This window comes from Dryobates pubescens, chromosome 4 (assembly GCF_014839835.1).
Source record: "Dryobates pubescens isolate bDryPub1 chromosome 4, bDryPub1.pri, whole genome shotgun sequence".
Classification (NCBI taxonomy): Eukaryota; Metazoa; Chordata; class Aves; order Piciformes; family Picidae; genus Dryobates; species Dryobates pubescens.
Genome location: NC_071615.1, coordinates 47,175,229 through 47,463,586, shown reverse-complemented (window position 1 = coordinate 47,463,586; position 288,358 = coordinate 47,175,229). Strand labels below are relative to the sequence as shown.

The 288,358-nt window shown below is 43.8% G+C and overlaps 1 protein-coding gene across 1 annotated transcript; it reads right to left on the bottom strand.

Annotated features, from left to right (window-relative positions):
• Positions 1-49,305: 49,305 nt before the first annotated feature.
• Positions 49,306-226,576, bottom strand: KCNH8 (potassium voltage-gated channel subfamily H member 8). The gene is made up of 16 exons (XM_054161403.1): positions 226,302-226,576; positions 159,876-160,109; positions 148,311-148,442; positions 143,570-143,697; positions 142,783-143,023; positions 125,945-126,102; positions 119,477-119,684; positions 101,205-101,402; positions 97,434-97,633; positions 94,489-94,738; positions 89,327-89,541; positions 71,517-71,555; positions 69,016-69,377; positions 62,864-62,970; positions 61,436-61,512; positions 49,306-50,016 (listed from the first exon to the last, which is right to left on the bottom strand). Exons 1-16 carry the CDS (start codon positions 226,375-226,377, stop codon positions 49,306-49,308), a joined length of 3,336 nt encoding a protein of 1,111 aa, XP_054017378.1. The 5' UTR covers positions 226,378-226,576.
• Positions 226,577-288,358: the final 61,782 nt, after the last annotated feature.

The window sequence follows — 288,358 nt, the reverse complement described above, 5'->3', positions numbered from 1 at the left end:
TCTATTCTATTCTATTCTATTCTATTCTATTCTATTCTGGCACATTCCTCTTTCTCCATGGGGAATGTTGCTTTAACCTTCTTTTCTGAGAGAAATGGAATTCAGTAGTTCTGGAGTGTTGGAACATGTAAATGCTTTGCTGTACAAATACCTTTTCATACTTTCTCCTCTGCTCCACGTTTGTGTTCATAGAATCACAGAATCATAGAATCAATAAGGTTGGAAAAGACCTCAAAGGTCATCAAGTCCAACCATATTTTTGTAGTGTTTGCAGGACTTGCCTTTGACATACCAATTGAAGTAGGTAGTATGTTTTCAGTCAAGATCAGTAACTATTGCACCAAGATGAAGCAGGGAATGTTTTTGTCTATGAGGGTCAGCAGGTTTACAGTAGCCTTAGTTTATAGGTCAGAGATCTTCAGGAATATTCACATTTTATGGTTAATGAAAACAATAGTGGAAAGCCATAGAAAAAATTTCCAGCCTGATGTAGTGTGGGGTGTCCCTGCCCATGGCAGGGGGGTTGGAACTAGATGATCCTTGTGGTCCCTTCCAACCCTTTCTGATTCTATGATTAAAAAACCCCAAATGGGAGCCAGCATCTCAGTTCTCTTCTTACCTATTTTCTGATTAATATAGGGGAAAGCTAAGTCCTAGTCCTGATGTCAGCAGGTTGCCTGATGTGTGTGGGTCTTTTATTTTTTTATTTTTCTTTATGTTTTCTTAAAAATTCCAGAATTTCACCTGAAACAGCAGCTACAATAAGAGTATTTGGATTCTTTCTGAATCTAGCCTCAGGGTTTAATAGGAATCCTGCTTTGCTTGCGAAACTCTATCCTCTCCAGTGCCATCCAACAGTAAAACATTGCAGCCCTTGCAAAGAACTAGCCATTTAGCAAGAGCTGTTGCCACTGGCAGTGCTGCAGAAAGTGATGATAGTGACACTGAGGTTGCTGACAGGCTGGCAGTGCATACTCACATGTGGACAAATGGTTCACGGTCAGACTACTCTGCAAGCCACTTGAACCATGTTCTGTGCCTCGTTCGATCTGTGGGCTTGCATGTGAAAACAAATTCCTCAGTTAAGGACTATTCACCTCACCACTGTTTCCTTAGGGTAGTTGAAAATTATTTCAGATGCTTTCTGAAGTATAACTGATAAGGTTAAATGGAAATTATTGTCTCAAAACCAGAAGAATATGTCACTAATTTTATATGATGAGTGTGTTATAGGCTGGACTTGATGATCTCAAAGGTCTTTTCCAACCTGGTTAAATGATTCTGTGATTCTGGATTTCTCATTCACTCACAGGCTTCAGTCTCTGACTATAATCTCAGAACTCCAAATTGATGCTGGGTTTTGGTTCTTTCTGTTTTGTGCAAACTCTCATTCCTGACATCTATCCCAGAATTCTTAGTGTGGTCTTGTGAGGAATGCTCCTCCTTACAAGTCTTCCCTCAAACTGCTCTTGTACTTTCACTTTGCTTTCTTTCCTGGGAGCACAATCTTACATAGAATACATAGAATAAACCAGGTTGGAAGAGACCTTCAAGATCATCGCATCCAACCCATCAACCAGTCCAACACCACCTAAACAACTAACCCATGGCACCAAGCACTGTCTTACTCATGATTTTTCCTCTTCATTCCCTGAGCCTGTCTTGCCTCACATTCCTTTATATTGTCCTCTGAAAGTTTTAACTAAAGCTTTAACTAATCCTAACTGCTGTAACATAATCTTCTTTATCTTCCACTGTATCATCTGCTTGCCTCTTTGTTCCATTTACAATTATACAACTAAAATCACCATACAGTGATTGTGCACTGAACAATGTCCCAGTTTTGATTTTCATGTCTGTCTCTAAATCTTTTGATCTTTTCCATGAAGTTGAAGTGTATCTTACTGTCAGTGTGGCTAGCCCAGTCTGGTACTGTGTTCTTTTTAGCCCTTTCTGATCCTTGCTTCTCTTTACTTCTTCCTTCATTTGTGTTAGCCTCGTGCTGTGATGACTCCCTCTACTATTTTTATGTGTTTCCCCATCATATGCTTGATACAAAACCTATCCTACTGCGTACCAAATGGATTCCTTCACTATACTTAGATCCTTCCTTTCTTAAAATACCAATGCACCTGTTGTTTTTCAGCAGTGAAATGTTTTAAAGGTACCTCAGTGTGAGCAGCATCTGACCCTCTGTGATGTCATGTGTGCTGAGGAGGGAATTGCACTTTTCTCTGTCTGTGAATAGACACAGATGGTGGTGAAAGTCAGGTGACAAAGTCAGTTCTGAACAGGGCTGGGATGTAAACTGAAATATGAAGACTGGTGGAGCTGGTCAGAGCTAGAAGTTGCTGTCTCTCACTGATGCTTCCAGTTAAATCCCAAATTGGCATGAGTCAAGACTGTTGATCTTCTTGAAGGTGGGGAGGCTCTACAGAGGGACTTGGGTAGACTGGATCCACGGCCAACAGGATGAGCTTCAACAACACCAAGTGCCAGGTCCTTCACTTGGGTCACAACAACCCCAAGCAATGCTATAGGCTTGGGGCAGTGTGGCTGGAAATCTGCCTGGCAGAAAGGGACCTGGGGGTGCTGATGGACAAGGAGCTGAAGAGGAGCCAGTAGTGAGCCCAGGTGGCCAAGAAAGCCAATGGCATCCTGGCTGGGATTAGAAATGCTGTGTCCAGCAGGAGCAGGGAGGGGATTGTCCCCTGGGACTCAGCTCTGGGGAGGCCACACCTTGAGTATTGTGTCCAGTTTTGGGCACCTCAGTACAAGAGAGATGTGGAGGTGCTGGAGCCAGTGCAGAGGAGGGCAAGGAAGCTGGGGAAGGGTCTGGAGAATAAATCTGATGAAGAGCAACTGAAGGAGCTGGGGATGATTAGTTTGGAAAAAGAGGAGGCTTAGAGGAGACCTCATTTCTGTCTACATCTACCTGAAAGGACATTGTGGAGAGGTTGGTGCTGGTCTCTTCTCACAGGTAATTAGTGAATAGAACAAGAGGGAATCACAGAAACATTCAGGTTGGAAAAGACCTCAGGATCACCAAGTCCAACCCAGAACCCTCCTCTACAAGGGTCACCCCTAAACCATAGCCCCAAGCACCACATCCAAACCACTTTTAAACACATCCAGGCTTGGGGACTCAACCGCCTCCCTGGGCAGCACATTCCAATGCCTGACCACTTTCCCTGAAACAATGTTTCCTACTGTCCAGTCTAAACCTGCCCAGTGGCAGCTTGAGGCCATTCCCTCTTGTTCTATCACTAATTACCTGTGAGAAGAGACTACCAGCTGCCTCTCCACAACCTCCTTTCAGGTACTTGTAGACAGCCTCCTCTTTTTCACACTAAAAATCCCCAGCTCTTTCAGTCACTCTTCATCAGATTTTTTCTCTAAGATTATTCAGTTTCTCCTCATTTCATAGAATCATAGAATTGTTAGGACTGGGGGGGACCTCAAGGATCCTCCAGTTCCAAGCCCCCTGCCACGGGCAGGGACACCTCACACTGCATCAGGTTGCTCAGAAACACATCCAGCCTGGCCTTCAAAACCTCCAGGGATGAGGCTTCCACCACCTCCCTGGGCAACCTGTGCCAGTGTCTCACCACCCTCCTGGGGAAGAACTTCTTCCTAACATCCAATCTGAATCTAACCATTTCTAGTTTTGCTCCATTCCCCATAATCCTATCATTCCCTGACACCCTCAAAAGTCCCTCCCCATCTTTCTTGTAGCCCCCTTCAGATACCAGAAGGCCACAATAAGGTCTTGGAGCCTTCTCTTCTCCTGACTGAACAGCACAACTCCCTCTGTCTGTCTTCATAGCAGAGCAGCTCCAGCCCTCTGATCGTCCTCGTAGCCCTTCTCTGGACACCTTCCAGTACCTCCACATCCTTCCTGTAATAGATGCTCGTCTTTGCACATTCTCTGAAAAGGAAAAATATCCCATCTACCATGGGTTAGATATTTCTGAAAGCATTTGTACCTCTTAGTACAGCTTGGACTATAGAAATCAGATCTCCAGTTTTCTAGAAGCATACACGAGGTTTTGTTTCTGTTTGAAAAAAGCCCCAGGAAAATGTTGACTTTTGCTCAAAAGCATCAGTTGAGGGCTCTGCAGTTTGAGGAGTGTGTGTGTGTGTGTGTGCCTGTCTTAAAACTTTCTGCACACAAGAAAATTTGTTTAGAAAGGTGGTGTTGACTTTTCAGAGTCAGATGAAACATACAGAGCAGCAGAAGGTTTTGGAAAGCAAATGCTTCATTTGCTTCTGCAGGATGAGAGTGTGTGATAATCTCCCAAGGACTGGTAAACTTCAGGGACCCATCATCCTTTTGAATCTGCCAGGGCTGACACTCAGGCTATGAGATTCTTCTCAGTCTCTATGAACACGCTAACACACGCTAGCATCAGCAAGGAGCTGTGCACACCAGACCATGTAGAGATGAAGCCACAGGGATACTATGGCCTGCTGGAACCGAGCACCCTACAGGCAGCTGCCTGGCATCCCCTGGAGCACAAACAGCCCTCTGTGTCTGGGCATTCATCTGGGGTTGGCCTGTCAGCTGTAGCTCCACCGTGGGTACTACAAGTGAGTGAGCTACATGAGCAAAGAAATGCAGGCTTTATTTGAACACTCACCTACTAATTACCATCCAAGGAATAAAGGCATTCTTAATGATTGGTGATCTGTGTCTGACACATACACTAGGGAGAAGACAACTCACAATGCACACAGTAATAAAACATTGACATCTTTATGAGGAGAAAATCTGATTAGACATTTGCAACTGATGCTCTTACAAAAAGACATTTACAGGTTTATTTACCTGGAGACCTCTGCCAGTGTAGCACATGTATTTTAGTTTCCACAACCACTTTCTTAAGGATTGATCAGTACTGGGACCAAGCCTGTTTAACATCTTTGTTGGTGACATGGACAGTGGCACTGAGGCACCCTCACCAAGTTCACTGATGACACTAAGCTGTGTGGTGCAGCTGACAGCTGGAGGGAAGGGATCCATCCAGAGGGACCTTGACAGGCTGCAGAGCTGGGCCCAAGCCAACCTCATGAAGTTCAACAAGACCAAGTGCAAGGTCCTGCATCTGGGTCAGGGCAATGCCAAGCACCAATATAGGCTGGGCAGGGACTGGCTTGAGAGCAGCCCTGAAGAAAAGGACTTAGGGGTGCTGGTGGATGAGAAGCTCAGCATGAGCCAGCAGTGTGCACTTGCAGCCCAGAAAGCCAAGCAGAGCCTGGGCTGCATCAAGAGAAGTGTGGCCAGCAGGTTGAGGGAGGTGATTCTCCCCCTCTAGTCTGGTCTGGTGAGACCCCACCAGGAGTGCTGTGTTGAGTTCTGGAGCCCCTATTACAAGAAGGATCTGGAAGGTGTCCAGAGAAGGGCCACGAGGATAAGCAGAGGGCTGGAGCTCCTCTCCTATGACTGAGGGAGCTGGGGCTGTTCAGTCTGGAGAGGAGAAGGCTCCGAGGAGACCTAATTGTGGCCTTCCAGTATGTGAAAGGGGCTACAAGAAAGCTGGGAAGGACTTTTTAGGGTGTCAGGGAGTGATAGGACTTGGGGGGGTATGGAATGAAACTAGAAATGGGTAGGTTCAGATGGGATTTTAGGAAGAAGGTTGCCCAGGGAGGTGGTAGAAGCCTCATCCCTGGAGGTTTTTAAGGCCAGGCTGGATGTGTCTCTGAGCAACCTGCTGTAGTGTGAGGTGTCCCTGCCCATGGGCAGGGCCGTTGGAACTAGATGATCCTTGAGGTCTCTTCCAACCCTAACAATTCAATGATTCTATGATTCCTCCTTATACACTGAATCCTAACACCTCACTGCTTTCAAGTACTCTGTACTCTCCATTTCAGAAGCTCATGGTACCAGCTCTTGTCCTCTTCTCCCACCTCTTTAAGCCAGCAATAATATTATGCTTCCAGAATACAACACCCATTAAAAGAGAAAATAAAATTAGAGGGGGATGTGTGTGTGTGTGTTGGGGGAAGTTCAGTTTCAGAGAATTCCTTTAAAAACCTCCACAGAGCTCAATAATTCCACATCGCTCTCATTTGTTTCACATCTGCCGTCTCCCTCGACATTGCTTTAGAGAAGTTCCCATTTCATCCAAGCTCCATGTCACACATAAAGGGAAAAAAGCTTCCAGTCTAGATCAAAAGAAAACACAACCAGCAAGCTGCTTTCCATAGCACCATGCTGCTTGGCATTAGCTTTGCTAACGTTCCTCTCTGATTGCTGTATCAGTCCCAATCATCTTTCCCAGTGTCAGTGTCCAGGCAACCAGCCCAGTTACCTAGGTTATTTTGTCTATTCTGTTTAAGTACTGATGAGATCTTAGCTTTTCTTCCCATTTCCTGGAAATTCCCCAGACTCCCGAGACTTTCATTTAAAGAAAAATCACATCTGATACTCTTGGTTTTGCTTTTGGTAGTGATTCTGTGCAGAATTTCTCTGTGAACCTTCAGCATCATTTCCACAACAGTGGTTGAAAAGTTTCCATAGCCCTGGGAGGACCTTTGGTGAACATTAATATGCATTTACCCTTCCCACTGCATGGTTGAAATATGAATATTACACATGCAACAAACTGGTAAACATGGTTGTGGCAGTTTATTGTGCTACTAGCTGCAGCTGTTCATCCCATCCTTCACTCCTTGCAGTTACTGTCCTCATAGTAGGAGTGATGAAAAACCAAAACAGAATAAGCACTTAGACACCAGCTGTCCTGGTTTTCAGAGTGTCATCTCAGCCAGAGACCCACAGTCAACATCAATTTACACTGCAGTGCAACATCTGAGTCACAAGTTCCTCCTTTTGGGCGCCGGAACCTTGGAACAGGCTGCCCAGGGTGGGTTGTGGAGTCTCCCTCTCTGGAGATATTCAAAACCCACCTGGATGTGTTCCTGTGTGATCTGCTCTAGGTGATCCTGCTCTTGTGGGGGTGGGGTTGGACTGGAGGAGCTTTTGAGGTCCCTTTTAAGCCCCTCACACTCTGTGATTCTGTGATTCCTCTTCTTTCCCTGGGGAGGGCATAGGTACTTCTGAAGGAGCACACTTACCCACAGTAGCCACTTACTCTACCAGACAGTGGTCTTTTGAAGCCAGCTGCTAAATATCACAGTATCACAGTATCACCAAGGTTGGAAGAGACCTCAAAGATCATCGAGTCCAACCTGTCACCACAGACCTCATGACTAGACCATGGCACCAAGTGCCACATCCAATCCCATCTTGAACACCTCCAGGGATGGTGACTCCACCACCTCCCTGGGCAGCACATTCCAATGGCTAACAACTCTCTCAGAAGAACTTTCTCCTCACCTCGAGCCTAAACTTCCCCTGGTGCAGCTTGAGACTGTGTCCTCTTGTTCTGGTGCTGGTTGCCTGAGAGAAGAGACCATCTCCCTCCTGGCTACAATCCCCATTCAGGTTGTTGTGGACAGCAATGAGGTCTCCCCTTCATCCTTCAGCTCTGCCATAGAGATTTTTGCCCCTTTTTAGTCCCTGGAAATTGTTCTTACTGACCATTTGTTCAGAGTTGGATGTCTTGCTATTTTAATTTGCTTTATAGGAAATGTTATCAGTGAAACACTTTTTCCTACTGTGAAACTAAGAAGTCTGTGTTTTGATTTTAAGGAAGAATACTTCAAATTTCTTTTATTTATTTTTTTTCTAGGTCCTATATTGGCTTAAGGCATCAACACAGGAAAGTCACAGTATCACAGTGCATTAGAGGTTGGAAGGGACTTCCAGAGATCATTGAGTCCAACCCCCCTGCCAGAGCAGGATCACCCAGGGTAGTCTGCACAGGAATGCAGCCAGGTGGGTCACAGGCTCACAGAATGTCAGGGGTTGGAAGGGACCCAAAGAGATCATCAAGTCCAACCCCCCTGCCAGAGCAGGACCATACAATCTAGCTCAGGTCACAGAGGAACACATCCAGATGGGCCTTGAAAGTCTCCAGAGAAGGAGACTCCACAACCTCTCTCACAGAAAGGCTGATCAGGCACTGGGATGGACTGCCCAGGCAGGTGGTGGAGTTGCCATCACTGGAGGTCTTTAAGAAAAGCTTGGATGTGGCACTTGGTGGCTTGATTTAACTGATGTGGTGGTGTTAGGTCATAGGCTGGACTTGCTGATCTCAGAGGTCTTTTCCAGCCTCAGTAATTCTGTGATTCTCTGAAGAGCAGCTGCAGCATCAATTGCTGTCTCTCCTGCTGCAGCCTTTCTGCCCTGTGTCTGCAGTAGGACAGTACGCAGCACATAATGGTGCCAGGCACTAGAGCCAGCTATTGCTGTGACAAAATGACAGGTGACAGTTTGTGGTGGGTGACATTCACAACCAATGGACCAAATGGGAACTGTTGTGAGCAGCTGTTCTGTAAGGGGAGGGAGACAGCTGGCAGGCAGGATGAAGCAGGTGACAGGGACCTGTGTCCCTTTTCCAGAAAAACCTGACAAACCAAAGCCTAAATCAAAAACCTCACCCAGATTTAAAGGCAAATCTCTTCCTCTTTCCAACTGCTGTAACAAGATGGGGAATATTTGCTCCCATTTCTTGGGTCTCTGTCCTCCTTTTTCCTGAAGTAAAGTTAAATGCAAACCTAAATGGTGTCTGACTACATCTGAATAGCTGAAATGTGATACAAATCTGGCCTGGGAACTTCCATATGAGCTGCTTGACAGGAGTGGAGCCTGGAGAAGAGGAGGCTCAGGGGAGACCTTCTTGCTCTCTACAACTACCTGAAGTGAGGCTGTAGCCAGGAGGGGGTTGGTCTCTTCTCCCAGGTAACCACTGACAGAACAAGAGGACAGTCTCAAGCTGTGCAGGGGGAAGTTTAGGCTTGATCTCAGAAAGATTGACCATTGGGATGTGCTGCCCAGGCAGGTGGTGGAGTCAATGTCCCTGGAGGTGTTCAAAAGAGACTGGATGAGGCACTTAGTGCCATTGTCCAGTTGATTAGATAGGGTTGGGTGATAGGTTGGACTTGATGATCTTCCAACCTGGTGGATTCTGTGATTCTGTAAGTACAAGGATTTATGTGATAGCTTTTGTTTGGTGCTTGGTTTGTGCTTTTGGTTTTATTTTGCCTTTCTGGGGGCATTTTTCCCCCTTTTATTTTCCCCTTCCCTTTTCTTGGTTTTGTTTGTTGTTGCTGTTGGATAAAAGACCACAAAGTCTGGGAGATACTTAGGAGGTGATTCATACTTGAATGCCATTGAGGTAGATTAAATATATGCAGGAATTCTTGCAGAGGCCAAATACCAGAAGCCAAACTCGTTGCGAGGATAAATGTGAGAGCTCCGTGGCAATCAGTTAAGTTATTGCTTCTAATGTCCAGGCTGCATTTGACTGCTAAGCAAACAGAGGTGATGTTTGGTTATCCACCAGAGGGATATGTTAGTCATCCTGTGAAAGGTGTACAGCAGATTTGGACATTAGATGAAATGGGGGGGGGGGGGGGGGGGAGGGTAAGGATGGCTGGCGAGAAACATCCATGCACAGCACGGAGCAGGAGTAATGAGTACATCCTCAGCACATCCATGCCTGCATAAAAGAAGCTCTCTGAGATCCCTTAGATTTGAACTGCTGTCAACAGGAAAGAACCAATGACTAAAGAAAGTGATCCTTGCTTTTTTGCTTGCTGAAAGGTGGTTGTAGACAGGAGGGGGTTGGTCTCTTCTCCCAGGCAACCAGCACCAGAACAAGGGGACACAGTCTCAAGCTGTGCCAGGGGAGGTTTAGACTCGAGGTGAGGAAAAAGTTCTTCACTGAGCGAGTCATTCGTCATTGGGATGTGCTGCCCAGGGAGGTGGTGGAGTCGCCGTCCCTGGAGGTGTTCAAGGGGAGATTGGACGTGGCACTTGGTGCCATGGTCTAGTTGTGAGGTCTGTTGGAACAGGTTGGACTTGATGATCCTTGGGGTCTCTTCCAACCTTAGTTACCGTGATACTGTGATACTGTGAAATGTGTAGATGAAGCAAAGCATCAAAGGCCAAATAGAAATGTTCTGTTCACAGGCTCACAGGATGTCAGGGGTTGGAAGGGACCTCTAGAGATCACTGAGTCCAACTCCCCTGCCAGAGCAGGACCATAGAATCTAGCACAGGTCCCTTCAGCAGTCAAACCCAACCACATCTCTAAGCTGAAATCTTTTCCCAGTGAGAGGTGCCAGCATGTCAAGGAGGTGGCTTCTGCAGCATGTCCCAACCCAAGGGTGCCAAGGCTGTTGTTCTTGGCCCCCATGGAATGTGATTGTTTGGCTCTGGGCAGCCTGCTAAGGAAGTGGTCAGCTAAGGAATCCTGCACTCTGCACCGGCCAGCAGCTGCCCTCAGAACTGTGGCTGCAACAACTCATTGAAGCAGGGTATGGATGAGTTGCCACAAAACTAGCAGTACAGTAGACTTGTTTTACAAATATTTTTCTTCATGACCTCTCAGTTGGCCTGACCATGGATCTGGGAACTGCAATAGGACGTTCAGCTGTGTAGACAACACAGCTGTGCATTAAGACAGCTAAGGGCTGAGGGAATTATTACCAGGATGTTATTTTTTCCACATTCCTCCTGCAAAACTTTCTTGGAAGACATCTTGGGAAAATGAGTCATAGGAGGAATGGCCAAAAGAAAAGGGTAACTCTGAGCTCTCAGGCTGACTCCTGAAAAATAGTCTCTGTCATCAGTGTTTCAGCCTTGTAACTTTAAGAAGAACAGGTTGGCTGTTGTGCCCTCTTCCTCTGACTGAAGTGGTTATACCCAGGAAGTGAGACAGCATCATTATGCATTCCTAAGGAAGAAAAAGGATTTTAAAGGCTTGTTTCTAGTGCTTTATTTAAGCACTGAGAAGCTTCTTCATGCCTGATAAGCGTGATGTGATGAATGAGCAGTTAAATCGCATCATGAGTTTCTGTGAAGTAATTAATCGTAGTTGTCTCCTTGTGCTAAGACCTTTGTAACTTCCTGTGCTCAGAATCTAAGCTTTCTACAAACCTTGATCTTGAGATGTATCACAGAATGGTGGGGTCTGGAAGGGACCTGTGGGGATCATCTAGTCCAATCCCTCTGCTAAAGCAGGTTCGACTAGATCAGGTTGCACAGGAATGTGTCCAGGTGGGGTTAGAGTACCTCTAAAGAAGGAGACTCCACAACCTCTCTGGGCAGCTGGTTCCAGGGCTCCTTCACACTCAAAGGGAAGAACTTTTTCCTTATGTTCATGTGGAACTTTTTGTGTTCTAGTTTGTTCCTGTTGCCCCGTGTCTTATCACTGGACACCACTGAGAAGACACCGGTCCCATCCTTTTGACACCCACCCTTTAGATAATGATAAGCATTGAGAGGATTCCTTTCTCAGTTTTCTCTTCTCCAGTCTAAAGAGCCCCAGGTCTTTTGGCTCTGTAGCATCAAGTTCCCACTGGCACTTCAGGACCAGTCCCAGGGCTTTCCTAGCTGAGTGTCTGCCCTCTGAGTTCTTATGCAAAAAGTGACGAGCAGTTTTGGGAATAACAGCTAATAGCTTAGCACCTGGTTGGTAGAAGGCATAATATCCTTCTTTCCCTGTGATCTAATGTGTTTCTGTCCTAAGAAGACTGGGTCACCACCTGTATGTTCCCATACCTGGTCAAGGAACAAAAGGACCAGAACAAAGGCCCTGAATTAGACTGCAGCATCCATCAGAGGAAGATGGAAAGAAACTTGCCTCTCTGTGTTGATGCCCTGCGTCCCCAGGGCAGTGAACAGAAGGCAGGCTGCCATCTGTTAGGCAGACTGAGTTAGCAGGCACATTTCAGTTTGCTGTGTGTTTTTGCTTGGTTGGGTTTTTTTTGGTTTGAATATCCAGAGGACTGTTTTAAATGGAATTTTCCTGACCAAGCCCATAGGAGGATGGCAAGAAGAATGCCCTTGTGACCATTTGAGAGGCCTTTTCCTTTTCTGTTGAGACTTTGCCCAAGACAGCCAGTGAAACTGGTATTTCTTTGCAGCCACAGTGAGTCAAAATGAAAATAGTAGGAGGCACAAACTGTACAGGACTGCTCCTGCCCCCCTTCCCCCATTAGTGGCTATCTGAATGCTGTTCCACATCTCAGTTTGCACTGCACTCCAGTCTCTTTTTCTGGTGCTGCAACACAGGCCTCAGCTGTCTCAGTAAAAAGCCAGACCCTGCAAAGCCTGTGTGGCCTAAGATCAGGATCCTGGGGAGCCTATTTGTAGTCAAAGGGTTTGCTGCAACAAAGGCAGCTGCTCCTTGCAAGTGTGCAGTGGGATTTTTCCCCTCCTCCCTTCGTGAATGATAGTTCTCTAGGTTTAAGGTGTTGCTCCCCTGTGTGTTCAGAAAGAGAGAATTAATGTTGATTTGTTTGATTTCTGTTAGGTTTTACTTCCCCACCCCCCATCCCCCTGTAGCTCTTTTCTCAGATTGGGAAAAGAAAAGGTGGATGAGTCATCCTTTCAGATTTCCAATCCTTATTTTACCTGCTACTTGCCCAGCTCCTGCTAAACTGCAGGGATTTGTTGATATTGCTAATAGGGAGCTAGGACACTGCTATGACAAAGCAAAGGGGTCTGCTCCCTCACGGGGTAAGTTTCACCAACTCTCTAGCTGCTAGAATAAGCATCAATAATTTAATTGACACTGGACATCAATAGCTTAATTGGATTTAACTGCTGGCCAGGACCACTGCTATGTGCTTGTTATTTTCAACAGCATGTCTTGTGTGGAACAGCATCATCAGCTGTGCACATTTATTAGCACTGCTGTAGGTTAAATGACAGTGCAGCTATGTGGATGGTTCCCTGTAGAAAACATCCAAGTAATTCATTCCTTCATTCCATGAGAACAGAGAGGTGATGTGGGTGGCAATGAATATTTAGAATACTTTTATTAAAAAAGAAAAGAAGAGGAAAAAAAAGGACAAAAGAAACAAAAGCCCCCAACCAAACACATGCTTGCTAACAGCATTCATTATAATGGAATTGGAAGTTTACCAAGATGGATGTGGTGAAGCACGACGTTGCACTGAAGACCAGGGTTAGATTCATCCCTGGTGCACTTCCAAAGGACTGTGGAGCTATGCCAAGAGTGGATTTGGAATGTTTTCTGTGTGTTTTTATTGAGGCTGTTTGGGGGGAGAATACTCAGGAGTTAAAGGCATGAGAGTTAACAGCATGAGTTTAGGCAACAGATTGGAGTGGAAAGTACATTTGTGCTGCATGCAACACTAAGCAATCCTTTAGGTTCCATTTTGGTGGTTTTCACCTTGCCTTGCCTTACCTCCCTTCCCCTCCCCTCCCCTAAATGTCTATGCAAATAAATGTGTTCTTTTCTGGGAGCCTTTAACAGGCAGGGGGAAGCCTTAGAGGAGCAATGAGGGAATGCACAGAACCCTGTAACAGTCATTTTGTACCGGGAAGCATGCTGTGGGGAAAGTGGTCTCCTCAGCCTGTGAATCCATAGCAAAGCCCCTTCATGCTTAACCTCTGGAACAAATTGTGCTTCAATTCTAGCAATAATAGATTCAGCAAAATGTCAATTCACATTCACAGTTTCTAATCTGGAAAGCCATTGTAGCCTCGTGGTGACTATAAGTGGCCATGAAAGGCTGAGACTGTCTAAATAACAAAGGAGATCTTATTCTTGCCAAGCGGTGTGGTTTCAAAGCAGAGCACTTGGCTGCAATGGCTAAAGCTTTACAGAATCAGAGAATGTTAGGGGCTGGAAGGGACCTCAAAAGCTCGTCCAGTCCAACCCCCCTGCCAGAGCAGGATCACCTAGACCACATCACACAGGAACACCTCCAGGTGGGTTCTGGATACCTCCAGAGAGGGAGACTCCACAACCCCACTGGGCAGCCTGTGCCAGTGTTCTGTCACCCTCACAGGGAAAAAAAGTTTTCCTCCTGTTTCCATGGAACTTCCTGTGCCTCAGCTTCCACCACTGCCCCTTGTGCTGTCATTGGGCATCACCCAGCAGAGCCTGGCTCCAGCCTCTGGGCACTCACCCTGCACATCTTTATCAGCATGAATGAGGTCACCCCTCAGGCTGCTCCTCTCCAAGCTACAGAGCCCTCAGCTCCCTCAGGCTCTGCTCAGAAGGAAGATGTTCCACTCCCTCAATAATTTTTGTGGCTTTGTGCTGGACTCATTCAAGCAGTTCCCTGAGGTCCTTTCTGAACTGAGTGGCCCAGAACTGGACACAATACTCCAGATGCAGCCTCACCAGTTTCTTGCCAAACAGGAACTCTGTCATCTTAGGAAAATGTCTTCCTTCTCTGTACTGTATTTCTCTTTCTGAAAACTTATAATGATCTCTCACATCACCACAAGCTCCACAGGTTAAAGTCTAGAGAAGACCTGGTAAAATCCTCAGAATATCCTCTTTCAGGACTTCATGGAACAAGGGGATTTTAATGCATTGCATCCTGTTGCTGTGGACATGAAGAGGTCCTGTATCCTGCTCAAATCTTTGGCTTAGAAGAATCAAATATCCTTATAGTTAATAATGAATATTGTGCATGTTTGTGTGAGGCATTTCTTCCCACAGTATCACCCAGTTCCCCTCAGGAGTTAACCTTCCAGTCATCCTAAAGTTCTGCACAGACCCCTTCCCTTCTGTTTACTTAACCCTTGAATTCCTTTTAATGTAGTCCATTGCTTCCCACATTCTAGGAGGTCCTTGGGACAGCTTTTGTTCCCCTCTAGTCAAGATCACTGATGCTCTGTCTCATGACTGTCTTGCCCTTCCTCATTATCTAGAGCCTTTCTGAGCAGAACTTTAGTTAATGAGACTCACCCTGCACAATACAAAGAAGCTGCTTAAGTCTTTATGAACAAATGTGCAAGCTTCTGTTAATTCCACAGAAACCCTTGGGTTTTGAGGAGTATTTCTGAGGAAGGGGGAATTTCAATTTGACACTCAAGCAAGCAGTCCTGCATGACATTGCTGGTGGACTGCAGCATCAGAATCCCAGAAGTATCTATGTATAATTCTTACTAAAGTATTTTTATGCTCGGAGCTGCATGCCAATCACAGACAAAGTACAGGCTCACAGGATGTCAGGGGTTGGAAGGGACCTCGGGAGATCACTGAGTCCAACCCCCCTGCCAGAGCAGGACCATGGAATCTAGCACACAGGAATGCATCCAGATGGGTCTGGAAAGGCTCCAGAGAAGGAGACTCCACAACCTCTCTGGGCAGCCTGTTCCAGTGCTCTGTGACCCTCACAGTGAAGAAGTTCTCCTCCTGGTGAGGTGGAACCTCCTGTGCTGTAGTTTCTTTCCATTGCCTCTTGTCCTATCCCAGTGTGCAACTGAGCAGAGCCTGACTCCCCCCTCCTTGACCCCCAGCCCTCAGATATTGATAGACATTTATTAAATCCCCTTTCAGTCTTCTCTTCTCCATACTAAACAGTCTAAGGTCCTTAGCCTCTCCTCACCAGGCAGTGCTCCAGTCCCTTCAGCATCCTTGTAGTCCTCACTTGGACTCTCTCCAGCAGGTCCCTGTCCCTCTTGAACTGGGGAGCCTAAAACCGGACAGAATATTCCAGGTGAGGTCTCAACAAGGCAGAGTAGAGGGGTAGGAGAACCTCCCTGTGTCTGCTGGACACACTCCTCTAATGTGCCACCAGGGCACATTGCTGTCCCATGCAGAACTTGTTATCCACCAGCACTCCCAGCTCCTTCTCCACAGGGCTGCTCTCCAGCAGATCTCCTCCTAACCTGTACTGTTGCAGTTTATTCTTCCTTCCCAGCTGGACTAATCAAAACTTGAATTAATTACTCTGTGTTTTCAATACTGGGATGTCTAATAGAGATGTCTCTGGAACAATTCTTTCCTTACTTAAAGCATGGATTTAAGGATTTGTTTTCTCACTTACAACTTCCTAGTTTTGTCTTTTGCCTTTTGGTGTGAATGAAGGTTTGGACTTGACATGACTCAATCCACAATTTCTTTCTACACCTATTCTGTTTGCAGATAGGTTTGGGTTTTGTTGCACCCCTCAAGATTTGGCCTTTTCCTTTTTTTTCTTTTTTTCTTTTGTATTCTGTATTAATTGCAAATTTAAATCACAGAATCACAGATTCACCAAGGTTGGAAGAGACCTCCAAGATCATCAAGCCCAACCTGTCACCACAGACCTCATGACTCAACCATGGCACCAAGTGCCACATCCAATCCCCTCTTGAACACCTCCAGGGATGGTGACTCCACCACCTCCCTGGGCAGCACATTCCCATGGCTAACAACTCTCTCACTGAAGAACTTTCTCCTCACCTCCAGCCTAAACTTCTGCTGGCATAGCTTGAGACTGTGTCCTCTTGTTCTGGTGCTGGTTGCTTGAGAGAAGAGACCAACCCCCTCCTGGCTACAACCTCCCTTCAGGTAGTTCTGGAAGAGGAAAGGAACACTTTTGTATTGTCCAAAACTGATCATTATGAGCCAGGAATATCTCCAGAAGAACAAACCACTCCTATGCCCTCAAAGTACAATATTGTTAGTGAAGGCAGGGACATCTTCCTCCTTTTATTTCAATTTCCCCCTTTCCCCCTCAAGCAGGTTGCAAGAACTTTACAAAGAATAGTTTTGAGACAAGGCATTTTTCTATCTATTTAATTCTCACTTGCTCCATTGCTGGGAAAAAAAAAAAGATAATAAATACTGCACAAACTTTCTTCCTTTTTAGGAATTCTTTGAAGGAGACTTCTTTATTATCCCCCCCACCTACCCCCCTGGCAATTCTGGGGTGCTTACATAAAGGTCCTGCAGGCAATGTTTAATTTCAGGTACCTTGTCTCTTTGGCAGGGGTTTCCAGCATGTGTCCTCCAGCTGAAGGAGTCTTTAATTTGCTCCTGGTGTCCTACTTTGCCTGTGGAAGTTTTGCTGCTCCCAACAGCTTTTCTTCTTAGCCCCGGGTGAGGGGAAGCACCATGCTGATTCTTTTCATGTGTCCACGTTTTCTCCTTTTGCTTACCTTCTGTACTTCCTTTATCCCCAAGGGGTATGGGTCAGTCAGACCTCAAATTCCTCATTTTGCACTTTTACCTGGATTCTGTCTTCCCTTAATGTGAAGGCCTAAGTGGTGGTGTTTTGTTTTTTTTCCTCTGTTGCTGCTAGCATCCTCCACCCCCCTCTGCGGTCATGGCCAGAGATAAGAAACTCCTTTCTGCTGGTCATTTGAGTTTCCTCCCTCCTCCTGCTGTCTGGTCCCTTTAGATACTGTTCCTCCTTCCTTACCTGTTATATCACCCCATTCTGCTGCCTCCAGTTCATTAGCATCTGTCCAAGAACCTACTCATTTGGGAGCATCCAAGCCACAGGACACGACACCATCTAAGGAGCAGTAATGACCTCCCTGAGGCCCTGTCCTGCTTCTTGTCTGTGTATCTGACTCCACGCCTCAATCAGCGCGCCTGACACAAACCCAGCCTCCCTCTGCCAGAAACCATCAAAGCCATCATAATCCTTCCCTAATGATGAGACAGAGTAATTACATGGTCACCTCTGATCTTTCTGTCAGTGGCCACGTTTTTGACATTTTTTCTCTCATTAAATTGTTTCTGCAAGCTAGAGGTTGTCAGAAGAAGTAGGACAGCATTTCCTGGCAGAAGTTCTTAGGGTGCTCCAACTTGAATGCTGCCCTCAAAAGCGTCGGGGCTGATGTTTGTTTTATCCTTGGCTGCTGCTCGATCTGAGGAGCACATTTGCAGGGCAGAGCAAATGGAGCAGAGGAAGAGAGCCTGATGTTGCAGGAGTTTTTAGCAGTTCATATTCCAGGGCTTTGGTGGCCACTGAATCAAATAAGCCTCGGTGTGAGTGACTGCAGGAGGGGAATGCTTGATGGACACCATGGGTTGACACGATGGCCTGGACTGAATCTGCCACAAGAATAGAAAGACCTTGGTTCTCAGAACTTGTCTTGTTTCCTTAAAGTGTAGCAACTCGTGAGGGGAAAGTCTTGGAAAATTCAGTTTCTTGTCAGGCAAATTACTCAGCTACACTGCAACAGAGGATCTCTGAGTCAGAATCGTAGAATCATAAAAGGGTCCAGAAGGGACCTCCAAAGCTCATCCAGTCCGACCTCCCTGCAGTCAGCAGGGACATCCCCAACTAGATCAGGCTGCCCAGAGCCTTGTCCAGCCTCACCTCGAATGTCTCCAAGGAAGGATCTTCAACCACCTCCCTGGGCAACCTGTTCCAGTGTTCCACCACCCTCATAGTCAAGAACTTGTTCCTAACATCCAATCTAAATCTTCTCTTCTCTAGTTTGAAGCCATTGCCCCTTGTTCTGTCACTGCAGGCCTCTGTAAACAGTCTCTCTCCAGCCTTCCTGTAGCCCCCTTCAGGTACTGGCAGGCTGCTATTAGGTCTCCCTGGAGCCTCCTCTTCTCCAGGCTGAACACCCCCAGCTCCCTCAGCCTGTCCTTGTAGCAAAGCTGCTCCAACCCTTTATCATTTTTGTGGCCCTCCTCTGGACCCTCTCCATCAGGTCCCTGTCCTTCCTCTATTGAGGGCTCCAGACCTGCACGCAGTACTCCAGGTGAGGTCTCCCCAGAGCAGAGCAAAGTGGCAGAATCACCTCTCTGGATCTGCTGGCAATGCTGCTTTGGATGCAGCCCAGGCTGTGATTTGCCTTCTGTGCTGCCAGCTCACCCTGCCTGCTCATGTCCAGCTTCTCATCCGTCAGCACCCCCAAATCCTTTCCCCCAGGGCTGGCTTTCTAACACCTCATCATGGTTATCCTCAGGATTACATCACAATTAGTAGCTGTGCATGTATGTACCAGGTTCAGGAAACCCTTCTGCTTACCTAAACTTAGAAGTCTTGAAACTAGATGATGCATGAGATCCCTTCCAACCCTAATAATTCTATGGTTCTCTTCTATGGGAGACCTTATTGTGGCCTCCCAGTATCTGAAGGGGGGCTACAAAAAAGCTGGTTGGATGTTAGGAAGAAGTTCTTCCCCATGAGGGTGGTGAGACACTGGCACAGGTTGCCCAGGGAGGTGGTGGAAGCCTCATTCCTGGAGGTTTTGAAGAAAAGGCTGGATGTAGCTCTGAGCAACCTGATGCAGTGTCCCTGCCCATGGCAGGGGGCTTGGAACTGGAGGATCCTTGAAGTCCCTTGCAACCCTGACAATTCTATGATGCTATTCTATAAGTCACATGGTTCTGTTTTCTCATTAAATAAAATAAGTTTGATGAGGTTTAAATAAAAGGCAAGGATTGGATTCATATTGTGATGATGGTAGTGGTGCTGTCCTCTCCTTCACAAACAACACTGAAGGACACTCCAAAATCAGGAGCAGATCAGCTTGGTTCACACCTTTTTGTTGTCCCAGTCAAAACAGAGTCCAAACTGTCACTTTGCTCATTTAAAGGGGGTTTAACCCCCCATTTTCTTCCTGGGTTTGCTAAATGTCTGCCAGGACTTAGCAATGTTGATGCCATGCTGCTGTTGGAGTTGTTGCTAAGTAGTGCTTGTGCTAAGTTCAGGATTTTTCAGTTTCCCATGCTCTGCAAGCGAGCAGCTGGGAGGGAGCATGAGCAGAGCAGCTGAACTGGGCTCGCCAGAGGGATGTCCTGCTTGGTGCTGAAACTGAGAGGAGCTGGCCAGGATGTGCCAAGCACCTCTTGGGGACTGCCTGAGCATCGATTAGTGGGTGGTGAGCGACTGCATTATGCATCATTTGTTTTTCTTGAGGTTTATTTCTCCGTTCATTATCTTCCTTTTAATTATTTTTACTGTTATTGTGTTTAATTTTAGTTCAGTTCTAAAATGGTTCTTTTCTCCACCCATGAGCATTACTTTGGGGTTGTGGGGTTGTTTTCTGTTTTGTTTTGTTTTTATTCTCCTCCCCATCTCACCAGTGTGGGGAGGGGGAAGGGTGAGCAAGCGGCTGCATGGTACTTTGTTGCCTGGGAAGAGAGATCCCAATCAATTTCCCACTGTACCTCAATTAATTTTATCTGCATTTCCATTCAACCAAAATTATTCCTAAACTGAACTTGATAATTATTTTTCTCAATACCCAAATCAGCAAGCTGTGGGGTTTTTTTTGATAGATAAACTGTCTTCTACAATGGTTTTGTGAATTTCATTCTGTTGCCTTTTTTAACTGGTTGAGGTCTCTTCTCTTCTCTTCTCTTCTCTTCTCTTCTCTTCTCTTCTCTTCTCTTCTCTTCTCTTCTCTTCTCTTCTCTTCTCTTCTCTTCTCTTCTCTTCTCTTCTCTCCTCTCCTCTTCTCTTCTCTTCTCTCCTCTTCTCTTCTCTTCTCTCCTCTTCTCCCCTCTTCTCTTCTCTTCTCCCCTCTTCTCTTCTCCTCCCCTCTTCTCTTCTCCTCCCCTCTTCTCTTCTCCTCCCTTCTTCTCCCTTCCCTTCTTCTCCCTTCCCTTCTTCTCCCTTCCCTTCTTCTCCCTTCCCCCCTTCTCCCTTCCCTTCTTCTCCCTTCCCCCCTTCTCCCTTCCCTTCCCTTCCCTTCCCTTCCCTTCCCTTCCCTTCCCTTCCCTTCCCTTCCCTTCCCTTCCCTTCCCTTCCCTTCCCTTCCCTTCCCTTCCCTTCCCTTCCCTTCCCTTCCCTTCCCTTCCCTTCCCTTCCCTTCCCTTCCCTTCCCTTCCCTTCCCTTCCCTTCCCTTCCCTTCCCTTCCCTTCCCTTCCCTTCCCTTCCCTTCCCTTCCCTTCCCTTCCCTTCCCTTCCCTTCCCTTCGGACTGTGGGGGCTTCATTCTGCTCCCTATCCCTATCTTTCAGCTCAGGGGGCTGGGTATCCAGCAAACAATTGGTTCTACTACTAAAGACTTAGGCAAGGGAAAGAAAATGTTGAGTGCATCAGTCTTTTCCTCATCCTTCACCATTATGTTCCCTCCTGCATGCAACAAAGCACAGAGATTCTCTTTAGTCCTCCTTTTGTTGTTCATTTATCTATAGAACTGTTTAACATCTGAAGCCAGATTAATTTCTAGTTGGGCTTTGGCCCTTCCAATTTTCTCTCTGCAGAGCCTCACAAGAACTTTGTAGTCCTCCTGAGTGGCCTGCCCCTCCTTCCAAAGACCACAAACTCTCATTTCCCCTCCTCCCCTGAGTTGCAACCAGATGTCTCTGTTCATCCAGGACAGCCTTCTTTCCTGTCAGCTCATCTTTTGGCACATGGGAACAGCCTGCTCCTACACCTTTAAGACTTCCTCTCAAACAGTGCTCAGTCTTCTTGAACTTCCTGAAATAAGGAGAAGAGAGAGACTGAAATTGAATACTCTGAAGAATGTTGGGGGCTGAAACATTAACCCTGTAATGAGGAAACAAAATATTGGACCACTCCTTGCAGCGCTCCCTCATCAGTCTGATGCAGAGACTAATGTATGGAGCCTGTAGGCAGAAGAGAGAACAATGTGTTTTGGTAGGCACTGCAGTTCCAGATTCCTTTAATTGTGGTGTTTCTCCAAGCCCACTTTTAACTTCAGGCTGCTTGCAAACTCATGTAAGTATTGCTGAAGGAATTTGTCTTGATTTAGTGTTGTTTAGCCTTCTGATTTCCAATGAGTGTGATTAGATGAGGACAAAAGCCACAGGTGTGTTGCCACGAGGGACCCATAGGTTCCCCAGGTTCCTGGGTGGCACAGGGTTAGCAGCGCTGGGAGGGGGTGACTGGGTGAATTCTGCAGGTGTTGTGGAAAGACAGGTTATGAAGGGAACTGTCAGCTTTTAATCACTTGAGTCAATCAGGTGATCAACCCTGATCAATAGAGCCTGTACAGGAAAAGGGATAATTTCCTAAAGTACAGAATAAAACTCAGACTGCTTGGTAAGAGGCAAAAGATGACAAATGAGCATGTAAAGGAATGTTTAAAAGGCTGAGAAAGAGAAGCCAAAGGAAAGAAGAATAAGAGGACAAAGTTTTAGGTTAGGCCTATGAAATATTCAGAGAGTGCAGGTGAAATGATCACTACCAAGTAAGCAGAAGTGAATCCTGTCTGACACGATCAAAGACACAAAAGCAGCACAGAAATGGGTCCAAAGGGGAAAATAATTCCGCTTCATCATCAAGAGCTTTGACTGTTGAGTAAAACTGTACAGGGACTGCAGACTCCTTCACAAAGAGGTAACATGGTATAGCTTGTAGCAACACTGAATGATGCTTGGCTCCTGTTGCCCTGTCGGAATTTTAATGTCTGTGGAGTCTCACACTGTAAAAATCACTAAGCTTCTCTACTGCTGTGATGTTTATGGAGTCTCCTGCCCTCTAAATCTCATCTTCTTCACAAAGATGAGTACTGACTTGGGGCCAGGACTGGGAGCAGTACTGTTCAGTAGGTTTGTCAGTGACCTGGAGAAGGGCAGACACCCTCAGCCTTCTCTTCTCAGGACTACACAGCCCCAGGTCTCAGTCTTTCTTCACAGGAGAGTGGTGCTCAAAACATATCTTGCCTTCTGTGGATTGTTAGGGAAGCTGTTTAGACTATGATGATGCTTTGCAGGAATGTTAGATAAAGAAACAGTTGCTGCAGGCGGGATAGGCTGAAGAAAAGTTTGATGCTCTTGCTTCTCTATGTCCCTATTGGGCCTCTTCATATAATACAAGATCTCTCTGAAAATTAGGCTAGCAAATATAGGCTAAGAATAGGATAGGATAGGATAGGATAGAATAGAATAGAATAGAATAGAATAGAATAGAATAGAATAGACCAGACCAGGTTGGAAGAAACCTTCAAGATCATCGTGTCCAACCTATCATCCAACACCACCTAATCAACTCAACCATGGCACCAAGCATCCTGTCAAGCCTCGTCCTGGACACCCCCAGCGACGGCTATCCAGGTCAGCTGGCTGGGTCATGAATAAACAAGGACAGCCTCTAGCTTTCTGCTTAGCTGGATGTGTTTCTATCAGAAAGCCTTTATAAAAAGCCCACATAAAGATCTTGCATTGCTGTGCACCTCAGCCCTGCCCTTCTTTTGTGCAGCTCTTGATGAGCAGTAATTGCATTCCTGACATCCGTAGTGAAGCACGTTAATTTAGCTTTTGAGTCTTTTGAACTTCAATAGAAAAATATGCAAATGGTTCAGGAGGAAGAATGTGATGCAGAAGAGTTAGATGATTTTTACTATGATTATTATTTTTTAAATTATTTGCCCTCCCCCCTCAACTGAAAGAACAGAAGCTTCCTTGTCTTCCTAGGACTACTTTATTCGTCATGATAAACCAGGAGTCTGTTTCCTCCCCAGACTTTGAAACATCATTTTATAGAATCATAGAACTGTTAGGGCTGGAAGGGACCTCAAGGATCATCCAGTTCCAATCCCCCCTGCCATGGCCAGGGACACCTCACACTACAGCAGGTTGCTCACAGCCACATCCAGCCTGGCTTTAAAAACCTCCAGGGATGAGGCTTCCACCACCTCCCTGGGCAACCTGTGCCAGTCTCTCACCACCCTCATGCGGAAGAACTTCTTCCTAACATCCAATCTGAATCTACCCACTTCTAGTTTTGCTCCATTCCCCCAGTCCTATCACTCCCTGACACCCTAAAAAGTCCCTCCCCAGCTTTCTTGTAGTCCCCTTCAGATACTGGAAGGCCACAATTAGGTCTCCCCGGAGCCTTCTCTTCTCCAGACTGAACTCTAACTCTCAGTCTGTCCTCATAGGAGAGGAGCTCCAGCCCTAGTGTAGAAGGGAGAAGGGGTTCCTATTGTTTTAATCTATGCTTTCCTTCCTGAGGAATGTATAAACCCTTAAAGGCTTTCTTCAAAATTTGTATGAGCTGATTTAGAGAGCAATGAAGGGGCCAGATTAACTCTTAAAACCTCTGTGAATAATCTGCTACTTTGGGATTTCAGAAGATCAGGTGCATCTTACAGAAGTTATGTTTGTCAAGTGAACAATCCTTTCAGTATAGACTAGTGAGACTCCTTTTCTTGTCAAGACTTACAACACAAGCTGTTAATAGACTGAAAAATCTTCCTTTCCCCAAAATAGAAGGTAAAATGATTTTCATTTATATGTTGACTGATGGCCATGCAAAAAGGCTAAGTATGCTGTATGTGAGGTATCCTGTGGGATGCCACCTACCTGAGAGAGTTTGGTCTACTCAGTCTGGAGAAGAGAAGGCTCTGAGGAGACCTTATTGTGGCTTCCCAGTATCTGAAAGGGGCTACAAGAAAGCTAGGGAGGGACATCTTAGGATATCAGGTAGTGACAGGAGTGGGGGTATAGAGCAAATCTAGAAGTGGGTAGATTCAGATTGGATATTAGGAAGAAGTTCTTCCCCATGAGGATGGTGAGACACTGGCACAGGTTGCCCAGGAAGGTGGTGGAAGCCTCATCCCTGGAGGTTTTGAAGGCCAGGCTGGATGTGGCTCTGAGCAGCCTGATGTAGGCTGAGGTGTCCCTGCCCATGGCAGGGGGGTTGGAACTGGCTGATCCTTGAGGTGCCTTCCAACCCTGACAATTCTATGACACATTTGCAATGTGCCTGTTGAAGAGGGAAGAAAGCAATGGGCATTTCTGCTTGGCAGGTGTGTTTGGTGTGCCAGTCTTCCAGGCTGCATGGCCTTTCATCTCTTATTTTAGCCCCATCCTTACAGCATGAGTCACTTTTAGTTACAAGAAAGGTATGGCTGCTGTCTTTGTGCACATTTCCAATAAGGTCTGTGAGGTGTGTATGGGAAATACTGAAAAGTTACTAATGCTTCTAAAAGGTTTTCTGTCTTAATACCCTTTCAGGCTGCTTCTGCTTGCAGATGACATCCTGCAAATGCTAGTTTGGGCAGCAGAAGAGCTTTCTGACCTCGGTTATTCTTTCCCATCCTTGTACAGAAGAGATAAAAAAGCCCCCAACAACTGAGGGGAGGGAGGGGAGGGAGGAGGTGGGGAGGGGGAGAGGGAGGGGGTGGGGAGGGGGCCAAGTGGTGAACTGACTCAAATTGTAAAAGTATTTAAAAGTCTTGTTTTCATACAGTGAATGAAAGCAAAGGGGCTAGACCACAGGGTGGTATGGGTTGGAAGAGACCTCCAGAGATCACCAAGTCAAACCCCCCTGCCAGAGCAGGACCACATAACTGCCTTGAGTGCTGTGTCCAATTCTGGGACCCTCAATTCAAGAAAGATGTTGAGCTGCTGGAAGGTGTCCAGAGAAGGGCAACAAAGCTGGGGAGGGGTCTGGAGCACAGCCCTGTGAGGAGAGGCTGAGGGAGCTGGGGTTGCTTAGCCTGGAGAAGAGGAGGCTCAGGGGAGACCTTCTTGCTCTCTACAAGTACCTGAAAGGGAAGGGGGTTGGTCTCCCAGGCAGTCACTGGCAGAACAAGAGGACACAGTCTCAAGCTGTGCAAGGGGAAGTTTAGGCTTGAGCTTAGAAAGAAAGAGATTGGCCACTGGAATGAGCTGCCCAGGGAGGTGGTGGTGTCAGTGTCCCCAGAGGTGTTTAAGAACAGTCTGGATGATGCACTTAGTGCCATGGTCTAGCTGATATGCTAGGGTTGGGTGATAAGTTGGACTTGATGATCTTGGAGGTCTCTTCCAACCTGGCTGATTCTGTGATTCTGTGACAATCTAGCGCAGGTCACACAGGAACACCTGTATTAGTCCAGTGACTGGATCGTTTCTGTGTTGTTGAGGGAATGGACAGTGAACAGCAATACAAGGCTGAAAGAAACCCTAAACATTTATGGAACCCCTTTTTGTCTGTGGTTTTCTTTTTGCTTTGGTTTGTTTTGTGTGCAAGCAATCTTTGCCCCTTCATCCTGCAATTGCAAACCAACAATGTATGGATTCATCCTTTGGTGCTAACTACAACATGACCCTTGAAGATCACTCTGTGTGCTCACCTCTTTGAGAAAATATATTCCCTGTTGTTGGTGGTTGGTTGGTTTGGGGTTTTTTTGTTAGCTGTCTTTTCCCTCACTGCTTCTTGGTTCCTGTATGTGGAGGTTATGCACATGTGTGTTTTCAAGCACATCAACCTGAACATTTAGATCCTGCAATTAGTTGTCCCATAGCAAAAATGAAACTTAATGGTTGGTAAATACTTGATGGTTTGGTTTTGCAGAGGAATCACAGTACCACAGTACATCAGCTGTAGGAAGGGACCTCCAGAGATCATTGAGGCAAACTCCCCCTGCCAGAGCAGCTTCACCCGGGGCAGTCTGCACAGGAATGCAGCCAGGTGGGTTTGGAAAGTCTCCAGAGAAGGAGGTTCCACAACCTCTCTGGGCAGCCTGCTCCAGGGCTCTGTCACCCTCACTGGAAAGAAGTTTCTCCTCATATTGAGCTGAAATCTTCTCTGTTCCAGCTTGTACCTGGTGTTCATTGGCTTATTACTGTGCACCACAGAAGAGAGCTTGGCCCCCTCCAATTGACAGCCACCCCTCAGCTATTGATAGACATTGATCAGATCCCCTCTCAGTCTTCTCTTCCCCAGACTAAACAGCCCCAGGGCTCTCAGTTTCTCTTCACAGGGGAGATGCTCAAGTCCCCTAAGCATCCTCCTGGCTCACTGTTGGACTCTCTCCAGCAGGTCTCTGTCTCTCTTGAACTGCAGTGTCCAAAACTTGACACAGTATTGCAGCTGTGGTCTCAGCAGGGCAGAGCAGAGCAGAGCAGAGGGGGAGAAGAGCCTCCCTAGCCCTGCTGGCCACACTTTTCTTGCTGCCCCCCAGGATCCCATTGGCTCTCTTGGCCACAAGGGCACATTGCTGTCCCATGCAGAACTTGCTGTCCACCAGCACCCCAAGGTCTTTCTCTGTGGAGCTGCTTTCCAGCAGGGCAGCCTCTAACCCATACTGGTGATACTTTGATATGAGGCCTGTGTGATGGTGTTTTGGTTTGGTGGGCTGGCAAAACTTTACAATGAAACTGCTGGAGGTTTATAAAGAAAACACTGAAAAAACCCCAGTCTGTGTAATAGGAACATGAGGCTCTCTGCTATGTGCAGTTCAGTTGGGAGTCTTACAGATGACATTTTAGAATCAAAAAGGGTCCTGAGTATACCTGGAGGAGGACAATGGCTTCGGCTTTATTTGTTCTACTTCCATGTATGTAACAGGGCAAGGATCTTGAAGGTCTCTTCCAACCTGGTCTATTCTATTCTATTCTATTCTATTCTATTCTATTCTATTCTATTCTATTCTATTCTATTCTATTCTATTCTATTCTATTCTATTCTATTCTATTCTATTCTATTCTATTCTATTCTATTCTATTCTATTCTATTCTATTCTTCTGGTGCTGGTTGCCTGGGAGAAGAGACCAACCCCCACCTGGCTACAACCTCCCTTCAGGTAGTTGTAGAGAGCAATAAGGTCTCCCCTGAGCCTCCTCTTCTCCTGAACACCCCCAGCTCCCTCAGCCTCTCCTCAATGAATATAAAAGATGAGTAAAGGGATAAGAGAGAGAGACTGAAGGGTTGGAAAATAAAACTAAACCAGCTTTAATGGCAATAGTATCAATACAATAAAATAAAATGAAATTGACACAAACATACACAAAAGAAGTACCAAACCCAACCCTCCAACCCTGCTGTCACCCCTGATGCTGTGGGCAGGCACTGGGGAAGTCCCACACTGGTCTCAGAAGCAGATGGGAGCTAGATTCCAGAGCTGGCTTCAGGAATTAGATTCAGGAACCCATGCATCGTGGCCAAAGACAGAACAGATAGAGCTCTCCTTGGATGCTGGCCATTGAAGAAAAGGGCTTAACCATTGTGATCCCTCAACTTGATACTGAGTATGACACATATGTAATGACATGCCTTGTTGGTCCCTTTAGGGTCCATCCCTGTCAGATCTGTCCTGTCTGCCCCTCCCTGCAAGTGTGGCCTTTTGCTTTATGGTGCCCTGATGTGGTAGACAAGACTTAGCAACGGTTTGTGCAGAAACAAGCACAAGCAAGAGCCTTTCCCTGTGCCAATCCTTGGTAGTAACTATGAACATCAAGCACTGCCACTTTTAGAAGCAAGCACTCAGCAGAACATGCCATTAACTTCAGAAAGTGCAGCCACTTAGAAGAGACAGCTGAAAAGTAAAATCACTGAAGAGAATTATTTCTCTTCTAGCTCAAATGAGGACAGCAGGGCTTATTAACGCAGATCCTGAGGGCTTAATGGGCCATGGGCTCCCTGCTTTGTGGTTTGTACAGCTCCCATCCCACCCAGCAGAGCTGAGATACCAGAGTAGGAACTTTGCTGGCTCTAATATCAGTGGTAACCTCTTGTCAGTAGGTGGAGGGGGGAGGTTACCTGCATTGCAAACCCCAGCAGCAGACTGCTAGAGGCCAGTAAATTACTGCCTGTCACTGGTGTGTGCTTAGTGAATCAAAGATGAACTCTCATTCCCTGCTTAATGAAGCAAAAGCACTGAAAAAAGTCTTCTCTGGCATAATTTTGGAATATCTTTATATTTTTCTTACTTAGAATCCTAGAATCAGAGAATTGCTAGGCTTGGAAGGGAACTCAAGGATCATCCAGTTCCAAGCCCCCTGCCATGGGCAGGGACACCTCACACTACAGCAGGTTGCTCACAGCCACATCCAGCCTGGCCTTGAAGACCTCCAGGGATGAGGCTTCCACCACCTCCCTGGGCAGCCTGTGCCAGTGTCTCACCACCCCCATGGGAAAGAACTTCTTCCTACCATCCAATTTCAGAGAAACCAGCCAACTTCATTTGTAGCTCACTGGTTAAGCTGTAATTTTGTTCCTGCAGGGCTCCATCACACATTAAAATTGTTGAGTATTTGTTTTGGAGCAGACCAAAAATCACTGCCTCACAAAGGAACTCTCTTTTCTGCACAGTAAGCCTCATTTCATAAAGACTCAAGAGTTTGGGGCTTTTGTTCATTTGCTGGGGTTTTTGGTTGTTTGGTTGGCTGGGTTTGTTTTTAACCAAGGATTAGTGAGTGCTTGGCATTGAGATCTGTGTGTGTGTGTAACAACATTTAGTACTATATCCCATGTTGTGAAAAGTTGGATGAAGAATTCTATGAATTTGCTGCCTCAGGCTCTTTGGCAGAAAATTGGTTTCTGTAGAGCAGCCCAAAGGTTCCTGTAGCTTCTAGGAAGTGAGTTTAAAAGTGCAGCTATTTCACTGGCTGCTTGGGTAAATAACTGTCCAGAAGGAAAGAAATGAACTTTGAAGAGTCATTTTGATGGAACACTGGAACAGGCTGCCTGGGGGCTTGTGGAGTGCCCTTTTCTTCATAAAGATGTGCAGGGTGAGTGCCCAGAGGCTGGAGCCAGGCTCTGCTGGGTGGTGCCCAGTGACAGCACAAGGGGCAGTGGTGGAAGCTGAGGCATAGGAAGTTCCATGGAAACAGGAGGAAGAATTTTTTTCACTGTGCAGGAGACAGAACCCTGGCACAGGCTGCCCAGGGGGGTTGTGGAGTTCTCCCTCTCTGGAGATATTCAAAACCCACCTGGAGGTGTTCCTGTGTGACCTGGTGTAGGTGATCCTGCTCTGGGAGGGGGGGTTGGACTGGATGAGCTTTCAAGGTCTCTTCCAGCCCCTAACATTCTGTGATTCTGTGATTTTGACATTTTTAGCCCTCTTTGATCATGAAAGCTGAAATACTTTGCTAAATGGACTTTCACATTGCATGCATATTCTTCTAGTTCTACCTGTGCCACTACTGTTATTTTTGAATGTTATAGATTCTGTGAAGTAGACAAAAATAGGATAAAAGACCTGAGCAAGCACACAGCCTCTTGGACAGAGGGAAACATTCCAGTGCCACAGTCTTTCCACTTACAAAGGCTTATTGTTTAGAGTTCAATGAATGTGGTGTACATTGTGGGAGCAGTTTCCAAATAAAAGCAGAAGGTTGTGCTGATGTTCCTGCCTGATGCTAACAAGTTCCATTGTCACAGAATCACAGAATCACCAAGGTTGGAAGAGGCCTCAAAGATCACTGAGTCCCACCCATCACCACAGACCTCATGACTAAGCCATGGCACCAAGTGCCACGTCCAAGCCCCTCTTGAACATCTCCAGGGATGGTGACTCCACCACCTCCCTGGGCAGCACATTCCAATGAATAACAACTCTCTCACTGAATAACTTTCTCCTCACCTCCAGCCTAAACTTCCCCTGGTGCAGCTTGAGACTGTGTCCTCTTGTTCTGGTGCTGGTTGCCTGGGAGAAGAGACCAACCCCCACCTGGCTACAACCTCCCTTCAGGTAGTTGCAGAGAGCAATAAGGTCTGCCCTGAGCCTCCTCTTCTCCAGGCTAAACAATCCCAGCTCCCTCAGCCTCTCCTCACAGGGCTGTGTTCGAGGCTTCTCCCAAGCCTCGTTGCCCTTCTCTGGACACCTTCAAGTGTCTCAATTTTAGAGGAGGCTCTTGAACCAAGTGGTCACCTTAGAGCCTTCTCTTCTCCAGACTGAACAGCGCCAACTCCTTCAGTCTGTCCTCATAGCAGAGCAGCTCCAGCCCTCTGCTCATCCTCGTGGCTCTTCTCTGGACACCTTCCAGCACCTCCAGATCCCTCTTGTAATAGGGGCTCCAGAACTGGAGGCAGTACTCCAGGTGTGGTCTCATCAGAGCTGAGTAGAGGGGGAGAATCCCCTCCCTTGCCCTGCTGGCCACACTTCTCTTGATGCAGCCCAGGATCTGGTTGGCTTTCTGGGCTGCAAGTGCACACTGAGAGCTCCTGTTGAGCTTCTCGTCCACCAGCATCCCCAAGTCTTTCTCCTCTGGGCTGCTTTCCAGCCAGTCCCTGCCCAGCCTGGATTTGTGCCTGGGATTGCCTCCACCCAGCTGCAGGACCCTGCACTTGGTCTTGTTGAACCTCGTGAGGTTGGCTTGTGCCCACCTCTCCAGCCTGTCCAGGTCCCTCTGGATGGATCCCTTCCCTCCCTCCCTTCAGGACACTGAGGATGCTGACCTCCTTTACATAAACCCATGCTCCATTTCAGTCAAAGTGCCATCACATCGCCCAGCTCCATAACAATGGCACTGCTGGCACACATGACAGACAATTAGCCCATCCTGCTGAGCCTACTGAAAATGAAACAGGACTCAGGAGTGGGTGAAAATCGCCAAGTGATAATAAGCATCTACTTTCACTTCTTCATAATATATTGATTAGGGAAGTGCAGCTGTGGAAAGTCAATATGCCTGTGCACTCTTGTCCCAGCTGGACAAATGCACTTAGGGTCTTCTCATTACTGTAATTACAAATGCTATCTGTTTTAGAAGAAGACCTGAGCTGCCATGGCAATGGCTACTGAAATTAGCAGGGCAGCACCAGTTTATTTCTCAGCAGCAGCAGTTTTCCTGCATAAAGCAACCCCCTGAAAAAGCAACAGCAGAAAGGCTCTCCTTGATGGTTTACAGAATACAGAATTAACCAGGCTGGAAAAGACCTCAAAGATCACCAAGTCCAACTGATCACCCGACTCCATCTAATCAACTACACCATGGCACCAAGCACCCCATCCAGTCTCCTCCTAAACACCTCCAATGATGGCAACTCCACCACCTCCCCAGCAGCTCATTCCAATGGGCAATCACTCTCTCTATGAAGAATTTCTACCTAACATCCAGTCTAAACCTCCCCTGGCACAGCTCGAGACTGTGTCCTCTTGTTCTGGTGCTGGGTGCCTGGGAGAAGAGACCAGCCCCTGCCTGTCTACAACCTCCCTTCAGGTAGTTGTAGAGAGCAATAAGGTCTCCCTTGAGTCTCCTCTTCTCCAAGCTAAACATCCCTAGCTCCCTCAGCCTCTCCTCACAGGGCTGTGCTCCAGACCCCTCCCCAACTTTGTTGCCCTCCTCTGGACACCTTCCAGCATCTTAACATCTTTCCTAAACTGAGGGGCCCAGAACTGCACACAGCACTCAAGGTGCAGCTTGACCAGTGGTGAGCACAGGGCAGAATGACTTTTCTGCTCCTTCTGGCCACACTATTCCTGACACTGGCCAGGATGCCATTGGCCTATCCTGGCCACCTGGGCACACTGCTGGCTCATGTTCAGCTACTGTCAACCAGTAAGCCCAGGTCCCTGGCTCTGCCTGGCTGCTCTCAGCCACTCTGGCCCCAGCAGTGGCTAGCAGCAGTGGAATAAGAGCAGCAGATTCAACTCGATCCCTGACAAGGTGTCAGAGCGTTTGCATGGCTCCAACAGATGCTTTGTTTTCACAAGGATATCTGCCTCTCAGGTTTTATTGGACATTGATACTAATACTGCTTAAATTTGTCATCTGATCTTGGTGGTGAGGAAAGTCTTTCTGAAGAAAAGTTTTCTTCTCTCTGTGGTTAAATCATGCAAATTTGCTTCCCCTGGCCTATCTCTTCCTACCCACTAGAGCTGGCATCACTGCTCCTGCTGGTGCAAGCTGTTGTCCCAGTCTGCTCCAGACTTAATTTGTGAATCTTGCTGTTTCCTCTAAGCCCTTCTTTGCTCCAGCATCCCTGTGAGTGAGCAGCTACAACTACTGTGAGTTTCCTGCACTGCCAGTCTCTCACTTTCCCTTTTTTATTTCCCAGCTTCTATCTGCTGGTTGCTGTAAAGTGTGTTGTGTTCCCCATTTTGTAAGGAATTTTGTGCTTTTTGTTTTATCAGCAAACCCCAGCATGGTTGCTGGTGCCTGATGGAACCACTGGCATGCAGCAGCAGTTTCTTTGATCCTTCTGCATTGCTATTTTTGCCTCTTGCCATTCTAATCTTTACTAGGGTTTGGGCTGGTTTTCCTTGGCGTCAGCTAATGCTCATTCATGTCATTTTCTTCACCTCATTTCTGTCCCATGCACCTGCCACATTTGACATGCTCTGCCATTTCTTTGATTCCTTAGGCTTTACAGATGCATATTGAGTGCACCCTTAGCAAGTTCACTGGTGACACCAAGCTGTGTGGTGCAGCTGACAGGCTGGAGGGAAGGGATTCATCCAGAGGGACCTTGACAGGCTGCAGAGCTGGGCCCAAGCCAACCTCATGAGGTTCAACAAGACCAAGTGCAAGGTCCTGCATCTGGGTCAGGGCAATCCCAGGCACCAATATAGGCTGGGCAGGGACTGGCTTGAGAGCAGCCAACATGAGGAGGAACTTCTTCACTGTGAGGGTCACAGGGCACTGGAACAGGCTCCCCAGAGAGGTTGTGGAGTCTCCTTCTCTGGCCACATTCAAACCCCACCTGGCTGCATTCCTGTGCAGACTGCCCTGGGTGATGCTGCTCTGGCAGGGGGGTTGGACCTGATGATCTCTGGAGGTCCCTTCCAACCTCTGATGTACTGTGGTACTGTGATCTGTTTTTTATTCTAGTTAATGAATATTTCCTAATGTTTCTCTCCCATCTGCCCCCAAAATAACAATAACCCAACCCAAAAATATCTTGCCCAAACAAATGTGGCCAGTTTAATCTGACATAATTTGTGTTCAGGAGCTGACATGTATGAACTAACACTGATACCCATGCCACTGAGCTGTTTGGGAGCTGGGGCAGCATCTGTTGCTGTTTTGCAGAAGGACACAGAGTGTACACAATATTGAAGCCTTGAAAAATGCTTTTCTGTTTATGGAATGATTCATATCTCATTGCAGTTATGGATCTGATAAAAATTCTCCACCAGAGGTAGGAGGATGAGGGAAGTTAAGAGGCAGGCACAGCTGCTAGTCTTTTGGAGATCCACCAAACTCCTGAACGAGATCCAGACTTCGAATTCCTCTCAAGTTTGTTTTCCACCAGAAACCCAGAGGGAAGAGGGATTGGAAAGAAGCACATTGAACTTGAATAAAATGTGTCCCAGAGGAGCCTTTGTCATGGCTCTCTAACTGTTTCCACTAATCAAATGGTTTTGCTGGAGAGAGAATGGGAAGATGGCTGTTTTGGTAGCAGATGGAATACAACTCTGTCTACCACACTTCTAAGCTTCCAACAATTAGTTAAGGATATTTTCATAGAATCATAGAATCAGTCAGGATTGGAAGGGACCACAAGGATCATCCAGTTCCAACCCCCCTGCCATGGGCAGGGACACCTCACACGAGATCAGGCTGGCCAGAGCCTCATCCAGCCTGGGCTTAAACACCTCCAGGGGCAGGGCCCCAACCACCTCCCTGGACAACCCATTCCAGGGCTTCACCACTCTTGTGGTGAAGAACTTCCTCCTCACCTCCAGCCTGAATCTGCCCACCTCCAGCTTCATTCCATTCCCCCTAGTCCTATCACTACCTGAGATCCTGAGAAGTCCCTCCCCAGCCTTCTTGTAGCCCCCTTCAGATACTGGAAGGCCACAATTAGGTCACCTTGGAGCCTTCTCTTCTCCAGACTGAACAGCCCCAAATCCTTCAGTCTGTCCTCATGGGAGAGGTCCTCCCAGAGGCCCTCTGCTCATCCTCATGGGCCATATTTTAATATATTCCCTCTTACAAATGGTAATTGTTGTGTAGGCATAGGTAGAATGGAGTGAGTATTCTGAAAGTACTGTGAGCAAGAGGGAGCTGAGGGCTCTGTAGCTTGGAGGAGCCTGAGCAGTGACCCCATTCATGTTTAGAAAGACATACAGGGTGAGTGCCCAGAGGCTGGAGCCAGGCTCTTCTGGGTGATGCCCAATGACAGCACAAGGGGCAGTGGGGGAAGCTGAGGCATAGGAAGTTCCATGTGAAAATAAGGAAGCATTATTTCACTGCATGGGCAACAGAACACTGGCACAGGCTGCCCAGGGGGGTTGTGGGGTCTCCCTCTCTGGAGATATTCAAGACCCACCTGGAGGTGTTCCTGTGTGATGTGGTCTAGGTGATCCTGCTCTGGCAGGGGGGTTGGACTGGATGAGCTTTCAAGGTCCCTTCCAGCCCCTGACACTCTGTGATTCAGATGAATATAGTTTATTTAAATGGCAGAAAAATATGATTTTGAAGTGCTGGAAGCTGCCTGTTGAGATCTGAAATGTTGAAGTGTCTTATCCAAGAAAATCTTCATTTATTTACATGTGAGACACAGCAGTCTTGAAATGACACATTAGAACTTTAATCTAACTAAATATTATCCTTTACAAGTTCTGCATTAGCAAGACCTCTGTGGCTATGTCTGTGCTGTGCTGTGCAACACTAAATAGATAGCTCCAAGCTGATGTTGAGAGTTAGAAACAGTGTTGGAACCTTTTTCCAAATGCCATTGTACTCAATCTTTCTGCAATGATACTCCCACTTTTGCCACCACTGGGAATATTTGTTGGTAGAAATGCAATTCACTCTGTCATTTGTTTCCACCAACCAAATTATTTAGTAGAACAAAAATGTTTACCAGGTATTGCCAGTGGATAATGAAGGGGGGGGGGCAGGGAAAGGAAATGAAATTGAAATATTGTGATTTCAAAAGGAAAAGCAGCTGAGGCTAAAAGTAAACCAGTAAATAAATCAACATTTCCAGAGATGACACATCTATTTAAGACACCAAGCTGGGTGGAGTGGCTGACACACCAGAAGGTTCTGTTGCCATTCAGCAAGACTTGGACAGGCTGAGAGCTGGGCAGGGAGAAATTAGATGAAGTTCAGCAAGGGCAAGTGTGGAGTCTTGCTCCTGGGAAGGAACAACTCCATGCACTGGTACAGGCTGGGGACAGACCTGCTGGAGAGCAGTGAAGGGGAAAGGGACCTGGGGGTCCTAGTGGATGGAAGGTTGACCATGAGCCAGCAATGTGCTCTTGTGGCCAGGAAGGCCAGTGCCATTCTGGGGTGGATTAGAAGGGCAGTGACTAGTAGGTTGAGAGAGTTTCTCCCTCCTCTACTCTGCCCTGCTGAGGCTGCATCTGGAATATTGTGTCCAGTTCTGGGCCCCTCAGTTCAAGCAAGACAGTGAGCTGCTTGAGAGAGTCCATTGCAGAACCATGAGGATGATTAAGGGAGTGGAACATCTTCCTTATGAGGAGAGACTGAGGAAGCTGAGGCTCTTTAGCTTGGAGAGGAGGACCCTGAGATGTGATGTCATTAGTGTTGATAAAGATGTGCAGGGTGAGTCCTGAGAGGCTGGAGCCAGGCTCTGCTGGGTGGTGCCCAATGACAGCACAAGGGGCAGTGGTGGCAGATGGGGAATAGGAAGTTCCATGTGGTCATGAGGAAGAATTTTTTCAGTGTGAGGGTGACTGAAGACTGGCACAGGCTGCCCAGGAGGGTTGTGGAGTCTCCCTCTCTGGAGATATTCAAATCCCACCTGGATGTGTTCCTGTATAATCTGGTGTAGGTGATGCTGGTCTGGCAGGGGGGTTGGACTGGACGAGCTTTTGAGGTCCCTTCCAGCCCCTAACATTCTGTGATTCTGTAATTAACAGAAAGAGCCTCAACACCATCTCGGTGCTGATCAGAGTATTAAGAAGATGTTGGCAGATGCCTGGCAGTACAGCAGTGATTATGAATATTTCCCTCTTGCATTGTTTCTATTTGTTTCACTTTTTAAATCCAACCACACTGGTTATAGACTCCTCAGGTACATTCAGGTCCAGCATACACCAGCCTGTTTTCTTAGGTGAAATGGAGGCAGGTCTAAAATGAACTCTGTGAGCATATGTGCTAAATTAACTTTGAGGTAACCTTTGGGTTTTTTCCTCAACTTAATGCAATAAATCAAACCTGTAGAGCCAAACACATGCTGCTTCAGCTCCTCTTGTGCAGTCACACAGCATTTCTCAGGAATGTGGTGCTTGGAAGGAGCTTATCCTCCACCACTTTACAAAAAAAACATGTCAAGAAAAGGGGTGGGTGATACGTGTGGTGGGCTGAAATTTCCCCCCCAGCATTAACTTTGCCAGACCAGCTCAGGTGGAAGCAAGTGGAAGCTAGATTTACAGGCAAAACGGCAATCTGCAATGGACTGCAATGAATACATACAGAGTATACAGGAGTTACAGTATTCACAGACATTCACAATTAGCAAACAGCACCAGAACCCCCCTGGTCAAAGACCAAGGGAAGCATGGTAGTTTGAGGCTATGCCTTTAAAATCTTTCATGGATCTTGAGCAGAAAAGTAATAAAATGTAAATAAATCCTCTCCTCTCCTCTCCTCTCCTCTCCTCTCCTCTCCTCTCCTCTCCTCTCCTCTCCTCTCCTCTCCTCTCCTCTCCTCTCCTCTCCTCTCCTCTCCGAACCTCTCCTCTCCTCTCCGAACCTCTCCTCTCCTCTCCTCTCCTCTCCTCTCCTCTCCTCTCCTCTCCTCTCCTCTCCTCTCCTCTCCTCTCCTCTCCTCTCCTCTCCTCTCCTCTCCTCTCCTCTCCGAACCTCTCCTCTCCGAACCTCTCCTCTCCTCTCCTCTCCGAACCTCTCCTCTCCTCTCCGAACCTCTCCTCTCCTCTCCTCTCCGAACCTCTCCTCTCCTCTCCTCTCCTCTCCTCTCCGAACCTCTCCTCTCCGAACCTCTCCTCTCCTCTCCTCTCCTCTCCTCTCCTCTCCTCTCCTCTCCTCTCCGAACCTCTCCTCTCCGAACCTCTCCTCTCCGAACCTCTCCTCTCCTCTCCGAACCTCTCCTCTCCGAACCTCTCCTCTCCTCTCCTCTCCGAACCTCTCCTCTCCAAACCTCTCCTCTCTGAACCTCTCCTCTCCTCTCTTCTCCTCTCCTCTCCTCTCCGAACCTCTCCGAACCTCTCCGAACCTCTCCTCTCCTCTCCTCTCTGAACCTCTCCTCTCCGAACCTCTCCTCTCCTCTCCGAACCTCTCCTCCCCTCTCCTCTCCGAACCTCTCCTCCCCAATCCTTCCCTCCCCTCCCCTCCCCTCCCCTCCCCTCCCCTCCCCTCCCCTCCCCTCCCCTCCCCTCCCCTCCCCTCCCCTCCCCCAAGGAGGGCAACAAAGCTGGGGAGGGTTCTGGATGATTATGAAGGGCCATCTCTCTGAGGAGCGCCAAACCTGGCAGATTATTATATAGACCTTGTAGAAGAAGGTCACAACGTGGTGGGGGGATGGATTACATACAACTGCCATATGGCACCACCTGATAATACTGCTGTAATTAAAAATAACACCTGAACAGCAGAAGACTACTGTGGACTTCAAGGATATGTTCTTTTCAGCCTCTCCTACCTGCATGCTTCCCATCACATCTAACTGCTTTCACTGGAGGGAGATGAGCTACACGATTTGCAGCATGTGTTCTACAACAAATCACTAGAAATACTCAAGTAGCAAACACAGAGTAAGTAAACAAACATGTCTTCTGTAACACAGCCAGTAAGCCCTTCACTGAGTGCTGTCAGGCATAACAAGGGACAAGGTATTCCTTTCACAGGATCACAGCGTGTTAGGGGCTGGAAGGGACCTCCGGAGACCATCGAGTCCAATCCCCCTGCCACAGCAGGACCATAGAATCTAGCAGAGGTCACACAGGAATGCATCCAGATGGGTCTGGAAAGTCTGCAGGGGAGGAGATTCCACAACCTCTCTGGGCAGCCTGTTCCTGTGCTCTGTGACCCTCACAGTGAGGAAGTTCCTCCTCATATTGAAGTGGAATCTCTTGTGCTGTAGTTTCCAGCCATTGTCCTACCCCAGGGTGCAGCTGAGCAGAGCCTGTCCCCTCCCTCTTGACCCCCAGCCCTCAGATATTTAGAAACATTGATTAAATCTCCCCTCTGTCTTCCCTTCTCCAGAGTAAACAGCCCCAGGGCTCTCAGCCTCTCCTCCCCAGGCAGTGCTCCAGTCCCTTCAGCATCCTTGTAGCTCTCCCTTGGACTCTCTCCAGCAGATCCCTGTCCCTCTTGAACTGGGAAGCCCAAAACTGGATGCAATATTCCAGTTGTGACCTCAACAGGGCAGGGCAGAGGGGGAGGAAAACCTCCCTGGATCTGCTGGACACACTCCTCTGAATGCAGCCCAGGATCCCATTGGCCTTCTTGGCCCCCAGGGCACATTGCTGTCCCATGCAGAACTTGTTGTCCACCAGCACTCCCAGGTCCTTCTCCACAGGGCTGCTCTCTAGCAGATCACCTCCCACTAAAGGGAGGAAAGGTCACAGTTAGGTTTGGGTGGTTTTGGTTGAAGTTTACAAGCCTCTGAAGGGACAGGATAGTATAAAAGGACCAAGGGGTTCTTGTGAAAATGAGTGTCCAGTTGTGTAAGGGAAGATGACATGGATGTGGTTTTGACTGGAGAGGACTCCAGTAATGCAGTGGGCTTTGCTGCATGAGGTCTTTAAATATGACCAAGGTAGAGGCTATGAAGAAGATAGAGCCAGGAGAGGAGCAGAAGCTAGGAGCTTGTGCCAGGAAGTGTAAATTCTCTTCTGAACATTGAAATGTATGCAAGTTTTTTCTGCAGTGTCAAAGAGGCATAAAGTGCCACCTGAAGTGTGCAAGGTGGTGATGCCAGGCTGAAAAAGAGTCTGGCTTTCTAACTGTGATGAGCTCACTCCTCATTTATAAAGCTGAGGCTACGCTGCAAACGTGGCATCAACAATTTCTGCCCTGCTGCCAGTGGTTATGCAAAGTTCTCCATGGGCTTTCCCTGTTCCATTTGTGGAAGGTTTCAATCACCACCAACTAATTTGGAGAACTACCCCCCTGAATAAAATTGCCAGACTAGCTCAGAAGGTTTTGGAAGCAACAAAACCAACCAACCAACCAACCAAAACCAACAAAAAACTCAATAGTAGAATGGAATAGAATTAACCAGGTTGGAAAAGAGCTTCAAGATCATCAAGTCCAACCTGTCACCCAACACCATCTCATCAATTAAACCACGGCACCAACTGCCTCATCCAGGCTCTTTTTAAACACTTCCTGAGATGGTGACTCCACCACCTCCCTGGGCAGCACTTTCCAATGGCCAATCTCTCTTTCTGTGAAAAACTTCTTCCTAGCATCCAGCCTGAACCTCCCCTGGCGCAGCTTGAGACTGTGTCCTCTTGTTCTGGTGCTGGCCACCTGGGAGAAGACACCAATCCCCACCTGGCTACAACCTCCCTTCAGGTAGTTGTAGAGAGCAAGAAGGTCTCCTCTGAGCCTTCTCTTCTCCAGGCTAAACAACCCCAGCTCCCTCAGCCTCTCCTCACAGGGCTGTGCTCCAGACCCCTCCCCAGCTTTGCTGCCCTTCCCTGGACACGTTCCAGCAACTCAACATCTTTCCTAAACTGAGTGGCCCAGAACTGGACATAGGACCCAAGGTGTGGCCTAACCAGTGCTGAGCACAGGACAGAAAGACTTCCCTACTCCTGCTGACCACACTGTTCATGATGCAGGCCAGGATGCCATTGGCCCTCTTGGCCACCTGGGCACACTGCTGCCTCATCTTCAGTCTACTATCAACCAGTCCCCCCAGGTCCCTCTCTGCCTGGCTGCTCTCCAGCCACTCTGACCCCAGCCTGTAGCACTGCATGGGGTTGCTGTGGCCAGTGTCTAGAACGTGGCACTTAGATGTGTTCAGTCTCATGCCCTTGGACTCTGCCCATCTGTCCAGTCTTTCAAGGTCCCTCTGCACAGATCTCCTATCCTCTAACAGATCAGCACCTCCTTGAGAGAGGATGCTGTCACCTTACAAATTATGTGGTAAAAAAGCTGCAGTCCCAGTGTCAAGACACAGTGGACTTTGTTCTATTTCAAGGCTTCTTAGCACTGTGTAGCTCTCCAACCTTCTTTCCTGGTATCCATATATTGATAAAGATATATGTGACATTGCATCTCCCTGTGTCTTGAGGTCCCTTCCAACCCTAACAACTGTATGATACTATGATTCTATAAGGGACTCCCTGCAGAGAGCCAAAAGGAGGGAGAAAGGGCAGTGAGTTGGCCTTGCAGCAGAACTATGGGATGGAATAACATCATTACAATTTTTCTGGCTCATCCCTGGACCTTTCTGGTTCTCCTGGAGGACTCAGCTCTATGTTTTGGGTTTTTTTTCCTTAAATGCCTCAAACTACCTCAGCCTAGACTTGTGCCTTTGTTTTTCAACTGCTTTTGCCTTTGTAAACTTTGCTTTGCCATTGGCTCTGTGGCAAGGATTGGATGTCACTAGCCTTCAAAATTGCCTTCAGGAAATGTGCAAATTGCCTGGAGAGCACTAGAAAAAAAATGTTGCATCCACTTCTTACTGTAAGTGAGCAAGATAATAAGGTCAGAGCCTCCCCCTCGAGTGTCACCTGGAACTGAGTGCTGGGAGCTGGCTCAGTGTTAAGGTGGACCATGTAATCCTTGAGCATTTAAATGGCTTGTGTAAGCCAGCAGGGAACTGGGCCCTGGGTGTTGATGGCCCAAATAAACACAGACAATGCACTGGTACCAAGGTGGGGCAAGACAAAGCTGGGGTGTGAAGCTCTTAGCAAAATCTGAGTCAGTAGGGGTGGCTGGAGGGAAGCTGCCCCCCTACTCAGGAGATCTCATGCCTGTTTCTGGATGCATTGCCAGTGTGCTGGGTATTTATCACTACTCTTCCTGCCTGTGCTGCTGTTTTCTCTGCAGTTTAAATACCCTCTCCATAGAAAAGGAAACTTGTAGAAGTATGGGCTGTCAAAGGCTACAGATGCACACAGTTCATTTGTGCCTTGCTGTCAGGTCCTCCACTGCTGTTAGCTGTCAAAAATCCCAGAGGCCTTTTAACTGTCAAAACCTTTCCTAATTCCCTGGCATCATATTTTTCTGTGGCCATTCCTGTTCTGGGGCTTCTGCCTGCTCGTTGCCATTCCCTGCAATTATCAGCTCTGCTGCCCTTATTTTTAACACAAACAAGGATCCCTCATGAATTTTTGCTTATTGCTCCTCACCTTGTTTTCCTTGCTCCTCTCCTCCTAGAGCAGACGTGCCTCCCTCCCCAGAGGCTTATTACTATTTTTGTGGCTCTGCTATTGAAGGATCATCACAACTGACCTGAACCCTTTTGGCTTGGTAGCAAATTAAAACAGTAGCCGAAGGCCACCCAGGGTATAAAGTTGTTCACATAATGCACACAGGTGTATCCAGATCCCAGTGATAAAATCTGCTGTGTGGGGGAAGGAGCCATCGAGTCTGAGCTGAGATAATTTGATGGAAGTTGACCCAGTTGTTAATGGACTTCCTTGAGGAAACTCAATTTGGGAGCTGGTTGTTTCCTTCACTTGCAAAATGGAGTGTGATGTGAAACGGAGTAGGCAGAACCAGAATAAGGAGAATAAGAAGAAAGTAGGAAAAGATTTCAGCTCCAGCTTCTTTCTTTGCTTAGCTTGGCTCTCCATAAACAATCTAATCTTCCATTATTTGCAATTTAAATCTCTTCTGGTTATCAGGAGCTGCAGAAGTACATAGATGGCATCAATAAGTAAGTGTGGTTTAAGGTTTGCTGCTAATGTAGATGCCCAGGTGATTCACTTTGGGCAAGAATGAATTAGTTTTTACATTTTTGATGAATGGAAGATTTGAAAATCACAGAATCACAGAATTACAGTGTGGTAGGACCACAGCATGGGAAGACCACAGTATGGTAGGACCACAGCATGGAGAGGACCAACGAGTCCAAACCCCTTGCCAAGGCAAAAATCATCTAAAGAAGGTCACAGAGGAACACATCCAGGTGGCTTTGAAATGTCTCCAGAGATGGAGACTCCATCACCTCTCTGGGCAGCTGGTCCAGTGCTCCATCACCCTTTAATTAAAGAAGTTCCTCCTTAAATTATAACTATCTTTTGGGTAGAGGTGCAGTCGTTTGCTTTCAGGCTTCTAACACTTGATTTTAAATGAATGGAAAGGAACAGCTACACCAGCATGAAACTTCTTTCAACAGCAGTAGCTTTGATACAGCACTGGACTCTTAGAAGTCCTGCCTCTCTTGCAGTAAACTCTAACTCTGTGATTTTTACCTGAAATGGAGAGTACCTCAGGAAATTTTAGTTTCCAGGTATAATGACATTTATTAGCTGCTCAGCTGACTGCTCTCCCTTTGTGATACTTAATGCTTTCTCTGAGAGTTCAGGGCACAGGGTGAGAGGGGTGAAGTTTATTGTTCCTGTGGCTATGGATCTGCCCAGGGTGGAATCTGATTCTTTCCTTAGCTAATCAAATACTCTGACAGTTCAGACTTCTCAGGGAATTGCACCTGTTGACAAAAGTGTTGTGTAAACAGGCAGGTAGGAAAGGGACTGCAGGTTTGAAAGCTGTGTTCTCATCCCTACAGCACATTGCTTCAGAAGTGAGAGACAACGAATTATTGAAGGAAAGAAAGTAAGAAACATTCAGTAAGGCCCAAAGGACTTTACATTTATCTGAAAAGAACTTTAGAGAATCTTGTGGAAAGAAAAAAAAGAAGTAAGTCTATTCTGGCAGCTTATTGATTGTGTTTGTAGAGGAGGGATTAATTACATATTACTAGAGCTTAATTGGCAGTCATCTGACGGAAGGATTTTATTTATAGCCAACACATAAGTATGGAAAGTGTTCCTCTGTAGGCAATGGGTTAACACAGGCTTTTCAGGTCTCCTCAAGAAGTTGCTGCTTACAGAATGAAGTGGTTATGACTCCTGTAAAAGACAAAGAATGGATGCTGCCACTTGGACCAGAGGATAATAGGAGAGTGGTATCTGTAGTGCACAGACTGGCTTCACTATAGACAGTGAATTGCATCCATCCTTAAGCTTCAGACACCCAGCTAATTGAAAGCACTTGCAGAAAGAAAAGGATCTTTTCACCATAGATCAAGTGAGGATGGTACTTCTGCAGTCATTCCATAGTGTTACTACTGAAAAAAATAACAGCTCAAATTAACCTTTTTAAATGTTTGGATAGAAGAAGCATAAGAAAGAAGGAGCCATGCATTCATTGAGGCAGCATCAGGAAAGTTTGCATTATCAAGATGCCTAAGCTAGAGTGGTCCAAAGCTAGAATTTCTGTTCTGTGGGAAACCTGAGAAGCATAGAATCATACAATTGTCAGGGTTGGAAGGGACCTCAAGGATCAGCCAGTTCCAGTTGCCCTGCCATGGCAGGGACACCTCACACTACATCAGGTTGCTCAGAGCCACATCCAGCCTGGCCTTAAAACCTCCAGGGATGAGGCTTCCACCACCTCCCTGGGCAACCTGTGCCAGTGTCTCACCACCCTCATTTCTTCCTAACATCCAATCTGAATCTACCCACTTCTAGTTTTGTTCCATTCCCCCCAGTCCTATCACTCTCTGACACCCTAAAAGGTCCCTCCCCAGCTATCTTGTAGCCCCCTTTAGATACTGGAAGGCCACAATTAGGTCTCCTTGGAGCCTTCTCTTCTCCAGACTGAACAACCCCAACTCTCTCAGTCTGTCTCCATAACAGAGGAGCTCCAGCCCTCTGCTCATCCTCGTGGCCCTTCTCTGGACAGATTCCAGCACATCCAGGCATTTGGAAGGGAAAGCAGAGTGTGAAATGGATTGCCATCACTATTAAGAATTAAGAGTTCACTCAGGAAAGTTCAGGCTGAATGAAAGTCACAGCCTGGCTGCAGAAGTACAATAAAACTGTAGTTAAGGAAACAGATTGGTTTCTGTCACTGACCTGTGTAACTAAAAAACATTATAAAATTAAGTGTCCTTCTACACTGCAGAACTCAGCTTAGTGCTGGCAGGGGACCCCTAGAAATACTTGGAACTTGTCATAAACTCTCCAGGCTAGACTTGGATATGGCTGGAAAGTTGAGTGCTGTTATTAGAGCGAGAAAGAACTGGGAACTGAGAGAGAGCTGGGAACTGTTTCATTGTAGGAAGCTTTTTCCTTCATCAAATATAGTTTGGGAGAACAAATGCCACTAACAGTGGTAGGCAAAAGTCATGCTGGAGACGTGACAGCTGGCAGATTGACTCACCAAATGGTCTCTGAAAGAACAAGAGGAAGGTCCTGTATCAGGTCTATTTTAGACTTTTAACCAGGACATTGCAGAAGGTAATATTGGACCAACTGACCACACACACAGAGCATCAATTAAGTGGGAAATAAGTCTGCAGTGCTATGCCTATGACACTTTGAAGTTAGTTGAACCTAAGAGTTTGAAGGTTATGGAGATTGAGGAGGCTCTGCTTTTCTTCAAATCAAAGATACAGCAAGGCATTTTCAGATAGGGGCTGGGCTCTTTCTACTCCTGCTTGCATGATGATTAGGGAAAGAGACTAAGAAGATGTGAAAGCACAGGAGATAAAATGTCTCTGAAGGACCTCTGAGTGCCTCTGCTTGGAAGGCTGACTGCAGTGGCAGAGAGTTTTGGGCAGTTGTGTGTGCATAGTCAGCAGGTGTGCTGTGTATTGCTAGGACACATTCCCTGCCATCCTACCTCTGAAAACACCTGACTGAGGCAAATCCTATCCTCACAGGCACTAAACTGCGCAGGTGTTGTCCAGATGTGATATTTTTTTGTCTCACAGCATGTTAAGAAAAGGGCTGAGATGCTTCTATTGCTGACCTGGGACTTCAGATGTGCTAGAAACGTTACACAAGTCCTTCAGAGGCTATTTTCCCCCCCACTATGCAGACACAAAATGGCTAATTAATTGACAGACTGGCTGGCACAATTCAGGCATCTGCTCTCAGAAACTACACAAGCAGTCTTACAGACACTGCTGTGTTACATTGCTCAGACTGCAGACAACTCTCCCATATGTCTGGTTTGGAGGTAACCAAGTTCTGTACAAAGCAGTGCTGGGAATCCTTTCACTTCAGTGTTTGGAAACACCTTCTGCTTTCCCAGGGTTCCACGGTGCAGCTACATGCTGCTGCCCTGCTGCAGGGTAGCAGGGCATGCAGGGAGGCCATTCCTGCCTGGTGCTGCCACACTGGCAAGAAAGGTCCATGCCCAGGCAGCTTAGTGCTCAGCTCCTTCCTCTCCACAAGCCTCCTTCCTCTCTACAAGCCTTTGCAGGACTTTGGATAAATTTTTCATGTTCCTTCTCCTCCTTTCTCTACTCCCCCTTGTTTTGTTAGGTCAAAAGCTTTCTGAACTCCACATTATTCTCGTAGCATTTGGTGAACACAACAGCACCCTGAACTCTTGCAGGCACTCCAGTTTCTAGCACAATGGGAATCGTTGCTGAACTTTTTGGTGCAGGTGGTTGAAGAACCAGTGAGGAGAGGTGTGATGCTGGACCTTGTACTAACAGGAAAAGAAGTTGTGGTCAAAGGCATAAAGATAAGAGGCAGCCTTGGATGTAGTGACCATTAAATCATAGAATCATAGAATTGTCAGGGTTGGAAGGGACCTCAAGGACCATCTAGTTCCATCCCCCCTGCTATGGCCAGGGACACATCACAGCATCTGTATTGTGTGATGGGGACAGGAGAGGGACACAGCTATCTGATGTGCTGGCTGGCTGCTGAGGTGAGGTGGTGCTGGATCGCCTCTGAGCGCCCTGCCAGGGCCTCATCCCTGCTGCCCCACGTCATGCAGCTCCTCACTTCTGGCTAATGGCACTCTGCCTCTATGCAGCTGGCTCTGTGGGGGGGGGACAGGCAGCCTCCTCCAGCCGCATGCTCCTGCCCTGTGGCAGGGTGGACTTTGGCAGAGTGCTAAAGATGAGCCAGGAGTGTTTGCAGAAATGCCACAGAGCTGCATTGGCTGGCATTGGTTACTGATTGGTTTTTTCTTTTCTAAATTTCTAGGTTATTTACTCACAACTTTTCTATTTAACCTTGCATTAAAGAAAACTGGAAGTAAGGAACCCTGTATATAAACACTCACTCATGTTGAGCTGTAGACTGTCAAAATTCCATACCTCGTCCTCAGTTCATACCAGTGGGAGAAAGGATGTGGAAGAATGTAGGTTGAGCACAAAGGCAGGAGTAGAGGAGTTCAGTGAAGCTCAGGAAGGAGAACAGATCTGATGAAGAGTGACTGAAGGAGCTAGGGATGGTTAGTGTGAAAGAGAGGAGACTGAAGGCAGACCTCATTGCTCTCTCTACAGTTACCTGAAAGGAGGTTGTGGAGAGGCTGCTGCTGATCTCTTCTCCCAGGTAATTAGTGATAGAACAAGAGGGAATGGCCTCAAGCTGCCACTGGGTAGGTTTAGACTGGACATTAGGAAACATTTTGTCAGGGCAAAGGTGATCAGGCATTGGAATGTGATGCCCAGGGAGGTGGTGGAGTCACCAAGGCTGGATGTGTTTAAAGGTGGTTTGGATGTGGTGCTTGGGGATATGGTTTAGAGGTGAGCCTTGCAGAGTAGGGCTCTGGGTTGGCCTTGGTGATCCTGAGGGTCTTTTCCAACTGGAATGTTTCTGTGATTCTCTATCTTCAAGCACTTGTGTTCCCATGCCCACTCAAATGATAACAATGGGCTTAGCTTTTCAAATTTGCAGGTGAGAAACCTTTTAAGGAAGCTAAACACAACTCTGTGCTCTGTAAAAAATAATAATAACTACGTAACAATCACCACTTTGCATTGATTATTAAATGTCATTTACTCCTCCATTTCACAACATTAATGTTTATTGGTAATGCATGAAAGCTTGCTGCAGAACATGCAATATAATGTACATTGTGCAAGCTTAAACCTACCAGTCAAAACTCCAAAGCAAATCCACAGCTCTGGCTCCACTGAAGCAATGTCAGTTTCTAATCTATTCAATGCTGGAAAAACCCCTTCAAATTTCCTGTGGGCATTAAGTCATGTTCTGGATTACATAATCTGCCAAACCATTAGTAACTCTCTCTCTGTTGTTTTATTTCTTACTAAAGGACAAAACTAGTTCTTATACATGTAAGTGAAAAATCATCAAATATATATAACCATGGAATCATAGAATTGTCAGGGTTGGAAGGGACCTTAAGGATCATCCAGTTCCAAACCCCCTGCCATAGGCAGGGACACCTCACACTACAGCAGGTTGCTCAGAGCCCTGTCAATACCTCCAGGGATGAGGCTTCCACCACCTCCCTGGGCAACCTGTTGCAGTGTCTCACCACCCTCATGGGGAAGAACTTCTTCTTGAACATGAACTGTTGCATTTTCCTCTGTTATAATTCCTCAGTTTGCTCAATGGCTTTCATCCCTCTTAATTTTCTTGTCCAGATTAAAAAAAATTCCTCCTGTGTAGCGAAATCTTGACTTGGTTTTATCAGTAATAGGGAAGTACCAGGACACAACCCAAATGTACTTCTTGTTATAACTGGAACAATTAATTAGACTCTTAGAATCATAGAATTGTCAGGGCTGGAAGGGACCTCAAGGATCATCTAGTTCCAGTCCCCCTGCCATGGCAGGGACACGTCACACTACAGCAGGTTGCTCAGAGCCACATCCAGCCTGGCCTTAAAGCCTCCAGGGATGAGGCTTCCACCACCTCCCTGGGCAACCTGTGCCAGTCTCTCACCACCCTCATGGGGAAGAATTTCTTCCTAACATCCAATCTGACTCCACCCATTTCTAGGTTTTTTTCCATTCCCCCCAGTCCTATCACTCCCTGACACCCTAAAAAGTCCCTCCCCAGCTTTCTTGTAGCCCCCTGCAGATACTGGAAGGCCACAATAAGGTCTCCTCGGAGCCTTCTCTTCTCCAGCGTCTCAACCACCAGCCCCCCCCAAGCAGTGATGTAATGTAGGATTCAACATTCCAGCTGTTTTGTTTTATTAAATAAAATACCTTAATTTGGTTGTATTCCACCAGCATGAGTACATTCATTGCAAGTTGCATGCAGATCAAAGGGAATCCGTTTGTAAACTACATAGTGCTCTCGGACGATGAACAGGATTTGATCTAACACGTGATGGCAGTGCATATTCTCGTTGAAACTGCAAGCTTTTACCAAAAAATGGAAACAAACTCTTCTTCTCCTTATAAATATTTGAAATAACTTTTGAAGTCCTTTTCATACCAAGTATATAAAAATAGTATTTTTAGACAAATTAGGAGTTTTCATTTACACGACGACGTGCAACGACTAACCGGTCTCTGCCAGCTCTATGTGATTGTCTAGGTGACATGCAGCGATAATTGTCCCTTTGCCCTCATGGAACTGCCAAACAAACCAGCAGGATCCACAATCACCTGAAGCAAACAGTGCCATAGAAATTGTTTGGGAACAACAGTCAGACACCCGGGGAAAACCTTTGCTTCAACGAACAAAAGCCACCCACGACAGTTCTTTTGCGCTAGACTTCCAGCTGCTCTGACCCTCAGGGTCTTTGGACTATCATAAAAGTCTGCCAAACAGACCAGTAAGCTATATCTGTACACAGAATGCTTTGCAGCATGCTTCTAGAATCTAGAAACCTGTTTGTTGGTGGTTTTGTGGTGGTTTATTTTCCTATAGTATTAACTGGCAAATAGCTTTTCTTACTTTCTATAAATCTGAATTTTGATGTCTGTAAATCTTCATGATCACCAGAGCTAAGGTCAAATGAAGCAGCCATGCAGGACTCTCTCTAAGTTTGAAAACTGGCAGCTGTGGAACATGCTTGGAGTACCACCTCACTGCTTCTCATTATACATCTATGGCTTGGTAATCCTTATCTTTGACATCCCTTGTGCTTGTCACAATGTCTGTGGGGAAGTCTGGGCTCTGTGCAGAAGCTGCTCCGGCTGTTCCTTCTACGTCCCATGATCCTGGCAAGTTCTCAAGGCTTAGTGAGCTGATTGCCCCTTGGCTAATGCTACCTTCCTCAGATCTGCTGGGGAGCACGAGGTGTAGTGATGCCTCGGATGAAGAGCACGCTGAAGAAGAAAGAGTTGCTGAAATAGACTGAAGAGGAGTCAAGGTAGTGTCTGAATGGGGAGAGGTGCAGCCTAAAAATTGTAAATTGTCTTTCTGAATTACCTGATACTGGGAAGGGGAGCTGTGAAGGCCTGATGCATGATAAAATTCACTGTCCACAGCATTCTTTGTGCTCAGTTCAGTTCTTTGGGGACTGCTGCCGACAGAGGAGGGATCTGTGCTCCAAAGGTCACATAACGTGCTGCTGCGGCAGAGTTGTGCTTTGGTGCAAGGGAAGTTCCCAGCTGGCTTGTGTGTGCAGGGCTGATGTGTAGTCCAAGCCAGGCGAGACTGCAGACTTTCCAGGGTAGGACTTTGAGATATGCCATGCACGGCACAGACCTCTGGAGGCTTTTGGGTTGTAAGCAGGCTCTCCAGCAGGTGCATCACATTCTTCATGTCCTTACTTAGTTGTGAAACTTCTTGAGCTAAAGTTGTCACCTGTTAGGGAAGGGCAACATATCACAGCATTTATTTACACAGCCTGAAATATGCACATAAATACTCTTAGAATAGAATCATAGAATCAACCAAGTTACAAAAGACCTCAGAGATCATCAAGTCCAACCTATTACCTAACACCTCATGACAACTAAACCATGGCTTGAAGCACCACATACAAGGGTGGTGCTCCCTGGGCAGCACATCCCAATGGCCAATTACTCTTTCTGTGAAGAACTTTCTCCTTACCTTGAGCCTAAACTTCCCCTGGCATAGCTTGAGACTGTGTCCTCTTGTTCTGTTGCTGCTTGCCTGGGAGAAGAGACCAACCCCCACCTGGCTACAACCTCCTTTCAGGTAGTTGTAGAGAGCAATGAAGTCTCCCCTGAGCCTCCTCTTCTCTAGGCTAAACACCCCCAGCTCCCTCAGCCTCTCCTCATAGGGCTTGTGCTGAAGACCCCTCCCCAGCCTCATTGCCCTTCTCTGGACACATTCAAGTGTCTCAATATTCTTCTTAAATTGAGGAGCCCAGAACTGGACACAGTTCCTTCCAACATATTTTGAAGAAATAAACTCTTCTAATATACCACAGGATCACAGTACATTAGAGGTGGCAAGGAACCTCCAGAGATCATCAGGTCCTACCCCCCTGCCAGAGCAGCATCACCCAGGGTAGACTGTACAGGAATGCAGCCAGGGGGAGTTTGAAAGTCTCCAGAGAAGGAGACTCCACGACCTCTCTGGGCAGCCTGTTCCAGTGCTCCGGCATCCTCACAGTAAAGAAGTTTCTTCTCATGTTGAGGTGAAATCTTCTATGTTCCAGCTCGTAGCCATATGTGATTGTGAGAAAAAAAAATGCAGAAATCTGACAGAACTAAGAAGAATTTGTCATTAGTGGAGTCAATGGCTCCTGAACTACAGATAATGCATGGGACTAAAATATGTCAGGAAAGTGATTTATGGACTGACTTCCTGTGGGGTCAGAGCAGTCAGAGACAGTTTTTGTCTGGCTGCAGGAAAACATGCTGTGAGATTTCTGGACAAATCAACCACTCAAGATTCTCTGTGCTCCATTGGGAACTGGGAGATGGCATTGCAAAAACTCCAAAAGCTTCTTTGAGAAGAAAGGAGGAAGAAGGACAACCAAACCCACAGGTACCTCGATTCAGTGGTCACTAGTTCTTTTCAGGACCATCACTGGCCCTTACTCCTATAAGATAAAGCAACTTTGCTTCTGTGCCTAATTTCCCAATTTGGAGCCATTTTAAAGGGCTTTGTGTAGATGGAAGATTGACACTAGCTTATGAATGTGTCCCTCACTCAAACTAGGAATGCTGTGTAAAATAATCTACAGCTTGAAAATATCTTGTTTGGTTTGGTCTATGTTTATTTATCTTCCATTTCTGGTTACTTAAAGGCTTTTTAAAACTCAAACTATTCCTTAGCACATTTCTTTGCCTGCTCATTGAGACAAAAACAAAGCTCAACATGAGTCGCCAGTGTGCACACGCAGCCTGGAAAGGCAATCACATCCTGGGCTGCATCAAGAGAAGCACAGCCAGCAGGGTGAGGGAGGGGATCCTCCCCTTCTACTCTGTTCTGGTGAGACCCCACCTGGAGTACTGCATCCAGTTCTGGAGCACCTATTAAAGGAAGGATCTGGAGATGCTGGAAGGTGTCCAGAGAAGGGCCACGAGGACGAGCAGAGGGCTGGAGCTCCTCTCCTATGAGGACAGACTGAGGGAGTTGGGACTGCCCCAGAGAGCAAATCTCACCACACTCAGAATTTGGAAGTAAAAATGGAACTGTATTTACAAAAGAAACTAAATATAACAGGATAAAAAGCAATAAATACATACAGGGAGTACTTACATCTCCCTTTATAGAACATAACAACAGCACAGGACCCTTCTGTACCTTTGATTCAGCTCTTTCTTCCCTCCTGGGGACAAAGGGCCCCAAGACAGCTATACAAACCACAGACTCCCTCTTGGCACCCCCCCTGTACCTTTAGAGAAGCAAAAATAGAGAACCCAAGGTCAGAGGGAGGATAACACAGCCTGAAAGCCAAAGCTGAGCAGCAAAGAGCAAGGAGGCAAAAAAGAGAGCAGCCTGCTACTGCAAAATAGAAGCTTTTCTTCAGGCCAATTGAATTAGATGGAGATATCATTATTATAATGTGAACTCGGAGGGGTCCTCCCCTCTCCTACTGTCTGAAACCTCTGGAAACATCTGTTTACAACTGAAACTTTAGTTCCAAACTGTAACATGTCTTCAAACTGGCATAGCATCAGGACAGAATCAGCTTAATGGTAGCAATAAAACAAAAGGACTTCAGAAAGTATCAGGAACAAACTCTGGCTGACTTGCTACTGACTGAGAGCAAATGGAGGATCATGGAAGTCCCCAGGGCTGGGAGAAGAGAAGCTGTCAATACAGAACACAGAATTAACCAGCATGGGAAAGACCTTTGAGATCATAGAGTCCAGCCTATCCCCCAACACCATCTAATCAACCAAACCATGGCACCGAGTGCCTCATTGTAGTGGTTCAGAAATTTCCCACCACATTAACACAAGCTTGGCTCACTCAGTCAGGAAAACAACTGGAAGCTGTATTTACAAGCAGTAACTGCACTCTACAATGGAATGCAATGAATGTGTACACATACACAGGATGTACAATATCAGACAGGTATTTACAATCAGAAAACAGCACAGAAGCCCCCCTGAACCCCCCTTCTGGGGTTCCAAAAGGAGCGGGGGAACTGCTCCCCTTCTCCCCTAATCTCTCCCCCTTTGCTCTGTTTAATTAGAAGAAAAGAGAAAAAAAAAATGTTGAGAGAGTACTGTTAGCTCAGAAAAGCCTTCTTGGTCCTTAGTGTTCTTATCTCAAGGTTAGCAGATGAGATCCTTCTGCAGCGAAGCAGACTCAGCAGCCAGAGAGAAGGTAAAGGAATGAATGTGGGAAAGGAGACTGCCAAGGGTCCCCTTCACACATCTGGCCAACGAAATGAGTTTAGAATAACCTTTTGTTTTCCTTTTTACACCCAACTGTGAATTGTTTATACTTCTTCACTCTTCTGCTCGAAAATCTGCAGCTAACTTTTAAAGGCATAGCCTAAAACTGCCACACTCATCCAGTCTCTTTTTAAACACCTCCAATGATGGTGACTCCACCACCTCCCTGGGCAGCACATCCCAATGGCCAATCACTCTTCCTGGGAAGAATTTCTTCCTAACATCCAGCCTAAACCTCCCCTGGTGCAGCTTGAGACTGTGTCCTCTTGTTCTGTCACTGGTTGCCTGGGAGAAGAGACCAACCCCCTTACTGTTACTGTTGAATGCCTGAGGTTGTATACATGATACTGGGCAAAACCAGTAAGCAAACTATTTCTGTAAGCACCTAAAGAAGTAGTTAAAAGACAACAGGCAACACTTGTTTCTCAGAAGGAAAGCATGACAAAAAAGTGTAATTCTCTTCTTTAACTGAAAGCTGGGTTAAGAGATGAGAAGAAGCTGTAGATGTAATATGTATTATCTTAACAGACTTCTCAGATGTTACTGTCTGGGTAACATTCTAAACCAGCTAAGAAAATATTGACAGGGAAGTGTGATTTGGATTCAGCCATAGTTGGAACAGTTTATGCTCAACACTTTGCTGTCATCTCTGTGTGTTGTTCCTCCTCCTCCTCCTCCTGCTGGGGACACCAGAACTGGAGGCAAGATTTGATGTGGGGGTCTCAACAGAGTCAAGGGGCAGAATCCCCTCTCTTGCCCTGCTGCCCACACTCCTCTGGCTGCAGCCCAGCACACAGCTGCCTCCTGGGGAGCTTCTCATCAACCAACACTCCCCTTTCTCTTACTTCAGGGCTACTGTCAGCCCACTCTGCACCCAGCCTGGATTCGTGGCTGGGACTGCTCTGACCCAATCCATTCCAAGGCATTCCTTTTTAGCAGCCTATCCTGACGTGGGTTTCTTTCAGGTTTACCTTGAACAGCCAAATGGAATTCCCGTTCACTTTTAAAGATCAGAAAGATGAATTTCGGCAAAGGTAAATGTTAAACACTACCTCTGGAAAGAAAATGTCAGAGGTATGAATATAATAGTCTGAGTAAGTGTTTGTAGCAAAATGTCTGTGGAGTTTTGCTGCAATGCAATTTGCAGGCACGAATCGTGCTCCAGTAATACACCAACAGCACTACTGCATAGCCAGCAGGGCCAGGGATGTGATTCTCCCCCTCTGCTCCACTCTGCTGAGACCCCACCTGGAGTACTCTGCCCAGTTCTGGAGCCTCTGTTGTAAGAAGGATCTGGAGGTGGTGGAACATGCCCAGAGAAGGACCACGAGGATGAGCAGAGGGCTGGAGCTCCTCTGCTATGAGGACAGACTGAGAAAGTTGGGGCTGTTCAGTTTGGAGCAGAGAAGGCTCCAAGGAGACCTTACTGTGGCCTTCCAGTATCTGAAGGGGGCTATGAGAAAGCTGAGGAGGGACTTCTTAGGGTGTCAGGGAGTGATAGGACTGGGGGGAATGGGGAAAAACTAAAACTAGAACTGGGTAGATTCAGATTGGATGTTAGGAAGAAGTTCTTCCCCATGAGGGTGGTGAGACACTGGCACAGGTTGCCCAGGGAGGTGGTAGAAGCCTCATCCCTGGAGGATTTTAAGGCCAGGCTGGATGTGTCTCTGAGCAACCTGCTGTAGTGTGAGGTGTCCCTGCCCATGGCAGGGGGTTTGGAACTAAATGATCCTTGAGGTCCCTCCCTTTCAAGCCTTACAAATCTATGATTCTATGATCTATTTATTGGACACAGGAAGGGGATTCTCTTCCCTAGGAACTGCTTGTGCTCATGCAGCTAGAGGTTGTGTACTTCATCAGTGACTGAAAAGATCTGACCAAAGACAATCCAGAAGAAAACATTACCAATTAGGAGTTTTAGAAAATGTGATGCATGGCTTCCTCCCTTTGTCTGTGTCATGGTTTCCTTTCTACCAAGGAAAAGTGCAAAAGAGGCCCCATAGCATATAGGATCTATACTATTTGTATGCCTTATCACAGTATCACCAAGGTTGGAAGAGACCTCAAAGATCATCAAGTCCAACCTGTCACTACAGACCTCATGACTAAACCATGGCACCAAGTGCCACATCCAATCCCCTCTTGAACACCTCCAGGGATGGTGACTCCACCACCTCCCTGGGCAGCACATTCCAATGGTTAACAACTCTCTCAGTGAAGAACTTTCTCCTCACCTCCAGCCTAAAGTTCCCCTGGTGCAGCTTGAGACTGTGTCCTCTTGTCACCCAGACAAGATGTTAAACTAACTTTAAAAGAAACAATTAGCTGGAAAGGCTAATCATCAAAGTATGAGAGCAGAGAGGCAGAGCAAGCAAGAAGGGAAGAGTTCTACAGAAAGATGAATGTCAGTGCTAAAAGGAAAACACTTTTATAAATCTCAGTAGAATTAAAAATGCATTTGCTTGGTGTTTGTGCTTTAGAAAGCTTTCATTTCTTGACACAAATTATACCTTGTTTTATTTCTTGATTTCTATGCTAAATTTACAAAGCTGCACCACAGGGGGTTCAGGCTGGATGTTAGGAAATAGAATCATAGAATTGTTAGGGTTGGAAGGGACCTCAAGGATCATCCAGTTCCAACCCCCTGCCATGGGCAGGGACACCTCACACCACATCAGATTGCTCAGAGACACATCCAGCCTGGCCTTCAAAACCTCTACCACCTCCCTGGGCAGCCTGTTCCAGTGCCTCACCACCCTCATGGGGAAAAAATTCTTCCTAACATCCAATCTGAATCTACCCAGTTCTATTTTTTTTCCATTCCCCCTAGTCCTCTCACTCCCTGACCCCCTAAAATGTCCCTCCCCACCTTTCCTGCAGCCCCCTTCAGATACTGGAAGGCCACAATAAGGTCTCCTTAGACCCTTCTCTTCTCCAGACTGAACAGCTTCAACTCTCTCAGCCTGTCCTCATAGGTGAGGTGCTCCAGCCCTCTGATCATCCTTGTGGCCCTTCTCTGGAGACATTCCAGCACCTCCAGATCCTTCTTGCAACAGAGGCTCCAGAACTGGACACAGTACTCCAGGTGGGGTCTCACCAGAGCGGAGCAGAGGGGGAGAATCTCCTCCCTCAACCTGCTGCCTCTGAAAAAGCTGCTGAATATTTAGATACACTCATCTGATCAGTCTTTGGAGACAACAGCATTGGAAAGACCAGGCTGAGTGTACAGATTCTAAGGCAGAAGACCTATTCCTAAATTGTTGCTTTGGCTAATTGGAATCAGGTCTGTGAATCCAGCTTTCCTCGGCTCAGAAAATGTGCCCTGCTCTTGGGTGTTCAGTCAGTTAATCTTGAAACTACTGCTTAGATAATTGCATTTTTACAGGAGCAAGAACCTGAACTTAACTCTCTTGCCTGCCACACACTGAACTATAATGAAAGACTTTTTTATTCTGTTAATATTTAGACTCAGTGGAAAGAATAAATAAGGTGGGAGATTAAATTGTCCTATAGCATTTCACCTTGCAATTCTGAGCCAAGGTGAAATTCCTTTTTATCAGCTTGGATCTCATTCAAGCTCAAGATGTGAGCTAAGGTTAGGTGAGGGAATAAAGAAGCTGGGTAACCAGCTGTGCAGCCAAACCATGGAGCTATATATGTGAGGTGTGTTCAGGTTTCTCTCACACTGCCTAATAAAGTGGCAGTGCTGACTTTGGAGCCTACCCTCCTTAGAGGAAATCTGTACACCCATTATCCCTAAAATCAATGCACAACTAACTATGAGAAGTGAAATGAAGGCTCTGTGTTCTGTTGGTCCCATTCTTGGCTAAATGAACTTTCCTTTGGATCAGGCAGCAAATGTCTAAAATGGTAAAATAAATACTCTCTGCCTGAACTACTGCCAAGAGCTCCCCTGGCTGTGCAAGCTGGGTGTAGCTTGTTTTGTAGACTTATCTCTGGGGTAACTTTACTCTGCCTTGCTAACAGCAAACCAGATTGAATGGCTGAATGGGAAGATGCATGTCTTCATTCCCACAATGAACAGCTGGAATGTTTTGAAGCTAGCTACTGGACTGTTGTAATACAATTGCCTTTCATGAAAGTGGCTATTTTTGCATTTGCTGATTCTCTCCTCATCTCCACTGGAAAATGTATTAACCATAGAGTTTGCTGCTGTTGGCTACTTGTGACCTGTTTTCTCCTATTTCCTTTCTCAGGAGGAGGGTTTGTGTCTTAATGGGTTGGGCCCAATCTTACTCAATGTCTTTACTCATGATCTGGATGAGGGGATTGAGTCCAACATTAGTAAGCCTGAAGATAACACCAAGCTGGGGGCAGGTGTTGATCTGTTAGAAGGTAAGAGGGATCTGCAGAGGGACCTTGACAGGCTGGACAGATAGGCAGAATCCAACAAGGTGGCATTTAACAAGTCCACGTGCCAAGTTCTGCACTTTGACCACAACAACTCCATGCAGTGCTGCAGGCTGGGGTCAGAGTGGCTGGAGAGCAGCCAGGCAGAGAGGGACCTGGGGGTAGTGGTTGATGGTAGGTTGAATATGAGCCAGCAGTGTGCCCAGGTGGCCAAGAAGGTCAATGACATCCTGGCCTGCATCAAGAATAGTGTGGTCAGCAGGAGCAGGGAAGTCATTCTGCCCTGTACTCAGCACTGGTTAGGCCACACCTTGAATCCTGTGTCCAGTTCTGGGCTCCTCAATTGAAGAAGGGCATTGAGATTCTTGAATGTGTCCAGAGAAGGGCAACGAGGCTGGGGAGGGGTCTGGAGCACAGCCCTGTGAGGAGAGGCTGAGGGAGCTGGGGTTGCTTAGCCTGGAGAAGAGGAGGCTCAGGGGAGACCTTATTGCTGTCTACAACTACCTGAAAGGAGGTTGTAGTCAGATGGTCTCTTCTCCCAGGCAACCTGCACCAGAACAAGAGGAGACAGTCTCAAGCTGCACCAGGGGAAGTTTAAGCTCGAGGTGAGGAGAAAGTTCTTCCCAGAAACAGTAACAGCTCTCTCTGTGAAGAACTTTCTCCTTCCACTAACAGTCACCATTGAGCGATGGAATGATGAGAGCACTGAGTTTACAAGTGTTGTGTTCAATACTTAAATGTAATGACAAGACCCCCAAGGAACAGCCAGTGTAATCCAGCAGGGCTGCTCATAGTACCAGGTCAGTACTGTCCAGAAACTCCAGATGGGGCAGGTTCGAATACAACTAGGATAAGCAATCAAGCAGCCTCATAATCACACAGGGTTTTTTCAGTGTAAAATTTACTCTATGGCAGGATTTGGATGATACCCATCTGTCTCTGGGAATTGAGCCCAGAATGTTACCTATGAAATCTAAATCTATGCCTCTTTAGAATTGCTTCTCATGGCTTCTATTTTATCCCAGTCTAATATTTGTCTGTGTTTAGTGCACATGCATTGTCACATTCAATTGGGAATTCTTATGTGTATAAATGTTTCTATGTTTAAGACTTGTGATTAGTCAGCATGTAGAATGCCAGAGGACTTAGACAGGCTAGGTGCTTGGAAAGGAGAGAAGACTTCTTCCAAGTAGTGGAAAGCACCACCAACAATCTTCATCCTAAACATGACTACACAACGGAAGATGTAACTGTGTAAAGCACTCCCCAGTTGAAGAGAGACAGAGACCTGCTGGAGAGAATCCAATGGAGAGCCAGGAGGATGATTAGGGGACTTGAGCATCTCCCCTGGGAAGGGACACTGAGAGCCCTGGGGCTGTCTAGTCTGGAGAAGAGAAGACTGAGAGGGGATCTGATCAATGTCTACCAACATCTGAGGGCTGGGTGTCAAGTGGAGGGGGCCAAGCTCTTTTCCATGGTGCACAATAGTAAGCCAATGAACACCAGGTACAAGCTGGAACATAGAAGGTTTCAGCTCAACATGAGGAGAAACTTCTTTCCAGTGAGGGTGACAGAGGCCTGGAGTAGGCTGCCTGGGGAGGTTGTGGAGCCTCCTTCTCTGGAGACTTTCAAAACCCACCTGGATGCATTCCTGTGCAGACTCCCATGGGAGATCCTGCTCTGGCAGTGGGTTGGACCCAATGATGTCTGGAGGTCTTCTTCTAACCTCTGATGTCCTGTGAGACTGTGGTACTCCATACAGTGTGGAGTGAATTAACCTTGTGCTACTGCAAAGCTGAGTACAAGCATTGCTACTCTACCTCCAGTGTGTTTCCCAGGGTGCAGGGTTTTCTATAATTATTCATGCAGCTTCATGTAGCTCTAAAGCCTTCTGGCAGTCTTGTGAGGTACTGTAATCACAAAATGGTACCTTCCTCTGCTGTGACTAAACAGTAAGTACAACTATTTTCAGGATTGTCTCTCACACCAAGCTAGCAAGACTCTAGAAGCAGGTTGCACTTATTTTTATCCTCCAGAGATTCTCTTCCTCTCACTTACAGGACTCAATAGGCAGAGACTACAGATGAACCCATTTCTGTCACACTCCTGTGGAAATAAGGAAAAGGACCTGCTGGTAATGATTTCTTTCGGTCTGAAAACATAAAGGTTGACTTGGTTAATCCAGATTTAGTGGCTCAAAGCCATCTCTAGCCCAGGAGCGACCACAGAAGCCTTAGGAGGTAAGCACTTCGTATTTGAAGTGAAATCTCACCAGTGATGTGCTGTGTGAAAGAGTGAAAAAGTCCCTCCTCAATTTTAAAAGAGTGAACCACACTCAGAACAGTGAAACATTTTTCTCTGGATTTTGGTGTCTGTTTCCCTGCGTGGAAGCTTTAGCATTTTACTACATATGGGCATATTTCACTTTCCTTGACCACAAGCCCTATGAGGAGAGGCTGAGAGAGCTGGGGGGTGTTGAGCCTGGAGAAGAGGAGGCTCAGGGGAGACCTTATTGCTGTCTGCAACTACCTGAAAGGAGGTTGTTGGCAGGTGGGGGTTGGTCTCTTCTCCCAGGCAACCAATGGCAGAACAGGAGGACACAGTCTCAAGTTGTGCCAGGGGAAGTTTAGGCTCAAGGTGAGGAGAAAGTTCTTCACAGAGAGAGTTGTTAGCCACTGGAATGTGCTGCCCAGGTTGGTGGTGGAGTCACCATTCCTGGAGGTGTTCAAGAGGGGACTGGATGTGGCACTAGGTGCCGTGGTGTAGTAGTCATGAGGTCTTGGGTGGCAGGTTGGACTTGATGACCTCTGAGGTCTTTTCCATGCTGGTTGATTCTATGATTCTTTTTCATGTCAGTGTGAGCAAGCATTTGATTCAGATGGTGTTGTCAGGGAAAGGTGAAGATTGTGCATGAAAGGAAATCACTTCCCTTTGGATGTTGCTTTGGGGTTTTTTGGTAAAGTTTACCATGCTGCCCTGCTCCAGGATTTATTTATTGCTTTGCACTATAAAAGCAATGACAAGCCCCAAACTATTGCAGTTAAAACATTTGGTTAATCCACAAGCTGCTTGCCTTAGCACACCATATGGTTTCCAGTTGTCTCTTGTGGATAATCATGCAATATATCTCCAAGTTTTAAAATGCCTGGTCCTCTTGAAAGTCCAAAGGATGAATCAATAGGACTTCTCAGTTTGAAAAAGTGTTGCACAGGAAATATGATCTTCTATCATAACAGTATTGTCAATGGATGTCAATCAACATGGGACATGAGACTTTATCTGAACTCTGACCTGTGGCTTTTGAGTCTGGAGAAGAGAAGATTGAGAGGGGATTTAACAAATGTTTCTAAATATCTGAGGGCTGGGTGGCAAGGGTGTGGGGACAGGCTCTGCTCAGTTGCCCCCTGGGATAGGACAAGGGGCAATGGGTATAAACTCCAGCACAGGAGGTTCCACCTCAACATGAGAAGGAACTTCTTGACTGTGAGGGTCCCAGAGCACTGGAACAGGCTGCCCAGAGAGGTTGTGGAGTCTCCTTCTCTGGAGACTTTCAAGCCCTGTCTGGTTGTGTTCCTGTGTGACCTGCACCAGATTCTGTAGTCCTGCTCAGGCAGAGGGTTTGGACTCAGGTGGTCCCTTTCCTAGCCCTAACATCCTGTGATCCACACATCTTTCAGTAAAATTCTCCAAAGCCATAGCATTCAACAAGGGCAACTGTAAGAGGGAGCTTGCAAAAAGAATGAGAGGAGCGACAAAGAAGTGCATCTGGAACAGGATGAATCCTAACAAAATTAGATACACTAACTTATGATAACCTCACTGTATTTTCAGCTCTGGCATATGATGCAAACTTTTATGCAGACAATTAATCTTTGAAAGAGTTAAAAGCCCCAAACTTCCATAAATGTGGGGGTCACGTCCAGTTTTGCATACTCATTCATCACACATCGATCATATCCCCAACTTTTCAGAGTTTTCTTCAGCATTCCTTTAATCATTAATATCCTCCAACCCCAAGAGCCCATTACCTCATTATTTAGCCTGCTGATCTGCTGTTTGGTCTCTTCTGCTTTGATAACAAGCACAGCAGCACCAATTTCCGACTCTGCAAACAATTCAGACGCGTGCAAATGAGAGAACTTCCAAACAACAGCCATATTCTTACACACATCCAAATCCCAGTTTGCCCTTGGACTGAATGAAAATAAAACCTTGTGTGCAATAGGTAAGAAAGGTGTTATTATGTGTCCTCACAGCCTCCATGCAAAAACCCCACCACCAGAACAAAACAACCCCAACCCATACGAGGACTGTTCACTTGTAAATGAGAGAATCTTGGAAACAGTCTGAGCTGCTCTACTGGTGTTGCTTCAGTGTTAATCCTCAGCTTGCCCCCTCTCTCTCTTTGTTTCTCATATTTTTCAGTGTTGACCTTCTCTATTCTTCTATGGTGCTACTTTATCAACTTTTTGAGACTTGCTAAAACCTCTTGGCCCCAGAGAAGGGCCACGAGGATGAGCTGAGGGCTGGAGCTCCTCTCCTATGAGGACAGACTGAAGGAGTTGGGGCTGTTCAGTCTGGAGAAGGCTCCGAGGTGACCTAATTGTGGCCTTCCAGTATCTGAAGGAGGATTCTTGTAAGAAGGCTGGGGAGGGACTTCTCAGGATCTCAGGTAGTGATAGGACTAGGGGTTATGGAATGAAGCTGGAGGTGGGGAGATTCAGGCTGGAGGTGGGGAGATTCAGGCTGGATGTGAGGAGGAAGTTCTTCCCCATGAGAGTGGTGAAGCCCTGGAATGGGTTGTCCAGGGAGGTGATTGAGGCTCCATCCTTAGAGGTGTTTAAGCCCAGGCTGGATGAGGCTCTGGCCAGCCTGATCTAGTGTGGGGTGTCCCTGTCCATGGTAGGGGGGTTGGAAGTAGCTGATCCTTGTGGTCCCTTCCAACCCTGACTGATTCTATGATATTATGATTTAAGGTTTTCACAAAAAAAATCTATGTGCTGCTATACTCCTCCACTGCTGCAAATCTCCTGAAGTGAAACTGAAGCATCTGGCTCTTCATGAATGGAGGTTTAAAAATGTTGATATTGGAATGATTTATGTTGGATTTTTGTCCTTGGGTTTAGTACCTTCCATGCCCAGAGTTTTGGGAGCACGAGGCTCCTGGCTGATCCTACAGTCCTGCTGGCAAAAGGTAATGCATAAAAGCACAGTACTCTTTGCAAGCAGTTTCATTGTAACTGTCAGCAGGAAAGCAGCAAATGGCCTTTGGGACCCTGTGGTACTTTTCTACAGTACCAGTTGTGGTACTGAAATTGGACTGAAAGTACAGTTATATGTTAAATCCATTTCTGCCACTTCTGAGAAGTGAAGAGACAAAGGGGAACAAAAAGCTGTTATGAAAATTGGGTTTTTTTCTAGAGTGATTTCATCCCCCCCCCCCAGGCAAAACTCACCTCCAATTGTAGGAGATAACCTGGATTCCTGCCTGAGCTGCTCAGAGCTGAAGTCAAAGGTTTGGCTTTCCTCATTATGGTTTCCATCTTCAATCCCATCAACAATTCTGTTGAGAAAAATTGGAGTGATGGAGCAATTTCATAAACAGTTTCACAAAGATCACATTGATGATAATCTTGTCAGAATTACTCCTACAGGGCACATTTTTAAGCAATGGTAAATTTTGCACAACATTAAGTTTAGAGCAAAGAAAAAAACTGTTATGTTGCTCTATCTTCTTGTGAATCACAGTTACTGGTAGAGGAAGGGATGTGAGTTTCAAAGCTTTCATGACTTCCTGGGGTTGGAAGGGACCTTCATAGAATCATAGAATTGTTAGGGTTGGAAAGGACCTCAAAGATCAGCCAGTTCCAGCCCCCGCTTCCATGGGCAGGGACACCTCACACTACAGCAGGTTGCTCAGAGCCACATCCAGCCTGGCCTTAAAAACCTCCAGGGATGAGACCTCCCTGGAACAGGGCAACCTGTGCCAGTATCTCACCACCCTCATGGTGAAGAGCTTCTTCCTAACATCCAATCTGAACCTGCAGTACATTCTGCTTTCTAACAAACCCTGTCTTGTATATAGTTTGCTTTTCATGTTGAAAATGATCTGTCCTTGTTCTTCTTCACAAATGAAAGATTATTCACTATGCTTCATAAAGTCATGATACATGATCTTCATGACACTATGATAAGTTTGCCTCTCCCTGCCTATTACAAACAGGCTCTTGTATTTGGCTTACTTAGGCAGAGGCTAGATCTGAAAATAATCTATTTCCTAAAGCGTCTCTGTAAACCAGAATCAAAGCATTGTTGCTATGCAAATAGCTAGCTGCTCTCAAATTTGTTTAAAACTAGCTAAGGCCAAGCAATCTTGTTTGCAAATTGAGGACAGGGCAACGTGTAGGCAGCCTTCAGTGATCTAGTTACAGTAGAATCATAGAATCAGTCAGGGTTGGAAGGGACCACAAGGATCAGCTAGTTCCAACCCCCCTGCCATGGGCAGGGACACCCCACACTAGATCAGGCTGCCCAGAGCTTCATCCAGCCTGGGCTTAAACACCTCCAGAGATGGCACCCCAACCACCTCCCTGGCCAACCCATTCCAGGGCTTCACCACTCTTGTGGTGAAGAACTTCCTCCTCACATCCAGCCTGAATCTCCCCACCTCCAGCTTCATTCCATTCCCCCCAGTCCTATCACTACCTGATATCCTGAGAAGTCCCTCCCCAGCCTTCTTGTAGCCCCCTTCAGATACTGGAAGGCCACAATGAGGTCACCTCGGAGCCTTCTCTTCTCCAGACTGAACAGCACCAACTCCTTCAGTCAGTCCTCACACAAGAGGTGCTCCAGCCCTCTGCTCATCCTCCTGGCCCTGCTCTGGACACCTTCCAGCACCTTCATATCCCTCTTGTAATAAGGGCTCCAGAACTGAGGCAGTACTCCAGGTGGGGTCTCCCCAGAGCTGAGCAGAGGGGGAGAATCACCTCCCTTGACCCGCTCTGCATTTCTGGAATCTTGTTGCTAGAGCAGCAATGGGGTTCATGCACCATTCCTCACCTAATGCACCTCATTGTCTGGGTTACTACTACTATGACATTACCCCAAACTGGGGGATGTGCTATTCACTCTAATCTGAACCAGCCTCCGGAATGAGATGAAACTGCAACGGCTTGTTTGAACTCCTGTGGCCCATAGTGTTACCTGCAGCTGAAAACCTGAATGATTACTTTGAAATTTACTGTAGAGCCTGTTTAATGTCATCTGGCTGCACTGCTTCAAAAAGCAAATTTTAAACATCAATGTCCCTTTTGTAGTGCTTTCTAATTATATATAATGCTCATATTTTAACTCCCTGCAAAGTGCTCAGGGGAAAACCTACTCAGATGTGCCTTGGAATTTATAGATGTTGCATTCTTAAAAGTGGTCAAAGATTCAGACTAGAAAGAAAGCATATGAGCAAAATGTTGTGGTTTGAGGCTGATACTTGAGCCTGGTATCTTAGTTATAAACAAGAATAGCAACTTTCTTTGAGTAAGAGAGGACACCTTTGAGTAAAAAGGAAAACAAAGCAGGGGGACAAAAGAGTCACCATCATTGGAGGTGTTCAGGAGGAGACTTGATGGGGTGCTTGGTGCCATGGTTTAATTGATTAGGTGGGTTGGATTGGTTGATAGTTTGGATGTGATGATCTTGAAGGTCTCTTCCAACCTGGTCTGGTCTGGTCTGGTCTATTCTATTCTATTCTACTCTATTGTATTCTAAAGGGAAAACGTAGATACATCTATGTAATTCCATTCTCTTGCTAACTATGGTATAGTTTGCTGCACAAACTATTCTCTTTCGTTTTCACTTCTTCTCTCTGTGGTTTTTCATGGCTTTCACCCTTATTTCTCTCCTGACTTCTGCTGTCTCATATTGTGTCTGTGAGGTAGCTGGAAGGGAAAGGGGATTGGTTTGAAGGAGGCTGCTGGGCTGTCCAGGGGGAGGTTGTAGTTCTGTATAAGGTAATCCTTGTATTTGTTTTCTTCTGAATTGTAAATATATGTAAATAGAATCATAGAATCAATAAGGTTGAAAAAGACCTCAGAGATCATCAAGTCCAACCTATCACCCAACACCTCATGACTAAACCGTGGCTTCAGGTGCCATGTCCAACCCTTTTTTGAATACCTCCAGTGATGGTGACTCCACCACCTCCCTGGGCAGCCCCTTCCAATGGCCAATGTTTTGTACAGATTCATTGCATTTGATATGTCTGGATTTTAGCTTACCTTTTGTAAACAGAACTTTCATTTTGCTTCCAAGTTCTGAGTTTGGTAGGTTTTTTGGGTGGTTTTTTTGGGGGGTGGGGAATTTTCTCTGGGGGCAATTTCCAATTATTTGGGGGGGTGGAGGGGTGTAATCTCAGTCCACCACACAAAAACAGTTCCTTCCCAAGAGCCACAAGACAGGTGTCTATGTGAGAAATACATAATGAGCAAGATGCCCACAATTATTCTCCAATGAACTGGCTGTTGTAGCAACAGAAGCCAGCAAAATGAAAACACAAGTGGGCAATCATTGTGCCTTATTGCCTTCACCATAGTGTACTAGAGAAGAACCAGAAGCACTAGTTCTGGGTGGCTTACTGTAGGAAACATTAACAGCACAACATGTTTCTTAACAGACAAAATATATTCTCTTGACAAAGTGTGGTTATACACCTCACAACTTGACTGACTGGACATTTCTACTCTGCCCTGGTGAGACCTCAACCAAAATACTGCATCCAGTTTTGGGCTCCCCAGTTCAAGAGGATGGGGATCTACTGGAGAGAGTCCAACGGAGGGCTATGAGGATGATGAAGAGACAGCAGCACTGCCCTGTGAGGAGAGGCTGAGAGCCCTGGGGCTGTTTAGTCTGGAGAGGAGAAGATTGAGAGGGGATTTCATAAATGTTCCTAAATATCTGAGGGCTGGGGGTCAAGAGGCAGGGGTCAGGCTCTGCTCAGCTGCACCCTGGGATAGGACAAGGGGCAATGGATAGAAACTCCAGCACAGGAGGTTCCACCTCAACATGAGGAGGAACTTCTTGACTGTGAGGGTCACAGAGCACTGGAAGAGGCTGTCCGGAGAGGTTGTGGAGTCTCCTTCTCTGGAGCCTTTCCAGACCCATCTGAATGTGTTCCTGTGTGACCTGCACTGAATTCTATGGATCCTGCTCTGGCAGGGGGTTTGGACTTGATGATCTCTTTGGGTCTCTTCCAACCCCTAACATGCTGTGAGTCTTGCTTTTCCCTTACACTGCTGTCCAACAGCAGACAAAAGTGAGGATCTTAATTGAGGGCTTATTTTCACTTTAATACTTACTAAGAAACATTTAAGGCTCTTTTCAAAGTGTTTTTATTTTTCTGTTTAGTATTCTAATAATATAAACTCATTCTGGAAAAAAAAATATGATGGTGTTTTTGGGTGGAAACCAAGCCTGAAAGGCCATACATCTTGGGCTAATTTCCCAGCCTATTAAGAGAAGTATTCTGCAGTTATAACATTATGAATGGAAATAGAAATATATATATATAAACCAGTACATGTTTCACATTTGCCCTTGCAGCCTTGGGTGCCAATGTCTGCCTGCATATTTTCAGAACAATAATAAGCAAGATTACATTTCAGCAGAAAATATGGAAGGCAGCTTTTCCCTGAAGGACTGAGTGTTATGCAAATGATGTCGACCTTTAGTCAGGGCTGACTTGAACAAAATCCATGTGAGATCAATGAAAGAAATGAGAAAATACCCACTGTGCATTTCAATTTTGCTGCTGTAGAGGCTGGTTTTCCATGCATTACTTTCCCCTTGTATTGACAAAACTAAAATAGCTTCGTATCCTGCTCCTGTTTGCAGTGTAACCGTACTGATCAAATATATGAGCTCCTTGCATGTGAGAAGGGGATTCTGATTTCTGCAAGGAACTGATCCCAAAGCCCTTGCTTACCACTGAATTATTGCTTTGCAGCACTTAGAGGGAAGATACCGAAATTCCCTTACATGTTACATAATAATAATGCCCCAATAAACTATGATGTGACTTCTGTTTGTGTCAAAAGTCACAGCAAACCAGATTTGGTTTTGCCACGGTAGGACCAAACAGGCCCAGCACAAAGCTCAGACAGACCCTGATGTGTGTAGCCATGGTCCCCCTCTCCCTCCTCCTTCTGGCAGAAAGTCAGGGAAACGTGGGAAGAGGAACAAAGGGGACAGGACTATGTGTGTCTGGTGAACAACTCTGCTCCTGGGAAAGGGCATGCGTACTGCCCACTGCTCCTGCCTGACCAGGCCTATGTTGCTGCCTTTCATGGCCACAGCCTGGCAGAAGCCCTTCTCATTGGGTAACTATGTGCTGGCTTCAGTTACCCATTTGGCCCAATCCAGTCTTGGGCAAGATATATATATAAGCCGATTTCTAGTTGCCTTTGCCTTGCTTGAACCTGTCTGGCTTGAAGTTGCCTCAAGTGCTCAGTCCAGAGCCTGCGATAAAGCCATGACCATACACACTGCAAGCTACGAGAGAAGCCATGAGCTTATTCTTAGGAGTCAGAGCCAAGCCTGCTTTCCCTTGCACCCAGGATTTAGCTGTGCCTCAGTTTCCCCAGGACAAAGCAAGCACCCGTTGCCAAAAGCATCGTTAACAGCCTGCCGTCCGCTGGAGCCAGACCTTCCTGCCTGCAGCCTGCCGTGCCTGCTGCATGAGAGCACCCCAAAGCCTCAACAGCTACACACAGCAGCAGCACTCCCTGCTTGGGTGGAACCAGCTGTGAGTGGCTACTTCATTGCCTTAACAGTTCTTGTTGAGTCTCCCCCCATGTGGTCAAGAGCCATTTGGTTCCCAGGGATTCTCTCTTTCTGTTGTTTCCCCCTGGTTTGCATAAAGTTGTTAAATAGCTATACTTGCCTAAATCCTGTACATTCCCACTGGAAATAGATATTCTAGCTGTGCATTGAACCTATTGAATGTGTCTGGGCGAATTTTCATATTAATAAAAGGTTATTAATGTATTTATCACTCTTTGCCACATAGTTTATAAATTAAACAATATTCCTTAGCAGCTTTCAATTCCATCTTTGCTTTTTACATCTCTTACATGATCAGGTTTCTTTTCTCTAGCATAAAAAAAAAGCTCTAAACACTTTCTAAAATTGCTAGTCAATAGTTTTCCTCCACTGCAGTCCTCTACCCCAGTAATTTTTGTACTTGCACAGCTATGCTGTATTGTCATTGACTTGCTTTCTAAATCGCTGTCTCTGTGAGGGATGCCAAATGTTTCACAGTGCTATTGTGGGAATGCATGTAATGATATGGACAAAATGATAACATAAACCCAGACTATTCAAATAGCAATTGTAATTGCTCAATACTTTCCCTTTTCACTAGGAGACTTGCTTTATTTCACAATAAAGTCCTAATGTCATAACATTCTGCATAGTGTGTAACAGTTCCTACAGTAAGAGGGCTTTTCCTTCTCTGTGGGATGAATGGAAGTATAAACTGTTGAAGCAATATGTTGTTACCATAATGATCTTCTTAATGGGAGTTACAGCATAGCAAAGAACTGTTGGTAACTCTTACCTTGGGCTTAGGTCAGGTGGACCACTGGTGGTCAGCGCTGAAAGGTGTAATTTAAGGTTTTTCTCCTTCCTCCTGGAGTAGTAATGGAGCTCTGTTTCATGTTTGGCTCTTAAGGGGTTTGAACTGCAAGCACGGATGGGTGAATGAAAGGGAACCGTTCCTGAGGCCAGCTGCTTCAAGTTTCTCCCTAGCTGGCTTTTGTTACTGCCACCCTTCTTCTGCTGAGAGCAATTTGTGCTTCTTGTGTGAATTGGAGAAATAACGCTGTTCTCTTCTTCTCCCTCCTCGACCTCGTCCTCATCTTCATCTTCCACAATTGAAGGGAGTCTTTTCTTTATATTTCCATTTCCCTTGAGCTCTGTCTAAAACAGCAGATAACACATGCTAGTGTAAAATTCAGGGCCTGATGTTACAGACACACAATTTCTTCTGGTGAGCATCCCGGAACAGAACCAGATCTAGTACGGCTTTCATTTCTTATTCAAGATAGCTCTTTTGAAACTCTTCCATAGCTTCCATCCTCAAATCTGGTTATATGCATATGTGAGGAAAATACAAACAAATGAAAAGGAAGTCCCTAGTAACTTAGCCAGTGAACTACTTGTGATATATTGTGTTACCAAGAAGGGTGACTGGTTCTTACAAGCCATGTGCCATACGTACACTGGAGTAGGTTAATCTTGCTTTACTGAGGCATAGTTTCTGTTGAATGTTACCCTCTCAGACTCCTGCTGGAGCAGGGGAAAGAACTGAGGCTGGTAATTCATAGAATTCAACATTCTCATATGGAGCCATTTATAATGTAGAAAAGCCACACCAGTTCAGATCAAGCCTGAATGTTACAGAGTCATAGAATAATTTAGGCTGAAATGACCTCTAAGAGCGCTGAGCCCAGCTGCTAACCTAGCACTGCCATGTCCACCACAACTAAATGCCACATCTACACCTTTTAAATGCCTCCAGGGATGGTGACTCAACCACTTAGTTCCTTGGGTAGCCTAGTCCAATGCTTGATAACTCTTTTGGTGAAGACATTTTTGCTGATGTCTTAATTAATGACTTTAACTTCAGGTTATTTCTTCTTATCCTCTGTAGCCTTTCTAGTTGTTGCAACTGAAGCCACTGCTGAGATAGTGGGCAGAAGCTTCAGTTTACACACAATCTCATTAATGTACCAGAAGTGAGTCACTAAAAAAGCAGGGCTACAGCTGGTGTTGAAAACAAACAAAGATGCAAATTGAATGCTTGGTTTTGGAACCAAGGCAATTTGGAGGCAACATAGACTTGGATTCTCTACTTCATCTACTAATTAAAGCACAGTGTGAGAGAGGAATGTGTTGTTTGTTATTTTTTCCTGGTAAGAAATACAGTGGTCACAACTGCAGAGATATGCCAAGATGGAGCTCATGTCAGGACCAGGCCATAAGCCAAAAAGAGTGTCATTGCTGTATTTATTGGTAGTAGGTGAATGAACTGAGGCAGAATCGGGTTCCAGTCAAATTAACAAGTTCTACACATCTCAGTGAAGAGTACAGCCAGATGCAACTTCATGGCTCCAGGAAAGGTTGCTGTTGTGTTTTTCTTTCATGTTACTTCTTTTAATCAAGCTTGATTAAAGTGCTGTTAACTTTAGATATAAAAACCTTAGATGAGTTTTTATAATTAAATTTCCCACATTCATTCAGTCCAAGTAAGAGTGGGAGGATAGAAATGCATATTAGGGGAACTTACTGAAAGGCTCTAAACCCCTATTAGTATCTGTCTAAATATTTTGCAGCATGGGTTTAATTTTGCTATGTGCTACTGCACACTTCCAGTGAGTGAGTGCTTCTCTTAGTATGCATTGACAGATTTAGTGAACTATGTCCTTTCCACCCGAGATATGTGGAAAGATAAGGATGGAAAACAGTAGCAAAAGGTCTGTCTCTATAAAATAGGACAGCTTTGCTGTCAACCATAAGAGTTATCTCAGAATCAGCCAGGTTGGAAAAAACATCACAGATCAAGTCCAACCTCTTGCCTAATACCTAACACCTCATGACAACTAAACCAGGGCTTCAAGTGCCACGTCCAGTCCTTTTCTGAACACCTCCAGGGATGGGTGCTCCACCACCTCCCTGGGCAGCACATTCCACTGGCCAATTACTCTTTCTGTGAAGGACTTTCTCTTCTGAAGGTTGCCATGATTGTCAAGCTGTACAGGATCCGTGGTGGATGCAGCCTATACTCTACAGAAAATGAACATCAGCCATGGTCAAAACTTTGACTTGGGTAACCATGTACATAAAATGCAGGTGCTATAGTAGGATAAGCCATATCCTGCACCTGAAAGGAAAGGTTATGATGTCTGTACTTATAAAATAGACAGTGGGAGAAATTTCAGCTATTTAAAGTCTCATTCTGGAATGACAGCAGTCTGTTGGAGTTTTTCCAGCTTCACTCTGGCCATAAATGTGTGCATGTTCTGAAGTCAAGCTTGGTGTGTTTAAAATGTAACATACCTGAGAGAGCGTAGACTTGTTTGATAATTTTGATATTACCTGAAAAACAAAACAAAAGTCCTAAGTATGTGCATCTGCACAGCACTGGCTTCCAAGAGCACACCAAATACTTATGCAAGACAAGAATCTCAGGATAAAACAGCCATATTTCATTAACTGATGGCATCTCAGTGAACTAAGGACACTCCTTGGGAACAGATGCTGTGGGGAAAAAAAATCCACAGTTGTTTTATTTTCATTGAAAAGATAACTTCTGCAATAATAATGATTTGCTTCACTGAAGCATTGAGTCAAGGCTCCAGTCCTGTGGATGAATGTAGATGGGTGAATGCATGCCCAATGAGAGCAGTGGTGTGCTTTGGCCGTGCCTTTTTGTCGCTTTAGCTCTTGTGCCAGCCTTGTCCTTATATGTGAAAGATAGAAGTAGCTGTAGAATGTTAAGGGAATCTTCAAAGGCAGTGATGGATCTGAGGCAAGTAAAACCAGTATAAGCTTGTGGAAGACACATGCCTAACAACTATTCACAGAATCACAGAACATTAGAGGTTGGAAGGGACCTCCAGCAATTAAGTCCAACCCCCCTGCCAAAGCAGGATCACCCAGGGCAGTCTGCACAGGAATGCAGCCAGGTGGGGTTTGAAAGTCTCCACAGAAGGAGACTCCACAACCTCTCTGGGCAGCCTGTTCCAGGGCTCTGTCACCCATGAGAAGTTTCTCCTCATGTTGAGGTGAAATCTTCTCTGTTCCAGCTTGTACCTGGTGTTTCTTGGCTTATTACTATGCACCACTGAAAAAAAGCTTGGCCCCCTCCACTTGACAGCCACCCCTCAGATATTGATAGACATTGATTAGATCCCTCTCAGCCTTCTCTTCTTAAGAGTGAACAGCCCCAAGACTCTCAGTCTGTCTTCATAGGGGAGACGCTCAAGTGCCCTAATCATCCTCGTGGCTCTCAGTTGGATTTTCTCCCATAGGTCCCTGTCTCTCTTGAACTGGGGAGCCCAAAAATGTGACATTATCATATTCAAGGCCGTGACATTTTCCCTTCTTGGATTAAACAGAAAGAAAGCCAAAAGAAAGCAAAGAAGAAAAACAACCACGCAAGCTTAGCATGCAACTACGTCCAACAAACTTCACTGGAACTACTGAACAATATCCATTTTGAGCATTCTGTTGTCTGTTTGAATGTTCACACTTTGACCACAGGCTAGCCCCTGCCAGCCTACATGCTGTATTTATAGGAAAGTTGTAGACTGTGAGGTAGAATTGTCAAAAGGGATTTTCACCTTTCCTAAGCCTGCATGTCAAGATAAGTGCTTAATACTCAGCAAATGTAAATTTGTAGCATCAGTTATTTTTCTCCAAACTCAGGTAAAAGAAGTTCAGCCTTTCTGGAAGTCATTGAGACTTCTCTGTTTAAGAAAAATCTTCAGAAGTTCTAAATACACAGGTCTTTAGGCAGAGATTTTTGGCAAAAATGATTGTGGTTTGTTTGTCCTCTCTCTCCTTCTCTCCCTCTCTCCCTTTCCCTCTCCCCCTCTCTCCCTCTCCCCCTCTCTCCCTCTCCCCCTCATTTACCTGGAAAGTATTTGGTAGTTGCTCATAAAAGTGAAACTCCTAGTAGTGGCATAATATACAGGTATATTATATATACAACCTACAGTTTAGGTTTGTGTATGCAGAAATCCTGCTCCACAACAGCCAAGCCAGTAGCAGGTGTATCAATACATTCAGCAATAATGCTCTAATGACTGCCAAACAGAACAACTGACATAATGAGGCTATGCAAATCAAATAACTGCTGTGTTCTTTCTGAGTCAGATAAAGCAATAACAGATGATGCTAGCAGAGGGTGAGATCTCAGACACTGAAATGTCCCAGTTTGCAGCGTTACCTCTGCCAGCTGAAGAAATGTTCCTGAGCGCAGGAAACTGGATATGGACTAAAATATTAAAGTCAGAATTAGGAAGTACTAATAACCCACTTTGCACATAAGTTGAAGTTGATCAATAGTGCCCAGAATGTTGGGGCATCAGTTTGCTTGGCTTCTGTAGACACAGGTGCAGTATGAATATTAAACAGCAGCCTTCATTAAAAACACCAAGCCTGTCCCAACCACTAGCAGCTTCTCAAAGTAGATCTTAGTATTAAATTGTCCACTGAAGGCTTTACAACTGACTTGCCATTTGGAGTTTGTATTGCAGATGAAGATTTCTCTCCATCATTTCATTGTTTCTTCTCCTCAGCATATGTGTTAATCCTGATTCTTACAGATTGAAAACAGGAGACAAAGAAATCATGATACGGGTATCTCTGGGACCCACGCTCTTTAATATCTTCATTGATGATCTGGATGAGGGCATTGAGTCCATCATCAGTAAATTGGCAGATGACATCAAACTGGGGACAGGTGTTGGTCTGGTAGAGGGGCTTTGCAGAGGGACCTTGCCAGGCTAGACAGATGGGCAGAGTCCAACAGTAGGAGATTTAACACATCCAAGTGTCAGGTTAGAATAGAAATAGAAATAGAATAGAATAGAAATAGAATAGAAAAGAAATAGAAATAGCATAGAATGGAATAGAATGGAATGGAATAGAATATAATAGAGTAAGAGTAGAGTAGAGTAGAGTAGAGTAGAGTAGAGTAGAGTAGAGTAGAGTAGAGTAGAGTAGAGTAGAGTAGAGTAGAGTAGAGTAGAGTAGAATAAACCAGGTTGGAAGAGACCTTCAAGATCAACGCGTCCAACCTATTAAGAAATCCAACCCACCTAATCAACATCCCAGACCCTTCTAAGATTCTATGATTCTTCCATTTCCCCAGACTGGCTACTTTAACCCACTGAGAACAATCTCCCTTTGGATAAACTGATATTTTTAGATAAACCCTGGACAGCACAGAACTGACAGTAAGGAATGTTGTAAGTGCTGCCCTGCTAATTCACTGCAGCCAAATTTATTCTTTTTAAGTTTAAACATTGACTGTGTTGTGCACACATGAAACAGGGCTAGAGTAAACTGCATTCAATCTATGACCAGAGAGAATGCTCAAGAGCTTTGCTTTAAAATCTCCTCCAGGAACTCTGCTGTCTCTCTGTGAAAACAAACAAACATTCTCAAAGAGAATAGGAAAGATAAATGAGAACAAGGACAAAGACACCCAAAGGTCAGTGAATTTAAAGACCTCACCAGGCACTTACCTTTATCTCTGTAAAAATGTAGCATCAGAGTAAATAATTATGAGGAGTTGTCCTAGTTTCTAATCTGCTAAAACTTTTTATTTAGGGCAACACACTGGTGTATCCTGGGCTGCATCAAGAGAAATGTGGCCAGCAGGTCAAGGGAGGTGATTCTTCCCCTCTCCGCTCTGGTGAGACCCCACCTGGAGTACTGTGTCCAGTTCTGGAGCCTCTATTACAGGAAGGATCTGGAGGTGCTGCAAGGTGTCCAGGGAAGGGCCATGAGGATGATCAGAAGGCTGGAGCACCTCTGCTATGGAGACAGACTGAGAGAGTTGGGTTTGTTCAGTCTGGAGAAGAGAAGGCTCCGAGGAGACCTAATTGTGGCCTTCTAGTATCTGAAGAGGGCTACAAGAAAGCTGGGGAGGGACTTTTTAGGGTGTCAGGCAGTGATAGAACTAGGGGGAATGGAACAAAATTAGAAATGGGTAGATTGAGATTGGATGTTAGGAAAAAGTTCTTCCCCATGAGGGTGGTGAGACACTGGCACAGGTTGCCCAGGGAGGTGGTAGAAGCCTCATCCCTAGAGGTTTTTATGGCCAGGCTGGATGTGGCTCTGAGCAACCTGCTGTAGTGTGAGGTGTCCCTGGCCATGGCAGGAGGGTTGGAACTGGCTGATCCTTGAGGTCCCTTCCAACCCTGACAATTCTATGATTCTATGATGTCAGAATGAGTGATGCAAAATTCTGTTAAGGAGTCTAAGTTAGTTTTTAATCTCATCTCTGGTGTCTCTTTATGTCTCATGAAACCATCTATTAGATTTAATTTCACAAGACAAAGCAATAATGGATCCTGTACTAAAAGAGCCTCATACTGAATTCTTCCATGGACAAAATCTATCATCTTGTAATTTTTTTTGATGTGTTAGGTTAAAATGTAAAACTTCTGCAATCTTCCTCATTGCTTACTGCAAGCACAAAAAGAATGGTTTCCCATCTGGTACCACTGTGGTTTGCTGTCAAAAGCCATTGATCTGAAGATTTTTTTTTCCAGGGTCACAAGAAAATAGCTTTTAATAGAAGAATCCCTGTCAGGAATTATGGCCAAAGTTAGGTAACCAGCTGTACAATAGTGCAGTATGAATGCCTATGATAAAAGCCTAAGAAAGAGAAATGCAGAGATGTAGCTAAATCTGGAGTTAATACATTAACTATCCAGATAAGTGAATTTGCATTTTAGGTCTCAAAAGAGTGTAATCAGCTTTTACAGGCCTAATTGCTGCTGCCTTCACATAAGCAAGACCAAAAATAGAAACATGATTCTGCTGATTTGCTGGTAAGTTTTGGGTCCTAAACTCTTTGTATCTGAGGGGTCAAAAGGATGAAACATGCTTTCAGGAAAGGGTTTTATGTAAAACTAGTATATTAATGTTCTTAGTCAGCATTTGCCAACAGGAAAAACCCATTTAGGAGCATTGGCAGTGTAGGGAGCAGCCCCAAGAACACAGGCCATATGCTCTGTGCTTTGCAAGTTTACTGTATGGGGATGGAAAAGAGACATGTGCATAATAAGGGATTATTGTCCCAGTGAAAAGCTTAATGCCTCCTGTGCTCAGGCCTTAGTTTTACCAGAAGCATGATTTTCTTTTTCAAAGAAATGTCACAAATCCTTTAATCACAAACAACTCAATGCCTCACAGAGAGTTTCTCAGGTTAGCTATAACTGGTTTACACCTACTTTTATTGAGCTTTATTTTGATGTTTGTGGTTTCTTTCTTTCTCTCTATGACTTTCCATAGCTCATGGGCTTGTTCCTGTATTTTCTCAGGTTTATTCTTATCCCTTTTCCTTGCTTAAAGGAGAGATAAATGTATTTTAGGGAAAGAAAAGCTTTCAGTATTCTCTGATCAATCCTGCCTACACTATAGAGTGTACTGAATTAGCAGCAAAAGTTGAACAACAGATACATTAGCAGTATTTTATGCTAGCTGACCAATAACTGTGAATTGCCGTGAGCTCTGCAATCTCATATTGTAGAAGCATAGAATGGTCTGGGCCAGAAGGGACCTCCAAAGGTCACCCAGTTCGACCTCCCTACAGTCAGCAGGGACATCCCCAGTTAGATCAGGCTGCCCAGAGCCTTGTTGAGCCTCACCTTGAGTATCTCCAGGGAAGGAGCCTCAACCACCTCTCTGGGCAACCTGTTCCAGTGTTCCACCACCCTCAGAGTAAAGAACATTGTTCATATCTTTTGAATAAATTGTTGCAGCCTATGAAGTGAGGAGGAGTGTTCAGTAGCTGGCTGGTTGTGATTAGCTTTGGGTAAGTTGTTTTTAAGTGAACACTTTCTTGGATTCACATTTCTCACAAAATCTTTTGTACTTGTTATTTAAAGTTTAATTTTGCATGTGCCTCTTAGAATACATTCCAATGGGCTCTTTGAATTTTGGGTGTTATTTTCATAGAATCACAGAATCATCCAGGTCAGAAAAGACTTCAGTGATCATCAAGTCCAACCTATTATAATATCTAACACCTTGTCACAATTAAACCATGGCTTCAAGTTCCACATCCAGTCCTTTTTTGAACACCTCCAGGGACAGCAACTTCACCACCTCCCAGGGCAGCACATTCCAAAGGCCAATTACTCTTTCTGTGAAGAACTTTCTCCTCTCTTCAAGCCTAAACTTCCCCTGGCACAGCTTGAGACTGTGTCCTCTTGTTCTGGTGCTGGTTGCCTGGGAGAAGAGACCAACCCCCACCTGGCTACAACCACCTTTCAGGTAGAGAGTAATAATGTCTCCCTTGAGACCTTTTCACCCCATTCAGAACAAGAGGACACAGTCTCAGGCTGCACCAGGGGAGGTTCAGGCTACATGTTAGGAAAAAGTTCTATACAGAAAGAGTGATTGCACATTGGAATGGGCTGCCTGGGGAGGTGGTGGAGTCGCCATCACTGGAGGTGTTCAGGAGAAGACTTGATGGGGTGCTTGGTGCCATGGGTTAGTTGTTTGGGCGGTGTTGGATTGGTTGATGGGTTGGACGCGATGAGCTTGAAGGTCTCTTCCAACCTGGTTTATTCTATGTATTCTATGTATTCACTAGCTAGCATTTTAAATTATGCTTTGATTGTCTCATTAACAATCCAGGATCTATCACATTTTCTGTCAAAAAGGTGTCACAGGATTAAAAATGAACATTTTTGTTGCTTGCTCCAAATCAAGACTTGAATAAATGCTAAATGTGGATGCTATAATTTGTCATTTCAATTTCTATATTCATACCTCACTCTCTCTCTCACCCCAAGCCTGCAGAAAAAATCAGGGTGCTGGACTGCTCTGAATCTATAATATTGGTCCAAACAATTTGCACAGTCAAACCTGTGCTAATGAGAATTAAAACAAAAAAAACCCCAAAAAACCAAAGAAGTGAGGAAAAGACTGTCAAGAAGGTCTAAAGACAACAAAAGGAGGAATTGTTACAACAGAGAACAGAGCTGGCACTTACTGTGCTTTGCTCTGGCAGCTTGCAGTTTTGGAAAAGCTTGCAGATTGCTGCAGACAAGAGATACAGTGGAGAAAACCTTCTGATATTCCTATGGTTTGCTAACAGTCACACAAAAGGTGTATATAATATTCACAGACATTTAAATGGTTGCTTTCAAAGCTATAAAGTTAATAGGCACAGCCCCAAGCAACCCTAAGATTTCACATAGACCCAAAAATATTTGCAGGACTGGTGTCCAATTAGACTCCAACTCAAGGCTGTGGATACTGTGGAAAAGTTGCTTTCAAGTTGCATTACCTTCACCTGTGAAAAAAACTTCACAATACTTTTTATGTAAATATGCAATCCCCATCACTGATAGAGGCTGGGCAGGGACTGGCTTGAGAGCAGCCCTGAAGAAAAGGAATTGGGGGTGCTGGGGGATGAGAAGGTCAATATGAGCCAGCAGTGTGCACTTGCACCACAGAAAACCAATCACATCCTGGGCTGAATCAAGAGAAATGTAGCCACCAGGGCGAGGGAGGTGCAGAGGGACCTTGACAGGCTGGACAGATGGGCAGAGTCCAACATGATGGCATTCCACAAGCCAGGCTCTGCACTTTGACCACAAAAACCCCACGTGGTGTTACAGGCTGGGGGCAAAGTGGCTGGAGAGCAGCCAGACATAAAGGGACCTGGGGGTAGTGGTTGACAGCAGCTGAACATGAGCCAGCAGTGTGCCCAGGTGGCCAAGAAGGCCAGTGAATCCTGGTCTGGATCAGGAATAGCGTGGCCAGCAGGAGCAGGGAAGTCATTCTGCCCTGTACACTGCACTGGTTAGGGCACGTATTGAGTGTCCAATTCTGGGCCCCTCAGTTTAAGAAGGACATTGAGACTCTTGAACATGTCCAGAGGAGGGCAACAAGGCTGGGGAAAGGCCTTGAGCACAGCCCTATGAAGAGAGACTGAGGGAGCTGGGGGTGTTTAGCCTGGAGAAAAGGAGGCTCAGGGGAGACCTTCTTGCTCTCTACAGCTCCCTGAAAGGAGATTGTAGCCAGGTGGGGCTTGGTCTCTTCTCCCAGGCAACCAGCACCAGAACAAGAGGACACAGTCTCAAGCTGTGCCAGGGGAAGTTTTGGCTGGAGGTGTGGAGAAAGTTCCTCACAGAAAGAGTAATTGGCCATTGGAATGTGCTGCTCAGGGAGGTGGTGGAGTTCCCATCCCTAGAGGTGTTCAAGAGGGTATTGGATGTGGCACTTGGAGCCATGGTTTAGTTGTCATGAGGTGTTAGGTATTAGGCAATAGGTTGGACTTGATGATCTCTGAGGTCTTTTCCAACCTGGTTGATTCTGTGATTCTATGATTCTCCTCCACTACTCCACTCTGTTGAGACCCCATCTGGAGTACTGCATCCCATATGTTCCACTCTGACACTGCTCATTACATCTCAGAGTAGTCTGTGCTTTCATAATTAGAGTTCCTGTAGAGAAAACTGTGGTAAGTACTATAACTTCCTTCATGTAATTAGTCTTACTTTACACAGAATAACAAAAGGATACTTTACTGTAAGAATGCTTCACAAGTTAAGACCACTCTTTGCTCATTGCTGTATCAGTGCAAAATAAAAGCAATTATGCAAATAAATCCACTCTTTAAATTCATTTTAAGGGTAAGATATGATGATTAATGTTATCCCACCCCCTCCCCCCCAATGTAGAGATAAGGATTAATGAATATTTTTTAAAGTTACATTATCTACTTTCCTGAGGCACAGCAAAACATACTGGAATAAGTTATCATCTAGCATCCCTAGGTAATTAAAATCAAAATATGGTTCAACTCTTGTGAGAGACTAACTCTTATCTCTCCTGATGTGACTCAACAAAGATAAAGTCACCTTTGCTGCTGGCCCAGACAATGGACCCAGGGCCACTGCCATTGATACCTTGGGAATATGCATAAGACAAGATCATCCCCACCCATCAGGTACCCTGGAAAGGGAGGATGGTGAGACAATGGATTCACCACCTGGCCCCTGAGGTGTATTGGGGGTGTGGGAAGGTAAATGGAGAAGGAGGAGGCAGAGACATCTTCCTCCACCTTCCTCCAGACCCCTGTCCAAACACAAAGGAATACACAGGAAGATTACTGACTGATTACTGATACTGATTTCCTGGGGAACAATACCTGGACACTTATGTAAGGATGATTTCCTGGGGGACGATATGTGGACACATACCTAAGGGCTAAAAACTGTATGAAAAGACCTGAGCAACTACTGGCTCAGGAGAAGAAAAACACAGGAGAAGGACAATGCCACTGAGAAGGAAAACACGAGAGAAGGAAAAGCCCGGGGCAATGCTGCTCTGAAGAAAAACAGAGAGAAGACCAGGACAGAAAAAATGACAGAGACATCACCATGGAGCTTGGAAGAAGCAGCCCAAGAGGAACCCTCTCTCCGTGTCCTGAGTTCCACCTGCTGCAACTCATGGAGCTGAAGAGGCTGCCCAGAGTACCACATCTCTCCTACAGCCAAAGCTACAGCACCCCTCCTGTATAGACCCAACATCTCCTGCAGCACCTTTCCTCCACAGACTCAAACTGAGGGGTGAGGGGTGTGGTAATATAATTCCTTTCCTCTTCTCTCTCTTTCTCTCTCTCCCCTTCTGATATATCCACTTCATTTGTGTAATAAACAGTCTGGCTGGTGATATCTTGGCCTTGTTTGTGCCTCTCATTTCATAACCTGGGAATATTCAAAAGAACTGAGTCTCTTTCCCTCCCTGGACCGAGACAACCCTAAGTCAATATTCTCTGAAAGCCAGGAGCTTTGCCTGGCTAAAATTCTTCCTGACACAGTGTTTTATACTCTCTCTATACCACAGTCCCAAAACATCACTAAGCTGCTTTGCCAGCCTGGATGGGTGTTTTTTTTCCGAAGTGTAACCCTCTGGTTAATCTTTCTAATCTGATGCAGAAACCCATAATCCCAGGCAGAGGAATGCGTGAGAATGGAGAGTGTTCAACAGGACTGAAAGGCTAAAATGAGAAGGAAAACTTTGTCCCTTCCTTAACCCTTTTGATTCTAGTTACAATGAAAATTGTTTGTCAAGGAATTGCTAAGGGTCAGTTGTGAAAAATGCCACTTGCATGTTGCATTAAATACTCTTGTTATAAAAATACACAGATAGGAATCAGAACTCCTGTCCCTTAACCCCTGCACTAAAGTAAAAGCATGTAGGGACAGGGGTAGGAGTTTTGGAATGGGTCACATACAGAATCAGAGAATCATAGAATTGTCCAGGCTGGAAGGGACCTCCAAGGGACATCTAGTCTGACCTCCCCACAGTCAGCAGGGACATCCTCCACTAGACCAAGCTGCCCAGGGCAACTGCTCATGTCCAGCTTCTCCCTACCAGCACCCCCAAGTCCTTTTCCTCAGGGCTGCTTTCTAACACCTCATCCCCCAGTCTGTATTGATAGTGAGGATTGTTCTGGCCCAGGTGCAGAACCCTGCACTTGCTCTTGTTGAACCTCATGAGGTTCACCTGGGCACCACCTCTGCAGCCTGTCCAGGTCCCTCTGGATGCCATCCTGTCCCTCTGGATGCCATCCTGTCCCTCTGGTGTATCGACAGCACCACTCAGCTTGGTGCCATCTGTACACTGCTGATGGTGCACTCTGATCCAACTCTCTATAGCAGTGATAAAAACATTAAAGAGCACAGGTCCCAGTACAGACCCCTGAGGGACAGCACTGTCACTGCTCTCCAGCTGGACTTCAAGCCATTGAGCACCACCCTCTGGATGTGACCATCCATCCAATTCCTTATCCATTGAACAGTCCACCCAGCAAATCTGTATCCCTCCAATTGGCAGGCAGGATGTTGTGTCAAAGGCCTTGCAGAAGTTCAGATAGTTCAATCCATAGGTTGTCCCTTACTGACTGCCATATAGTCACTCTATCACTGAAGGCCACAAGGTCAGTCAGGCAGGATTTGCCCCTAGTAAAGCCATGCTGGCTGTCCTGAGTCGTCTCCCTGTCCTCTATGTGTCTCAGCATGGCATCTAGGAGGATCTGTTCCATGATATTCCCAACCACAGAGGTGAGGCTGACAGGTTGGTAGTTCCCAGGGTTCTCCTTCCTACCCTTTTTTTGCAATGGCTGTGATGTTTCCTTTCTTCTAGTCCCCAAGGACTGCAGCTGACTGCCAGGACTTTTCAAATATCCTGGAGATATTTGAAAAGTATCAAATGATATATGAGAAGATTCAAATATCACAGAGCAGCTTGGCAGCTACATCAGCTACTTCCCTCAGGCTTCTGGGATGTATTTCATCAGGTCCCATGTACCTGGGACATGTACGTGGGACAGCAATGTGCCCTTGTGGCCAAGAGAACCAATGGGATCCTGGGGGGCAGCAAGAAAAGTGTGGCTAGCAAGGCTAGGGAGGCTCTGCTCCCCATCTGAGACCCTGCCCTGCTGAGACCACAGCTGCAATCCTGTGTCCAGTTTTGGGATCCCCAGGTCAAGAGAGATAGAGACCTGCTGGAGAGAGTCTAATGGAGAGCCATGAGGATGATTAGGAGACTTGAACATCCCCCTTGTGAAGAGAGACTGAGAGCCCTGGGGCTGTTTAGTCTGGAGAAGAGAAGGCTGAGAGGGGATCTGATCAATGTCTATCAATATCTGAGGGGTGGGTGTCAAGTGGAGGGGGCCAAGCTCTTTTTGGTGGTGCACAGTAATAAGCCAAGGAACACCAGGGACAAGCTTCAACATAAAAGATTTCACCCCAACATGAGGATACACGTCTTTACAGTGATGGTGACAGAGCCCTGGAACAGGCTGCCCAGAGAGGTTGTGGATTCTCCTTCTCTGGAGACTTTCCAGCCCTACCTGGCTGCATTCCTGTGCAGACTCCCCTGGGTGATGCTGCTCTGGCAGGGGGGTTGGACCCAATGATCTCTGGAGGACCCTTCCAACCTCTGATGTACTGTGATACTGTGACACTTGCATATCTTCAGATTCCCGGGAAAAATGAACAGGTTTTTTTCCTCTCTTCCATATCTCATGGAATACATCCTTACAGTCAAACCATCTCTTTGTTTTAGGTGTGAACCAGAAAAGACTCAAAAACCCACAAGAATTAATTAAGATTACATAATTGCATAAATAAGTTGCTGGGTTAGATGAGTCTTCTAATAGCAAAATAACCACAAATCAGAAAGCTAAAATGTGAGATAGACAAAACCAGACAGTTCTAGTGTTGGCTGTGTGGATATTAAAAGATATGTGCATATATATATATATATGTATATCACAGTATCACTAAGGCTGGAAGAGACCTCAAAGTTCATCAAGTCCAACCTGTCACCACAGACCTCATGACTAGACCATGGCACCAAGTGCCACATCCAATCCCCTCTTGAACACCTCCAGGGACGGCGACTCCACCACCTCCCTGGGCAACACATCCCAATGACGAACGACTCGCTCGGTGAAGAACTTTCTCCTCACCTCGAGTCTAAACCTCCCCTGGTGCAGCTTGAGACTGTGTCCTCTTGTTCTGGTGCTGGTTGCCTGGGAGAAGAGACCAACCCCCTTCTGGCTACAACTACCCCTCAGGTAGTTGTAGACAGCAATAAGGTCTCCCCTGAGCCTCCTCTTCTCCAGGCTAAACAATCCCAACTCCCTCAGCCTCTCCTCACAGGGCTTCTGCTCAAGCACAATTATTAGAATGACTGATTATTAGAATGACTGAAGACAACAGAAATGAAACAGGAGTGTAAGAGCCAAAAAGGTGAAGATACTAGGAAAGGAAACAAAAAGGCCACCAAACCTGAAAGACAGTGGCTAGACAGACTTTCAGATGAATTTTGTACTGGCAGTCAAAACAATTGTTGCTAACCTTTCTCCTGCCCCCAAGAGCAATACCGCCAGCTGGCACCAAGAAAGAGAGACGGCTAGAAAAAAATTACAGAGGTGGAAGTACATCTAAATAAATAAATATATATATATTACAGATTTGCTCTCAAAATACTTGTTCAGTGCTGGAATGACCCAGAAAACTCTGCATATTTAAGATCAGAGTTTGTAGGCTTTTTCCCTCCTGAGCTTAGAGCTGTTTTCACCTTGAAGAACAATTGATTTGGCCGATCTTCAGCTTTCCCAGTAGAAACTGAGGAGCGTCTCTTGTAATTGGTTTGGTATTGCTAATAGCAACCTGAGCTTTATTACACTAAAAAATGTAATCCACAACTCAATCATTAAAACTTAATACATTCTAAACACCAGCCTCTCCAAAGGACAAGAATGCAGCTCCCTTTTGTCAGAGAGTGACTTTCTGGGGGGGGTGGGGGTGGGGAAATGGTTCTTGGTTTTTATTGCTTCTTAGTTGCATTGTAAGATTTATTTGGCTATTTATTTATTTTATTATCAAGAAGACCTGGCTAAGCTGCAGCAAGACTCAGTGTTCCCAGCTGGAGAAAGAATCTATCACTTTTTGTGTGCAGTCTTTGTCATGATGTTTGCACTGCAGAAGCACTGAAGGAAGCAGTTCTTCCCTCTGCTTCAGAGACTGCCTGTTTCCAGTTTAAAGACAGCAGCTTCTCCTCCTTTGAGGGCAAGGGGGGAGAGAAAGAAGGGAAGCATTTGTAAGAAGCAGGAACTACTTTAAAGGCTACAAAAGGAGGAGTAGAGTCTTATTAATTATGAGTCCTGTCTACTAACACAGGTTTTTGAATCTTCAGGAATATAATTTTTGTGTATTTTTTAAAGTACACATGCTGATAGAGCTCTGGTGAGTCAAAGATTGTGCCTGCATGGATCTTATCTTCCTCTGGGAGTTCATTACAGCTTGAGGGATGGCATAGGTGTCAAAGAGCCTTCCTGTACTTGGTATCAGTCTGGCTGTAACCAGCCTTTGTAGTGTTTTTGATGGACAATTACGTCTACACTGTAGACACTTCTGCATGGACACTAGAAAAAAATCACAGACAGTAAACTGTTACCAAGCCCACAAAGATACTGTGCAAATATTTAGCTGTTTTGAGCCTTTTATAGGATAATTCAGAGCTATGAACATCTGTCAGTACTCTCTAAATATATTCAATAGCACATGATTTTTCAGGGCTGGTGGGTAGCAAAATAATTCCCAGTGTCTTCCATATAGTTTATTACTTGTTGAAAGAACCTTCTTATGACTGCTTAGCTTTATGTGTTTAAAGGTGGTTTGGATGTGGTATTTGGGGATACGGTTTAGGGGGTGAACTTTGCAGAGTAGGCTTTTGGGTTGGACTTGGTGATCCTGAGGGTCTTTTCCAACCTGAATGTTGCTGTGATTCTGTGGTTATCAGATCAGGCCTCTGATTCTCCCACTGCCCGCTATATACATTGCAAAAAGATGTACTTGGAATGAGGCACATGTCAAAATCCATGTCACTTAGCAAAGTTTCTCCAGCAAAATTCAACAAAGAATGTAAAGGACAAAATATGAGTACTAACACATAAGAAAAAGCCAAAATGGATTCACAAGGGGCAACTTCTTCCTGACAAAAATTTGGTGGCCTTCTGTGTTGGGTTAATAGTGTTTTTGGATAAGGAAAGAGCAACTGCTACCTGTGACTGTTTGAGGCTGTGCCTATAAGAAAGGGACACACTACCATCTACCTGGACTTGTGCAAAGCATTCAACACTGTCTCCCATGACATCCTGGTTTCCAAACTGGGAAGACATAGATTTGATGGCTAGACCACTCAGTGGATAAAGAATTGGTTTGCTGACCTGTTCAGAGAGTGATGGTCAATAGCCTGATGCCTACGCAGAGATGAGTTAAGAGTGGTGATCTTCAGGGGCTGCAACCGGGACCTGTGCTGTTTAGCATCTTTGTCAGCACCATGGACAGTGGGACTGAGTGCATCCTCAGCAAGTCTGCTGACAGCACCAAGTTGTGTGTCCAAATCCAGAGAGACCTTGACAGGCTTAAGATGTGGGCTGATGCCAATCTCATGAAGTTCAACAAAGCCAAGTGCAAGGTCTTGCACTTGGGTTGCAGTAATCCTAGGCACAAAACCAGGCTGGGCAGAGAATGGATAGAAAGCAGTCCTGAGGAGAAGCACTTGGAAGTACTGGCTGACAGCGACTCAAGAGGAGCCAGCAATGTGCACTTGCAGCCCCAAATGCCAACCAAATTCTGGGCTGCACTAAAAGAACTATGGCCAGCAGATTGATGGAGGGGATGAGACCCTACCTGGAGTACTGTATCTGGTTCTGGAACCCCCAACACAAGAAGGACACAGAACCTTCGGAGTGGGTTCAGAGCAGGGCCACAAAGATGATCAAAGGCTATGAGCATCTCTCCTATGAAGACAAGCTGAGAGAATTGGGGTTGTTCAGCCTGGAGTGGAGAATGCTTGGATCAAAGGGCTGGAGCACCTCTCCTGTGAAGACAAGCTGGGAGAGTTGGGGTTGTTCAGCAAGGAGTGGAGAATGCTCTAAGAGACCTTAGGACACCATTCCAGCATTTGAAAGGGGCCTGCAGGACAGTTGGAGAAGCACTGTGAGACATGTAGTGGTAGATAGAGGGGTAATGGTTCTTCAAACTGGAACAAGCTAGATTTAGATTAGGTATTAGGAAGAAATTCTTCCCCATGGGCATGGTGAGGCACTGGAACAGGTTGCCCAGAGATGTTATGGGGGCTCCAAACTTGGAAGAGTTCCAAGGCAATTTGGATGGGGTCTTAAGCAATCTGCCCTAGTAGTAGCTGCATCATCTTCAAGATCCCTTCCAACCCAAGCCATTTTATTGTTTTTTTTTCTATTCAAATATATATAATCAACAGGGCTGTTTTCCTAATTCACACCTCACTGTGAAGAGAATATATAGAGTTGTCATTATAGCCCTGCCAGTGTGACTGCACACATATTAATGGTGACAATCAAAAACTACTTTACAATTGCTGGGTTTAGAGCTGTCATGAGGATCCACTGAAATTATATCTCCCTGCTTTTGTGTCCTTCTGTTACTCATCAGAGACTGAGATAGCTACATGACTGCCAGCTCCTGTACTCAAAATCTCCTGAGCTTTTCTTCCAAGATTGCTTGTAATGTGGTGGGTTGAAATGTCCCCCAACATTAACTTTGCCAGACAAGCTCAGTTGGAAGCAAATTTACAGGCAAAACTACAATCTACAACGGGATGCAATGAATATGTACACATATGTTCTACACTTTCTTCTTCCTTGAGTAGGAAGAGAGCTTTAAAGGCCACCTTGTCCAAATCTCCTTGCAGTAATCAGGGACATCTTCAACTAGATTAGGTTCCCGGTGCCCCATCTAAACTGACAGTGAATGCTTCTAGGGATGGATCCTCTGCCATCTCTTTGGGCAATATCTTTTTGGGTTTCACCACCCTCACTGCTCTAAATGTCCTGCACTGTTTTAAATCCCATCCTCCATGATGAGTGTGAGGAGATCCTTTTCCTGTTTGCACACTCTCCTTTGATGCTGATGTAGGCTTGCCCTCAGCAGAAAATCTTACACCACAGCTGACTCTAACTTGGCAGAACTGGTCCTGATTTTATACAAGCTGAATGTGCATGCAACTGAAATGGTGATCCTCAGATATGCCATCACACAGATAAGCATGCAGCAATACATTGAGGGGGTCACCAAGGTCCATGTCAAAGCTGGAGGGGAGTATGCAATCAGCTTCAAACTCTCTCTTTATGGGGAGTTATTACCCTTTTTCAGATTAAGCATTCCTCTCCAAGGAAAACCTGTTGGTTATAAAACTAATCATCAAGATCTCAGAACAGATGTGTGCTCTCTCAGCTGCTGCCTTCAGCAGCAGGAAGTCTGGGGACATTTTAAGAGACAAACCAATGAGATGCTCTGATTATTTTCCTCTCCACAAGTTTTCATTTATCTCCTTACCCCTTTCTAGCACTTTTCTTTATGGAGCATTGCTGTGGAAACACTAAACCCCCCACATTTTAGCTGCAGTGTGATGAAAACCAATTGTTTCTCATTTTGAATGTGTGTGACAAAATTCTTCACTGCAAAGTGATAATCAGTGATCTAGGAAATGAGTGTTCATTATGCTGCCACACAAGCTGCTAGAAAAGGCAGAGTTAAATACTTTTATCTGGACATATGCTTTGCATAACTACAAATTATTTCTAAACAAGCAGGAACTATCAAAATATTAAAGAAGTCTGCTCTTTCATAGATGATGTCAGCCTGGAGGAGACTGTGAGAGGAGAGGGGATCTGATCAATGTCTATCAATATCTGAGGGGTGGGTGTCAAGTGGAGGGGTCAAGCTCTTTTCGGTGTTGCACAACAATAAGCCAAGGAACAGCAGGTACAAGCTGGAACAGAGAAGATTTCACCTCAACATGAGGAGAAACTTCTTTACATGTTGGTCTCTTCTCCCAGGCAGCCAGCACCAGAACAAGAGGACACAGTCTCAAGCTGTGCCAGGGGAGGTTTAAGCTGGAGGTTAGGAAGAAGTTCTATACAGAGAGAGTGATTGCCCATTGGAATGGGCTGCCTGGGGAGGTGGTGGAGTCACCATCACTGGAGGTGTTCAGGAGGAGACTTGATGGGGTGCTTGGTGCCATGGTTTAGTTGGTTAGGTGGTGTTGGATTGGTTGATAGGTTGGATGCGATGATCTTGAAGGTCTCTTCCAACCTGGTCTATTCTATCCTATCCCATTCCATTCCATTCTACAGTGAGGGTCATGGAGCACTGGAACAGGCTGCCCAGAGAGGTTGTGAAGTCTCCTTCTCTGGACACATTCAAAACCTGCTTGGATGCATTCCTGTACAGACTACCCTGAGTGATCCTGCTCTGGCAGAGGCATTGGACTAGATGATCTCTGGACGTCCCTTCCAACCTCTAATCTACTGTGATGCTGTGATATTTTCCATGGAGAAATGAGAAGCAGAGAACATGTTCACTGTGTCTGATCTCATCAATGGATAGGCAATTTCTGTAGGCAATGGCTGAATTCTGAAACAAATGCACAGTCCTCTACATGTAATCTGTGTATTATTTCTTCAGTGTGGTAGAATTGCAAAAGCCAGCTGAAATATGAGAGGCAACTTAAAGATAACAATACCTGCAGAGACCTTTCAAGATACTTACATCACTTTCGTGGCCTTCTCTTAGATTGTATGTGAGATCATGCTGGATGTCTTCAACAAACTTGTGAGCGTACTCTGGGTAAAGGTCGAGCACTTCAAAGAGGCCTTTGAGGATAATGCATTGGAGGTCACAGTACGTTAGAGCTTTAACATCTGCATTTGTTTTGATGACTTGATCCCTAATGGACAGGTTTGCTCCAATTAAATCTCCTTTACCTGAAAGAAGATGTGAAAAGAATAATCTTCAAAGCAGGAATTCTTTATTTCATTTTCTGAATCATAGATTTGTTTAACACAATTGCTGCATTTTAAACCCCATTGTTCCTGCTGTGTTGTTTAATTAAGCCTCTAAAGAATCTTTGACTAAAAGCTTTTTTATTATTTCCTTTTTTTAATGCAGGTGCAATCTTATATGCAATTAACAGGAGGGGCAAAGATTAGTTTTCAGACAGGTATCTAGCTGATTTAAGGGATTAAGTTGCTGATTCCCTTAAACCAGGTAGGTACCTGTGTGGAAATACCTGCCCTGGTGAGGCTGCATCTGGAGTGTTGTGTTCAGTTCTGGGCACCTCAGTTCAGGTAAGACCTCAGGGAACTGCTTGAAAGAGTCCAGTGCCACAAAGATGATTAGGGGAGTGGAACAATTTCTTCATAAGGAGAGCTTGAGGGAGCTGAGGGCTCTGTAGCTTGGAGAGGAGGAGCCTGAGGGTGACCTCATTCATGTTTATAAATTGTGCAGGGTGAGTGCCCAGAGGCTGGAGCCAGGCTCTGCTGGGGGATGCCCAGTGGCAGCACAAGGGGCAGTGGGGGAAGCTGAGGCAGAGGAAGTTCCATGGAAACATGAGGAAGAATTTTTCCCTGTGAGGGTGACAGAAGACTGGCACAGGCTGCCCAGGGGGGTTGTGGAGTCTCCCTCTCTGCAGATATTCAAGACCTACTTGGATGCATTCTTGTGTGTTGTGGTCTAGGTGATCCTGCTCTGGTAGAGAGTTTGACTGGGTGAATTTTCAAGGTCCCTTCCAGCCCCTAACATTCTGTGATAATTAAGTTTTACACTAATAATTCATAGCAGGTGCAATTTTGTTTTTCAAGAAGTAAAAACTACGTTTCTAGCTTGTTGGATTTTTTGGTTGGTTGGTATTTTTGTGTTTGCTTTGATTTTGGTTGGTTGGTTGGATTTGGTTTGCTTTAGTTTGGGTTTTTTTCCTGCTGGTACTGACAATTGTTAAGGTTTCCTTTTTACAATGACACAGTCCATTGTCCATTTAAATGATGCTTTTACTTACAATTTGGTTTGTAATACACTCTTGGCTGCCCAGCTACACTTCATGATGCATCTTAGTTATAAGGGCTATTAATAGGTGTGCAAGTCAACAGCATTTCTGTCAAGAAAAATAATGCATTCTTAATTCTTCTCCCCCTCCACTCTGCCCTGGTGAGACCACACCTGGAATATTGTGCCCAGTTTGGGGCTCCCCAGTTTAAGAGAGACAGGGATCTGCTGAAGAAAGTCCAATGGAGAGCCATGAGGATAATTAGGGGACTTATGCATCTCCCCTATGAAGAGAGGCTAAGAAACATGGGGCTGTTTAGTCTGGAGAAGACTGAGCAGGGATCACACAGCACCTACAGGATGCCCATGGGATCAGACCCAGTCATCATGGATTGAGAAAAGGCAGGAGAAGAGGAGGCTCAGGGGAAGACCTTATTGCCATCTACAACAAGCTGAGGGGTGGTTGTAGCCGGGTGGGAGTTGGTCTCTTGTCCCAGGCAGTCTGTGACAGAGCGGGAGGACACAGTCTCAAGCTGCACAGGAAAAGGTTTAGGCTGGATGTTAGGAAGAAATTCTTTAGAGAGGGAGTGATCAGTCATTGGAATGGGCTGCCTGGGGAGGTGGTGGAGTCACTGTCCCTGAAAATGTTTAAAATAAGACTGGATGATGCACTTGGTGCCATGGTTTAGTTGATTGGATGGTGTTGGGTGATAGGTTGGACTGTATTTCAAAGGTCTTTTCCAACCTGGTTAATTCTGTATGAAGGATGGGTATTCTCTTGTCACAATGTCCTTTCCTCACTGATTCTTTCTGTAGAGAAGTGTGACTGATTTCCAAACCAGCTTGAACTTTTTGCTCTGCATTTACCACCATGAAACATAACCACAATGGAGAAGATGCAGACTTTTTCTGTCCTGTTTGAAATTTGTCTTGTGATTCATAAGGAGTGAGTCTCTTTCCAACCTGCCCCTCTTCCTGAAGGCTTCCTGTTCAGAAGTGAATGATAAGTGAATGCATTTTCCAGATATGCTTTATTGCTTTCCCCCCCTCCTTTCCTTCCTTATTTGTGAAGAGGAGCAGTGAGGGGGAAGAAATGGTCTTTAAATGAGACACAAAAGCAGAGATTTATTGAATGATAAGAGCAGATTCAAGGGGTCTCCAGGTAAAAAAAGTATAATTAGCTTAATATCATCTGACTAAACAGCTCCTGCTCCACCACCACCAGTTTGTTCCCATCCCAGAGCTGGGGAGGAGGACCTGCACCAGCCAAGGTACCACAGAGAGGAGCTCAGCCCCAGGAAGGAAGCCCAGCCAGCACCCGTGGATAATACTGGAATGCTCATCAATGATTGCCCTAGCTAACCGGGGGGCCACCAGGCCCCCCGGCCTTTGTTGTCACCACCACCATCACCCAGTGTGCACCAGGGGCACTCACCAGTGATGAGAGGAGGATCCTCCAGCCCAGATGGGCTCAGCTTGGGGCTTCTGCCTTTCCTGGGGGGGAATATAAAGGGGAGTGGGTGGGGAGGGCCAAGTGGCCACACCTGGGGTGGGAGGAGACTCCAATAAAGCCCAGGTGCTCTGGGTTTGAGGGGAAAAAGGGGGAATATGGAGCAGGTGAGGGAGCTTTAGGGTGTCAGGTAGGGGGATAGGACTAGGGGGAATGGAAAAAAAAACTAGAAATGGGTAGATTCAGATTGGATGTTAGGAAGAAATTCTTCCCCATGAGGTTGCTGAGACACTGGAACGAGTTGCCCAGGGAGGTGGTGGAAGCCTCATCCCTGGGAGTTTTTAAGGCCAGGCTGGATGTGGCTGTGAGCAACCTGCTGTAGTGTGAGGTGTCCCTGCCCCTGGTAGGGGGGTAGGTGTCCCTTCCAACCCCAACAATTCTATGATTCTAAAACAATTTTGCAGTTTAGGCTGGATGTTAGGAAGAAATTCTTCACAGAGAGAGCTATTAGCCATTGGAATGGGCTGCTCAGGGAGGTGGTGGAGTCAGTGTCCCTGGAAGTGTTTAAAGTAAGACTGGATGAAGGTGCTTGGTACCATGGTTTGGTTGATGGGATGGTGTTGGGTGATGGGTTGGACTTGATGATCTTGAAGGTCATTTCCAACCTGGTTAATTCTGTGATTCTGTGATTCTGTGATCTCATCAATGTCTACAAATATCTGTGGAATGGAGGGGGCCAAGCTCTTTTCAGTGGTGCACAGTGATAAGGAACACCAGGTGCAAGCTGGAACAGAGATGATTTCCCCTCAACATGAGGAGAAACTTTGCATTGAGGGTTACAGAGCACTGGACAGGCTGCCCAGAGAGGTTGTGGAGTCTCCTTCTCTGGAGACTTTCCAAACCCTCCTGGATGCATTCCTGTGCAGACTACCCTGGGTGATCCTGCTTTGGCAGGGGTGTTAGACCAGGGGTGTTAGACCTCTCTGGAGGTCCTTTCCAACCCCTAATGTTCTGTGATTCAGTGATTAAACTATTATATTTTCATTTATGGGTAAAGAAAGGTAAACCTGATAGAGGCAGTAACATTTGTCATTGCTCATCAGAGTATGAAACTAAGCAATTGTTCACTTTTACTTTTCAACAGGTCTTTAGATTTCTTGGATTACATTGAGTATTGTGCTGTGTTAGTTGTCAGTGAGAATGGTTCAGTTAACAAAACCTAATGCACTAGAATTAGAATCTTGACAGAACTATAAACTTGTGGTCTGGGAACTGTGATTAACAGAGCATTGCCAGGAAAGAAACTGCTGTCCTGCATTCGTATCACATTAACAACTGTTTCTGATTGGATGCATCTAGAGGGTTGATGCATTCACCTTCTGCTGTTGTTAATGAGGTTTAACTGATGATTCACCTTAACAAAATTATTTCAATGTATTATGTTTGGGGTGGTTTTTTTTTTCATTATGTTTTCATTAACTTCCCTCAGAAGTCCATTGATCTCTGTTTTCTGTTCAGTTGTTTTCATTGTCAGTGCTACACAATGATGCTTCCATTAGCATTTTCAAATGGGTCTGAAAATGGAATCATCAAGGAAATCATGGTTCCAAGGGGGGCAGCTCTGGACTTTTTGCTATATTCACACTTATGGTTTTTTTCCCAAGTCATATTTTATAGCTTTGATCTAGCTGATCCAATATAATCAAGGCATTTTTAAACTTCCTCATGACAATGAGGTGATAATGTGGACTGGAGAAGAGGAGGCTCAGGGGAGACCTTATTGCTCTCTACAACTACCTGAAGGGAGGTTGCAGACAGGTGGGGGGTTGGCCTCTTCTCCCAGGCAACCAGCAACAGAACAAGAGGACGCAGTCTCAAGCTGTGCCAGGGGAAGTTTAGGCTGGAGGTGAGGAGAAAGCTCTTCACAGAAAAAGTAATTGGCCATTGGGATGTGCTGCCCAGGGAGGTGGTGGAGTCACTGTCTCTGAAGATGTTCAAAACAGGATTGGATGTGGCACTTGGAGGCATGGTTTAGTTGTCCTGAGGTGTTGGGTATTAGGTAATAGGTTGGACTTGATGATCTCGGAGGTATTTTCCAACCTGGTTGATTCTGTGAATGTCAATCCAACCTTGTTTTTAGTAATTCCAGGGCCAGAGCCTCCACAATATCTCTGGCCAGTCTGTTCCTGTGCTTCACCACCCTCATGGTGAAGAATCTCTTCCTACTGTCTAATCAAAATCTAGCTTCTTCCAGTCTGCAGCCATTGCCTCTTGCCCTGTCACAACAATAAATGTCCATACATAATGAAGAGCAGATTAACACAGAAACAAATTCTTTCCCCCTGGTCTACCAAGACATGCTAAGCCATCAGTTGGAAATAAAGGACCTCCAACACTGAAGGACTATTCTTTCTCTTTGAATCTGTGAGTGTGAGCATACCAAGAATCGCCAGCACCGTGCTGTCCTTCAGGACTTCCATGGAACCTGAGCACACAAAGTAGATTGCTTGCAGGGCATCTCCCTGCCGGAGGAGGTATTCCCCAGGAGCACAGAAGGAGGTTTTAATATGCAGAGACAGAGACCTGAGGCAACCACGACTGGCACACTCAAAAAGGGAGAGCTGCAAAATCTCCTTGTTCAAGTGCATGGTGATGTCTGAACGCAGCTCATCTGGGAAGTCCTTTAAAAGCTGTCCAAAACAAGATAAAAAGGGAGGAAAAAAGAGAGAATCAATAAAATATTTTCCCCCTCTTTTGCAGAAGTGATCTGATTTAGTAGTGCTGCACATGCAAAGATTTCCCTTGGGTTTTTTTTCTTATCCCCTTGATATCTGCTACAAATACTTAAAATCATCAGCACTGACCAATATTTGCAATCATCAGCACTGACAAATTCCAGGGACAACAGGAATTAGAATATGCCTTTATAAAAAGTCAACACCACTGTGTGTAGGAATTTCCCCTAATGCCCAGTTTAGGCTTGTCCAAGTTCTTCTCAGCTGGTAGAACACAGTAGGTTGTTCAGGTACATACCAGTGTATAGAGAAAGCAAAAATAAACTTCTTTAAAATGCTTGTATAAAATTCATAAATACACTGTTTTGTTCCCCCTCTGTGATGCAATTGGACAGTGACAGAGAGGTGGAAAAGGAAATGGGCAGAAAGTGGAAACTAAAAGACCATGAGCCTGCAGTGTGCCCAGGCAGCCAGGAGGGCCAATGGCATCCTGGCCTGCATCAGGAACAGTGTGGCCAGCAGGAGCAGGGAGGTCATTCTGCCCCTCTACACTGCACTGGTTAGGCCACCCCTTGAGTCCTGTGTCCAGTTCTGGGCCCCTCAGTTTAGGAAGGAGGTTGACTTGCTGGAACGAGTCCAGAGAAGAGCAACAAAGTTGGTGAGGGGTTTGGAACACAGCCCTGTGAGGAGAGGCTGAGGGAGCTGGGGTTGCTTAGCCTGGAAAGGAGGCGGCTCAGGGGAGACCTTATTACTCTCTACAACTACCTGAAGGGAGGTTGTAGACAGACAGATGTTGGTCTCTTCTCCCAGGCAGCCAGTACCAGAACAAGAGGACACAGTCTCAGGCTGTGCCAGGGGAGGTTTAGGTTGGATATTAGGAAAAAGTTCTATACAGAGAGAGTGATTTGCCATTGGAATGGGCTGCTGGGGGAGGTGGTGGAGTTGCTGTCATTGGAGATGTTCAGGAGAAGGCTTGATGGGGTGCTTGGTGCCATGGGTTAGTTGTTTAGGTGGTGTTGGATTGGGTGATGGGTTGGATGCGATGATCTTGAAGGTCTCTTCCAACCTGGTTTATTCTATGTATTCTATGTACCATAAGATTTTCCTATTTTCCCTTGATCTTAATTTTAGACAAATCTCCAGTGTAGACCAGCTCACACTCACTAACATCTCTATATGTTTTGCAGAAGATCTGCTGCAGGATGGCAGAATTGAGAGAAACTTCTTTCTGCCCAGAGACACTCTTCTAAGAATGGCATAGATCTCATTCTTTTCTTTTTGTCAAGGCACCACAAAAGTTTCAGGTAGAGCTTTTCAGGTGGTTCAGGTGTCAGTCCCATTGGTGCAAAGTATACTGCCAGCCTACTGGCAGAGCTCTGGGCCATGCAAGCTGCAAGCACACAGGCATAGTACTCTCTGTAGTTTGAGAGGATCTAGCAGCTGAGAAATGCAAGCAATGCTGACAGCAGTTTGTGGATGGGAGGCAAATGATGAAATACTGATGGGTTACTCTAGAGGCTGCTATTCTAGCACAGCAGTTGATTTTAGTACCAATAAAGATGTGTAAGAGATGGATTGAAGTTAATCCTTAACCTAATCCAGGAAAACTTTCACATGTAAGTGCTTTTTGTAGCTTTCTAGAAGTTACTAGGCACTGATTTTAATGACATAGATAAAAATAATTTTGAAGGGAATCATAGAATTGTTAGGGTTGGAAGGGACCTCAGGGATCATTTAGTTCCAACCCTCCTGCCATGGGCAGGGACAGCTCACATCAGCTTGCTGAGAGCCACATTCAGCCTGCCCTTAAAAACCTCCAGGGCTGAGGCTTCTACCACCTCCCTGGGCAACCTGTGCCAGTGCCTCACCACCCTCATGGTGAAAAACTTCTTCCTAACCTCCAATCTAAATCTTCCCATTTCCATTTTATTCCATTCCCCCCAGGTCCTATCACGAATGATTCATTCAAATAACACTCCACCACAGAGGAGCCATTGTTTCAGCTGGGGTATAGTATACTGCACACAACCTGCAGGGGAAGGTTGGACTAGGTGACTTGGTAGAAGGTCCCTTCCAACCCAGCCCATTCTATGAATAACTCATTCAGAACAAGCAAATGAGGACACTACCAGAAATCTGTCATTTGATTTCACTCACATGCCACATTCTGCAACCCCAAAAAATAGAGGGAAATGATTACTACAGAAATTCAGGCCAAATCACTTGCTCAAAACATTGTAAAGAATAAAAGACAATTAAAGAGGGAGAAAAGGACAGCAAAGTCCCTTGCGAAGGAAGGCTGCCCTTTAAAAACACCCCCCCCAAAATACTAGATGGTTTTTTTGTTTGGCAAAAGTGAAAACTGCTTGTTGGGATGTTTCTGCTGGCAGCATCCACACTGCTGCTGCTGAATGCCTTTTCAGCATTTGATAGCTATGGAGGGCTTTGGATGTTTAATACATGACAGGATACACTACATCAGCTTTTTCTATAGCATGCCCTTTTCCTGGGATAACCCAGCCTTATTTTTAGACATGTTCTTTTTCCATCTAACATCACACAAAACACAATGGGAAATTACCCTCTCCCACCCCTGACTCTCAGTCCACAGCCAAGACCATCAAATACATAACCTCCCAGACTGAGTTACCTCATTGGAATCGATTCCATTATTGACAGACCAGGTGGTTTGGAAATATTCAAGCATCCTTTGCTTGAGCTGCTGGGGCAGGTGATGGACCCGTATGAAGTCTTTCAAATCCTTGGTTCTTGTGTGATAAAGGGACCACCTGGAGTACATCCTCTGAATGATGGCAGTCACGTTGCCAAACACCAAGGCATGCATCAGAGCTGGGGAGGACAGAAATTATGTGCTCTGTGGAGTGACTTGTTGATTATGAAAATGTGACATAGAAAATAAACAGGGTCTTAAGAGAAAGCCAGCTTCCTGAGTGAGAGAGAGAGTAAAGCACTGGAATGTAAAGACTCCCTAAGTAATACCCAGCAGTATTCACACCATTATGCATCCCTATTTTCTTTGGTGTCACTAACAGTCCCCAGTTCAAGAGAGATTGGGACTTGCCTGGAGAGAATCCAACAGTGAGCCATGAGGATGATTAGGGGACTTGAACATGCCCCCTATGAAGAGAGACTGAGAGCCCTGAGGCTATTTAGTCTGGGGAAGACTGAGAGGGGAACTGGTCAATGTCTATCAATATCTGAGGGGTGGGTGTCAAGTGGAGGGGGCCAAGCTCCTTTCAGTGGTGCACAATACTAAGCCAAGGAACACCAGGTACAAGCTGGAACAGAGAAGGTTTCACGTCAACATGAGGAGAAACTTCTTTACAGTGAGGGTAACAGAGCCCTGGAGCAGGCTGCCCAGAGAGGTCGTGGAGTCTCCTTCTGTGGAGACTTTCAAACCCCACCTGGCTGCATTCCTGTGCAGACTACTCTGGGTGATCCTGCTTTGGCAGGGGGGTTGGACCCAGTGGTCTCCGTCAGTCCCTTCCAACCTCTAATGTACTGTGATACTGTGTACTGTGAACAGTCACAGCTCTAGGATATGCTGGAACCACATCTGATGCTACCTAGTCAGGGTACCAAGCAAAAGAACACCCAAGCCAAATTAAGTTCATAGTTTAAGGAAGAAAAGGAAAACAGTTAAACACATGTAGGCAGCCTGCTACCTCCAATGAGAAACTATTAATCAGTATGACAATTAGACTCAAATACCCATTTAACAACTACGGTTTCAGTGAACTCATATAAATATGGGACCATGTGTAGCAGAATGAGATTGCAGAGGACATTTATTCATGTATCATAGTCTGGGGAATAAGATGTTAAAAAAATAAATCAGGAGAAAGAAAAATAAAGTAAAAATTCAGGGGAAAATAAAGAAGAAATACATTCAAACTGACAAGCTGATTTCTTGTGTTGCTTGAGAATGTCAAATGTGGGGTGAAATGGTTTGTCAGAAAGTTGTGACATCCTGGAGTCCATCCACAATTGGAGACTGTGTTGGGAATAAAAAGACCAGAAAGAAAAGTGCAGAAATGCTTGCAGGTTCGATTGGCCTGGGTTTGTATGTGCACAAATGTCTTGGCTGTTTATTAGTGGGAAAAATCATGGCTGGGTTGCCTGTTGTGTGGTGTTGATGTGAGGGATATAATATAGACATTTTCAAATTGTTTATTGAACAGACTCCTAAAAAAGCTAAGGGACATCTATCTTTATAGTGTTTGAAAGAAAGCTGAAGCCTCCTCAGAATGACAAAGGAATTGGTTTCTAAACAAGACAAACAAGGTGTTGACCTTGTAGGGCAATTTAAAGAAGCCCAGTGTAAGAAGAGACGACTGGGAACAGGAGGAGGAAAGGATGCATTTTTGTTGCAAATAACACTTTCATGTGGTACAAACTGGCAGAAAATTCTTTACCTTGGAGTGTTGAAATTTTTTCCAGGCTAATTGAACCATGAAAGAGCTACTCACAATATACAGAGTGGGAGTTTTAGGCTGTGCCTTTAAAATTTTGTTACAGATTTTGAGCAGAAAAGTAGAAAAATGCAAATAAATCACTACTGGGTGTGAAAAGGAAACCAAAGATAAGTCTGAACAATTTAATTGGAGAGGTATCTACCATAAGCCTGCTTGTACCAAAACATTCTTGGGGCTTCTCTTCTCTTCTTGCTTCAGTTCTGGGCCCCTCAGTTTAGGAAGGAGGTTGACTTGCTGGAGCGTGTCCAGAGAGGGGCAACAAAGTTGGTGAGGGGCTTGGAACAGAAGTCCTGTGAGGAGAGGCTGAGGGAGCTGGGGTTGCTTAGCCTGGAGAGGAGGAGGCTCAGGGGTGACCTTATTGCTCTCTACAACTACCTGAAGGGAGGTTGTAGACAGGTGGAGGTTGGTCTCTTCTCCCAGGCAGCCAGCACCAGAACAAGGGGACACAGTCTCAGGCTGCACCAGGGGAGGTTTAAGCTGGAGGTTAGGAGGAAGTTTTACACAGAGAGAGTGATTGCCCATTGAAATGTGCTGCCTGGGGAGGTGGTGGAGTCATCATCCTTGGAGGTGTTCAGGAGAAGACTTGATAGGGTGCTTGGTGCCATGGTTTAGTTGATTAGGTAGTGTTGGATGATAGGTTGGACGCGATGATCTTGAAGGTCTCTTCCAACCTGGTCTGGTCTGGTCTATTCTATTCTATTCTATTCTATTCTATTCTATTCTATTCTATTCTATTCTATTCTATTCTATTCTATTCTAACCCTGCTTCTGCTTGACTTTGGCTGCATTGTTCTGGTTAAGTCTAACAACTACTTCTTCTCTGCTCCTTTTTCCCTTTGGGACAGGGTTGGTGGGGCAGAGGGACAGCTCTCCTGGTCTCTGACCAGGGGGAGTTCTTGTGTTGGTTGTTATCTGTAAATATCTGTAAAATATTTTAAATCCTGTATATTTTGTATATTTTCATTGCATTCCATTGTAGATGGTAGTTTTGCCTGCAAACCCAGCTTTCATTTGCTTCCAGCTGAGCTGGTCTGGCAAAGGTAATGTTGGGGGGAAATTTCAACTCACCACATACAGCTATATCTTTATTGTGAAAACGGTGCAGAAAAATAGATAGAGCACTGCAGTGTGATATAGGTTCACCACACAGTTTGCATTCCTATGTACCTACTAGTATTCCACAACAATTAGGCAAGCACACAAAAAAAAACAATAGGAGGGGAAAAGTAGTCTAGTGGTGATTCACTCTAACCCTTCGCACCCACTGTTACATCTTTGCACACTGAAACAGGTGATTTTCTGAGCAGGAAGATGATGGTGGAGTGATAACTGCAGGTCTTTCTCTAGTGGCTTTGTCTTATCAAGCTCTGCAGGTGCCACCAGATCACTAGTTATGCTGAGGTGCCTCATCTGGATCACAGGATTACTGGATGTCAGGGGTTGGAAGGGACCTCCGGAGACCATCGAGGCCAACCCCCCTGTCAGGGCAGAACCATAGAATCCAGCACAGATTGCACAGGAATGCATCTAGATGGCTCCTGAAAGTCCCCAGAGAAGGAGATTCCACCACCTCTCTGGGGAGCCTGCTCCAGTGCTCCAATGGTGACCATAAATGAGCACATGGCTTTCCCCAGCAGTGTGACTAGGTAATTAACATAAAAAGACTACCAGACAGGATAAAAACATTGCATTTTGCTTCTAATCCAAGGCAGTGATGTGGTAAAATTAACTTAGTAATAGACTGCATTTTGCTTATATTAATCAGCTATGGCTCACCAAACAGTCTTTATTCTGTCCTGTCTCCAGACACATCCCTGATGTTGTTGTTTTTTGGTAAAGGATTGTAGCAAAATGTATTATTTCACTTGCCTCTATCCCCATCCCCTTCCCCCCCCCCCCCCCCCCCCCCCCCCATTTGTACCTACCCCCAATCAGCATTGTGCAAATGGAGAAGATCTTTTCAGCATCAGTGTTGGCTGAAACATTTCCAAATCCAACGCTGGTGAGGCTGCTGAGGGTGAAATATAGGGCAGCAATATAGGCACTTCTGATTGATGGGCCTCCTAGTGTATTATTCTCATAGTAAGGAGACTCAATGCGTTTTCCTAGCTCATGAAGCCAACCTGAGAAACAAAGCATAAAAAGAACTATTAATAGAATAGAATAGAATAGAATAGAATAGAATAGAATAGAATAGAATAGAATAGAATAGAATAGAATAGAATAGAATGGAATAGAATAGGTTGGAAGAGGCCTTCAAGATCATCGTGTCCAACCTATCATCCAACACCACCTAATCAACTAAACCATGGCACCAAGCACCCTATCAAGTCTCCTCCTGAACACCTCCAATGATGGTGACTCCACCACCTCCCCCAGCAGCCCATTCCAATGGGCAATCACTTTCTCAATAGAATAGAGTAGAGGAGAGTAGGGTAGGGTAGGGTAGAATAGAATAGAATAGAATAGAATAGAATTAAACAGGTGGGAAAAGGCCTTTGAGTTCATCGAGTCCAACCTATCATCCAACGCTATCTAATCAACTAAACCATGGCATCACGTGCCATTAAGGAATACTGACCACTACATGAAAACTACACACTCTGTAAAACAAAACCCATTCTATAAGTAATTAATTAATTGGATGACACTGTATTCTTCACACACCTCCAGGAATAAAAGGAACATTAAGCTGTAGGAATGCAGATGGCCTTTTAAGTGTTGTGTCTTTGGAGTATTTAGTTTTATGCATGTATATTTAAAAGAAGAACTGGTATTTCTGTACAGAAATTGAGTGGTTTTGAGTTCCATATTGCAGGTCTAATTAGATAATCCAGACAATCCACTAAGGCTCTGAAAAGAAGCAAAATCATCTAGTGCCACTGCAGTAAGGACACCACATCAAGTTGATTCTTTCCATTAATTAGTGCTTGGGAAGCTTTTTGAGATTGTAATACTAAATTGCAATAATAAAAATAATTACATAGATCAGAGTTCTGTACATGTTTCCTCTTACAGTAGAGAAGGCTCAAACAACTGAACTCAGCTTGCAAACCACAATTAATATTCAAAGTATACTTCAGTAAGTATCTTCTAAGTTATTCATTTAATCCTTCCCTTCATTTTCCTTAAACAAGTCTGTGGGGCTAGAAAAAGTCGAGTTAGAGGCTGCCTCAGGTGTGTTTTAAAAACAGCAACAAAACATCACCAAAAACCCCAAACCAAACTAAAAAAAATTAATAAAATTAAAAGTCCCAAACTACCAGGCAAAAGGACACCAAACTACCAGGCAAAAGTACACCTAACCACCAGGCAAAAGTACACCAAACCACCAGGCAAAAGTACACCTAACCACCAGGCAAAAGTACACCAAACGACCAGGCAAAAGTACACCTAACCACCAGGCAAAAGTACACAGTTCCTCTTTGCAAAAGGAAAAGGCATAAACATAATCACAGGATCATAGAATCATGGAATCATGGAATCATAGAATCATAGAATGGTCTGAGCCAGAAGGGACCTCCAAAGCTCATCCAGTCTGACCTCCCCACAGTCATCAGAGACATCCCCAACTAGATCAGGCTGCCCAGGGCCTCGTTGAGCCTCACCTTGAATATTTCCAGGGAAGGAGCCTCAGCCACCTCCCTGGCAACCTGTTCCAGTGATCCACCACCCTCGTAGTGAAGAACTTGTTCCTAAATGATTCACAAGGATCAGTCTGTGTGCCCAGCTTTCCCTGGTAAGCAGTTTGCTTGGGAAATTGGGAATCTTCTCTGGATATCCTTTACATGGCTAATCAAAGAGAACCACCAAAACAAAAATACACCTGGCAGGCAGAGCTTTGGTTTAGAAATATGGTTCGGAAGTTCCCTCTACTACAGGCAGAGTCCTGGCAGACTGAATCAGCTCCTGAAGCTTCTTTTCTCTCCACATCAGTCTGTGTCCATGTCTTCATTTTGGCTGAATCTAAGGGGAAATCCCTCTGTACTGACTACCTTCAAAAGTAGGGGGCAAATTTAAAGTATCTGTCCCAGCACTCCAAATTAAGTTGGGGGAAAACCTGTAAGAATTTAACACCTATAGCAGACTTGCTGAGTCACGGCTGCCATCACAGAGGACCACCCTGGAATCACAGATATATTCAGATTGGCAAAGACCTTCAGGCCCACCAAGTCCAGCCATTAACCCTACTCTACAGGGTTGTCCCCTAAACCATATCCCCAAGCACCACATCCAAACCACCTTTAAACACGGCCAGGGTTGGGGACTCAACCACCTCCCTGGGCAGCACATTCCAATGCCTGACCACACCTGCCATGAAGAAATATTTCCTACTGTCCAGTCCAAATCTACCCAGTGGCAGCTTGAGGCCATTCCTTCTTGTTCTGCCACTAATTACCTGTGAGAAGAGACCAGCACCAGCCTCTCTACAATGTCCTTTCAGGTAGTTGTAGAGAGCCATGAGGTCTCTGCTCAGCCTCCTCTTTTTCAAACTGAGCAGCCCCAGCTCCTCCACAGTATCACAGCATCGCAGTATATTAGAGGTTGGAAGAGATCATGAGGTCCAGCCCCCCTGCCAAAGCAGGATCACTTAGGGTAATCTGCACAGGAATGCATCCAGGTGGGTTTGGAAAGTCTCCAGACACTCTTCATAAGATTTATTCTGCAAATAATCTGTGGTCTCTTGTGCATGCCATCCTACAGGCAAAGCTAAGCCAGGAGAATGGCTAATGACAGCTCTGTGCAGAGCAGGGAATTTCATCAAAATGATGAAGGAAGTGCTCTTCACTCTTGTAAGATGGCACTACTGTGTGGGTGGGTTTGCCTTACCAACAGAGGAGAAAGCATATGAAAATCTTTCCCTTTTTGTGATTTTGCCTTGGTAAAATTAATTGCATGAGGTTATTTTATGTCTCCTGCATTTTATCTTTGATCTTCTATCCTGCATTTTATCTTTGTCTCCTAATTATATAAAATGGAATAAGATCAAAACAAACAAATAGAAAGCCTAACAACCAATACCCCTCCTCTCTTCATGGTTTTCTAAGATTGCAATAAAATCCCAACACTAATGCAGCCTTTTGCACAGCAGACTTCATTCCTACATTCCTGTTAGGGAGTGTAACCCCACACATTAAAGAATAAAGCCTTACAAACTCTAACAGAGAGTAGAGTCAAAAAAAGAGTATCTAAACTTAGTGTAAAGAAATACAATCATAAAGCTCAGCATCAGGTTCTGAAAGGATTCTAGTGCATATGAAGAACAGGACAGGTGCACTCTGAGCTGGGTTAGGAACTGGCTGGAGGGCTGGGCCCAAAGAGTGGTGGTGAATGGTGCCACTGTCAGCTGGTGTGGTGTCCCCCTAGGAATCAGCACTGGGCACCATCCTGTTCAATATCTTTATTGATGATCTGGATGAGGGAATTGAGTCCATCATCAGCAAGTTTGCAGGTGACACCAAGCTGGGGGCAGATCTTAATCTGTTAGAGGGTAGAAGGGCTCTGCAGAGGGACCTTGACAGGCCGGATAGATGGGCAGAGTCCAAGGACATGAGATTTAACAAGTCTAAGTGCCAGGTTCTACACTTTGACCACAACAAGCCCATGCAGTGCTACAGGCTGGGGTCACAGTATCTGCAGAGCAGCCAGGCAGAGAAGGACCTGGGGGTACTGGTTGACAGCAGCTGAACGTGAGCCAGCAGTGTGCCCAGGTGGCCAAGAAGGCCAGTGGCATCCTGGCCTGCATCAGGAATAGTGTGGCCAGCAGGAGCATTCTGCCCTGTACTCAGCACTGGTTAGGCTACACCATGAGCCCTGTATCCAGTTCTGGGCTCCTCAAGTTAAGAAGGACATTGAGACACTTGAACGTGTCCAGAGAAGGGCAATGAGGCTGGGGAGAGGTCTGGAGCACAGCCCTGTGAGGAGAGGCTGAGGGAGCTGGGGTTGCTTAGCCTGGAGAAGAGGAGGCTCAGGGGAGACTTTATTGCTCTCTACAACTACCTGAAAGGAGGTTGTAGACAGGTGTTTGTTGGTCTCTTTTCCCAGGCAACCAGCACCAGAACAAGAGGACACAGTCTCAAGCTGTGCCAGGGGAAGTTTAGGCTGGAGGTGAGGAGAAAGTTCTTCCCAGACAGAGTAATTGGGCATTGGGATGTGCTGCCCAGGGAGGTGGTGGAGTCACCATCCATGGAAGTGTTTCCGAAAGGTCTGGATGAGGCACTTAGTGCCATGGTTTAGCAGATTAGATGGTGTTGGGTGAAAGGGTGGACTTGGTGATCTCTGAGGTCTTTTCCAATCTGGCTAATTCTGTGAAAAACTGAAATAAATGAAACAATTGAATTTAAATATCTGTAAGTGCTGTGTAAGCACTGAGATGCTGCCTCTTTGGCATCCTCATTTTTGGAAGCAGTAAACATGGCAATGGTTTCATTAGATGCTACATCTTCTTTAAATGTCTCCAAAGCCTAGAACCACATCTTATGAAATGGGAAGCAGTGTAAACCCAAGAGAAACCTAGAAATACTGGAGAACAATGGATAGAACACCAAACACTGAAAATAATCATGACAGAATATCTTGAAGTGGAACTTACAGCTCTCTAATAAAAATAGACTATGGCTGTGTCTGTGTTTTTTGCTCATCAATGTGAGTTGCAGTGCACAGTGCACTGTGACACTTACAAAATGATAAAACACTATGCAAAAGAAATGACATCCTTCATCACTGGAATGCATTTTCAGATGAAAATCACCATGTGCCCTGAGAGCTGCCTTGGCTCCTGCTGCAGCAGTCTCTGGTCACTGTTGATAGCTCCTCATTTCAGTTCTAGAGCCAGTCTGAGGAGCTGTAGTTGTCCATGGAAAATCACATCACCCTTGCATTACAAAGCTGCACATTGCAGGCTGGGAATCTCATATTTCCGTTTTAAACAGGGAGAAATTCTTGCAATGACCCCACTGATCTCAATGAAGTCAGATTTTAGCTTGTACCCCTCTCTGCCCTGTTTCCCTGAGATATGATCCCTGAAAATAAAGCTCAGGGCATACCAATTTGCTAAGGCACAAAAAGTAGTCAAAATGCCTTATTTTTAAGTAAAAATACTCATGATTACCATTACCAAGAAAAAGAGGCTTTGACAGGCTCACAGGATGTTAGGGTTTGGAAGGGACCTCTGGAGATCAAGTCCAACCCCCCTGCCAGAGCAGGACCATAGAATCCAGCACAGGTCACACAGGAATGCATCCAGACAGGGCTTGGAAGTCTCCAGAGAAGGAGTCCCCACAACCTCTCTGGGGAGCCATTTCTGTGCTCTGGGACCCTCACTATAAAGCAGTTCTTCCTCATGCTGCGGTGGGACCTCCTGTGTTGCAGTTTATCTCCACTGCCCCTTGTCCTATCCCAGGGTGCAACTGAGCAGAGCCTGTCCCCTCCCTCTTGACACCCAGCCCTCAGATATTTAGAAACACTTATAAAATCCCCTCTCACTCTTCTCCAGACTAACCAGCTCCAGGGCACTCAGCCTCTCCTCATCAGGCAGTGCTCCAGTCCCTTCAGCATCCTGGTAGCTCTCTGTTGGACTCTCTCCAGCAGATCCTTGTCCCTTCTGAACTGGGGAGCCCAAAACTGGAAGTATATATTCCAGGTGAGGTCTCACCAGGGCAGAGAGGAGCAGAGGAGAGCCTCCCTTGATCAGCCAGACACAATCCTCTTAACAGACCCCAGGATACCATTGGCCCTTTTGGCTTTGCATTTCCAAATCACTTCTACCAACTGTCCATGTTGCTTCTTCAGAATGTGTCATAGGTGCAGGGCATTTGAGGACACCAGAGCTAATATTGGATGTGAGAGCAGATATTATCATCATTGTGTATAACAGTATAATGAATATATTCTATCTTTTCAAACTCAAACTATCATTCATTATACATTAAAACATTATCTTTGTTTTTAAGATTGCTTCCAAGTAATTTTGCTCAATTACTCTCCAGTTGTTCCCAAGCATTCGAAATTCAGAGTTATATAAGGAGACTAAAGAATGCTACTTCTAGTGATTCTGCATTATTGATTAATCATTGCCTCTCTTCTTATAGCAATTGTTCATTTAAGGTACTCAGGTTCTCAGGATCTTCAAAGCCTTTTTTTACCCTGTCTAGCCAAAATGCTTTTGATATCTTCAATTTCTTTCCTGTTTTGTTGTTGTTGGTTTTGTTTTTCCAGACTATTAAAACACTGAACAGCAGGGCCACGAGGATGAGCAGAGGGCTGGAGCTCCTCTCCTATGAGGACAGACTGTGGGAGTTGGGGCTGCTCAGTTTGGAGAAGAGAAGGCTCTGAGGAGACCTTATTGTGGCCTTCCAGTATCTGAAGGGGGCTACAAGAAAGCTGGGGAGGGACTTTTTAGGGTGTCAGGGAGTGATAGGACTGGGGGTAATGGAACAAAACTTTCTTCCCCATGAGGGTGGTGAGACACTGGAACAGGTTGCCCAGGGGTGTGGTTGAAGCCTCATCCCTGGAGGTTTTGAAGGCCAGGCTGGATGTGGCTCTGAGCAACCTGATGCAGTGTGAGGTGTCCCTGCCCATGGCAGGGGATTGGAACTGGATGATCCTTGAGGTCCCTTCCAACCCTAATAATTCTATGATTCTGTGATATTTTACAGTAATTCTGTACACACCTATACTTCTGCATTGAAGCTCCAGTGTCAGTGGAAGTGCACCTGCATTCCTGTGGAACTAGGTCATACCTTCCTTCATTCTCATTTATCAAGGAGCAGGTAAATTTAGAAAATAAATGTGCTGGAAACTCTTCTCTGTGGCAAGCATGTATAGCTCCTCTCCACAGCAATTTGTCAGGTGGCTATATTTGGATACAGGGGAGATTTGAATCTGTCTTGCTTTTGCAAGTCAGCAGGTTTTTTTCTCTTTCCCAGTTCATTGAAAGGGTGAGATGGGGATATTAATATTATTTTTCCATGAATGTGGCAGTCAATATATACAAAGTACTATATATAACTATTCAGCAATTCCAGCACAAGAAGGAGGCCTATAGAAGGTGGAAACAAGGACAGGTATCCTGCGAGGAATACAGAGAGGTTGTCCAAGTAGCCAGAGACCAGATGTGAAAAAAAAAGTTCAGAGAGAATTAAATCTGTCCAGGAACATGAAGGAAAAGAAGAGGAGCTTCTTTTGGTATACCAATAATAAAAGAAAGACTAGGAAAGAGATGGAGCCTCTCCAAAAGGAAGCAAGAGATCTGGTCCCCAGGGATAACAAGAAGGCTGCATCAGTCTTTACTGGCAAGGGCTCTAACCAGAAGCCCCAAGTTACAGAAGGTAAAAGCAAGAACTGGGACAATGAAAAGCCACCTAAAGGATCTGAGGGTGTAATATCCTTTGGGGCAAGAGCAGCCATTTTATCCTCTGTTAATTCAGCAATGGAGACAAGAGGATGCTGAACCATAACTAGGATCCCAAGTGCTGTTGCAATAAAACTAATGGCAATGACTTTTTAATGACTTCAGGGAGTTTTTTTAATGCTGTCAGCTAAAGTGTTAGAAACCTGGTTTGCAGTTCCTTGTGTTTAGAGTCCAAACCACAGCAAAACCAGTTTGAGCTACTATGGGTGATAAAGTAAGGTCTCTTTAAAGAAATAAATACCTTCCTTTAAGGTTAGAGTAAAATGAAACCTTAATTAAACACATCCAGGGTTGGTGACTCCACCACCTCCCTGGGCAGCACATTCCAATGCCTGACCATTCTTGCCATGAAAAAATGTTTCCTAATGTCCAGTCTAAACCTACCCAGTCACAGCTTGAGGCCATTCCCCCTTGTTCTATCACTAATTACCTGTGAGAAGAGTGCAGCACCAGCCTCTCTACAACATCCTCTCAGGTAGTGGTAGAGAGCCATAAGGTCTCCCCTCAGCCTCCTCTTTTTCAAACCAACCATCCCCAGCTCCTTCAGTCACTCTTCACAAGATTTGTTCTCTCAATTATATCTTAACATCATAATAAACCAAGAATTTTCAATGTAGTGAAGGCTTGATATAAAAAAGGAATAAAAAGTACAGAAGTGTTAATGAGGAAACACACCATGTGCTTAAAGCTCTGAAATAGAACATCTGTGTCTGAAGATCTAACAGGTCTTTTTGAAGTGTGTGACATCAGAAAATCCCTAATAATTAGCGTTTTCTATCTATAATTATCTTAGATCAAACAATGAAAAAATATTAAGACTAAATAGGTATAATTCATTTTACGCAACCTAGGCAGTGTAAAACTTCATAGACTGTAGAATACCAAGACATACTCTTACAACTCCTCATGAGTTTCCATTGCTCAAAGTAGTTACCAGTTAAATTCATGAGCTCTCACCTGAAAGTACAAAAGAATCATGAATATTGTCCAGGGCATAGGAAAATGAAACAAAGTCTGGAAAGAGCTACCTGAAAGGAGGTTGTTGCCAGATGGGGGTTGGTCTCTTCTCCCAGGCAACCAGCCCCAGAACAAGAGGACATAGTCTCAAGCTGTGCCAGGGGAAGTTTAGGCTGGAGGTGAGGAGAAAGCTCTTCACAGAAAGAGTAATTGGCCACTGGAATGTGCTGCCCAGGGAGGTGGCGGAGTCAGCACCCTTGGATGTATTCAAAAAAGGATTGGATGTGGCACTCAGAGCCATGGTTTAGTTGTCAGGAGGTGTTAGGTATTAGGTAATAGGTTGGACTTGATGATCTCTGAGGTCTTTTACAACCTGCTTGATTCTATGATTCTATGAAAAGACTCTTGAATAATTTCTTAATTTTTCTGTGGAATTTCTTGTGCCAGAAAAATCCTGCTTTTATCACACACCTGCTTTGTTAAAGGGCATGAAAGAGGACAAATAAATAGAAAATAGGAATATATGCAAAGCACATTTTTGGATTAAAAGTGTAAGGCATTCATTTCCTATAGGAGAAAAGCAGCTGTGGGATGCCTGTGTGACATTCTAACAGTGTACAATCTGCACCTACCTATATGAACAGCCTGAAAGAGGCAGTCCAATTGAAGCAGCTGCTGAAAAGATTTCAAAGTATATAGCAAAGGATTTATGGATGTAAGTAGAGAGCACTAAGGTCTCCCCTGAGCCTCCTCTTTTCCAGGCTAACACCCCCAGCTCCTGCAGCCTCTCCTCACAGGGCTGTGCTCCAGACTTCTCACCACCTTTGTTGCCTTTCTCTGGACATGTTCCAGCATCTCAACATCTTTCTTGAACTGAGGAGCCCAGAAGTGGACACAGTACTCAAGATGTGGCCTAACCAGTGCTGAGCACAGGGCAGAATGACTTCCCTACTCCTGCTGGCCACACTATTCCTGATGCAGGCCAGGATGCCATTGGCCTTCTCGGCCACTGCTGGCTCATGTTCAGTTGCTGTCACCCAGTATCCCCAGGTCCTTTTCTGCTGTCAACCAGTACCCCCAGGTCCCTTTCTGCCTGGCTGCTCTCCAGCCACTCTGATTCCACAGGTTCTCTCCAGCTTAACATTTCTATGATTCCAAGTACAGCAGTTAAGGGGTAAAGACTCTTGACTGGGCAGGACTGTTCCACACAGTATTTGCAGCTGTCAATAAACTATAATCTGTGGCATTCCCCTTACAGAAGCCACATAGAAAGATCAGGATATTATTTCACATTTTGGGGCTGTTGCCTTTCGTGGAGGGTATACTGAGCAGATTTTCTCCCCACATGTGGCATTGAGAATTTTTACCACAGATGCAGAAATTGGTCCAGATACAGCTTTTTCACAGAGGTAAAAACTGCTTTGTGGAATTAATGAACTATATGTAGGTGTTCTGTGGTTAGACAAAGCATGATACTCTCAACTTTGTCAAATATCAAGGAGTTAATCCACACAGGATCACTTCTGCAGATCTGATTTTGAAGGTTTTCCCAAAGCAAACACACAAAATTTATTTCCTATCAAAGCACAGCTTAACTGGGATTTTTTTGTGGGCTTATTTAATTTTGCTCTGCTGACAACTTCTGCACAGTTTGAATATTGTAAGTGCTACTCTGGGTGGACTGACAAAAACTTGCAGCTGAATTTTTTTCAAGGTAATTACAAAAGTGATGCTTGATGGCTTTGGCTATTGAAGGGAAGCAGCAACCTGATTCTTGGACTTAATCTTCTTGCTACACTCAAGACAGTAGAGTTCCAACAGCTCACATGATTCTGTCAGAATGAATGCATTTAGCAACAGGCAACATTTCCAACTGTATCTGTTTCCCATAGAGACAGATCAAAAAGTCAGTTCTCATGTTTGATAAGAACTTGAAGAGGAGGAGCTCGGTCTATACTACTTCAAATCATGGACAGCAAATAAAGAACCTTTGCTTAAATCTGATACCAGCAAAACCTACAGAAATGAGAAAAGAATCTATTGAGAAGCCAGTGGAATTAGAGGTGTAGGATCACAGAAGAGCCTCAAGACAGTTCCTCTATTCCATTCCAGGTAATGGGAGGTTAATCTTATTTTTATAGGTAGCTGACAATCACAGCATCACAGGATGTCAGGGGTTGGAAGGGACCCAAAGAAATCATCAAGTCCAAGCCCCCTGCCAGAGCAGGACCATACAATCTAGTTCAGGTCACAGAAGAATGCCTCCAGATGAGCCTTGAAATTCTCCAGAGAAGGAGACTCCACAACCTCTCTGGGCAGCCTGTTCCAGTACTCTGTGACCCTTACAGTAAAGAGGTTCCCCCTTGTGTTGAGCTGGAACCTCCTGTGCTGATCGCTCCTTGTCCTATCACAGGGAGCCACTGAGGAGAGCCTGTCCCCTCCCTCCTGAACTCCAGCCCTCAGTTATTTATAAACATTTATTACATCCCCTCTATGTCTTCTCTTTTCCAGACTAAAAAGCCCCAGGTCCCTCAGCCTCTCCTCATAAGGCTTATCATGCCATATCATTGGGAATTACTTGTTTTGAGGAGAACAAATGAGGAGAATAAGATGGAAGGTAACAGAGAGGGATTTGAAAAGGCTAGAAGACAAAAGTGGGAGAAGTGTAGCTCTGTCTCAGCTGAGTGGGAATGACCAGTCCAGGAGTCATGTTTTGTTAGGTATTAGAATCAAGGTGCTACATGTGGAGAAACTGTTTCCTGGGATGAGAGAATTTCCTGAGGTAAAGGTAGCACCTGAAAGCACTGTCCATACTGCATATCTTCCAAATCAAGTCATGCAATCAGTTAAAACAGCAATACTGGAGCTAAGCAAGAGGTCTTAATATTAGACTACATTGGCATATGTCTCAGTGCCACGATGTGATGATGGCAGTTCGGGAATAACGTTCCCTGACACTACCTATTTCTCATTGTGCAAGCAGACAGCTTAATTTGGGAATCTAACCCTGTCTTTAAATTCTCTGCAATGAAAATGTTGTCTGTGTAAGGACAAAAGAAATTAAGCTTACAGTTAGGCTCAGTGAGAACAAAGCAAACACAGTTTTCATAGGCAGAACTTGATCAGTCCCATTGCCCCCATCCAAATGCAAATTAAGCACCTCAGTGGTTTGCATTAGCCAGAGAAATAGACACACAAAAGAAAATGCTACTCCCACTAAAGTCAATGTTGTGAGAGCTGGGCTATGGTCCATATCTGATGGCACAGCAAGGTCCAAAGTGTTAGGTTAACAGCACTGCAGTACAAAATCTTTGCTTTAAATGTTATCAAAACTTTGCTGCTGAAATATGTGCCATAGGCTTTCTGGGGAAGCATTAAATGGGGTAAAGGAGGTTGCTAAAGGCTTTTTTATTCCTTTGCCCTTCCCCCCTCCAAAACTGAATATAAATATAAAAAATCTTTTCATTGCAGGCATGGTTTTGCTTTCTGCCCCTGTACTCAGCACTGGTTAGGCCATACCTTGAGTCCTGTGTCCAGTTCTGGGCCCCTCAGTTTAGGAAAGATGAGGACTTGCTGGAACATGTCCAGAGGAGGGAAACAAAGCTGGGGAGGGGGCTGGAGCACAGCCCTGTGAGGAGAGGCTGAGGGAGCTGGGGTTGTTTAGCCTGGAAATGAGGAGGCTCAGGGGAGACCTCATTGCTCTCTACAACTACCTGAAGGGAGGTTATAGACAGGTGGGGGCTGGTCTCTTCTCCTAGGCAACCAGCAACAGAACAAGAGGACACAGTCTCAAGCTGTGCCAGGGGAGGTTTAGGCTGGATGTTAGGAAGAAGTTCTTCATAGAAAGAGAGTTTGACCATTGGAATGTGCTGCCCAGGGAGGTGGTGCAGTCGCCATCACTGGAGGTATTTAGGAGGAGACTTGATAGGATGCTTGGTGCCATGGTTTAGTTGATTAGATGGTGTTGGATGATGGGTTGGATGCAATGATCTTGAAGGTCTCTTCCAACCTGGTTTATTCTAGTCTAGTCTAACCTTTCCACATATTTCAGCCAATGTGTAACAGTATTGCAGCATCCATACCCAGAGTTGCAGTTTTTCAGGTGAACATCTCCACGCCTCTTTCCTGTGAGGGTGGTGGAACACTGGAACAGGTTGCCCAGGGAGGTGGTTGAGGCTCCTTCCCTGGAGATATTCAAGGTGAGGCTCCATGAGGCCCTGGGCAGCCTGATCTAGTTGGGGATGTCCCTGTTGATTGTGGGGAGGTCAGAGTGGATGACCTTTGGAGGTCCTTTCAGGCTTTGATTCTATGGTTCTATGATATTGTACTGCTTTGCTTGTAGTAAGAAATCTCTTGCATGTTCTTCAAAACTACACAAAAATTTCCAACTGAGACCACCATACAGGAGAAGAGAATATCCTCAGTGTTTTACAATAATGCTACTTTAATTATACCTCAAGTGAGTTTTCTCCTGTGTACATTATTTGCTTGTGATTTATTATGATCTCCAGATCTCATTTTACTTTGCTTAATTACTTTTACCCTAAATTACACTTACTCTTCCCTCCTCAATGTATCAGCTACATGGATCACAGAATGTTATGGGCTAGAAGTGACCTCAAAACCTCATCCAGTCCAACCCCCCTGCCAGAGCAGGATCACCTAGAGCACAACACACAGGAACATATCCAGGTGGGCCTTGACTGTCTCCAGAGAGGGAGACCCCACAACCCCCCCGGGCAGCCTGTGCCAGTGTTCTGGCACCCTCACAGGGAAAAAATTCTTCCTCATGTTCACATGGAACTTCCTATGCCTCAGCTTCCACCATTGCCCCTCGTGCTGGCACTGGGCACCATCGAGCAGAGCCTGGCTCCAGCCTTTTGGCACTCACCCTTAACATCCTTATAAACATGAATGAGTTCACCCCTCAGACTCCTCCTCTCCAAGCTACAGAGCCCTCAGCTCCCTCAGGCTCTCCTCATAAGGAATTTGTTCCAGTCCCTAATCATTTTTGTGGCTCTGCACTGGACTCTTTCAAGCAGTTCCCTGAGGTCCTTCCTGAACTGAGGTGCCCAGAGCTGAACACAGTAGTCTAGATGTGGCCTCACCAGGGCAGAGTTGAGGAGGAGAGGAACCTCTCTCAATCTACTAACCACAGCCTTTCTAATCCACCCTAGAACATGAATGCTATGAGTTGTAGTGGACTGGCCATTTGAAGATATTTGAAGCAAGAAAAAAGCCTGGCTACATATAGTCAGCTTTGTATCACCAGAGCAGCAATGCTTGCAGCACACAGAGGGCCAAGACTTAACTTCATTGTGTTTCCCTAACAAGGAGCTGACATGTATAAAGCAATTGAATTTGCACTTACTGAAAAAATTACATAATCTTATTTTTCTGCTCATATATGTGTCACAATCTCAAACAGAAATTTATTTATCCTTGCAAAATCATGGCTTCATGATAGGTATCTGGAGATTTCTGAGCTCTTAAGCAAAACAAAACCAACCCCCAACAAAATAATTTCCAATAACATTTGAAAAATGTTTCCCATAAAAAAAGCCAAACAAACCCACAACACCCCCCAAAAAAACCCCAAACAACAACAACCCCCCAGTTGTAGAATCATAGAATCAATAAGGTTGGAAAAGACCTCAAAGACATCAAGCCCAACCTGTCACCCAACACCTCATGACTACTAAACCATGGCACCAAGTGCCACATCCAATCCCTTTTTGAACACCTCCAGGGACAGTGACTTCACCACCTCCCTGAGCAGCACATTCCAATGGCCAAGTACTCTTTCTGGGAAGAACTTTAGAATAGAGTAGAATAGAGAGAATGGAATGGAATGGAATGGAATGGAATGGAATAGAATAGAATAGAATAGAATAGAATAGAATAGAATAGACCAGGTTGGAAAAGACCTTCAAGATCATTGCGTCCAACCTATCATCCAACACCATCTAATCAACTAATCCATGCAACCAAGCACCCTATCAAGTCTCCTCCTGAACACCTCCAGTGATGGTGACTCCAACACCTCCCCAGGCAGCCCATTCCAATGGGCAATCACTCTCTCTGTGAAGAATTTCTTCCTAACATCCAGGCTAAGACTCCCCTGGCACAGCTTGAGACTGTGTCCTCTTGTTCTATTGTTGGTTGCCTGGGAGGAGAGACCAACCCCCACCTGGCTACAACCTCCCTCCCCAGCCAAGAGGAAAAGAAAAAAACCCTGGCACACTCCCAAACCCATAAATATTTACCTTAGTGCTAGAGAGAACTATGGAAATAACCATTCTGACAGGTACTGAATTCACCTGCAGCAGGTATTGCAGAGTAATTGTAAGACATTTATCAGTTTGAAATACTTGAGAGACTATTTGTGAAGTAGGTAGGATAACTTTCCAGACAAAGAGGCAAACTCACACTTTTGGAAAGAATTTAAAAGAAATTCAAGCTGTAAGCTTAATAGCAAAGCTCATTTGGCAGGCAGGAGGCCAAGGGTACGCACCACCAGGAGGTGCCTTGGCTCCTCCGATAGGGAGTCACATTGCGTGCAGCTGTCTAGGGAAGGTCATCAAGTCTCAGTTTGAGACAATCAGTGGCAAGAGGCTGTTAAGAAGAAGTTCTTGTCTGGGAAGCCTGCTAGAAGACAACCAGGGTGTGACAACCCATATAAAACATTTCACTGAGATGCAAATGGGACTTTTGTGGCACGGCTCAGTTCCGGAGAAACTCGGAGTTGTACTGAGGCTGTTGAGATATTAGCTTATTACTGCCCTTGCCCCAGAGAGGACAAAACTGGAAGGTGAAGGTTAGTATTTTTCTTATCAATAAATGCCATGAGCCAAAAGGGATATGGGGAGAATTTCCTGAAAGCAGCCACAGCTCAGGGAAAAGAGAGAGGGACAGACTGCATGAAGAGCATAGCCAGCAGCTCTGTCTGGGCAGCGAGGATGCAGCTCATCCCCATAATTTGGGCTGCAGTGGACGCTTTGATATCAGCTCTAAGTTTTGACCTACATAAGCTGACAATATGTTTTCAGAGCTACTTCCTGCCAGTGACATTCCTCTTTTTTATTATTATTATCTGGATTTGTTTTTCTGTTAAGAGTACCTGACCAATTTGTGCACAGTGGGCTTGCTTTGTGTGTTATCCCCTACAGCTGCACTATTTGCTTTGAGAGATTTCCACTCTATGAGGAGTTCAGCAGCAGGTCAAAGGCCTGCTTTACAGAGGAAAGGAGAAATAAACAACCAACTAGAAGAATAAAAAGACTCCACCAAGGTTTAGACAAACTGGAGAGATTTGTTTGCTGGACTTTAATGGAACAAAACTAGAAATGGGAAGATTCAGACTGGATGTCAGGAAGAAGTTCTTCCCCATGAGGGTGGTGAGACACAGCAACAGGTTGCCCAGGGAAGTGGTGGAAGCCTCATCCCTGGAGGTGTTTGGGCCCAAGCTGGATGTGGCTCTGAGCAATGTGATTTAGCGTGAGGTATCCCTGGCCATGGCAGGGGAGTTGGAACAAGATGCTTCTTGAGGTCCCTTCCAACCCTAGCAATTCTATGATTCTATGACTTCCTTCATTTCCTCTTCCTGACCCACCATCCTCACCTCATCTGAGGTCAGGTACCGTCAACACCTCTGTCATTTTCCATTCAGAATTCTTGTTATGAGATGACAGTTTGATAAATGATAATGGAGAAGAAAGAAATTAAAGGAGGCAAGGATAGTGCATACTGCAGTTTGAATGCACATCACTGAACTTTTGGTCACAATTATTTACATCATTCCCCTCACTAAATATTTTTTCTATTTGGAAACTCTGTCTCATTAGATGCTCCTTGTTTATGAAAGGGACATATGTGCATTCTTTTACTCTCACAGATAACTTATATATTCTAAGTTATTGTGTTTTTAAACTATGTCTTTATTATCTAACAGCATGAAGAAAGCTGGCAGAGCTGCCCCCATCCAGTTAATTTTATCACTGGCCTTGTTTCCTCTCCTGATTCAGTGACCATGTAGCAAATTTAGGCTAAAAACAAATACAAGTAAAATTATAAATATAGAAGATGAGGAACCAGAAAGAAAAGGGAGAAAAAGGGATTCTTGATATTGATATAACATCTGAGACAGACACCACTACATTAAATCTAGAATGACCCACATAGCAAGATGTGGATTTTCAGCTCTTGTACTAGCAGGCAGCACACATTCAACCTTGCCCAAACACCTGGCGATGCCATATTCCTATACAAGGTCTACTGTTTCCCCGTGGTACTATCACAACTATTAGAAATAGTAATACACTTTACAGAAGAAAAGGGAAAAACCTTAAAGTCTAAAGAGTCTACCTGGAACACTCTAGGAAATCAGAAAGAAGGCAGGGATGGAAACTAAACATTGTCTCAAACCTGAACATTCCAAAACCATCTTTCACACAGGATAGAAGGATGTTAGGGGTTGGAAGAGACCTCTGGAGATCATTGACTCCAACCCCCCTGCCAGAGCATGATCATAGAATCTAGTGCAGGTCACACAGGAATGCGTCCAGACAGTGCTTGAAACTCTCCAGAGAAGGAGACTCCACAGCCTCTCTGGGCAGCCTGTTCCAGTGCTCCATGACCCTCAGAGTAAAGAAGTTCCTCCTCATGTTGAAGTGTAACCTCTTGTGCTGTAGTTTCTATCCATTGCCCCTTGTCCTATCCCAGGGTGCAACTGAGCAGAGCCTGTCCCCTCCTTCTCAACAGCCAGCCCTCAGATATTTATAAACATTTATTAGATCCCCTCTCAGTCTTCTCCAGACTAGAAAGCCCCAGTGAGAAACAGCTTGTCTCCTGTGTCAAAAAGGCAATGCCTGCAAGCCAGCTAGACAATACCTCCAAAGGGAGTTTTTAACTTGAAGGCATTTCAGAGCCTGTTTCAACATATAATAAGGAATAATCAACACACCTGAGCAAATGTCTCTATTGGAGGATTTGCTAATTTGCAAAACCAGGATGATCTTTCTCTTCTACCTAATCATAGAATCAACATGCTTGGAAAAGACCTCGAAGATCATCAAGTCCAACCTGCCACCCAAGACCTCATGACTACTACACCATGGCACCAAGTGCCACATCCAGTCCCCTCCTGAACACCTCCAGGAAAGGTGACTCCACCACCAACCTGGGCAGCACATTCCAGTGGCTAACAACTCTCTCTGTGAAGAACTTTATCCTCACCCTGAGCCTAAACTTCCCCTGGCAAAGCTTGAGACTGTGTCCTCTCATTCTGTTGCTGATTGCTTGGGGGAAGAGACCAGCCCCCTCCTGGCTACAACCTCCCTTCAGGTAGTTGTAGAGAGCAATAAGGTCTCCCCTGAGCCTCCTCCTCTCCACGCTAAGCAACCCCAGCTCCCTCAGCCTCTCCTCACAGGACTGTGCTCCAGACCTCTCCCCAGCCTCATTGCCCTTCTCTGGACATGTTCAAGTGTCTCAATGTCCTTCTTAAACTGAGGGGCCTAGAACTTGACATCTAGCCCTTTGTTATTGAGATCATCCAGATCCTCAAGTCCCCAAACACTGAATCACTCTTAAAAATCTTGGTTTCTACTTTTCCCTTTTAGTTTTTCCCTCATTTTAATTCTCTTTTATCAGATTGCCCTGAAATTCAGACCAATGATCTTTTTCTTTCCTTTACAAACAGCACTAAATAATCATATAAGATAAACCAACAGGAGACACTGAGTGCCTTATGCATATGTTTTTATACATTGATGGACATTTTCAGGCACACACACATCTATGCATATATTTATGGAGGAAAGGAGAACTTACCTATGTCCCAGGTAAGGGGGTTATTCTGTTCCATCTCCCTTTTCCCTATAACATACCAAATGCAGGCCATCCAGTGAGCAAGCAAGGCAAACATGGACATGAGAAGCGTGAGAACAATTGTGCTGTGCTGGGAGTACCGGTCCAGCTTCTGAAGGAGACGCAAGAGCCGTAGCAACCGTACTGTCTTTAGAAGGTGGACAAGGGAAACCTAGGAGAAAACAGAAAAAAACCCACCTGCTCAGCAATTGACTTCTATCCCAGACCTCTCCTGTTTCAGTGAAAGCAACCACTATCTTCTAGAACTCAATGGATTTTTGCCCACTGTTCAGTCAGTTACAGAGCTGCACATTATGCTTAGATGAAATCTTACAGCAGCAGAGAACAGCAAAGAAGATGGTTAAAAAATCCAGACTGTTTACTTGTACTGTGTACATACACATAGACTATCTCTAATTTAAAGCAAACAAACTGAAGTACTGGGAGCTTTTTTTTGTGTTTATACAAAAATAGAACCTTTCCTACTCTAAAAGAGAAGCATAATTGTCAAGCCATCCACTATTCATTTGATTCTATGAAACTACACAACTAACACCTTCAAGCACACAATCATTTTCGCTAACAGCCAAACAGTAGCCTAACTCAACTAATTATGAGATGACATCACCTTGATAATTAAGCCTGGAAGAGGCAATAACATATAGCAGATCCTTTGCAGAGCAAGGAAGCAGAGAGACAGAATCATAGAACCATAGAATTGTTAGGGTTGGAAGGGATCTCAAGGATCATCCAGTTTCAACCCTCCTGCCATGGGCAGGGACACCTCACACTACAGCAGGTTGTTCAGAGCCACATCCAGCCTGGCCTTCAAATCCTCCAGGGATGAGGCTTCCACCACTTCCCTGGGCAACCTGTTCCTGTCTCTCACCACCCACATGGTGAAGAATTTCTTCTTAACATCCAATCTGAATCCACCCATTTCTAGTTTTGCTCAATTCCCCCAGTCCTATCACTACCTGACACCCTAAGAAGTCCCTCCCCAGCTTTCTTGTAGCCCCCTTCCAATACTTGAAGGTCACAACAAGGTTTCCTTGGAGCCTTCTCTTCTCCAGACTGAACAGCCCCAACTCTTTCAGTCTGTCCTCATAGGAGAGGTGCTCCAGTCCTCTGCTTATCCTCGTGGCCCTTCTCTGGACATGTTCCAGCATGTCCATGCCCCTCTTGTAACAGGGACTCCGGAACTGGACACAGTACTCCAGGTGGGGTCTCACCAGAGCTGAGCAGAGGGGGAGAATCACCTCCCTTGACCTGCTGGCCACACTTCTCTTGATGCAGCACTTGTGACTAAATTATCAAATCACAGAACACTGATAGGTATAAAAAAACCAGTGGATTAGATATCATAATATTCTTTTTTATTGTGGAGTCATGTTTCATTTTAAGGCCTAAATGCTCTCTCATTTCAAAATAATTCCTGCATAAATTTGAACACAGATGCAATTAATCATGTGTAATTACACTGAATTTTCTCATTAGTCATGCCAAACACTCTTCCTCTATTGTGCCCAGTCTGTCATTGGAAGACCTGAAATGCCACCATGCAGCTTTCTTTTCTGTCTTGCAAATGTGGAAAGACAAAATGAGGAGTCAGCACCCGTACTTGTGCCTGCACAGATTCTGCTTTGCCCACAGATATAAAACCATCGACATTTTTCATTTGGCTAATCGTTTCAGACGAGCTGGGTTAACCTTTCTCTGTCAAAATGACAGGCACAGAATTTCATCTAAAATTAACACAAACTCAGCCATAGTACAGGGCCGAAAAGTACTGAGAAATAAAATGGCTACAAACTAGCAAGAAAATTCTCTGCTTGAAAGAATCACCCTTGGCAAAAAAGTAATTAATAAGGAAACATGATGTGGTTTCAAAAATGACTAGTGACTACTTGGTTATTTGAGTTTCCTCCAAATAAAAAGATTCTTTTACTCTATAACTAGAATAGAATAGAGTAGAATAGTGCAGAGTAGAGTAGAGTAGAATAGAATAGAATAGAATAGACCAGACCAGGTTGGAAGAGACCTTCGAGATCATCGTGTCCAACCTATTATCCAACCCACCTAATCAACTAAGCCATGATGGTGATTCCACCACCTCCCCAGGCAGCCCATTCCAATGGGCAATCATTCTCTCTGTGTAGAATTTCCTCCTAACATCCAGCCTAAACTTCCCCTGGTGCAGCTTGAGACTGTGTCCTTTTGTTCTGGTGCTGGTTGCCTGGAAGAGACCAACCTCCACCTATCTACAACCTCCCCTCAGGTAGTTGTAGAGAGCAATAAGGGCACCCCTGAGCCTCCTCCTCTCCAGGCTAAGCAACCCCAGCTCCCTCAGTCTCTCCTCTCAGGACTTGTGTTCCAAACCCCTCACCAACTCTGTAACTACCAGTAGTTACTCTGAAAGAGAAAATGCAATCATTGTAACTAGTGCTTAATAGCCTGCTTTGTACTTCGGCAGCATTTCACGCCACATTTCCACAGATTAAGGGATGCTCTTTGTCAGATGAACACAAGGATAGAAGGAGCTGAGGCATTGAGATTAGGCTCCAAAGCGCCTGAAGCCTCAGACCTCCAAAGAGTCACTCATTTAGTGGTAGGGCAGAATCCCTACAAGGTGCAAAGGAGTAGAGGCAACTCATTCAGTTTCACTTTCTTTCTTTCAAAGTACCACCAAAGAAGGCAAGAGACTCCAGAGCTTTTTCACACACCCTAACTGCACAAATCTCCAGCTGGAGGATGACACAGTATTTAATTCTTGGAGCACTCGGGGAGCTGCGCCTGTCAGTCAATGTTAATTGGGATATCAGCATGATTACATACCATTTATTACTTGGGGCTTAGTGTTAGGGGCTTAGTGTTAGGACTTTATCATTATTGCATTAGGGATTCACTACTAACAGAGGAACATTTCAGTGTCCCTAGATATTCTTAATCATCACTTTAATGATCTTATTAAAGAAAAATGTTTAAAGGTACAACGGACAGGGGGTGTGCATTAATCATATTAGAGTAGAGTAGAGTAGAGTAGAGTAGAGTAGAGTAGAGTAGAATAGAATAGAATAGAATAGAATAGAATAGACCAGACCAGGTTGGAAGAGACCTTCAAGATCATCACATCCAACCCATCATCCAACCCCACCTAATCAACTAAACCATGGCACCAACAGTTTTAGTATTGAGATATTTTAACTAACAAATAAGTTACTAATATTTTCTTTTGCAGAATTCATTACAAAAAGCATAGAAGTCTTACCACTGGGGGGGGGGGGGGGGGGGGGGGGGGGGGGGAACCCAAACCAGCAAACCAAACCCAAAAACCCACAACCCAAGCCAACAAACAAACAACTCAAACCACCAAAAAAAGAGAGGAATAAAAAGATCAACTTCATTTGTTAGGATTTTTTCCTTGAAGGAAAAGATCAAACCTGGCTTGTTCAATGACAATTTCTTAATAGAAACTGAAGCAACACAGATAAGCTGGCTCTTTGGTTTTAGTCTAAGGGATAAAATGAGATAGTAGTGTATTTGATAGTAGTGATTGAAGAATGTGGAACTGCTAACTGTCAGGTTTGAGGAGTCTGGAGCACAAGGACTAAGAGGAGCAGCTGAGGGAGCTGGGGTTGTTTATCCTGAAGAAGAGGAGGCTCAGGGGAGACCTTATTGCTCTCTACAACTACCTGAAGGGAAGTTGTAGCCAGGTGGGGGTTGGTCTATTCTCCCAGGCAACCTATGGCAGAACAAGAGGACAAAGTCTCAAGCTGCACCAGGGGAGGTTCAGGCTGGATGTTGGGAAGAAATTAGTCACAGAAAGAGAGATCTGCCATTGGAATGTGCTGCTCAGGGAGGTGGTGGAGTCACCATCACTGGAGGTCTTTAAAGAGACTGGATGAGGAAGTTAGTGCCATGGTTTAGTTGATTAGATGGTGTTGGGTAATAGGTTGGGCTTCATGATCTAAAAGGTCTTTTCCAAGCTGGTTGATTCTGTATTCAGTATTAGACTGATGGTTCTTAATGTAACAGAGTGAAAAGGAGGGTCATGAAAGGAAATGGAACTAAATGATAAACTCAAACATGATATCTTACATGGGAGGCTCCCTGACTAGTATTTTTCTCTGTTTTTTTTTTGGTGGGGTATGTGGTTGTTGATTTCTTGTTATTCTGGTACGAAAAAAAAACCCAAAACATAGATCTGAGTCCTTCAGAAGGACCAGAAAGGTCCAGGGATGAGCTGGAGAATTGTAATTTTGTTACTCAACCCCATCATTCTGCTGTCTCTTTATAAGTTGGCAGCAAGACCAAGTTGTTCTCTTTTCTCTCTCCTGTCTGCTCTGTGGTGGGAATCCATATCTTCTGGTAGACCATGGGGGAGGAGGTTTGTTTGTGACTTGAAGAGACCTAACCAATTTTCCCTGCGCAATCTTGGTCTGCTTAGGCTTAATGGAAAGGAGGCTTGTTAGTATCTCACATTTAATGAAAATGAGATGGAGTGCATCTGTTCACAAAAGATCAGCATTCTGAGAATTAAAGAGTGGATAGCTTAAAACCCTAACTCTACTATGTGAAAAATCCACAAAAGTAAGAAACATCTGCTACCATTTATTTTTTTCCCCTAAAAATTAAACTTCCTGAATTCACAGAATCACAGAATTGTCAGGGTTGGAAGGGACCTCAAGGATCATCCAATTCCAACCCCCTGCCATGGGCAGGGACACCTCACACTACATCAGGTTGCTCAGAGACACATCCAGCCTGGCCTTAAAAATCTCCAGGGGTGGGGTTTCTACCACCTCCCTGGGCAATCTGTTTCAGTGTCTCACCACCCTCATGGGGAAGAACTTCTTCCTAACACCCAATCTGAATCGATCTATTTCTATTTTTATTCCATTCCCCCCAGTCCTATCATTACCTGACACCCTAAATTGGAGGGGAAGGGAAAGTTTGGGGGGTTTTGGTACTTGTTTGTTTGTTGCAGTTTTGCTTAGTATTTTCTTATTCTACTAGATGTAGTAGGGTTATCAGATGTAAAACCTTTGCCTTATATAAGCAAATCAACACATGTGTAACCCATAATGATTGTCACATCACCACATCGAAGCAGCTTAAGCATTTTATCATTATCTTGACACAGAATCACACAGAATGTCAGGGGCTGGAAGAGACCTTGAAACATCATCTAGTCCAACCCCCTGCCAGAGCAAGACCACCTAGAACAGATCATGCTGGAATACATCCAGGTGGGTTTTCAATATGTCCAGAGAGGGAGACTCCACAACCCCCCTGGGCAGCCTGTTCCAGTCTTCTGTCACCCTCACAGGGAAATAATTCTTCCTCATTTTTCCATGGAACTTCCTATGCCTCAGCTTCCACCACTGCCCCTTGTGCTGTCATTGGGCACCACTGAGCAGAGCCTGGCTCCATCCTCATGACACTCTCTTGCACATCTTTATAAACATGAATGAGGATGCCTCTAAATCTATGATCATCTAAAAGATGTGATCACAAAAATTAATGATCATGGTGTAATTTTTGCACTAGAATGCCCAGAGGTAAAAGAAGATTCCTGGTTGAGTAAAGAATGTTGACTGCACTGGCCATAACAATGATTTACTTTATCACAGTGACAATTTGTAAGTCTTGAAAAATTAAGAACTGAATTCATGCAATATAAGAGAGCAAAAGCCATAGGGAATTGTGTTGAAGTACAGTAAATGAAAATGAAGCTAATATAGACAGAAGTGTACTTAGTAAGTCCTTACTGAGTAAGGACTTATTTACTTACTAAGTAAGGACTTACCTTACTAAGGAAGGCCCTTACTCAGTAAGGACTTACTAAGGACTTACTAAATAGAATAGAATAGAATAGAATAGAATAGAACAGAATCAGTCTGGGTTGGAAGGGACCACAAGGATCAGCTAGTTCCAACCCCCCTACCATGGACAGGGACACCCCACACTAGATCAGGCTGGCCAGAGCTTCATCCAGCCTGGGCTTAAACACCTCCAGGGCCGGCACCCCAACCACCTCCCTGGACAACCCATTCCAGGGCTTCACCACTCTCATGGTGAAGAACTTCCTCTTCACGTCCAGCCTGAATCTCCCCACCTCCAGCTTCATTCCATTCCCCCTAGTCCTATCACTACCTGAGATCCTGAGAAGTCCCTCCCCAGCCTTCTTTTAGGCTATAGAATAGAATAGAATTAACCAGGTTGGAAGAGACCTTTGAGCTCAACCTATCATCCAATACCATCTAATGAACTAAACCATGGCACCAAGCACCCCATCCAGTCTCTTCCTAAACACCTCCAGTGATGGAGTATCTCAGTTAATTTAGTTGCATTCTCCAGATCAGGCTAAAACCCAAACCCCAGAACCACTCTAGACAAAAAGAACGATTGAAGATGATGTGTTGTACTTACCACAGTGACGTTGAAAGCATAAAGAAGGTCAAAAGGAAGCGCAGCAATTAAATCAATGATAAACCAAGTGGTCACGTAGTGGATACAAATGGATCTTGCCTCAAATATAACTTGGCCGGACTTGCTGACGTATGTTGTTCGGAAGTTCAAAATAATATCTGCTTGACAAAGAGTTAAGAGAGTCAGACACAGCCATTTCTTGATTCCTTGGGATGACACCAGAAATCCACCATCACACTGACTGGTTCTCATGCAGGGCAAAAACGAGATGAAGAATCTGATACAAACCCAAATAGCATAGAGTGGTAAGAGGTCCACACACGGAATCAAACCAACTGATGCACAAAGTTGTCCAGTGTAAGGACAGGGGTTGGAAAGCACCTCTGAAGATCATTGAGACAAATCCCCCTGCCAGAGCAGGACCACAGAATCTAGTACAGGTCACACAGGAATGCATCTAGATGAATCTGGAAAGTCTCCAGAGAAGGAGACTCCACAATCTCTCTGGCCAGCCTGTTCCAGTGCTCTCAAACCCTCACAGAGAAGTTTCTCCTCATGTTGAGGTGGAACCTCCTGTGCTGTAGCTTACATCCACTGCCTCTTATCCTATCCCAGGGTGCAACTGAGCAGAGCCTGTCCCTTCCCTCTTGCCACCCAGCCCTCAAATATTTATAAATGTTGATTAAATCCCCTCTCAGTCTTCTCTTCTCCAGACTAAAAAGCCCCAGGGCTCTCAGCCTCTCCTCACAGGGCATGTGCACCTCTCCCTCATTTTAAACATTTACAAATCACAGGACTGATTTCAAAGGGAGCTTGAATTAACAAACAAACAAACCAAAACCACCCACATTACTCTTTAAACAGTACCAAATATTAGCATTTCCTGAATGAAAAATGGTGGGGAGGAGTGTGTGTGATATCTGTTCATAAATCTTACTTACATTTCTTTTGGGATTAAATATTATGAATTACTTAATTTAAAAGGTGTAATTGAAACCTTTGTTTAGTGATAACAGCCTAGCACAGAGTACAACTGTCATCCTCAAGGATAACCATTTATTTATCAACAGAAAAATGCTGAACTTAGCCAAAAAACCCAACCCAAACAAAACAAAACAAAACCCACAAAGCACTTTGGGGCTGTAGTGGAGATCACAAAAGTGATATGAAATGCTTGGTGGCTTGTGCATTTTGTATGTTCCTATCTAACTTTGCAGGATAAGTCTCTTTCAGTGTGAGATATACTTTTGACATCTCTTGCCAAAATCCATTAACATTCATAGAAAAGCTTAGGTCCTGACAACAGAGTCTCAATTATTTTCCTGTTCTACAAGACAAAGACTCTAATCTGTCCTCGAGCTATGCATCCAGTTTCTACTAACATTAGTGAGAACTACTGGTGTAACTTTTACAAAGTCAGGAAAGAGTGCAGCCAACCATCAATGCTGGTGTTTTACAGCAAGACCATTAGCCTGCTGCCTTGCAAATTGTAATGTCTTGTGTTGATGACCATCTCATAAAAGAGAAAGAAGTGATCTCAAGTGTTCAGAAGACATTAAGAATGTGATTGACTTTTTTCCTCATTAAGAAGTAATACCTGCAGGGTGATGGTTTTGATAGTCTGAAAACCACTGGACTTTAATATCCAGGTTATGAGAGACAAGTTTCTAGATGCTAGTCCAATATGTAACAGACTGCTCAGCTGTGCATATTCCAGGCAGCCTACTACGTGTTTCAAGAAGGGAACTGCGTTCCCTGGGCCCTCAGCCTCAATGGCAGCCGTGGGAGCACTGATATTTTCTGTCTGCTGCATGATGCACAAGAAGCTACACCTTCAGCTATGCCTTCTACACACCGGTCTTGCTGGGAGGTGCATGCAGCAACTGCTGGGGGCTGGCTCCACACCATTTTCAGCATGGAGCATACAGATGTTTGAGAACTGTTTGCTGCCCAAACTTTTTTCTTACAGCCTCTGAGACAGGGGACGTAGAAATGCCAAATAGAAGCACCTACAAATGAAATTCAGCCTTTTGCCCACTAGCAGGATCAAGGTATAGAAAGATAACATCTGCCTTGTTAATAAACAGAGAATAACCTACAAGAGGCCTACAAGAAGGCTGGAGAGGGACTGTTTGCAAAGGCCTGTAGTGATAGGATGAGGGGCAATGGTTTTGAATTAGAGAAGAGTAGATTTAGACTGGATGTTGGGAACAAGTTCTTTACCATTAGCTCAGTGGAACTCTGGAATAGATTACCCAGGTCACAAGCAGGTCTTGAATATCTCCAGAGAGGGAGATTCCACAAGCACCCTGGGTGACCTCTTCCAGTCTTCTGTCTCCCTCACAGTGAAAAAAAATTTCCTCATGTTTCCATGGAACTTCCTATGGCTCAATGTCCACCCATCGCCCCCTGCCCCATCACTTAGCAGAGCCTGGCTCTATCCATTTGGAACTCACCCTTCACATCTTTATAAACATGAATGAGGTCACCTCTTAGTCTCCTCCTCTCCAAGCCCTCAGCTCCCTCAGTCTCTCCTTGTAAGGAAAATGTTCCCCTAATCATTTTTGTGGCTCTGTGCTGGACAATGAAATTCATAGATGTTATAAACCAGTCATATTTCATTATATACACTTGATATGTTTTCCTCCTGAGTGAAAAAACAAACTCCAAAACAGCCAGGTTTCAAAGCTTCATTTCCTTAGAGTTTTTCTTAAGGTTCTTTTAGCATATCAGAGAAGGATTTTCTATGATAGAACAGCTTCTATAAAACATTGATTTGACTTTAACATGTAGTAAGACAAATGAATGTGTAGTCAATTTCACTGCCACGTGCTTATTATTCATCTACACATTTCTCACCTTAAAGGATAATTCTGTTTCATATTTTCACAATTTTAGAGCAAAGAGCTGTTAATACCTCCAGGTCTAAAACATTTTGATATTTTATAGAATCATAGAATCAGTCAGGGATGGAAGGGACCTCAAGGATCATTCAGTTCCAACCCCCCTGCCATGGGCAGGGACACCTCACACTAGATCAGGTTACTCAGAACAACATCCAGCCTGGCCTTCAAAACCTCCAGGGCTGAGGCTTCCACCACCTCCCTGGGCAACCTGTTCCAGTGTCTCACCACCCTTATGCTGAAGAACAATATTTCATATGATGTTTTTCAATGCAGAAGATAGAAATGATTTTTCATTTGTGCTTCACCCTTTCACTTTTATGGCTCCTCTCCTTTGGCAGTGACAGAGGCATAAACAATGAATGAGGGCTTGGTTTTTTTCTTTCAAGGACAATTTATTCCTTGCAGAAGTATATGAAAAGAGAAACAGGTACTCAAAAATATCACACAGTACCATAGGTGCCTTTCAGTTTCACAGTACCACAGTGCATTAGAGGTTGCAAGGGACTGCTGGAGATCATCAGGTCCAAACCCCTGGCCGAGGCAGGATCACCCAGGGTAGTCTGCACAGGAATGCATCCAAGAAGGTTTTGAAAGTCTCTAGAGAAAGAAACTCCACAACCTCTCTGGGCAGCCTGTTCCAGTTCTCTGTCACCCTAACAGTACAGAAGTTTCTCCTCATGTTAATGTAAAATCTTCTCTATTCCAGCTTGTACCTGGTGTTCCTTGGCTTATTATTTTGCACCATTGAAAAGAGCTTGGTCCCCTCCACTTGACACCCACCCCTCAGATATTGATAGACATTGATCAGATTCCCTCTCAGTCTTCTCTTCTCCAGACTACACAGCCCCAGGGCTCTCTATCTCTCTTCATAGGGGAGATGCTCAAGTCCCTTATCATTCTTTCTGTTGAATACTCTCCAGCAGGTCTCTGTCCCTTCTGACTTGGGGAGCCCAAAACTGGATTAGTTTGTATTAGTATAGTATTGCAGGTGTGGTCTCAGCAGGGCAGAGCAGAGGGGAGAAGAACCTCCTTAGCCCTGCTGGCCACACTTTTCTGGATGCAGCCCAGGATCCCATTGGCTCTTGGCCACAAGGACACATTGCTGTCCCATGCAGAACTTGCTGTCCACTATTTCAGATATATATACAAATTTTAGATTAGATCACCAAATAGTCTCAGCTGGGCCTGCATGCTTGAAAATATAAAAGTCTTCTGGACTTTTCAGTAGTACAATTATGATGTGAAATTAGCATGATTTCATATGGTTCACAATGACCACGGGGGGCAGATCAGTTTCACAGCTGCTGAGTAGAGAGATCACTGGCTATGATCCATATTTACACACCAGCGTGGTAACTTGACCACAGAAGTGGCCAGCACTGATCCCTGGGGCACACCACTGGTGCCTGGCTGCCAACTGACAGTGGCACCATTCACCACCACTCTCTGGGCTCAGCCCTCCAGCCAGTTCCCAACCCCGCACAGAGTGCTGCTGTGCAAGACACGGGCTGACAGTGGGACCAGTGGCACCGTGGCACCAGCTGGATATGACACCATTCACCACATTTCATATTAGCATTTGTGAAGCAGCTAAAGCTTTAGCAGAGAAGAAAATACATGCTTTATTTTTTTTTTTTTTTTAAATTCCCCTAAAGCCATCCAGCACAGCAAAGGCTTAGCAATGTGCATATGGAATTCACAGTTCAAGATTGAAGAGATTAAAGGTGTTTCTGCACAGCAGCCCTTTCTGCAGCCTTATCAAAGCAATTTAGGACAAGAGCCCCAGATAAGGTTTATATATAAAAAATGGAAATGGTTCGTGCTTCTTTCCACATGCAAGCAGCCCTGAAGAAAAGCACTTAGTCATGCTGGTGGATGAGAGACTCAGCATCACCCACCAGTGTGCACTTGCAGTCCAGAAAGCCAACCAGAGCCTGGGCTGCATCAAGAGAAGCATAGCCAGCAGGTTGAGAGAGGTGATTCTCCCCCTCTACTCTGCTCTGGTGAGACCCCACCTGGAGTACTGTGTCCAGTTCTGGAGCCTCTATTACAGAAAGGATCTGGAGGTGCTGGAAGGTGCCCAGAGAAGTGCCACAAGGATGATCAGAGGGCTGGAGCTCCTCTCCTATGAGGACAGACTGAGGGAGTTTGGGTTGTTCGGTCTGGAGAAGAGAAGGCTCTGAGGAGACCTTATTGTGGCCTTGAAGTATCTGAAGGGGGCTACAAGAAAGCTGGGGAGGGACCTTTTAGGGTGTCAGGGAGTGACAGGACTGGGGGGGATGGAAAAAACAACTAGAAATGGGTGGATTCAGATTGGATGTTAGGAAGTTCTTCAGCATGAGGGTGGTGAGGCACTGGAACAGGTTGCCCAGGGAGGTGGTAGAAGCCTCATCCCTGGAGGTTTTGAAGGCCAGGCTGGATGTGGCTCTGGGTAATGTGATCTAGTGTGAGGTGTCCCTGGCCATGGCAGGGGGGTTGGAATTGGTGGATCCTTGGGGTCTCTTCCAACCCTAACAATTCTATGATTCTATGATTTTATAAGTCATTAGATAAAAATCCAGAAGGAAGTACATGAGTATGATCCATCTTTTTTTATTTGCCAGCTTTCTGGGCTACACTTGGGTGCAAACTGTTCCTTCATCTTGGTAATCTTATTTACAGCATAACTGCTGGTCCTTAAAGGGCTTACTGAGAAAGCTGTAAAGGAAAAGATACTGAAACCACAAAACCAGAGCTCCTAAGGCAAGAAACTTTTATAAGCATAACTTAATCTTTAATGAAAAACAAAATAATTACAAATTATGATTTCTCCTGAGAGATTTAATTGTTTTTAGGAATAAGATGCTCCACAGATTTATTGGGATTGATGTTTGAAATGTGGAAATGTTTGAAACATGGAAAACTCACTTGTGGTTTTGCTTTGTAAATTATTCTTTTTTTCCCCCTAGCATTTAGACTTTGAGCAACTACAATGGTCAGCAAATTGAGGCAACAAAGATCACAGGATCAGACTATCACAGGATGTCAGGGGTTGGAAGAGACCCAAAGAGATGGAATGGAATGGAATGGAATGGAATGGAATGGAATGGAATGGAATGGAATGGAATGGAATGGGATGGGATGGAATAGAATAGAATAGAATAGAATAGAATAGAATAGAATAGAATAGAATAGAATAGAATAGAATAGAATAGAATAGAATAGAATAGAATAGAATAGAATAGGATAGGATAGAATAGAATAGGATAGGTTGGAAGAGACCTTCAAGATCATCGCGTCCAACCCATCAACCAATCCAACACCACCTAAACAACTATCCCATGGCACCAAGCACCCCATCAAGTCTCCTGCTGAACACCTCCAATGATGGTGACTCCACCACCTCCCCAGGCAGCACATTCCAATGGGCAATCACTCTCTCTGTATAGAACTTCTTCCTAACATCCAGCCTAAACCTCCCCTGGTGCAGCCTGAGACTGTGTCCTCTTGTTCTGGTACTGGCTGCCTGGGAGAAGAGACCAACATCCACCTGTCTACAACCTCCCTTCAGGTAGTTGTAGAGATCATCAAGTCCAAGCCTCCTGCCAGAGCAGGACCATACAATCTAGTTCAGGTTGCAGAAGAATGCCTCCAGATGGGCCTTGAAAGTCTCCAGAGATGGAGACTCCACAACCTCTCTGGGCAGTCTGTTCCAGTGCTCTGGGACCCTTACAGTAAAGAAGTTCCTCCTTGTGTTGAGCTGGAACCTCCTGTGCTGCAGCTCACATCCATTGCTCCTTGTCCTATCACAGGGAGCAACTGAGGAGAGCCTGTCCCCTCCCTCCTATCACAGGGAGCAAGGAGAAGGAGCAATGGATGTACACTGCAGCACAGGAGGTTCCAGCTCAACAGCAGTTAAACATCAGAAAGCTGCACAGCACTTTGTTCTGGAAATGGCCATGGATCATCTATTGTCAGAAACTGTAAAGCTGTGAATCTCACAGCGCACTAACTTGCACCTGCCAATGTCACTAATTTATTAAAGAATAATCTGAAATTCAACACAGACATCAACCTTGTAAAGCTTTGGAGATTACAGACAGGTGCACAGCATCAATACTGTGAGTTTTCTTTAATGCTGAATTTGCGTTCCACATGCCCCAAGATGAGCTTTAACCATTTCCTACCATAACAAAGGGACACAATTTTGCAGATTACAGCTGTAAACCAGGCAAGAGGCACAGTTCATCTCTTAACTGATGGTTAAAGCCTCAAGCTGTGATTGGGTAAGTTTAGACTGGATATTAAGAAAAAAATTTTCAGGGCAAGAGTGGTCAGGCATTGAATGTGCTGCCCAGGGAGGTGGCTGAGTCACCAACCCTGGATGTGTTTGAAGGTCATTTGGATGTAGTGCTTAGGGATATGGTGCAGGGATGAACCTTGTAGAGTAGGGTTCTAAGTTGGGCTTGGTGATCCTGAGGGTCTTTTCCAACCTGAATGTTTCTGTGATTCTGTGAAAGTATACATGAAGTGACTTCAAAATCACTTGATGTGAAAGTCCAGTCCTGTTTGGGAAATAAAAATCACTGGTAGCCAGGCTAAAGGAAAATTCAGTTTTAGATGTATGAAAAAAAGAAACACTAATCTGCAACTTTGATCCCTTTATGCTGGTTACATCCCATTATGAGAGAAGCTCTTAATAGTCTTGTAGAAAGAAGCAGATGCATTCAATAAATGATTCTTATCTAACTGTAGAATGGAGTTGTAAAGTGGAGTTGTAAAGCATAGTTGTACCATATCAGATGCTAAATTGCAATCCAGTGCATCCTACGAGTCTGCAGGAGGTAAAGTTTAAAATCAGCACAACCCATCACCTAACAAGACATCACTTCTGCAGGCTGATCAAAGAAATACAGGAAAATATTATATTATTTACAAGACACAGATGAGTACAGGTCTGGAGTCCTCAATATAGGAAGGACATGGACCTGATGGAGAGGGTCCAGAGGAGGGCCACAAAAATGATCAGGGGCTTGGAGCAGCTCTGCTACAAGGACAGGCTGAGGGAGCTGGGGGTGTTCAGCTGAGAAGAGGAGGCTCTGGGGAGACCTAATAGCAGCCTGCCAGTACCTGAAGGGGACTACAGGAAGCATGAAGAGAGACTGTTTGCAAAGGCCTGCAGGGACAGGACAAGGGACAATAGCTTCAAACTAGAGAAGAGCAGATTCAGATTGGATGTTAGGAACGAGTTCTTCACTATGAGGGTGGTGGAACACTGGAACAGGTTGCCCAGGGAAGTGGTTGAGGCTCCCTCCCTGGTGATATTCAAGGTGAAGCTGGATGAGGCCCTGGGCAACCTGATCTAGCTGGGAATGTCCCTGTTGATTGTGGGGAGGTCAGACTGAATGACCTTTCGAGGTCCTTTCCAGCCTGGATCATTCTATGATTCTATGAGTAGAGCTGTGGATTATCCTTTCCCTATGTTTTTTTTGAGTAAAAGGAAGTACTTGTTCAGCAGTAGCCAAAACACTGCTGTGTCATTGACTGCTGCTGCAAAACACAGCACTAGAAGGATGCTTTGAGGAGAATTAACTCCAGCTCAGCCAAACCCAATACACAGATGATTTGTCATAGTGTTTGGTGGTTGTTGTGGGATTTTTTCTACAGTAGCACCACAGCTTAGGAAGAAGAAGAAAAACAAACAGACAAAAAACAAACCAAAGCCCCCCAAAACTTGAAGTCATTTCTCAAATGTTCTTAGCACCCTTGAGGGCTCAGAAACATGCCACTCTGATGTTACAAGCCTCATTGCAAAAAAGGAAGTAGGAAAGAAAAAGAAATCCTGTCTGAAGAGATACATTCAGGACAGCTGAGAAGTGGAACATTGACTATATTTGCCAGAAACACAGATTTAGAATATCTTGACCCAGCTACAAGCTGCCTACAGAGCTCTCCCCAGAATAGTAATAATTACATATGGTAAATGCTGTAGCTTTCAGCCTATACTCATGAGGCACCCATCATCTTACATGAGAGAGTCATTCCCCATGGGAATGTGCTGCCCAGGGAGGTGGTGGAGTCACCATCCCTGGAAGTGTTCAAGAGGGGATTGGATGTGGCACTTGGTGCCATGGTTTAGTAGTCATGAGGTCTTGGGTGACAGGTTGGACTTGATGATCTTTGAGGTCTTTTCCAACCTTGGTGATTCGATGATTCTATGATCTTACTGGATTCAAACAGATTTTACTTGATGCACTATTTTCAATAGGATAATATGCAGGTTTGAATGACTATCTAAGGCATGAATAATGTTATGAATTTCTACTGGGTTTGTACCATATTTTTAAAGCTCTACATATTAAACATCTGTGACTGAGAGCCTTCGTATGATTTAAGACAGTTTTGGACAGATTTTTGAGTCATTTACATTTGTGATAGACTCTAATGTTCCAAAAACTCTCTTTAATCTGCAGTATCATGCAACACAAATCATAGCTTTGGGGTTTCTAAATACACTGCTTTTCAGAACTCAAATTGCTGAGAAAACACTTGGTTAAATACTATTTAGCAAGAGAGGGATATACATGCAGAGAGAAAAAAGCTTAGGAACCATGATGAATTTTCTCTCTCTCTTGACAGTGCAAACCATAGATAAAGTCTTCAGATAGGCGCATGTGGAGAGAGCAGGGTAATGGATGGGGATGTTGGTTTTGTTCCCACAGGCAGGCAAAGGAGTATGTTGCAGAAAAGCAACTGAAGCACACTGTTGCCAGACCAAACTACTGTTCATGCAAACTAACGGGTTGGGGGTATTTAGCCTGGAGAAGAGGAGGCTCAGGGGAGACCTTATTGCTCTCTACAACTACCTGAAAGGAGGTTGCAGCCAGGTGGGGGTTGGTCTCTTCTCCCAGGCAACCAGCACAAGAGGACACAGTCTCAAGCTGTGCCAGAGGAAGTTTAGGCTTGAGGTGCGGAGAAAGTTCTTCCCAGAAAGAATAATTGGCCATTGGAATGTGCTGCCCAGGGAGGTGATGTAATTGATGCAACAAAGCAGGTAACATCCCTGCCTTGTTGAAATACTGTTAAAGATGATTTTTTATGTGTTTTGCTTAAATACACTGATGCAAAAGGAAAAAAAGAACTTTCTATCAAATTCTTAATCATTTTAAGATACATAAATAGTCACATTCTAAAATTAGTTTTGCACTATCATTGGATAGAGGAAGCAGAAGATTTATTTACAGGGGAACGTTAGAGGTTTGCACACATTACAAAGGAAAGGAGATCTGAAAGTACATTCAGAGATCACATCACACAAGTTATCAAAGAACTAGAAGATATAGGAAACATCAAGTGAATAATAATTTTGACTTAATTTGAGAAGCCTTAGTTATGTTCCCTCTTTGATCTTGTCCCCAAAGTTGTCACATCATGGGTTAGTGTCATTATTGGAGGCTGGACAGAGAATGGCTTGAAAGCAGCCCTGAAGAAAGGGACCTCGGGTGCTGGTGGATGAGAAGCTCAACATGAGCCAGCAGTGTGCACTTGCAGCCCAGATAAACCAGAGCCTGGGCTGCATCGAGAGAAGCAGAGCCAGCAGGTTGAGGGAGGAGATTCTCCCCCTCTACTCTGTTCTGGTGAGATGCCACCTGGAGTACTGTGTCCAGGTCTGGAGCCCTATTACAGGAAGGATCTGGATGTGCTGGAAGGTGTCCAGAGAAGGGCCACAAGGATGATCAGAGGGCTGGAGCTGCTCTGCTATGAGGACAGACTGAGAGAATTGGGGCTGTTCAGTCTGGAGAAGAGAAGCCTCCTAGGAGACCTTTCTGTGGCCTTCCAGTATCTGAAGGGGGCTACAAGAAAGCTGGGGAGAGACTTTTTATGGTGTTAGGTAGTGATAGGACTAGGGGGAATGGAACAAAACTAGATAGGAGTAGATTCAGATTGGATATTAGGAAGAAGTTCTTCCCCATGAGGGTGGTGAGACACTGGCACAGGCTGCCCAGGGAGGTAGTAGAAGCTTCATCCCTGGAGGTTTTTAAGGCCAGGCTGGATGTGTCTCTGAGCAACCTACGAGATGTCCCTGCCCATGGCAGGGGGGTTGGAACTGGATGATCCTGGAGGTCCCTTCCAACCCTGATCATTCTATGATTCTGTGATCTTCTGTTCATGTTTTTGGAGGTTTTTAAAGGCTAAAGCAGTTAAACCTCTAGCAAGATGTTCTCTTTTCTCATAAGTTATTTAATTCAGATCAACACTCTTACAAGCACCTCATGTAAGGAGAGCACTTTCATGCATATTTTTATCATGCTCAAGCTTGTGCTGACTCAGAAATTGGATTTATTTTTTTAGCTGCTAGATTTATTCAAATTCCTCTGCTTAAAGGAAACTTTTGGCTTCTACCCTATTATATTCCTCAAACTGATGTGAATACATCATCTCTCCTTTTTATTGTCCTATCTTTGCTCTCTCTGATAACACAGCTAAAAATGGAGGCCTTGTCAAATCCAAGTAAGAGTTTATGAAAGTCATATGCAGAAAAGGAAGATTATTCCACATTCTGAGAGATTTTAATAAAATCAATTCACATAGACTCTTTTTCTCCAGACCATGATTACAGTTGTGATACCTCAATAAGCAATTACAGCTGAAGGGCTCAACTCAGACAGATCTCTCCACTGCAGTTTTGAGGCAATAACATCACAAAAAAGCTTTTTTCTCAGCACTTCTCAGTGACTTTTCTCATAGCACATAGGTCATCCATCAAGATGTGCTTGTCAGAGCTTCAGTGCCACAATTCCCTGAAACATGCCTAAATTTCTTGTATGCTGTCAGTATTAACTAATTTCAACATAGTTATACATGTTCAGAGACATGTTCATTCAACATTTTAACAGGCAAGGGACCACTGAGAAATGACTGTAGACACATGAGGTTTGTGAAGTTTACTGCAGAGATTTAAATGCTGTATGAGAATGCCCTGAAAATACTTCATAAACCTTTCTCCAGAGTCACAGATTACAAAGAAAAGAAAGAAAGAAAGAAAGAGGGAAAGCAAGAAAGAAGGAAAGAAGAAAAGAAAGAAGGAAAGAAGACAAGAAAGAAGGAAAGAAAGAAACAGGGAAAGCAAGAAAGAAAGAAAGAAGAAAAGAAAGAAAGAAGGAAAGAAGAAAAGAAAGAAGGAAAGAAAGAAAGAAAGAAAGAAAGAGAAAAGAAAGGAAGAAAGAAAAAAGAAAGGCAAGGCAAGGCAAGGCAAGGCAAGGCAAGGCAAGGCAAGGCAAGGAAAGGCAAGGCAAGGAAAGGAAAGGAAAGGAAAGGAAAGGGAAAGGAAAATTTAGAAACAATTATTTTGGGGGAAGTTGAGCCATTATTGAAACTGTGGGAGAGAAATATTGGTATGCTACAGTACAGTATTTGTGGTTACCAGTAAAATGACTATAGAAAAAAAAGTCTTTTCTAGTGCTTGATGTGCTTTTCTTTGAATGTATTTTGTTACAACCATAGTTTGATTTCCTGGGGCCAACTGCCAACTCAGGTCAGGTGATCTGTCTGACTTGAAACTGCTGATGGCCTCCAGCCATTTAATTCTATCTCAGTGAAATGAAGTCAGAGACCTAAAGCCAGGACATAGACCTAAAAGTCTAACTAGAAGATATGAAGTACAATTTATAGAAAATCATCTTCCTGTTATTTTTCTTACCCAGCTACTCTACTGCCCATAGAGGTACCATTGTTTTTGACTTACTGACACAAGAAGGCCATATTTCCAATAAAGCATCACTGAGCAGTGCACCATCTGCCCTGTTTCCAATGAATAATACAACACATAAATCAGTTAGATACACATTATACTCTCTTGTGTTTAGATCCTAATGAACACATTCATAACAGAGAGCAGTTACCTACACCAGAGTGAGGTGAAGGTCAAAACATCAGAACCATGAGACTGCTGTTATTATAAAGATGGCCAGGCAGATCAAGTGGAATTATTTAGTTCTGTATTCCTTAAAATAGCATGTGGAGTATTTTATGAGTGACTAGAGTAAGAACCTCACTCTTTTTACACAAAGCAAGATATGACCTGGGGGTATGATTGTTGGGTCTGGTGCTGTTCAATGTCTTCATCAATGACTTTGAGTGTCTACATGAATGGAGTGTCTGCTCAGCAAGTTTGCTGATGGTACCAAACTGGGAGACTTGGCTGATACAGCTGAAGGCTGTGTGACCATCCAGTGAGACTTGGACAGACTGAGAGCTGGGCACAAAAGAACCAAAAGAGGTTCAACAAGGATAAGTGCAGAGTCCTGCATCTGGGAAGGAAGAATAAACTGCACCAGTACAGGCTGGGAGGTGATCTGCTGAAGAGCAGCCCTGTGGAGAGGGACCTGGGAGTGCTGGTGGATAACAAGTTCTGCATGGGACAGCAATGTGCCCTGGTGGTCAAAAAGGCCAATGGGATCCTGAGATGTATTAAGAAGAGCATGTCCAGTAGATCCAGGGAGGTTCTCTTCCCCCTCTACTCTGTCCTGCTGAGACCTCATCTTGAGTACTGTGTTCAGTTTTGGGCTCCCCAGTTCAAGAGGGACAGGGATCTGCTGGAGAGGGTCCAGCAGAGGGCTAGGAGGATGAATAGGGGACTGGAGCACTGCCCTGTGAGGAGAGGCTGAGGGACCTGGGGCTTTTTAGACTGGAGAAGAGAAGACTGAGAGGGAATTCAATAAATGTTTATAAATGTCTGGGGCTGGGTGTCAGGAGGGAGGGGACAGGTTCTGCTCACTCCCTCTGATAGGACAAGGAGCAATGGATGTAAGCTGCAGCACAGGAGGTTCCACCTCAACACGAGGGGGAACTTCTTTACTACAAGGGTCCAAGAGCACTGGAACAGGCTGGCAAGAGAGGTTGTGGAGTCTCCTTCTCTGGAGACTTTCAAGGCCTGTCTGGATGTGTTCCTGTGTGACCTGAGCTAGATTGGATGATCCTGCTCTGGCAGGGGGGGTTGGACTCGATGATCTCTTTGGATTCCTTCCAACCACTAACATTCTGTGATCCTCTTATCCTGTGACTGTCTCTGATCTCTATTGCAGAATGTAAGTTTTTAACTGCAGTGCTTGAGTATCACTGAATGTGAATTGCTTGCACTGACATGGAAGGATCCACCAAGAGCTATTGTGAGCATAAAAGGGGAAAAATAGATCTTAAGTCTAGTAACAAAACAATGTCCAAAGGAGGACACACATAGTTATCCATCATAACACCTGATAACATCAGTCACATCATCTACTGGTCTTAGTTTCTACAGTAAAGCTGTCAGAGAAATGGAATAAACTTTTCAAACTGTTTATAGGAAAAACTTCCATTAAAGACTTAGTGTTTAGGAAGAGTCACTTTTCTTTAACTGTCCTAGAGAAGATCACAACATTGCTTTTAATAAATGAGTGAAGCTACACTATTTTCAGGAAATAATTACTGAAAAGTAAAGTAGGAGTTTCAAATGTTAGGATGATTTTATTCTGTTGTTCATTTTATTTCTCTTTATAACCCATCCTAACCCTTTTTTCCCCCTCCACACTTAAAAAAGACATACTGAGCTTTGCTTATTTCCTTATAAATAAGTTTCTACACCTGCATATTAATAATTTCTACACCTGCATATTATTAACAGCTCTGAGCTATGATTTCACAGGCTCACAGGATGTTAGGGGTTGGAGGGGACCTCGGGAGATCATCATGCCCAACCCCCCTGCCACAGCAGGACCATAGAATCTAGAACAGGTTGCACAGGAATGCATCCAGATGGGTTTTGAAAGTCTCCAGAGAAGGAGACTCCACAACCTCTCTGCAGAGCCTCTTCCAGTGCTCTGTCACCCTCACAGTGAAGAAGTTCCTCCTCATGTTGAGGTGGAACCTCCTGTGCTAGAGTTTATATCCATTGCCCCTTGTCCTGTCACAGGGTGCAACTGAGCAGATTTGTATGACAGTATTGAGTAGTATTATAACAATAAAGACTTGGGCAAAACCATGTGTGACTCCACTCAAGGATTCTTTTCTATATTTACAAAGAATGTGAAAAAAACACAAAACACAACAAATAAATTGTTTGGATAGAAGGCCAGCATTAGACCTGACCTTGTCTTCCTTTATGTCTTTAAAGGTATAAGAATGAAATGGACCATTGAAATAAAGGGAAAAAAAAACCCCAAACAGCTTAGAGAACAGACCAGATGACAAGCTGCAACTTCTTACATTCTATCCCAGTTCTCAGCATAGCATATAGATACTGTATATTTGCATCACTGCAGTATGCCACACCTTGAGTGCTGTGTCCTGTTCTGGGCCCCTCAGTTTAGGAAGGATGTTGACTTGCTGGAACATGTCCAGAGAAGGGCAACAAAGCTGGGAGGGGTTTTGGAGCACAAGCCCTATGAGGAGAGGGAGCTGGGCTTGCTTAGCCTGGAGAAGAGGAGGCTCAGGGGAGACCTTATTGCTCTCTACAGTTACCTGAAGGGAGGTTGTAGCCAGGTGGGGACTGGTGTCTTTCTTCTCCCAGGCAATCAGCACCAAAACAAGAGGACACAGTCTCAAGCTGTGCCAGGGGAGGTTTAGGCTGGATGTTAGGAAGAAGTTCTTCATAGAAAGAGTTTGACCATTGGAATGTGCTGCCCAGGGAGGTGGTGGAGTCACCATCACTGGAGGTATTTAGGAAGAGACTGGATGGGGTGCTTGGTGCCATGGTGTAGTTGATTAGATGGTGTTGGATGATAGGCTGGACTCAATGATCTCAAAGTTCTCTTCCAACCTGGTTAATTCAGTTCTGTTCTGTTCTATTCTATTCTATTCTATTCTATTCTATTCTATTCTATTCTATTCTATTCTATGAGCTTTAATCTGATGTCAGTAGTTTTTAAAATAGAGTGATTTCCAACTTGTGATCTGTGGTGGCTTTAGGTTATGTCTTTAAAATTTAGTTACAGATTTTGAGCAGAAAAGTAGAAACTGTAATGAAATCACTATTGGGTGTGGAAAGAAAAACAAAAGATTATTCTAAACAAATTCATTGGATAAATATTGGCCATAAACCAGGCTGTACCTAAACAATTCTTTCTTCTTTTCTGATCTTTCTGCTTGCTTTGCTTGGGAGAGACTTATCTGCTTGTCAGCTGTCCTAGGCTGCTTTATTTAGTTAAGTCTAACCCACTGCTTTCTCTCTGCTCTTTTTCTCTCTTAGGACAGGGGTGTGGAGGGTGGGGGGGAGCAGTGGAACAGCTTCCCTAGTCTCTGATCAGAGGAATTTTCATGTTGTTTGCTAACTGTAAATATCTGTATAATATTGTAAATACTGCATGTTTTGTACATATTCCTTGCATTTCATTGTAGCCTGTTGGTTTTGCTTGTAAATACAGCTTCATTTGCTTCTAACTGAGTTGGTCTGGCAAAGTTAATGCTGGGGGGAAACTTCAACCCACCACAGTGGTCCATGGGTCTTCTAAGTGTTTGTGAAAGGTAAGAGAATGAAGAAAAAAATATTAAAAAGGCACATTATTAGCAACACTACAGTCATTTCAAGGCACAGCCTTGCATTAGAAAGGTTTTAGACATCCACGGGGTGAAACAATGGTTTTGAACCCTTTTTGAAGTCAAAGGTGCCTTCTGAGTGAGAGCAGGACTGATTGAATCAATTTAAAGTGGAAAAAAAGAAAAAAGAGAAAGAAATAAAAGGAAAGAAAAAAGGTGATCTGAAGTTCAGATAAAATCTCAAACTATACAGCTAAAGTTGATTACCATCATGAATCACAGAATTTCAGGGGTTGGGAGGGACCTCAAAAGATCATCTAGCCCGACTCCCCTGCCAGAGCAGGATCACCTCCACCAGATTACACAGCAATGCTTATTTCCTGTTCTATATTATCCACCCTGTGAAAAACCTCAAATATATATAAAAAAAGAGATCCTTACCAATGATAAAAAGGATTTCCACTGCAATGTCACTGACAGTTGTGCTTCGAGTTGTAGACAGCTCATCGTGGCCAATAAAGCAAACGTTGTAAGGTACAGTCACAGCAACATAAAACGTTGCCAGTAAAATAAGCCAGTCCCAGCCAGCTTTGAAAGTGCTAAAATGCAACAATATGAACTTGGATTTTTTTGCATCTGAAACTTTGTATTCTGGAAATGCTGGTTTATCTACAAAAACATTCTGAAAAAGAGAGGGGAGAAAAGCTGAAATGAGACAGAACAGTAATTTGATCACGCAGTCATGCTTCTTTCAAGGCAGCCATTAGGTGGTTTTACAGAAAAAGCAAACATAATGACACATGAGACAGTGATATGCAGCTAAGAACCAATGCTATTTCTTTGGTTGCAGTGCAGTGCCATCCACTTATTCAGACAGATGCACCTGTTGATGGAATAACTTTTGCCAATGTTGGGGCAGGAGGAGAGTTAATAACAAACCTAAGATTCAGTTATAAGAAATTTGATAATGTCTCCTTCCTGGTGTTAAATGGATGTCTGCTTACAGTATAGACACTGTAGCACTGTCTTGCTATATAAACTGCAACAAATACCACAGTCAGCAACACTGCACTTGTGTGAACTCTTTACTCCTTTCGTCAGGTAAAATTACAACCAAGGCATTTGTCAGTTGCTCATTGACATAAAGATTGATTTATTTATTTTTTTTCAATAAAAGACAGTAAGTGCAAAGAGTGCCATTTTTGCAAAAGAGAGGAATGAAACCTACATTGTTAATTTTTAGTTTGTTTTTCTCTCTCCGTTGCAGATGTCCAGATATGTGGTAAAGGACAGCTCTACTCCGTCGTCGCGCTGACTCCAAATGTGACCCTGCTCTTCCTCTTCCTTTCCATTTTTCTGCAGAAGTCAAGTGAGAGTCCATTAAACATCAGGAGATAGCACTTTAATCTTCAGGAGATGAATTACTGACATTTTAGACCCTGGTAGAAATAGGGAGCCTGAAGAAAAGGAGGCTCAGAGGAGACCTTATTGCTCTCTACAACTACCTGAAGGTTGTAGCCAGGTGGGGGTTGGTCTCCTCTCCCAGGCAACCAGCACCAGAACAAGAGGAGACAGTCTCAAGCTACGCCAGGGGTGGTTTAGGCTGGATGTTAGGAAGAAGTTCTTCATAGAAATAGAGACTGACTATTGGAATGGGCTGCCCAGTGAGGTGATGGAGTCACCATCACTGGAGGTGTTTAGGAAGAGACTTGATGGGATGCTTGGTGCCATGGTTTAGTTGATTAGATGGTGTTGGATGATAGGTTGGACTCAATGATCTTGAAGGTCTCTTCCAACCTGGTTAATTCTGTTCTGTTCTATTCTATTCTATTCTATTCTATTCTATTCTATTCTATTCTATTCTATTCTATTTCCTTCTCTTCTCTTCTATTCTAAAGGGCATACAGGCCTTTTTTAGTTTTGCTTAATCTTTCACAGTCAAGAAAGCAAAATCTCTCTCAGAAGCAACTAATTATAAGATATGATTTCAGAGACAAGAAGAACATGCTCTTCACTATTCAGAAAATGAAATAGTGACCAGAGGCAAACATGGCTAGGACTAAGCACTTAAAATGTCTTTAAGGTGTTCCTTTTCTCTTTTATTGAAGGAATGTAAATCAAAACAAAAGAAGAAAACAATGTTTTTTGCTTTTAAAAACAAAGCTTCTGGTTTATTCCAGGTGTCCCTCATGTCAGAATATGCTAATTTCCAAGCTTGCTCATTAGCAATATCCAATTCCTATATTTATGCATTTAGATTTCTTTTCCCACCACATGGTCACTGGCATAATCACTTGACACATTCTTTGATGACATGAAATCTATTCAGAGTAAAGACTGAACACCGTTTTGGAAAGTCTATTCAGATGTCTGTAATTGTCAATCATGGAATCAAATTTTATTCTTGCTTATACAGCACTAAATGCAAAGTAACTCCCTTGGCTCTGATGGAATTACAGTGAATTGATGCCAGAGTAAATGAAAGCAGACATTTTGTGATGTGTCAGGATTAAGAAAAAAAGGAATTATGGGAATAAAGAAGCTGTCTGTCACACAGGTTTAATTAAACTAAATTCAATGCATACAAATTAAGGGGGGGAAATTAAATTAGCAGACCTAGAAATTAAGAACAAGCAAAGCAAGAAAGCAAGAAAGATTTGAATTACAGAAGACTGATATAATTTTGACTCTACAACAAAATGAAACAAAGCCCCAAAAAACCAAGCCCAAAACTAAACAAAACTTCTCAGTGAAGGATGTTTCACATAATTCATTTAAAAGCTCTCTCCAGTTGATTTTTTTTTGCATGTCAGTAAAGAAAGAGAAGGATGGGGGGAATATATTGAAAATAGAAGGACAAACTTGCAGTGCAAAATCGAATGGCTTCTTGAAAGATGAAGGAGGAAGATGGAGAAGCTTTGTATTTCCCCATCTCCAGCTTCAGTGCCTACATGAGCTATGCATGCCAGCTACAAAGAAGAAAAGTAAACCAAAAGAATCACAGAATGTTAGGGGCTGGAAGGGACTTCGAAAGCTCATCCAGTCCAAGCCCCCTGCCAGAGCAGGATCACCTAACCAAATCACACAGGAATACATCCAGACAGGTCTCCACGACCTCCACAACTCCACAGCCCCCCTGGGCAGCCTGTTCCAGTCTTCTGTCAGTCTCACAGAGCAAAAAGTTTTCCTCATGTTTCCATGGAACTTCCTACACCTTAACATCCACCATTGCCCCTTGTGCTGTCATTGGACATCTTTACAAACATGAATGAAGTCACCCCTCAGGCTCCTCCTCCCCAAGCTAAAGAGCCCTCAGCTCCCTCTGGCTGTCCTCATAAGGGAGATGTTTCAGAGAATATGCAGCTAAATGAACTTTGGTTGTGAAAGTTTTCATCTCTCTATCATCAAACCATTGAAAACTCAAACCAAATTCCAAAAGGGTTCTTAAATTATGGATGAGCGCAAAGGGCTCATCTGTTTCTCTGTTGTTCTTGAGTTGCACTTCTTTTTGCCATACTGTTATTACAGATCACTGTTCTGCAGGAAACAATTTATTTTTTTATAAACCACTAGGTGTTTAATTCTGCTTCTTAAAAAAAAAAAAACAAACAAGAAGCAAAACTCAACCAAAAACCCCCAAAACAAAACAACAATAACAGCAAAAAGCAGACTTGCTTTTGTCTTTCATGGGCTGTGCATTCTGGAGAAGAGAAGGCTCCAAGGAGACCTAATTGTGGCCTTCCGGTATCTGAAGGGGGCTACAAGAAAGCTGGGAAGGACTTTTTAGGGTGTCAGGGAGTGATAGGACTGGGAGGAATGGAACAAAACTAGAAATGGGTAGAGTCAGATTGGATGTTAGGAAGAAGTTCTTCCCCATGAGGGTGGTGAGAGACTGGCACAGGTTGCCCACGGAGGTGGCAGAATCCTCATCCCTGGAGGTTTTTAAGGCCAGGCTGGATGTGGCTCTGAGCAACCTGCTGTAGTGTGATGTGTCCCTGCCCATGTCAGGGGGCTTGGAACTAGATGATCCTTGAGGTCTCTTCCAACCCTAACAATTCTATGGTTCTATGACTGATCTTACTATGAACTTATGCCAGGAGATCCAACCATAAGCAAGAAGTCACTTTAAATACACTTGTTGTTTTTTTGGTTTTGTCCTGTGATGAAAACCAAAACACTTTCATATTTCCTTAAATATCATGCAAAGTAATTGTTATGAAAAACTGTCATATTTTGAGGCCTTTCCTGATGCTTCTGCACATTCCTTCCTGTGCAATGATAATCCCTTCCCACAATATCCCCTTCTAAAAATGGTGTTTTGCAATTTAGTCTTAGCTTCCCTCTTCTCTCACCAGAAAAGAGGTGATACATTTCCTAACTGTTCTTTTTGTCTTTTGTTGTTATTTTTTCTTTCAAAATAAAATCAGATATAGAACCACAACCATCACACATGATAAGCTCAGAAGCCTTTTCTAAGGAAAAATACTAACCCTACCTCTTTGCCAACATTAACATGAGCCTCATTAATAGCCTAAGATCTCTTACAATCTTATAGGAGAAGGTTACAGCCTAAAAAGCATGTTCTCATTCCTCAGATAAAAGATGGTACTTTTAAAACCTTGAAATGTAAAAGAAAGCCTTTAGCCCTCAAATGGGAGATAAGACTTACACTGTTCTTTCAGTCATAAAGTTCAGGTGGTAACAAGTAAAGATTTCTTGAGACCTTCCTGAGATGGAGCTAATGTGAAGGACAAGTGCTCAACACATGGACAAGAGAGCCCTTTGCAGGCTTCCTTAGAACCTTCCTTAGAAACTAAATCCAGCACACACAAGCAGAACCACCATAAACTTCTTGTACAGCGGACTCAAGCTGTCTGAGTAACCAGGACATGAGCCAGAAGCATTATGCTCACTCCACAGCAGACAACCTGTAGCTAATGAGACTGTGAAATGCATCTCTTTGCAAATTCCAGAATGCCCCTGCTCTGGCCATTATTGACAAAAACATGTCTCACTCTTGATTGTTTTCCCTCATGTGATTCTGTAGTTACTATCCATTACACAAAGTTTTGCAATGATGATAGGATAAAGTTGAGAAAATCTGTCCTAAGATAATAGTTTTTGGGAACACAGAATTCACCAGGTTGGAAAAAAACACTTCAGGATCATCAGCTCCAACCTATCACCCAACACCATCTGATCAACTAAACCATGGCACTAAGTTCCTCATCCAGTCTTATTTTAAACACTTCCAGTGATGGTGACTCCACCACCTCCTCAGGTAGTCCGTTCCAATGGCCAGTCTCTCCTTCTGGGAAGATTTTGTTCCTAACATCCAGATCAGACCTCCTCTGGCACAGCTTGAGGCTGTGTCTTCTCCTTCTGTCACAGGCTGCCTGGGAGAATAGACCAACCCGCACCTGGCTACAACCTCCCTTCAGGTAGTTGTAGAGAGCAAAAAGGTCTCCCCTGAGCCTCCTCTTCTCCAGGCTAAACATCCCCAGCCCCTTAGCCTCTCCTCATAAGGCTTTTGCTCAAGACCCCTCCGCAGCCTTGTTGTCCTTCTCTGGACATGTGGCAGCATCTCAATATCTTTCTTAAATAGTCACACTTCTGATGCTGCATATTCTTCTCACAGAAAAACCTCTTTCAGCCATGCTGAAATCAGGTTCACAGAAGAAGTGTCTGAAAAGGTCTTTTACAAAAGGTACCTCTTAAAATTCAGTAAGTAAATAAATTAAAGCCTGGTGTATGCAAACATTTAATTGTGGGGAGAAAGTACCCTGTGCCCTGGTTTCCATGCTTACAGCCTGCAAGGGGCTATGTAAATAAAATGTACAAATTAGAACCTTGGCAGATTATCTTTCCATGTAATATGTTGTTTTCTTCTTTGGAGATCTAGAAGTCTCTGTATTGAAAAGTACATAGGTGTGAGCAAAACTTATCAATATCGTTGCAATTACACAGACCTTCCTTTTTGTCTTCTGCAGCAATCTTCACTTTCATGTCTGTTATATCTTTGAAAGAGGCCAAAAAGAGTACTACATCTCCTTTCTCATTCTTTATAGGAACAATATCCAGTAGGCACCAGAATGAAGACCCTGCAAGGATAAAGAACAAATTTAATTCAAACAGCTGTCTTTTAGCAGAGAGAGAGCGGGGTGGAAAAAAGAGAGTAAACTACTAAATGTACAACTAATGTAATTCCAAAATGAAGAAATATGTTATTTAAAAGGTCAGTAATTGAGGAATCACAGATGTTCAGCTCATGTAAATCTCTTCTCATCACTGGCTGAAGCTCAGTAATACAACTTTCTCTAGAAAATAAAATAAAAAGAAATGAAATAGAATTTAATGAAGCTGCTGAGTCCTTTGAAACCATGCTTGTCTTTGAACTCCCAACTGATGTTGCTTATTTCACTGGAATATCTTTCATTTTGTTAATGTGATATCCAAAGCTTCCATGTGTACCATGGAATCATTCTGCCTTAATCATCAAGGGCCACGAGGATGAGCAGAGGGCTGGAGCACCTCTCCTATGAGGACAGACTGAAAGAGTTGGGGCTGTTCAGTCTGGAGAAGAAAAGGCTCTGAGGTGACCTAATTGTGGACTTCCAGTATCTGAAGGGGGCCTACAGGAAGGCTGGGGAGGGACTTCTTAGGATATCAGGTAGTGATAGGACTAGGGGGAATGGAATGAAGCTGGAGTTGGATTCAGGCTGGATGTGAGGAGGAAGTTCTTTACCATGAGAGTGGTGAAGCCCTGGAATGGGTTGTCCAGGGAGGTGGTTGGGGTGCCGGCCCTGGAGGTGTTTAAGCCCAGGCTGGATGAGGCTCTGGGCAGCCTGATCTAGTGTGGGGTGTCCCTGCCCATGGCAGGGGCGTTGGAGCTAGATGATCCTTGTGGTCCCTTCCAACCCTGACTGATTCTATGATTCTGTGATCTGACAAGACTCATTAAAACCTCTTGAGAGAAGACTTGGTAAAGAATCATTCCACTAGTTCAAAGATAATTAAACTAATCAGACACCAGACTTAGAATAGAAACAGAATTAACTCCTTGCATCTTACGAACAGTGAGATTTGTAATACCACACATAATGCCAAGTTTGGCAAAATTTTTAACTCATGCCAACCTTTCTCTGCTCACATTTGCTATATAACTCACAGAATCACAGAGTCATGTAACACCTGGTTGGAAGGGACCTCAAGGATCACCCTATCCAACTTCTCTAGTCAAAATCACAGTCCAGACAACATGGGCAAGCAATTGAACCTTACAAGTGTCCGATGATGGGGAATCTGAGAGAGTTGGGGCCGCTCAGTCTGGAGAAGAGAAGGCTCCAAGGAGAACTTATTGTTGTTGGTTTGGTTTTAGTTTGTTTGTTTGGGAGGGTGGTGTACTCTGCACTGGTTAGGCCACACCTTGAGTACTGTGTCCAGTTTAGGAAGGACACTGAGATGCTTGAATGTGTCCAGAGAAGGGCAACAAGGCTGGGGAGAGACCTCGAGCACAGCCCTGTGAGGAGAGACTGAGGGAGCTGAGATCGTTTAGCCTGGAGAAGAGGAGGCTCAGGGGAGACCTTATTGCTGTCTACAACTACCTGAAGGAAGGTTGTAGCCAGGTGGGGGTTGGTCTCTTCTTCCAGGCAACCAGCACCAGAACAAGAGGACACAGTCTCAAGTTGCACCAGGGGAAGTTTAGGCTCGAGGTGAGGAGAAAGTTTGTCACAGAAAGAGTAATTGGCTTTTTGGATGTGCTGCCCAGGGAGGTGGTGGAGTCACCGTCCCTGGAGGTGTTCAAGAGGGGACTGGACATGGCACTTGAAGTCATGGTTTAGTAGTCATGTGGTCTGTGGTGACAGATTGGACTTGATGATCTTTGAGGTCTCTTCCAACCCTGATGGTTCTGTGATTCTGTGATTTGGTTTGGTTTTGTTGCTTATTTTTTTTCTTGGTTGGGTTGGTGGTTTGTTTATTCAATTGGTTTGGTTGTTTTGTTTGTTTGGTTTTGTTTCCTTTGCTATGATAAGAGCAAATGAATAGGAAGTATTCTTGAGGACTAGAGGCAATGATCCATTTCAGGTCAGGACTAGGTCAATATGCTCTTGCACTCTGCCAAGAACAGAAGCGTGCTGCCTTCCACTATTGAGGAGCATTCTTGGAAAAAACACACTGATTGCATGCAATCCATTACCCAGCTTTTGCTGAAAGCCAACATCAGATAGTTCTATAAGGCAAATTAACAATTTTCTACTCCTCAAGAAAAAAGTAGTGCCCTGTTTTGTTACAGTTCTTTTGAGTGCAGTCATCTGTGAGACAGAAATTCTTCCCCTGCTTCAGATGTTGCATACAAAGATCTTCTGTATTGTTAAGAATTGTCTATCAAATAAATTTCTTGTGGAGGTTTATTTATATATGGTCTCTTTATTGCTCCAAGCCAACACTCTTGGAGAAAGTCTAATGTTAGGGTTTTGGTTTTTTTTTTGCATTATGAACCAAAGGTTCAAAAGATATTTTAATATCCTAAAGGCTAATATAAGCACATATAAGCACTGGGAAGGAGAAAAGACATTGAATGAAGCATAACCTTATCACAAAGTAATTTGGCTATAGTCCACCTTTATATATGTGTGTATAGATACAGATATAGACAGAGAGAGAGAGGTGAGAGAGACATAGAGATAGAGACAGAGATAGAGAGAGAGACAGAGATAGAGATAGAGATGATAGAGATAGAGATAGAGAGGGAGATGGAGATGGAGATGATAGAGATAGAGGTAGGGATAGAGATAGAGAGAGACAGAGGTAGAGGTAGAGGTAGAGGTAGAGGTAGAGGTAGAGATAAAGATAAAGATAGAGGTAGAGGTAGAGATAGGTAGAGATAGAGGTAGAGGTAGAAATAGAGATATAGATAGAGGTAAGGATAGAGGTAGGGATAGAGATATAGAGATAGAGATAGGGAGAGACAGAGATATAGATGAGCGAGAGATAGACATAGATACAGAGATAGACAGATAGAGATAGAGGTGAGAGAGAGAGATAGACATAGAGATAGACATAGACATAGATATAGAGATAGAAATGAGACAGAGAGAGACAGAGAGAGAGAGACAGAAAGGTAGTACTTTATGGTCACTCTCTTAACTAGCCTTTCTTTCTTTCTCCCATCCTCCAGACTGAAACACCCTCAGAAGTAATCATCCCTAGAAAATAAGACCTGCTTAAACCAAGCCTCAGACAGCCCATTGGCCCTGTTGATGAGCTATGCTTATTCACCACACAGTAATACATCTGTCGTGACCACACCAGACAAAGCCAATGAAATAGCAAGAATGCAAATCTTTGGTGGATAATTAGGTATTGCAGAGGTGCCATAGTATACAGATGGAATGGGGTTCTTGACAACTAGTGCATTTGGTTCTGGAATAAAGTAGTTAAATTTGGCACCCATCTCAACAAATTTTTAATGGAACTTTCCTGCAGTGTCTTCTTAGCCATATACACTCCATTAATTACTTAGCAGCAGCAATACTGGTGCAAAGCTATTGTTCTCCTTTTGCTCTTGACAATCTGGGAGTAGTTTTGTCCAGGCTGACAAGCCTAAGCCTTCCTCTTTTTGTCATGTGTCAACTGTCAGGGGCTATCTTCACTTTCTCAGGAGTTTGATTGTAACACCACTTTCCAGACAGGCACTGAGACAACTTGTATTGCTCCTTCCATCAGGCAAAGGGTAGGAAATAACAAATGAAGTAACAAATCTGCACCTCTCTGTAGCGAGGAGAGGGATTGACATGCAGGGCTCCATGAAAGGGTTGCACAGATTAACCAAACATATTTCTTTGTTTCAGTACTTGACTAGTAAACTAAATTTTCTTTTAAGTAGATGCAAATCAAGACTTATATATATACATACATATATATATATATCACCCTATTTCCAGGGATTTGCTACACAAAAGACAAAGACAAAAATATTGTCCTATAGATAGCTGTAATAACCTGTCAAAATGGTTGATACTAAACCCTCAGCATTGCAACACAGCCTTAGTGACAGAGTGATTAATTGCTAGCAAAGTACAGCTGCTGCTAAATGAAAGATATTACCAGAAATGTTTTGGCCTGACCATTCCTACTTTTCCACCACAGAATCCAAGAGTGACAGACTAGGACACCAAAGACTTTGCCTGGGGAAAATCAGACCCCCTCTTTCATGAGCTTATTCAGAGATTCCCAGGATCACATTTAATTTTGAATTTTGTGTCATTTTGACAAGATGTCAACATTTCATTGAGGAGAGAAAAGAGAAAAACTAAAACAATTCTTTGAAGAAACCAAAACCAAAAATGGAACTAAAGAGAAAGGGAATGGAGCTGAAAAGCATAGCTATAATTAGAGTACTTTTTCTCTTGTGAAAATCACAACTTTGATAATGATAAATGAACATAGTTAATATAGCTGCTTCAAGCAAATAAGCAACTTATTAATCTTTATTATCACAGGATCACACAAGATCACAGAATGTCAGGGGTTGGAAGGGACCTCCAGAGGTCGTATAGTCTGATGCCCCTGCCAGAGCAGGACCATACTACAGGTCACACAGGAATGCATCCAGATAGGACTTGAAAGTCTCCAGACAAGGAGTCTCCACAACCTCTCTGGGCAGCCTCTTCCAGTGCTCTGGGACCCTCACAGTGAAGAAGTTCCTCCTTATGTTTAGGTGGGACCTCCTGTGCTGTAGTTTATCTCCACTACCCCTCATTGTATCCTGCCCCCGGCTTGGTGTCATCTGCAAACTTACTGATGATGGACTCAATCCCCTCATCCAGATCATAAGTAAAGATATTGAACAGGATGGGGCCCAGCACTGATCCCTGGGGGACACCACTAGTGAATGGCCGCCGGGTGGATGTGGCATCATTCACCACCACACTCTGGGCTTAGCCATCCAGCCAGCTCCTAACCCAGCTCAGAGTGTCCAGGCTGCGGGCTGCCAGCTTGGCCAGGAGTTTGCTATGGGGGACAGTGTCAAAGACCTTGCTGAAGTCCAGGCAGACTACATCCACAGGCCTCCCCACATCCACCAGGCAGTCACCAGGTCATAGAAGGAGATCAGGTTGGTCAGGTAGGACCTGCCCCTCCTAAATCCATGCTGGGATTACAGCAACATTACAGCAGATCTCCAGTGTTTTAGATCACATTGCAAACAGGGCACTTCACAGCTCTTTTTATTTCTTCAAAGTGAAGCTCATCCTCTTGGTTTGTGTCCTTGCAGGCTTTGACTGAGTGCTTCACCAGAGGCTCTGTGGAATTGTAGCCCAGGCTTTCTGGGAAAATCTGCCCCATCTTCCTCTTCTGCTGCAGAAGCTGGAACCATAGCAAAACATCTGCACACTTCAAGGCCACACATAACCTTCCATTAGAGACCGTAGGTGTCTCAAATGAAGTGTTTGGAGAGAAAAAGAGCCCAAAAAATTCCTGTTCTGCGAAACAGAGGAAAATAAGGTCATGCTTTCTGTCTGTATTGACAACTAATATTGCTTTCTAAGAGAAAGACCTTCCCCAGTGAAGCTCAGTGAAACTAAATGACTACTGAGCTATTTGGAAAGGGACAACAACAAAATAAATTAGAAAAAGGGGGGAAAAAAGGAAAGGAAGGAAATGGAAAAGGAAAAAGAAAGACAAAGGAAAAAGAAAGAAAAATAAGACAAAAGAAGATGCTTTTATAAAGACAGAAATCATTGCTTATGGCTTATGTGACTGCAATTAGATATTACCAGGAGGCTACTTTTTCAATCTTTCCCCCCCTTTTTGTTCTTTTCATTTCTCTTCTCCTTTCTTTTGCATTATAATTTAGATAATGTGAACAAACCAACCACAAAAGCTTTTAGCGTTCTTATTTTCAGGCCAGGTTTTGAAGGCAGAGCAGCTGTGAGGTCAAGTTTCCATGAACTGTCCTGCCAAGCAACTTGTCGAGGGACTTCCTCTACATTTGTAACTAAAGGTCACAAGAAAATGGATATCTCTGTATGGATTTCCACACCCCACCCCACCCCCCACCCCCCCCAATTAGAAAGCTCTAATGAATGCTTCTTCTCTAGCTGCACGGACTTAATGTTTCCCAAAGCCAAGATAGATTTCTGAAGACTGTCAAAGTGAGGAGTCAGTTCATATTAAAAAGGTGTCATGCCATACCACAGTGACCTTGACAGGCTTGGACAGAGGGGCAGAGTCCACCAGGATGGCATTTAATAAGTCCAAGTGCCAGGTTCTACACTTTGGCCACACCAACCCCATGCAGTGCTACAGGCTGGGGTCAGGGTGGCTGCAGAGCAGCCAAGCAGAAAGGGACCTGGAGGTAGTGGTTGACAGCAGCTGAAATGAGCCAGCAGTGTGCCCAGATGGCCAAAGAGGCCAATGGCATCCTGGCCAGCATCAAGAATAGTGTGGCCAGCAGGAGCAGGGAAGTCATTGTGCCCTGTGCTCAGCAATGATTAGGTCACACCTTTAGTACTGTGTCCAGTTCCAGGCTCATCAATTTGAGAAGAACATTGAGATACTTGAATGTGTCCAGAGAAGGGCCACAAAGCTGGGGAGACATCTGGAGCACAGCCCTATGAAGAGAGGCAGAGGGAGCTGGGGGTGTTTAGCCTGGAGAAGAGGAGGCTCAGGGGAGACCTTATTGCTGTCTACAACTACCTGGAGGGAGGTTGTAGCCAGGTGGGGGTTGGTCTCTTCTCCCAGGCAGTCAGCAACAGAACAAGAGGACACATTCTCATGCTGCACCAGTGAAAGTTTAGGCTCAAGGTGAGGAGAAACTTCTTCACAGAGAGAAAGAGTGGCCATTGGAATGTGCTGCCCAGGGAGGTGGTGGAGTCACCATCCCTGGAGGTGCTCAAAAAAGGATTGGATGTGGCACTTGGAGCCATGCTTTAGTTGTCATGAGGTGTTAGGTAATAGGTTGGACTTGATGATCTCTGAGGTCTTTTCCAACCTGCTTGATTCTATCATTGTATGATTATTAACCTTTTGGCAGTTTGCTGAGGGATGTCAGTCTATTTGTGAGCTCAGAAGCTGAGCTTCTGTTGTTGAATTTATCCATGAAGGTGTTAGCTTGGTCTTGCAGCCTGGCCTACAGAGCCAAGAGGCACATCTGAACAGAGAACTAAATCCAGATTCTTAGTTTCATTCTGATGGTCTAAATTCTTGATGAGACTCTGAAATGTAACCCTATGACAACTAGATATTGCTAGCTGCTTGTCTCTTACTGACCTATGTTCCTGGCATTACACAGGACACTAGCCAAACTGACACTGATTTGCAATATCAGATAATAATGAAGTCATATTGGGGCCATAATTCCAAAGTCCTTAAAATAGTTAAAAAACATTTTTCTGCAGCAAAGAGGTTTTTTTGTTTGTTTGGTTTGGTTTGGTTTTGTTTTAAACTTTCAAAGCTGAATAAGCCTAACAGCTTCAAAAGCTCAATTTTTCTTGCAAAAAAAGTCAAGAATTGTGCTCAGTTCTGGGCCTCTCTGTTCAGGAAGGACCTCAGGGAACTACTAGAAAAAGACCAGCACAGAGCCACAAAGATGATTAGGGGAGTGGAACATCTTCCTTATGAGGAGAGCCTGAGGGAGCTGAGGGCTCTGTAGCTTGGAGAGGAGGAGCCTGAGGGGTGACTTCATTCATGTTGATAAAGATGTGCAGGATGAGTGCCCAGAGGCTGGAGACAGGCTCTGCTTGGTGATGCCTGATGACAACGCAAGGGGCAATGGTGGAAGTTGAGGCACAGGAAGTTCCATGTGAACATGAGGAAGATTTTTTCCTTGTGAAGGTGACAGAACACTGGCACAGGCTGCCCAGGGGGGTCGTGGAGTCACCCTCTGTGGAGATATTCAAACCCCATCTGGATGCATTCCTGTGTGATGTGGTCTAGGGGATCCTGCTCTGGCAGGGGGATTGGACTGAATGATCTTTTAAGGTCCCTTCCAGCCCCTAACATTCTGTGATTCCCAAATCCAAAGCACTGAGACAAGAGGGTCTATTTACAAATTTGGTGTCTGCTCTTTGCAGCTCTGTTGAAACCCCAAGATTATTATTTTTTTTATTTAAAACAAATTTTGCTTGTATAGCAGAACAGCCTCATGTAATTTTAGTACCTATTCATTCCTCTTTCCCAGAGGTACAGAAATAGGTGAAAATGGGGAAAAAAAATACAAAAATAAGCAGTCAGTGCAATTTATTCATGCTCAGAAAGTGTCATGGAATGGCTTCCATTCACATTGTGTGCAGCAATTCAAGGAGGATGAACTACCAGAATTCTTTTATTCTAAACAGGGTTTTTTTCTTGTCTATGTATCTGTGGTACAGCCACCTCGCTGATAAGCAAATTGCCCTGCAATCTCTTTCTGCCTGCTTTAATCATATCTGTTACAGATTTGGAGCACTTCTTCAGAGTGCAAAGGCATCATAATTTCTCTTCCAGGACCAAGACAATAAAATGAATATGTTAGCTTCTTTCATTTACATATATTGAAAGCTCACTGAGCCCCTAGACGTGGGTTACAAATTTGCAGCTACATTCTTTGAAACATGAGTGTAAGGAACTATGAGAGCTTGTCCTAAATGGAAAATAAAAAAGCCAACAAAAATGAACATCACCTCAGCCTCTGCAAAAATAAGCTCAACATTTCTGGGAAAAGTCAGTCATGAACACCAGATATCTACGTAACATTTCTCTCTCTCTCTCTCTCTCTCTCTCTCTGTTTTTCCCTTCTTTTTAGAAGTTTTGTGTAAGTTCATGTCAAGATAGATTTATTACTTTTAGAAAACTAATTTTGGAAGCATTTATTATAACAGTAATTTGAGATTAAATAATATTAGCAATAAGAATACTGAAAATATGAATAACAACAACAATAATGGTTATAACATTAATAATAATAACAATAACAACAATAAGAATAATAATACCAACAATAATAATAACAATAAAAATAATCCATGGGTGCCTGTTGACTATCACCTTCTTTATAATAGGATAAAGGCTAGGATTTCAAGAAATATCTTTGGGCCACATATTCCTCATAAATCCTACTACTATTTCTTCTTTTTCTTCTTTCTTCTTCTCTTTCCTTCTTTCTTCTTCTCTTTCCTTCTTCTTTCTTCTTCTTCTTTTCTTCTTCTTCTTCTTCTTCCTCTTCTTCTTCTTCTTCTTCTTCTTCTTCTTCTTCTTCTTCTTCTTCTTCTTCTTCTTCTTCTTCTTCTTCTTCTTCTTCTTCTTCTTCTTCTTCTTCTTCTTCTTCTTCTTCTTCTTCTTCTTCTTCTTCTTCTTCTTCTTCTTCTTCTTCTTCTTCTTCTTTTTCCTCTTCTTCTTCTTCTTCTTCCTCTTCTTCTTCTTCTTCTTCTTCCTCTTCTTCTTCTTCTTCTTCTTAGAATACATAGAATACATAGAATAAACCAGGTTGGAAGAGACCTTCAAGATCACCGCGTCCAACCCATCAACCAATCCAAAACCACCCAAACAACTAACCCACGGCACCAAGCACCCCATCAAGTCTCCTCCTGAAAACCTCCAGTGATGGCGACTCCACCACCTCCCCAGGCAGCCCATTCCAATGGGCAATCACTCTTTCTGTATAGAACTTTTTCCTAACATCTAGCCTGAACCTCCCCTGGTGCAGCCTGAGACTGTGTCCTCTTGTTCTGGTACTGGCTGCCTGGGAGAAGAGACCAACATCTGTCTGTCTACAACCTCCCTTCTCTCTTCTTCTTCTTCTTCTTCTTCTTCTTCTTCTTCTTCTTCTTCTTCTTCTTCTTCTTCTTCTTCTTCTTCTTCTTCTTCTTTGTCTTCTTCTTCTTCTTCTTCTTCTTCTTCTTCTTCTTCTTCTTCTTCTTCTTCTTCTTCCTCTTCTTCTTCTTCTTCTTCTTCTTCTTTCTTCTTCTTCTTCTTTTTCTTCTTTGTCTTCAGCTTCTTTTCCTTCTTTCCTCTTTCTTCTTCTCCTTTCTTCTTCTCCTTTCTTCTGCTTTTTCATCTTCATCTTCTTATTCTTCTTATTATTAATTATGTAAAGATGTAAGCAGGATCTACGGGGATTATGAGGCCACAACATATGCCTAGAAATCTAGCTATATAATAATACTAAAGGTGATAGTCAAGAGGCACCCATGGATCCTTTGAGCTCCTGGATCTTTAAGCCCATATGAAGGCTCCTTCAGCAATCCTGTTAGTATCTCACACTTAGTATAACCCGTTGGAAGCTCACATGAGTGATGGCAGTAAAAACACTTCCAGAGCAGGTACACACTGAAGGGGCTTGATATAAAGGAAAGAAACTGTAAAGTGTGCATCATGAAGTGCTTTCTTCCATGGCTCACTCATCTTGACTATGAAATTGTCCTTACAAGCAGCCTTACCACAGGGGTGAAAGACTGAAATTTACCAAAGTTTGTGTAGTTGCTTAATGCCCAGAATTATTTTTTTTAATGTGACAATACATACTTAAATGCAAATTAAACTTAGAGCACATATATACTTTTGGAAAATCTTTATGATTGTATTTATATATAGTGGGTTTAATGTATATATCTATATTGAGAGAGAGAGGGAGAGGGAGAGATATAGAGATAGAGATAGAGATAGAGATAGAGATAGAGATAGAGATAGAGATAGAGATAGAGATAGGGATAGAGATAGAGATAGGGATAGGGATAGGGATAGAGTTAGGGATAGAGATTGATTTAGGGATAGATATAGAGATAGGGATAGATTAGGTATAGATATAGATACACTATGTATAGTGTGGAGAATGTTTCACTTGGATCATTCAAAGTTCTGAGCATTTTATTTATGGGAGTGAACATTTTACATAGCCAGTGCCTACCTATGATGTATATTAATTTTTTATTCCAATTTCAGCCATGAGGGGTAAGAACAGCATAATAGAGAATCATAGAATCATAGAATTGTTAGGGTTGGAAGAGACCTCCAGGATCATCCAATTCCAAGCCCCCTGCCATGGCCAGGGACACCTCACACTACATCAGGTTGCCCAGAGACACATCCAGCCTGGCCTTAAGAACCTCCAAGTTTTTAACATAACATAAGATAAGGGCTAACAAACAGCAGAAACTGCAGTTTCACTCATTGCAGATAAAAGTGTCTCACAATGCAGTATAGTACCCAGAATGTTTCCTATGTAGCCTTGTAACTAGTACTTTAAAATTAGGAATGCTGATATAAACTTAGTCTCAATGTGTACCCAACTGCCTTTGCTGACATCTCTTTTTGTAGGTCTGATTACCACCATACAAAATCATTACAGGGACCTATACCCCCTCCATTATGTATATCAGAGTACCACAGTACATTAGAGGTTGGAAAAGACCTCAAGATATCAAGTCCAACCTCCCTGCCAAAGCAGGATCACTTAGGGTAGTCATTTAGGAATGCATCCAGGCAGGTTTTAAAAGTCTGTGAATGCTAAGTTTCATCCTTTGGGACCAGCAAAACAGGCAAGAAAAGCTGCTTACCGTTCTTCTTGTAGAACATGATTTCTCCTTTGAATTCTACCTTTTCCTCCAAGGATTTCTCGATTTGAAGAATCATCTGCTCATTTGTTTCAGCACCAAGTAAAAATTTACAGCTGCAGCTCTTCTGCATGACTTCAGTTCGTGCAAACCCGGCAAGCTCACAGAAGCCATCTGAGCAATAAACAATAGGGAATCCCTTAGCCACCTGAGCATTTGCAAGGATGAAGTTACTATCTGCAGGAGAACACAAAAGTAAAATAGGAATTACAGTCTGAATTCCACATCATTTAACAAAATACTTCCTGTAGCTTCAAAGGCAGGCACAACTGTTGAATAGCAAAGTCCAACTGCCTGCAAACAACAATGCAATTAGTCTGAAATGAAATCAGGATTAACAGCACCTTCATACAGTGGTTCCTCATGGATGTATATAGCTTGTGTCACTGCATCCTCCAGCAGTATTTTATGATAGCTGCCTCTGAAATGGATGTTCACACATTAAAATGACCAAAGGAGCAAAGACTAGTGACAAATATCTATGCTTGGGAGAATCTTATCACAGTATATTAGAGGTTGGAAGGGACCTCGAGAGATCATCAAGTTCAAGCCCCCATGCCAAAGCAGGGTCACCCAGGTTAGACTGCACAGGAATGCATCCAGGTGGCTTTTGAATGCACCCAGAGAAAGAGACCCCACAACCTCCACAACCTCTCTGGGCAGCCTGTTCCAGTGCTCTGTCACCCTCACTGTCAGCACTCAGACACAAAAAGCTAATTTCTTTACACTGGAAGTCACTTTTGTGTAGTTTTGCAAGGGAATCCTTAGTAGAAAAATTTGAGGCTATAAATAATTGCTTGTCCCTTTTTTTTTCTCTCTTCTCTTTTGAGGCAAAAACTTTTCATACAAAACCAGTCAGCTGTCTTCCAGAGCCCCACTATACTTCTATGTGAAAGAGGCACATCAAAGATTCACAATCTTGTTGCACACAACTACACCTCATAACTTTTCAGTGTTTGTAAAATGCAAATGTCATCTACAAAAAAATCGAGACTAGTATATTGACATCCACATGAATCAATAAAAAGCAATGTTCCAACCTGAGTTTGAAACTTTGGCAAACCTTCCAGCCTAATAGCTCATTTCCATCTCTTGCTGGTGCCCTTTTTCTTTCTGCCTTGAGCTCTCATTTTCATCTTACAGCAACAGTTCTGGAACTTTATGTCCTTTTGAAATTAGCATGGAGATCCTTTCCAGTTCTGTGAGAGACTAAAGCTTGTCTGTCCTGGTGCGACTCAACAAAGATAAAATCACCTTTGCTGCTTGCCCAGACAATAGCTGATGTGTGTTGGGCACAGCCACTGGAACAACTCTTGGGAAGGTGCAAAGATAACATTGCTCACCTGAGTGCAGTTGGCCTCACAACAATGGACCGAGGCCACCCATTGGGAATATGCATAAGACAAGACCCATCAGGTACCCCGGAAAGGGAGGATGGTGAAACAATGGATTCACCACCTGGCCCCTGATTTCCTGAGGGACGATACTTGGACACATACCTAAGAACCAAAACCACAGAAGAAGAAAAACACAGAAGGAAAACACGGATGAAGAAAAACACAGGAGAAGGACAATGCTGCTGGGAAGGAAAACACGAGAGAAGGGAAAGCCTGGGGCAATGCTGCTCTGAAGTAAAACTAGGAGAGGACAGAGACATCACCATGGAGCATGGAAGAAGCAGAACCCTCTCTCCATGTCCCAAGTTCCGCCTGCTGCAACTCATGGAGGTGAAGAGGCTGCCCAGAGGACCACATCTCTTCTACAGCCAAAGCCTCAGCACCTTTTCTCTACAGACCCAACATCTCCTGCAGCACCTTTCCTCCACAGACTCAAACTGTCTTGGGGGGGTGAGGGGTGTGGTAAAATAATTCCTTTCCTCTTCTCTCTCTTTGCCTCTCTCTCCCCTTCTGATCCATCCACTTTATTTATGTAATAAATAGTCTGGCTGTTGATATTTTGGCCTTGTTTGTGCCTCTAATTTCACGACACAGGAAGAGTCTCTTTCCCTTTCCAGACCGAGACAAGTTCTCATGCATTTTTTTGCCTGTGTTTCGTTATCTTGGAATTAAAAAAATAAATAATAATTAAAAAAAAACCTTTATGGGAGTAATCTGTCTCCATTTCACATTGAGGGAGAAAAGGCTGTTTTATGCCTATTGCTTATTAAGGTATGTTTACCTTACAGCTTGCTAGCAGGAGCTTAGGAGCAGTCTAGTCCCAAGACAGATAGCTCTCGTTCAGAATTATGTGCATGTGGGTTCATGTGTATGTATTAAGGGAAAATACAATTACCTAACCCAGAATCCCTCAATAAATATTCATAAATTTAAAGAGAAAAAGAATATGAACTATTTTAATGGAAAACTCAGGCTGAAATGCCTAATCCCCACACAGGGATATATTATTCATGAATGGGGAAAGGAGGGACATAATTCATGAAGGAAAACCAGAGGTAAAATTGGTCTCTTCCAGCCTTAACTGTCACAGGAGCTCTACATCCATAAAATTCCAATGGCTGCAACCATGTAACATTTTATTTACACAAGGTGTAATGTGCTGTGGATGACACAGATAAGATTTCAGTCTTCTGAAGACAGATCATGAGGTTTATTACCACAATCAGTATACTCTTCAGACTTTGTTCAGATGGCTTTTGCTTAAATGTAATTAAAGTCTTTCAGTGACTGATGGTTATATTAAACCAGACTTTTCTCATTTACCAAATAATATGATTTTAATATTCATTCTGGTTCAGCATAGAGCTTGACTCAGCCTGTCATTTTTATTTGCCTAACGAGGGAATAAGTGTCATTACCATTCATGCTCCCTCTCTCAACACTGTGCTGGGTTCCACCCATCCTGGGTGGATGTCTGAAAGAGCCTTGCTCCCCCCCACCTCCCAGAGGATAAAAGAAACCTGATTCAGGTGAACAAAGAGGGACTTTGTTTCCCCTTCCCAGGAGGAGAGGTCCCCTGGGTCAAAGGTGGTCTATTCTGCTCCCCCTTCCTGTCCAGCAAGCCTAATAAAAAGAGGACACTGCTGCCCCTTGTTCTCTCTTCTTGTTGTAACCAGGTGGGGGTTGGTCTCTTCTCCCAGACAACCAGCACCAGAACAAGAGGACACAGTCTCAAGCTGTGCCAGGGGAGGTTTAGGCTGGATGTTAAGAAAAAGTTCTTCACAGAAAGAGAGATTGGCCATTGGATAGTGGAATCACCATCACTGGAGGTGTTTAGAAAGAGACTGGATGGGGTGCTCAGTGCCATGGTTTAGTTGATTAGATGGTGTTGGATGATAGGTTGGACTTGATTATCTCAAAGGTCTCTTCCAACTTGGTTAACTCTATTCTATTCCTGCCTGAAAAGACATCAGCTGCTGCTGGTTTCCTGCACTGACCATGTGGCTGGGCCTGGCTTCCCCTCTCCAGGCTGCATCCACGTCTCTCTAAAGGACTGGAATCCATGTACATCCAGGGAATTGCAAGGCCATCCAGGCTTGGGTTTGTATATTTTCCTATTTATCCTTATCCCTTACACTTGTAAACCCTCCCTGTTACTGCTATATGTATACTTTGTTAGAAAATTGACTTCTCCTACTTCCAAACCAGCTCCAGATTACTTCTTTCATTTTTTTTCTGTAGATCCACCCCATCCCTTTTCCCTACCCCTCGTTGTTTCTTTTGTTTTTTACTTTCCCTTTTCCTTATCAGGGAAAGGGAGGGGAGGCCAGGGGAGGAATTCTCAATTTGCTATCATCTGAGCTCTTAAACTCCAGTTAAGGCTCAAACCACCAGAAACATAAAATCAAATCCCCCCTGCAAAAAGGAATTGTACCTCTATGCTTGCAGTGCAAGTTAATGACAGTGTTACAGTCGAAGAACCGCAGATCAAACATTGTCAGCAATGTGCCCTGCTGGCCAGGAAGGCCAACAGGATCCTGCAGTGCGTTAAGCGGAGTGTGTCCAGCAGATCCAGGGAGGTTCTCTTCCCCCTCTACTCTGCCCTGGTGAGACCTCACCTGGAATACTGCATCCAGTTTTGGGCTCCCCAGTTCAAGATGGGCAGGGATCTGCTGGAGAGAGTTCAACTGAGAGCTACCAGGATGATTAAGGGACTGGAGCACTGCCTGATGAGGAGAGGCTGAGAGCCCTGGGGCTGTTTAGTCTGGAGAAGACTGAGAAGGGATTTAATAAATGTTTCTATATATCTGAGGACTGGGGGTCAAGAGGCAGGGGACAGGCTCTGCTTAGTTGCACCCTGGGATAGGACAAGGGGCAATGGATAGAAACTCCAGTACAGGAGGTTCCACCTCAACATGAGGAGGAACTTCTTCACTGTGAGGGTCCCAGAGCACTGGAACAGGCTGCCCAGAGAGGTTGTGGAGTCTCCTTCTCTGGAGACTTTCAAGCCCTGTCTGGATGCATTCCTGTGTGAACTGTGTTAGATTCAATGGTCTGCTCTGGCAGAGGAGTTGGACTCCATGATCTCTGGAGGTCTCTTCCAACCCCTAACATCCTGTGATCCCAAATGCACCTGTAAATAAAGTCATTTACACCTGAGTTTCTTAATGTTTAAAATACAATGGTGTGTTGCAGAGGCTTTTTTCCTTTTTTCTTTCTTGAAGTTCTAATTGTTGTGAATGGCATGAAGTAGAATATGGAACATCAAAAGCACAGACAGAGTAAGGAGGATTCTTTTGCAGTGCAGGATTGTTTGGATATCATTATGAACAAGAATATACTAAAGCTTACCAAGCATATCATGACTGCATGAAAAATTTAAGATGGCCAAACACTGCTGTCATTTACATTGAAATAAACCTAGAATAGTTTTGCTTGCTTTAATATTCACAGAAGAAAAGAATTTATTTCTAAAAGCTAAGCCAGTGCCATCTAGGATAAGAGGTAATCTTTCCATTACCGTCAGCAGGTATCTGACAAAGCCTGTAAGCAAAATTTGGCTGAAATTTTTGAGTGCAGTGGTAAGGCATCAGGATTGTATTTTCTGGTTTGGTTAACTTCAAAAGCTTTAAAAAGTTCAAAAAACAATGATGAAAATGAACCTGGAATCCCTGGTGCATTTAAAAATCGTATCTTCTTTAAGGGGGAAAGGACCTGGGGGTCCTAGCGGATGGAAGGTTGACCATAAACCAGCAATGGCCAACAGGGACAACGCCATTCTGGGGTAGATTAGAAGGGCTGTGGTTAGTAGGTTGAGAGAGGTGCTTCTCTCCCTCTACTCTGCCCTTGTGAGGCTGAATCTGGAGTATTGTGTCCAGTTCTGGGCCCCTCAGTTCAAGAAAGACACAGAAATGCTAGAGAGAATTCAGTGCAGAGCCACAAAGATGATTAAGGGAGTGGAACGTCTTCCTTATGAGGAGAGACTGAGGGAGTTGTGGGCTCTGTAGCTTGGAGAATAGGAGCCTGCAGGGTGACCTCATTCATGCTTATAATGATGTACCGGGTGAGTGCCAAGAGGATGGAGCCAGGCTCTGCTCAGTGATGTCCACTGACAGTGCAAGGGTCAATGGTGGAAGTTGAGGCATAGGAAGTTCTATGGAAATATAAGGAAGAATTTTTTCCCCATGAGAATGACAGAAGACTGGCACAGGATGCCCAGGGGGGTTGTGGAGAATCCCTCTCTGAGATATTCAACACCCATCTGTATGTGTTCCTGTGTGAACTGTTCTAGGTAATCCTGCTCTGGCAGGGGTCTTGGACTGGATGAACTTTGGAGGTCCCTTATAGCCCCTAACATTCTGTGATTCTGTTTAACATCATAAAACATTTCAACCAAAGAGAACTAATGGTGAAATTGATATCATTCATTCTTCAGTCAGAATCAGAGAATGTTGAGGCTGAAAGTGACCTTGAAAGATCATCCAGTCCAACCCCACTACCAGAGCAGGATCACCTAGAGCAGATTAAACAGGAATGCATCCAAGCAGGTCTTGAATATCTCCATAGAGAGAGACTCCAGAACCTTCCTGGGCAGCCTGTTCCACTGTTCCGTCACCCGTGATGCTAGTAACAAAACCATCATTTAATTTTATGATCTTCAGTTACAGCTAGACTAGATCTTAAAATCCATCATGGGAAGGATTTATGTAGAATAATTTATTAGAGATCTATGAACTGGAAGACAGCACTTTTGCTTATCTTTGAACTTATGGTAGATAAATTGTAATGAATTATGGAAGCCCATTGGTCTGTGTATTCTGGCATATATTTATGTGCAAGCTGAACTAGAACCATGCTAACTACACCTTCAATCACAGCCTTACATATCATTTCTCTGCTTTAATGACCTAACACCCAGAAGTTATAACCCCAGAAACAGAATAAATGTATCTGATACAGAGAGTTAGGTATGTTAAACATCCTGAGAGAGAGCTTTACGACTGAGACAATTAGAGGAAAAGGCTATTACATAATCCTGTGCTTCATAATTGATGCATACATTTTATCTGACTGTTTGAAATGAGAGCATGTTACAGCTAAACTCAACACTCCCTTGATAAATCTTACTGTCATCTTATTTAGGGAAAAGTGACAAAAGGGCTTTTGCTTTAATGTTGTAGCTCTGCCTGCCATAAATCTCATCACTGTGCTTTGCCGGTTGTAACAGTCCTTTTCAGTCAAAGTCCAGATGGTTTCTGCAAGTCTTCATCTTCACAAATGAAGAGAACATCTATCTGACTTTTTGTGCAGCTGAGCACAGCCAACCAATATTCTAATTATAAATATTAATTATTAAAAAGGAAGGTGGGGAGGGGGTTAAAAAAATATTCCCTGGCAATCGAAGAAGCTGTAACAATTAAACAAGTGACTCACACAGTTGCTCTACCAAATGAAGAACAGATCATAATTCTTCTGGATGAAAGGTTTCACCACGTTTAGGCTTGATTCCACAGTTGCTACATGGGCAATTTAACAAGACAAGCCTCATTCTATGTTCATGCTAATTACTGTTACAGAGAACATGACCACATTAGTAGTTAAGATTACCTGAATGATTAAAATAGCAAAGGAAAACATTTAGCTTGATGTCAGCACGTTTGGAAGCAAGTGAGTTTAATTAGAGTTCAACCTCTTTTACCAGTGTCCTAGTTTAGAGCGGGTCAGATTGCTCTGTTGCTCCAAAGGGGACAAAAGAGTAATGTTCACACAAATGGATTGGATAGTCATGGAAAGTTTAGATGGAAAAGCAATTCCTATACTACATAACTGCAGAGCATAGTGAGGAGCATGGCAAAGCACAGCGATGAGCATAGAAAAGCATAGAAAGTTCTTCTACACCAGACCAAAAAAGCCCCAACGCTTTCCTTCTCCCCAGCTGGGGTTCACCAAAACCCCAGCGCTCTTCCTTTCCCTTCCCTCCCCCGCCTTCATTGCTAGGCTGGTTTCAGGCTGGCCAGACCTGAACTGCCCCTCCTTTTTACCCTGGTATTAGGCTTAAACAGGCCAAGATTGCACAGGAGAAAGAAAAAGTTACCCAGGCCAAAGCTTCTGATACTCCCCCATTTTTACCAGATAAGAGAGTCTCTCTCCCATGGGAGCAGAGAGGAAAGAAAGAGAGAGACAATAACTTTGCGGCCAGATTGATAAGGGTGCAGGACTTATGGGTAACAATACACTATTGCCTGTGGCCACCCACTGGGCTGGACACTCTAGACACTGGAGGTCTCAAATCTGTGGCTTCTTTTTAGAGGCACCCAGCCTAAACTGCTACAACCAGCTACTGTCCTATGAACCTGGTTGAGACCAGAATGATTTTGTAATGCAAGCCCTTCCAAATATTAAAGCCCCTATTAAAAATCTCAGTGCAATTAATTGCATCATTAATGTGAGGTTCAGGTTTATCCAGCTCTAGGTGAATCAGAAAACAAGCAAGTTGAGTGGTACTAGCAACTTTTCCCAGTTTTGACTGGAAAAGTACTGTGTACTCCAGGGAATTTACAGTAGTAGAGTAAAACTTAGAACTGTTGCATAATAAGCTACAAGTATGGGCTGATAAGCTAAGGATCCATCACTGCAAGCTCTATAATTGATATAATTGGCCAAATCATTTCACATAAAGCCTAACATTACAAGAAAATGTATTCATAAAATTGGGTAACTTAACAAATTCAGAGTACAAACCAGTATTTGAAGCACCTAGCTCTGTGGACTCGGCTCAAGGCTGAGCTGCTGTGCCTTCCGCTCATTTTGTAGACCAGTTTGGAATTCAGCAGCTGTGAAATCAAACTTTCACTTTGCATTTGCAATAATATTTAGTCAGACGGTGAAAAACCTTTGCGCAGTATTTATAGCTACAAAAAGACTTAAACTGTAATGTAGTTGAGTGTAGAGACATCTAAGCACAACTTGGGCATGTGGATGTTAAATCATCTCCTTGTCTGATTGATAAACACACATCATAAAGCCATTTTAAAAGACTTGGCATTAAATGATCTTGAACCTAGCCTTCACTGACATTAGTACATTAGGTCAATACTGGGACAATGACTACAGCTTTTGCATGACCAGCCAAAACATCTCTTCCTAGAACAAAGCAGACTACAAAGCCAAACAGTATCAGGGGGAAATGAATTGTGGAAAAAAAAACACCACAGACCAAACCAAAGAAAAAAACCAGCCCCAAACCCAAGCAAGCAATCAGAAACCACAAAAGAACCAACCAACTCAACCCCAAACAAGCTACATATGTACAAACGCCAGCCAAACAGACAAAAAAACCCCAAGCCAAACCCAACTGACCAACCAACCCCATCCCCCCAAAAACCCATGAAACCATGAAACTACCACTCTTAGTTCTCACATACAGAAATCATATAGCCTAGTGATTTAAGAGCCTGGCATGTCCTGGTTTCAACCCAAAAACCCCACAAAAACCCCACCAAACAAAACCAACCAAACAAACCAAACAACAACAAAAAACACCAAAAAAACCCAACCTCCCCAAAATACCCCACATGGTGAATTGGGTTCCTAGGATCCTGGATGGTGGGGAAAGGAAAATTAAACCCCAAGCATTTCACAGAATCACAGCATGTTAGGGGCTGGAAGGTGCCTCAAAAGCTCACGGTCCAACCCCCCTGCCACAGCAGAATCACCTAGACCAGGTCACACAGGAATGCCTCCAGAAGGGTTTTGTATATCTTCAAAGACATATTTGCTCCTCTATTAGAAATTTCTCTTGATATATATTCCTATTGTTTTTTTCCAATCCCAATCTCAACTGTATCTACCTGAACCCTAAAGTATGAGGACTAAGAAGGGCTTTGTCAAATAGTAACAACACTGCTGCTGCTCATCTATCATCACAGAGCACCTTACAGCCAGTGCCATTGTAATGGGTGAATTATTGCAGAGGAGAGGAAAGTTTAGCAGAGATGGCTTGGAAGTTCAAAATCAACCTCCACCAGAAGGAAGTAGACATCTCTATATTTTCCTCAGAAGGAAATACCGGCTTTCTTTCTGGCTTACTATGTTTCTTGGTATTCATCTGGAATCACAAATTCACATTCCATGTATTTTATGTACAACAAGAAGTTAAATCCAACAGATGAAGCTGAATCAAACTTGTAATGAAATATGCCTTTTCCCACCCTTGAGCTGTGCTGATTTTGGTAAAACTTGTGGGTTGGTTTGGTTGGTTTCAGTGAAAAACTGTTACATTCTATTTGACCAGCTTTATTTTTGTCATTGGTTGTACAGTGACCGCCAGGACACAGGACTGATATTCTCCCCCTCTACTCCACTCTCTCCCCCTCTACTCTGCTCTGGTGAGACCCCACCTTGAGCACTGCATGAAGTTCTGGCACATATATTGCAAGTAGGATCTGGAGGTGCTGGAGTGTGTCCAGAGAAGGGCCACAAGGATGGGCAGAGAGCTGGAGCACCTCTGCTGTGGAGACATACTGAGAGAGTTAGGGCTGTTCAGTCTGAAGAGAAGGCTCCAAGGAGACCTTATTGTGGCCTTCCAGTATCTGAAGGGACTACAAGAAAGCTGGGGAGGGACTTCTTAGGGTGTCAGGGAGTGATAGGACTTGGGGGGGAACGGAGCAAAACTAGAAATGGGTAGGTTCAGACTGGATGTTAGGAAGAAGTTCTTCAGCATGAGGGTGGTGAGATGCTGGAACAGGTTGTCCAGGGAGGTGGCAGAAGCCTCATCCCTGGAGGTTTTGAAGGCCAGGCTGGATGTGGCTCTGAGCAACCTGATATAGTGTGAGGTGTCCCTGGCCATGGCAGGGGGGTTGGAACTAGATGATCCTTGAGGTCCCTTCCAACCCTAACAATTCTATGAATTAAAAAATCTATATTGCAGTTTTCTGATATTTCCATGCCAAGTGTGAGGGTTTATGTGCCCTGAAATGCTGAGAGTGAAACAGCACTTGCTGGTGGAAACCAGAACAGTGCAGACATTAGCAGTGAGGAGACACTGCATTTCATAAGTTGCCAGTGTGTCACAGCAACACACAGTGCTATTCAGGAGTTTCTTGCTGGGAACTGAAGGTGCTTGTTTACCTGGCAGATCTGAACCTGCTGTCCCTGCTGAGGGTGTTCAGCTGGCATTTGTTTTTGGCCACGGATGCTCACTGGAGAATAGAGCGTGCAGATTGTCGCCTCCAAAGGAAGTACCTTCTGCAATTTCTTCAATAAAATACACAGAGATGTTCAGTTCATCCATCAGGAAGGGTAGCCATTTCTGTACCCCAGCTGTGTTTAATTTGCTCATCTTTGCAAACTGTTCTGTTGACTTAAAATTTATCTGGAATGGTAGAAATGGAATTGCTGTAGGTCAAACTACCACTCTGAGTTCTCATATACAGAAATCATATAGCCTAGTGATTTAAGAGCCTGGGATCATGTTCTGGTTTCAAGCATTCAGCTGGGGGAAAGGTTTGCAGTTCTGAATGGAGATATTTCCAAAGACAAGAGCCACATCCTTATCAAACATTCACCAATGCAATCCTGTCCATGTCTTCTGTAAGAGACTGAATCTTGTCTCTCCTGATGTGAACCAACAAAGACAAAATCACCTTTGCTCCCAGACAGCAGAAATGTGTAATGGGCAGATGACACTGGGTAACTCTATGGGATGTGCACAGACAAGATCATCTCTACCCATCAGCTACCTGGGCAAGGGAGGATGGTGAAAAGGACAATGGATTAGCCCTTGATGTGTATGGCAGGTAGAAAGCAAAGGAGGAGGTGGAGGCCCCCGCCCTCAGCCAGACCCCTTCAAGAACATAAGGAATACAGAGGCCCTGGGGACAATATCTGTACACATAGCTAAATAAAACCCCTGTGACTGAAAAACTGTATAAAAGACCTGAGCAATGCCTGCTCAGGAGGAGAAAAACAGAAGAAAATACAAGGAGAGAAAAGGACAGACACAGAAGAAAAAGACATCACCATGTAGCCTGGAAGCAGCAGACCAGAAGGAACCCTCTCTTCATGCCCTAAGTTCTGCCTGCAGCAACTCATGAAGAAAAGACATCTTTACTGAAGACACCACATGTTGGAGGCTGCTCAGAGAAAGACTTGGACTTGGACTTTGGGATCTCTCCCTCCCCTCATCCAAGGTGGACAGCAGAAGCTAACGAGGATGCAGCAGCACCTTTCCACAGACCCAAATCATCTTGTGGCTGGGGGGAGCATGGTAATAGAATTCCTTTCCTCTTCTCTCTCCCTCTTCTTCCTCTCTCTCTCTTTCCCCCCTCTCTCTCTCCCTCCTTCTGTTCCATCCACTTTATTCTGTCAATAATTAGCCTCACTGTTGATATTTTGGCCTCATTTGTGCCTCTGATTTCACAACACATGAATGTCCAAAAAGAAACAAGTCTCTTTCCCTCTCCAGACCAAGACATCTTCCCTTACTACTTGTCTGAAGTAGGAAGGAAATAAGGAGTTGAAAAGGTGGTTTGGTTATGGCTGCTTTAATCACTGTGTCACCTACTCACAGCTGACACTTAATTTACCAGACTTGCACCATTGCATAATATTTTGAGGGTTTAGAGTCCTACACATGCCCTTACTAAGTCTCATGCTCGATGAACCCATTTGTAATACTCATGTAGTGGATAATCCTTTGGATATTTGCTGTCAATAAATGAATTGCTACTGATGTTGCAATACAGCTGAGTAGCCAGATGTTCGGGGTGCTGCTAACTGAGCCTGCTCTGAGCTGTTGCACCTTCCAAGGAGCTCTTTAAGGTACAGCATTGTAGACTTGCTGGCTCATTTCCAGAGTGAGGGCCTTGTTCTACAGGACAAGCAGCAGGAGAGGCTGAGGGAGCTGGGGTTGTTCCACCTGAAGAAGAGAAGGGTCCAGGGAGACCTAAAAGCAGCCTGCCAGTACTTGAAGGGGGCTACAAGAAGGCTGCAGAGGGACTGTTTGCAAAGGCCTGCAGTGATAGGATAAGGGGCAATGGTTTGAAGTGAGAGAAAAGCAGATTTACATTGGATATTAGGAACAAGTTCTGCACCATTAGGGTATGGAACAGTGGAACAGGAGGTGGTTGAGACCCCAATGCCTGGACATATTCAAGGTTAAGCTGGACAAGGCTCTGAGCAACCTGCTCTAGTGGAGGATGTCCCTGCTCACTGCAGGATGTCCCTGCTCACTGCAAGGACCTCATGAGGTTCAACAAGACCAAGTGCAAGGTCCTGCATCTGGGTCAGGGAAATCCCAAGCACTGATATAGGCTGGGTAGGGACTGGCTTGAGAGCAGCCTTGACGAGAACGACCTGGGGGTGCTGGGGAATGAGAAGCTCAACATGAGACAGCAGTGTGCACTTGCAGACCAGAGCCCAGAGCCTGGGCTGCATCAAGAGAAGTGTGGACAGCAGGGCAAGGGAGGTGATTCTCACTCTCTACTCCAATCTGATGAGACCCCACCTGGAGTACTGTGTCCAGTTCTGGAGCCCCTGTTACAGGAAGGATCTGGAGGTGCTGGAAGGTGTCCAGAGAAGGGCCGGGAGGATGAGCAGAGGGATGGAGCTGTTTTTCTATGGAGACAGACAGAGAGAGTTGGGGTTGTTCAGTCTGGAGAAGAGAAGGCTCCAAAGAAACCTTGTTGTGGCCTTCCAGTATCTGAAGAGGGCTACAAGAAAGCTGGGGTGTAGTGTATGAGAGTGATAGGACTGGGGAATGGAAAAAAACTAGAAATGTGTAGATTCAGATTGGATGTTAGAAAGAAGTTCTTCCCCATGAGGGTGGTGAGACACTGGCACAGGTTGCCCAGGGAGGTGGTAGAAGCCTCATCCCTGGAGGTTTTTAAGGCCAGGCTGGTTGTGTCTCTGAAGAACCTACTGTAGTGTGAGGTGTCCCTGCCCGTGGCAGGGGGGTTGGAACTAGATAATCTTTGAGGTCCCTTCCAACCCTAACAATTCCATGATTCTATGAAACATCACCCTTTCTGAATCAAAACAATTGTGAGAATCTCAGTATAGACCCCACTGACATTGCAGCCTTGTACAAGCCTTATTAAAAAACACAAAGACCTTTTTGGGGTGGAAAAGGATGGGAGGGTTGTTACTAGTGAGAATATGCTCAAGTTATAGTGTTCGAAAGAAAACAAACCATCGTGCAGGAGGCTTGCCAGCTGAGAGTAAGCTCACGAAAAATCCAGAGGAAAATTGCTGCAAACAGTGTTGTGGAACAGAAAAGCAGAAGAATATTAATGCAAAAGTAAAGGAGATGCCTGGAGTAGACATAGGCTGCTCTTTTTATAAGGAAGGTGCTATGGACCTCCTAAATGAACGGTGCCACCTGGATCAGAATACAGAACACAGAATTAACCAGGTTGGAAAAGACCCTTGAGATCATCAAGTGCAACCTACCACCCAACACCATCTAATCAGCTAAACCATGGCTAATCAGCCACCCAACACCATCTAATCAGCTAAACCGTCTCTCATCCATTCTCTTTTTAAACACGTCCATTGATGGTGACAGGAGCACTTGAGCTTAGATCTACTCATTTAGGTAAGAAATCCAAATAATGAAGGAAGAAGCTGCTTGGGGAACCTGACAGACTTGAGGTAAACATTACCTGGTTGAAGAATTGGATATAGTCTGGGAAATTCAAGGCATCTGGAATGTGCTGGAAATACAGAGTAGAGATACACATATACAGTAAAACTGTCAGGTTTTGAATTACCTTAGAACATGAGAAAAGTAATTTGGGCTATGCATTGTCTCAGTGCAAGAAAATTCAGCATAGGAAAAGATTGCTATCAAAATTGAAACTCAGAGAAGGTTGGAACTGAACCTGTGAAATAGTGCAGATAAGAGAACACATCAAAATCCTGAAGGAACCAAAAACACTTAGTTACTCCAAACCTTTTTGTATCTGCTTGGTTTGGTTTATTTCTGGTTCTTTTATTTTTTTTTTCAAAGTAAATAAAGAGGCTAAGTTGCACATAAGAATCTTGGGTGTTTCTATAACAAATGTTATTTTCATTCTGCTGTAGAACAAAACCAATTTCCCTTCCTGTCCTTTTGCCCCTAATACACTGCCTGAACAAAACAGAACTTACACCATAAAGAGACTCACATCAGAACAATGGGGCCAGTGCTCAGCAATAATTGCAAGACCCAAACCTCCAACATGCTAGGAAAGTGATCTATTAACTGTACTGCTGTGAGTCAGTGCCATTAGGGAACCAACTAAGTTTCCTTACAGCTTTTTTGTTTGTTTGTTTGTTTGTCAAAACATGAAAATTACATTTCAGGTTTTGACTAAATCCCTCTTACTTGGCCAAATTAGTTTCACATTAAAAGAAAAAATAACAAAACAAAACATGCACACACACAAAAACCCAAACCAAAACAAACAGAAAAGGAAGTTGCCACTGTGTTTGCAAGAAGATGACAACACTGCTTTTTTTCCCCACAGAAATGAAGTATAAAAATGCTGCAGTCAGATTCCAGTGTGGTTACAGAAGCTAAGTTACAGAATCACAAAAACATCTCTCTTGTTTTGAGGTGCCCAAAACTGGACACAATACTCAAGGTGTGGCCTCACCAGAGCTGAGTCCCAGGGAATAATCCCTTCCCTGCTCCTGCTGGACACAGCATTTCTAATCCCAGCCAGGATGCCATTGGCTTTCTTGGCCACCTGGGCACACTGCTGGCTCCTGTTCAGCAGCTTGTCCATTAGCACCCCCAGGTCCCTTTCTGCCAGCAGCTCTCCAGCCACACTGCCCCAAGCCTGCAGCATTGCTTGGGGTTGTTGTGACCCAAGTGCAGGACCTGGCACTTGGCCTTGTTGAAGCTCCTCCTTTTAATGTTGGCCATGGATCAAAATCTATCCAAGTCCCTCACTAGAACCTCCCCACCCTGGTGCAGATCAACACTGCACCTAACTTGGTGTCAATTGTGAACTTACTGCTGACACACTCTTGTGTCTTTCTTAAGGTCATCAATAAAGATGTTAAACAGAAGTGGTCCCAACACTGAGCCCTGAGGAACACCACTTGTGACTGGCTGCCAGCTGGATTTAACTCCATTGACCAACAATCTTTGGGCCTGTTCATCCAGCCACTGCTTTATCCAGCAGAGGCTTGGTCATCCAGGCCATGAGCAGCCACTTTGCCCATGAGACTTCTGTGGGAAACAGTGTCAAAAGCTTTCCAAAAGTCTAGGTAGGCACTAAACACAGCCTTTCCCTCATCCAATAGTCAGGTCATCACATCATAGAAGGGATCAGGTTGGTCAGGCAGGACCTGCCCATCATAAACCCATGCTGACTGGGCCTGATCCCCTTTTTTCCTTATTTCTCCCAAGCCAAATGTAAAAAAGGGTGATGAAGAATGCCTTGACCAAGGATCAGCAGATGCTCCTATCTTGTTGCAAAAGTGTAATTGTAAGCTGGAGAGGAACTTTTTAGGGTGTCAGGTAGTGATAGCACTAGGGGAAATGGAGCACTGTGATACCATGATCCCTTTTAGTGGCACCAATCAGTTTAAACCAATACACCCCATGTAAGAGTATGTGTTTTAACAGGCCAGACTGCACACTTTTTGTCTGCTATTTTTAACCAGAAACTGTAGCTTTTGCAAAGACTACACCCAAGTCTGTCAGAGTTCTCATTATCGCTCTTGTAAGTTTAAAAAGTTAATTTATGCCATAGTGCACAATATTTATAACGCCCCTGGTTATTCATACTCCATAGTAGGGTGGTGAGACACTGGAACAGGTTGCTAAAGGAGGTGGTAGAAGCCTCATCCCTAGAGGTTTTTAAGGCCAGGCTGTGAGCAACCTGCTGCAGTGTGAGGTGTCCCTGCCCATGGCAAGGGGGTTGGACCTGATGATCTCTGAGGTCCCTTCCAACCTCTAATGTACTGTGATACTGTGAGTAATATCAGTAAATAAGTCATGAAAGTATTCAGAAGAACCCTTCTGTACTAAGTATATGCTGATGTTGAGCACTTTGCTCATTTCTTTCCTTCTTGCAAATAAAGGACAAAGAACATCTGTAGCTCCATACCTAATTACTTAACCAGAAATTATTCTAAGGAGGGAGTGGTTTGGGTGATTTTCTTTTCTATTCTAACAAAACAAGGTGCTTGAAGTACAAGTCTTACCTCAAGTAGAAAAATCACTGCATTTTTAAGCTCCCCATATGTGCAAGTATGAATAACCAGGGGCATTATAAATATTGTGCACTATGGCATAAATTAACCTTTTAAACTTACAAGAGCAATAACAATATTCCAGCACCTCCAGATCCTTCCTGTAATAGAGGCTCCAGAACTGGAGGCAGTACTCCAGGTGGGATCACACCAGAGCAGAGTAGAGAGTGACAATCACCTCCCTCGACCTGCTGGCCACACTTCTCTTGATGCAGCCCAGGCTCTGGTTGTCTTTCTGGGCTGCAAGTGCTCACTGCTGGCTCATGTTGAGCTTCTCATCCACCAGCACCCCCAAGGCCTTTTCTTCAGGGCTGCTCTCAACTTGTAGCTTAGTAACCTTTACCACCACTGTTGAGGCAGTGTTCTCAGTGCCTCTGTAGTATTAGTTTCCCTTTATTCTTCTCATACCCTTGTTTGTATATTTTTATTCTCTCAGCCTTCCACCTGCAAGTCTGAATCGTGCTGGCCTCTCACAGGAAGTGCCTGTCACTATTCTATGAATGGCTCCTTAATTCCCCTCATCTCCCTACCTCACTTCATAGGTTGTAATTTATTGGAGAGAAACAAAACACTGCATGAGCAAGATTACAGTAGTTTAAGTAGTCAGTAAATATTAACCTGTAATAGTTGTACACATAAACTTTACAATAAATACACCTCACCCTCAGCTTATTCACATACCCCAGTCAGGGCTAGTGTCATCATCTAATGGGAACAACCAAGTGGACAACTAGAGGAGATCTTTATAAAAGTGTATAGCACTAGGGGAAAACAAGGGGGGAAATCATCTTCCTCTCTGCCACCCTCTGCACTGGAGAAATGCCAAGAGTTCTTCCAGGGAACCTCTCACTACTTCTCCCAGCTGTCCAAGAGTTTTCCTGTTCCTTTCTGCTCTTTCTCTCCCTTCTTCATAGTTTCACCTTTCCCTTAAATCAGCTTTTCAGGGTTTAATATATGCTGTCAGCTGTGGGCTCCACTGTGAAACTTCTGTGTGTGTAAACCTGTCTCAACATCTTTTGTGCAGCACAAATTTCTTTGCAATAGCTTTAGGCTATGTCTTTACATTTTCTTTCCACAGATCTTGAACAGTAAAGCAGTAAAATGTAAATAAATCACTATTGGATATAAAAAGAATAATAAAGATAATTCTAAGCAATCCCATTGGAGAGATAAGGAACTTAAATTGGTTGTACCCAAACAATTTTTCTTGTCTTCTTGCTTCTTCACTCTGGGAGAGATACTAACTCCCTTCTGATTGACCTTGGCTGCATTGTTTTGCTATTAACATCTCTGCTTCTGTCTCTTCACCCTTTTGTACAGGGGGGTAAGAGGGGCAGAGAGGAAGAAGCTAGTAGCTTCCCCTGGTCTTTGACCAGGGCTGTTCTTGTGCTGTTTATTAATTATGAATACCTGTAAATATTGTAAATCCTGGATATTTTGTACATATTCACTGCATTCCATTGTGGACTGTAGTTCTGCTTGTAAATCCAGCTTTCATTTGCTTCCAGCTGAGCTGGTCTGGCAAATTTAATGTTGGGGGGGCTAAATTACAACCCACCACACTTCTTACTCATTCCTTACTCTCATGCTTTGCTTTTGCCCATGGAAAATTTCCTAGTCCCTCATGCCTTCTTCTTCCACCCAGCTGATCTCATCAACAAATCCAGTAAAGGAACTGTGGTTAAATTCCTGCTGGCTTTACACATCGAATATCATCTGACCACAGATACACAGCTTCAGTGCAAGGGATCAGGGGAGAGCAGCACGGAGAAGGACACAGCGTGGCATCTCTCTGTTCAAGGTCAGTTTGGCTAATTCTTTGGTAACAAGTGTAACCCACTTTGGGTTAAAGTGGCCTGCGGTAGGGAGCAATCTGGGGAGCAATTCAAGGACAAAAAAGCTCCAGAAAAAGGGCTTCTTGTAACAAACTTGTCAGAACTGGTGTGCTGCTTCACTGTTTTCTAAATTAATGTGGACTCCTGTGTGGGACTCACGTCACTGGAAAACTGAGCAGCCACAGTAGGAGCCAAAATGAAAACGTTTCAGAGACAAATGAAGTCTCCCATCAAGACAATCATCCAAGCACTAAACAGCAAACCAGTAATAAATTTGGATTCAGAAGAGGGATAAGAGTGTCCCAACCCCTTCAGAATGCTTCCAGGTATTAGTTATTTTTTTATTTATCTTAGCCTCAACTTAGAGTGAAAGATCCTTCAGAGCCCTGCCAGAAAACTTCTCTTGCTTCAGGAAAATCCAAGTTTTCTCTTTCAGGAAAGAACCTCTCTGCTGTCTTAGTTTCCTATTCTCTTAACAAACCCTTGAATATTAAAGTAGGCAAGAATCCCTTCTTTTCACCCCCAGGGACTGAAGAAACGGAGAGGCAAAAATCTGAAACTTGAATCTACTCCCTTTATTAATTGCTATTTATTTCACTCCTCACTAGTTGTTGCTGGTATGATTTCGTCAGTATTATTAACTATTTGCACAGAATTTCAGGGGCTGGAAGGGAACTTGAAAGCTCATCCAGTCCAATCCCCCTGCCAGACCAGGATCACCTACAACAAATTATACAGGAACACATCCAGGTGGGATTTGAATATCTCCAGAGAGGGAGACTCCACAACCCCCCTGGGCAGCCTGCTCCAGTGCTTTGTCAACCCTCACAAGGTGCCTATGCCTCAGCTTCCACCATTGCCCCTTGTGCTGCCATAGGGCATCACCAAGCAGAGCCTGGCTCCATCCTCTCAGGACTCACCTATTACATCTTTATAAACATGAATGAGTCCACCTCTCAGTCTCCTCTTCTCCAAGCTACAGAACCCTCAGCTCCTGCAGTCTCTCCTTGTACAGAAGATGTTCCATTGCCTTGATCACACTCATGACTCTGCACTGGACTCTTTCAAGCAGTTCCCTGAGGTTTTTTCTTGAACTGGACACAATATTCCAGACGCAGCCTCAGCAGGGCAGAGTAGAGGGGGAGGAGAACCTCTCTCTACCTACTGGTCACAGCCCTTCTAATCCACCCCAGAATGGCACTGGCCTTCCTGGCCACAAGAGCACAGTGCTGGCTCATGGTCATCCTTCCATCCACCAGGACCCCCAGGTCCCTTTCCCCTTCACTGCTCTCCAGCAGGTCTGTCCCCAGCCTGTACTGGTGCATGGAGTTATTCTTTCCCAGGTGCAAGACTCTATACTTGCCCTCGTTGAATTTCATCTAATTTCTCCCTGCCCAGCTCTCAGCCTGTCCAAGTGTCACTGAATGGCAGCACAGCCCTCTGGTGTGTCAGCCACTCCACCCAGCTTGGTGTTGTCAGCAAACTTGCTGACAGGGCTCTCTGTGCTCTCCTCCAGGTCATCGATGCCAGCACTTCGTAAGACTCTGGTGTTCCAAGATATTTTATGAGCATACATATTAAAAAATAGCTCTGAAGTGGCTAAACTGTGAACCTAGAGAGACAATGAAGAGCTGCTTGAGGAGAGTGGAGAAAAAAAACTCAGGAAAGACAGTTGCTATCACCATAATTAGCCTGCCATTTCTAGAGGATGCTGTGGGAGACAGCTGTCAGTGCAGGTCAGATCATTAACCCCTCTGCTTTATTTCCTCACTCTACTTCATAAAAGAAATTCCAAAGGGAAATGATAGAAATAGTGTTTTGTAGGCATTATTAAAATATTTTAGTGGCAATGCCATCAAAAAAAGGTGGTGCTTTTTGAGATAATATCTTGAAGCTTATTTTTCAAAACTAATTGTAACACTGACACAGGACTAAGTGTGGGGGTTGGAAACCTGTCCAAGAGCAGCAATTCCCAATCCTTCTAAGCCACCAACTAACCCAGTGTATTTCAAAGGGATCTCAAAAGTAGGAAATACAGAACTTTTTCTCTGGAAATACTAACAACTAGTTTTTAATTAACAGTTCAAATCACACAGAATCATAGAATTGTCAGGGTTGGAAGGGACCTCAAGGATCATCTAGTTCCAACCCTCCTGCCGTGGGCAGGGACACCACACATTACATCAGGTAGCTCACAGCCACATCCAGTCTGGCTTTAAAAACCTCCAGGCATGAGGCTTCCACTACCTCCCTGAGCAACCTGTGCCAGTGTCCAGTAGCCTAGGATTAAACTCTACACTTCTGCTTCCCACAATTATTTTCCATGTAACATGCTAAAACTGTCTGACAAACTTCAGGAAAAGGGATCCTAATCAGATTGTGTTCTAGTACAAGCTGTTTGGCCTTTCATGATGCTTCTTAGGAGCTGCATCTATTTAAATACTGATTTTAATGTGCAAAGGAGAATAAAGCTCTACTATTACTACTCAAATGTATCTTACTGCTTGATGTGGAACCAAGGTGAGTGGGGACAGCCAAACCAAAAAAACCATTCCTGAAAACTATCATCATTTCCTTTCCTTCATTCCCTAAAGAAGTAAGTTCCTGGTGAGAAGGAATAAATGCCATTTAAAACAATGCTTATTTTTCCCACTTTCAAAAATGGCTTTGCCATCCCTGTCCTTCTATATATGCATATGAAATTTCATTTTTAATGCTCTTAGTTACTCTGGTGTATCTCCAGGGAAACTCATTTGAGAGTAATAAATCTGTCTTACTCCAGAAGGGGTAAAAATCTGGAAGCATAGATAAAGCTTCAGTACTTTTCAAATGCATTTCAATTTAATCCAGGACTTTTTTTCCCCAGCAGCTGGCAAATGAGATTCTGATTTCAATAAGATTCATCTCATAGAAAATATTTTCTGTGCAGACTCAATGAGAAAGAGTAATTTTAGGATTAAAATCTTCCAATTAACCAATTACAAATATTATAATATTGTTATCAAAGATAAAGAGTGAAACCCAAACTAAGGCAATAAATATTTTTAAGCTGATGTTAATTTTAAGGTCAATAAATAGAATTTGTTTCTAAATTTCTCTCCCTAATAAACCTTTTTTATTCAATTTTACTATTCTCTCCCTAATAAACTTTTTAATTCAATCATTATTTCTCTTACTATTGTTGGTCTGCTGAATCATTCAAAACATTCTTTTCCTTTGCAAAACAATGGTGCCAAACAACCTTCAGCTGCCAATCAGAAAATATATCACAAGCTTAAAACATGTCTTGATAGCTTTGTCATCTTCTTCTGTTCAGGGGAGAAAATACAATAGTATCAAACTGAAAAACTGCTTAGTGAATTAATACAGCTTGAATATTTATAAACTCTAGCAGAAAAGCGATGCCAATGGCACCTCTTAAGTGCACCAATAGACTGGTCATAGAATCATGGAATTGTCAGGGTTGGAAGAGACCTCAAGGATCATGCAGTTCCAACCCTCTGCCATGGTCAGGGACACCTCACACTACATCATGCTGCTCAGACCCACATCCAGCCTGTCCTTAAAAACCTCCAGGGCTGAGGCTTCCACCACCTCCCTGGGCAACCTGTGCCAGTCTCTCACCACCCTCATGGGGAAGAACTTCTTCCTAACATCCAATCTGAATCTACCCATTTCTAGTTTTGCTCCATTCCCCCAAGTCCTATCACTCCCTGACACCCTAAAAAGTCCCTCAAAAAGCTTTTCATTGACAAGACATTTCAAACAGGTAAAATAATTTTGCAACTAATAGAGCTTTTCCAGTCACTAAGATGTTGAGCATTACATGAACATCAGATTGAAGCATGGATATCTTTTGAGATTGTAATGGGTTAATGCAAGGATTCATTTGCCTGCTCCCCCAACACAGAAGTGAGGGGAAAATGACACACAAAAACTCAGTGTTGAGAGAAATAGATAAGAGTTTACTGAATAAAAGAGATGAAAAAAATGCACAACTACCTTAGCTAATAATCCAATTAATCTAATAATACAATTCATTATTACCTTAGCTTAGCCTATTTGCAGAAGAATGACTTTAAGCAATGGCTTTAAGCTGGAGAAGGGCAGATTAAGATTGGATATCAGGAAGAAGATCTTGACTATGAGAGTGGTGGAACACTGGAAGAGGTTACCCAGGGAGGTGGTTGAGACTCCTTCCCTGGAGATATTCAAGGTGAGGCCTGACGAGGCCCTGGACAGCCTGATCTAGTTGGGGATGTGCCTGCTGACTGCAGGAGGTCAGATTGGATGACCTTTGGAGGTCCTTTCCAGCCTGAATGATTCTATGATTCTGTGATCCTAAGAAGCACAGCAAAATACAGAGGGGGGCGCTGGGGGGAACCACCAAAACAACTAACAACCCAGCATAAAAGAAAAACAACATCTAATCCTTTTTTGAACACCTCCAGGGATGGTGACTCCAGCACCTCCCTGGGCAACACATTCCAGTGGCCAATTACTCTTCCTGGGAAGAACTTTCTTCTCACCTCAAGCCTAAACTTGCCCTGGAAGTCCTCTGTCTTGCAAGTAGTTTGTCCTGAGAAATTCATCCAGACTAGGGAAAGCTGAACAAAGTTAATAGCTTGCTTTAAGACACAAGAGAGAAGACATTGTGCTCAACCTCAAGATTAAAAAGCATAACTGAAGCTGGGTCAAACAGGAGCTATTTTCTTCAAGCAGACAGGCAGAAGTAAGTGCTAATTAAGCAGTCATCATGTCACTTGCAATGACTATTTTGAAATGGTTTAGAAATAAAAGCTATGAAAATAATTTTAAAAAATTAAAAGGAAGAAAATCTTCACAGAATTACAGAATCACAGAATTACAGAATCACAGAATCACAGCATCACAGAATTATTGAGGCTGGAAAAGACCTCTGAGATCAGCAAGTCCAGCCTATGACCTAACACCACCACATCAGCTAAACCAAGCCACCAAGTGCCACAGCCAAGCGCTTCTTAAAGACCTCCAGTGATGGTGACTCCACCACCTCCCTGGGCAGTCTGTTTATAGGAATGCAGGCGGTGACTGCATTAAAATGAACGATATAAGCAGAGACATCATTAAACTGGTGAAGTCTGACAGGGCAGCCCATTTCTGAAGAGATTTCAGACTGACTGCCCATTTCGTATGAAGAGATCTATCAGACAGACAGGACATCCCTACTCTAAAGCTGACATGTTTCTTCTGGATTTAATTCTATGAATGAATGCAATTAGAGTTGTTCAGTCAATTAAGTGTGCATTGATTACATATTTAACCTTGTCAGTTTCAGTTAATAAGCTATGCTTATGGAGGGGCTGCATTTATTAAGTATGGTTTGCAAGTGGTCTCTAGATACAGTGTGTAATTTAAGTTTGTTTCACTGTAGAAGCATGAAACTGAATGATGAGAGGGACATTGTATTGGTTTAAGCTGACTGGCCCCACTAGTAGGGAACAGGGTTGGGGGCCAGGTCTATCCCCTGCCCCAATGGCACAGAGGAAGCTAGACCATATATTCCACACAATCACAGGATCACAGGATGTTAGGGGTTGGAAGGGACCTTCAAAGATCATCACTTCCAACCCCCTGCCAGAGCAGGACCATACAATCTAGCACAGAATACATAGAATACATAGAATACATAGAATAAACCAGGTTGGAAGAGACCTTCAAGATCACCGCATCCAACCCATCAACCAATCAAACACCACCCAAACAACTAATCCATGGCACCAAGCACCCAGTATTTCAGTATTTCAGTATCACTAAGGTTGGAAGAGACCTCAAAGATCATCGAGTCCAACCTGTCACTACTGCCCACTGCAGGCTTGAACTCACAACCTTCCCATTACACCCCATCAAGTCTCCTCCTGAAAACCTCCAGTGATGGCGACTCCACCACCTCCCCAGGCAGCCCATTCCAATGTGCAATCACTCTTTCTGTATAGAACTTTTTCCTAACATCTAGCCTGAACCTCCCCTGGCGCAGCCTGAGACTGTGTCCTCTTGTTCTGGTACTGGCTGCCTGGGAGAAGAGACCAACATCCGTCTCTCTACAACCTCCCTTCAGGTAGTTGTAGAGAGGTCACACAGGAACGCATCCAGATGGGTCTGGAAAGTCTCCAGAGAAGGAGACTCCATAACCTCTCTGGGGAACCTGTTCCAGTGCTCTGTGACCCTCAAAGTGAAGAAGTTGCCCCTCATGTTGAGGTGGAACCTCCTGTGCTGTAGATTCTTTTCATTGCCTCTTATCCTATCCCAAGGTGCAACTGAGCAGAACCTGTCCCCTCCCTCTTGACACCCAGTCCTCAGATATATAGAAACACACAGCCCTCAAATATTTAGAAACATTTATTAAACTCCCTATCAGTCTTCTCCAGACCCAACAGCCCCAGGGCTCTCAGCCTTTCCTCATCAGGCAGTGCTCCAGTGCCTTCATCATCCTGGTAGCTCTCCATTGGACTCTCTCCAGCAGATTCTTCTTCATCTTGAACTGGGAATCCAGAACTGGATGCAATATTCCAGGTGAGGTCTCACCAGGGCAGAATAGAGGGGGAGGAGAACCTCCCTCGATCTGCTAGACCATGCTGAACATCATGCACACTGCAATGCAGGCTAAGGGTTGACCAGGGTTTATGGGACCTGAAATGTATCCTATAGTTTGTAAAATTTCCTGTTTGGGCTTTTCCTTCCCACATTCCAGGCTGGGAGCCATCCCTTTTTGTTCTCCGGTTTCCTTTTGCATTTGCTGTTTGCAACAGGATTCTCTCTGGTCAGAATACATTTTTTTTTCCTGATTTCTTTTTGTGTAATCTGATATCCCTGAAATAGAGTAGTGAATTACCCTTAGCTCAGCTACACCTCTGCCTCACAGACCCTTTCCTCCCCCTACCCCACTGTTAGTGAGGAAGAAGGATGAAGGGGGGAGGGGGGGATTGTGAGAGTGGGCTGTGTTACAGAATAAAGAATACAGAATTAATCAGGTTGGAAAATAATTCAGAGATCATCAAGTCCAACCTATCATCCAACACCATCTAATCAACTAAACCATGGCACCAAGTGCCTCATCCAATTACTTTTTAAACACTTCCAGTGATGGTGACTCCCTGGGCAGCCCATTCCAACCCATTCCAATGGCCAATCACTCTTTCTATGAAGATTTTCTTCCTAACATCCAGCCTAAACCTCCCCTGGCACAGCTTGAGACTGTGTCCTCTTCTTCTGGTGCTGGTTGCCTGGGAGAAGAGACCAAGCCCCACATGGCTACAACCCCCCTTCAGGTAGTTACAGGCAGCAATAAGGTCTCCTACAGGTGTTAACCCAGGACAGTCTATATCTGGCTTCTTCTTGACATGGGGTCCGGGCCTGAGTGTCAAGTTGAGATAACAAGAGAATTCAATTCTGCTAGAACAAATTTGTTCACCTTATATTTCTTTCAGTATGTTTCTTTTCATGTTGAGGTGTCTACTTCTCTGTCAGCATTGCCTTTTCGGGTTCCACCACATATGCTCTCATGCATTTTATGTACTTGTACTGCCCATGGTGTCCTCTGTGGTGCTCTCTGTCACCTTGGGGAAATGGTTTAAGGCGTTGGTGGCACTGTGCTGTTTAATGGCAAGTCTGGCATGTTCTGGTTGTATTATTTCACTGGTTGCTCAGTTAAGCTGGGTTTGGTGTGCTGTATCATTGCTTAACAGTGATCTCACCCAGCTGATGAACGAAAAACAGGAGGCTGAGGGGAGACCTCATTGCTGTCTGCAACTACCTGAAAGGACATTGTGGAGAGGTTGGTGCTGGTCTCTTCTCACAGGTAATTAGTGATGAAACAAGAAGGAACAAAAGAAGTATACAAGGAAAATAGCTTGTCCAGGGCCATCATTGGAACAAGAGGAAGAGCCAGAGGCAATCACTCTATCTTTATCTGTGGGTGAGCTGCAGAACATATGGGACTACAACCACCAGGCAAAACCATTGTCACCTGGCTGCTCTGATGCTGGGACAGTGGAGCCATTAGCTTGGAATTAAAAGGCAGGGAAGCCAAGCAGCTGGAATCCTTGTCTAGGGAAGAGGGCATTGACAAGATTATCAGAAGAACAATACAAGCCCTCAGCTTCTGGAGACAACTTCTAGTGATTGTAATGGATAGATACTCCTGCAAGGATGATATGATGGGTCATCTGGGAAGACGGATCTCCATGGAGAAAGGCATCCAATACTTGAGGGAACTGGCCATGCTGGAAATGCTCTATAATGTCACAAATGACAGTCCTCAGCCTGCAGACTCAGGTGAGGCTGTGGAGAAATTCCTTTGAGGTGCACCATGGTCATGTGCCAGCTCATTGGCAAAGACATGATGGCCCCCCCTAACTGGACACAGTATTCCAGGTGTGATCTCACCAGGGCAGAGTAGAGGGGGAGAACCTCCCTAGAGCTGTTGGGCACACTTTTCTTAATGCACTCCAGCATGCCATTGGCTCTCTTGGCCACAAGGGCACATTGCTGAGAAGATGGCATGCAGGGTTTTGTTCCAAACAGGGTATACCCATAACTGCCTGAATTATCATGGTATGTATTCAATTACTGTCTTGCAGCCTTGTCTGTTCTGCATAAAGCATAATATTCACTGAGTCAGAGATCAGCTGAGTCAATCACAGTCAATGATACCCAGGCTGTTGTGCATTTTTGGGTCTGAGTAACTCCCAACTCTTCTGATGTAGTCCAGAAATTTTATGGAGAGGCTTATGGAACGACTAAATTGTCTCTGGGTTTTTCAAAGCTCACTATTCTTTATGTCATGTCACAGAAACCTCGCTCTTTCCACTTGATCTTATTATAAGTATTGTTCCAGTAGCAACACAGTAATTCAGGATGGTAGATATGGGCATATTGCTTTGCTAGGTTCTCGTAATAGAAATTATTCTCCCCACCTGCAACCTCCTCCTGATATTCAGGCTTGCTGTAAAATGCTAGCTACATTTGAAAGAAGAATAAAAAGCACCAACCTCTAACATCTGTGGCCTAACAACACTCACCTGCTTGTGGCTGAATATTTTAATCTGAATGAAACTGGCATTGCTTTCTCTTATGGCAGTGTATTTTTTTACCCAAAGACTACAGAAGAAGCAGCAGCCTTGTGGATATAATACCATTATTTTCAATAACAGTGACATCACCATAGTTTCAAATGCTCTAATAATTGGAGCAAAGCACAGTTTTGGTCATCTGCTTTTTAGATGCCGTCCTTTAGTGGCGTGGCTGCCACCCTAGGCAGCCTACAAAGCCTCCTCTTTCTCCTAACACAAATCTGACACTCTAGACTTCTGCAGAACAATGGAATATTTATTAATAGATTCCAGAATAAATCAGATTGCATAAATACATCTTTTTGAAAGAGAAAAACATTTCACACATATTGATGTTACAAGTAATTATGAATAAAAATCCTCTTTGTTAATATCTGACGTTAATTCCCTGATGCCTGGCATGCACCATAATTATTTCCACAAAGCTGAAGAATTTGAGGAGAAACCAGTTTTGTATAGTACTGGAGTTGGGTTTTTTTCATCATCTAGACAGAGTCAGACTTAGCAAACACAGGAGTTTAGAAAAATGGAAGGCAGCAGTTAATCACAGACCAAGCTTTCTCCCTCAGCTTAACAGTGGAGCAGATCTCAAACCAGGGACCGCTCTCCGTCTCTGAGTTCCATGGCATAAACATTTCTAATTTTTATAGCTACTATCTATTCATTTAGCTTCCACCTCCCTAAAAAGAGGAAATCCACAAACAAAACAAGCAAACAGATTAAACCCCTAGGCAACAAATGTCAGTGTACCCCCATACTTACTGTCTATTGAGAACAAGCCTTTTAACTATACCTTTTTTTTGGCACTACCTGGTACAAAACCCTGTCTTGAAGCATGTTAACTACCATAGAGTGTAGGACAAAATCTTGCACCTTAGCCATATTTCAGCAATTAAATACTGTGTCCAGTTCTGGGCCCCTCAATTTAAGAAGGACATAGAGACTCTTGAATGTGTCCAGAGAAGGGCAACAAGGCTGGGGAGAGGCTGTGAGCACAAGCCCTACGAGGAGAGGCTGAGGGAGCTGGGACTGTTTAGCCTGGAGAAGAGGAGGCTCAGGGGAGACCTTATTGCTCTCTACAACTACCTGGAGGGGGTTGGTCTCTTTCCCCAGGCAACCAGCACCAGAACGAGAGGACACAGTCTCAAGCTGCACCAGGGGAAGTTTAGTCTCGAGGTGAGGAGAAAGTTCTTCACGGAGAGAGTCATTAGCCATTGGAATGTGCTGCCCAGGGAGGTGGTGGAATCACTCTCCCTGGAGGTGTTCAAGAGAGAATTGGACGTGGCACTTGCTGCCATGGTGTAGTAGTCATGGGTGAGAGGTTGGACTTGATGATCTTTGAGGTCTTTTCCAACCTTATTGATTCCATGATTCTATGATTCTATGAAATTAAATTAAACAGACCAATTGTTGTAGGGTTAGGGTTTGCTCCCCCACCTTCAACAATCAGAGATTCAGCACCCCTAGGGTGGAGAGCTACCTCCAGAACAAATCACCAGACTAGCTCAGAAACGTTTTGGAAGCAAAATGAAGCAATATTTACAAAAAGTGAGCTAAATGTGAAATTTAAATAACAACTCAGCAATCAGAAGTACCCACCTGGGCAGCCCAGGGGGACTGTTAGCAACCTCCTCCTCCCTCCCTTCCCTGGTACCTTCAGAGACACAACACAAGTCGGTTCAGCAAGCAGATGGTCAAAAGGGAGATAAGGTAGTGTTGTGGTTTGAGCTTTTCCCAGAGCCCAGAAGCCCAAAGGAACAGATTTAGGTTGCCTCCCCTCTCCATTTTTTCCCAGTAGGAAAAGCAAATTAGGCAGGAGGAGAAGAGAGAGATAAAACTATGGAAGAACAGTAACGAACAGTCTTGAGTTTATTTGGAAGAAGAAAGGTTAGTTTAACAAAAAATAATAAGGCATTGGAGTAAAAGGAAGTTCACAAAGGTATAAGGAAAAGGGATAAATAAAAGTATATACAAAACTAGATGCAGAGAGAAAAGAGCAAAAAAAGTGAAGAGAACATCTGTACAACCAAGGGTAAGCTGTCCAGCAAACAAAAGGGGTGATATAAACTTATCAGTTATTATTATTCTGTGTCCAATCCCTCATTTTCTTTACAGTTAGGAACTAGGCTAAAGTGCCAGCTCCAAACCATAATGCCAATTAAAGATCCCAATGCTAAGTACTAAGCAGTCAACAGTAGACACATAATTATTGCCACCTCTATCAGTTGCTTGAATCAATAGTCAGTGATTGCAGCTAGCTAAATGTCTCTTTGGTTTTTTGCCCTATACAGACACTGTCCTCTGTTATACATTTCATAAATGGCTAATGAGTAAGGCAAAACTTTTATTACCATACTGCCTTGAGTTTGTCTTGTTCTATCTTGACTTTATCTTGTTCTGAATTGTGTTATAAAAGAATGACAGATAAGTTGCAAAGCTACTTCTGCATAAAGCAAGCTTCTAGCTTCTTTAGGAAGACACAAATAATTCTGAGAACTTGCTAGTAGTTCAGGTCTGTTCAAACCATTAGGGCTGGTTTGAAACTACACCCCCCAAAAAATAGCAAATTCTACCACAGACTTTTAAGAAGTCACCTGAGATTAGAGAAGTAAGAATGTGGCAGTCTAACATTTTTAGTCATAGAGAACACAAAAGTACAAGCAAGACCTTAAAATAATGCTTGTGGAGTGTTACTTTAAAGCCTTCAAAGGTGAAAGGAGCACACTGAAAGATTTCCATAAAAATTATTAAATGAATTCTAGAATTATAAAGGAAAATTCTATAAAAGGAATGTCTCTAGTTATTAACAAAGGAGGCTCGCTCTCCTGTTTAAGTCCTCCTTGAAAAACATGCCTGTTTCATGCTTAAAAGCAAGGGTGGGAAGCATCATGAAATCTATTGCAGAAATCCAGAGATTAACAGCAAAAACACCCAACCCAAAACACCAAAACAAAACCCAAACCAAATCAAAACACAACAACAACAAAAAAACAATCAAAACACAACAACCCCCCCATCAAACCCCAACCAAAAAACAACAACAAAAAAACCCAAACAAAACACAACAAAATACCCCAAACACAACAAAAACAACCCAAACAAAACACAACAAAACCCCCAACCAAAACACAACCAAAAACAACCAAAAAACCCCCAACCAAAACACAACAAAAAGCCCTAAACAAAACACAACAACAAAATACCCCAAACACAACAAAAACAACCCAAGCAAAACACAACAAAAACCCCAACCAAAACACAACAAAAAGCACCAAACAAAACACAACAACAAAATACCCCAAACAAAACACAACAAAACCCCCAAGCAAAACACAACAAAAAAGCCCAAATCAAAACACAACAAAAAACCCCAAACCAAACACAACAACAAAAACACCCCCAAACAAAACACAACACAACAAAAACACCCCAAACCAAACACAACAACAAAAACACCCCAAACAAAACACAACAAAAACACCCCAAACCACACACAACAACAAAAACACCCCAAACAAAACACAAGAAAAACACCCCAAACAAAACACAACAACAAAAACACCCCACACCAAACACAACAAAAACACCCCGAACAAAACACAACAACAAAAACACCCCAAACAAAACACAACAAAAACACCCCAAACAAAACACAACAAAAACACCCCAAACAAAACACAACAAAAACACCCCAAACCAAACACAACAAAAACACCCCGAACAAAACACAACAACAAAAACACTCCAAACCAAACACAACAAAAACACCCCAAACCAAACACAACAACAAAAACACCCCAAACCAAACACAACAAAAACACCCCAAACCAAACACAACAAAAACACCCCGAACAAAACACAACAACAAAAACACCCCGAAGAAAACACAACAACAAAATAGCCCCAAACAAGACACACACCCAAAACCCCCCAACCAACCACATCCCCCCCAAACCTGTTGCTTACACCCTTCTGTCAGGCCTATCTCAACTTCACAGCAAGCTGTGTACAATTTCTTGGCTGTTGATACAAACTCAAATCCCTTTAAAACTGTTTGGATCTACAGAAGTGAAACACCAGCATGCCAAAAGTCATGAGTAGAAGAAATGCATATTTTACTTTCCCTGTCCTTTAATTCAGCTGAACAGCAGTGGGGTATCTAAAAATCTTTTAACACTGGAACTATGCAATTAAGGCAGGAATTAAGCATCTGTGTGTGTATTTGGATAGTAATGATATATGTATTATTTTTACATCTCCTCACAAATAATCTCCACTAATTCAGTTTTGCTGTTTTGATCCTTTCATGCTTCACTCTCCTCCGGATGCATACGAACTCCTTCCTGCCACCAAACAAACCCCAACAAAAACAGAAGTCATACTCAGAGACCCTTTGCAATGAAATAAAAGCAGTAAGCTTGAGACCTGTCTTTTTTTATCACAAACTGCCTACACCTTCCAGGCAAAGAGAAGGAAGAGCCTTGATGAATCATACTCTGGGAACACCTAACCCCGGACAGAATGTACCAAACGCTAAAGGTACCTCTCAATTTTCGCTCAAAGATATTTATGCCTTTTAGATATTTGGGTGAAATACATCAGATTCTAAAATTCCAATGATCAATAAATATGGGTAGGGTGCTTTTAAATCTGGAACAAAAAACCAGAATATGAAATTGAAATCTGACAGTAATGCACATGCTTACAGTTTCATCTTCACTCTCTTGACATAAGGACAGACATGTTCTCCTGCTGGACTTGCAAAAACCCTTCTCATTCCTGTGTCTTAGAGAACGGAGTTTCTCTTTCTTCTCCCTTTGGTTATTATTCCACATGAACCAGAGGCTTCATACTCACAAGTACAGGAACTATCATAAGTTAATATTCAACAGTTACGCAGAATTCCCTTATGTTTCACTTTCTTACCTGATCGTTGTCGTCAAGAGCCAAAGATAAGGTAAGATGAGAAGCCTGTCATAGAATCATAGAAGTCTTAAGGTTGGAAGGGACATCAAGGATCATCCAGTTACAACCCCCACTGCCATGGGCAGGGACACCTCACACTACAGCAGGTTGCTCAGACCCACATCCAGCCTGGACTTCAAAACCTCCAGGGATAAGGATTCTGCCACCTCCATGGGCAACCTGTTCCAGTGTTTCACCACCCTCATGCTGAAGAACTTCTTCCTAACATCCAAGCTGAATCTACCCATTTCTAGTTTTGCTCCATTCCCCCCAGTCCTATCACTCCCTGACACCCTCAAAAGTCCCTCCCCAGCTTTCTTGGAGCCCCCTTCAGATACTGCAAGGCCACAATAAGGTCTCTTCAGAGCCTTCTCTTCTCCAGACTGAACAGCCCCAACTCTCTCAGTCTATCTCCATAGCAGAGCAGCTCCAGCCCTCTGCTCATCCTCATGGCCCTTCTCTGGACACCTTCCAGCACATCCCAATCCTTCCTGCAATAAAGGCTCCAGAACTGGACACAGTACTCCAGGTGGGCTACTGTCCTAGGTTTGTGGTATGAAATGAAGCAAAGGAAAACAATCAGAAGAGGAGGTGTAGTTCATTAATGTGTCTATTTCATTTGCAAGCTATTGTCCTTAAAACAGTCACAAAGGATGCCTTAAACTTGTGCTATACAATATTGTGCACTTCCACAAAGAAGCTGTTATAACATGTACAGAGGAAGAAGGGTAGGAGTCTGCTCCAGACTAATCTCCACCAGAATAATCTCCAGTAGATTAAACTGAATGTTTTCAATAAAATGTGTCCTTTTTAATGAATTTTATATATGAGAGAGAGAGATGGATTTAAAATGAACTTCTCTCTATATCTTTATGGGAAAGGGGCCTCAAAGAGATGACTTGAAATTTCTGCCACAAAGCTTATGCCTAAGCCCAGACAAAATTCTATTGTATAATGCATGGAAAAATCCATCACTAGTAGGTGAAGCACAGTGAAGGAGTTTGCCTTGAATTAATAAATTAATTAAAGATCTAATTATGCAGCTGTTTCCTGTAGTGTTCTTCCCTCCTGAGCTGTGATGTTTCTTTTGACTGTGGACAGGACTGCAGCATTCAGTTAGCCTGATTCAGTCCTGTTCCCCAAGTCTGTTAAACAATTATACCAAGGCTGTGCTCACATTTCTCTCCCACGTATTTCCCTTTGGTTCGCAGCCTCAGCTAGGCAGTGATGAAAGGGCATTTGCCACAGGCTGGATCAATCTAATTCACCAGCCACAGGAGTTTTTAGAAGTGGTCTGTTCTTGGGAAAAATCAAGCTAATTCAGTTTTCTTTTAGAAAGACAGCACTTCTTTTCTAATAAAACCCCCAAAAGTCTATTATTGTAACAGAAAGACAACAGGGAAGGCTTGCCACAAACTGCTCTAGATCTCTGTGCTGGGTTGAAATTACCCCCAAAATAAAATTGCCAGACCAGCTCAGATGGAAGCAAATGATGCCATATTTACAAGCAAAGCTACAATCTAGAAATAGGAGAAACAATGAATATGTACAACATATGCACTATTTATAGTGTATTTACAATTTATAAACAATACAAGAACCCCCCTGAACAAAACCAGGGGGTTACCAACAGCTTAGAAACACAGAATCATAGAATTGTCATGCTTGGAAGAGACCTGAAAGATTATCTAGTTCCAAATCCTCTGCTAATGGCAGGCACGCTTCACACTAGATCAGGTTGCTCAGAGCCACATCCAGCCTGGCCTTCAAAACCTCCAGGGATGAGGCTTCTACCACCTCCCTGGGCAACCTGTGCCAGCATCTCACCACCCTCATGGGGAAGAACTACCTAACATCCAATCTGAATCTACCCATTTCTAGTTTTGCTCCATTCGCCCTAGTCCATTCCCTGACACAACAAACCCCAAACCCTAAGAAGATCCTCCCCAGCTTTCTTGTAACCCCCTTCAGACAGTGGAAGGCCACAATTAGGTCTCCTTGGAGCCTTCTCTTCTCCAGACTGAACAGCCCCAATTCCCTCAGTCTGTCTCCAGAGCAGAGGAACTCCAGCCCTCTGACCATCCTCATGGCCTTTCTCTGGACACCTTCCAGCACCTCCAGATCCTTCCTGTAATAGGGGCTCCAGTACTGGACACAGTGCTCCAGGTGGGGTCTCACCAGAATGGAGTAGAGGGGGAGAATCACCTCCCTCGACCTGCCAGCTATGCTTCTCTTCACAGAATCACAAAATCACAGAATGTTAGTGGATGGAAGGGACCTCAAGAGATCATCCAGTCCAACCCACCTGCCAGAGCAGGATCCCCTATAGCAGATCACACAGGAACTCCTCCAGGTGAGTCTTGAATATCTCCAGAGAGAGCCTCCACAAGCCCCTGCACAGCCTGTAATTAAGTAATATGGATATACAAGAAGTGTTTCTACTTTTAAGTTGTATTTTAAATCATGTATATGGTTTATTTTCATGCTCTGCTCTGAGTTGCACAGCCCTTGAATAAGGATTTCAAGACAGATACGTGTTTGGACTGCAGTTAAAAGTCTGAAGTTGAAAGAAGAAAAAGAAAATGTGAATAAATATAATAAATGCATTCAATTTGCCTTTTGAACTTTCTTCCATGACAATTAGAGCAGCTTCTCCCATTACGTATGGTATCCAAGCATCTCTGCTGTGTTTTAATGCTGGCACATTGAAAAAGCCATGCCTGCAGGAGGTGTCTGCTTTAATGGAGATTGCCCTTTGTGTGCTGTTTTGATGTGAAGTAGGATCTGTGGATTCCATGGGTCCCTGAAAGAAGTTGTCCAGGAGTCATAAACTGAGGCTGCAGTGGGAATTCCAGGGTGGAATCATAAGAGCATGTATACACTACCTGGGTATTTCCTGGGTAGATAAAAGCAAGCAAGATGTAGGGTTCTGGGTTGTACTTGGTGATCCTGAGGGTCTTTCCCCACCTGAATGTTTCTGTGATTCTGTGATATTGCTGATTAAAGAATGTAATTTCTACCAAACATAATCTAGCAACCCCTCAAAATACTAATGTAGTTATTCATAACCTCCCCCTAAAATCTAGCTAAAATGTAAACCTATGAGTTCTAAAAATCCTCAGAAGATCTTTAAAACATTTAAAAACTCAATGGTTATGCCTTAATCTTAAAAACCACAAGTATTACTTTTAGCTCTGCATGGTGCTTTTCTGCTCTGTATTTTACCAGACAGTTTCCAGTAGCTGTTTCCTCTCCATGCCAGCCAGTGTAAGACCATTCCAGTTGCTGCTCATTTCCTCTACTTACGTCAGGATGCAGGAGCACAGAGTTTAACATTTGAAGAGAAGCAGAGACTGATTCCTCTGCCAACAAGAAATTAAATGAAATCTGAACAGGATCAATCCTGCTACTAACAGCAAAAGCATTTCCCATTTTCTTCCATGGAACTGTGAATATCTGTGCTTTGTCTAGCACTGGCATTCGTTATATTTGCAATCATAACAGAATATGCTGTAAATCTAAGACAGAGACACGCAGAGATGTTTATTGGGAACTGAGAAAAAATTTTGTTTGCCTGAGCGTACAGAACTACCTTGCATGGCACTTTGCAGATTTAAGCTTTTTACTCAGTAATGCAGCAAAGAATGTTCATGTCAATTCTGTTCTAACCCTGTGTAAACAAGTTCCTCTGGAAAAATAATTCAGTTGCACCAGCATAAAACAGGAATGAAAGATTAATCAAAAGCCAGCAATTTCTGGTGTATTTTTCCATTATTCCTGCCTCATCTCTTTGCATGGAGCCCATTGCTGCCTCTTTGCTGTTCAGCATAATGGATATGTCAGGGCTCTTATTTCCACCTTTTTAGAGCAGTAATTTGAGAAGCAGCAGGTCTACAAGAATCTGTGCCTGAGATTTACATTCTGAAAAACAATCCACTTGGGATGAAATGAAGAGCCAATGAAAGTAAGTAATGAAGGTGATGGGGAAAAAAATTGTAGTTGCTTTCTGTATCAAAATTATTACATTTAGAACATAAAGAAAATACTTTTAATTTAGAACAGAGCTTTACTCTGTTGAAAATAGCATAACTAGCTTGGTTTTGTCCATCCAAACAAGGTCTCTTCCAACCTGGTTTATTTTTCTCTTCTCTTCTCTTCTCTTCTCTTCTCTTCTCTTCTCTTCTCTTCTCTTCTCTTCTCTTCTCTTCTCTTCTCTTCTCTTCTCTTCTCTTCTCTTCTCTTCTCTTCTCTTCTCTTCTCTCCTCTCCTCTCCTCTCCTCTCCTCTCCTCTCCTCTCCTCTCCTCTCCTCTCCTCTCCTCTCCTCTCCTCTCCTCTCCTCTCCTCTCCTCTCCTCTCCTCTTCTCTTCTATTCTCATTTTTGGCAGTATTACTTTAATTCTGAACATGCCTTTAAGTCCAAAAAAGAGAAAAAAACCCCACCAAACAACACAAAACCAAACCAAACAAGAACAAAAAACCCAACCCAAGCAAAAAGCAACCAATCAAGCAAACAAAAACCCATCAAAAACTGCTAAGACTCTTTCAATACTATGTAAAATTGAGACAGGAAGGAGTTCAGATGGATATATTATTTGTTTATTTTTTTCCTACAAGCAGGCCCTTCCCATACATCCAAGTGTTTTAAGGGGATATTAGTTATTTCATTTACATATCCATTTAAAATTAGTGTGTTGCACCTGGGAAAGAACAACCCCAGGTACAAGTATAGGTTGGGGACTGACCTGTTGGAGAGCAGTAAAGGGGAAAAGGACATGGGGGTCCTAGTGGATGGAAGGTTGACCATGAGCCAGCAACATCCTTTTGTGGCCAAGAAGGCAAATGCAATTCTGGGGTGGATTAGAAGGGCTGTGGTTAGTATGTTGAGAGAGGTTCTCCTCCCCCTCTACTCTGCCCTAGTGAGGCTGCTTCTGGAATATTGTGTCCAGTTCTAGGTCCGTCAGTTCAGGAAAAACCTCATGGAACTGCTAGAAAGAGACCAGCACAGAGCCACAAAAATGATTAGGGGAATGGAACATCTTCCTTACAAGGAGAGATTTAGGGAGCTGTGGGCTCTGTAGCTTGGAGAAGAGGAGGCTGAGGGGTAACCTCATTCATGCTTATAATGATGTACCGGGTGAGTGCCCAGAGGATGGAGCCAGGCTCTGCTGGGTGATGACCAATGCCAGCACGAGGGGCAATGGTGGAAGCTGAGGCATAGGAAGTTCCATGTGAACATGAGGGAGAACTTTTTCACTGCAAGGGTGACAGAAGACTGGCACAGGCTGCCCAGGGGGGTTGTGGAGTCTCCCTCTGTGGAGACATATCCACCTGGATATGTTCCTGTGTGATCTGCTCTAGGTGATCCTGTTCTGGCAGGGGGGGTGGACTGGATGAGCTTTCAAGGTCCCTTCCAGCCCCTAACATTCTGTGATTCTCTGTTCCTGTCTTTTGTTTCACACTTTTAACTTCCTTTAAAAGATACTCTTACAAGTGTAGCTCAGTATACTACAACTATGGTTTCTTTGGAAAGTTGATTTCTTAACTATACTCTTCGGTTATTAGTTATGATAGTTATAGGTGACAGATTTCTAGCCTTTCTGCTCAAACCCAACAAAGCCAGAATGAGACTTTTTTTTGCACCTTCCTGTGAGTTACAGGCATAGTGTGAAGAACTAACATCAAGGTCATAGATTAGTATTTGTCCACATCTCACTCCTGTGAGCATAACACTGCACTTTAAGGCAATATACTCTTGTAAGAAAACAAATACTGTATTTCACCTATTTTATGATCACTTGAAGTATATCTTGACAGTTAATCAGGATGATTATCTTAATTTACCCTGAATATGCAAATAGATCTAGCACTGACTACATCTGAAGTGTTCTGTGCTGTAATTAGAGCAGGGTGAAAACCACAACAAATTTGCTTTAATTATTTCCTCAAACTTAAAAATAAATGGGCCATATTCTGCGTTCCTCCTTCACGCTGAATTGGATTTGCACCTTGAAATACTTGGTTCCCCTTGGGTAACAGGCAGCAACAACTACAGCAAATAAGGCAGAGCACTCAATATGTTTCCTCCAAGTTATAAAACCAGGTTTCCATCACCCCTTGTCTGTGATTTAAGGAAGGAAATAGAGAACAGGAAAGAAAGATATGCCAACTCCTTTCCTCTTTTCCCTTCATCACAGTTGGTAATATATGACAGAGAACGGAGCTGTCAAGTCTTCAGTTGCTCCTTCTTATTTTTTTCCAATTACCTGTTTGCCTCTGCAGCATAAAAGAAACATCACAGAAGCAGCTGGTTTTCTTCCTCCAAGATTCTACTGGTGTAATGGAAGAGATTATGAAGAGTAGAAACAGCTCATTTACCACCATTGCCCATCCTCATTTTTTTTCTGGCTTAGTGAATGTCTGGTCTGAAAATGGCTCCACTGAAACAAAGGGAATTATTAATGGCATAAAATAGTAAAGAGAATTGTTATAAGGTGAACAGTGCTAAGCTGTTGCCTTCCTCCTTAAATGTGTCTTCACCTGGTGAAACTGTGACCTCTTACCTCTATCAGCAGAAGGAGCCCTTGAGCACTCCTTATCACTTCACTACAAAGTCCACAGAAGGCAGATTAAAGTAGGTTGGCTAATTTTACACAGAAACACAGCAAGAACACTAATAAGATCTATCATTCTGGCTGTGCTGCGAAGATCCTAATCCCCCCGAGAGAGCACAAACAACGTGGCTGTTTGTGCCATAGTCATTAGACCATGGTTTAAGGGAACAGTTGCAGACTCCGGTCTTGTTATTATTTGTGAAATTGAAATTCATTTAAACTCATTCTCCAGCAAAGTTTGCTTGATGGAGTATGAGATAGAGGCTCTCTTGACCCGAAAAAAGATCTTTGTCCTCTCCTACAGAAATGTCAGGCATGCTTCAAAGAAGCACGGCATATCTCATCCTGTGCGGCTGGAACCGGGAACGTAAGGACTGAGAAGCTGTGAATTTCAGTCACACTGAAGAACAGGTACCTGGGCTCTGCACTGAGACTCACATCGAAACTGCAGATGGATTAGGGCTGATCTTCCTAGTCACCATGCCTGCAAGGAGCCTTCCCAAGCTTGCAGGGAAGCTGAGGAAGGAAAACAAAATAATAGGCCCAAGTGTGGATTCATAGAACACACTGCATTGTAAGGGACCTCTAGAGGTCACAGAATCACAGAATGTTAGGGGCCAACCCCCCTGCCAGAGCAGGATCACCTAGACTACAGCACACAGGAATTCATCCAGGAGGGTCATGAATATCCCCAGAGAGGGAGACTCCACAACACTCCTGGGCAGCCTGTGCCAGTCTTCTGTCACACTCACAGGAAAGCAATTCTTCCTCACATTCACATGGAACTTCCTATGCCTCAAATTCCATCATTGTCCCTTGTGCTGTCACTGGGCATCCCCCAGCAGAGCCTGGCTCCAGCCTCTGGGCACTCACCCTGCACATCTTTATAAATATGAATGAGGTCACCCCTCATTCATATTTATATTATATTCATATTTATATATTATATATATTTATATATTTCTGTTTATATAGTTATATATTTTATATATATATTTATATTGATATATTATATTCATATTTATATTTATATTCATAGCCTGGAGAAGAGGAGACTCAGGGGTGACCTTATTGCTCTCTACAACTACCTGAAGGGAGGTTGTAGATAGACAGATGTTGGTCTCTTCTCCCAGGCGGCCTGTACCAGAACAAGAGGACACAGTCTCAGGCTGCGCCAGGGGAGGTTCAGGCTGGATGTTAGGAAAAAGTTCTATACAGAAAGAGTGATTGCACATTGGAATGGGCTGCCTGGGGAGGTGGTGGAGTCACCATCACTGGAGGTTTTCAGGAGAAGACTTGATGGGGTGCTTGGTGCCGTGGGTTAGTTGTTTGGGTGATGTTGGATTGGGTGATGGGTTGGACGCGATGATCTTGAAGGTCTCTTCCAACCTGGTTTATTCTATGTATGTATTCTATGTATGTATGTATTCTCAGGCTCCTCCTCTCCAAGCTACAGAGCCCTCAGCTCCCTCAGGCTCTCCTCATAAGCAAGATGTTCCACTCCTTTGATCATCTTTGTGGCTCTGTGCTGGACTAGTAGCTCCTTGTCCCTCTTGAACTGAGGGGCCCCAAACTGGAATTTATTATTTACTTGGCCTCATTTCAAATGTTTTACACAAATTCCTTTATACAAAATGAATGTATGAAATCTACATACATCTTTATTTACACATACCAAATAAAGTTCCAATAAGTGGGTTTTGATGTTGGTCAAAGCAATACAAACCTTAAGCAACTCACAAACAGCAAAGACTGCTAAATGAAAGCTGCAAAAATACTCAGGCTCCTATATTAGGATCAGCTATTCTGTGGGGTAGAAAACAGCTGCCACAACAGTAATATCTAAGATTTTTGAACTGAAATGGTGGGGAAAAAACACCTCTATTTGTAAAATAAACCAAAAGCCTGAGCCACAATGAGAAGAGAAAGAAAATCTCATCCCTTAATATAATGTCCTTTCTCCCTCTGCCAGTCAAGTACAAAATAAAGGGAAACAACAACACACACACCCAAAAGACACACAATGTTGACATAGACTTGCTGTCAAGTTTATGCTTAAGTCCTTTTCTTAATCACTGCTAACCAATTCATCTACAAGAAATGTGATCAATCACCCCTAATGTGTGTCCTCTCTCTTGGGATCTGAGACACACAGACTCTAAATCTTCCTACAGACAGAGGGGTGGGAAGATGCTTGGTGTGACAGCAAAGCAGAACACAAAAGAAAAGCTACTGTGTGAGAGAAGTCAGTGCTGATAAGGTCACTTTTTGAAGGAAACAAATTGCTGAATAGAACTTGAAACCCAGCAACTAGGACACAGAGTACAGGCAAAGGATGTGTGCTCTGAAAAAATATTCAGAGGCTCAGTTTGTTTTCTAAAGCTGCAGGATTTTACTACTCTTTTCAGTGCAATCAGTCCCAGGTGACTTCACTCCCTCCCCCCTTACCCCCCATTTACTATGGACAACACTGATATAGATCTAGATAGTTTTTGACTGCCATTTTTGGAAGCAGTTAGAAGGGTAAATTTGTGTTATTGCTGGTTCTTGGCACTCCTTTCTGCACTAAAGAACTTCCTATATTGAATACCTTTATAATGTTTTCTTACACTCTAATTAAGCTAAATGGATAATCTGGCTGTACAGGAAAGCAGAAGGTGCACAGTGTTGCTTTCATTTCCAACAGCTTGTCTTACCTACTACATATAAAGGCACATATGACAATGAACAAGAATGGTCACATTGTGGTAAATAACTGGAGCTTTTGGAACCCTGCATGTGACTGAAGCAGAAGGTATGGCACCTTCTGGAACATGGTAGTAATACAGAATAAATATACAGAATAAATTAGGCACAGCATCATTTCACAGAATCATAGAATGGTCCAGGCCACAAGGAACCTCCAAAGCTCATCCAGTCCAACCTGCAGTCAGCAGGAACATCCCCAACTAGATCAGGTTGCCCAGGGCCTCACCCAGCCTCACCTTGAGTATCTCCAGGGCAGGAACCTCAACCACCTCCCTGGACAACCTGTTCCAGTGTTCCACCACCCTCATAGGAAAGAAACACCTGCGCAGCTGCAAGCAGTATCAAGAGATATGAGGGTGACATTCATATGGAAAACATTCTAGCTGGGAAGCATCTTATCTCTGCAGCTTCCTCTCCTTTTTGAAAGCTGGGCTTGCAAGTTCCTGAGAAGCAGAGATGAAGAGCATGCAGTGGCAAGCAGGTGGTACATCAAACCTGACAGGGCTCACTCTGACAGGGCATATGTTTTGGTGAGTGCTCAGTGCTCCATCTGTTTTTCCTGGGAAAGGAGGTTTCTGTATTGACTATTAATGTGAAGCATTGTTACAGGACTGCTCTCCTCCAATCTAATCCCCCAATGGTATTAGGAACTCACACAATGTACCAAAACCCTCTTGCTCCCGACCCACTTACATATCCTTGCAACATATAGTATGCAGCTTCCTATGCATTTACATCTCTAGATCTCTTCGAGTTAACTACCTCTGCCTTGAAAGACAAGGGTAACCTTGGAGGATTGATCACAGGATGTTAGGGGCTGGAAGGGACCCTGAACTCATCCCATAGAATCTAGCACAGGTCACACAGGAATGCATCCAGATGGGTCTGGAAATTCTCCAGAGAAGAAGACTCCACAACCTCTCTGGGAATCCTGTTCCATTGCTCTGTGAACCTCTGTGTCTACACTAAATTTGTACCTGTGTTAGCAGGTCTTCTTCCTTATTACCCCATTTCCACATGAGAAAGTTTAAATACAGGCCAAGTCAACCAAACTCTCCTGTTTCTGCACCCCATTAATAAAATTATCACATTCTACAATCACCAATTGTGAAAAAAAATTGGAATTCACATCCTTATAATAGTAACAAGTATTGTTATGAGGATGATTGTTATGTTACAAACGTCAGCAGGAACAGGAAAGTCATTCTGCCCCTATACTCAGCACTGGCTAGGCTACACCTTGAGTACTGTGTCCAGTTCTGGGCCCCTCAGTTCAGGAAAGATGTTGAGGTGCTGGGGAGGGGTCTGGAGCACAGCCCTGTGAGGAGAGGCTGAGGGAGTTGGGGGTGTTCAGCCTGGAGAAGAGGAGGCTCAGGGGAGACTTATTGCCATCTACAACTACCTGAAGGGAGGTTGCAGCCAGGTGGATGTTGATCTCTTCTCTTAAGCAACCAGCACCAGAAGAATAGAATAGAATAGAATAGAATAGAATAGAATAGAATAGAATAGAATAGAATAGAATAGAATAGAATAGAATAGAATAGGATAGGATAGGATAGGATAGGATAGGATAGGCTAGGCTAGGCTAGGATAGGATAGGATAGGATAGGATAGGATAGGATAGGATAGGATAGGATAGGATCAGTCTCAAGCTATGCCAGTGGAGGTTTAGGCTGGGTGCTAGGAAGAAACTCTTCCCAGAGAGATTGGCCACTGGAATGTGCTGCCCAGGGAGGTGGTGGAGTCACCATTGCTGGAAGTGTTTAAAAAGAGCCTGGATGAGGCACTTGGTGCCGTGGTTTAGTTGATTAGATGGTGTTGGGTGACACGTTGGACTCGATGATATCTGAGGTCTTTTCCAACCTGGTTGATTCTGTGATTCTGTGAAATGCACAACATATCTCTTTCCCTAACATTGGGTAGAACCACTTAAAAATGCTTAATGTTATACAAGCTGGTTCAGTTCAACTACTTTGACAGCATTTGTAACATCACTTAGAACAACAGAGGCTGCAGTAAGTACATCATGTTCCGACACTGCATGGCAGATAATGTTGCTGTTTTAGGAAGGTTTTCGTGGGAACAACTCACCAAAGACTGCATAATTGATTAGAAGTATCTTGCAGTGTGCACTTCATTGGTCATTACATTAGTGGTTATTTTCATATTTAAATAAAATGCAGCAGGAACCAGGCAATGATTCCCATCACTAAACCTGTTAAGCTCATACTCCTCAAGCAATTCTTTTTGAAGCAAAAGGAAAACATTATTGAGCAATACTAAAGGCACGAAATACCTGAATATATAGTCCAGTCATAATTCAATTATCAGAAAATACGTTGGCACAGAATGCTAGGGGCTTGAAAAATCATCCAGTACAGCCCCCCCTGCCAGAGCAGGGTCACCTAGACCACATCACACAGGAATATATCCAGGCAGGTCTTGAATATCTCCAGAGAGGGAGACTCTACAACCCCCCTGGGCAGCCTGTTCCAGTGTTCTGTCATCCTCAAAGGGAAAAAATTCTTCCTCATGTTTCCATAGAACTTCCTATGCCTCAGCTTCCACCATTGCCCCTCGTGCTGGCATTGGACATCACCCAGCAGAGCCTGGCTCCATCCCCATGGCACTCACCCGGTACATCATTATAAGCATGAATGAGGTTACCCCTCAGCCTCCTCTTCTCCAAGCTACAGAGCCCTCAGCTCCCTCAGTCTCTCCTCATAAGGAAGTTGTTCCACTCCCCTAATCATTTTTGTGGCTCTGTACTGGACTCTTTCAAGCATTTCCCTGAGGTTCTTCCTGAACTGAGGGGCCCAGGACTGGACACAATACTCCAGATGTGGCCTCACCAGGGCAGAGTAGAGGGGGAGGAGAACTTCTCTCCACCTACTAACCACAGGTCTTCTAATCCACCCCAGAACAGCATTGGCTTTCTTGGCTACAAGAGCACATTGTGGATATTAAGACTACTTATATCACATGTACCTAAAAGGCCCTGCTTTCTGAGATGCCACAGCTATCCCCAGCTGCTTCTTTTTGTGTGCTAATGTATGATTTAGCTGCAACTATGTAAAAATAAATGTTCCTAGATAAATCCTGAAAGTGCCATTTGTTTCTAAACTGTTTAGTAGGTAAATTATTCCAGTTAACTTAGGCAGGGACTTCTGTTGATGAAATTAGCTCGAGTTCCATCTGCTTCAGGCAGATGCACAGAGTAAAAAAATTGCAAGACAGAAACCAAAGTGGCCACTCTTGTGCTCCCTGCATCAGTCCTCTTCAGAGAAAGAGGTGCAATTCTGATGGTCTTACACAAGAACCTTCCATAAAAGCAGGGGAAAAAAAGGTAACTCTCAAATATAATTGGTTCCACTGTTTCCAGGTGTGAAGAGATTTCAGAGGTGCTATTAAGAGATTCTTATCATCAGTTTTGTGCAGTTATGAAGCACTGTGATATGTTCTGGTTGAGACCACCAATTAAAGTGCATCCAAGAAGCTCTAAAGATCAGGAATGCAAGATTTCCTCTGCAGTTAAAAGAGAGAAAAGCACTTTCCCCTAACTTCCACCAGTTAAAGAAAAGAATAGTACCAAATTCACCATGCTGCATGCATTAGGTCAATGAATCAAGTGAATCACTCAAAGCTCCAACTGACACAGAGACTTCAGTCCTTCTATTCACCCTCGTGAAAGGAGAATTGCCCAAGAAATATCTTAGCTAAGAGAGAGGAAAGCAATTCTAACCAAAAAGCTGAAATCTGAATCTCAAGAAGGACAACTAGCATATGTGACTACCACATGTTCTCAGCATTGCAGCTGATTCATTTGCTCCCTTGCAGCAATAGATTCAGAATTATTGTACTAAGCATTCCTTTTCGGATTCCAAAGCCAAATATATCTGAGCTTGAAAAGCATTGACACAGAGTGAGTTAAATGTCTATTTCACAACAGTGCAAATGGAGATATTTAAACTGCTGTTGATTGTTTGTGCTTGCTAAATCCCTAAAAGAAGTTACAATTTTTGCTACTTTTGGTAATAAAGAATCATAGGATCAACCAGGTTGGAAAAGACCTCAGAGAACATCAAGTTCAACTTATAACCTAATACCTAACACCTCATGACAATTAAGCCATGGCCTCGAGTGCCACATCCAGTCCTTTTTTGAACACCTCCAGGGACAGTGACTCCACCACCTCCCTGGGCAGCACATTCCAATGGCAAATTACTCTTTCTGTGAAGAGCTTTCTCCTCACCTCCAGCCTAAGACCAAACAAGACATAAGCAAATGTATTCTCCTTTCAAGGTGGATTTCCCCTTCCCTTCTCAACACTAAATACTCTTTTCAGCAACAGCTAAGGAAAAGGTCTGAAGGGCCACAGAATCATAGAATGGTCTGGGTTGGAAGAGACATCCAAAGGTCATCCAGTCCAACCACCTCTGCAGTCAGCAAGGACAACCTCCACTAGATCAGGTCACCTAGAGGTGGTGGAGTCACCATACCTGGAAGTGTTTAAAAAGAGACTGGATGAGGCACTTGGTGCCATGGTTTAGTTGATTAGATGGTGCTGGGTGAGAGGTTGGACTGGATGATCTCTCTCAGGTCTTTTCCAAGCTGGTTAATTCTGTATTCTGTAGGTGGCCCAGAGAGGCTGTGGATGCTCCATCCCTGGAAGTGTTAAAAGCCAGGCTGGATGAGGTTTTCAGCAGGATGGTTTAGTAGAGGGTGTCACTGCCCATGACACAATGATTAGAACTGGACAACCCTTAGGGTTCCTTGCAATCCAAATAATTTGAGGATTCTATGATTTCTCTTCACTGAGATTATATTCCAACTATGGAGAAAAACTCAGGCTCTGCATTGTAGATCCCAGGAGACACTTATGAAACCTGTGTATTATTTATGGAAACAAAAATTCTCAGTACTTGAACAACTAACCTGGTAAACAAGTAAGCAACTGAACATTCCCACACTTCAAGGATATTTTTGTCATCACTGGTGCCTAGTCTGAGTGGAATGACAAAAGACACTGCCTTGAAGAAACAAGTTAAATAAATTCATATGGCTTAAGTGCTAGAAGGTTCTAGTCTTCATGATGTGGAAAACAGGAAGACACATCAAGATACCTTATTGATAGTAGTCATATTTTTGTTTTCAGTAGAATGAAAGCAAATGCAGCTGTGCCTCAGAAAACTGAGTCAATATCAGCAAAAAACCCCACTTGTCCCTTCACATGCTCCTGGTGCTTCACAAAGTGAGATGGAACACAACCCAGCAATACTGAAGTTATGAAATAAACATGCCAATGTGATAAAATATAGGAAATCATTATTGCCACTTTTTCTTGTTGATGGTAAGCTTGTTAGAGTGATCTTTTATTCTTGGGTTTTCTTTTCTTTTAAACACTTATGCTTATGAATCATAGAATTGCTAGGGTTGGAAGGGACCTCAAGGATCATCTAGTTCCAACCCCCTTCATGGGCAGGGACACCTCACACTACATCAGGCTGCTCAGAGACACGTCCAGCCTGGACTTAAAATCCTCCAGGGATGAGGCATCTACCTGAGCAACCTGTTCCAGTGTCTCACCACCCTCATAGGGAAGAACTTCTTCCTAACATCCAATCTGAACCTACCCATTTGTAGTTTTCCTGCATTCCCCCCAGTGCTATCCCTCCCTGACACCCTAAAAAGTCCCTCTCCCCAGCTTTCCTGTAGTCCCTTCAGATACTAGATCAGAAACTTTTGGTTTCAAAGCTGCATGAGTAGAAGAACTTTGTGGAAGTAGAAAGCACATTTTTATAGAAACATTTTTTTTTTTCCTGCTGGACTTTTAAAACAACATTTATATGAAAAATGTTTGCCTTGCTGACTGAGCATTAGCAGGATGAGTAATACGTGTTTCAAGTAAAGATAGAATCCCTCTGCACAGACATGCTATTTCATCAGAGTGTAGGTTGTTACAAATAGCTTGTCATGAAAAATCCTCTTCATTTCTTTAAAGTGTGTGACTGAGAACATTCCAGGATTAGAGAGAGAGAGAAAAATATGTATTCCATTTCTAATGCAGGAGGAGTTTCTGTGACCTAGACTATCTAGCTCTCTGCTTTGTTCCTTCATGTTTGTCACCAGTATACTTTAAGCTAAGCTTAACGTTTTCTGCTAGCCTTGTCCTGTCTATGAGAGGAATTTTAGATATACAGGGTAGTGGTGTGTGGTAGTTTTAGGCTATGCCTTTAAAATTTTGTTACAGGCTTCAAGCAGAAAAGTAGAAAAATGTAAATAAATCACTCTTGGGTGTGAAAAGGAAAACTAATGATAATTCTAAACAATTCCATTGGAGAGAGATCTACCATAAGACTGCTTGTCCCAAAACATTCTGGGGGCCTCTCTTCTTGTTTTGTTGCTGTGGAGAGGATACTAACCGTGCTTCTGCATTGTTTTGGTGAAGTCTAACAACTACTTACTTTTTCTCCTCTCCTTTCTCTCTTTTGGACAGGGGGAGGGGGGGAGCAGAGAGACAGCTTCCCTGGTCTTCTTGACCGGGGGGGTTCTCGTGTTGTTTGTTAATGGTAAATATCTGTAAATATTGTAAATCCTGGATATTTTGTACAAATCCATTGCATTCCATTGTAGATTGTAGTTTTGCCTGCAAATACAGCTTCCACTTGCTTCCAACTGAGCTGGTCTGGCAAAGTTAATGATGGGGAGGGGGGGAGTGGGGAGGAGGATGGTAGGAATTTCAACCCACCACATGGGGGAAACACGCTTCATGTGTAGACCAACCCACTCACAGAAAGTAACCATTCCACAGAAAGAATTATCAGGGTGGAATGTGCCTGTTTCACAGCAAGAATAAGAGAGGTATGGTACAAGGATGACTTCTGGTTGTGGAAGTCTCCTAACTGGTCAGTCTGGAGACAGCCTGCACTTGTGGAAATAAGATCCATCCCTCATTTTTATAGCTTCTCTATTTCTCTTCTGCTACAGTTTCCAAGTCTTCCACCACTCCACTTGCACAATTGAACTACTTAGATCCTGCCAGAGATCCTGAAACTATTGTGATCATCATGACTTTTCTCAAGTAACAAAATACAGCAGGCTTCTGGAAAAATTCAGTTTTAAGCCTTTGTCAAATTGCAGATTCAGATAACTAAGAACTGAATATAAATAGTTTGGTACAGAACCACAGGAGTTTGGGTGTTTCCCCCACGCCCAAAATAATGCCATATATTTCATTATAAGCACAAGCATGACTTAATCCAGGAAGCATTAGGAATTTAACAAGAGCAGCAAACACATTCCTTGGTGTGGATCAGCAGTATTGGCAGAATGAAATAAGATTTCTATGGATACTTTTTTTGTGTTTTGTTTTGTTTTAATTTCTGGGAATTATTTTACTTTCAGAGAACAGCTCTTGGCTCTTGCTTCATGATAGGCCTGAAGTACAGCAGTGTACTTCAGACCCTTTCCTCTCAGGTGTCCACACTGTATATGTAGCTGCCAGCCCCGATACTTGATCTGCTGATCACGTACTTCTCTGGCATATGAGTTCCTGGAACAAGAGAGACACTGGTGCTTCCCTGCAGCAGAACAGCATGCCATGCAGCTGGACTGAGTCTGCCTGGAGAGCATTTGCCACTTTGCATACTCAGCCCAAGTGCTATGCCATGTCACGTGGCCCCAGATGGCACTGCCTTATGTACCAAAGAAGCTAATGGGGAGTTCTGGTAAAAAGGAGGGAAAAAAATAGTGATTTTTCCACAGCCAAGCTATCAGAATGCTTGCTGTGGTGTTTTACTGCCACAAACTTTGCTTGCAAAGCCTGAAAAGCTATCAGGAAGCACCTGTTTTCAAAAAGCAAAGCGTTCTGTTGGATTTAGTTCATTGTGGCCTTCACAAACTCTGCCCAGAAGCCACCAATTAACTATGACAAACACACCAAAACATTCCAGTGATATGCAAGCTGCTGTAGTATGCTGAGCATTACAACAGAGGAAACAAAATCACTGTGCTCTGCACATCAACATGTTAATGTTTAATAGGTAGAAAACCAGCAACTGAAACACCATGGAAAAGATTCTCTCTCATTAACTTCAGTTGAAACAAAAAAAACCCTATATAAAATGATGATTAGAGTAATTGCTATGTAGATTTCAAATAAAGGTGAGCAATCTCCTTCATGTGCTTCTGAGCATCAAGGAGGTTAGGAGACAACACCTGCATGTTACAAATATAAAAATCTCTTTCTCTCCCTTCATTCTTACTCATGCTAGAAAGTCAGACCAACATAGAACAGAATGCATGAAGGTGGCAGGAAAATGTCACATAACATTTAATTGTGCCCCTGGAAGTGGGGTTTTTTTTTTCAATGATAGTTCATATTAAAACCACATTAGGTTGGGGGGGGGAGTGGAAACCTACTGCAATTCTCCCAATCACTTCCAATCATTGTAGTTTTACTCACAGAATCACACAGAATCATAGAACCAGCTCTCTCAGTCTCCTCGTATGGAAGATGAAGGGAAGATGTAGCCAGGTGGAGGTCAGTCTGTTCTGCCAGGCAACCAGCAACAGAACAAGGGGACAGTCTCAAGTTGTGCCAGAGGAGGTTCAGGATGGATATTAGGAAGAAGTTCTTCACAGAGAGAGTGATTTGCCATTAGAATGGGCTGCCCAGGGGTGTGGTGGAGTCACCATACCTGGAGATCTTCAATAAAAGACTAGATGAGGCACTTAGTGCCATGATCTGGTTGATTGGATAGGGCTGGGTGATAGGTTGGACTGGATGATCTCGGAGGTCTCTTCCAACCTGGTTGATTCCATGAGTCTGTGTTTCACTCCCTTAATCATCCTCATGGCTCTGCACCGGACACTTTCAGGTAGCTCACTGTCTTTCTTGAACTGAGGGACCCAGAACTGGACACAATATTCCAGATGCAGCCTCAGCAGGGCAGAGTAGAGGGGAAAGAGAACCTTTCTCGACCTACTAGTCACTGCCCTTCTAATCCATCCCAGAATTGCATTGGCCTTCCTGGCCACAAGAGCACATTGCTGGCTCATGGTCATCTTTCCATCCACTAGGGCCCCAGGTCCCTTTTCTCCTTCACTGCTCTCCAGCAGGTCAGTCCCCAGCCTATACTGGTGCATGGAGTGCAAGACTCTCTACTTGCCCTCGTTGAACTTCATCAAATTTCTCCCTGCCCAGCTCTCAGCTTGTCCAAGTCTGGCTGAATGGCAGCACAGCCCTCCTGTGTCAGCCACTCCACCCAGTTTTGTGTCATCAGCAAACTTGCTGACAGTGCTCTCTGTGCCCTCACCCTGGTCATCAATGCATATATTGAACAGCTCTGGTCCCAGTGCTGACCCATGAGGGTCTCCATTAGACACAGGCCTCCAACTATACATTGAGCCCTTGCATAATGATGCATATAGTGACTGGTTTTATTTTCCCTCTCTGACCATTGTCAGCACTGGAAGAAATCTTTTCCTAGTCTGGTTGATGGGTTGGACGCGGTGATCTTGAAGGTCTCTTCCAACCTGGTTTATTCTATGTATTCTATGTATTCTATAATTTCTCTTAATGATCATACTTATTTATATAAAGTTCTTTCTTCATTAATTCATTATCATTTGAGATTGCTGCCACATCATGTTATGATTATTTATGTTGACAAAGCAAATAATCCACAGAATGGCAGCAGAAATTAGTAATGTTAAAATTATTCACCAGAAGACACAAACAGAAGGCCTGCAGCTGCCCTGATAGTTCAAGAAATCATTCCCAGGAGACTCTCTTCAGTAAAAAGTTGAAAACCTGAACTATTAGTCCTAACCAAAGCATGCTTTCTTCTGCAATTAAGGAAGAAAGCATGCTTCTGCATATATGTTTCTGTTATAGACCTACCTGAAATACAAACTGAGCTCCCCAGTTCAAGAGGGACAGGAACATACTAGAGAGGGTCCAATGGGGCACTATGAGGAACATCTGTCTTATGAGGAACATCTGTCTTATGAGGAAAGGCTGAGAGACCTGGGGCTGTTTAGTCTAGAAAAGAAAAGACTGAGAAGAGATCTTGTTAATGTTTACAAATGTCTGAAGAATGGGTGTCAAGAAGAAGGGGTCAGTCTCTTTTCACTGGTGTCCTGTGATAGGACAAGGGCAATGGATACAAACTGGAACATGGCAAGTTCCACCTCAGCATGAGGAAAAACTTCTTTACTGTAAGGGTGACAGAGCACTGGAAAGAGGTTGCCCAGAGAGGTTGTGGAGTCTCCACCTCTGGAGACTTTGAAGACCCACCTGGATGGGTTCCTGTGTGACCTGCTTTGGTAGGAAAGTTGGACTTGATCATGTCTGGAGGTACCTTCCAACCACTACCATTCTATGAAGGAAAGAGCATCTCTACTACACAATTATTTTGATTAGTTAAGACAAAAGAAGAGGGAAAAGAGCAATTCAGATAGCTCTGAATGGATACAGGTGACAAAGTCTCTGTAAGTTTCTCCAAGATAGCCATCTTTCACTAGCTGCTTTGACTATTAGCACTGCATTGTAGTTGGAACCAAAACCTCAAGCTCCCATCTGGATTGTGCTTATAGCAGTATGAAAACAGTTCAACAGCTGCCTGTTTTATTTGTATAACAATTATGACTAATGAGCTTAAATGTTAACTTCCACCTGGTCCATCCTGACTCTGATCTCTTCCTCTGCTGCAAGGATTGATCAGCTGCCTGCAGAAGTAGCCCTGAATTGCTGTAGTTCACAGACCCAGGTGTGGAGTTAAACTGGGACCCTTCACTACCAGGACGCAATCAGTAGCTGCTCAGCAGTCGTTTGGTCAGACCTGATCCACCCTAACAGAAGGAGTGGAAAGTTCTTGGAGAGGAACTGGACAGACAGCAAACATGAAAAGCACAGCAGGCTGTCAGGCATACTATAAGCAAGTTTATGGAAGACAGGGTCATGTGCTAACCAGTCATGCACACATTTGAAAAACCCAAACAACTAAAAAACAGTTAAAAAGCCAAACAAAATTACCCTGCTTCCTCCTTCCCTTTATAAAAGTACTTATTTCTAAAGGTGGCCCTTTATGAAAGAGGACTGAATAAATAAGTAAAACCCAAACAAGTGTCTGAAATGAAGAGTTTAATTTGTTGGATTTAATGGCTAAATATTCACCAAGAAGACAGCAAAGACAGATTGGCACATGACACCAAAGACTTCCAGATGGCTTTCCACAAAGTGCTAGGTAGGACCACAGGTAATTTGTTCTCTAAAAAGGAAGATGGTGCTTTTAATCCTCTCACAACTAAACTCACAGTAGCATTCCCCAGGTCACATTCTGCACCAAAGTGAAGCTTCCCACAGTGCTACTGCCACTTAATTCGTTCCAAAGCACTACCTGCTGCTCACTCAACAATTCCATCAGTCAATCACTGCCTCTTTGCAGCTGTTCTCTCCTTTCCTCTGTCACGGCCAAGGAGGTACATTTCACAGAATCACAGAAACATTCAGGTTGGAAAAGACCCTCAGGATCACCAAGTCCAACTCTACAAGGTTCATATCCCTAAGCACCACATCCAAACCACTTTTAAACACATCCAGGCTTGGTGACTCAACCACGTCCCTGGACAGCACATTCCAATGCCTGACCACTCTTGCCATGAAAACAGATGTTTCCTAATGTCCACTCTAAACCTACCCAGTGGCAGCTTGAAGCCATTCCCTCTTGTTCTATCACTAATTACTTTGTGAGAAGAGACCAGCACCAACCTCTCCACAACCTCCTTTCATGTAGTTATAGACAGCAATGAGGTCTCCCCTCAGCCTTCTCTTTTTCAACCTAAACAGCCCCAGCTCCTTCAATTGATCTTCATAAGATTTATTCTCTGGGTTTATTTCACCACATAAGACTCCCCTTTCTCACTGAAAAACTCAATCACAACTCCAGCTCGTGCCACGTGGAAAACTTAAGAAAAAAACACCAAAACAAACCCTCCAAAAAAAAGCAAAAGTCAATTTTGTACTTAAGGTCACTTAGATACAAAACAAGAACAAGAGCCTGCATTTGCAAAACTCACATGGCATCTTTGGATACTTGCTACAGATATGAACAAGAGTTAGAAAATAATTATCAGCAGTTCTTAATGAATTAGAAGACAAAAATATCCCAAATGCAAGGAGGGCAAAATGAAAAGCTCTTGTAGCGTTGTCAAAGCTACTGGAAATATTTGAGTGCAAACCTGCATACTCCCAACAGGCTTTAACCAGCAGAAACTTTAGCAGGCATCTTTAAGCTTGGAAAGGATGAAACCTCCACCTTTTAACAACATCTTCTTCACTTGATATTTATTAACTCTGCTTTACTGCATTGAACTTCTAGTTTTTAAAACATGCTACCTGTGCTTCTCTAAACTTCCTGTTTCGCAGGGTGTGAACTGCTTTCCCAGGGGTTTGAAGCAGAAAAGTCTGAGCTAGCCTCAAGGTATTTCAACTCAATAAAGAAACAATCTGATTCAGTGAATGTCTTATCTCCCAAACTTCATCCATGTACTCAAAAGAAAGACATAGATTAATAGATGGCATATTTTAATCTGGATCACTAGAAAAGAAAATGTAAATCAAGTTAGTACTGATGTGTTGTACTTAGCATTATTGAATTTGTTGGAGTTCTTTTACCCACCAAAAAAGGAAGAAATTTCAACCTCTATGAAGTTGGTTTCTCCTACAAAATATCTTCCTCTAAACCAGTATAATAGTCTCATTATATTTCTCATCAGTGCTGATTCAAAACAAAAGGCCTGAAAAGGCATGATTTAGGCAAAATCATACTGTTACATATACCAAGCTGTGTCACTGACAACACCAAGCTGTGTGGTGCAGCAGACACACTGAGGGGAAAGGATTCATCCAGCGGGACCTGGACAGGCTGCAGAGCTGGGCACAACCAGCCTCATGAGCTTCAACAAGACCAAGTGCAAGGTCCTGCATGTGGGGTTGGGGTAATTCCAACCACTGATATAGGCTAGGCAGGGACTGGCTTGAGAGCAGACCTGAAGAAAAGAACTTGGAGGTGCTGAGAAGCTCAACATTCCAGGCAACCAGCACCAGAACAAGAGGACGCAGTCTCATACTGTGCCAGGGGAAGTTTAAGCTCAAGGTGAGAAGAAAGTTCTTCACTGAGAGTTGTTAGCCATTGGAATGTGTGGTCCAGGGAGGTGGTGGAGTCACCATCCCTGGAGGTGTTCAAAAGGGGACTGGACATGGCACTTGGTGCCAGGGTTTAGTAGCCATGAGGTCTTGGGTGACAGATTGGACTTGATGATCTTTGAGGTCTTTTCCAACCTTATTGATTCCATGATTCTACAAACCAGCAGTGTGCACTTGCAGCCCAGTAAGCCAATCACGTCCTGGGCTGCATCAAGAGAAGCATAGCCAGCAGGGCAAGGGAGGTGAAGCTCCCCCTCTACTCTGCTCTGATAAGACCTCACCTGGAGTACTATGTCCAGTTCTGGAGCCCCTGTTACAAGAAGGATCTGGAAGTGTTGGAAGGTGCCCAGAGAAGGGCCACAAGGATGATCAGAAGGGTGGAGCACCTCTGCTATGGAGACAGACTGAGAGAGTTGGGGTTGTTCAGTTTGGAGAAGAGAAGGCTCTGAAGAGATGTTATTGTGGACTTCCACTATCTGAAGGAGGCCTACAAGAAAGGTGGGGAAGAACTTTTAGGGTATCAGGGAGTGATAGAACTAGGGGGAATGGAGCAAAACTAGAAATGGGTAGATTCAAACTGGGTGTTAGGAAGAAGTTCTTCCCCATGAGGGTGGTGAGAGACTGGCACAGGTTGCCCAGGGAGGTGGTGGAAGCCTCATCCCTGGAGGTTTTTAAGGCCAGGCTGGATGATGTTCTGAGTAACCTGATGTAGTTGTGAGGTGTCCCTGCCCATGGCAGGGGGCTTGGAACTAGATGATCCTTGAGGTCCCTTCCAACCCTGACAATTCCATGGTTCTCATCACAGGAGACATCAGACATTTAGGGGGGGAAGAAAAAAAACCCACTATTTGTCTCAAGACAATTTTGTCATTAAAAAACCCAGTAACTCAAATGACAATGTGACCAGCTTAGAGTTCCCTTTCATACATTTGGAACAGGATGTCTAGTCACGTAGTGTAACAAGCTCTTGAGGGAGAAGGAAGGCAAAAAGAAAAGGGCACACAACATAAAAAGCTGCAGCAGTAACTCATTACTGCCCCTACAAATCTTGCTGTATTTCTATAGCTTCAAATTAACAGAAAGGCAAATTTACCACAGCAATTTTTAACCCTTAAAAGTCCTTAGGCCTGCAACCTGGACTCCCAGCAGTCATAACTAATGCCTACAGAAAAAGTTCATTCAGTGCTGGTGTTCTGGGAGCTGTTTTCTCTCAAAAAGGGAACAATTACAGCTTTGTATAATAATTCCTCAAGTTTTCCTACATCCTTCCAAAGGCAATACATCTAGATACCAGCAGTTGCTTGCTTTATTAATCTCTTGCATTGTTTTCTTTATGGTGAAATGATGAAGAATTGGTTAAAACTAAAATTATGAAGCATATTTTAATGGTACATTAGATGGTTTTATTAAAGTTTGATTGTGTAACAGTTATTTTTCACAGAATCACAGAATCTTAGGGGATGAAAAGGATCTTCAGAGATCACTGAGTCCAACCCCCCTGCCAACACAGGATCACCTAGGGCAGGCCTCTCAGGAATACATCCAAGTGTGTTTTTAAGTCTCCAGAGAAGGAGACTCCACAGTCTCTCTGGGGTCAGCCTGCTCCAGTGCTCTGTCACTCCCACTGTAAAGAGTTGTCTCCTTGTGTTGTGTTGGAACCCCCTGTGTGTTATAGGATGTAGCTGTTGCTCCTTGTCCTGCAACTGGCCATCACCAAAAAGAGCCTGGCACCTTCATCCTGACATCCACCCCTCAGATACTTATAGACATTGATGACATCATCTCTCAGCTTTCTCTTCTCAAGACTAAACAGCCCCAGGTCTCTCAGTCTTTCTTCATAGGAGAGATGTTCAAGTCTCTCAATCATCCTCATTGCTCTCTGTTGGACTCTCTCCAGCAGGTCCCTGTCTTTCTTGAACTGGGAGGTCCAAACCGGACACAGTATTCCAGGTGGGGTCTCACCAGGACAGAGTAGAGGGAGAGGAGAACCTCTCTAGACCTGCTGGACACACTTTTCTTAATGCACCCTAAGATGCCATTGGTCCTCCTGGACACAAGGGCACATTGCTGTCCTGTGGATAATTTGCTTTCCACTAAGACTCCAATCTCTATGGAGCTGCTTTCCAGAAGGACCAGCCCTACTTTGTATTGCTGCCTGGTGTTATTCCTTCTGTGATGCAGGCCTCTGCACTTGTCCTTATTGAGCTTCATGAGGTTTGCCTTTGCCCAGCACTCCCACCCATTAATACATTTACATTTTTATTACTGATTTATTGGAAAAAGAAAAAGATTTTATGCTGACTAATTTCAGTTATTTTTTCCTATCTGATTGATTTCTGTGCAATTTTCCCCCTTAAAAGTTGTGCCAACTTCTTGTAACTCTATGCCCAATCTGGTGAATTCTAAAGGAGATAATTTCCTGACATTTTGTGGAAGACAGAGAAAAGTTTTTGTGTTTCTATTTTGTGCTCAGTACTAAGAATCACAGAATCACCAAGGTTGGAAGAGACCTCAAAGCTCATCAAGTCCAACCTGTCACCACAGACCTCATGACTAACCACAGACCTCAAGGATAAACTTCTGTGTTCGACACAGGAATATTTGTGGAGTGCTTTAGCTAGAAATGTAGGAAAAGCTAAGATGCCATTTGAAAAGGTCATCTTGGGCCAGCATCCTCACTCCTTTATCTAGATAAGATACTGATACAATTTTAACAAGCTTGGTTATGCATTTAAAGTCATTTCAAACAGGAGACTGACTTTAGTTGCAAAAATGTTAAAGCTGTCACAGAGAATTGCAGAATTCTGTGACACCATGACAAAAACTCTACCTGAACATTAATCACTGAAGTCCAAACTTTGATTTTTCACAGGTTTCCTGCAGGTTTTAAGGAAAGTGGAGGGGGTTGGGCAGAGTGAGGCAAAAATGGCCTTATTTTCTTCCATTTTGACCAAAAAAAAGGAAATAATTTTGCATGTTACCATTGCCATTACAAAATTCTGTGAAAAACCTGGCTGGTAATGGCAGTGGTTTTACTTGGATTTTCAATACTTTTCCTAATGTCTCAAAGATGGACAAATTGAGATACAGAATCAGTTGTCTCCAGAATCAGTTATCTCCTTTGTTCCACCTGAGAGGGAACTTCTTAAGTCTTTTAGGAGTTTTTAGGCTATCCTCATTATCTGCTGTCTTCCTTAGAATCAGTTCCTATCAGAGTTCACTGACTTTCATAAAGAGGCAGTGCTGCTTTAAGAATAAAATGCAGGTTTTTATTTACTCTGGAGAGAAATGTTAATGGAAAATAATTAAACTGGCCATCAGCTCTCCAAAACTATATTCTGCTGAAAAGTGTCTCTGGAAGGCTTTGGGGCAACTGACTCGGTCTGGGTTTCTCTCAGGGGATCAGAAAGCTCTAAATCTTAAGCCTCCACTGAAAATAGAATAGATGACTGTTGAGGAGAGGGGGGAGAAAAATAAAAATCAATGTCACAGTTTTAGGCTGATTCCTAGGAAATTTCCACAGACCTTGAATACAAAATAGTAGAATGTAAATAAATTACTATTGGATGTGAAAGGAAAATAATGATAAGGTCTAAATAATTCCATTAGCTTGCTAACTGGGATAAAAATTAGCTCTATAAACTATTCTGTCCTTTCCACCACTCCACTCCACCTGATACTAGCTGGTGCTTCTGCTTGGCTTTGCTGACTTTGGCTGTGTTCCTTCTTGTGGCTAAATACTAGCAGGACTATACTAACCGCTTTTCTCTTTCCCTTGTACAGGGGGCACAGAAGGGAAACTATTTGTTCTACCCTGGTTCATCCAGGGGGGGTCCTTGTGTTGTTCCTAAATTGTAAACATACATATTTTGTACCTATTAATTGAATCTCATATTTCTAGATTTTAGTTTGCTTGTAAATATAACTTCATTCGCTTCCAAAACCTTCTGAGCTAGTCTGATGGTTTATTTTGAGGGTCGTTCTCTGAATTCATTTTGGGGAGGGGTGATTCCTAAACCAACCACAGTCAACCAACTACTCTTCCTTGAAAAGAAGAAAATCATTGCAATGCTACAAGATAGTGGATCACCTTTCTTAAAATAAACCCTGCCTCTGAGATTAACAGGGAACATGAGGTGCTTCTCCAGAGCACAATTGTCTTGAGCTGTCCCTGAAATGATTGACAGCCAGCATCAAAATTTAGGGATGCTCAGAAAATATTTAATGCCAAGTTCAATACTGAATATGCTGGTATTTTAAGAACAACAGCTTCTCAAAAGTCTTTTAATACTATTATCAGTCCCAGGAAACAGAAGTAGCCATAAGCATTTGGCAGGAGAACCCACAAAAGAAGACTTTTCTTGCTGCTCTGGAAGTCTCTCACACATCTGCACTTTTAGAATGCTTTGTTTGATTCTTTACTCCCACTCCCTTTCATTTTTTCCCCTTTCTTTCTTTCTTTCTTATTTGTTTATTTTTAGATTGAGTGGGCAGGAGACAACATTACTTTGGGAGTAGGTTGTGCCTTAATTGCTTTTTACTTCTAGTCACTACACCGCAAGGTAAGGTAAGCCGGCTCGTGGAAATGTAGAACTACTGCAGCAATTGCTTGTGTTCACCTTTGCTGAGCTACAGCTGATGCAACTTCTGTTTCAAGAATACATTACATCAGAACAGAGATAACAGTAGTTAATGCTCTGTAAACCCATACCTTTTCTTTGATTTATTGTAATACATTCATGGATATATATTTGCTTATACTTCTAAATTTGCTTGAGGCAGTGATTTTATGGTATTTCCATTCTGTTGCTCTGGACAATGCTCTTAATGCTTTTTCTTTTCATCCCAAAAGACTGGGGATGTGTATAAAGTTGCTACCTGCAGCAGCAAAAACCAGATAAAACAGAAGCAGAATTTATAAATGCAATGATTTAGAAAAAGCTATCATCTAGTTTCAGAGCAAACTTATTTACTCCCTGAAATTTTATCAGAGAATAAAATGGCATCATACATTGGGAGGAGAAAAATACAGTAGATTTACAGAACATTTCTAATGGGAATCCTGATAATCATGTAAGATTTAGAAGCCCCCTAAAGGAGCTGCTTCTGCAATCCACTGGCAAAGCATGCATTCATTCAAATGTCTCTTCAAATATATGAGTTTGCTTTGATCACTGCAAAGTATCAGGTTTCTCAGGCTCACATATAAAATTTTCCCAGAAGCAACAGTGAGAAGAATATTCTTGGGGTTTTTTTGGGGGGGGAGGGGGGAAATCCCTTATTAAATAATTCTTCCACTCTTAAATTTCAAATATTCCTCTTGAATTCAAATACAGAGTTTACCTCTGAAATAACAGTGTGGGCTACCAGTCTAACTTTATATTTATGGGCATTAACCCAGGCCTTAGGCTTAAAAGCAGTCTGCTTAATGAGTTCTAGAGCCTTCTGTGTGTTTAACTTCTTTCTGTCTAGCAAAAACCAAGAGAATACCTCCTGACAATCTGAATACATCAATATTTTCCCTAGCAATAACATACTCTCCTAAATAAAACATAGAGTAATAACAATCTTCATCGTTCAATGAATAATACAATGACTGAATATTAAAAATGGCACCTGCATATTTTTTCCCCCCCTGGAACTGTATCCCTGGGAAAAGAACTCAAGAATTAGTTAAGAAATGTGGCCTTAAGGTGCCTCTGGATCCCTCCAATTGTCTTTTAGGTCCAACTTCAGCTCAAGTTAGAAATTACTATAGCTGCTGAAAACAAAGACCATCCAAACAAAACCTTAAATTAGGAGGTTCCACACCCCCAACACCTGTATCAAAAGAAAGGAAAAGATTTTTGCAAGTAGCTGCTTACTTGAGCGTCTTGGTAACTTCAAAGAGTAGCAAAGAGTAACAGCACAACACAGGTTCCCACGCTTGACTCTCGGTTCTACTCCAAATCGCATTTGTCTTTTTTTAGTAACAGAGCTACTGCGAGCTGCAACTCAGGCTGTGTCTTTCAGAGCAAAGTACAGAACAGAAAGCATTTACTTTGTTTGTGCTCTGAGCTGAGAACAAGCAAGACTTTTTCTTGTGTTGACAGTAGGCTTTTGCAGCGACAAATACGTGATTTGTTCAAAGCAACACATTACTTATCCAAGAATATAAGCAAAAGGGCAAAACATGTCTGCATAACAGAAGACCAGATATATATCTCTGTACCTTTGGATAGTTTCCTCTGGCTAACTAACCTGGTCTCTAGCAGAAAGAATAAGACCACTTTCATTGCACCTCCATTCCTTCCAAGGGAGAGTTTTCCGCTGGGTCTGCATAGAAGACTTTTTGACTGTAATCGGTGCTTATCATAGATTGAGGCTTTCACACTTCTTTGGCCACAGGTTTTTCACTTCGGGAGGATTCTGATCTTGGAATCTGACCAGTAACATCCTCCCACTGGAAAGCTCAATTGTTGGTTTCCTACAGCTGACACCACTGCAATTCCTCCTCCTTTTGGGGGAGAACCACTGAGTATCATCAGTAGCCAATATGCACTTTGCTCCTTTTCACATTCTGTGTGATAACTATGGTGTGATTAAGCAGCATGTTGTCTAGTCTAGAGAGGATGGGATTCAACCAGAATGAGACACAGAATTTGACAGCTGCAGAAAGTGTTAGCACATGGGCTCAACCTGGCAGACCTCACCAGACTGTTTACCAGACAGAAAAGTAAGTGATGGGTGTAGCCAGGAAGGGAAGCAGGGGAGGAATCTGCCCTTGCAATCTGGGAAGATCACTTTATACAAAGGCTTTCAGTTCTATACCAACTGCTGATTATGTAAAGGAGACAACTTTGTTCTATCCACAATGCCAGTGGAAGTACACTGACATCATATTTTAGATGCCTTTAATTAACGTTCTCATCAGACATCTTTCGGTCCCCCTCTAAGGTTAACTAAAGCAACTGGAAAAATTACATGCAGATTGCTAAGGAACAAAAGACAAAACCAAACCAAACCAAAGAAACCCCAACAAAACAAGCTAAACAAACCATATGAAAATCCTTGCTTAGCTATAAAGTTCTGTTTGTTAATACTTCGGCAAAGTTTTAATTGGAAGGCACCTGAATGTAGAAGTTGTCCTACAAATAAAGAACTATCAAATGATCCCATTGACAGTGAGTAAAAAGGAATTAACTCAGCCTGATCTCCAGATTAGACTGATCATATAAGGTTGTTAGTAAGGATGTGGAAGTACACATCCAGTAGACACAAGTGATAATTATAGAACTTCAGCTATCATTTTACAGTGTAACCATGCACAAATTTGTCAAGTACTTTAAATACAAATTAATGAGGTCATTTGCTGCCTCTCTGTTAGCTGGTTTGGGTTTTTTGTCTGAGAAAGTATCACAAACTTCCAGAAACAGCCACCTGTGCTGGGGATTTAATCTACTTAAATAAATAAAAAGTACCTACAGAATAATTATTTTCACATGTATGCATGCAGGAAAGGAATATAACTTACTTTCTTACCATGAGACCATGGCTGCCTAGTCTAAACAGGGATTCAGAAGCAAAAATGTGCAAATTTTCCTTGTAAAAGCTCAAAGTGAAATAACTCACTCCAGAAATCTAACCTCATAATATTTTAGGGAGAGAGGGGGGATGTTAATTACCAACAACCAACAAGCACCCTCCCCCCCAAAAAAAACCAACACCTCAACAACAAAACCAACCAACAAACAAACCCCACAGCAATACCAAACCCCAGTACTGCACCCTAGCAATTTGAAAATAAGGATCTGTTTCCTGAATGAGCAATAACCATCACCAACAGAGGGGGCAACCTCGTGCTTAGTGTTCAGAGAGCGGGGAACAAAAATCCCTTTGAGAAATCATTGACTTGAGTGATGATATCAGGCACACAAGAGCTGGTTCAGAGTTGCAATAAGGTGAAAGTACAATAACATGCAGGCAGATCCAAGAACTCTGTCATGACAACCCAGAGAGGCAAAACTCTCAATGCTGTTGCAACACAGGTCATGAAGCCTTTGCAGGAGATTTGTGGGATTTCATGTACAGCAAGGAATCACCCAAACACAACCTCGTTCTCTTTTTCATAGCCTTTGTTCCCTGGTTTGATATGCAAAGAATGTGCATGTGCAATGTGCAACATACACGTAGCAACAGAGAATATCTACCGTGAGAGCTGCGAGCAGTTGAAGTGACTCTCAGGCAGTTGTTGTGTGTGCTTTTTGAGATCTACAATTTTCCCAAATGTGATTTATAATTGCATAAATCATTGAAATGGTTAAAAAATGAAGTCCTGTGTGAACTGAATTTTTGAGAAGTTTTGTGCAAAGCAAAGCATATTTTCCAATATAATCTGGAATCCCTTCTTGCACTGTTGCCCAGAATGAGAATTATCCCTCTTCTGGATTAAAGGTGCATTGCTGGATTAGTCTATCGCTGATGACAACATCATATAACCTTCCCAGAAGCTTAAAAAGAAGAGAGCTCTGTTAACTACAGACTATGCTAACACAAAACCTCCCAAAAATACTGCTTTGACACGAAACCATGTTTTAGCATTTAAATATCATCATGTGTGATGTCAAAGCAGTTTGCAAAACACAGCCTCAGGTTCAGTGCCATGTGTCGGTTCTATTCTTTACACACGGAGTGTATCACCCATAAAACTAGCAAGATATGGGACTGGTTCCTACAAGGATTAGCCCTCAGTATTACTTCAAGATTTGACTACTAGAACAGCCTCAGGAATACTAACTAAACAGCTTTAAAAACCACCCCAAAACAAGACAACAACAAAGCTTTAATTTTTCTACTTGATACTCAGATATTTATAAGCATTCTGCAAAATTGCACATTTTTTATCTCAACTTTTTTTTTTTTTTTACCAGTTTCAGAGGCAATAATTTTGGATTAAAATTCAGTATTTTAAAATGAAAAAGAGATATTCTGTTAAAGCCTCAATAGATGATCTGTCCTTTAAGGTTTTAAACTGAGTTATGATGGTAGATTGGTATGCACGATTTGTTTCAGATTAAGAGCCAATTCATTGCTTTGCTCTAGCATTCTAAAAGAGATGTTATATTACTCTCTAAATTAAGAGACGTGCTGCCAGTTCTCTGTACAATAGTACCATCCTCCAAAGTGGTTTTTTTTAGCTATAAGACTATGCAACCCATAAAAATCTTCTCCTGTGAACTTCTGGGAGTATTTCACTTGCTGATAATCATACGAGGATGCTTTCTACAGTAGGCCTGGTTAATATTTAAGCTAAATTCTGAAATGATAACTGGGAGGGTGGGAAATACTAATAATAATTTTTAAAAATCACTGTCTTTTTCAATTAGATCCCAGGAAAAAGTAGGTGTTTTGATAGCATTAGAGACAGTAGGTTCTGTTTCTTCTTGTTTAAGAAAAGGTTGGCCCAATTCATGAAGGTTAGTAGAATGATTGGTTTAAAACCATAGCTACATTTCTCCATAGTGTGAAGCTATGCAATGAACTTTCTACACAGTTGTCTGTTGGTATCACTGAGAATATGCAGATTAGACATTTTCCTAGTGTTTATTTAATAAAACACTTTCAAGTCATCACTAATGCCACTTGCTCTACTGACTCTCTGAAGAACAACACAGAATTTGTGGAATGTTTGTGGGTGCAGCTTGCAGGCTGTATGCTCCATCCTTTGAAAGGAAGTCACTGAAAAGGGGGCCGGGGCTGGGGGGTGGTGCTGTCCTGAGCACAGAGCAGGGAAGAACTGCTCTTCTGGCAAATGAAAACATCAGCAACAGAACTCTTATTAGAGTTGCATGCTTTAATATACAGTAAATAATACCTATGTGCTTTACAGAAATAAAAGGGTGAAGGATGCAAGAGAAGCACTTTGAGTTCCATAGATGAAGAAATTTAGTGCTGTACTTAAGTAGTCTTAAGAGGGATTGCTCTATAATGAAGTATCAGTTACATAGAGTCCTGAACTGTAAATTAGCTATGCATCCTCAGACCAGCAGAGCAGTTATAATGCAGTTGTGTGTTTCTCTGCAATTGATCTCAGTAACAACATCTTCCTGACATTTACAACTTACTGATTCAGTAATCACAGTTCAGTTGTCTTAATCACACAATAACTGAACCACCGAGGAAATGGCAATAGATACACAGTCAAGAAGCTATCAGACCCAGTAGATTCCAACATTTTCATTCAAGAAACAGCTGACAGCAACTCAAACCCGAGTTTGCTTTTCCTTCACTTTGAATTTCTGGAAGGTCTTAAAGGGAATGGAGCTCATTAGGGTCCAAATCTGCTCTCTGCCGGCTCCTTTTTTTTTTTTTTTCCCTTTTTTTTAAAATAGTTTCATACGCATGAGCAGCATTACAGAAGAAACAAAACTCAAGACTTGGGCAGCTCCTAACCCACAGCCAGACAAGACCAATCCAGCATCCCGCCCGGGAGCCATCTCCGCGCTTTAAGGCAGCGCCTTGGTAGGGCAGCTGCCGAGCCGAGAGGTGCGGGAGGTGCGCGACGGGGAGCGTAGCCCCGCACAACCCCGCACCGGCTCTCAGCGCGCCGCAGGGACCGGCCCGGACCGGGACCCGTCCATGGTGCTGCAGCCCAGCGCCGCTACGGGCGCGGCGCCGCTGCTGAAGGGCCGGTCCTTCCTCCTTCTTTCTTCCCTCCCTCCCTCCCTTCAGTAGCAGTGCAACAGCTGCCGCCGCTGCTGAGCCCGACTTACAGGAATTCAGCTTTTAGGGAGATTTAATAGCGGACCCGGGGGTCATCGAGAACTCTAAAAATCCCCGAACATGCTGCCAAAGCTCTGCCAAGGCTCCGAAGCCGGCTTTGCTCGCAGCCTCTTGTGCTGCCAGGGGCGCGGGGCGCGGGGAAAAGCCCCAGCCATACACACAACTTTCCTGCAGAGCTCCTGGCTCCAGCGGCCGCCCGGGTCACCCTGGCCCCTGTCCTCCCGGAGCCGCCGCGCTCCAGAAAGGGAGGAGAGGGGACCCAGCATCGTCCTAACCTGTAAAGCTGTGGAGGAGCCAGGCAGGAGAGTCAGGAGACTGGGAACTCCCTCACCTCCCCCTCCTCATTGCCGGCTTCTCGTACCAGGGAAACCCCCGAAGGGCGGAGGCGATGGATGAGGAGGCTCCCACCATATGCCCAATGCCCCCCGTGCAACCCCTTCTCTGGGCTCCTGGCGCCGACGCCCGCAGCCCGATCCCGGACTCACGTGTGCCGTCAAACCGGGTGGCGATGGTGTCGAGGAAGGTGTTCTGGGGTGCCAGTAATCCCTTCATCACCGGCATTTTTCCAGCGCGGTGCGAGGTTCCCCATCAAAGTTTGCCTACGCGGGTGGTTCGAGAAGAAAGTGCAGAGGGCGCCCGGGGAAAGGGAGGGAGGAGGCAGAGGGAGGGACGGAGAAAAAGGATGGGGAGGAGGATGGGGAAGCCACCGCGCCGCCTCCGGCGCCGGGAGCCCCCTGCTCCTCAGCCAGAGGCTCCTTAGAGCTCTCCCTCGTCCTCCGCTGCCACCGGGAGGGGCGGCCGCTGAGCGCCGCGAAAGAGGTGCGGAGCCCGCACCCTCTGCCCAGGAGATGGGGAGCGGGGCGCCGGCGGAGAGCGGCCGTGAGGGAGGGCGGGCTACGGGGAGGAGGGCAGGGAGAGGGGGAAGAGTAACCTTTATCTACCTGCGGCTGCAGTGGGGCGGGAGCAGTAGAGCAAGCGGCGGCCGCCCGGAGCTGTCGGGCCCTTCTCCGCCCCACACCCCGGCCTGACTCGCTCAGCTCGACTCGAAGCACATTAGCTTACACACACACTGTTCTGGAGTAACAACGCTTCAGGGTAAAGCATGGGATCCTAGGTCGCTGGAAGGAGACACTGTACTGAGGTAGAGAGGAAATGCCCCTGGATATGTTCATTAGAGAGTGAGAGAGAAACATGGAGAAGGCTCCATCAGGTGTGTGGTCTCCAGCGTTATTTGCATGTTGAGGCTATTTCATTTTCAGCTTCATCGTGAATGTTTCCTAGATTTTTTTCTTTTTAAGAAAATCCTCCCTGAAAAATTCCTGCAAGAAATATTGTTTCCAACCAAAAGGAGGATTGAGAAGTAGATCCTAGCCCAGGAGATCTGATGCAAAAATGGAAAATTAATTTTAAAAATAAATAAATAAATAAAATGAAGAAGCAGACACACCAGCTGCTCCCACATTGGGAAGAATGATTTTTCTGAGGCTTTAAAAATTATTCCAGATAATGCCCCATGGTACAGTTATTTCACTTCTATAGCAGCAGTGGCAAAACATAGTCTTTCAAGACTGAAAGACACTGGCGAAAAGAAGCATGAGTACACTCCCTAATGTACAAAGGCACTGTGCATTATTGAGAGGAAGCCTCTTGGTCTTTTGCAATTTTACAGTATTACTAATTTTATTTCTTCCTATTCCCATTTCTTTGGGGTTTTCCCTCTTTCTAGATGGATAAAATGCTTTGATTCGCACATTTTAGGATAAGCAGTGCAGAGGCTCCAGGAGGGATGGAAGGAATCTTTACAACCAACAACTAAAGGGAAAAATCCCCCAACCCAAACCCTCAGAAAACACTGGTGCATAGGTTTTATAACACCATATAAAGTCTACCCACAGTAGCTCCACTGGCTCTAAAGAACACAGCAGTATTTTACTGAGATCATTAATCTGATCAATTCTCCTTGTAGTGGAAGCCTGTACAAAATAGCTGATACAGAGCTGCCAGCTCAGTCTTCAGAAGTGGCTTGTGACAAAGGAGACCACCCAACAGTCACTTTTGCTTTGGAAGTGTCTAAGATATCATAATACTATCAGCTTCTTAGTAAGCTGATAAACTTCAAATTCATGGCAGGCTTTTAACCTTCATTGGGAATCATTAGTTCTGTCCTTAAAATGTACAATGTTTAGTACTAAATGTCAGCAATTGTTAAAAATCTTTTTCATCTTTTTCCCCCCTCATAACTTCCAGTTCAATAGAAGAAGAGCCCCAGAATTAATTTCACATGATATCTTTCCATCTAGATACTGGCAGGTATCACACTCACAGGTCTAATGCTACACCATGTCCCTACTCATGAAATAAAGGCAAAACCTGGAAGAGCAAGGTCTGATTTCCACTTCTGTCAAAATGCTCAGCAACACAAATTATTAAGGTAAATGTGAACCTTTGAAATCTGCCAAGGAACTCGCATATGTTGTAGCCTCTGTGCTGCAGTTGTGTTTCAGCTTGCACTCTTTTCCATGACACAAAGACCATCTAAGTAGGGATACAGCGAAGGAGAAAGGAATGTATTTTTAATTCTATGGCATGCAATCAGGAGACAGCAACCCGTGCTTAAAGATTAAAGTGCGTTTCTCAATTTTGACTCACTAAAAATCAGCACAAAAGGGGAAAAATGATACAATTTTCCAGGGAAGTCCAATTGCCATCTAGTAATGCTACCAGCACATAAAGGGCTGATACTATACTTCCTCACACACAACACAGTCTGAACTGTAGACATTATGCTGTTTTGAGGGCTCTATGGAATAAAGGTTTCAGCAAGTTTAGAGCTTTATTAAGAGCCCACAGAAATTTCTTAACAGCCATGAGACAAAACCTTTAACTAAAGCCTTAGGACTTAACTTGGGGAAAAACCTCCTCAAACCATTCTGCAAATACACCGTCCAGAAATGAGGGGTAGCAGCCAGAGAAGTTCTGTGGCATGTTACATGTTTATGATGGTGAACAGAAAATAGTCCTGAAATCTATTCAGCACTGCCCAGGAAGAGGCAATAGCAATGAGAGTGAAAGCTGTGCCAACAATGAAAGCCTTGTAAAGAACTTGTTGTATCTCCCTTGTGTGCCTCACCAGCACTAGAGAAAGAGGCAATACCAAATTCTTTATCAGAGCGTGCTGAAGACCTCTTCAACTGTGAGAACTTCAGGAAATAGGAATGAAGTTTGTTGTGCTTTACAAACACTTTCAAGTCACGGCATACTGTTACAATTTGGTTGTGGCAGTAGCTGTGTACAATTAAGCTTGTATAAAATCATGTTTGTGCTCTATGCACTGCAGAGCAGACCCCCAAACTTTTTTGAAATCAAACTAATGAAACAACAACAACAGCAGAAGATTCACACAAGCCTCAAACTGCATAAGGAGAGAAACTGAAACGTAGAATCCCATTTTGCACTTGATTTTGGCACATTTTGCAAGTCTTTTTACTCTCATTCCACCTTAATGCTGGGAGTACTATCTAAGAAAAAAAAAAAGTCAACAGCCAAACATTTCCTCCCACTTACCTACAGTTACTTGGGCATTCAACATCACAAAGACCATTTCTAGGTACTGTGTAATCTCTTTAGATAGTGCTTGATAGCCAGAAATGAGGGCATAGGAAGAGAGTTTTGCACAGAACACATTCAAGCAGCAACACATTGTAGCATTTTTGGTCATAATCACACCATTTCTTCATCTATAATTTAACTGTAAGCATATTTTCCAAGATTCTGAATTAATAATCCACAGTACCACAAATTGCTTCATAACATCAGAAGTTATGAGCCGCTTATCGATTCCCTGGCCTAAGCACTTGACCCCAGCTTACCTACTACAATTATGCAAATGAAAACAGTGGGAAAAAAAAGCAAATTAACAATCAGAAAGGATTGCCTGCTGCTTTCATTTGTGCTTGAAATTACCTCCCACTCATTTGTTTGTTAAGCTGGGCATCCAATGGAAAAGGGGGAATTAGGAAAGACTGAAAATACTAGGAAAGGGCAAAGAACAGCAAGCTGCTGTTCATCTGCCACAAACAGCCTAATGCAGTCTGACGTAGCATGTGCTAACAGTATTACCCTAATAAATTATCATTGTGCTTAAAGAATTGCTGTCCCTTTTCTTTCACTCTGCATAAGCCAGCCACAGACCTTTTCAAGAATGAAGCCACTCTGCCAAGTCAGGAAGAGTCTGTGGCAAAGTTTAAAGGCAAAGATAGAAGCTCTGGCTCAGGAGGCGACTAAGTGGCTACAGATTGGGAAAGCTCGCTAGAAAATAGGTATAATTTTAATTTTGATTTTAATTTCATTTATAAATACATAGGAAATCACACACACAGGTTCATCTTTTTCAACACCACAGAAAGATTATGGTTTCCACAATCTTGATTTGGTCTCTGTATAGTTAGAAATCTCACTGTACGCTCACAGACCCAGGTCTCAAGCATGCATCAGATCTGTATAAAGAGGAGACGTTGCCTCATATCTTCTGGAAAGTAAAAGATGAATTAAGACCTGAAGATAATCTTGCTGTCAAACCAAAAATGAGTCACTGGTGAATAGACTATATCAGATCTAAAAATTAATAAGGCTATAAAATTTATGTTTCTGTCTACAATTTTCTATCCATGAAGTAGGATTATAGCTCTTGTATCTTTAGGACTGTGTGGAGAGGCTGGGGAGCTGGGGCTCCAAGCTGGGAACTTGGAGAAGAGGAGACTGAGAGGTCACCTTGTTCATGTTTATAAAGATGTGCAGGGTGAGTGCCAAGAGGCTGGAGCCAGGCTCGGCTCGGTGATGCCCAATGACAGCATGAGGGGCAATGGTGGAAGTAGAGCCATAGGAAGTTCCATGGAAACATGAGGAAGAATTTTTTCCCTGTGAGGGTGACAGAAGACTGGCACAGGCTGCCCAGGGGAGTTGTGGAGACTTCCTCTCTGGAAATATTCACAACCTGCCTGGATGCATTCCTGTGTGATCTGCTCTGGAAAGGGGGTTGGACTGGATGAGCTGTTGAGGTCTTTTCCAGCCCCTAACATTCTGTGAATCTGTGATATTTTTATTGTATGTGTAACAACCAGGTTTTACCAAAAGATCTGATAAAGCTAGAAACAAATTAGCAGTTTTCATTCAAAAGATGTTGGAATAGTGTTCAGAAAGTTAAGAAACTGTATTTCAAACAAGAAGGAATTAGCAACACTGAATTGTTCCATCATAAGGCTGGGGAGAGGCCTTGAGCACAAGCCCTGTGGAGAGAGGCTGAGGGAGCTGGGATTGTTTAGCCTGGAGAAGCTGGGATTGTTTAGCCTCTTCTCCGGGCTAAACAACCCCAGCTTCCTCAGCCTCTACTCACAGGGCTGTGCTCCATACCCCTCCCCAGCTTTGTTGCCCTTCTCTGGACATGTTTGAGTATCTTCAACATCTTTCTTAAACTGAGGGGCCCAGAACTGGACACAATACTCAAGGTGTGGCCTAACCAGTACACCTACACTCAAATTATTAAGCAGGATGAGTGGAAAATCATGTCTTCTGTTTCCTCTCTGATCATGTTGGAACAAAATGCACATGGGGCTTAAGTTTCCTCACTATCACCAAAGCAACTCTCACGATTCAGTGGTATTCTTCATGACTTACACCAGTGCAACAAAGAGCAGAATAAGAACCACCAATTCTTCTGACTTAAATAGTATTTCTGACTTGCAGAGCAACACAGCTAATGCTGAAATTGATAAACACAACAGCTAGACAAGTCACTCGCCGTACTGTAGCACTCATTCAAACTAACATGCATGGAGTGGCAAGAGAGCAGTAACTGGCAGGAACATAGTTGTTTTATCAGTCACTGGACAGTCATAAGACTACCAAGACATTGCAAACTCAGATGGAGGCTGCAGGTATTATTTCATTTTATGTCATCTTCATAGAATGGTCCAGGCCAGAAGAGACCTCCAGAGGTCGTCCAGTACAACCTCCCTGCAGTCAGCAGGGACATCCCCAACTAGATCAGGCTGCCCAGGGTCTTGGTGAGCATCTCCTTGAATATGTCCAGGGAAGGAGCCTCAAACACCTCCCTGGGCAACCTGTTCCAGTGTTCCACCACCCTTGGAGTAAAGAACTCCTTCCTAAGGTCCAATCTAAATCTGCTCTTCTCTAGTTTGCAGCCATTGCCCCTTGTCCTGTCCCTGCAGGCCTTTGTAAAGAATCTCTCTCCATCCTTCCTGTAGGCCCCCTTCAGGTACTGGATTAGCTACATGGTGTTATACAAATGAGAGCCAGCTACATCCCACACCTACAAAAGTGTTTAGGTCTTTCAAATTTACAAGTAATGTTATGCATATTTGTTTTACATTTTGGCTCTGTTCTTCTGAAATGTAAGTATTTATACACATACAACTCCCCACACACCACAGGTATATGTATGGCAATAAAAATACTTATGAATATCTATAGTACACAAATATATAGGGGAGAGAGAGACAGAGTGTGGGTATAGGCAACCAGAATGGTGCAGATAACTTACTGCTTTCAGTGGTCAAGATGAAAAGTTTGAAGACAAAAGAGGGAGGATACCCCATGACATTCTTTCATGTATGTGAAGCATAGGAAGTTCCATGTGAACATGAGGAAGAATTTTTTTCCCTGTGAGGGTGCCAGAACACTGGCACAGGCTGCCCAGGGGCGAAGCGGAATCTTCCTCTTCAGAGATATTCAAAACCTGCCTGGATGCGTTCCTGTGTGAACTGTTCCAGGTGATCCTGCTCTGGCAGGGGGGTTGGACTGGATGAGCTTTTGATTTCCTTTCCTTCCCCTAACATTCTGTGAGTCTGTGTGATTCTACTCCACTCAACTAACTGAAGAAATAGTAAAATGTTATTTTTTGCACACTGAGCACAATAACACTTAGTTTCCTAATTAGAGAAGCAAATGAGTGAAGAGAAGATGAGGAAAAAGTACTAATTCTAAAATAATTGGAGTGAGTTAGATTTACTTCAAGAATCCTTGAAACAACTAGATTAGGCAAAATTAGCAAAGATACAGCAATGTTGATGTCCTTTCTGAAAGATGGGAAAAGCAATATGAATGATTTTCCTCAGCTTTTAGATATGAGCTTTTGTTACCTACGGTTCAGCTTCCACAATTTCCCTATGATGCCAATGATCACCATATTTTTCCCCCCACTTATGCCAATTACACGAGTTGAAAAAACAAACAAGCAAACAAACCAACCTACCAAAACATACACACATAAAATCCAGTCCTTACAAAGTACAGTACATTTTGTTTCTCCATTAGAAACTTTTCAGACAACGGCAGTTAATCTGTAACTAAGGAACAAGGAGGTAACCTGATCCGTAAAGGGTATAACAGATCAGCCTCAATAGCAATTAATCTGCTTTTTAACTTTCTCCAACTCATCAGCCTCTTTCCCTTCCTAATAAGGGTTTCCTTAGTTATTCTCATGGGGACATTTAAACATGAGAATTAGTAAAGATACTTTAGCAGTCACAGGATGTTAGGTGTTGGAAGGGACCCAAAGAGATCATCAAGTCCAACTCCCTTGCCAGAGCAGGACCATACAATCTAGGACAGGTCACAGGGGAACACATCCAGATGGGCCTTGAAAGTCTCCAGAGATGACTCCACAGCCTCTCTGGGGAGCCTGTTACAGTGGTCTGTAACCCTTACAGTAAAGAAGTTCACCCTTGTGTTGAGGTGGAACCTCCTGTGCTGCAGCTTACATCCATTGCTCCACGTCCCCTCCCTCCTGACACCCAGCCCTCAGATATTTAGAAATATTTATTAAATCCCCTCTCAGTCTTCTCTTCTGCAGACTAAATAGCCCCATGTCTGGAGAAGAGGAGGCTCAGGGGAGACCTTATTGCTGTCTACAGCTACCTGAGTGGAGGCTGTAGCCAGGTGGGGGTTGGTCTCTTCTCCCAGGCAACCAGCACCAGAACAAGAGGATACCATCTCAAATTGCACCAGGGGAAGTTTAGGCTTGAGGTGAGGAGAAAGTTCTTCACAGAGAGAGCTGTTAGCTGTTGGAATGGGCTGCCCGTCCCTGGAGGTGTTCAAGAGAGGATTGGACGTGGCACTTGGTGGCATGGTTTAGTTGTCATGAGGTCTTGGGTGACAGGCTGGACTTCATGATCTTTGAGGTCTTCCAATGTTGTTGATTCTATGATTCCGTGTCCTTCAGCCTCTCCTCACAGGGCTGTGCTCCAGTCCCTTAATCATCCTCGTAGCCTTCCACTGGACACTCTCCAGCAGATCCCTGTCCCTCAAACCAGGGAGCCCAAGACTGAATGCAGTACTCAAGATGAGGTCTCACAGGGCAGAGTAGGGGGGAGGAGAACTCGACCTGCTGAACACATTCTTTTTATGCTCCCCAGGATCCCATTGGCCTTCCTGGCCACCAGGGAACATTGCTGTCCCATGCAGAACTTGTTGTCCACCAGCACTCCCTCTCCACAGGGCTGCTCTCCAGCAGATCACCTCTCAGCCTGTACTGGTGGAGTTGTATGCTTGTGGCTTTTGGGGTTTGGGTTTTGGTTTTGTTTTTTACATAGAAGATGCTCTTTACAAATAAATTAAAGTACCCCTATTTTCTTTCTTATCAGGAGAGCACAAACCTTACCCTCTTATTTTTGAAAGGTTTTCTTAAATACATCTTCACTGAATGCACAGTTTGCATTAGACACTTGTGCAAAGAGACACTGCAAAAGGAAAGAGATAGAAGAGGAACACTCCAGAAAGAGAACAGTACTTGGGGGAAAAACCAAACAAACATCCTCCAAACACTCAACAAATAAGGCAATATTGGCAAAGAAATGCTAAGCAGGGAGATAGAAGAGGAGCATTAGAAGAAAACATCTAATAGGTGAAAGTTACTGTGTTCAGCACAGGAGTAACCTTTAGACTGTGTCTGTAGTGTATAGTTAGAAAGCTCATTGTACATTCACAGACCAAGGTCTCAAGCATGCATCAGATTTGTATAAAGAGGAGATGTTGCCTTGTATCTTCTGGAAAGTAAAAGATGAATTAAGACCTGAAGATAATCTTGTTGTCAAACCGAAAATGAGTCACTGGTGAATAGACTATATCAGATCTCAAAATTAATAAGGCTATAAAATGCATGTTTCTGCTGCAATTTTCTACCCATGAAAACACCCTCCAAACACTCAAAGAATAAGGCAATATTGGCAAAGAAATGCTAAGCAGGGAGATAAAAGAGGAGCATTAGAAGAAAACATCTAATGGGTGAAAGTTACTGTGTTCAGCACAGGGGTAACTTTCAGACTGAGGGTGGTGAGACACTGGAACAGGTTGCCCAGGGAAATGGTCGAAGCCTCATCCCCAGAGGCTTTTAAGGCCAGGATGGATGTGGCCCTGAGCAACCTGATGCAGTTGTGAGGTGTCCCTGCCCATGGCAGGGGCTTTGGAACTAGATGATCCTTGAGGTCCCTTCCAGCCCTAACAATTCTATGATTCTGTGACTGTATCTGTGGTGCCACATATATGACATCAGCCAAAAGGGGTCTAAGGAGGAGGTGATTGTCTAGGGAGGGAAGAACCGGCAGCAACACACTCTAAGAGAGTGAACAGCAGGAGAGTCAGGAAATGCTTAGTTGTGCAGAGGCTGGGGAGGGGAGGGAGTGGGTAATAATAATAAAAAAGCAAAAAAGTAATGTATTTTTGTCTGTAACTGAAGAAATTGTGAGAATATGGAACTCAGGGTTTAGGTGTATTTTATGCTGGAATCACTTCCATCTTGCCTTTGTGTGCTCTTCTCAAAGGTAACTCCCAACAGGGATGAAGCAAAAGGTTATCATTTGGACTTTAGCTGAAGAAATCAATCTTGAACTCAAGTCTGCTCCAAAATAGATTGAGCTAGTACACGTGACACTTTGGACTTGGAGAATCCTTGGGTTTATTCAGATTTTGACCTTTCTCAATTTTTGTGTTTTCCCAATATTTCCAAGAGCCTGGGGTTTCATGTGTGGCAATCCTCTGTTAACTCACCTTCTGCATAAAACTCTTTCTGTGCTTCTATATTCTCCATCTACAGTGTCCAAGCAAGTAAAGCCTTATGCATGCAATGCAATTTGCAATGGCAAATTTAGCATGTTGTAATAGCCAGGTGTAAGGATTAAACTGAGGATCACAATACAGGATTAGGGCAAATATACATGCAATGGATTTGGTAGGAAATGACCAGCCTCACAAGTAGATGCCGTCTCAGAGCCCTATTTATAGTATAATCTGCTCCCTTAGTCAGGTCAAATTAATATCCTGATCCTTTTTGCATATACTAGTGGGCACACTCTTGGTTCAACTCTGAAGACTAAATCTTTTATCTAGGCTGGCATTTGCTGTTACAGTGCAGTTTGAAACCTAGCACAGCATTTGTGTCAGCACTTTTTGTCCCACGAAGAGCTGAACTGAAAGTATTAAAACTCAGATAATGCAGACCCTGTCCTGAGAAGGCTCACAGCTTCTTTCAGCTTCATAATAAAGGAGAGCACTGAAACCCACAGGCATTTTATATGCCTTTTTTTTTTTTTCCCTTGAGGTTTTCAAGCCATGGAAAAGATTTTCCACATTCATCTGGAGCACATTTATACATTTTTCTGCTTGCACTAAAGACCTGGTAAAGTTATTTCAGCCCAAACTTTAAATCTGTTTTTATACTAGGGCACAGAAATCTACGATCACCTTCATACTATTTGATCTAGTGTCAAACCAGCAGAAGTGAGAAGCATTCTATCTTTAGCTATATAGTGGGGGTCAGACACTGCCAAATCAAATCCAGAGAGCATTGATATATGCAGCTTGAAGTTCAGGATTTGAAAGAATAATTACTTTTCCCACTTTGCCATACCATTTTTCTAGTGAAGTTGATCTACCAAGTTAGCTGCAGAAAGCAGCAGTAAAAAGCCTTACAAAAGTAAGGATGACAACATTCCTCAAGTGAACTAACAAATATAGTAACATTATGAGCAGGTGTTTCTTACTCTCTCCCCCTCTCTCTCTCCTTCCCTCTCCCTTCCCCCCTATCACTCCCCCCCTCACTCTGCCCCCCTCCCTTAAGCAACAGTTGCCCAACACATTCCCAAGAGGCACAATTCTACCACTGTGAGATCTAGTTCTCCAGATTATCATCTTCACAACTCCTTTTATGTCTCCACCTGCCCAGACCTTTTATGTGAACATGAGACAAAATGCACTCTGCAGAAGAGCTCATTGTCTCTGACATGGCCTAAGAGTGGGAGACACTTTATTTACCCAGTAAAGGTCTCCTATACAGGGGCAGAACAACAGTGGCTGCAGCTAACATCATTAGAAAACCTGCTTGGGACCAACTAGTTACTTGTCTGAAGAACTTCATCAAGAATTCATGTACCATCTTCCCCTCATTTCAGCTACACTTTCCCTTTTCTTCTCTATGCCTTCATATTTTCCTCCAAGTCTAGACTATCATTCCTAACTTGGTAGCTGTTTACAGAATCGAAGCTATCCTCTTTGGCAGGACAACCTGGCAAAGCCTTGAATTGCTACAGTGGTGCTGACAGGTTTATTTTAGTAAGGTTTTTGAGTAATCCTGATGTTCTTCATAAACATTTGACTTGAAAACACTGCATGCATCTTCCAAGTTCAGGATATTTGCATATTTGAGTACATCTCCAGACTCTAGTATGAATATTCTGCATTTCACAGAATGATAGAATAACCAGTCTGGAAGAGACCTCCAAGATCATCAAGTCAAACTGATCATCCAACCTAATCAACTAGACCACGGCACTAACTGCCTCATCCAGGCTTTTCTTGAGCACAACCCCTGGGCAGCTCATTCCAATGGCCAATCTCTCTGTGAAGAGCTTCTTTCTAAGAGCAAGCCTTTTTCATAGCTGCAACATATTTATGTCCTTATCTTGAGAGTCCAACCTCATTCAACTGCACACAGAGGTTATTTTAACACCTCTGATTTCTGGGCCTCATCCTACATAAAACAGCACAAAACATAGGCTTGCTCTTGGACTTTAACATCCATTAAACCAGAATAGAGGCCACCATGCTATTTCAGATTCAGTATTACCTTTTTATTACCTTTTTTCTACTATGAAGAAGATATGCAGTAATTTTTAACAATTTCTTTCTGCTAAGCTTTAGATTATTTGTACCTTTATTAAAGTATTTTCTGACTAGTAAGAGAGAATAATTTGATTTTTGATTTTGATGCCTCCCTCTCACTACATCGCCATTTATCGACTAAAATGAAGTGCAAGGATCAGCTGCAGCCTGTTCAAACTTCAGTTAAGTTCATGTGAAACACTGAGTTCAGCTAAGTTCAACTACTAACAGCTAAAGACCAAATTTCCAAGAGTTTTAAAGATGTTTAAAGAGGAAGGTAAGAAAGGTACAGGATTTTCAAATATACTTAATTACTTTGTGTCATTTTGCCTGATGGAGGTCACCTCATTTTTTGCTGTAATCAATCCCATTGGGTGTGTGAGAAGTGTTCTTATTTTCTCCTCTCCTATGCATGAGGAAAATTAATTACAGTCATCAAGATCTTCATTCTCCTGGACCTCAGTATCTCCCTAATTCCCCCACATAATAATTCCCTCATCTTTGCTTTTCCAGCCCACTTTGACAAACATGAGAGAGGCAGGCTGCTCCCAGAAGCACCTCTCTGAGCAAGTCTGAAGAATCACAGAATGTTAGGGGCTGGAAGGGACCTCAAAAGATCATCATGGGGTTGCTTAGTCTGGAGAGGAGGAGACTCAGGGGTGACCTTATTGCTCTCTACAACTACCTGAAGGGGGGTTGTAGTGAGGCGGAGGTTGGTCTCTTCTCCCAGGCAACCAGTACCAGAACAAGAGGGCACAGTCTCAGGCTATGTCAGGGGAGGTTTAGGCTGGAGGTTAGGAGGAAGTTTTACACAGAGAGAGTGATTGCCCACTGGAATGGGCTGCCTGAGGAGGTGGTGGGGTCGCCATCGCTGGGGGTGTTCAGGGCAAGGCCTGACAGGATGCTTGGTTCCATGGTTTAGTTGATTGGGTGGTGTTGGGTGATAGGTTGGACACCATGATCTCGAAGGTCTCTTCCACGCTGGTTTATTCTATTCTATTCTATTCTATTCTATTCTATTCTATTCTATTCTATTCTATTCTATTCTATTCTATTCTATTCTATTCTATCCAGTCCAACCCCCCTGCCAGAGCAGGATCACCTAGAGCAGATCACACAGGAAGGCATCCAAGCAGGTCTTGAATATCTCCAGAGAGGGAGACTCCACAGCCCCCCCATGGCAGCCTGTTCCAGTGCTCTGTTACCCTCTTAGTGATTTTTTTTTTCCTCATGTTCACATGGAACTTCCTATGCCTCAACTTCCACCATTGCCCCTTGTGCTGTCATTGGGCATCACCCAGCAGAGCCTGGCTCCAGCCTCTTGGCACTTACCCTTTACATTTTTATAAACATGATTGAGGTCACCTCTCAGTCTCCTCTTCTCCAAGCTAGAGAGACCCAGCTCCCTCAGACTTTCATGTTGGTGTCATGCCAACATGCCAAAGCATGGATCCACCCATCCACAGAACATGGAGTTCAACAGGTATCAGGAAATGAATAGTTAGGAGCAGTAACCTCTTCCATATCCAGCAGCAACAGCTGAAAGAGGCTGCAGTAAGACACCAGACATTTTGGAATTTTGGCCCCTGAGTCATATGTGATCTAAACCTTTCATCTCCAATGTAATAATACCACTAAAAGAGCAGCCTTCTGTAAATAGCACAGAAAATCATGTTCAGTGAGCACAAAGCATGATAAAAGTTCCTGGAAAGAATTGACTTCAAAAATATTAATTTGGCCAAACCATTTCCTCAGATGAAAATGCAAGCTGAAGACCTGCTGATTCACATCTGCAGCATCATTCAGATAGGTTTAGAATAGCAAGAGTGTGGCACAAAAGGCTGAAGATTAATGTCACAGCTAGCTGTGTCTCCATTTCCATAGTATAATTGGGCAATATGGTACCATGAATCTTATTAGCTAGCAGAAAGTCGTTGACATTAATATTTTTACTGACTACAGTTTAAACTGCAACAAGCCAGCTTCATAGAATCATAGAATTGTTAGGATTGGAAGGGACCTTCAGGATTATCTAGTTCCAACCCCCCTGCCATGGCAGGGACACAACACACTACATCAGGTTGCTCAGCCCCACATCCAGCCTGGCCTTAAAAGCCTCCAGAGTTGAGGCTTCTACCGCCTCCCTGGGCAACCTGTGCCAGTGTCTCACCACCCTCATGGGGAACAACTTCTTCCTAACATCCAATCTGAATCTACCCATTTCTAGTTTTGCTCCATTCCCCCCATTCCTTTCACTGCCTGACACCCTAAAAAGTCCCTCCCCAGGTTTCTTGTAGCCCCCTTCAGATACTGGAAGGCCACAATAAGGTCTCCTCAGATCCTTCTCCAGACTGCACAGCCCCAATTCTCTCAGTCTGTCTTCACAGCAGAGGAGCTCCAGCCCTCTGCTCATCCTTGTGGCCCTTCTCTGGACATGCTCTAGCACCTTCAGATCCTTCTTGTAACAGGGACTCCAGAACTGCCTGCAGTACTCCAGGTGGGGTCTCAGCAGAGTGGAGTAGAGGGGGAGAATCACCTCCCTTGACCTTGTATTTGCATGCTTTCACCCAAACCCTTCACTACAGTGAAACATGTGCTTGTTGCAAGTATTGTAAGTGCAACTCATGCTCAGGCAAGTGCATGCTTTTGGTTTTTAACAATTTACTTTTAGAATAAACGAAGGTTGAGTCAGTGCTCTAGTCCTGTAAACCCAAGCTTGCACTCTCCACAGCTAATCCAGCAAAACACTTAAAACATACACTAATATAGGACTCGTAATATGCTTAGCATTAAGCTCTGACTTAGAGAAATACTTGTAGCACTTGCTCAAGTGTATTCTGTACAGCACAGTGAAGTATTAAACTCTCACCACACATTTTTCCAGGACTGTGGTCAGTGTTTGCCTGCAGCCACAGCATGACCTGATTACTTAGGCTTTTGAAAGCTCCTGAACAGACAAAAAGTTCAGCTCTTTGCTGGTAGGAAGGCACTGCTGCCGCTGGTATTACAACACAGCTTCCAGCCCATGGCTTTAAACATTGCGCAACATCCACGTTTCCTGTTTGCACTGGATCTGTGTACTACTGCTGTCACTGTAGGTGTCATGGACTCAGGTAAGAGGAACTTTTAAGAGCTTAGGATATGGGTTTAGGTGAGCTTTCACAGCCTGAGCCTTAAAAAAACAAACCAAACTCAAACCCCAAACACACCAAAATGTGGCTGCCCAGACTTATTTGGTGTATTCAGTTTCTACCTATCATAATTATGATCCATCAATCACAGTTTATCTGGCTCTCAAAACTAATAGCTTTTAGATGTACATGGAATTCCTTTTCTTAGATGACAAGAAGGATGCATTCTTCTCTAGTAGTCCTATTTATATGTTGTCAACACAACAAACCATTCTGCTTCATTAAAATCTTAAGGAAGTTGTTGCAACAACTCTTATGCAGCAGCTGGATTTGGTAAAATACAATTACAATGCTTCTAACTACGGTCAGAACATAAGATTGACATTAATGTTGTCTTTCCTCTCTCTTATAGGCTTTGTATTTTGTCTCATGACAATTCATCCTGGATTTCCTTCATTCTTATTCTCACCTTTCATACAGCCTAGGTATATTGCAATTCCCATGTCCCATTCCTAAGTATATTTTATCTTGTAATTACTAGTAAGGACTAAACATAAACAGGAAGCACTGAGGAGCTCTGTTCTGATTCACCAAACACTGTTGATAACATTAGCAAGGCTTCATCTGCAATACAGAACAATAAGTAACCCAATGTTATTGTTTGTTATTGCAGCCTTATTTAATTTGAGCTGCACCTGGGTCTGAGAATCCTCTGTTTAAGAATGCTGAAGATTTCAAGCCCATGTTAAATAGTGGAGATTTTGTTCTCATCTAAATGAGAAATCTCCAGCATGGTGACATGTGAGCCCTGGGGCTGTTTAGTCTCGAGAAGAGAAGACTGAGAGGGCATCTGATTAATGTCTATCTAAGGGGTGGGTGTCAAGTGGAGGGGGCCAAGCTCTTTTTGGTGGTGCACAATAACAAGCCAAGGAACCCCAGGTACAAGCTGGAATGCAGAAGATTTCAGCTCAACATGAGGAGAAAGTTCTTTACAGTGAGGGTGACAGAGCTCTGGAATAGACTGCCCCGAGAGGTTGTGGAGTCTCATTCTGTGGAGTCTTTCAAAACCCACCTGAATGTATTCCTGTGTGGACTACCCTGGGTGATCATGCTCTGGCTGGGGGGTTGGACCTGATTATCTCTGGAGGTCTCATCCAACCTCTAATGCAGTGTGATACTGTGAATGAGGTACTTCAAAGGTAAAGAGACAGCAATACTTAAAATGCACTAGCCCAAGACCTATCATCCTGCAGCAGTGCATTCCTTTCAGAAATACAATAATAAATGCAATAAAACTGTGTGCCATAGGAGTTCTTTCCAAAGACTGCCTCTCCATAGCCCAGATTGAGGTGGTTGCATAAGTACATGAATCACATTAAGCAAATGAGTTATCATCATTAAGTTAAACACATAATTTTTATCAAACTAGTGTTGAAATGCTCTTTATGTCTTCTTATGGTTTGTGGGTTGCTTTTTTTTTGGTATAGCATTTAACAAGGCTTGAAACTTAATCACCTATTAAAACAGAGCTGCTCTCATATGCAAAATCTAAGCAAGCAGCACAAAGAGAAAAGATTAGACAATAAATTAAATATTTTATGCTCAACACCCATGTGGTTTTGAATATTACAAAAGTTGCTTATTTGCACCACAGGAGACAGATAGACAAAAATATTTATGCACTGGATGTTCCTCTTTTTCACTGTGATACAATTATCACATTAGAAGTAGAATGAGCAGCTGTTAGGTAAATCTGTCCTGGCACAAATCCATAGATTCTAAAATAAACAAAGCAGGTATCTCACTTAGTTCAAATATCACCTACTCTTAGCAGCTCCCATTCAAACCTGAGGAGTGAGCACCAGTGATTCCAAAAAATACTCTTACAGGTCCTTGAGCAACCTCTATACTTAATTCTACTCAAAGTGTATTTCACAGAATCACAGAATCACCAAGGTTGGAAGAGACCTCAAAGATCATCAAGTCCAACCTGTCACAACAGACCTCATGACTAAACCATGGCACCAAGTGCCATGTCCAATCCCTACCTGAACACCTCCAGGGATGGTGACTCCACCACCTCCCTGGGCAGCACATTCCAATGGCTAACAACTCTCTCTGTGAAGAACTTTTTCCTCACCTCAAGCCTAAACCTCCCCTGGTGCAGTTTGAGACTGTACCCTCTTGTTCTGGTGCTGATTGCCTGGGAGAAGAGACGACCTCCCACCTGGCTACGACCTCCTTCAGGTAGTTGTAGAGAGCAATAAGGTCTCCCCTGAGCCTCCTCTTCTCCAGGCTAAACAATCCCAGCTCCCTCAGCCTCTCCTTGTAGGGCTTGTGCTTGAGGTCTCTCACCAGCCTCGTTGCCCTTCTCTGGACATGTTCAAGAGTCTTGGTGCCCTTCCTAAATTGAGAAGCTCAGAGCTGGATACAGTATTCAAGCACTAACAGCACTAACCAGTGCTGAGTACAGGGGCACAATGACTTCCCTGATCCTGCTGGCCACACTATTCTTGATGCAGGCCAGGATGCCCTTGGCCTTCTTGGCCACCTGGGCACAATGCTGGGTCATGTTCAGCAGCATTTCACATCACTCTGCTGTTTCTACACAGACACACAACATTTAGGGACATCAGTAACCCTCCTCCTCTCAAAAGTTTGTTTTAGATTTGCTCAATTAAATCCTGTCTAAATCCTTCTAGCTCATTTTAACTTAAGCACATAACCTGATGACACTTTATGATACTGAATAAGGTGACTACAGGATAGTCTATCAATATTAACAACCAATTTTCCTTTCTTTTTACTGCTTTGAACAGTAACTTGGACAGCTTTTCAGTCTAATTCTTCAGGGTTGTTTTGGCTTCTCACTGGTACAGTGCCCATGTACACAACCAGTATCTGAAAGCTATGGAACCGATCCAGCTTCTAAGAACTCTTTAATAATTTGATTTTGCAGCACACTTCATGGTTTATAAAAGTCTACTTATATTCTTGCAAGAAAAATTCTACACTCAAATTCCAGCTGGGACTTGCAGCATTCTCAGGTTTTTCAGTGTGCACATCAGAACTCACCCACATTCCTGTTTAAGAAAAAGAAATGAATTAAAATAATACTGCAGGAGAACAAGTAGAAAAGAAGTTTTAACACTTTTCTAGGCCAGGTGCTTGCAAGCCCAAAGTTCACTGTAATGGTAAAGTAGGAAGACACTACTTCTTAGAAACCTGAATTTAAAATGACAGAATCCAAGTTCCTAAGCACATAAACCAACCTGATAAGACTCATGACTGATGTTTCATAATGCTGTGGCAGTAGTCCAGTTCTCCATACCACAGTACATCAGAGGTTGGAAGGGACCTCCAGACATTATCCAGTCCAACCCACCTACCAGAGAAGGATCACCCAGGGGAGTCTGTACAGGAATGCATCCAGGTGGGGTTTGAAAGTCTCCAGAGAGGAAGACTCCACAACCTCTCCAGGCAGCCTGTTCCAGTGTTCCTCACCATAAAGAAGTTTCTCCTCATGTTGAACCTTCTATGTTCCAGCTTCTACCTGGTATTCCTTGGATTATTATTGCACACTACCGAAAAGAGCTTGGCACTCTCCACTTGACACCTACTCTGCAGATATTTATATGCATTGATCAGATCCCCTCTCAGTCTTCTCCAGGCTAAACAGCCTCTCTTCATGGGGGAGTGCTGAAGTTCCCTAATTGTCCTCATGGCTCTCCCTTGGACTCTCTCCAGCAGGTCTCTGTCCCTCTTGAACTGGGGAGCCCAAAACTGGACACAGGATTGCAGCTGTGGGCTCAGCAAGGCAGAGCAGAGGGGGAGAAGAACCTCCCTAGCCCTGCTGGCCACACTTTTCTGATGCCCCCCAGGATCCCATTGGCTCTCTTGGCCACAAGGGCACATTGCTGTCCCAGGGAAAACTTACTGTCTACTAGGACTCCAAGGTCTTTCCCTGTAGAGCTGCTTTTCAGCAGGGCATTTCCTAATCTGTACTGTTGCCTCTTCATAGTAATTGGGGCTCAGGTTTAGATTTGTACTGCAAAGAGTGATAATAACACAGGGATGTTTTAATAGAATTAATAAGTTCCATTCCGCACAGTAAATGCAAAATCAAGCCAGTAACAAACCCAAGTAGATCAAAAGAGATCCAGCAAGCCTAAACACATTCGGGTGTCTCACTTTGAAAACTTGGGTTGTATATTATGCCTCCAAACTACTACCTTTCTATTGCAGATGCCCAGGAGAGCTTTTTCTTAGCTAAATTTTGTTATTTATGGTTCCAGTAGGATTAATGGGGTTCAAGAAAAAAAACCACAAACAAACAAAACCACAACAGAAAGACCACCCACAGGTTTTTCTTGCAGCACTGCACTCTCGGCCAGGGCGAAGACTTTCAGCATCATTTCCCTGCTGCCATACTTGCCTCAGGAGACGCCCCCAGGAGCGCCGGATGCAGGGCGGCCCCGCAGAGAGAAGGGAAAGCAGCGGGAGCGCCCCTGCGAATGACAGGGCACCACCGCCCTCCAGCGGCCATCCTGCCGCACTGCAGCTGCTCGCCGTGCGCGTTTGCGTCCGCCGCGCCGGGCCGCCGCTTGCCTTCGTTAACGCACAGATGGCCCTGAGCGCTGCGTACGCAGAATCGGAGCATTGTTAGGGTTGGAAGGGACCTCAAGGATCAGACAGTTCCAACCCCCTGCCATGGGCAGGGACACCACACACTACAGCAGGTTGCTCAGACCCACATCCAGCCTGGCCTTCAAAACCTCCAGGGATGAGGCTTCCACCGCCTCCCTGGGCAACCTGTGCCAGTGTCTCACCACCCTCATGGGCAAGAACTTCTTCCTAACATCCAAGCTGAATCTACCCAGTTCTGGTTTTGCTCCATTCCCCCAAGTCCTACCAGTCCCTGATACCCTAAAAAGTCCCTCCCAGGTTTCTTGTATCCCCCTTCAGATACTGGAAAGCCACAATTAAGTCTCCTCAGAGCCTTCTCTTTTCCACACTGAACAGCCCCAATTCTCTCAATCTGTCCTCACAGGTGAGGAGCTGCAGCCCTCTGCTCATCCTTGTGGCCCTTCTGTGGACACCTTGCAGCACCTCCACATCCTTCTTGCAACAGGGACTCCAGAACTGGACACAGTACTCCAGGTGGGGTCTCACCAGAGCAGACTAGAGGTGGAGAATCACTTCCCCTGCCCTGCTGGCTATGCTTCTACATACATACATACACACACTGTGCCGGTGTGTGTGTGCAAGTGCGAGAGAGACAAGTGAAGATTCAGTCTGATTTAGCCTTTGAAATGACATTTCTAGTCACTGCATCTGGCACCTGCAGGATGGGCATCAGTTTTTTCCCCTCTTCACTATAAGAAGGAGAAGGGAGCTGTCCAAAAGGTAAAGTACTGATCTTAATGCAGAAGTAATGGGCTTTTCTGGTTAGAGCTGGCTTAGAACCTTATCCAAAAAGAAGGACTTCAACTGTAAATTCTGACAAGGAGCAGATAATTGTGTTTGCATCTGTGTGAGCATCGAAAAGTAGCTTTAAGCTGTTAGGAGGAAGCATACCTCTTAGGACAGTGATCATCATCAGAGTTCAGCTGGAGACCAATCACTAGTAGCATATCTCAAATTAATGTGGGCAAGGCTACTTGACCTGTTCATTAATGACATGGATGATGGAAGAGTGCACCATCACAAAGGCTGGAAATGATACACAACGTGGGGGAATGGATGCTGCACCAGACAGTTCTGCTACAGAAGGACCTCAACATGCTGGAGAAAAGGGCTGACAAGAGCATCATCAACGAGGAGAAATGCTAAGTCCTGCACACAGGAAGAATAGAATAGAATAGAATAGAATAGAATAGAATAGAATAGAATAGAATAGAATAGAATAGAATAGAATAGAATGGAATGGAATGGAATAGAATAGAATGGAATAGAATGGAATAGAATAGAATGGAATAGAATGGAATAGAATGGAATAGACCTTTGAGATCATCAAGTCCAACCCATCACCCAACATCATGTAATCAATGAAACCATGGCACCAAGTGCCTCACACAGTCTCTTCTTAAACACTTCCAGTGATGGTGACTCCACCACCTCCCTGGGCAGCCCTTTCCAATGGAAAATCACTCTTTCTGTGAAGAACTTCTTCCTAACATCCAGCCTAAACCTCCCCTGGTGCAGCTTGGGACTGTGTCCTCTTGTTCTGGGGCTGGTTGCCTGGGAGAAGAGACCACACCACGCAGCATTGCATACACTATGCAACGGAAAGGTGTGCAACTAGAAGGGAGCTCTGCAGAGATTAACCTTAGGGTACTGGTGGACAACAAGCTGACCATGAGCCAACAATGTGCTGTCATATCATGGACCAACAGCATCCTGGATTGCATTAGGAAGAACATTGTCAGCAGTTTGCAGGAGGCAGCTCTTCTGCTCAGCAATCAGAGGGCTGGATCACCTCTCCTGTGAGGACAGACTGAAGGAGTTGGGGCTGTTCAGTCTGGAGAAGAGAAGGCTCAGAGGTGACCTAATTGTGGCCTTCCAGTATCTGAAGGGGGCCTACAAGAAGGCTAGGGAGGGACTTCTCAGGATCTCAGGTAGTGATAGGACTAGGGGTTATGGAATGAAGCTGGAGGTGGGGAGATTCAGGTTGGACATGAAGAGGAAGTTCTTCACCATGAGAGTGGTGAAGCCCTGGAATGGGTTGTCCAGGGAGGTGGTTGAGGCCCCGTGCCTGGAGGTGTTTAAGCCCAGGCTGGATGAGGCTCTGGCCAGCCTGATCTAGTGTGGGGTGTCCCTGTCCATGGTAGTGGGTTTGGAACTAGATGATCCTTGTGGTCCCTTCCAACCCTGACTGATACGATGATACTATGATGAGGCCACATCTTCAGGGCTGAGTTCAGATCTAGACTCCTTAGTGCAAGAAAAAATAAACTTGCTGGAGCAAGTTCAGCAGAGAGCTACAAATACAGGCTTGGAGCATAGGAGATGAGAAAGAGATGATACTGTCCCTCCTGGACAAAATGTCTGGAAGGTGGGGAATGAAAGGACAGTGAGAGAAAAATCTTGTCCTTGTGTACATATGCCCAGTGAGAGACAACAAAGACAAGGTAGCCCAAGGGAGCCAGACTTTTCTTAGTACATAATTACAGGCCAAGAAACAATGGGCACCATTTAAAACACATGGAATTCCAAGGGGATAGAGGACTTTTTATTATTATAATTTTAAGGGTGGACAAACACTGAAACAGATTTCTCAGAGACTGAGGTGCTTGTGGAGTCTTCATCCTTGCTGGTATTAAAAATCCAACTTTACACTCTCCTAGGTTAATCTGCTTTCACTGACCTTGCTTCAGCAGGGAAGCTGGGCTAGGGGATCTCAGCAGATCACTTCCAAATCAATGATTCTGGGATACTTGCTAGCTACAACTGGAAATAACTGCCTCTAAATTTTGAGCAACCTGCTGCAGTGTGAGGTGTCCCTACCCATGGCAGGGGGGTTGGAACTGGATGATCCTTGAGGTCCCTTCCAACCTTAACAATTCTATGAATGACTGTTTAGAAGGACTTGTAGCAATAGGATTACAGAGCAATGGTTTTAAAGTGGAGCAGGGTAGATTTCAGTTGGCCATTAGGAGGAAGTTCTTTATAATGGGAGTGGTATAACACTGGAACAGGCTGCCTGGGGATGGTGAAACACTGAAACAGGCTGCCCAGGGATGCAATTGAGGCCCTGCCCCTGAAGACAGTCAAGATCAGATGTGAGGTGATCCTGGGCAGCCTGATCTGGTTGGAGGTGTCCCTGCTCACTGTGGAGGGGGTGGACAACATGATCTTTGAGGGGTCCTTCCAGCCTGATGCGATCTGTGAAGAGAGGGAAGATCTTGGAGATTAAGGAATGGTTGAACACAAATGCCAGGGGGATGGCTTCTGGGACCTTGGCTGATAATGACCAGGGTTGGTGGTTGCAAGCAGCTGCACAGCTCAAACCACCAAACTTGTGGGCCCCTCAGTTTAGGAAAGAAGTTGGGTTGCTGGAACATGTCCAGAGAAGGGCAACAAAGCTGGGGAGGGGTTTGGAGCACAGCCCTGTGAGGAGAGGCTGAGGGAGCTGGGGTTGCTTAGCCTGGAGAAGAGGAGGCTCAGGGGAGACCTTATTGCTGTCTACAACTACCTGAAGGGAGATTGGAGGCAGGCAGGGGTGGTCTCTTCTCCCAGGCAACCAGCACCAGAACAAGAGGACACAGCCTCAAGCTGTGCCAGGGGAGGTTTAGGCTGGATGTCAGGAAGAAATTTTTCATAGAGTGATTGCCCATTGGAATGGGCCACCCGAGGAGGTGGTGGAGTCACCATCATTGGAGGTGTTTAGGAAGAGACTTGATGGGGTGCTTGGTTGCATGGTTTAGTTGATTAGGTGGTGTTGGATAATAGGTTGGATGCGATGATCTCGAAGGTCTCTTCCAACCTGGTTTATTCTCTTCTAGCATAGAGAGCCCTGCTGCCCGAGACTGACCACCATCTGCTGATGGGCCATAGAGACTAACAGCTCTCTCTGGTTTTGCTCCCACACCCGTTATTGCTTTGCTTATCATCATTATTAAATTGCTTCTATCCTATAGCTGGCTTTTGTTATATTTTCCCCTCTCCCCTGTCCATCTAAGGGGGAGTGATAGAATGGCTTTGGCAGGCATTTGGCCCCTAGCCAGGGCCAAACCACCACACAGTGACTCCACCACCTCCCCAGGCAGCCCATTCTAATCTCTTTCTCTGAAGCCTTTCTTCTTAACATCCAGCCTAAACCTCCCCTGGCACAGCTTGAGACTGTATCCCCTTGTTCTGGTGCTGGTTGCCTGGGAGAAGGGACCGACCCCCACCTGGCTACAACTTCCCTTCACGCAGTTGTAGACAGCAATAAGGTCTCCCCTGAGCCTCCCCTTCTCCAGGCTAAACACCCCCCAGCTCCCTCAGCCTCTCCTCACAGGGCTGTGCTCCAGACCCCTCCCCAGCTTTGCTGCCCTTCCCTGGACACGTTCCAGCAACTCAACATCATTCTTGAACTGAGGGGCCCACATATGTATGCACAGGCAAACACTGAGCTCCTCCTCTGATCACATCCATGCAGACCTTCTTAAAAGAAATCTTAACAGCACTGTTAAGCTGCAGCACTAGCTTGCAGGACAAGAACACCACACATGCATCCTGTGGTAGAAGTTGTGAAAGCAGTGAACAAATTAGTGAAGACATGCCAGTTGGCTCCATGACTTGCTCCCCCTCAATAGCTAAATGAAGGGATTTGGAAGAACCTGTTTGAAAATGTCAACACAAAGCAGGATTAAAAGCACCAGGAATCAATATAAATTGCACCAAAACCAGTCTGTTTACAATCCAAATGCAATTGGGCACTCTTTTGCTTTACTGCAACAATCAAAGCAACAGTAACCTACTAAACTGACAAAACAAACAAACTTACCCTCACCTTTATTTGCCTTCGTGATGTTAAAATATTTAAAGCTGCTTTCTGTGTGCTTCTGTATTGCTCTCTCTGCACATGCCCAGCCAGATCCACAGCTGGCAGAAATCAATCCAACTGCCTTGAGGCAAACCAGCCTTATTGATCTGCACCAGGTGAGGACCATTATGGCCAATGGAGCCACACTGACAAACTGCTGAGGAGCCATCTCTGCCATTACACCATGACCAGGAGCGAGAAACAACATGCATGAGCACACTTATGTCTTTTGCTCATCTTTTACATCAATTACTGAAGGTCAGCTAGATCATCAAAGTGAGGCTTTTGCTTTGTCTGAAATGAAGCCTTCTGAAAAATAGTTTTATGGACTTGATGCCTTCTCAAAACTGAGCTTTGCCTCGTTCTTAAGACCTTTCTAAATACTGCCATATCAATGGTATGCAGAGTGGTGAAGCATAAAACATTGTGAACACAGAAAGAAAACAAAGAAAAGTTGGCATTTAACAAGTCCAAGTGCCGGGTGCTGCACTTTGGCCACGGCAACCCCTTGCAGAGCTACAGGCTGGGGTCAGAGTGGCTGAGAGCTGCCAAACAGAGAGGGACCTGGGGGTGCTGATGGACAGCTGCCTAAACATGAGCCAGGAGTGTGCCCAGGTGGCCAAGAGGGCCAATGGCATCCTGGCCTGTATTAGGAATAGTGTGGCCAGCAGGAGCAGGGAGGTCATTGTGCCCCTGTACTCTGCTTTGGTTAGGCCACACCTTGAGTACTGTGTCCAGTTCTGGGCCCCTCAGTTTAAGAAGGACATCGAGACACTTGAACGTGTCCAGAGAAGGGCAACAAGGCTGGGGAGAGGCCTTGAACACAGCCCTGTGAGGAGAGGCTGAGGGAGCTGGGATTATTTAGCCTGGAGAAGAGAAGGATCAGAGGTGACCTCATTGCCCTCTACAACTACCTGAAAGGTGGTTGTAGACAGGAAGGGGTTGGTCTCTTCTCCCAGGCAACCAGCACCAGAACAAGGGGACACAGTCTCAGGCTGTGCCAGGGGCGGTTTAGACTCGAAGTGAGGATGTGCTGCCCAGGGAGGTGGTGGAGTCACCGTCCCTGGAGGTGTTCAAGGGGAGACTGGACGTGGCACTTGGTGCCATGGTCTAGTCGTGAGGTCTGTCGAGACAGGTTGGACTTGATGATCCTTGGGGTCTCTTCCAACCTTAGTTTGACTGTGATACTGTGATACTGTAAATAAAAAAGGTCGTTAAGAAGGATAATCCCCAAGCAAAATTCCATCTAGAAGCGCACTGAGGTTCGACACGTTTTGAAACATCCCAACAAAACCCACAAATGCAGTCTAAAAGTCTTTTGAAAAATTCACAACTGGATGCTTTCCTCCACAGAGGAGAGGATTTGCTACGGCATGGCAGTCAATTTAGATGTCTGTCTGTGTGGGGTGTTTTTTTTTCCTCCTCTTTCATTAAGTGGTAATTCAGCTCTTCATCTTTTCCGATTTTCTTTACTCACTTTCAGGCAATTACTGTTGGGGGCTCTGATGTTAATGAGTTATACACAGCGTATTTAGAGATGAAACAAGCTTTTAGAGGATGAAGTTAAGTTAATGGAAGCATCAACCTGAATAGATGCAAAAGCCAGACATCTTTGATATCAGTGCTTGATTGATTTTATAAGTCAGGTGTTCACATGAATAAGTAACCCTTACTTAGCTCAAGGAGCAGTTGATAAGAAATCTGCACTGATGAGCTGTGAAGGCAGCCTTTTTAGAAGGCTCTGCTTCACATTGTCCCCCGTATTTTTGATCTTGTTTTCTTTCCTTCTTAAGCAAACCAAATCCTTAACATCAAACAGACCTATAAATTGCCATAAAATCTTTACAGGTTAAGAAACGTGTGAAACCACTGACATGAAAAGCAGGACCCTACTTCTGAAAATATTATACATTATGTATACATAAAAGGGCTTCTTTATTGTGTGAGCTTGCAGCCCAGAAGGGCAGTCACAGCCTGGGCTGCATCCAAAGCAGCATTGCCAGCAGATCCAGGGAGGTGATTCTGCCACTTTGCTCTGCTCCAGTGAGACCTCACCTGGAGCACTGTGTGCAGGTCTGGAGCCCTCAATACAGGAAGGACATGGACATGATGGAGAGGGTCTAGAGAAGGGTCATGAAAATGATCAGGGGGTTGGAGCAGCTCTGCTACAAGGACAGGATGATGGAGCTGGGGGTGTTCAGCCTGGATAAGAGGAGGCACCAAGGAGACCTAAGAGCAGCCTGCCTGTTTAGATTGGATGTTAGGAACAAGTTCTTTCCTATGAGGGTGGTGGAATACTGGAACAGGTTGCCCAGGGAGGTGGTTGAGGCTCCTTCTCTGTGGATATTCAAGGTGAGGCTGGATGAGGCCCAGGGCAGCCTGATCTAGTTGGGGATGTCCCTGCTGAGTGCAGGGAGTTTGGACTGGATGACCTTTGGAGGTCCCTTCTGGCCTGGACCATTCTATGATTGTCTTCTCTTAACTGTTACAATGAATCACAACTAATAAGTACTGGCCAGGTATGTTCCAGTGAGTTCACCAGTTTATGTTTAAAGTCATCTCATTTTTCATCTTTTTTTTTTTACCTCATCTTCTAGCAATTCTTTATTTAATTTGACTAAAGACCTCTGAAAGTACAAGTTCAATAATAAAATACAGTAATTATTGTAAGTAATGCAACACATGAAAGCATAAACCCTTGAGATATTTTACTAAACCCATAAGATATCAGACTCTTAACCCCATCAAAAAAAGAGAGATTTTGAAACTTAAACCTTTGCTTTGAGCTTCATTTTCATCTTTTGATTAAGGCTGAATCACTAATCTGAAATAAAATTGCTATAATAGAAAAAAGGCTCAAAGTCAAGTGAAAATTATCACCCTGTCCCTGATGAATTTAAGCTCATCGAGTTAAACTTATGGAAAAGATGCAGAAGGATGTGCTCTGGGTGCACAGCCACAGAGACTGAAAAAAAGTGGGGGAAAAAAGGGGATGGGGAAAAGTGAAAATTGCATTTTGTTATCAAGTCTTTGCTCCTACTGTGAGCAGGAAGAGTACTGCTCCCTACTGAAAATACATAGCCAGTCACTCTTCTCCCCCTCCCTCCAAGGGCCTTTGGAGGAAGCAATATCATTTGTAAAAGCCCTCACATAATCATGGCTGTGTTAGAGAATTATTAGCTGATACTAGAAAATTTGTGGAAGGAGAAACCAAACAACTAAGATGCAGGCATTTATTGACCAGAAGGGTATATACATACCAGAACAACTCACCTTTTCACACCCGCAGTCTTTAACTCAAAAATTATCATAGTATCAGTCAGGGTTGGAAGGGACCACAAGGATCACCTAGTTCCAACCCCCCTGCCACAGACAGGGACACCCCACACTAGATCAGCCTGGCCAGAGCCTCAGCCAGCCTGGGCTTAAAAACCTCCAGGGATGGGGCCCCAACCACCTCCCTGGACAACCCATTCCAGGGCTTCACCACTCTCATGGTGAAGAACTTCCTCCTCACCTCCAGCCTGAATCTCCCCACCTCCAGCTTCATTCCATTCCCCCTAGTCCTATCACTACCTGAGATCCTGAGAAGTCCCTCCCCAGCCTTCTTGTAGCCCCCTTCAGATACTGGAAGGCCACAATTAGGTCACCTTGGAGCCAGAAGCCACAACAACCCAACAAAATAAACACCCCCACCCCCCCAGCCCCCCAAAAGCAGGGAGGTGAAGAGTCACTTAAACCATTAGTGAGGCAGGAGTAAGGCCACACTGATTCAGTCTGTATCTTTAAAAGAAATACTTTAACCTGCTGAAGACTCCAGTCTTTCCAGGCAATCAGTGGCACTCTTTCACTACGGGAGTGCCAGACCAGGATCCTCTGATAAAACAGTAAGGTCTGTGCTGATGTGCAGGTGGCTCACATTAATAGAAGCTTCCCTCTGCTTTGCCAATCTGTTAGTCTGCCACAACATGCATTACTAAGACAATCTTCTGTGTAGCCATCAGGTGTCACTCCACGAAATCAAACACGGGGAAATGAAAACTAAATGTCTTTCTCCCAGCTTTCAGCTTCAAAATTGTTGCTTAAAGAATAAATATTTGAAGTATTTCCTCTGAGCCCAGCTCTTGGGAAGCGAAAATGTAGGTTTTTACAGAACCCTAAGAATGCTTGAATTCAACTTAACCACTGGCAATGGTGAGTTACACTGCCAAGGTCTGTTTGTTGTGTAAGGCAGGGAAGGGAGGCTGACTTTCTAGGTCATGGCTTTGCCTTTGAATGCATTTATTTTATTGTAGCCTATGTGATATAGTAAATCAGGTTTCAGATCACTTCATAGTAAAGTAAAAGCATCACAGCCACAACATAAAAGTCCTGAACTAGAATATTTTGGGTTTTTTCTGATTATTCATGTTTGTTAAAAAACCTGGGGAAATAAGTCTTGCAGGCAGATTTCATCCTTCAATTAGATATCACCAACCTCCAGTGCTCCAGTGTTATGCTGAATGTGATTCCATCTGTTCTCTCACCACCAATATCAACTCTGATTTATATACTCTAAGCAATTTACCTGTAACTTTGGTTAAATGGGTGCTCTGAAGTAGTGCTGCACTTCACAGACACAAACCTGTGACCATGCAGCTACTTCTCTAGAACACATATAGGAGCTTCATGAGGTTAGGGAGGCTCTACAGAGGGACTTGGATAGATTGGATCAATGGCCAATGTTAATGGGATGAGCTTCAACAAAGCCAAATGCCAGGTCATGCACTTGGGTCACAACCCCAAGCAATGCTACAGGCTTGGGGCAGTGTGGCTGGAAAGCTGCCTAGCAGAAGGGGACCTGGGGGTGCTAATGAACAAGCAGCTGACTAGGAGTCAGCAGTGTGCCCAGGTGGCCAAAAAAGCCAGTGGCATCCTGGCTGGGATTAGAAATGCTGTGTCCAGCAGGAGCAGGGAGGGGATTGTCCCCTGGTACTCAGCTCTGGTGAGGCCACACCTTGAATATTGTGTCCAGTTTTGGGCAGTTCAATACAAGAGAGATGTGGAGGTGCTGGAGAATGTGCAGAGGAAGGTAAGGAAGCTGTGAAGGGCCTGGAGAATAAATCTGATGAAGAGCAACTGAAGGAGCTGGGGATGGTTAGTGTAAAAAAGAGGAGGCTGAGGGGAGACCTCATTGCTGTCCACAACTACCTGAAAGGAGGTTGTGGAGAGGCTGCTGCTGGTCTCTTCTCACAGGGAATTAGAACAAGAGGGAATGGCCTCAAGCTGCCACTGGGTAGGTTTAGACTGGACATTAGGAAACATTTTTTCTTGGCAAGAGTGGTCAGGCATTGGAATGTGCTGCCCAGGGAGGTGGTGGAGTCACCAAGGCTGGATGTGTTTAAGGGTGGTTTGGATGTGGTGCTTGGGGATATGGTTTAGGGGTGACCCTTGTAGAGTAGGGTTCTGGGTTGGACTTGGTGATCCTGAGGGTCTTTTCCATCCTGAATGTTTCTGTGATTCTGTGAAAGTGGAAAACATTATTTGATCTAATTCAATGCAGAAAAGCCAAGCTTTTGCAAATAAACACTTAGTATTTCAGCAATGCTGGCAGCTATATCATAAAGAGCAGAAAATGCCTTTAAGAGAGTATGCCTTTTCAATCCATCCAAGCTCCATCTCATGAAACAAGGAGAGAGGTTCATCTGCAAGACACAAACTGAAAATACTTGAATATTACTGTGGTAATAAAAATGACTAGTGCATTGTGTTATGATGCTCAATTCCAAGGCATTTCTTTTACTGTTTATGCATTAAACATAAAGTATATATAAATCCTCCCCAGATTTTCAGCTAAGCACTGTTCATGCAGTGTTCATGCAGAGGTCCTTGTATGAGAGCTAGCACACCCAGGAGCCTAGATGTTAGGCTTTTGTAACAGTTCAGGAACAAAAAGCCTGGTAAGCAGCACACACTATCAACTCTCTGCCTACTAATGGCCCCATTATACTACTTCTAGTGCAACCTTGTATGATTAATAGTCTGGAAAACAAATCTCCAGAAAGGGGCAAATTTTCAGAGCCTAGGCACAGGGAAGTATGGTTTCATATATATCCTCTGACACAGGAAAGCCTATGTAATATCTGTTCTGCAACCCCAACATGAGAGAACAATAGGGTAGCTGAGCATTACAAAGAGAGATTGCTTCTCCATCTGCACTGCCTAGCAGCAGCACCTGATGTAGTCCCCAGAGCAGTAACATTGCCACAATTCACCACTATGAACCAGGGTGAGACGCTGGCACATCTGAATCTAGTGGAGCTCTGACTTCAGCAAGGCCAGAATTCATCCCAGGCTCTTGTTGCCTCAAGAGACATGAAAGTGTGTTCACAGATATGAAGTAGAGACATTTATACTACCAAAAGCTGTAGTTGGTATTTTTATTTTGAAGGCACAGTCTTATGGAAACCTATTGGATGCTCATGCATTATTAATTTCCTTCAGCTATGAAAATATAAAATGGAATGTACAATAACATGTTCTTTATTGCTTATGCCTGTGTGATGCTCAGAAACTCGGCTCTCCTGCCAGACACTTACAAGCAAAACTGTTCCACTTCATGCTGATGACACTGCTCCATCAAACAGCACTAATCAAATTGCCCAGGGCCTTCCAAGCAAACTGTTAAACTGCTTTATCAAAAAATACTCCAATGGTACTGCCCATCTTATCTTATCCTGACAGTGTGACTTGGAAAGCCTCCAAATATATTTATTAAGATGTAATAGGTTCTACAGATTGGCTTCTGAAATTCCAGCCATGTTACATCACTGTCCTCAAACAAATGACAGCTGATAGCTATCACAATATTTAGAGGTTTATAAGGAAAAACGTTCCACTTTAAAGGTAGCAATGTGTTAGCATTAGATTTTAACATGCTTTATGACAAAGATTCCTGCTACTTACTCTAAACATTTCACAGTAATTAAAAAACTTACTTCATACCAAAGAAGAAACACATTCTCTTTTTTTTCTGCTCTGTACCACAGAAATGTGGTTTTGTACTAACAGAAGGCCACCTCGGCATTGTTTGGTGGCTGTTTAGCTTTCACTCAAGCAGGCATTTCAGTGGGTACCACTGAGGGCAGAGGAGTAAGGCTGCCCATACACACCTCTTGCTTTCAATAATGAAAAAAGCAGGGGATATTTTTATGTGTTTTGTGGGGTATTTTTTCATTAATCAGTTATCTGTGTTAGAGGACACAGTCTCAAGCTGTGCCAGGGGAAGTTTAGGCTCGAGGTGAGGAGAAAGTTCTTCACCGAGAGAGTCATTCGTCATTGGAATGTGCTGCCTGGGGAGGTGGTGGAGTCACCATCCCTCGAGGTCTTCAAGAGGAGATTGGATGTGGCACTTGGTGCCATGGTCTAGTCATGAGGTCTGTGGTGACAGGTTGGACTCGATGATCCTCGAGGTCTCTTCCAACCTTGGCAATACTGTGATACTGTGATCTCCCTCCTGGTAGCTGGCAGTCTTACCTGTGTCTTCTGCACTGCCTCACAGCTTTAAAACAGTTTTCTAGAAGATGAAGAAGGAGCAGCTGTTAGGATGGTGCAGTCAGAGGCAGGCAGCTTTCAGACCGGATAAAGTCTCTGGCATCAACGAGGTGTATTTCAGGAAACTGGGAATTGTTCAAACCCAGGGGAGATATGGTACATGTCATCTTCTCACGGATCACCAACCGTCCTGTGACGGGTTGAAATTACCCCCCAAAATATTTGCCAGCCCAGCTCCAGGGGGAACATTGCGGCCACCTCCCCTTCTTCCCTTCCCATTACCTCACAGACACAATATTGAGCCAGCAGAAGGTCAGGAAAGAGAGATAAGGGAGGAAGTAATGCAAGCTTCAAGAAAGAAGTGGAAAAAGGTGTAAAGGATAGTTTGTGCAGCAAACTTTATCCTAGTCAGTGAGCCAATGAAATGATATATACCTATCAGTTGCTATTATTCCATGTCCAATGGTAATTTATTTACCCTTTCTACTCTAAGTCTATGGAAAATCCCTGCTCCTGATTTGCAATTAGGAACTAGGCTAAAGTTCCACCTTTAAACTATAACATACTCTTTGAAGGACTTCATGCTTTCACCTCCCAAACTCTACAAGCACTCGAGTCCAACTGATGTCTCAAAAAAGGAAACAAAAATTATTCCCTTTCCACCCCACCAGCTGAGATTTGTCATCATATGCAGTGCCAAAAAGGAATTCCCAGGCCTGAACTTACTTGAGTCTATCTTACAGCTCAGAGTTTTATTTGAATGTGGTCAATGAAACAAATGGACATATCAATATTGAGATGGCAGTGGTGTATTTTATGCTGTGAAATAGTTGTAGGTGCATTCATATTTTACTCCACGTCATTTTTTCACCTGTTTTTTCCTAGCTGAAGTTCATGCAATATTATGAGCAGCAACAGAGAGGTCTAGATAGGTCCTGGGTTTGCATGCACTTTGCAGCTTTGCAAATGTACCTTCATCTTTGTTTGCAGAGTTTTAGCTTTTCTAGGGCTGGACATCTCTGAGCAGAGGTTACCATCTGATCTACTCTGTTGTCATGGTATGGTTATATGAGTAGTGTTGGCAATCATGTCTTGGTAGCAGAGAGTGATAGATGGATCACTGGTTTTAACACATGTTAAGCAGACTTTTTCCCCCCCCCAAATTAAAGCAAACAAATAAACAAAATACTTAGGCTTGCAAGAAATAGATGCAAGTATGAAAAGCAAGCATGGTTAGCAGAATGATAATTATTTGCCTTCTGAGTCATGAAGGGGGGTAAGCTCTAATTTGGAATCTCCCCCAACATTGCTTTAGTACCCCAGACATTTTTAATTACATTTTTAACCAGTGATATTGATGAGAGGGCAGAGAGTCTGCTCAGCAAGTTTGCTGATGATACCAAACTGGCAGGCTTGGCTGAGACACCTCAAGGCTGTGTGGCTGTTCAGTGAGACTTAGAGGAGACTTAGGCAGAGAGGAACCGAATGAGGTTCAACAAAGATAAGTGCAGAGTCCTGAATCTGGGAAGGAAGAATAAACTGCACCAGTACAGGTACTAGTAGTCATGAGGTCTTGGGTGACAGGTTGGACTTGATGATCTTTGAGGTTTATTCTAACCTTGGTGATTCTGTGATTTTGTAACAGTACAGCGGGACACATTTGTAAAGAATTAGGAAGCAGAAGCGAAGTTGAATTTGCCATTGCTACAGTTCTCAGTCAACAATTAAACACCCAGTTTAACAGCAGGAGTAACAGTATGTAACAGGCATTACTTCAAAACAGTCAAACAAGAAATAATCCCCCAAAAGCCCCTTCTATTCAGAGTGACAATTCTCTTACGACAACATCACAGGGAAAGGTTGTAATGGATGCTAAAATAAAGCGGACAATCTATTAACATAATCTGAATAAAATCCTTCCACAGTTAAATGCAGACACTAAGTGCCAGTATAATACTTTATTAATTAACAAAGTATTTATCCACTGGGAAATGAGGATAAAAGACTGTACACTTTGTCAGACTGCAGAAAAAAATGTGTTAGCTCTTCATAAGAAATGCATAAAACTCAAACAAAAGAATGATTAGCTCCTTAAACCAATTACATTTAATCTCAGAAGAAAGAATGAATAAATCTGTTCCTTCATGTCACAGTGATACATCACCAAAATTGCAGGGATCACAGGCCTTTCTGGATTTCAAGGCAATTCTCTTGAACTGTTAAAAGTATCAGTGTATCAGATGGAATTTTAAGTTACAGAATTGTTTTAAGAGGAGGAATCTCTTAGTTGGAGCTGTTTTCTAGGTAAATGGAGAATGTGGGGCTATCTAAACAGTCTTTGTCACACAGCACAGCCATCCTGGGCAGACACCTTTATACAGTATGTCATAGAATCGTAGAATTGCTAGTGTTGGAAGGGATCTCAAGGATCAGCCAGTTCCAACCCCCACTGCCATGGGCAGGGACACCTCACACTACATCAGGTTGCTCAGACCCACATCCAGCCTGGCCTTAAAAGCCTCCAGGGATGAGGCTTCCCCCACCTCCCTGGGCAACCTGTTCCAGTGTCTCAGCATCCTCAGGGGGAATTTCCTGACATACAATCTGAACCTACCCATTTCTAGTTTTGCTCGTTTCTCCCCAGTCCTATCACTCCCTGACACCCTAAGAAGTCCCTCCCCAGCTTTCTTGTAGCCCCCTTCAGATACTGGAAGGCCACAATTAGGTCTCCTTGGAGCCTTCTCTTCTCCAGACTGAACAGCCCCAACTCCCTCAGTCTGTCTCCATAGGAGAGGTGCTCCAGCCTTGTAAATAATTCTGTGAAAATCTTTAAGTTTATTTTTCCTATCAACCCTTACTCAGGAAAGGAACAGATTGAATTGTATTTCTGTGCATATAGCTGCTGCATCATCTAACCCTTCTTAAAACCTTTCATTCATACTCTATTACCTTGCAGCTTACAGTATCACAGTATATCAGCATATCAGAGGTTGGAAGGGACTTCAAGAGATCATCAGCTCCAACCCCCCTGCTAAAGCAGGATCACTTAGGGTGTATTCTGTTCTTATTGAAAAGAAACGCATGACAATTGCCACTCAATTGCCCTTTGGAAAAGGATGATTTCTGTCAAAGTAATCCAGAAGTTTGTAGTCATCTGTAAAAACTAACAAATGTTTATTTGGAAAAGACATCTTTTGTGCCAGGAGCTCTAGTTTTCATCCTTCACTCTTCTAGGCTATTTGTAGACTTATGTCTCAGCTAGGCTACGTCTCCCTTAATGTATTGAAACATCACAAATGTGAAGTTGGCTCTCACCATAAATACTGCAGGGAATACCTTCATTATCCATTTATGAACATTAAGATGCAAAAATAGTCTTGGTGTGGAGACCATTCCATCCTAAATGTTACTGTGAGAAATCTTATTCCTTCCTTCCTCCAAGGCAATTCTTTCTAGCTAGTGGGGCACTTGGAATCCCTCTTACTCTAAGAAGCAGCAAAGCATTCATAATCAATAAGAGATAAATAATTTATTTGCTATTCATGGGTATTTATTGACTTCATATTATTATAATTTCCCCTTTATGGGAGAAAATTCTAGAAAGAAAAGGATGAAATTAAAAGGCACTCAGATAGGAAAGGTAAAACTATCATTCCAATGAGTAAATGCTGATTTTTTTTGTCCCATTAACATTACAGTAGACAATAATTTATTTATTTTTCCAAAGGCTCTTTGAAAAACTAAAATATAATGCAGTGAATAACTCAAGTGATCTAAAATGTCTTAAACTGAACTTTTTTAAGGCCAGGCTGGATGTGGCTGTGAGCAACCTGATCTAGTGTGAGGTGTCCCTGCCCATGGCCGCGAGGTTGGAACTGCATGTCCTTGAGAACCCTTCCAACCCTAATAATTCTATGATGCTGTGAATGCATTCCTGTGATAGTTAAGGTCTGTTTTATACATGAAAAGTCCATATATTTAAAATTATTAATCTGTATTTTTCTTTCTATCAGTCCCTTATTATTGCCATTGTTCCATTGTACAGAATAAGAAACAGAAACTTTCCCAAAGTTGCAGAGCATCCCTTGTTCAGAACCAGAGCTAAAAGCCAGTAAGCACTAACCTGCCTCAGTAGTTCCTGTGTAAATCTCACTGTAGCAGCATAATCCTTAAATTAAATCTTGGAGGTGTTCAGGAGGAGACTTGATGGGGTGCTTGGTGCCATGGTTTAGTTGATTAGGTGGGTTGGATTGGCTGACGGGTTGGACATGATGATCTTGAAGGTCTCTTCCAACCTATTCTATTCTATTCTTTCTATTCTATTCCTTTCTATTCCATTCCATTCCATTCCACTTTATTCTATTCTACTCTATTCTAAATTACAAGAGATTCTTGGAAGTTCAAATCCTTATGTATCTGATGAGCAGGGTGACTTCCTTTGCCTGAAGCCTTTACACAGAATGAAAAGCTCTGCCTATCAGTACCAGTTTCCTGTTGCAGACATTCACAGCCCTCTGCTGTGCTCTTCCTCCTCATGTATTTGCATTTTCAATATCCTTCTGATGCATTTTGCTGCACACTTCATGTTGTTACAGGTGTAAAAAGGTAATTTCAATCTTGAATGCTGTTGCACACGTGCCTCAAAAACACTGAAGGCCAAAACTCTGTGCTGCTAGCACAGATTGTGGGTCAACAGCATTTTTTCTTTGCTCGCTAATGCTTTATTGTCTCTTTAGTATACATTGAAATAATAATGGTAATTTATGCAGAAATTCTGTATGCATAGCAAATAATGAGAAACACCTGCAGAAATTTCCCTCCTTCTCTGAGTTCAGTGACTAATTATATTTTTAAATAATGGCTACCATTGAACACAATTATCCAAATCACTTTAAGTAATGGAATCTTTAAAGGTGTTTCCAGAAATTTTCACACAGTTTTTAAACAGTCTTTTTGTATATGGGAGAGGAGACAAAGAATGTGGTAAGCAGCTTAGTAACCCAAAAATGTTTTGGCAGTTATAAATCAGGCAGAGATTTCTCTTTAGTTATTTATTCATTTCAGTCTTCTGCAGCTAGTACTTTGTTGATTTAAGGAAAGGCTAGGATTTCCCCAACACTTTCCCTTCCTGATTAACTTTCCCTTCTTGGCCTGCATCAGAAATAGAGTGGCCAGCAGGAGCAGGGAAGTCTGCCCCTGTACTCAGCACTGGTTAGGCCACACCTTGAGTCCTGTGTCCAGTTCTGGGCTCCTCAATTTAAGAAGGACATTGAGACTCTTGAACATGTCCAGAGAAGGGCAACGAGGCTGGGGAGAGGCCTTGAGCACAAGCCGAGGCTGAGGGAGATGGGGGTGTTTAGCCTGGAGAAGAGGAGTCTCAGGGGAGACCTTCTTGCTCTCTACAACTACCTGAAGGGAGGTTGTAGCCAGGTGGGGGTTGGTTTCTTCTCCCAGGCAACCAGCAACAGAACAAGAGGACACAGTCTCAAGCTGTGCTGGGGGAAATTTAGGCTTGAGGTGAGGAGCAAGTTCTTCACAGAAAGAGTAATTGGCCCTTTGAATGTGCTGCCCAGGGAGGTGGTGGAGTCCCTGTCCCTGGAGGCGTTCAAAAAAGGATTGGATGTGTCACTTGGAGCCACGGTTTAGTTGTCCTGAGGTGTTAGGTGTTAGGTAATAGGTTGGACTTGATGATCTCTGAGGCCTTTTCCAACCTGGTTGATTCTATGATTCTATTATTCTGTGAATATTTGTGGGTGCTATATATCAAAAACAATCTACAAGAAAAAGTGAAATACTGAGCCACTCCAGTTAAAGCACCTGACTCAGCAAAAACTCACCTTTCAAAAGAAGAGATTCAGAAGTAAAAGCAGGGATGGAAAATGGCAATCGTATGAATAAGGTATGAGAGTCTAATTTAAGGAGAAGAGTAGACCAAAGGTCTCTGAAGACTCACATATTCCTACCTTGTATATTGAACATTTTCTCCAACGCTCTAACTTAATGGGACAGAAGTGGTCCTGCTATTAAAAATTGAGGCAAAGAAGGTGTTAAGTACCTCTGCCTTTTCCTCATCTTTAGTTACTATATTCCCCTCCATGTCCACCAAGGAGTGGAGGTTGTCCTTGCCCTTTCTCTTGCCACTAATATATTTGTAGAAGGATTTTTGTTGTCCTTCACAGCAGAGGCCAGTCTAAGCTCCAAATGTGCTTTTGCCTCTCTAATTCTTTTCCTACATGACCTTGCAGCATCCTTAAACATTTCATGGGTAACCTCTCCTTCCTTCCAAAGATGATACACCCTCTTTTTTCCCCTTAATTCACTCAGAAGTTCATTGCCCATCCAGGCTGGCTGTCTGCCCCGGCAGCTCATCTTCTGGCACATTGGCAGAGCCTGCTCCTATGCCTTCAAGAGTTCTTTCTTGAAGTAGGTCCAGCCCTCCTGGACCCCTTTGTTTTTAAGGGCTGTTTTCCAAGGTACCTTCTGAGTTAGTTCCTTGAGTAACCTGAAGTCTGCCCTCCAGAAGTCCAGAGTGGAGGTTTGGTTGCTGCCCCTCTTAGCTTGACTGCTTATTGAAAACTCAATTGTTTCATGGTCACTGGACCCCAGACAGCCTCCAACCACCACATCTCCCACCAGTCCTTCTCTGTTTGTAAAATGAAGGTCAAGCAAAGCCTTACCCCTGGTAGGCTCACACAGAAGCGGTGAAAAGAAGGTATCCTCCATGCACTCTAAGAACCTTCTGGACTGCCTCCTCTCTGCTGTGTTAAGTTCCCAGCAGATATCAGGCAGGTTAAAATCACCCATAAGAACAAAGTCTGGTGATCTTGAGACAGCTTCTACCTGCCTATAGAATAATTCATCAACATCTTCATCCTGGTTGGGTGGTCAGAGCCTGTCTCAGTCTTCTCTTCTCAAGACTAAACAGCCGCAGGACTCCGTCTCTCTTCATAGAGGAGATGCTCAAGTCTCCTAATCATCCTTGTGGCTCTCCTTTGGACTCTCTCCAGAAGGTCTCTGTCTCTCTTGAACTGGGGAGCCCAAAACTAGGCACAGTATTGCAGGTGTGGTCTCAGCAGGGCAGAGTAGAGGGGGAGCAGAACCTCCCTAGACCTGCTGGACACACTAATGCACATGAGATATCTCACAAAACTTTTGTATCTAGCACACAAAAGTTGAGAGAAACACAGAAACAGCCTAAATTTGAAACATATCATGCAAGTTCTACACTTCAAAACTCATTTGAGTCACTTCAGCTTGGTCACTTGGGCAAGAGCACGCCTACATAAGGCAGGGCTGCCCCAGGTTTACAATTAATCATTTTCATCTTCTGTTGCTAGTGGAAACAGACAGGATGCTCCTGGCGCGGACAGGGATGACAAAAATTGCCATTAGAGCCTCAAAGAAGCCTATTTATCTCCAGTATTACAGGTGCATAGTACAGTGAAATGGGGCAATTAGAGTTAAAAAGGAGGGAAATTAGGATTCAGTTATATGTATGATACTCCTGTGTGAAATGAGTTGTTATTCTAATTCATTTCCCTGAAGCTAGACTTCCACATCATAAAACCCTGCGAACCGATGCTTACAGTTCACCTTCTGAAAAGAGGCCAAGAATTAACTTCTAATTTTGAGTTAATCAGAACAGGGATAAAGCAGTTTGAAGAAGCATTGACACACCTTCTTCCACACTTTATAGGCAAAGCTTATGTTCAAGGCTTTGAATAAATACCTTGTGGCTGCACAGAGTGCCACAGCACGACTTGCAGCATAACGACTTTTGCATTATTGGTTTCCTATTCTGTCTGTGCAACATTACATGAAGTTAGTAAGGACAAATTAAAAATGTCAAAAGTGAGACATAGACAGAACGAGAGCTGGGCAGAGAGAAACCTGAAGAGGTGCAACAAGGATAAGTGCAGAGTCCTGCATCTGGGAAGGAAGAATAAACTGCATCAGGACAGGTTGAGAGGTGATCTGCTGGAGCACAGCCCTGTGGAGAAGAACCTGGGAGGGCTGGTGGACAACGAGTTCTGCATGGGACAGCAATGTGCCCTGGTGGCCATGAAGGCCAATGGGATCCTGGGGTGCATTCAGAGGACTGTGTCCAGCAGATCCAGAGAGGTTTTCTTCCCCCTCTACTCTGACTTGGTGAGACCTCCCCTGGAATATTCCCTCCAGTTCTGGGCTCCCCAGTTCAGAAGGGACAGAGAACTACTAGAGAGAGTCCAATAGAGGGCTACAAGGATGCTGAAGAGACTGGAGCACTGCCTGATGTGCAGAGGCTGAGAGCCCTGGGGCTTGTTTAGTCTGGAAAGGAGAAGACTGAGAGGGAATTTAATCAATATTCCTAAATATCTGAGGGCTGGGTGTCAAGAGGGAGGGGACAGGCTCTGCTCAGTTGCACCCTGGGATAGCACAAGGGGTAATGGATATAAACTGCATCATAGGAGGTGCCACCTCAACATGAGGAGGAACTTCACTGTGAGGATCACAGAGCACTGGAAGAGGCTGCCCAGAGAGGTTGTGGAGTCTTCTCTGGAGACTTTCCAGACCCATCGGGATGCATTCCTATGTGAGCTTTGCTAGATTCCATGGTCCTGCTCTGGCAGGGGGGTTTGGACTCAATGGCCTCCAGAGGTCCCTTTCCTACCCCTAACATCCTGTGATTCCTCTGAAAGCCCTACCATGTAGCAGGCTTTTTACCAAAGAGAATAACAATGCTAACAAAGTTTTCATAGCATCTTAATAGAGAGCACTGTTCCAATTAGAGGAGGCGGAGGCTTTCTTCCTTAAAGCAGAATCTCACAGTCAATATTTCTGGTGCCATCTCCTTGGGTAAATGGTAAATGAGTTCTTGTTTTCAGCTGAGTAATTGTTGCCTTCTGTGCTACTACTGCTCTTGTAAGTGGATTTACTATTAGAGAGAGCCTGCAGGTCTTTCGTCCCTTCTGTGCCATGTTACAGGGAAGAAGCAGCATCACTGCCCCTTCATGAGCATTTTGTAGAGCCCTTTCTCTCCCTCTCTTTTTCAAGTGTCCTGGTGATCTGTGTCCAAGGAGGGAACAACTGTTTTCCATCAGAGACTACTGAAAGGTCATCAGTCTTTCCATTTGTTGCTGTTGCATTTCCTCAGGAATGTGTTTTCTTACCAGCAGGTAAAGGACCAAAGAGGGACTGCTGCCATGGTCCTTCTTCACTGATGCACCTGCAATTAGTGACTATAAGTCTGATGTTCATGCACCTATACCAATTAGAGTAATTGCTTTAAAAGTTCTCTCTCTGACTTCAATTTAGACATTTATATTAAAAAATGTGAATTGCACCCAGATTTTTTTTTTTTTTCCATGCAAATTCCTTTCCATTTGGAAAACTGACAAAGATATTCTACAGTATGCTACAATTTAATCCACCCTCCCAAACTGTGCTAAATTCATTTCAGTAGCTGCACTGGATTTTTATCAGTTTAAAACTATTTCTTTTTTGTTTGTTGGCTATCTGTGGGATATTTAATTTCTTGAATATTAGTAATTGTTCTAAAAAATATTACTATTGTGCTCCAGCCTGGCACAGGATCTTCTCTCTAGCAAGATTCAGTACTAGGATACAAGGATAGGGCAAGCATGCAACAGCATTTCACAGAATGCTCCTTCAGCTTCCAGTAAACTTTGTATGAGGATCTGTGGTTTTTATTTCCCAACTCCCAGGCAGTTGTTTTGGTTTTATTTCATAGAATAGAATACATAGAATATATAGAATAAACCACGTTGGACGAGACCTTCAAGATCATCGCGTCCAACCCGTCAACCAATCGAACCCACCTAAACAACTAAACCATAGCACCAAGCACCCCATCAAGTCTCCTCCTGAACACCTTCAATGATGGTGACTCCACCACCTCCCCAGGCAGCCCATTCCAATGGGCAGTCACTCTCTCTGTATAGAACTTCTTCCTAACATCCAGCCTAAACCTCCCCTGGCGCAGCCTGAGACTGTGTCCTTTTGTTCTGGTACTGACTGCCTGGGAGAAGAGACCAACATCCGCCTGTCTACAACCTCCCTTCAGGTAGTTGTAGAGAGTAATAAGGTCAGCATAAGCACTTCCTTAGCCTTACCATGTTCTTCCTTCCTCAGAATCGTTTCAAAACTGTGCAAGATGCTCACATATATTAAAATCATTAGATTTGGATTCAAGCCTCATTCCAACAATTTTGCTATGCCTCTTACCAAGACTGATTTCTGTTGCCATTGCAAGATTGCCTCTTAGCATGGTGCTCCTGAAATGTACAGGATAGCACACAGAATCATAGAATCAAGGAGATGTAGCGAGAATCATAGATTTTAAATACCTCTCCTTCCTACTTGTCTTCGTGTGGGTCAAATAATGCAAATTCTACCTAGGAAAATACTACTTGTCATCAAACCTCGAGCTTTTGTACTAGCACTTGTTAAAGGGTTGATTGTAAAAGAGAGAACACAAACTGTTTTTAAATGCATCTCTTCAAGAGGGCAGTTCCAACCTGCTCCTGATTTCCAGAACAAAGCAGGAGAGTGTTGACATTCTGAGCCAAGCAGATTTGCAGAAGATTAAAATGGAATTAGTTAGGACAAACGGATACAGAAGATACACTGGTAGGTTCACTTCTGCTTTGTGCACAGTGTCCTGTGTAGTACTGGGCTAGCTAGAAAGTGAGAAAGCAACATGATTTTGCAGAGGTAGTCAGTGTAAGAACTAAATAACACCACTTTAAGGAAGGTAAAAGTAGATAAGCTTTTTCTCAAATACACCAGTGAGCATTCAAGGGAGAAAGATACTGTAGGAACTGAATTCCCACACTCACTCCAGAGTACAGGAATTACTTCTCACCTGCAAATCCCAGAAGGGGAGCCAGGCTTTTCTGTATTGCATGATGAAAAAAGATCTCAAGATGTCAAAGGCTGATGTTGCAAAACATATTATCCATCATAATCTCATTTGACCAAGTTATTTACCTTAACTTGTATTTTACTGAAATGAAATGCTGGATTTTGATCTTGAAGGTCTCTTCCAACCTGGTCTATTCTATTCTATTCTATTCTATTCTATTCTATTCTATTCTATTCTATTCTATTCTATTCTATTCTTCAGCTGAGCACTGAATAAAATATTTTAAACTTTTTAAAAAGGATTATTATAAACTTACTAATTTTGTTATAAACTTACTAGTTTTATTATAAACGTACTAATTTTATTATAAGTGTATTAATTTTATTATAAACGTATTAATTCTATTATAAAGTTACTAATAAGTATCTGTTCCCACAGTCTCAATGCCTAAAAGAGAAGAAGGAAAGAAATACATCTCCTTGCAAAGCACTGCAGAAAAGACCTTGCTTTCCCGCTGCATTTGCAACTGATTTTGGTAACTGTAGGGTTTGTCAGGAGCATTGTTTCTCCGCTCTGCAAGCACTTATCTCGTAGCTGGTACACGGAAGAAGTAAAATTGATTTCTTGAACAACGCCGTGACCCTCCTGGTGCATTTCGCAATCTGCAGTAGCCTACAATGTCCACGAGAGGGAGCTGTTGTTTAACAGTTGAAGATGCCTCTCCCCGCTTCAGCTCCTTCCGTGTGATTTCCCTCAGCGTCGCTGAACTCTGCCAAATGGGACGCTCAGAAAGTAAAAGGACAATCTCCATCCTCATTAGAATGCTATTTTTGAAAGCGAAACTGTTTTAACTTTTAACAGGAAAGGTGCTAAAGATGGTACTACTGATGGGATTTGGCGTGCTGTGCAGATGGAACCAAGCGACAGGCGCCTGATACCAAATCAGAGACAGGACAGCAATAGACATCCTAACGAGTACACATTGGCCGTATTCGACGCTTGGTAACGAAAGAGAAAACTTTTCTCTTTTTGAAACATGACACTGTAAAATAAAGAAAGAAATAAAAAGAATAGCTCGGTGTTCATCGGCTCACAGTCCTGCTTGACAAGTGAAAATGATCCACAACTGATACGATGTAAAGGTGCTGAGAAGTGTTCTTTCTTTTTGTAAGCAGACCACTGCAACTTGAGAAATCCAGGATACTGCGGCAGAATACACACAGAGTGGACTTCCAGCCCCTACAGGGACAGAACCCCTAAATAACCTGGAAGAAATATATGCTCATGTACCAGGGTGGGTTTTTCAGAAGCAAAGGAGAAGGCAGCCGCCTGATGCATTGACGTCCACTCCTTTTGTACGATTTGGCAAACGATCAACAGAATGGTTCCTCACACATCCAGTCCCAGATTGACTGTGGCAAAAGGTGTAATACCAAATTGGAGTTTGAGATGAATGACACTGTAAAGGGACTTCAGTTTTACAAGCTAGATTGAAAAGCAGCACGTATATTGCTGAGGTGGCTGAAATTCATGGAAGTCTTTCTGTGAAATTTGTACTGCTGATGGTTTTTTTCTTTAAATAAGCTAGAGGCATACAAAATATATTTTTTTTCCCCTAGAACAAATAGGAAACTTGGTAGGCAAGTAAGAGCAAAGAAGGTTATAGACTCCATTCTTTCCTGCCTGACTATATATATATGTGAGTAGTCCAGCTGAACATCATAAAAGTAACGCTTTTCATTATCTTGCCTCTAAACTTACAGAAAGCTTTGCAGGTTCCAGTTCAGTTTTTGTGCATTTTCCTTATGCAGCTATATTTCCCACCCCCCTAGTATATAAAATGACTCTGAAACAAACACAATACCTCCAGAATTATTTAAATATATGTTGATTTAAAATTCCACACATTTCCTGGCCTTAATTTTGCCCTTTGTGTGAAACTAATAGTCATCAAAATTGCGGTTGCTTCACCGCTGCCTTTAAACAAGAAAACATTCCACATTTGATTGACAGAGACTCCTCCTCATCAAGATTTTTTTTTTCCTTCTAAAATTCTATTTTTTATTCCTTCATTAAAAAAAAAAAAAATTGCAATGAAATAAGATGTCTTATGAGTTAAAAAAAAAAAAACACCCAACCAAAACCACACAACAAAAACTCTCACAATTAAGCCCATTCTCAAATTAATTAAATAGCACTGTCCTCCAAACATTTTGTTCAAAAGTGTGAAATTCCTCAACTTAAAATGCTGTAAATTAACATTTTTTTTCTCCCCCCTCTCTCTCTCAATAAAAGGACTCAGCTTCTCTCTCTGCTTCAAAACTGACATATTGTGCAATAAACAGCAATCAGCCTAAAGATGCCATATTAAACAAACCAAGTTTTGTTTTGCTAAACTAAGCAAAATTAGTTGAATGCCCTAAGTAATAGTTGCTGGTATTTTTTTGTAAATTATTTCTCCACTTGTTTTTGTGTCTGTGCATAAATTAAAAATCTGCTGAAATTTATTATTCATCTGAGATGTAATTAATATGCAAAAATATGCAAATTAAGATGCAATTAGGCTTCAATTCTCTAGTGGAATTTTCCATTATAATTTAATACAAAGTAATAGAGTAATTGGTGTCACGTGTAATTACGGTTACTCACGTGTACTTGCAGACGTGAAAATGGTGTGGTATATGTTAGTTATCCTATGCAAATGTACCCTACAGGCTCTTAACACTTGGGAACTAGGTAAACAAAGATTGTCTCAAAAAAGAAGTGAGCAAGAGTGACCCCTCTTTCTTGCCATCCACTGTCATTTTTCACCGCTATGAATGGTGGTAATTAAATTTTGCCGTGTTTATTCCTCGGAATTCTTTTAATAGGTAGGAAGATGCAATTCCAGGCTTTCTGGGTTTAATGCCATCTTTAAGGAAATTGGTGAAACAGGGGGAAAAAAAAAAAACAAAAAGAGAAATTACCAAAGCAACGAAGATTTGGAGGATCAGTGATACACACAACACAAATGTGTCAAGTTTTTAACACAAAATCTATTTCCAGTCTGCATGCGCTACACAATGAGCTTCAACTGGCTTATAATGTGCTGCTTCCTACTGTGCAGCTTTGCCCTGCAACCTATAATGCAGAATCAGATTCCTAAGGTTCGTCTGCAAACAGTTGTGGAGGTGAGTACATGTCCTGGGTGATGTGGCAGTCTCAGGCTGATGCCTAGGAAAATTTTCCACAGGTTGAGTAGAAAAGGTGTAGAATGTAAAGAAGCTACCATTGGATGTAAAAGTGAAAGTGAGGATAAGGTCCAAATAATGCCTTTGGTAATTGGTAATTTGGTAATGCCTTTGGAGACTTGATGGGGTGCTTGGTGCCATGGTTTAGTTATTTAGGTGGGCTGGATTGGTTGATGGGTGATGATCTTGAAGGTCTCTTCCAACCTGGTCTGGTCTATCCTATCCTATCCTATCCTATCCTATCCTATCCTATCCTATCCTATCCTATTCTATTCTATTCTATTCTATTCTATTCTATTCTATTCTATTCTATTCTATTCTATTCTATTCTATTCCATTCCATTCCATTCCATTCCATTCCATTCCATTCCATTCTAATTTCAACCCACCACAGGTGAGCAAAAAACTGGAGTCTCCTGAAGTGCTAACACACGAGGGATCAGCCTTTGAGTTCATATGAACTGTCAATATAATTGGTTATATGTGGGCCTGCAAAATAATTCACAAAGCTTAAGCCACTCTCCTGCCCTGAAGTTAAATTCTTGCTTAGCATTTTTTATAGAGCAATAAACTTCCCAAATACAGAATACAGAGTTAACCAGGTTGGAAAAGACCTTTGAGATCATCAAGTCCAACCTATCACCCAACACCACCTAATCAACTAAACCATGGCACCAAGTGCCTCATCCAGTCTCCTTTTAAACACTTCCAGCGATGGTGACTCCACCACCTCCTTGTCCAAATGTCATAATTTACCTGGTAAGTGCAGTCTCAAAGCTGTATTGCACAGACAGCTCTATGCACTTGAATTTACAAAAAAAAAACAAAAGAGAAAAGAATGTGAATCTCTTCTTAGCTCTGAGACCTAAAGCATCATTATCTCTCAGCAGCCTACACCTCTCATCTTGTACCACCCTAACAGCAACACACATAAACCAGAAGCATGTGTGCAAAAGAAAAGGAAAAGAAAAATCAAAAAAGTTTCATTCCAGGCTTTGTTGTTTTTTTTCCTCAGTGCTAAGACATTTTACAACCATGGTTTAGTTTTAATGCTATTGTATTCTCAAAACCCTTTTCCATTCCCCCCACCCCTAGCCCCCAGCCTCCCCGAGGTTAGAACTTTTCTGTTGTTCCTGCTCTGAGTTTAATGCAAATGGATCGATAGGTAGGTAGGGAGGTGGGGTGAAGAAAGGGAAATTGGAATGATTTAATGTAATGAGTACAGAGCTTCAGCGTGCCAAACTGGGCTCCTTCTTTTGCTTTGCATTTGCTTCTACTGCCGCCGGCTAATTATTTAAAGCAAAAGGCATCTATGTGAGAAAATAAAATCTACCATTAGTCTCTTGTGCTGCACCCTTCCCTAGCCCCACCCATTCATCCATATGTAGCTTTTCCATTCACTCCCATAATACCACCAATTACTATGCAGTCAGGACCATTCATATTCATATTCACATCGCACTGTGGACATTTAAGCTACACTCTGAGCAACACTCATACCTTAAACTACACCTATTATACAGCTGTTGTACAATTACTGTAAATGAAGTATACAATATGGGGCTCAGCTTGTATAATAATTTGTAATCAGTGATAGGGGAAGAGGGTTTTGTGTACTTCTGCCCTGCGTACCTTTTGGTCTCCTCCTCTCCATCGTTCTCCTTCCCCCTTTGGGCTTTGTTCAATAAAGGCTTATTCTGAGAGACACAATAAAGAGATTCTTATCTGGGGTAAAATAACTTAGCCCTCCTGCAACTACATTGGTTTATGCCAGCCAAGACAGTCAGCCTGTCTGTCTCAGCACACAACCACTGATCTGCTTTGTATTGTTCTTTACCAAAATGGCTTGATTTGCACCAGGTATCAGAACAAAAATGTCACCCACATGTGATAAAATAAGATAAGACCATCAGAAGAAAAGTCAAGCAGAATCACTACAGAGAGCACTACTAACAAAATTAATGATCTTTTGTTTGGCTACTTTCTAGGGTATTAGCTGCTCCCACAGGCAAAACATTATAGACAAGATGGATCAGTGCTCTGATCCAGTGGCAAATCTCAGGCTGATAACAAAGGAGAGGAAACTCAGTGGAGCACAATGTACGCAGATCAACTCTCTCCTTGACAGGCTGAAGTTTTCACAACCTTTGCATTATTTCCTTACTTGTAATTTTGTCACTTGAAGTTTGGATGAATTTATCACAAGAGCAAAGCCATGTGCACATCGTGACTAGTTCTGGAAATCACAGTATCACAGGCCAGAAGAGGTTGGAAGGGACCTCCAGAGATCTTCTAGTCCAACCCTTGCTGCCAGAGCAGCATCACCCAGGGTAGTCTGCACAGGAATGCAGCCAGGCAGGTTTTAAAAGTCTCCAGAGAAGGAGACTCCACAAGCCCTCTGGGCAGCCTGCTCCAATGCTTCATCACCCTCACTGTAAAGAAGTTTCTCCTCATGTTGAGCTGAAATCTTCTATGTTCCAGCTTGTACCTGGTGTTCCTTGGCTTATTATTGTAGATATTTTAAAACCACAGGGGAAAAAATAAGAAGAATTCCTACTTTATTGTCTTACAAAGTAACTCTCAGGCATTATCCAGTATTTTTACCAATACCATATTCTTTATGTGTGCTCCCTCACTTCACACAACATTGTTGTGTCCTTCCACTGTGATTTTTTCTGATCTGTAAATCTTGTGCACATAAGTAACTGGGGTTGCTTAGCCTGGAGAAGAGGAGACTCAGGGGTGACCTTATTACTCTCTACAACTACCTGAAGGGAGGTTGTAGACAGACGGATGTTGGTCTCTTCTCCCAGGCAAGCAGTACCAGAACAAGAGGACACAGTCTCAGGCTGCACCAGGGGAGATTCAGGCTGGATGTTAGAAAAAAGTTCTATACAGAGAGAGTGATTGCACATTGGAATGGGCTGCCTGGGGAGGTGGTGGAGTCGCCATCACTGGAGGTGTTCAGGAGAAGACTTGACGAGGTGCTTGGTGCCGTGGGTTAGTTGTTTGGGCGGTGTTGGATTGGTTGATGGGTTGGACGCGATGATCTTGAAGGTCTCTTCCAACCTGGTTTATTCTATGTATTCTATGTATTCTAACTTACTTCTGTGACTTCACAAGATTGAGATTGACTGTATGGGGACTAGTCAAGTACATTTTCCTCAGGAACTGTTTGCAACTGTGTAGCCTTAGGTAGTCTGTCTTAGTAGTGTTGTAAGAGTCTCTGGAGACTTTCAAGACCTATCTGGATGTGTTCCTGTGTGACCGGCACTAGATTCCATGGTCCTGCTCTGGCAGGGGGGTTTGGACTCAATGATCTCCAGAGGTCCCTTCCAACCCCTAACATCCTGTGATTCCTCTGAAAGTCCTACCACGTAGCAGGCTTTTTACCAAAGAGAATAACAATGCTGACAAAGTTTTCATAGCATCTTAATAGAGAGCACTGTTCCAATTAGAGGAGGAAGAGGCTTTCTTTCTTAAAGCAGAATCTCACAGTCAATATTCCTGGTGCCATCTCTTTGGGTAAACAGTAAATGAGTTCTTGTTTTCAGCTAATTGTTGCCTTCTGTGCTACTACTGCTCTTGTAAGTGGATTTTCTACTAGAGAGAGCCTGCAGGTCTTTCGTCCCTTCTGTGCCACGTTACAGGGAAGAAGCAGCATCACTGCCCCTTCATGAGCATTTTGTAGAACTCTTTCTCCCCCTCCTTTCTTTTTCAAGTGTCCTGGTGATCTGTGTCCAAGGAGGGAACAACTGTTTTCCATCAGAGACTGCTGAAAGGTATCAGTCTTTCCATTTGTTGTTGTTGCGTTTCCTCAGGAATGTGTTTTCTACCAGTATGTGAAGGACCAAACAGAGATTACTGCCATGGTCCTTCTTCACTGATGCACCTGCAATTAGTGACTATAATTCTTATGTTCATGGACTTATACCAAGTAAGTTCCACATTTCTGACAATCTTCAATGTTTCTGCAGACATATGAATTAATTCAAACAGTTCTCAGCAAGACAGAAAACATTCTCGCTTAGAGTCATAGAACGTTAGAGGTTGGAAGGGACCTCCAGAGATCCTTGAGCCCAACTCCCCTGACAGAGCAGCATCACCCAGGGGAATCTGCACAGGAATGCATCCAGCTGGGTCTTGAACAGCACCAGAGAAGGAGACTCCACCACCTTTCTGGGTAGCCTGTTGCAGTGCTCCGTTACCCTCACTGTAAAGAAGTTTCTGTTCATGTTGAGTTGAAACCTTCTATGCTCAAGTTTGTATCCATTGTTCCTTGGCTTATTACTGCACACCACTGAAAACAGAAACTTGTATTCAACCTGTTAGTGGTTTGGAGTGGTTGTGTTTGCCAGATGTATCAAAAGATACAGTATGAAAAGGATTAAAAAAAAGTAAAAATCTTGATTCTTAGATGATCTTGTAGAAGGCAGCTGTTCCAAACACCACATCTGCTTCAGTTCAGCTATCTCAGATAATTAGAACCTTGTATGCAGACACCAGACTGTCTCCCCTATGCCTGGAGTACAGTCTCTTTAGTCCAGTTTCAAGACAGTCATACAGAAGCTTTACTTATTTAGAGATTGAGGAAGGACCTCAGGTAAGTAAAATCACTTCTCGTTAAGATAACTTCTTCTACAAGTACCAAGAGAAATATTAACACATCATTTATAGTAAGAGAGTTTGGTGAACTTCCAAAGATCTACAATTAAGCAGTAAAATAAAAGTTCTTAAGTGAAGAGATGTTTTAGACCCCAAGTTCTCATACAGCAACTTACCTGCTCCAAATGGATCCTTTGTCTCTTTGTGTAGATGCAGGGAAGGAAATGGTTTTAGCTCTTTGACCATGGAAAGAAATGTGGCCTGCGTGATGGCACCTAAAGTCATAGTCTGACGAGCTTTGGTAGCAGCACCCCATTTTAAACACCCTTTTGGTCCCTGGCTTAATGACCCCACACCATTTCTACCCTTCAACTGTGCACCCAGTAAGGGAAAGAAATGAAAAGGATTAAAAACCACCTGTTTTAACCTGACCATATTAACCATACTACCACTAAAAAGAAGGTCTCACATTACATTCCTGCTTCACCGGGCTCTGCCCCTTTCTGCCATGTCCTCTAAAGGATTATATTCTGGATCATCTTCTGGACTTCATGGAAATGCCTGCAAATTATGTCTACTGTGTCCTCTAAAGGAAGCACTGTCTGTCTTGTTATTCATTGCCATAACATTCATCCCTTCATCCCTTCTGTAATAGTCAACAACAGTTGTCATCTCTACTTCCAAAGACGATGCAGTTTTGTGTTAGGGTCTTCCTAACTTGATTTATATTACCTTATCTTTTGACTTGGTTTGGCCTTCTGTGAACTGTCCACAGTTCAGGACTAGACTTATGTATTTCTTGGAATTTTCTGTACACTTTTAGCATTGGAAATACAGAGAAAAAAAGAGAGAGAAGAAACTTCAGGTAACAACAGAACAACTCATGCTTGCAATGCTTAAACAGGATGAGAAAATGAACTTCAAACACAATTCCAATCAATTACTGATAAAGAGTGGAACAAATTTCAACAGGAAATAAAACAAAAGTCTATTCTTTAAATCTACTGGCTTGGTGGACTTCCTGTGAAGAAGGAAGTTCAAGCAGTGTCTGGTATCAGCCCACAGAAGGTTTAACTTTGATGGATTGAGTGCCTGCTCTGTTTGGCTATTTTTGGTTGCAGAACAGGACTATGGAACACTTCTTCTTAGAAGAGAAGTCCATTTTTACCAAAACTGCAACTTGGATTTCAAGTGAAAAAGGGAGATTTAGGCAGAAACGAAACATAAACCTCCCTTGTCCCCCACAAAAAAAAAAAAAAGCCTGGGAAGAAAAGCTTTCTCAATGAACTGAGAATTTTCTAGTCTTCTTTATGTTAAGACATCTCTTTCCTTCCTCTCCCATAAGTAAATAGTATGTAACTTCTATCTGAGACCATTTTAGTCATTTATTCTGCTGGAAAAAAATCTTTATTTTACCACATGTTCAACCCTATTTCCTCCTCCCCAACTGCTCATCGCCACTACTACTCTAACAAAGATGCCATCTAACAATTAATTGCTTTGCTTTGTATTATAGCTCATCAACTTGTTGGGAGCTAGGAGAAAAAATGAAATAATGGGGGTCACTTCTGGAAAAATGAGTTTATTTTCATGCCAGCTGCAGAAAATGAGCATGCCTGGCTTCATGCCAGTTAAAGGGATGCTGTAAGAGGTTTTTCTTCTGTCTGCCTGAAGCAAAAATGCCTCTCTAAAGTTACATGTGTATATGCACACATACATGTGCAGGCATGAAATTATAGCAAAATATAAGAATTACTGTGCAAAATGGCCTACCTTTTGCATGTCCACTACCTTTTGTTGTCTCTTTCCCTCCTTTATATTTGTTTTACATGCATCAAAACCTCCTTTTCTCATGTATTTGTCCTTTCAGAAAAGGTTTACTAATCTAACATAAATAATGCTGCCTTACTGGCCAGCGAGGTTTTGCAGCTACATCATGTGGAAACTAAATATCATTGAAGTAGTTTAAAGTTTGCCTAGAGTGGTTAGCCTTTTAAAAGCAAGGCTGATCACTCCTCTATTAGCAAAACATTAAATGATTAAAAGTTTGGTACAAATGGAAGATATTTTCAAGCACTCAGCACCTGTGCTCTGATACTTTGAGTAATGCATCTTCAATGACCAAGAAAGCTGAGCTTTATAGACCAAGCAGATTACTTAATGGCAGTATATGTTAGGGTACTGCCATAAGTCAGTTTGGAAGGAACTGATGACTGGAATCAACATTGAGGAGAGAGGATACAGCCTGTTTCTAGCAACAATACATCTGGAGCCCTCAAATGGGGAGACCTCATTGCTGTCTACAAATACCTGAAAGGAGGTTATGGAGAGGCAGCTGCTGGTCTCTCCTCACAGGTAATTAGTGATAGAAAAGAGGGAACAGCCTCAAGATGTAATTGGGTAGGTTTAGACTGGACATTAGGAAACATTTTTTCCTGGCAAGAGTGGTCAGGCACTGGAATGTGATGCCCAGGGAGGTGGTTTGAGTCCCTAACCCTGGATGTGTTTAAAGGCTATTTGTATGTGGTACTTAGGGATGTGGTTTAGGGGTGACCCTTGCAGAGTAAGGTTCTGGGTTGGACTTGGTGATCCTGAGGGTCTTTTCCAACCTGAATGCTTCTGTGTTTCTGTGATTCAGTATAGGGAGGACATGGACCTGATGGAGAGGGTCCAGAGATGGGCCATAAAAATGATCAGGGGGTTGGAGCACCTCTGCTACAATGGCAGGCTGAGGGAGCTTGGGGGGTTCAGCCTGGAGAAGAGAAGGCTTCAGGAAGACCTGAAGGGGGCTACAGGAAGGATGGAGAGAGACTGTTTACAAAGGCCTGCAGTGACAGGATGAGGGGCAGTGGCTTTAAGCTGTGGTCCTGCTCTGGCAGGGGGGTTGGACTCGATGATCGCTGGAGGTCCTTTCCAACCTCTAATATCCTGCGAGCCTGTGATCCTGTATAAGAGTAGATTTAGATTGGATATTAGGAACAAGTTCATTACTATGAGGGTAGTGGAACACAGGAATGGGTTGCCCTGGGAGGTGGTTGAGGTTGCTTCCCTAGAGATATTCAAGATGAGGCTTGACAAGGACCTGGGCAGCATGATCTAGTTGGGGATGTCCCTGCTGACTGCGGGGAAGTCGGGCTGGATGACTTTTGGAGGTCCCTTCCAGCCTGGACTATTCTATGATTCTGTGATTCAAAAACCTTTCTTCACTGAGACACGAATACCTGTGTAGCACGTAACTTGGACACTGCATGTGGCAGGGGCCTTAACTTTCAGATGGCTGACATGTCTGAAATGCCTGTTTCTTGTCATAATTTCAGGAAATTTGAATCAAGTAATGAAATGATGAGAAAGAAAAAAAAAACAAAACAACCACCTTTTTAAGATTGAAATTTGTGAGCATTAATAACACAGGGAAAAAAAAAAAAGAGAGTGTAACTGATAAATAAATGAAACAAGATGTAAAGAAGCATTAATGTTTTCATTATTTCATACTATTTCTATTCTGTTGTAACTGATTTCCATAGTAATGTGGTTAGCTCAAAATCTGTCTTTGAATATAAGGTCTCCATAGAAAAAGCAAATGTGAAAAAGGCAATACTTTCAACACTTCTTTTCTTTAATAAAACTAACATTTTCAAATCTGCTTTTATTAAAACACAATAAATACCATCAAATTTTGACACAAAATCTCATTACACACTGTAAATATTTATCACTTTGCAGAAAGAAGATTATACATTAGTTCTATTCATTCAATTCAAATCTGAGTAAGAATGAATTCATGTTTTATTTTCCTTCATCTATTTAAAAAGGCCCAGTTACTGGAAGAAAATGAAAGGAGCACTTTTTGTTGCTGCTAACAGATAGGCACGGAGAAATATCTCAGAGGTAAGTGCTCTGACACTCTGTTCCTTGACCCTGCAATTACTCCCTGCAAATACCATTTATGAATCTTACAAAGTCCTATTGATTTCAAAGGCAGGCAGTTCATGAAGACCTCTTTGGATGAAGATGAAGCTAACCTTTCTGTTCCTGGAATTTGCCTTCAAACATTGACCAAGGTTACAAGGGGAGGGGGGGGGGAAAGGGAAGAAAATCTGATTATTTTATTCTCCTCTTACCTTTGTAACAGAATCACTATTATATTAACTGCTGGAGTTCAGAACATAGAAAAGCCTTTGTTCACCAAGATCAAAATTGGAAGAGCAGTGGCATAACACAGCAGGATGAGATGACTAGACAGAAAAATAGTGGAAGCCTACGTTGTGCCTGTGTGCAGTAACCAACACTAACCAACACTTTATCATTTTTTAATTAAATCTAACCCCAAGTATTTTAACTTACTGCCCAAGATTTAAATTTCTAACTTATATAAGTGACATGGGATCTGAGAAAACCAGCCTTGAAGATCTGCTCTCCTTTGAGGTTATGGTTTTATGTAGATAACAACGTGGACCATATCCTGTGGCACAGTGTTTGAAAGCTTCTGCAAGTATCATCATTTAATTGAATGTCCTGTCAGTGTCACACAAATCCTTTGAAGAATGCTCTTGCTAACCTACATTCATTTAAGAACAGAGAAAGAGGGCTGCCTCCCTTTGGGGGTGAATGCCTGGTGGTGGTGAGGGGGAGATCTAAATAAAGCAATTTCATTGCATGCGAAGATCGTTTCACACAATCACAGAATCAACCAGGCTGGAAAAGACCTCAGAGATCATCAAGTCCAACTTATTACCTAATACCTAACACCTCAGGACAACTAAACCATGGCTCCAAGTGCCATATCCAAACCTTTTTTGAACACCTGCAGGGACAGTGACTCCACCACCTCCCTGGGCAGCACATTCCAATGGCCAATTACTCTTTCTGTGAAGAACTTTCTCTTCACCTCCAGCCTAAACTTTCCCTGGCACAGCTTGAGACTGTGTCTTCTTGTTCTGTTGATGGTTGCATGGGAGAAGAGACCAACCCCCACTTGTCTACAGCCTCTTTTCAGGAAGCTGTAGATACATTTGATACATTGAGCAGGCAATTTAAAGTTCTGCAAAAGCCATTCAACTGCCCTGACAATAAACAAGCAAAGAGATAGACAAAAATGGGCGGGGGAAGCCTGATGCTAGGCATGACTATAAACTGGGAGAGGAGTGGCTGGAGAGGAGCCCTGCAGAAATGGATCTGGAGGCGCTGGTCAATGACAGGCTCAACAAGAGTCAGCAGTGTGCCCCAGCAGCCAAGAGGGTAAAACACATCTTGGGGTGCATCAAACAGAGCAAAATCAGACCACCAAAAGTGGTGTTTATCCTACTTACTCAGCACTGGTGCAGCCTCACATGTGCAAGGCTGTTACACTCCTTGAATGCATCCATAGGAGGGCAACAAACCTGGTGAAAGGGCTGGAAGCAATATCCTATGAGGAGCATCTGGTGATTGGTTTGTCTAGTTTGGAGGGAAGAAGGCTGAGGGGAAATATCATTGGTCTCTACAGTTTCCTGAGAAGGCAGTCTGGAGAGGGAGGTGATGAGCTCCCCTGTTACCCAGTGACAGGATGTGTGGGAATGGCTCAAAGCTGCACCAGGGGAGGTGCAGACTGGACTCTAGGAAGCATTTGGTTATCAAGAGAGTGATCAAACACTGGAACAGGCTTTCTAGAGAGGTGGTTGACTCCCTAAGCCTGTCAGTGTTTAAGAGGCATTTGGAAAATAATGCCCTAAATAACAAGCTTTAACTTGATCAGACCTGAAGATCTCCAGCAGTTGGATTAGCTCACAGGATCACAGGATGTCAGGGATTGGAAGGAACTTCTGAAGATCAATAAGTCCAATCCCCCTGCTAGAGCAGGACCATAGCATCTAGCACAGGTCGCACAGGAACACATCCAGATAGGTCTTGAAAGTCTCCAGAGGAGATGATCCTTGCAGTTGCCTTCCAACTGAAACAATCTATTTTATTGTGATAACAAGGTATCTGTAATCAAAAGATGAATGTCAAAAAAAAAGAATAGAATCCTGACTGAAGTCTTGAACACAGCTCTGAACACAGAACACTGCTGAGAAGAATTTATTCACTTGATAATCATGTGAGAATCAAAAAGAACTCTGGATTAATTCTGTCAGAAAGATACTGAAATATTTTAGTCTGTGATTTCAAGAGGACTACAGAACTTCTTCAATAAAACCAGGTAGTTCTTTTAGAGGGATAGAGAAAGTGAGGAACTTCTCTTAAGTCACAGAATCATAGAATTGTTAGAGTTGGAAGGGACCTCAAGGATCATCGAGTTCCAACCACCCCTGCCATGGGCAGGGACACATCTCACTACATCAGGTTGCTCAGAGCCACATCCATCACATCATGAAAGTCAGTCTTCTGCCTGGCTGTTTAGTATCACCCATTTGTTAAGATCTGTCATGAATTACTTTAGGTCCAGAAGTTGCTTTTTGGAAGACATACAAACACCAAAGCTATTCCTGTCTTTTAAGAATAATTTGCAATGGGAAAAGGAAGAGCAAAGAATAATTTAAAGCTTAATGGAGTGAAGATTGTGATACTCCCAAACTCCACTTTCAGGCTCATGAGAAAGTGAGTTTCACCTCCTTTGTCCTTTGTCATAGAAGCTCCGGTGTCAACTATGAAAAACATGTTTATACTTGCCTAAACCCCAAAAAACTTAAGAAGTTAGGTTTTGGTGGTGTTGGTGGTGTTTTTTTTAATAATCCAGGAAGAAATGTTACAAATTATACATGATCAATCTTAATTCATTCTTTCTCTACACTAAAGTTTCCCTAAAGAATTTTCCTATTGCAGTTCTGCTCCACCTGAATGTGTACAGCGATGTTTATTTGTCTGACTTCTGTTGCCATCAATAAAACACTGAATGCTACACATGAAGTGCAGACTGTGGCAACTCACCTATCAAAAATGATAACAGTGCAAAACTATCTTTGAAAGGTACTGAAAATATGTGAACTCAAGATATGTTCTTGAATGTGTCCAGAGAAGGGTGATGAGGCTGGGGAGATGTCTGGAGCACAAGCCCTATGAGGAGAGGCTGAGGGAGCTGGGATTGTTAAGCCTGGAGAAGAGGAGGCTCAGGGGAGACCTTATTGCTGCCTATTGCTACTTGAAGGGTGGCTGTAGCCAGGAAGGGGTTGGTCCCTTCTCCCAGGCAACCAGCACCAGAACAAGAGGACACAGTCTCAAGCTGCACCAGGGGAAGTTTAGGCTGGAGGTCAGGACCAAGTTCTTCACAGAGAGAGTTAGTCGCCATTGGAATGTGCTGCCTAGGGAGGTGGTGGAGTCACTGTCCCTGCAGGTGTTCAAGAGGGGATTGGACGTGGCACTTGGTGCCATGGTCTAGTAGGCATGAGGTTTTGGGTGACAGGTTGGACTTGATGATCTTTGAGGTCTTTTCCAACCTTGTCAGTTCTGTGATTCTATGAATGCTATAGATGAAGTGCAGACTGTGGGAACTCACCTGTCAAAAATGTAACAGTGCAAAACTGTCTTTGAAAGGTACTGAAAATATGTGAACTCAGGAAATGTTTAATGTTCTGAGGGGTGTTCCAAAGTTACTGAAGAAATAGCCTATACTTATTTGTCAGGGGTTATTTAAGACCCAGTACCCACTGGTTCCTGCTACAATAAGTTATACACAGCTTATGCAAGTAATCAACTCTGTCATTACGGTTTGACTATTTCTGTGAAAGGGTGATTTTCACTTTTTCCTTTTTTTCATGAAATCCTGAATTTCTTTCCCAAGGAAGCTTTAAAAATGCAGAAATAAATAAAAACTAATTCAAAATACTCATTAAAAAAACCCAAACAAACAAACAAAAAAACCCCAAAACAACAACAAATGTAATGAGACTAGGAAAACCTTCCAATTTAAGCTTGGCTTTTCAAAAATAGATGAATATTTATATGTATGTGGGTAAGTCTGAATTTTATCTGAGCAAGTCTGTCCATCCCTAGCTCTTACAGGCTTGGAGAAAGACAACCTTCATTATTCATATACCTAAACATCTATGTTAACAAGTACTTCTAATTGCCATATGGAACTAGTGATCTGAGAGAGATATTTATATGAAACAGAAACTGCAGAAAAGGATATTCTCTTCTTTATTAATCTGATGCCAACATTTTGCTAATTAAACCACCACATGTCTCATGTCACTTCCTACGTAGGTCACTGGAAGAGGAGCTACATTTGAGCAACCTTAAGGATGAATCCCAGGGGAGCATCCCACAAATGCCTGGTATTTAAGCTTGCAAGTGTATTAAACAAACCACAGAATATATTCCAGTCCAAATCACAGACGTGGCACGACACAATTAGAAGATTCATTGATTCTTTGGGCTAGAGATCTCACAGCTTGCACTGGGAGCTCTACACCCACCACAACCAACAGATTTGCTTCATCACAAGTAATCTTTCTAAACTAGTGCAGAGAAGTTTGGAAAGTTGCAACTGCCTGAGTTCAACTTTGCTTGTTTTCAACTTTGTTTCTATTTTAACCTAACTATAAACTGAACACATTTTGTATTAGTCCCATGTGTCACCACCCTGAGTTATTGGCACCCAGCCTGTGACAGCAGAATCACTTATGAAGCAAAGGGAAAAAAAAAAAACCAACCAAACCTGAATAAACAATATTTTCTTCAGACTACTTACCATCTGCCTGTATGAGAAGTTCTCACCTCTTTAGGTAGTCCTTCTTGCTTTATGAGAAATAGGCATCAGAAAAATGGTCAGGATCTGTCCACAGGTACAAGATTCTAAAATAAGGATGGCTGTGTCCTCTGTATTGTATTATTTACCATAAAAGACAGTCAGGGGTGACCTCATTGCTCTCTACAACTACATGAAAGGTGGTTGTAGCCAGGAAGGGGTTGGTCTCTTCTCCCAGGCAACCAGCACCAGAACAAGGGGACACAGTCTCAAGCTGTGCCAGGGGAAGTTTAGGCTGGAGGTGAAGAGAAAGTTCTTCACTGAGAGAGTTGTTAGCCATTGTAATGTGCTGCCCAGAGAGGTGGTGGAGTCATCGTCCCTGGAAGTGTTCAAGAGGGGATTGGATGTGGCACTTGGTGCCATGGTCTAGTCATGAGGTCTGTGGTGACAGGTTGGACTCGATGATCTTTGAGGTCTCTTCCAACCTTAGTTGATACTGTGATACTGTGATTATAACTGAATGATGTGTTTCCCAGAACTCAGTTCAAGTATGAAATGGTTTTTCCAAATAATTTCTTGGGACTGACTACTTTACAGGAAATTTCTTTAGAAAATTTATGTTTTCTTTTCCTTGGTGCTGTAAATTTGTCTTTATTCAACATTTGGGTAGTTCAATGAATAGCCACAAGGATGGTTAAGGGACTGGAGCGTTTCTTCTATGATGAAAAGCTGAGAGAACTGGGAGTGTTTAGCCTACCAAAGAGAAGGCTCAAGGTGAGTCTTATCAATATATAAATACCTGAAGGGAAGGTGTAAACAGGACAAAGCCAGGGGTCTTTTCAGGGGTCTCCAGTGGCACTGGGCACAGGAGGCTCCAGCTAAACATAAAGAAATACTCTTTAACTGTGAGCTTGCAGCACAGAAGGCAAATCACAGCCTGGGCTGCATCAAAAGATGCATTGCCAACAGATCCAGAGAGGTGATTCTGCCACTTTGCTCTGCTCTGCTGAGACCCCCCCTGGAGTACTGTGTCCAGGTCTGGAGCCCTAAATATAGGAAGGATATGGACCTGACAGAGAAGGTCCAGACGAGGGCCACAAAAATGGAGGGGCTTGGAGCTACAAGGACAGGCTGAGGGAGCTGGGGGTGTCAAGCCTTGAGAAGAGGAGGCTCCAAGAAAACCTAATGGCAGCCTACCAGTACCTGAAGGGGGCTACAGGAAGGCTGGAGAGGCCTGCAGGGACAGGATGAGACGGAAATGGCTTCAAACTGGAGAAGAGCAGATTTAGATTGGATGTTAGGAAGAAGTTCTTTACTATGAGGGTGGTGGAACTCTGGAACAGGTTGCCCAGTGAAGTGGTTGAGGCTCCTTCCCTGGAGATATTCAAGGTGAGGCTTGACAAAGCCCTGGGCAGCCTGACCTAGTTGAGGATGCCTCTGCTTGGTGCAGAGGGGGTTGGACTCGATGACTTTTGGAGATCCCTTCAAACCCAGACCATTCTGTGACTTTGATTCTATGAACAGCAGTCTGGACATGGTTCTGGGAAACTGTCTGTAGATGGCTCTGCTGGAGCAGGGAGGTTTAGACAAGATGACCTCCAGAGGTGCTTACCAACCTTTGCCATCTTGTGACTGCATGTTAAAATCTGTCTAGAGTGGAGCAAACTGGCTTCCTTAGACTCCCTCTTCAGAACAAGAGATCCCTGCCAGTTCTTCACAGGCAAACAAGTAACATAATCATTTTGTCATCTGACCTATAAATGGTAAAGGATCACACTAACTCTGTGGATTGGTGCAGACTTACTTGCCATGATCTCATCCATACCTGTGGTATGTGAATCACTATTTATCTCTGAGAATAGTCCCTGCCATGGCTCTAATTTAACAGAATCATAGAATCATTAAGGTTGGAAAAGACCTTTAAGATTATTGAGTGTAACCATAGCTCAACTATCTTGGCCACTAATCTATATCCTGAAGTGTCACATCTACATCCTTCTTGAACAATTCCAGGGATGGCAACTCCACCACCTCTCTGGGCAGCCTGTACCAATGCCTCACCACACTTTCAGTAAAGAATTTTCCTCTAATATCCAATGCAAACTTCCCCTGGCACAACTTAAGTCCATTTCCTCTCATCCCATCACTAGTTACTTGGGAGAAGAAAGAAAGAGACCAATCTTGTCCATGTTGTTTCTCTGGTGCAAAGAATGAAATTCATAATCCTCTAGGTACTCCAGACTGACAAGCTGAGTGAAACAAGGTCACTTAAATGCTAAAACTTTGTGGCTAAAAGCTGCTACCTTTCAAACACCTTTGTGATGGCAATTGAAAGTGCTTCTCATGAAGTCTTAATCTCTTCCTATAGAGTTGTGCATTGTGAAAAAAGGTCACTAGCAAAGTCAAATCAGAATGTGGAGATGCTGGAGTGAGTGCAGAGGAGGGCAACAAAGCTGGTGAAGAGCCTGGAAAATAAAGAGCAACTGAAGGAGCTGGGGATGGTTAGTTTGGGAAAGGGGAAGCTGAGAGGAGACCTCACTGCTGTCTACAGCTACCTGAAAGGAGGTTGTGGAGAGGCTGGTGCTGGACTCTTCTCACAGGAAATTAGTGATAGAACAAGAGGGAATGGCCTCAAGCTGTGACTGGGTAGGTTTAGACTGGACATTAGGAAATGTTTTTTCATGGCAAGAGTGGTCAGGCATTGGAATGTGCTGCCCAGGGGGGTGGTGGAGTTGCCAAGTCTGAATGTGTTTAAAGGTGGTTTGGATGTGGTGCTTGGGGATATGGTTTAGGGGTGATCCTTGTAGAGTAGGG

Coding starts and splice junctions, on each gene's coding strand:
- KCNH8 (XM_054161403.1), bottom strand. CDS start 226,377: ATGCCGGTGATGAAGGGATTACTGGCACCCCAGAACACCTTCCTCGAC. Junction 126,103..142,782: donor GGAAATCCTTTTTATCATTG/GTAAGGATCTCT, acceptor TTTGTCAAGCAG/ATATTATTTTGAACTTCCGA. Junction 69,378..71,516: donor ACAAGTCTACGCTCTCTCAG/GTATGTTACATT, acceptor CTGCTGTTTTAG/ACAGAGCTCAAGGGAAATGG.